General features: G+C 52.3%; 1 protein-coding gene and 1 pseudogene across 1 annotated transcript; both read right to left on the bottom strand.

The window, feature by feature from the left end:
- Positions 1-73,420: 73,420 nt before the first annotated feature.
- Positions 73,421-225,238, bottom strand: sae1 (SUMO1 activating enzyme subunit 1). The gene is made up of 9 exons (XM_070867669.1): positions 225,103-225,238; positions 221,691-221,802; positions 215,943-216,116; positions 190,418-190,560; positions 189,077-189,176; positions 156,443-156,548; positions 87,490-87,634; positions 83,758-83,827; positions 73,421-73,762 (listed from the first exon to the last, which is right to left on the bottom strand). The coding sequence occupies exons 1-9, from the start codon at positions 225,201-225,203 to the stop codon at positions 73,670-73,672; spliced, it is 1,044 nt and encodes a 347-aa protein (XP_070723770.1). The 5' UTR covers positions 225,204-225,238; the 3' UTR covers positions 73,421-73,669.
- An 8,451-nt stretch (positions 225,239-233,689) lies between these two features.
- LOC139239264 (U2 spliceosomal RNA) lies at positions 233,690-233,862 on the bottom strand (annotated as a pseudogene).
- Positions 233,863-288,358: the final 54,496 nt, after the last annotated feature.

Genomic DNA, 288,358 nt, shown 5'->3' with positions numbered 1-288,358 from the left:
ACACGCACAGAGACACACACACAGACACGCACACAGACACACACACAGACACGCACACAGACACGCACACACAGACACGCACACAGACACACACACAGACACACACAGAGACACACACACAGACACGCACACACAGACACGCACACAGACACACACACAGACACACACAGAGACACACACACAGACACGCACACACAGACACGCACACAGACACGCACACACAGACACGCACACAGACACACACGCAGAAGCACACACACGCACACAGACACGCAATGGTTTGTTTTTCTGTTTTATTCAGTGGCCGAGGTCCTACATCCAGCGACACATTTTCCTGTCAGTTGAGAAAGATTTGCATTTCTATAGCGCCTTTCAGGACCTCCAGACGTCCCAAAATGCTTTACAGCCAATGAAGCACTTGTGGAAGAGCAGTCACTGTTGTAATGTGGGAAACGTGGCAGCTAATTTGCGCACAGCAGGCTCCCACACACAGCGATGACTACACTTCAAAAAGTACTTAATTGTCTGTAAATCCCTTTGGGATGTCCTGAGGTTGTGAAAAGTTATATAGAAATGCAAGTCTTGCTTTCTTTTTCTCTCTCTCTTTCTCTCTTTTTCTTTTTCTCTCTCTTTCCCTTTCTCTCATTTTTTCTTTCTGTCTGTCTGTCTTTCTTTCTATCTTTCTTTCTCTCTTTCTTTCTCTTTTTCTCTCTTTCTGTCTCTTTCTCCCTCTCTCTCTTCCTTTCTTTCTTGCTCTCTCTCTCTCTCTCTCTCGCTCTCAGCTCAGGATCGAATAGGATGCCCAGGTTGCAAACAGTCTGATTCAGCCTGGGAGAGTGACGGAGACAGGTTTGGGATGAGGGGAGGGCGCTGAAGATGATGGTTTTGGGTCTTACCGAGGTTTAGCCCGGAGGAAAGTGCAGCTCATCGGAAACTGGGTGTCGGAGAACATAAGTCAGACCACGCAGTGGCAGTGAAGGGGGCGGAGATGGGTGGTGGAGAGGTAGAGCTGGGTGTCATCAGCGTACATATCATTGGCAGTCCCTCGAAGCGAAGATGACTTGCCGAAAAGGGATGAGTTCACAGGTGTTTCGATGAAGGGCCTAATATTCCGGATCCCGAACTACATCCTGAAGGGTGGAAGATGCCTGTGTGTGGATTGTTTTAACGTGGGGTGGCCGTTGCACACCAGCCACCACACGGGGCTTGACAGAGCGAGGTCTTGGTCCAGTGGCAAGGGTTAACCAGGACGACTGGAGACCAGCTCTGCTGTACGGGCCCAGTGCGCGCACATATCGCACAGTGTGGGCTGGGCCCGTGCTGCCCCTGGGCCCGTGCTGCCCCTGGGCCCTCGCCTCCCCTGGGCCCCGATCACGTCTCTCTACAATCTCTCGCCGCTCCTTCGCCCCGACCTCGCCGCTCCTGCTGTGTCTGCCCCACGCTCCAATCACCGACCTGGACCTCATGCACCAGCTCGTGCTGTACCTTGCCCGTGGTCTCCACGCTGCTTCCTGGGCCGCTCACCGCTCATTTAATGGCGTACATGCGGAAGACGAACCCATGGCGATTGATGCTTGGAATGGTGGCTAGGGTGGAGGAAGGCAGAGGAGCAGGAATGGGTTGGGGTCAGGAATGGGGGGGGGGGGTTGGGGGGAGAAGGGATAAGGTGCACAGCGGTGTGGAACAATACGACGGCTTGGCTAGTTGACAGGAAAGGGAGGAGTCTGGAGATAATTGCCACCTTTGTTTGTGTGTTTAGTCTGCTGACTAGGTACACAGTGGATGGGATGATGTAACCTTCTCTCTGTTGGCCTTCCATTGGCCAGCAATGATGTAATGCGCCTCAATTCTATCGCATCAGCAGTGCAAAATCAATGCTGTAGAAGAATGCAGCGTGACCTGCCTGTGATTGGTCGAGAAGCAGGATTTAAATGTGAATGCGGATGATACTAAGTGGCATGTGCCCCCAAGTGACCTCATCAGAAAGAGTTAAATGCCATTGACACCACCTCACTGCAGAGCTGGGCCAAAACCTGCCCAACTTGAGCACTTTAGGCAAACAGTTTTCGTGTGTGAATCATCTCAACGTGACGCAGTCATCGGCAAAATATTTTCAGTGCCATTTGGCTGCCAGATGCCTCGAGGGCAAAGATTTGTGCTCACGGTGATCTTCGTGATGTTTGAAGAGTAGGGGAGGGAAGTCTCCCTGAATAAGAAAACTTTTGGTTCATTTTCTCCCCGTGTCCTCGCCCATCAATCCCCTGATGTTTCCAGGGACGTGAGGACAGGTGTACAGAGTGGGGCCTCTCAGTAAGGCTCGCCTGTCACACAGGCGCATGGCCCCTTACCTTCCCAACCAGCCCGTCCTGTAAGCTCACCGTGGCTCCAGGAGCACCAGGCTGGGTACCCGGCCCCCAGAGTATGAGCAGCTCCTTGGTATTAACTCAACGTTCTGCGCATATGGGTCTTGAGTATTGGCAAGCTATCTAACTATGGGGGGCATCACACACAAGCCAATGGTGATACTAAGTCATCAACGGCCGTGGCTCAGTGGGCAGCGCTCTTGCCTCGGAGTCAGAAGGTTGTGGGTTCAATCCCACTCCAGAGACTTGAGCACAAAAATCCAGGCTGACACTCCCAGTTCAGTGCTGAGGGAGTGCCGCACTGTCGGAGGGGCAGTACTGAAGGAGCGCCGCACTGTTGGAGGGGCAGTACTGAGGGAGTGCCGCACTGTCGGAGGGGCAGTACTGAAGGAGCGCCGCACTGTTGGAGGGGCAGTACTGAGGGAGTGCCGCACTGTCGGAGGGGCAGTGCTGAGGGAGTGCCGCACTGTCGGAGGGGCAGTACTGAGAGAGTGCCGCACTATTGGAGGGGCAGTACTGAGGGAGCGCCGCACTGTCGGAGGGGCAGTACTGAGAGAGTGCCGCACTGTTGGAGGGGCAGTACTGAGGGAGCGCCGTACTGTCGGAGGGGCAGTACTGAGGGAGCGCCGCACTGTCGGAGGGGCAGTACTGAGAGAGTGCCGCACTGTTGGAGGGGCAGTACTGAGGGAGTGCTGCACTGTCGGAGGGGCAGTGCTGAGGGAGCACTGCATTGTCGGAGGGTCAGTACTGAGGGAGCGCCGCACTGTCGGAGGGGCAGTACTGAGGGAGCACCGCACTGTCGGAGGGGCAGTGCTGAGGGAGCGCCGCACTGTCGGAGGGGCAGTACTGAGGGAGCGCGCACTGTCGGAGGGGCAGTACTGAGGGAGCACCGCACTGTCGGAGGGGCAGTACTGAGGGGGCGCCGCACTGTCGGAGGGGCAGTACTGAGGGAGCGCTGCACTGTCGGAGGGGCAGTACTGAGGGAGCGCCACACTGTCGGAGGTGCCGTCTTTTGGAGGAGACAATAAACCGAGACAATAAGTTTGCTCTCTCAGGTGGATGTAAAAGATCTCACAGCACTATTTCGAAGTAGAGCAGAGGAGTTCTCCCCGGTGTCCTGGGAACAATATTTATCCCTCAATCAACAGAACAACAACAGATTGTCTGGTCATTATCACATTGCTGTTTGGGGGAGCTTGCTGTGCACAAATTGGCTGCCGCGTTTCCCACATTACAACAGTGACTACTCTACAATAAGTACTTCATTGGCTGTGAAGCGCGTTGGGACGTCCTGAGGTGGTGAAAGGCGCTATAGAAATGCAGGTGTATTGGTGACACAGCACTGCCCCCCAATCATCAAAGTCAACAGTGCGGCCCTGGACAACGTGGACCATTTCCCATATCTCGGGAGCCTACTATCAGCGAGGGCAGACATCGACGACGAGGTCCAACACCGTCTCCAGTGCGCCAGTGCAGCCTTCGGCCGCCTGAGGAATAGAGTGTTCGGAGACCAGGCCCTCAAATCTGCCACCAAGCTCATGGTCTACAGGGCTGTAGTAATACCCGCCCTCCTGTATGGATCAAAGACATGGACGACTTACAGAAGACACCTCAAGTCGTTGGAGATATTTCACCAACGATGTCTCCGCAAGATCCTGCAAATCCCCTGGGAGGACAGACGCACCAACATCAGTGTCCTCGACCAGGCCAACATCCCCAGCATTGAAGCACTGACCACACTCGACCAGCTCCGCTGGGCAGGGCCACATTGTCCGCATGCCAGACACGAGACTCCCAAAGCAAGCGCTCTACTCGGAACTCCTTCACAGCAAGCGAGTCCCGGGTGGGCAGAGGAAACATTACAAGGGACCACCCTCAAAGCCTCCCTGAAAAAGTGCAACATTCCCACCAAAACCTGGGAGACCGCCCTAAGTGGAGGAAGTGCATCTGGGAGGGCGCTGAGCACCTCGAGTCTCGTCGCCGAGAGCGTGCAGAAACCAAGCGCAGGCAGCGGAAGGAGCGTGCGGCAAACCAGTCCCACCCTCCCCTTCCCTCAACCACTGTCTGTCCCACCTGTGACAGGGACTGTGGTTCTCGTATTGGACTGGTCAGCCTCCTAAGGACTCACTTTTAGAGTGGAAGCAAGTCTTCCTCGACTCCAAGGGACTGCCTATAATGACGAAAATCCCATCTGCTGCAAAGAATCCGCACTGTAACACCATTTTACGTGTATTTTTAGTAAACAGATGGCGCGGCATCGGGGTTGAGATACGTCGCTTGCTGCCAATTGTCTTTTGTTTCTCTGTTGCTACAGCTGGAGCCTGGCGAAGGAGCTGGAATGTTTTGTTGCAAGTCCGGTTTACACAGGCTCAGGATCGGGTCGTGGGAAAGGGAGGGTCGGAGTGTTACGGGCTCCGCCAGTACGGCAGACTCTCCAGCGCCTCCTGCTGGCATGGAATTACCAGTCTGAGGTCCTTGCTGGAAAGTACATGCACACTGGGTGAAAGCCGTGAAGCCCCCCTCGGATGAATAGTCTGACAGCACTCACTGTTTAAGCAAGAAACCACAGAAAGCGAGCATGCAGGTATAGCAAGCAATAAGGAAGGCAAGTACCATGTTGGCTTTTATTACAAGGGAGTTGGAGTATAAGAGTAAGGCAGTCTTGCTACAATTGTACAGGGCCTTGGTGAGACCATATCTGGAGTACTGTGCACAGGTTTGGTCTCTTTATGTAAAGTCCTGTCCCCTCAGTACAGATTCACACGAGGCATGTAGTGAAGTCAAGGTCACTCTGGACCTGCACCTTTATTTCACAGCTCTGGAATGCTGCACTTGCCTGAGACCTGTCCTTATATACCTGTCTCTTGCAAGTGCACCCCTGGTGGTAAGGTATGCTGGTGGTTACAGGTCATATCTTATTACAGTCATGTATAGCATGTTAGGATACAGTTATATATAATAATGTAAGATACATGACATCACTCGCCCCCAAGGTCTTATTGTCTTTATAAGTTCAGTCTCTCAAGTGGTCTACGCTCTCGCGTGGAGCGTCTGAGTTGTGGTTCAGTTGTTTGCCTTGGTGTCTGTTTTTCTTTGGGTGTGGTTGCTGGTATCTCGCCTGGGCTGTCTGTTTCGATTGGTGTGATTGTTGTTGACTCACCTGGGCTGTCTGTTGGGATTGCCCTTTCCTCAGGTTGTTCCCTCTGTCTGTCCACCAGGTATGGTGTGAGTTCCACATTGAAGTCTGCCTCTGGTTCCGCAGTGTTGTTGGTAAATCTGCTTTTGACTTGGTCTACATGCCTCCGGCAGGTTTTGCCATGGTCCATTTGTACTACCAGTAGCCTGTTTCCTTCCTCGCCCTTACTGTCCCTGCAAGCCATTTGGAATGCCTGTCATGGTTTAGTACTTTGTCCCCTATCTCATTCCATCTCCCCCTCGAATTTCTGTCATGGTACTCAGTCAGCTTACGGCGCTTTGCCTCAACGATTTCGTGCATGTCTGGGAGGATTAATGAGAGCCTTGTTTTTAAAGTCCTTTTCATCAACAGTTGCACGGGGGGATCCCAGTCAGTGAGTGCGGACGAGATCTGTATGCCAGCAGCAGTCGCGACAGGCGACCCTGCAGCGTGGGACCTTGGATTTTAAGCATGCCTTGTTTAATGATTTGCACTGCTCTCTCCGCCTGGCCGTTGGAGGCCGGCTTGAACGGTGCCGTCTTGACATGATTTATGCCGTGGTCAATTATAAAGTCTTGGAATTCTGCGCCGGTGAAGCACGGACCATTGTCACTGACCAATATGTCATGGTTGAGAGGCTCTCCACAGTGGTGGAGGTTGTGCTCGAGTTTAAAATGGTGCATTTGATCCACTTTGAAAATGCATCTACAACTATGAGGAACATTTTGCCCATGAATGGGCCCGCATAGTCTATGTGCACCCGCGACCACGGTTTGGTAGGCCAGGGCCAGGGGCTCAGTGGAGCCTTCCTGGGGGCATTGCTGAGTTGGGCACAAATGGTGCACCTTCGGACGCAGAGCTCCAAGTCCGCGTCAATACCATGCCACCAGACGTGGGATCTGGCTATGGCCTTCATGAGAACGATCCCCAGGTGCTCGCGGTGGAGCTCCCGGACAAATGCCTCTCTGCCTCGCAGAGGCATGACTACTCGGCTGCCCCACATCAGGCAGTCTGCTTGTAGTGATAGCTCATGCATGCGCCTGTGAAAGGGTTTTAATTCCTCGGGGCAGGCATCGCGAGCCTCTGCCCAGTCACCGGTTAGGACACATCTTTTTACTAAGGATAACATGGGGTCGCTGGCCGTCCAGGCTTTGATTTGGAAAGCCTGTGGACTCAAAGGCATTGATTGCCATGACTATCTCACAGTCCTGTTCGTCAGACCCTTCTGTGGTCACCAGGGTTAGCCTGCTGAGCGCGTCGGCACAGTTGTCTGTGCCTGGTCTGTGCCTTATGGTATAGTCGTAGGACGCCAGCATGAGTGCCCACCGTTGAATTCGCGCCGAGGCGTTGGCGTTTATTGCCTTGCTCTCAGATAGGAGGGACGTGAGGGGCTTGTGGTCTATTTCTAATGCGAATTTGGCCCCGAAAAGGTATTGGTGCATCTTTTTGACACCATACATGCACGCGAGCGCCTCCTTCTCTACCATTCCGTACCCGTGCTCCGCCCGTGAAAGTGACCTGGAGGCATAAGCTATGGATTGTAATTTGCCCGCACTATTGACATGTTGCAAAATGCACCCGACCCCATACGCTGATGCATCGCATGTGAGAACTAGCTTTTTACCTGGGTCAAAGAAAGTCAAAACACTGTTGGAACACAGAAGGTTGCGTGCCTTATTGAAGACGCGTTCCTGGGCGTCCCCCCAAAACCAATCGCACCCCTTCCTGAGTAGCTTGTGGAGAGGCTCCAGCAGCGTGCTTAAGTTCTGCATAAAGTTCCCAAAGTAATTGAGTAGCCCGAGAAAGGCGCGCAGTTCTGAGACATTCCGGGGCCTGGGTGCCAGGCGAATTGCTTCTGTTTTGGATTCTGTTGGGCGGATTCCATCAGCGGCAAACCTTCTGCCCAAAAATTCAACCTCAGGTGCGAGAAACAGGTACTTGGATTTCTTGACTCGTAGGCCTACCCGATCCAACCGCTTTAGTACTTCCTCCAAATTACGGAGATGGGAGTCGGTGTCCCTGCCCGTGATAAGTATGTCGTCTTGAAATACAACCGTCCCCGGGATGGACTTGAGCAGACTCTCCATGTTGCGCTGGAATATGGCAGCTGCCGACCTGATGCCGAATGGGCATCGATTGTACATGAAAAGGCCTCGATGTGTGTTGATGGTGGTGAGTAGCTTGGATTCCTCGGTCAATTCTTGCGTCATATACGCAGATGTGAGGTCTAATTTTGAGAAAAGTTTACCTCCAGCCAATATGGCAAATAAGTCCTCCGCTCTGGGCAGCGGGTACTAGTCCTGTAGGGAGACTCTGTTTATGGTAGATTTGTAGTCCCCACAGATTCATACAGATCCATCAGGCTTCATGACTGGGACGATGGGACTTGCCCAGTCGCTAAATTCCACAGGTGATATAATGCCTTCCTGCAGAAGCCTGTCTAGTTCGTGTTCAATCTTTTCTCTCATCACATAGGGTACAGCTCTGGCCTTGTGATGGACCGGTCTAGCATCCTGTGTGATGTAGATTTTGACTTTGGCCCCTTTGAAAGTGCCCACACCTGGCTGAAAGAGATGCCCACACCTGGCTGAAAGAGATGTACAAATCGCTTTATAACTGTTGAGCAAGAGATCCATTCCTCTAATGACATGGCATGGACATCATCCCATTTCCAGTTTAGTTTTGCCAGCCAGCTTCTCCCCAGCAGTGCTGGGGGGTCTCCGGGGACAATCCACAGGGGAAGTCGGTTCACTGTCCCTTTGTGTGTGACAGAGAGCATGGCGCTGCCGAGGACTGGTACGATTTCTTTGGTATAGGTCCTTAGTGTGGTGTCGACCCTTGTGAGTTTTGGTCTGTCTCTTTTATGCAGCCACAGTTGTTCAAATTGTTGAACGCCCATGAGAGATTGACTCGCTCCTGTATCCAGCTCCATGTTGACAGATATCCCGTTGAGTAGGACCCTCATCATTATAGGAGGCGTCCTGTTGTAGGAGCAGCGACCATTGATCGTGTTGACCCGCTGTACATCGGTGTCCCGGGTACTGTCCCCACCATCTTCTGGTCCGCTTTCCGACCCATTCGATTCGTATACCAGCCGAGCTGCCGTTTGTTTGCACATGCGGGCCAAATGCCCTGTATATTCACAGTTCCTGCAAACAGCCTGCTGAAATCGACATCCCCTTGACGAGTGCCCACCCCCACACCTCCAGCACAGACCTGTTCCATTGTTCAAAGTGTTCCCAAAGCATGAGCTGCGTCTGGCTGATCTCTCTTGAGCTTCTCTCAGTTTGTAGTTAATTGCTCGCATTGTGGGTTGATGAGGTGTGAACGGTTGTTCCTGTGGCCCTTGATGGCTTCTGCCTGCTGTCGAGAGCCTGTTCTCTCAGTTTTGTCAGTGTGTGGGGGTAGCAGCTTGTTTAGTGCTGTGAACTTCTTGTTCCAATATTTCGTTAGTTGTCGTACCTGCATTATAAATCAACCTCGTTTCTTCTTCCCCTACCAAGAATGCCTGTGCAACCAGTGCTGCTGCCTCTAAGGTCAGGTTCTTGGTCTCTATGAGCTTTCGGAATATGCCTGCGTGGCCTATTCCTTCAATGAAAAAGTCTCTCAGCATTTCTCTCCTCAGTTCATTGGAGAACTCACATAAACTAGCCAACCTCCGAAGTTCCGCCACGAAGTCGGGTATGCTCTGGCCCACACAGCATCTGTAGTTGTAGAACCTGTGTCTGGCCATGTGTAGGCTGCTCGCTGGCTTCAGGTGGTCTCTTACCAGTGTGCTCAATTCTTCAAACGACTTGCTTGCTGGTTTCTCAGGTGCCAACAGATCCTTCATTAAAGCGTATGTTTTCGAGCCACAGCTGGTCAAGAGATGGGCTCTTCTCTTGTCTGCCTTATCGTCGCCTAACCAGTCTTTGGTTACAAAGCTTTGCTGGAGCCTTTCTATAAAGTCCTCCCAATTGTCTCCCGCATTGCACTTTTCATCTGATCCGTTGTTCGCCATTCTGTGGATTCTGTAATCCCGTAACCCGTCGCCACTGTAAAGTCCTGTCCCCTCAGTACAGATTCACACGAGGCATGTAGTGAAGTCAAGGTCACTCTGGACCTGCACCTTTATTTCACAGCTCTGGAATGCTGCACTTGCCTAAGACCTGTCCTTATATACCTGTCTCTTGCAAGTGCACCCCTGGTGGTAAGGTATGCTGGTGGTTACAGGTCATATCTTATTACAGTCATGTATAGCATGTTGGGATACAGTTATATATAATAATGTAAGATACATGACACTTTATCTAAGGAAGGATGTACTTGCCTTGGAGGCGGTACAACGGAGGTTCACTAGATTGATTCCTGGGATGAGAGAGCTGCCTTATGATGAGAGACTGTGTAGAATGGGCCTATACTCTCTGGAGTTTAGAAGAATGAGAGGTGATCTCATTGAAACATACAGGATTCTGAGGGGGATTGACAGGGTAGATGCTGAGAGGTTGTTTCCCCCAGGCTGGGGAGTCTAGAACCAGGGGTCACAGTCTCAGGATAAGGGGAAGGCTAGTTAAGACTGAGATGAGGAGGAATTTCTTCACTCAGAGGGTGGTGAATCTTTGGAATTCTCTGCCCTGGAGGGCTGTGGATTCTGAGTCTCTGAATAGATTCAAGGCTGAGATTGATAGATTTTTGGGGTCTAGGGGTATCTAGGAATATGTGGAGTGGGCAGGGAAGTGGAGTTGAAGCCAAGATCAGATCAGCCATGATTGTATTGAATGGCGGAGCAGGCTCGAGGGGCCGAATGGCCGACTCCTGCTCCTAATTCTTATGTTCTCACAACATTACAATGGGAGAGATACTGGTGGGACTAGAAAAACTAGACAACTTTGACCTCTATGGCCGCATAAGGAGATATTAGCACAGGTGACCAAAAGCTTGGTCAAAGAGGTAGGTTTTATTGAGCATCTTAAAGGAAGAGAGAGAGAGGCGGAGAGGTTTAGGGAGGGAGTTCCAGAGCTTGGGGCCCAGGCAGCTGAAGGCACAGCCACCGATGGTGGAGTGATTATAATCAGGGGATGTGGAACAGGCCGGAATTTTAAGAATGCAGAGATCTCGGGGGGTTGTGGGGCTGGAGGAGGTTACAGAGATAGGGAGGGGGCGAGGGCCATGGAGGGATTTGAAAACAAGGCTGCAAATTTTTTTATTGAGGCATTGCTGGACCGGGAGCCGATGTAGATCAGCGAGCACAGAGGGTGATGGGTGAGCGGGACTCGGTGTGAGTTAGGACACGGGCAGCGAGCACAGGAGGTGATGGGTGAGCGGGACTCGGTGCGAGTTAGGACACTGGGCAGTGAGCACAGGGGGTGATGGGTGAGCGGGACTCGGTGCGAGTTAGGACACGGGGCAGTGAGCACAGGGGGTGATGGGTGAGCGGGACTCGGTGCGAGTTAGGACACGGGGCAGTGAGCACAGGGGGTGATGGGTGAGCGGGACTCGGTGCGAGTTAGGACACGGGGCAGTGAACACAGGGGGTGATGGGTGAGCGAGACTCGGTGCGAGTTAGGACACGGGGCAGTGAGCACAGGGGGTGATGGGTGAGCGGGACTCGGTGCGAGTTAGGACACGGGGCAGCGAGCACAGGGGGTGATGGGTGAGCGGGACTCGGTGCGAGTTAGGACACGGGGCAGTGAGCACAGGGGGTGATGGGTGAGCGGGACTCGGTGCGAGTTAGAGTAATCTGACTTAAAAAAAAATTCGTTCTTGGGATGTGGGCGTCGCTGGCAAGGCCGGCATTTATTGCCCATCCCTAATTGCCGCTTGAGAAGGTGGTGGTGAGCCTCCTTCTTGAACCGCTGCAGTCCGTGTGGTGAAGGTGCTCCCACAGTGCTGACTTTGTCGCTACGGTTTGGGTACAATGGGTCTCGCTGGGCCATTTCAGGGGGCAGTTAATGGTCAACCACATTGCTGTGGGTCTGGAGTCACATATCGGCCAGACCGGGTAAGGGCAGCAGATTTCCTTCCCTAAAGGACATTAATGAACCAGATGGGTTTTAACGACAATCTGGTAGTTTCATGGTCTGCATTACTGACACTGGCTTTTTCATTGCCGATTTATTTAATTAACTGAATTTAAATTCCCCAGCTGCCCGTGGTGGGATTTGAACTCATGTCTCTGGATTACTGGACATAGAATTTAAAGTAATTGGTAGGAAGTTTAGAGGGGATTTGAGGGAAATGTCTTCACCCAGAGGGTGGTGGGGGTCTGGAACTCACGGCCTGAAAGGGTGATAGAGGCAGAAACCCTCACCACGTTTAAAAAATACTTAATTGTGCACCTGAAGTGCCGTAACCTACAGGGCTACGGACCGAGAGCTGGAAAGTGGGATTAGGTCGGGTCGCTCTTGGTCGGCCGGCGCGGACACGGTGGGCAAAATGGCCTCCTTCCGCGCTATAAATTTCTATAATTCATTCTATACTAGCCCCGTAACAAAACCACTCTGTTACCGTACCCAAACTTGTGGTGATCGCCAGGAAATAATATCATTTCTGTATCTGCTTTGTGTGTTGAAAATTCTAAATATGCTCGGGGGAGGGTTGTGGGGCTGGAGGAGGTTACAGAGATAGGGAGGGGCGAGCCGGTGGAGGGGATTTGAAGACAAGCAGTTAGGAGCAGATTGGGGGTCGGTGAGAAGGAAGGGGGGGGGGGGGCCGGGAAGGTGGGCGGACAACAGCTGGCATTAGGCTAGACTGGAATGTGCCTGGGTTTAACAGTGTCACTTGTGCCCTACAGGAAATGACTCAAGACTTTTACTTCAGAGCGGGAGGGCGGTGCTAGAGTGGTTTAGTGCAGCTGTTATCTCATTCAATCCACTCATTTCCTGCACACTGCTGATCTCCAGACACCTTGCCTGCAACTACCTGCTCCATCTCCACGGTGAGTACATTGCATAGTGGTGCTTGTCTGTGGCTGGCAGCATCTCTTGCAGAAGAGTTCTTCTTTCTCGTTTACTGCCTTCTATAAAACCTCTGTACCCTTGCACTGAAAGCCAAGACGCCTCAGCAGTGAAATCATATTGCGTGTCACAAAAAAATAATGCATTCAGCTCCCAGGAGAACTCAGTGTTGTAAATGTGTGGTCTGGAATTCCGGCCATAAAGCTCCCCGCCTGCCTCCTGCTTTAAAACCTAACGCTTTGACCAAGCTCTTTAGTTCCCTCCATTCCAATATCTCCTTATGTGGCCCGGTGTCTAAGTTTGTCTAGTTTATATAGATCGGAAGGGACTGAGATGTGATCCAATCTGGCTTTGCACATCCAGACTTCCCCCACCCCCCCGCCCCGCGACATTATTAATCCCCAAGTGAGAGGGCAGACGGGGGCCTCGGTTTAACATCTCATCCGAAAGACAGCACCTCCGACAGTGCGGCGCTCCCTCAGCACTGCACTGGAGTGTCAGCCTAGATTACGTTCTCAAATTCCTGGATGGGGGCTTGAACCTTCAACCCTGTGACGCAGGGGTGAAAGTGCTATCCATTTGGATATTAAGGGAATCGAGGGATATGGGGATCGGGCGGGAAAGTGGAGTTGAGGTCGAAGATCAGCCGTGATCTTATTGAAAGGCGGAGCAGGCTCGAGGGGCCGAATGGCCAACTCCTATTCCTAATTCTTATGTTCATTGGGCCACAGCTAAGCTGAGGAGAAACTCGATTGTGTTTTTACTGGTTTTGGTGTTGAGGTTTTTTTTGTGGTGGCCTGCTACATTCTTCTACAGTTAAAGATATTTTTATCGCTTGATAATTTAAAAAAATCTCTTTTTATCGCTCCCTTGTCCTCCCACCATTGCCCTGGCGGGAGTGAGGGGCCAGTGGTAGAGGTGTGAGGGATCGGGCTGGGATGAGCTGCTGTGTCGAGAAACGTTCCCAAGGCTCCAGTCTGCCCTTTGCCCTGTGGTGCGCTCACCAAGGGTAATCGACCAGGTGAGGAACCACGGGCCGGGTCCCCTGGTTCGAATATTAACGAGGCGTAGTACAGCATGGCCTGACTCAGACACTGGGCTTACCGGAGCATGACACCAAAGTGGGCATTCTTGAAGCATGACCCCCCCACCCCTACCCCTCCCTCTCCCGGCCCAGGAGTGACAACAGGCCATTCCACCTTGGGGGTCATCGGCAGGCTGTGCCCGATCCCATCCTTACTCCGCTGCCCACACGCAAGCACTTTGCAAAAGGGTGCCAGTGGACAGTGAACTTTCACCTCTGACCCCCGCCCAGACTGGGGCTCAAAGATGTGAGTGACCTTACCTCGTATTGCTACACTGAGCAGGGCTCTTAAAAAAAACCCTAAAGACTTGCATTTCTATAGCATCTGTCATGACCCACCGGACGTCCCAAAGCGCTTTACAGCCAATGAAGTACTTGTTGGCCAATTTGCGCACAGCAAGCGCCCACAAACAGCAATGTGATAATGACCCAGATAATCTGTTTTGGTGATGATGGTTGTAGAATAAATATTGGCCCCAGGACACCGGGGAGAACTCCCCTGCTCTTCTTCGAAATAGTGCCATGGGATCTTTTACATCCACCTGAGAGAGCAGATAGTTTAATATCTCATCTGAAAGACGGCATCTCCGACAGTGCAGCGCTCCCTCAGTACTGCCCTTCCGACAGTGCAGCGCTCCCTCAATACTGCCCCTCCGACAGTGCGGCCCCTCCCTCCGTACTGCCCCTCCGACAGAGCGGCGCTCCCTCAGCATTGCACTGGGAGTATCAGCCTCGATTTATGTGCTCGAGTCCCTGGAGTGGGACTTGAACCCATAACCTTCTGATTCAGAGGCGAGAGTGCTGCCCACTGAGCCACAGCTTTAGCCAACTGAACGATCAAGAGTTAAGATTGTTGCAGAAGCCATCTCTGCTGATAATCACTGAGCTGGAGAACAATCGCTACAGAAACTGAAAACTCCGCACTAAGCAGTAATCAGTTAAGATTTATTATCACTAATGGGCAGACTGAGCTTGAAGGACATCCACAAGATTATAGACTGTCTAACACATTAATGAGGCCACAAATTGTTAGTGTGGGTGAAGTTTCAGCGGTTGAATATAACACGGTCGCACTAGTTTTTCTAAGCTGCACAAACAAGGTATTACAAAATCAGGTGAGCAACGTTCAATAAACTGTGGGGATGAGTCAGAGCAAGATCGGAACGGTCCCAGAGTGGTGTGCAGTGCTTTTTGCACCTTGGGGAGGGCAGCGGCAGCTTCAGTTGGCCTCAGTGCATTTTGGGCTAAAGATGGGAATGAAACAGTGACAGGGTTGGTAACCTCCCCCCCCCCCCACCCAACCCCTCACCCCAGACCCAATTGCCATCCAGTGACCCTCCCCCCACCCCCACCCTGTTAGAAAGTGCACCCGTGTCGGAATCGAGTGAGTGCAGGGCCGGGCTCAGTTGTGGTGCCTCCTGTAGCCGGATAGCCTGCGGCCGCGGCTATTTGTAATGGGCACTGGGCTGCGTTTCCGACACACCCGGCCGTGAGTGAGGGCCACCTGCAGAGGAGGGGTGAAAACCCGAGGGAGAACAAGTCTTGCCCAGATTAAATGTGTGATTACTTGGCGAGTCACCTCAGTTTCTCGTCGTTATTCTCTGCCTTGCAAGCCATTTACTAAAATGAACCCACTTTGGTTTGGAGCAACTAAGAGATTGTGCCGCTTCACATGATCCTAGAATCCGGCTGTCCCGGTTATTGAAGGAATTATGAAGAAAGACTTGCATTTCTATAGCGCCTTACACAACCACCGGACGTCTCAAAGCGCTTTACAGCCAATGAAGTACTTTTTTGGAGTGCAGTCACTGTTCTAATGTGGGAAACGCAGCAGCCAAATTTGCGCACAGCAAGCCCCCACACACAGCAATGTGATAATGACCCAGATAATCTGCTTTTTTGCTTGTTGATTGAGAGATAAATATTGGCCCCAGGAATAACTCCCCTGCTCTTCTTTGAAATAGTGCCATGGGATCTTTTACATCCACCTGAGAGGCCTCAGTTTAACGTCTCATCCGAAAGACGGCACCTCCAACAGTGCGGCACTCCCTCAGTACTGCCCCTCCGACAGTGCGGCGCTCCCTCAGTACTGCCCCTCCGACAGTGCGGCGCTCCCACAGCGCTGCCCCTCCGACAGTGCGGCGCTCCCTCAGCACTGCCCCTCCGACAGTGCGGCGCTCCCACAGTACTGCCCCTCCGACAGTGCGGCGCTCCCACAGCGCTGCCCCTCCCACAGTGCGGCGCTCCTTCAGCACTGCCCCTCCGACAGTGCGGCATTCTCTCAGGCCTGCACTGCGAGTGTCAGCCTGGATTTTTGTGCTCAAGTCCCTGGAGTGGGACTTGAACCCATAACCTTCTGACTCACAGGCGAGGGTGCTGCCCCCTGAGCCACGGCTGACAATATGCTGAGGTCCATGCCCTGCTGGACTCCAGCTATAACCCGGGGGGCAAGGCATGTATGCCCCCCGTCAGATACCACATTCCGATCAGATATTTAAGAGCAGTCCCAGCTCCCTGCTATAGCCAGAGCCTATCACTCCCGTGCCCATCTCCTATGCCCCTCCCCCCATGTGGTTCAGTGGTTAAACCCATCACTGAATAAATTTGACATCTGGTTTCTGCTGAACAATTGTGGATCCAGGCTGAGGGAAGGGGGAATTTATTACTTGTTCCTGGGATGTGGGCATTGCTGGCAAGGCCGGCATTTATTGCCCATCCCTAATTGCCCCTTGAGAAGGTGGCGGTGAGCCGCCTTCTTGAACCGCTGCAGTCCGTGTGGTGAAGGTGCTCCCACAGTGCTGTTAGGGAGGGAGTTCCAGGATTGTGACTCAGCGACGATGAAGGAACGGCCGATATATTTCCAAGTCGGGCTGGTGTGTGACTCGGAGGGGAACGTGGAGGTGGTGGTGTTCCCATGCGCCTGCTGCCCTTGTCCTTCTAGGCGGTAGAGGTCGCGGCTTTGGGAGGTGCTGCCCAAGAGGCCTTGGCCAGTTGCGAATAAACCAGGGTTCCTGCCGCTGAAGGCTGCAAGAGAGTGTGCACGCGTGCAGGTGTGCGCGTGCGTGAATGCCAGGTGTGACAAAGATTGGGCTTGGCTGTGATGCCCTCTGCAGTAGAACATCCCAGCGACGCGCGCGGTCTGGACTGACACGTGGAAAGAAATGGGTGAAGGTGCTCGAGGGTGGGCAACATTTCTGCTTCCCAGCAAGGAGTGAGCACCTTCAGGGGGGGAGAATGGGGTGAAAGTGAACGACTCCAATAGTCCCACCCTCCTCCCACTTGGAACCGTTTGTTACCGGCATTGTGCCGCCTAATCGGGCTCCTGTGTAACCGGACAAGAGCTGATCCCCTCGCTGTACTGAGCTGCAGTTTGTCAAGTCAAACTTTCACTGGCGATGAGGCAATAAGTCGAGCCCGGCCCAGCAATCACATCACATGCAAAAAACCCAATGCATCAGTATTGTACACACACACACACACACACCCACTTTCCTTGTGACATGTGTGGGCTTCAGCCGCTTGCAGAAAGGAGCTCTGCTCTCATTTAGTAGACACCACCGCCGTTAAAACAGCCCCAATATTTATTTTACCCCCCCCCCACCCTCCCAAAAACAAATGAAATGGCCATTTCTTGAGCAAGATTAATTCGTGGCACTGAGACAATTAGGTTAACACTAGGAAGTGGTTGTGGCAGAGGAAAGCAAGGAGTGGTGGTGGGGCGGGCGGGGGGAGTTCTATCTGGCGGCGATCGCAGGGAGGAATTGAATTGCTGGCTGGGGCAAAGGTTTGCAGAGAGCGAAAGATCAAAACGGAAAGGACTGGCAGGCAGGCGGTAGGGGGGGGGGCAACACTGCCCCTTTAAGAGGGGAATCTCCGCATTGTAACAAGCCTCGACTTGTCAAGAGACGAGTTGGCGACGTCAGGCGCGCTGCTGTGACATTGGACAAACGAGAGAAACTGCCTGGGACCTCAGTCTGTCTTTCCTGGGTTCTGGATGACTCACTCCATCTCAGCAGAGCCAAAGAGGATTAACAGGGGAAAATATATATACATATATATACACACACAATCCCCAACAACTGGACCAAATAAGTTGTTTTGCATTTAATTTCTGCTTTTTAGTAAGTTTCACAGTTGGACTGGCGTTTCCTTGTGAGTGTCAATAATGTTTATTTTCTGTTTTAAAAAAAAGGGGATATTAAATATGCATTTTCTCCTCCCTCTCTTTCTGTGATAGGTGCTGAAGACAAGACACAGGCGAAGGACACCTTGCCAACCGGACGGATGGCATCTTGAAGACTGAAACCGATCACAAGTGAGTTTCATCCACATTTCAATTTCTTAACCAAAACTCGAATTTCAGCCGGTTCCCCCCTGGGAGGTTCCCCCTCATTTGCAGACTCCGATTTTTTTTTTGGGGGGGGGGGGCTGAAATGCGGCGTTACCCCCTCAAGATCAGGGGCTGCGACACGGATCGATGTATCGCCCGATTCATATATTCTAATCGATTGGCAAATCGCAACCGATACCTGACCCGAATCGACTGGGGTTTTTTTTTTCTGGAGGCAAATGAATGAAAAATGTCAAGATTGGCACAGAGTTGCTCGAGAAGTGACCAAGTGTGTCTGTGTTTACATCTGATGTGTTTTTTTGTTATATTGGGGGAGGGGGCAATCTGATTTTCAATGATTTTTTGGAGATATTTGGGATCTTGCTGATGTAAGTTGCAACTTACGCTGAACTTTAGTCGCAATGGGTTCATGCACCTGAGTTCCAATGAGGTAACGACGTGTCTGTACAGTGCCACAGCCTTTAAGGCGCAAGCACTGACTTTGCTCCCGAAATGTTTAATTTTTGTTTTTAATATTAATTTGTATCAGACTTGCCACATCAAGTCTCAGCGCGGGAACCTGGATTTTAAAGCGAGGATGTCCTCCTGTTCAATTTGCTGCACCTTTAAATGCTACGCACACACACATATATATATATATATATATATTTTAATTTGTTGCAAACATCGGAATTCATTCATTGCGGAATTTCTCCAGCCTCGCGTGTCCTTTCTGCGCGCCTTCTGATCGAGGCTCTCGCATTTCAAGAGTTGCCTTTAAATAATTGTTCCATTTCGTCACTGCCATGAGCTCCTATCTATTTTTCCATTGCTTCATGCGATTTGAGAAGCAAAATTCGGGCGGAAACGCAGTGGAAAGATCACGGTTTGACGTCTAGAGTAAAATGTGTTGGCATTTTTTCATGAAGTGTGTGCTCCGGGTTTGAGGGCAGTGTCGCTTTAAATGTTCCTCACCTCGCTGGAAACATGTGGGCGTTTGTTTGCAAACAATCCAGAGCCCAACAGCGGCTCCGTCTGGGAGAGTGAGACACTGCAGAGCCTGGGCTCACAGCATCTTCCAAAGTCAGACACTGGCTCAGTGGGCAGCAGCCCTTCGCCTCTGAGTCACAAGGTTGTGGGTCCAGAGTCCCACTCCAGAGACTTGAGCACAAAAATCTAAGCCACAGAATCACAGAATGTTTGCAGCACAGAAGGGGGCCATTCGGCCCCTTGAGCCCGTGCTGGAGCACTTCAGCCAGTCCCACTCCCCCGCATTTTCCCCAATTCCCCCCCCCTCCCCCCCCCCCTCAGGCACTTGTCCAAATCCTTTTTGAAAGTCACAGTTGAGCCCGAGGGACTCGGAGGGGCAGTACTGAGGGAGTGCCACACTGTCGGAGGGGCAGTGCTGAGGGAGCACCGCACTGTCGGAGGGGCAGTGCTGAGGGAGTGCCACACTGTCGGAGGGGCAGTGCTGAGGGAGCGCCGCACTGTCGGAGGGGCAGTGCTGAGGGAGCGCAGCACTGTCGGAGGGGCAGTACCGAGGGAGCGCTGGGGCAGTACTGAAGGAGCACTGCACTATCTGAGGGGCAGTACTGAGGGAGCACTGCACTGTCAGAGGGGCAGTGCTGAGGGAGCACTGCACTATCTGAGGGGCAGTACTGAGGGAGCGCAGCACTGTCGGAGGGGCAGTACCGAGGGAGCGCTGGGGCAGTACTGAAGGAGCACTGCACTATCTGAGGGGCAGTACTGAGGGAGCACTGCACTGTCAGAGGGGCAGTGCTGAGGGAGCACCGCACTGTCGGAGGGGCGGTACTGAGGGAGCGCAGCACTGTCGGAGGGGCAGTACCGAGGGAGCGCTGGGGCAGTACTGAAGGAGCACTGCACTATCTGAGGGGCAGTACTGAGGGAGCACTGCACTGTCAGAGGGGCAGTGCTGAGGGAGCACTGCACTATCTGAGGGGCAGTACTGAGGGAGCACTGCACTGTCAGAGGGGCAGTGCTGAGGGAGCACTGCACTGTCAGAGGGGCAGTGCTGAGGGAGCGCTGCACTGTCGGAGGGGCAGTACTGAGGGAGCGCCGCACTGTCGGAGGGGCAGTACTGAGGGAGCGCCGCACTGTCGGAGGGGCAGTACTGAGGTAGCGCTGCACTGTCGGAGGGTAGTACTGAGGGAGCGCTGCACTGTCGGAGGTGCCGTCTTTCGGATGTAACGTTAAACCGAGGCCACTTCTGCTCTCTCAGATGAAGGTAAAAGATCCCAGGGCACTATTGGAAGCAGAGCAGGGGAGTTATCCCAAGTGTCTTGGGGCCAATATTTATCCCTCAATCAACATCACTAAAAAACATATTATCTGGTCATGATCACATTGTTTTTGTGCAAATTGGCTGCCGCATTTCCTACATTACAACACTTCAAAATAAAGTGTCTCGTGTTGTGAAAGTTGCTATAGAAAGGCAGGTGTTCCGAACATTAATCTGAGCCATTCGTTCCCCAGCAGGTGGTAAACAGCATGGCCAAACCGTTTGATGACGGAAACTCGTCTGAGCCACACGCCCAGGAACACAGCCCGAGGGAAATCCACTCCAGCCTCGCCAACTGCACTGCCACCACCTCCGATCAATACTCGCCCACGTCCCTCGCTCATGCCCATTCCTTCCGGCGGCAGGGAGAACACCGCAGTCGCTCAGCCCAAACTCCGAGCTGCCGGGGACTGCTGACCTGTGGGATGAACGCCATCGCCGACAGCCCACTTCCCGGTAAGACCTCCGATCGCCCCGTGACCTTTCACCTGTGGCCCCTTGCCCTCTCACCGCCCCTTGGGTTTGCTCGGCCGCGCTGAGGTTACAGCTTGACCGATGCCCATTCCCCCCACCCCCCCACCCGGAACCGGTTACTCGCTTCCCAAGTGGCTTGCCCTTCATCTGCAATCCTTGACGTTTGAACACGGGAGGCTGTGATGCCTCCCATAGTCAAATAGTCCACCAAACTCTCAGCTCATGCCTGAACGCTCAGTTGTGCTGTCTCCCCTTCCGGAGAGGAGGAGGAGAGAAACTGCGAGGTGGCTCGCGTCAGTGGTGGCCAGCTATTCGACCGTGAAGGGCATCACCAAAGTACGACCCACGACCTAAGTCTGCGCTCCCAGACTTTCCTGGCAAGAATCATCTCCTGGCTGATTGTCTCCCATCCAATTCCAAACTGTAGTGGCTCCACTGGCTCAGATCAGCTGGCTGAGGATAGAGCGGGAATCGAACCCCGGGAGCCCTGCGGTCTGGTGCTACGCTGGGTGGGGGTGGGGGAATTGGGCACACCACCCCGCTGCGAGGTGTCTGCCCTTGAGCACCACTCGAGGAGGCGCAACCGTCCCTTCTTGCTCTTCCGTGATTCCTCCCATGGCCAAACAGCCGCAAGCGCTCAAGGTCTCGGCTCACTCCTGAACGGGGGCGGGGGAAGGGCCGCTCGGAATGAGCCCGTTCCCCGGCCCGAGTTGAGGAGGAGAGAGAAGATTAAAAAATGAATTTCACCAAAAATCAATAGGTGGCTCTCGATTGGCCTGTGGGCTTCGAGCTCTCGTGTACCCTGACAGACAAGTTCAGACATGTCTCTCTCTCCTTCCTGAATATAAGTTAATACAACAAGCAGCAGCGAAAATGCAGAATTTTTAGCTGCGGCATTTAAGGTAAGCAGATTGGACAGCGAGTGTCTCGACAGCAGGATATTCTGTGTTACCCTGTGTGTCCCGGACCTGACACCACAACCAGTCGCTGCTATGGGAGGGGGTTGTGAAAAATCTGTTCCCCTCACTCAAGGGCGACCTTTACATTATTTGCAAAGTTTATTTTTTAAAAAATAGATAAATCTTCGAGAATCTGCTGCCTATAAAGATGGTTTCTTTTTGCGCAGCATTATTTCCGATGCATAAATTGAGCTTTCTCACAGTGTAGACTGTGAAATTTCACTTTTCCTTTAGATTAGTCGCTGTTGCTTTCAAAGATAACTTGTATTTATATAGCGCCTTTCATGTAGTGAAACATCCCAAGGCGGTTCACAGGAGCGATTATCAGACAAACATACTGACGCCAAGCCACGTAAGGAGGTATTAGCGCAGGTGACCAAAGGCTTAGTCAGAGAGCTGGGTTTTAAGGGGCATCTTGGAGGAGAGAGAGGGAAAGGTTTAGGGAGGGAGTTCAGGTTAGGGTCTTTGCCCCCTCCGTTCTCCATTCTAGTCAGCACTAGTGCGGAGTGACGGTATTGGGGAGGGTGAGGGTATTGGGGGGGGGGGGTGAGGGTGAGGATATTGGGGGTGTGGGAGTGTCAGTATTGGGGAGTGAGGATGAGAGTATTGGGGGGGGGTGAGGGTGAGGATATTGGGGGTGTGGGAGTGTCAGTATTGGGGAGTGAGGATGAGGGTATGGGGGAGGGGTGAGGGTGACGGTATTGGGGAGGGAGGGTGTCAGTATTGGGGAGGGAGGACCTCTCGAGCCAAGGCACCCTGTGTTTAGCAGTCTGTGCCTCCCGTGCGGGGCCTGTGTAAGGTCAGTGCTGAGCGTGTGTTTTGGTTTGAGGTTGGGGGGGGGGGGGGGGGAGGGGGGAGGAGCTAGCTGTTCTCCGTGGAGCCTCACTTTGTGTATTCAGCCGGTGAGAAACATTCTTAAAGGGACCCCGCCGGCTGCAATATTTAGCGACAGTGACGGGAATCCTGGGATCGCCCTACAGCAGGACGTCTGTCAGCGTGGCCTGGGCTATGGACCATGCAGAAATGCCCCAAGCTGAGAGGGCTGAGTAACAAGGTCGTTTCAGGGGCATAGTGTTAATTTTTGAGGAAGAGCTGTGACAATGGGGGCCCCCTGCAACTCTCTCCCTCCTTTACTTTTAGGGATGGGCAATAAATGCTGGCCACATCACGTGATCGATTAAATTAAAACTTTACCACACGCATAGAATTACATCGCGTGTTACAGCCCAGGTACATCCCATTGGGCCCACCACTCCGTGCCGGGGTTTATGTCCCACCGCTCCGTGCCGGGGTTTATGTCCCACCGCTCCGTGCCGGGGTTTATGTCCCACCGCTCCGTGCCGGGGTTTATGTTCCACCGCTCCGTGCCGGGGTTTATGTCCCACCGCTCTGTGCCGGGGTTTATGTCCCACCGCTCCGTGCCGGGGTTTATGTCCCACCGCTCCGTGCCGGGGTTTATGCCCCACCGCTCCGTGCTGGGGTTTATGCTCCACACCAGTCCCCTCCCATCCCTCTCCATCTCACCCTATCCCCATATCCCTCTATTCCCTTCTCCCCCATGTGTTTATCCAGCTTCCCCTTAAATGCATCGATACTATTCGCCTCAACCACTCCCTGTGGCAGCGAGTTCCACATTCTCACCACTCTCTGGGTAAAGAAGTTTCTCCTGAATTCCCCGTTGGGTTTATCAGTGACTGTCTGATATTGATGGCCCCGAGTTCTGGTCTCCCTCCACAAGGGGAAACATTCTCTCTACACCGACTCTATCGAAACACCTTTGGAAATGTTAAAGAACTCTTATCAGGACACCTCCTCAGCCGTCTCTTTTCTACAGAAAGGACCCCGACCAGTTCAGCCTTTGCTGATGGTGATACGCTCTCAGTTCTGGTATCACAGGACAGAGGGGATGTAGAACTTACACGTCCCCAGGGAAGGTCTGTCTCTCCTGCAGGAGCTGAGCCACTTGATGCTTCTTATATTTCCCAGCAAAAAACAGACTCGATATAAACAGCGGGAGACTCCCGCGCTTGAAGTCAGCAGCTGCTAGAGTCGGGTTCCAGGGGCAATGGTTCACCTCCAAGACCCAGGCCAATGGCCAGACTTTAAAGCCTGAGCCCAGAGCGTAGGCAGAACGACAGCCAGGTCTAATCCTTCCTCAACCCAACATCCTCGCACACCAGGGACCCTCACCCTCCTCACTCCCAACCCAGGCCCTCCCCCTCCTCATCCCCAACCCAGGCCCTCCCCCCTCCTCACTCCCAACACTGTCGGAGGGGCAGTACTGAGGGAGTGCCGCACTGTAGGAGGGGCAGTACTGAGGGAGCGCCGCACTGTCGGAGGGGCAGTACTGAGGGAGCGCCGCACTGTCGGAGGGGCAGTGCTGAGGGAGTGCCGCACTGTCGGAGGGGCAGTACTGAGGGAGCGCCGCACTGTAGGAGGGGCAGTGCTGAGGGAGCGCCGCACTGTCGGAGGGGCAGTGCTGAGGGAGCACCGCACTGTCGGAGGGACAGTACTGAGGGAGCGCCGCACTGTCGGAGGGGCAGTGCTGAGGGAGCGCAGCACTGTCGGAGGGGCAGTACTGAGGGAGCGCCGCACTGTCGGAGGGGCAGTACTGAGGGAGCGCCGCACTGTCGGAGGGGCAGTACTGAGGGAGCGCCGCACTGTCGGAGGGGCAGTGCTGAGGGAGCGCCGCACTGTTGGAGGGGCAGTGCTGAGGGAGCGCCGCACTGTCGGAGGGGCAGTACTGGGAGCGCCGCACTGTCGGAGAGGCAGTACTGAGGGAGCGCCGCACTGTCGGAAGGGCAGTACTGAGGGAGCGCTGCACTGTCAGAGGTGCCGTCTTTCGGATGAGACGTTAAACCGGGGCCCTGTCTGCTTTCTCAGGTGGTCGTAAAAGATGCCATGACACTATTGGAAGCAGGAGAGAGCGACTCCCCCAATATTTATCCCTTACCAACACCGTAAACAGACGATTTGGGTCATTATCACATTGCTGTTTGTGGGAGCTTGCTGTGCGCAAATCGGCTGTCATGTTTCTTACACTTTAAAAAGCGCTGTAAAGCGTTTTGGGACATCCCGAGGTTATGAAAGGTGCTATTTAAATGCAAATCTTTCTTCGGTCCGCTGTTAACATTTAATTGTGTCTGGAGATGCACAGACTATTAGGGTTTTCAATCAATTTTCATCAGGTGGAAATCAAATCAGGATCTCGCCCAATATTTGCGCCCTGGCCAGTTTTGTGGTCTTTAAAGATAGGCGACAACCCTAGTGCCAGTCAAACGTACCCACAAGAGAAAGACTCGTGAATAGGAACTTTAGCGATTGGCATTTTGCCGACAAAAGAAATCGGGTCGGTTGTTCCAAGACCGAAGGGGAAAAGGGATTGGCGTAATGTCAGAAAAGGCAGGTTGCTAATGGACGGCTGGGCTGGTGAGCAAAGATCGCTCCCTGGCCGGTGTCCCAGGGTGTTCTGGGACAGGATGCACTCTGTGATGCCGACCCAGCCTGTGTCAACAGGAAACTACAGAACAATTCCCACAGATGGAGGGGAAGTCTGTGACCAACCGAGCAATGAGTTATGAAATGAATCGGTAAATAGGACACGACACGTGATCAAACTTTGACTCTCGGGTCAGGCAATGGACGATGTGACACACAGAAGGACATCGTAACCACCGACCTGTGGGAGCTGCCTCTATGTGAGTGTGGAGGTAACGAGGGGCTTCCGTACGACAATCATTGAGATAACGGTTTGCTCCATTTATCCTGCTTATCGCAAACCAAGAACGCGTATTTATATAGCGCCTTTCACAACCACCGGACGTCTGAAAGCGCTTTAAGAATGATCAGATAATCTGTTGGAACAATATTGGCCAGGACCCTAGGAGAACTTGCCTGCTTCAAATAATGCTAGGCTTTTACATCCACCTGAGAGAGCAGACTGGGCCTCGGTTTAACGTCTCATCCGAAAGTCAGCATCTCCGACAGAGCGGCGCTCCCTCAGTACCGCCCCTCCGACAGTGCGGCACTCCCTCAGTACTGCCCCTCCGACAGTGCAGCACTCCCTCAGCACTGCCCCTCCGACAGTGCAGCGCTCCCTCAGCACTGCCCCTCCGACAGTGCGGCACTCCCTCAGTACTGCCCCTCCGACAGTGCGGCACGCCCTCAGCACTGCCCCTCCGACAGTGCAGCACTCCCTCAGCACTGCCCCTCCGACAGTGCAGCGCTCCCTCAGCACTGCCCCTCCGACAGTGCGGCACTCCCTCAGTACTGCCCCTCCGACAGTGCGGCACTCCCTCAGCACTGCCCCTCCGACAGTGCGGCACTCCCTCAGCACTGCCCCTCCGACAGTGCGGCGCTCCCTCAGCACTGCCCCTCCGACAGTGCGGCGCTCCCTCAGCACTGCCCCTCCGACAGTGCGGCGCTCCCTCAGCACTGCACTGGGTGTGTCAGCTGAGATTTTGTGCTCAAGTCTGTGGAGTGGGACTCGAACCCACTGGTGGGACTTCTGACAAGACTGCGACCAATATATGGGGATCTGTGATATATTTTGCATTCTCTGCAACTCCCGATGATTTCCAGGGCCGAACATGTTCTGACACGTGATGTCTGTTTGTACTGTCCCTCAAAGAATTAGGGCAAAAATATCATGGACCTAATATTTAAAATTCTCACCTTTGTGTTCAAATCCCTCCATGGCCCTCGCCCCTCCCTATCTCTGTAATCTCCTCCAACCCCACAACCCCCCGAGATCTCTGCACTCCTCTAACTCTGCCCTCCTGAGCATCCCCGATTATAATCGCTCCACCATCGGTGGCCGTGCCTTCTGTTGCCTGGGCCCCAAGCTCTGGAACTCCCTCCCTAAACCTCTGCGCCTCTCTCTCCTCCTTTAAGACGCTCCATAAAACCTACCTGTGTGACGCAGCTTTTGCTCACCTGCCCTAATATCTCCTCTTGCGGCTCGGGGTCAAATTTGGTCTGATCATCGCTCCTGCGAAGCACCTTGGGGCGTTTCACTATTTTAAAGGCGCTACCTAAATGCAGCTTGTTGCTGCCTTTAGAGTGTAGCATCTCTTAAAGGGGCAGTCGGGGAAGGGGGAACAAGATGCGGATCGCGGTCGTTGGTCCTCGCTGTCTGACGCTGTTGTCCCATTATTTGCAGGCGCGGCCCGGCAGATTCAGTCGGCCATGTTGGATGGAGGCATGGAGACTCCGCTCGCGGTTCCAGGCCGGGCCTTCCACCCGGGGGCGGGGGACGAAGAGGCCGTCATCCGGCAGATCGGCATCCAACTCCGGCAGATGGGAGACCAGATGCACACCTACCACATGGAGAGGGTGAGCTCACCTTATCTCGCGAAGCTTTCCTTCGTTCAATACCCGTTACCCGTCACTCACTCCCCCCCCCCCCCCCCCACCTCTCCCGCGGGCGCTGATCGCGCCCATTGACCAATGCCGCCCCTTGGCCCCCCCCCCCAGCGCAGATCTGTGTGTGTGGAATGTATTTTCTTCAGTGTAGTCAGCCGTGGCTCAGTGGGCAGCACTCTCGCCTCTGAGTCAGAAGGTTGTGGGTTCAAGTCCCGCTCTGTGTGGGGGGGGAACACAGCGCAGTACTGAGGGAGTGTAAAAAGAAATATGTGCATTCATATAGCGCCTTTCAGGACGCCCCAAAGCGCTTTACAGCCAACGAAGGACTTTTTATGAAATGCAGTCACTGCTGTAATGTGGGAAACGCGCCAGCTAATTTGCGCACAGCAAGCTCCCACAAACAGCAATGTGCTAATGACCCAGATCATCTGTTTTTTAGCAGTGTTAGGTAGAGGGGTAAATATTGGCCCCAGGACACTGGGAGAGAACTTCCCCTGCTCTCTGTTTCGAAATAGTGGCCGTGGGATCTTTTTGCGTCCACCTGAGAGAGCAGACGAGAGTGCTACCTACTCATCATCGTAGGCAGTCCCTCGAAATCGAGGAAGACTTGCCTCCACTCTAACAATGGGTCCTTAGGTGGCTGAACAGTCCAATACAGGAACCACAGACCCTGTCACAGGTGGGACAGACAGTGGTTGAGGGAAGGGGAGGGTGGGACAGGTTTGCCGCACGCTCCTTCCGCTGCCTGCGCTTGTTTTCTGCACGCTCTCGGCGACGAGACTCGAGGTGCTCAGCGCCCTCCCGGATGCACTTCCTCCACTTGGGGCGGACTGGTCTTTGGCCAGGGACTCCCAGGTGTCGGTGGGGATGTTGCACTTTATCAGGGAGGCTTTGAGGGTGGTCCCTGTAACGTTTCCTCTGCCCACCTGGGGCTCGTTTGCCGTGAAGGAGTTCCGAGTAGAGCGCTTGCTTTGGGGAGTCTCGTGTCGGGCATGTGGACAATGTGGCCCTGCCCAGCGGAGCTGACACTCGATGGTCCTCAGTCTGAGGCATGGCCAGGCAATCGTGCCTGGAATCGGCCCGTTGTCAAATATGTCCCTGGCCCCGCCCACACGGCTGATTGACAGGACCAGGAACATAAACAAGTGCTTCCAACTTTACTCGATCTCAGCCGTAACTTTTGTTTCAAGAAAACAGATGTGCCAAAAAAAACAAGTTGGGTTATTTTGGGATGTGGTTTAAGGATTGAAGAAAATTGTTGGGTCGTGATATTTTCTTTATATATTAAAAAAACCCACACAGCTCTTGCACAGCGAGATTCTCGGTACACAATGTTCCTCCTCTTCCTCGAATTTCACACCCCACACCGCCTAGCCTCCTTCGAAAGCACTGAAGCTGAATGTGGCAGCCCTCCAGAACACCACCCCCCCCACCCCCCCCCCACCCACGTGAGTACTCTTTGTGTTTACGTGAACCTACATCGGCTGTCTATTCGACTGTGAGGGGCATCATCACCATGTACCCAGCACCCCACCCACCCCCCCATCCTCGGCCCTTGTGCATTTTCGGGATATTAAGGGGATCGAGGGATATTGCGAGGGTGCAGGCAAGTGGAGTTGAGGTAGAAGATCAGCCATGATCTTATTGAATGGCGGAGCAGGCTCGAGGGGCCGAATGGCCGACTCCTGCTCCTAATTCTTATGTACTGCCACGTCGGCAAGTGGGAGCATGGCATGTGGTTTACTGGCCGGCCGGCCTGCACGACAAGGGGCACTGAGGGCTAGTTTTAGTAATACTCTCGGCTCTGAGTCAGAAGGTTGTGGGTTCGAGTCCCACTCCAGGGAGTTGAGCACGGAAATCTAGGCTGACATTCCCAGTGCAGTACTGAGGGAGCGCCGCACTGTCGGAGGGGCAGTACTGAGGATGAGCCACACTGTCGGAGGGGCAGTGCTGAGGGAGTGCTGCACTGTCGGAGGGGCAGTGCTGAGGGAGTGCCGCACTGTTGGAGGGGCAGTGCTGAGGGAGTGCCGCACTGTTGGAGCGGCAGTACTGAGGGAGTGCCGCACTGTTGGAGCGGCAGTACTGAGGGAGTGCTGCACTGTCGGAGGGGCAGTGCTGAGGGAGTGCTGCACTGTTGGAGGGGCAGTGCTGAGGGAGTGCCGCACTGTTGGAGCGGCAGTACTGCGGGAGCGCCGCACTGTCGGAGGGGCAGTACTGAGGATGAGCCACACTGTCGGAGGGGCAGTACTGAGGGAGTGCCGCACTGTTGGCGGTACTGTCTTTCGGATGAGACGTTAAACCGAGGCCCTGTCTGCTCTCTCATGTGGATGTAAAAGATCCCCTGGCAGTGTTTTGAAGAAGAGCAGGGGAGTTCTCCCCGGTGTCCTGAGGCCAATATTTATCCTCAACTAACATCACAAAAACAGATTATCTGGTCATTATCGCATTGCTGTGTGTGGGAGCTTGCTGTGCGCACATTGGCTGCTGCGTTTCCCACATTACAACAGTGACTACACTCCAAACGTACTTCATTGGCTGTAAAGCGCTTTGAGGCATCCAGTGGTTGTGCAAGACGCTATATAAATGCACGTCTTTCTCTCTATCCACCCTATCGAAACCTTTAAACATCTTAACCACGTCAATTAGATCACACGTTAATCTTCTCCCCTCGAGGGAATACAAGCCTGTGCAACCTGCTCTCGTGATTTAACCTGTTTCGCCCCCGGGGTATCATTCTGGTGAATCTGCGCTGCAGAATGTAAAGAAGTTGGTGTGTGTACAGACCCTGATAGGGTCTACTTCAGGTAGTTGCCTGGGCAAAGTCAGCCGCCGTTTGTGCAGAGCAAGATCCCATGAACATTGCACGAGGCGAATTGCTTTGCTGCTGTTGATGACTATGCTGGTTGCGGGATGTCTGTGGGCTGGGACACCGCGGAGAACACGCTAGCCTTTTTGTTTCCCCGTACAGCGACCATGCAGCGCTGGGATGTCGGACCCTTGACCCCCGAGCCCCCCCGCCCTCCCCGGCTTTGGGAGCATCAAACAGAAAGAGCGGATCGTATTGCGGGATTGGAACGGAAGGTTATCTGTTGTCAGCGGGACCGTTAAACCTTCTCGTGGAATGAAATGGCAAAAATTGGATCATTTGACGCGCTCCCTTGTAAAACCCGCTGGGCCTAAAATTCGTTAGCGCCCGGTTAGAGGCGGTGACACCGCCTGGTCGGCAACGGTAGCGCCGGGCGATGTTTACCGCCTCCGACCGGGATATTAGCTACCGGCCTCGCCGAGAGAGGAGGGGAGTGCGAAGAGAAGCTAGAAACGTTAAGTAAAAAGTCAAGGCAGCTGAACCACAATGTCCAGCATCGAGGACAGATGCATTAATGGGGGAAAAAATATTAATTTTAACAGGCCGCCTTCCCACCCTCCCCCTCGGACACATCGCCCCCCCCCCCACAGCTTTTCCGTGAACGCTTGTTCTCGGTGTCGGGAGTAGCGCTGGGCGCCACGGCAGGCGAAAGCAGTCAAGCTTGGCGCTGCGGTGCGGCGGGGGGGGGGGGGGGTGGGGGGAAGGGGGCGTGGCACACTCGCCGAGTGGGCGGGGCTTGCCAGCGCAGTGCTAACACTCGGCGCCGCCGATTAAAACCCCCGCCGAAGTCCGCGGGAGGCGCCGACAGCGCTAACGGGCGGCGCGGGACAAACGGATTCCTGGCCCCGCGGCATGCTTTGCTCCGTGGGGTCTCAAGCCCTCCCGGCACAGAATTCCAGCCGCAGCCTGGAACTCCCCTGCTCCAAATCACCGCCGTTATATCGGACCCGGCACAACGATTAATGGCACAGGCTCAACCGGAGCGGAGTCTGTTGATTGAGCGCCCACAATGCTGCTGGCTCCATCCTCTCACAACATAATCCCATTGGGCCCGGGTTATCTTGATAAACTAGCCGTAAAGTCACCATTAACTCGTCTGTAAAATAACCCTTGGGCAAAACAGCAGAAAACAAGAAAATAACAAAAGACTTGCATTTATATAGCGCCTTTCACGACCACCGGACGTCCCAAAGTGCTTTACAGCCAATGAAGTACTTTTGGAGTGTGGTCACTGTTGTAATGTGGGAAACGCGGCAGCCAATTTGCGCACAGCAAGCTCCCACACACAGCAATGTGATAATGACCCAGAAAATCTGTTTTTGTTATGTTGGTTGAGGGATAAATATTGGCCCCAGGACACCGGGGAGAACTCCCCTGCTCTTCTTCAAAATAGTGCCATGGGATCTTTTACATCCACCTGAGAGAACAGACGGGGACAGCACTGTACTGGGAGTGTCAACCGGGATTTTGTGTTCAAGTCCCTGGAGTGGGACTGGAACCCACAACCTTCAGAGGCGAGGGTGTGACTCACTGAGCCACGGTGGATACGTTTACTCCGACAAACCACAAGCAGAGCTTGCCTCAAAGGCCTTCTGAAACTGTGGTATCGATTCTTGGGAACACTCAGCCAGGGTCCTACACCCCTCCCTATCTCTGTAACCCCATCCAGCCCCTACACCCTCCCTATCTCTGTAACCCCATCCAGCCCCTACACCCTCCCTATCTCTGTAACCTCCTCCAGCCCCTACACCCCTCCCTATCTCTGTAACCCCCTCCAGCCCCTACACCCCTCCCTATCTCTGTAACCCCCTCCAGCCCCTACACCCCTCCCTATCTCTGTAACCCCCTCCAGCCCTCCACCCCCCCATATCTCTGTAACCTCCTCCAGCCCCTACACCCCTCCCTATCTCTGTAACCTCCTCCAGCCCTACACCCCCCCATCTCTGTAACCTCCCCCAACCCCTACACCCCTCCCTATCTCTGTAACCTCCTCCAGCCCCTACACCCCTCCCTATCTCTGTAACTTCCTCCAGCCCTACACACCCCCATCTCTGTAACCTCCCCCAACCCCTACACCCCTCCCTATCTCTGTAACCCCATCCAGCCCCTACACCCTCCCTATCTCTGTAACCCCCTCCAGCCCCTACACCCCTCCCTATCTCTGAAACCCCCTCCAGCCCTCCACCCCCCCTATCTCTGTAACCCCCTCCAGCCTCTACACCCCTCCCTATCTCTGTAACCCCCTCCAGCCCTCCACCCCCCCATCTCTGTAACCTCCTCCAGCCCCTACACCCCTCCCTATCTCTGTAACCCCCTCCAGCCCCTACACCCCTCCCTATCTCTGTAACCCCCTCCAGCCCCTACACCCCTCCCTATCTCTGTAACCTCCTCCAGCCCCTACACCCCTCCCTATCTCTGTAACCTCCCCAAGCCATACAGCCTACCCTATCTCTGTAACCTCCTCCAGCCCCTACACCCCTCCCTATCTCTGTAACCCCCTCCAGCCCCTACACCCCTCCCTATCTCTGTAACCCCCTCCAGCCCTACACCCCTCCCTATCTCTGTGACCTCCTCCAGCCCCGACACCCCTCCCTATCTCTGTAACCTCCTCCAGCCCTACACCCCTCCCTATCTCTGTAACCCCCTCCAGCCTCACAACCCTCCCTATCTCTGTAACCTCCTCCAGCCTCACAACCCTCCCTATCTCTGTAACCTCCTCCAGCCCCTACACCCCTCCCTATCTCTGTAACCCCCTCCAGCCCCTACACCCCTCCCTATCTCTGTAACCCCCTCCAGCCCCTACACCCCTCCCTATCTCTGTAACCTCCTCCAGCCCCTACACCCCTCCCTATCTCTGTAACCTCCCCCAGCCATACAGCCCTCCCTATCTCTGTAACCTCCTCCAGCCCCTACACCCCTCCCTATCTCTGTAACCCCCTCCAGCCCCTACACCCCTCCCTATCTCTGTAACCTCCTCCAGCCCCTACACCCCTCCCTATCTCTGTAACCCCCTCCAGCCCCTACACCCCTCCCTATCTCTGTAACCCCCTCCAGCCCTACACCCCCCCATCTCTGTAACCTCCTCCAGCCCCTACACCCCTCCCTATCTCTGTAACCCCCTCCAGCCCTCCACCCCCCCTATCTCTGTAACCCCCTCCAGCCCCTACACCCCTCCCTATCTCTGTAACCCCCTCCAGCCCCTACACCCCTCCCTATCTCTGTAACCCCCTCCAGCCCCTACACCCCTCCCTATCTCTGTAACCTCCTCCAGCCCCTACACCCCTCCCTATCTCTGAAACCCCCTCCAGCCCTCCACCCTCCCTATCTCTGTAACCTCCTCCAGCCTCACACCCCTCCCAGGTCTCGGCGGCCCCTCCAATTCTGCCCTCTTGAGCATCCTCGATTCCCATCGCTCCTCCACCGGTGGCCGTGCCTTCAGTTGCCTGGGCCCTCAGCTCTGGAACTCGCTCCCTAAACCTCTCCGCCTCTCTCCACCTTTAAGACGCTCCTTAAAACCTGCCCCTTTGAGCTATCCTCACATCACCTTATGTGGCTCGGTGTCAGATTTTGCGTGATTAAGTGACGCGCCTTGGGAGGTTTTACTGCGTTGAAGGCGCTATATAAATGCACGTTGCTGTCGGTGCGCTTGCCCCCTCGCCCCCCCAACCGCGCTCCGCGCCGCCCGGCGGATCCATGAGTCTCGGCGCTCTCACTGCGACAGTCCTGGCACTCCGTGTAAACGCTCTGTGTGTGCTGCATTATTTTTAGTGCCTGACTCACGAGGCAGCTGCCTGCCTGTCTCGTGACTCCCTCTCCACTTGCCTTCCTCTGGGCAGCGGCCCAATCCAGCCCAGCCTTTCGCTCATAAACAAATTGATTGTCCTCACCAGAAACCGGGCTGCAGGCTTCTGCGGTTCACGAACTGCCAGCCCTTCCCCCACCACCCCCGCCTCTGTGTACGGCAAGGATCCTTAAAGGTACAGGCCATCCCCACTGGGTCGAGCACAAGGAATTAAACAGCATGGCTTTTTTTCTGGGGCATTTGCTCCTGCAATCACTCATAACAACAACTTCTATTTATATAGCGCCTTTAACGCTGTTATGAGATTTTAAAAATTTGACACCGAGCCGTATAAGTAGAAATTAATGCAGGTGACCCAAAGCTTGGTCAGAGTGCTGATAAAGTGTAACATCCCCACCGACACCTGGGAGTCCCCGGCCAAAGACCAGTCCGCCCTAAGTGGAGGAAGTGCATCCGGGAGGGCGCTGAGTACCTCGAGTCTCGTCGCCGAGAGCATGCAGAAATCAAGCGCAGGCAACGGAAGGAGCGTGCGGCAAACCAGTCCCACCCTCCCCTTCCCTCAACCACTGTCTGTCCCACCTGTGACAGGGACTGTGGCTCTCGTATTGGACTGTTCAGTCACCTGAGAACTCATTTTTAGAGTGGAAGCCATTCCGAGGGACTGCCTATGATGATAGAGGTGTGTTTTAAGGAGCACCTTGAAGGAGGAAAGAGAGTTAGAGAGGCGGAGAGGTTTAGGGAGGGAGTTCCAGAGCTTGGGGCCCAGGCAACAGAAGGCACGGCCACCGATGGTGGAGCGATTATAATCAGGGATGCTCCAGAGGGCAGAATTAGCGCAACGTAACAAATAACAGATTATCTGGGTCATTATCACATTGCTGTGTGTGGGAGCTTGCTGTGCGCAAATTGGCTGCTGCCTTTCCCACATTACAACAGTGACTGCATTTCAAAAAGTACTTCATTGGCTGTAAAGCGCTTCGAGACGTCCTGAGGTGGTGAAAGCCTTTCTTTTTTAATTATTCTTTATGTTTCTGGATGTTGCCAGATTTCCCGCTCTCACATCTCCCTAGGCCAGGCTCTCAGAGGCTCACATTAAGCCACTCAGCCGCTTGGTGTGAGGGACCAAACGGGTAGAGTCAGATGAGGAAAGACGGGAGGAGGCTCGAGTGGAGCATAAACTCGAGTGGAGCCGGCAGGGACTGGTTGGGCCGAATGGCGTGTTTCTGTGCCGTATATCCCGTGTCGTGCAGCAACCATCTCCTATTTACAGTGTTCGCACCGCTGGCAATTTCTCTGCACTTGTCGGGAGTATGAGCCCCCGAAAGCGGCCTGGAGTATTATAACATTACTGTGTTTGGTAAATAACTCGTAACTTTCCTGTGACGATGCCTAGAAACAGTTGATGTATAAATAACAAAGTTATATTGAAGACGATGATGAAATTGGGAGAGCAAGGCCAGTAACGCGCTCCACAGTGCCAACTAGTGATCAGATCGTGCAACTACACCGTGACCGTTGACATAGTAAAATTGAATAGGAAATTATTGACAGTAGCGATTAACAACGGGAGTGTAAGCAACATTCCTGACAATGGGAAGCAAGATTTTTGATAATGTATATAGATCAATAACTGGAAATTGCCATTGAATGTGTCGATCTTGAATCCGCTGTTTTGTGTCTGACTGAGAGATGTAGGTGTGACTGTTCTCATTAATTATCTCGCTCCTCTCCTTGATGTTGGCAGGTGGTGGAGTGGGATCGAAGACGCTGGCCTGTCTGGTACTGGACGTTTCTCAATTTCTTCATGCACACCGTGGCCATCTTCCGCATACCTCGCTGGCGATGAAACTCTCGGGGGGGTGGGGGGGGGTGGGGGGTTGTGGTTGTTGGTGGGGTGGGGGGGCGACGGGAGACCACCTGGGCCAATTCCCGAGGGGAAAAAAAAAAAACGTTGGGACTATGGAACGTTCTACCGAAAACTCTCGACTCCGCTGGACGGACTGCCCGAGAGGATAGGGAAGAGGAAAAAAAAAACGACTTGTCTTTCGAGGACCGAGACACAGATTATTTTTGTGGGGAGTGACTGGCGTGTAGAGCCCGTCGATATTGTAACCCCCCCCACCAACCCTCCGCCCCACCTCCTTCCTCCCTCGCTACGGTCTGTAGCAAGTTCTCCCTGTGCTCCCTTGATTTTGAAATTACCGAAAGCATCTCCGCAGAGCAAGTACGAAGCAATCTCCGAGATATCGGAGCCAAAGCGGGCTGCAATTTTGCCACTGTCCCTGGACTCAGGAAGAGCAGATTCAGCCGGGACCGTGAACCTTGGGGTCTTGGAGGGAGTTGGTTTGGAGTGGGGGTGGGGGGGGGGGAGTCCCGGAAGGTCACGAGATGGTTGTAGCAGGTCCCATTATGTCTGGAGGTGTGGGTTTATCGCCAGAGGAGAATTTCTCTCCGCGCTGGCCGATATTCGAGACCTACATAATGATGGCCCACGGTCTTGCACTTACATCTTAGAGTACTGTACAATGCAGGGGTACAACCACTTTCCCAGCGCACGTGTAAGCAGCGGCTTATCATGGCTGCAACCCTCCTTGTGGAGGACATTAAACTTGGATCACCCATCAGAGACTGGTATCTCAGAGGTCCGGGACCCACAGTTCTCCAATGAGTGGCAAACCTCTCTCTCAGGAACCCATTGCACCCGCGCGACCTTGAGAGGAACACATTCCGTGACTGAAGAGGGCGACTTTGCCTCACGGATTTCGATCGAGGCCCCCCAACCCACCAGCTCCCCTCCCAACTCCCCCCCCCAGCTCCCACTACCCACCGTCCCTCAGTACCTCCCAAACAATCTCGCTTAACGTTTCGCCCGGAGCTGGGAGAAATACCAAGACTGGAACACGCGAGAGGAAAATATCGGGGCTCGCCGTGGCTTGGCGTAACCCATCGAAGTCGCGATTACTGCGAGCTTTGTGAAGCGGGGCGATGGTGGAGGGATACCACGCCCCACGAAACCAGGCACTGAGTGTGGACATGTTTTACTGACGCACGATACCGCTGGGGGTGCCTTGCTCATATCAGGCAAGCCCGGGTGTGTGTGTGCGTTAATTAATTTCTTCCCTCCCCCCACATTTGTAAAACCGGCCCGATCATATTTAGGCGCCCAGTTATAACGAGCAACTTCTGGTAAATGTGTAGCAACGGCTCTCCAACAGCTGTATTGATGGGCCCCACGGCGGGCTCACGCAAATGCACCTCAGGGATGAAATTTGGTGCGGTGCGCTCCTTCCTGCTCTGTGTCCTTTTGTTATTCTGTAACATCCGAAAGAAAGCCAAGTGTTTGATGTTTATTCTGTATTTATTTCCGTGTGATATTTCAGGCTGAGTCCCTGTCTCGTTCCACGCTCAAAAGACCAACTGCAGTTTTGAGCGAAATTAGAACCACCCCAACAATGTGTTTATCCCCGGGCCAGTAGTTGTGGCAGCGATCCCTGTGGTCCGCTACGTCACTGCCCCTTTAAGGGGCGCTGTCTTCCTAAAGCGGGAGAGAGCGAGAGATGCCAAAAGACCCCTCCAGCCACGGCGACGCACGCACAACCAATCCGACGTCGCCTTTCGATCTGACTGGCGTCATGGCTCTGTACAGATGCTAGACACCAGGTCTGGTGAGGCCAATCTTCACCACTGTGAGCCCGGGAGGAAGCGAGTGTCTGCCGGCTATTCGGCCACGGGGGCGCACCGTTGGCCAAGTCCTCGTTCTACTCCCGCCCCGAAGTCTGGTGATCTGGAGCAGGGGAAATCCTGACTGGTTTCTCTCTCTCTCTCTCTCTCTCTCTCTCCCCTTACCCCATCCTGCCGCAGAGGGACACCGACGTCAATAGCAGCAATCTCAACCCCCCTCCTCCTCCTCCACATCCTGAAGTGAACTGATGGTGCGGGGTGGGGGGGGGGGGAGGTGACCGGGGTTCGAACCTCCGACCTCTCCAATCCTTGTAACTCCGACACTAGGAGGTGCACTTACCCACTGAGCCACGAGGGGAGCTAGAGGCTGGTGTTTTTCAGCGAAGGCATCGCCCTTTTAAGGAGAGAAAGGGCATGAGACGATTAATGCAGACGTGCAAGGGGGCGCTATTCGCCCTGGGCAGCATCACAAAGCGGGCGATCGCGAATGCGCCCCGTTTTGCACCCCGCCCGATTTCTTTCTCCGGACAGTTTAAATCGCCCATTTTGCCTTTTCGCTCGAGGCCAACTTCAGCCCCATAAACACGGAGACTCTGCCACCCCGAACTAACCTCCGGCTACTGGGCCCTCGGGGCAAGGATAGCCTGCCCTCGGCGAAGGGCGAGGAGGGGGGCCTTGTACATGTTTTGTATATAAATTACTTTGTTTTGTAGATGTTTCCTTAGACTTTTTTTATTGTTGTTTTTGGAAGATTCATTTTTGTAAAATAATTTTCCAATAAAAGTTCATGCAAAGAAATTTAGCGTTGTATGTTTTGTTCACTTGTGGGAGTGCGGGAACTTTCGAAGGGCAGCGAGTGTTCGGGGCATTCACACAATGATGGCGGCGGCTCGAAGAGAGAGAAGAAAGACTTGCATTTATATAGCGCCTTTCACGACCACCGGACGTCTCAAAGCGCTTTACAGCCACTGAAGTACTTTTTGGAGTGTAGTCACTGTTGTAATGTGGGAAATGGGGCAGCCAATTTGCGCACAGCAAGCTCCCACACACAGCAATGTGATAATGACCTGATTTTGTGATGTTGATTGAGGGTTAAGTATTGACCCCAGGACACCGGGGAGAACTTCCCCTGCTCTTCTTCGAAATAGTGCCGTGGGATCTTTTACGTCCACCTGAGAGAGCAGACGGGGCCTCGGTTTAACGTCTCATCTAAAAGACAGTGCGGCGCTCCCTCAGTACTGCCCCTCCGACAGTGCGGCACTCCCTCAGTACTGCCCCTCCGACAGTGCGGCACTCCCTCAGCATTGCCCCTCCGACAGTGCGGCACTCCCTCAGCATTGCCCCTCCGACAGTGCGGCGCTCCCTCAGTACTGCCCCTCCGACAGTGCGGCGCTCCCTCAGCATTGCCCCTCCGACAGTGCGGCACTCCCTCAGTACTGCCCCTCCGACAGTGCGGCGCTCCCTCAGTACTGCCCCTCCGACAGTGCGGCACTCCCTCAGTACTGCCCCTCCGACAGTGCGGCACTCCCTCAGCATTGCCCCTCCGACAGTGCGGCACTCCCTCAGCATTGCCCCTCCGACAGTGCGGCGCTCCCTCAGTACTGCCCCTCCGACAGTGCGGCGCTCCCTCAGCATTGCCCCTCCGACAGTGCGGCACTCCCTCAGTACTGCACCTCCGACAGTGCGGCGCTCCCTCAGTACTGCCCCTCCGACAGTGCGGCGCTCCCTCAGTGATGCACTGAAGTGTCGGCCTAGATTTTTGTGATTGAGTCTCTGGAGTGGGACTTGAGCCCACAACCTTCTGACTCAAAGGTGAGGGTGCTGCCCACTGAGCCACAGCTGACACGAGAGATAATTATTGGCCATCACATCGGGAAAAACTCCCCTGCTCTTGTTTGAAAAATGTTATGAGACGGTTGCTAGATGTTTGCAGGTTAGCAGCTGTCGTGTGGCTCCCAGTCCGGCCACACCTCGAGATATCAATTCTCTCCATGGTCCTGCTCCTCCCGATCTCTTCCTCGAACACTACCACCCTCCGCGATCTCCTTGTTCCTCCAATTCTGGCCTCTTACACATCTCCGATTCCCATCGCTCCACCATCGGTGGCCGTGCCTTCTGTTGCCTGGGCCCCAAACTCTGGAACTCCCTCCCTAAACCTCTCCGCCTCTCTCTCCTCCTTTACGTCGCTCCTTAAAACCGACCTCTTTGACCAAGCTTTGACCTGTTTTAGTATCTCTTTGTGTGGCCCGGTGTCAAATAATCCCTCCTGTGAAGCTCCTTGGGACATTTTACTACGTTAAAGGCGCTATATAAATTCAAGTTTTTATTGTAGAGAACCTGGGAATGCAAGAACATAAGAATTAGGAGCAGGAGTCGGCCATTCGGCCCCTCGAGCCTGCCCCGCCATTCAATGAGATCACGGCTGATCTTCGACCTCAACTCCACTTTCCCGCCCGATCCCTATATCCCTCGATTCCCTTAATATCCAAAAATCTATCGATCAGATTGCTGAGAAGTGGTCCAATGCAATTACATTGCGACGCAGTGACTGTCGATATACAGGCAACCGCAGCAGCCACTGTGCACACAGCAAGATCCCACAAGCAGCAGTGAGACACGGAACTAGTTCAGCTGTTTCTGGTGGTGTTGGTTGGGGGGGCGGGGAGTTTGCCGGGACACCTTCAAATTAGTGCCCTGGGGCCCTCAGCTTCCCCCGACGGCTCAAGCTGGCTCTCAGCCTAGGTGCAGAGAGGATGTTTCCACTGATGGGGGAGACTAGAACTAGGGGGCATAATCTTAGAATAAGGGGCCGCCCATTTAAAACTGAGATGAGGAGGAATTTTATCTCTCAGAGGGTTGTAAATCTGTGGAATTCGCTGCCTCAGAGAGCTGTGGAAGCCGGGACACTGAATACATTTAAGACAGAGATGGACAGTTTCTTAACCAATAAGGGAATAAGGGGTTATGGGGAGTGGGCGGGGAAGTGGAGCTGAGTCCATGATCGGATCAGCCATGATCTTATTGAATGGCGGAGCAGGCTCGAGGGGCCGAATGGCCGACTCCTGCTCCTATTTCTTATATTCTTATTCAATATTCAAGAGGACTTTAAGAGGATGTTGCCAGGATTGGAGAATTTTAGCTATGGGGAAAGATTGGATAGGCTGGGGTTGTTTGCTTTGGAACTGAGGGGAGACCTAATTGAGGTGTATAAAATTATGAGGGGTCTGGATAGAGTGGATAGGAAGGAACTATTTCCCTTAGCAGAGGGGTCAATATCCATAGATTTAAAGTAATTGGGGGGGAGGGTGGGGGGGGAGGTTTAGAGGGAATTTGAGGAAACATTTTATCACCAGAGGGTGGTGGGGGTCTGGAACTCACGGCCTGAAAGGGTGGTAGAGGCAGAAACCCTCACCACATTTAAAAAATACTTAATTGTGCACCTGAAGTGCCGTAAACTACAGGGCTACGGACCCAGAGCTGCAAAGTGGGATTGGGCTGGGTAGCTCTTTGTCGGCCGGCGCGGACACGATGGGCCGAAATGGCCTCCTTCCGTGCTGTAAATGTTCCGATGATTCTTCGAACTGGGTAAGGTCTTGAACGCACAGTTTTCTGACTCCGATCCAGTTTGACTCACACCCAGCCAGGAGCGTTCGATGCTGACACTGGCTGCCAAAAGTTGAAAAATGGGCCCTTCCCCAATGCCGACAACCTGACCTCAACCTGAGCACAAAGCAAACCTCAGGCCCTGCCTTTATCGGCCAATTTCCGCTCTTCCCGAAGAGGCTGACTCAAAAGTGCTGCGTCTGCAACAGGTCATCGGGACTTTCAAACCCCTGAGATATTTCAAAGAACCACAAGGCTTGATAACGACTGTCAATGGACTGCTTTTGAAGGAAGGGCAGGTGGAACCTGGGTTTCAGTCTAGACAGACGGAGACTAAGAGGCAATCCTCCAGAATCTTACAGCATGGAAGGAGGCCATTCGGCCCATCATACCAATGCCGGCTCTCTGCATGACCCGTCCAATTTAGTCCCGCATCCCAGCTTTTTCCCCATAGTCCTGCAAATGATTCCTCTTCAAGTACACAGAGTCAGCCGTGGCTCAGTGGGCAGTACTCTCGCCTCTGAGTCAGAAGTTTGTGGGTTCAAGTCCCACTCCAGGGAATGGAGCACAAAATATCCAGGCTGCCACTCCCAGTGCAGTGCTGAGGGAGTGCCGCACTGTCGGAGGGGCACTACTGAGGGAGTGCTGCACAGTCGGAGGGGCAGTAATGAGGGAGCGCCGCACTGTCAGAGGGGCAGTACTGAGGGAGCGCCGCACTGTCGGAGGGGCAGTGCTGAGGGAGTGCCGCACTGTCGGAGGGGCAGTGCTGAGGGAGTGCCGCACTGTCGGAGGGGCACTACTGAGGGAGTGCCGCACTGTCGGAGGGGCACTACTGAGGGAGTGCTGCACTGTCGGAGGGGCAGTACTGAGGGAGTGCCGCACTGTCGGAGGGGCAGTGCTGAAGGAGTGCCGCATTGTCGGAGGGGCAGTGCTGAGGGAGAGCCGCACTGTCGGAGGGGCAGTACTGAGGGAGCACCGCACTGTCGGAGGGGCAGTGCTGAGGGAGTGCCGCACTGTCGGAGGGGCACTACTGAGGGAGTGCTGCACTGTTGGAGGGGCAGTACTGAGGGAGTGCTGCACAGTCGGAGGGGCAGTACTGAGGGAGTGCCGCATTGTCGGAGGGGCAGTGCTGAGGGAGTGCGGCACTGTCGGAGGGGCAGTACTGAGGGAGCGCCGCACTGTCGGAGGGGCAGTACTGAGGGAGTGCTGCACTGTCGGAGGGGCAATACTGAGGGAGTGCTGCACTGTCGGAGGGGCAGTGCTGAGGGAGTTCAAAATGTGCACTGACGCAGGCATCGTCCGCGTACTGTAGCTCAACGACAGAGGTTGGGGTGATCTTGGATCTGGCCTGGAGGCGGCGTAAGTTAAACAGCTTCCCACTGGTTCTGTAGTTTAGTTCCACTCCAGCGGGGAGCTTGTTGAATGTGAGGTGGAGCATGGTGGCGAGGAAGATTGAGAAGAGGGTTGGAGCGATGACGCAGCCCTGTTTGACCCCGGTCCGGATGTGGATTGGGTCTGTAATGGATCCGTTGGTAAGGATCACGGCCTGCATGTCATCGTGAAGCAGGCGAAGGATATTGACAACTTTTGGGGGCATCTGAAACGGAGGAGGACGCTCCAGAGACCCTCACAGTTGACAGTGTCAAAGGCCTTTGTAAGGTCAAAGGCCATGTATAAGGGCTGGCGCTGCTCCCTGCATTTTTCCTGCAGCTGTTGCGCTGCAAAGTTCATGTCTGTTGTGCCCCGTAGGGGATGAAATCCACACTGTGATTCCGGGAGGAGCTCCTCGGCCACAGGGAGAAGACGGTTGAGGAGAAATCTAGTGACAACCTTCCCAGTGAGGCTGAGGCTGAACTCCAGGATATGGTCCATGTATTCATTGAGGCATATGAAAGCATGGGCCTTACGCTTAACATCCGTAAGACAAAGGTCCTTCACCAGCCTGTCACCGCCGCACAGCACTGCCCTCCAATCAACAAGATTCGCGGCACAACCCTTGACAACGTGGACCATTTCCCATATCTCGGGAGCCTCTTATCAACAAGGGCAGACATTGATGTGGAGATTCAGCATCGCCTCCAGTGCACCAGTGCAGCCTTCGGCTGTTTGAGGAAAAGAGTGTTTGAAGACCTGGCCCTCAAATCTACCACCAAGCTCATGGTCTACAGGGCTGTAGTAATACCCGCCCTCCTGTATGGATCAGAGACATGGACCATGTATAGAAGGCACCTCAAGTCGCTGGCGATATCGCACCAACGATGTCTCCGCAAGATCCTGCGAATCCCCTGGGAGGACAGGTGCACCAACAGGCCAACATCCCCAGCATCGAAGCACTGACCACACTCGATCAGCTCCGCTGGGCAGGCCACATAGTCCGCATGCCAGATAGGAGACTCTCTCGACAAATGCTTTATGCGGAGCTCCGTCACGGTAAACGAGCCAAAGGTGGGCAGCGGAAACGTTACAAGGACCACCCTCAAAGCCTCGCTGGTAAAGTGCGACAACACCACTGACACCTGGGAGACCCTGGCCGCAGACCACCCGAGGTGGAGAAAGTGCATCCGGGAGGGCGCCGAGCACCTCAAGTCTCAACGCCGCGAGCGTGAAGAGGTCAGGCGCAGGCAGCGGAAGGAGCGCGCGGCAAACCAGCCCCGCCCACCCCTTCCCTCGACCAATGTCTGTCCCACCTGTGACAGGGACTGTGGTTCTCGTATCGGACTGTTCAGTCACCAGAGAACTCACTTTGGGAATGGAAGCAAGTCTTCCTCGACTCCGAGGGACTGTCTATGATGATGACTGACGGAGCGGTGCACTGTCGGAGGGGCAGTGCTGAGGGAGTGCCGCACTGTCGGAGGGGCAGTGCTGAGGGAGTGCCGCACTGTTGGAGGGGCAGTACTGAGGGAGCGCCGCACTGTCGGAGGGGCAGTACTGAGGGAGTGCTGCACTGTTGGAGGGGCAGTACTGAGGGAGTGCCGCACTGTCGGAGGGGCAGTACTGAGGGAGTGCCGCACTGTCGGAGGGGCAGTGCTGAGGGATTGCCGCACTGTGGGAGGGGCAGTACTGAGGGAGCGCCGCACTATCGGAGGGGCAGTACTGAGGGAGCGCCGCACTGTCGGAGGGGCAGTGCTGAGGGAGTGCTGCTCTGTTGGAGGGGCAGTACTGAGGGAGTGCCGCACTGTGGGAGGGGCAGTGCTGAGGGAGTGCCGCACTGTGGGAGGGGCAGTGCTGAGGGAGCGCCGCACTGTCGGAGGGGCAGTACTGAGGGAGTGCCGCACTGTGGGAGGGGCAGTACTGAGGGAGTGCCGCACTGTGGGAGGGGCAGTGCTGAGGGAGCGCCGCACTGTCGGAGGGGCAGTACTGAGGGAGTGCCGCACTGTGGGAGGGGCAGTACTGAGGGAGTGCCGCACTGTGGGAGGGGCAGTGCTGAGGGAGCGCCGCACTGTCGGAGGGGCAGTACTGAGGGAGTGCCGCACTGTGGGAGGGGCAGTACTGAGGGAGTGCCGCGCTGTGGGAGGGGCAGCACTGAGGGAGCGCCGCACTGTCGGAGGGGCAGTTCTGAGGGAGCGCCGCACTGTCGGAGGGGCAGCGCTGAGGGAGTGCCGCACTGTCGGAGGGGCAGTACTGAGGGAGCGCCGCACTGTCGGAGGGGCAGCGCTGAAGGAGCGCCGCACTGTCGGAGGGGCAGCGCTGAGGGAGTGCCGCACTGTCGGAGGGGCAGTACTGAGGGAGTGCCGCACTGTCGGAGGTGTCGTCTTTCGGATGAGACGTTAAACCGAGGCCCCGTCTGCTCTCTCAGGTGGATGTAAACGATCCCATGGCACTATTTCGAAGAAGAGCAGGGGAGTTCTCCCCGGTGTCCTGGGGCCAATATTTATCCCTCAATCAACATCACTAAAACAGATGATCTGGTCATTATCACACTGCTGTTTGTGGGAGCTTGCTGTGCGCAAATTGGCTGCCACGTTTCCCACATTACAACAGTGACTACACTCCAAAAGTACTTCATTGGCTGTAAAGCGCTTTGGGACGTCTAGTGGTTGTGAAAGGCGCTATAGAAATGCAAGTCTTTTTCTTTCTTAGAACATCAAAGCGATGGATGATTTTCAAAGGGCCTGTAGCTGTGAAAGGGTCACGTTTTGGGGGGTTTCCAGATGAAGCAGAAACAAGGGGCAGGGTGGGGGGAGGTGTGCAGGAGGCCCTGCTGTGAGGAAGGCAATTCAGAAAATGCTGACGGACTAGTTGGGTCTGGTTTATTTTTAGTGAGGAGAGGCGACTGGTGGAATAACAAGGCCCCTTGTGAAGTGTAAACACGGCCCCCTGTGCGGGAATGCATTTGCAATCTGTTTTGCTCATAAAAGCTCCGTGCAGGCTCTGGTCTGACCTTGTGCAGCACAGTGCAGGAGATTCCGACACCTCCTGCCCCGCAGCTGGCCAGTCCTCGAGTGCTGGCACTTTAACAAAAAAAAACACTTTTCCACGCGATGCTTTTAATGAATGAATCGTCTCAATTTTTATTACACGTAGAAAATATAAACACGCGCCTCGAACGTGTCGGCACTTGTCTTAAATGGGTTAAAAGTATAAAGAAAGAAAGTCTTGCATTTATATAGCACCTTTCATGACCACCGGACGTCCCAAAGCGCTTTACAGCCAATGAAGTACTTTTGGAGTGTAGTCACTGTTGTAATGTGGGAAATGCAGCAGACAGTTTGCGCACAGCAAGCTCCCACACACAGCAATGTGATAATGACCAGATCATCTGTTTTTAGTGATGTTGATTGAGGGATAAATATTGGCCCCAGGACACCGGGGAGAACTCCCCCAGCTCTTCTTTGAAACAGTGCCACTTGAGAGGGCAGACGGGGCCTCGGTTTAACGACTCATCCAAAAGACGTCACCTGCGACAGTGCGGCGCTCCCTCAGTACTGCCCCTCCGACAGAGCGGCGCTCCCTCAGTACTGCCCCTCCGACAGTGCGGCGCTCCCTCAGTACTGCCCCTCCGACAGTGCCGCGCTCCCTCAATACTGCCCCTCCGACAGTGCGGCACTCCCTCAGCACTGCCCCTCCGACAGTGCGGCACTCCCTCAATACTGCCCCTCCGACAGTGCGGCGCTCCCTCAGTACTGCCCCTCCGACAGTGCAGCACTCCCTCAGCACTGCCCCTCCGATAGTGCGGCACTCCCTCAATACTGCCCCTCCGACAGTGCGGCGCTCCCTCAGTACTGCCCCTCCGACAGTGCGGCACTCCCTCAGCACTGCCCCTCCGATAGTGCGGCACTACCTCAATACTGTCCCTCCGATAGTGCGGCACTCCCTCAGCACTGCCCCTCCGACAGTGCGGCACTCCCTCAGCACTGCCCCTCCGACAGTGCGGCGCTCCCTCAGCACTGCCCCTCCAACAGTGCGGCACTCCCTCAGTACTGCCCCTCCGACAGTGCGGCACTCCCTCAGCACTGCCCCTCCGATAGTGCGGCACTCCCTCAATACTGCCCCTCCGACAGTGCGGCACTCCCTCAGCACTGCCCCTCCGACAGTGCGGCGCTCCCTCAGTACTGCCCCTCCGACAGTGCAGCACTCCCTCAGCACTGCCCCTCCGATAGTGCGGCACTCCCTCAATACTGCCCCTCCGACAGTGCGGCGCTCCCTCAGTACTGCCCCTCCGACAGTGCGGCACTCCCTCAGCACTGCCCCTCCGATAGTGCGGCACTACCTCAATACTGTCCCTCCGATAGTGCGGCACTCCCTCAGCACTGCCCCTCCGACAGTGCGGCACTCCCTCAGCACTGCCCCTCCGACAGTGCGGCGCTCCCTCAGCACTGCCCCTCCAACAGTGCGGCACTCCCTCAGTACTGCCCCTCCGACAGTGCGGCACTCCCTCAGCACTGCCCCTCCGATAGTGCGGCACTCCCTCAATACTGCCCCTCCGACAGTGCGGCACTCCCTCAGCACTGCCCCTCCGATAGTGCGGCACTCCCTCAATACTGCCCCTCCGACAGTGCGGCGCTCCCTCAGTACTGCCCCTCCGACAGTGCGGCACTCCCTCAGCACTGCCCCTCCGATAGTGCGGCACTCCCTCAATACTGCCCCTCCGACAGTGCGGCGCTCCCTCAGTACTGCCCCTCCGACAGTGCGGCACTCCCTCAGCACTGCCCCTCCGATAGTGCGGCACTCCCTCAATACTGCCCCTCCAACAATGAGGCGCTCCGTCAGTACTGCCCCTCCGACAGTGCGGCGCTCCCTCAGCACTGCCCCTCCGACAGTGCAGCACTCCCTCAGCACTGCCCCTCCGACAGTGCGGCACTCCCTCAGTACTGCCCCTCCGACAGTGCGGCGCTCCCTCAGTACTGCCCCTCCGACAGTGCGGCGCTCCCTCAGCACTGCCCCTCCAACAGTGCGGCACTCCCTCAGTACTGCCCCTCCGACAGTGCGGCACTCCCTCAGCACTGCCCCTCTGATAGTGCGGCACTCCCTCAATACTGCCCCTCCGATAGTGCGGCACTCCCTCAGCACTGCCCCTCCGATAGTGCGGCACTCCCTCAGCACTGCCCCTCCGATAGTGCGGCACTCCCTCAATACTGCCCCTCCAACAATGAGGCGCTCCCTCAGCAGTGCCCCTCCGACAGTGCAGTGCTCCCTCAGTACTGTCCCTCCGACAGTGCAGCGCTCCCTCAATATTGTCCCTCCGACAGTGCGGCGCTCCCTCAGTACTGCCCCTCCAACAGTGCGGCGCTCCCTCAGTACTGCCCCTCCAACAGTACGGCGCTCCCTCAGTACTGCCCCTCCAACAGTGCGGCACTCCCTTAACACTGCCCTGGTTGCATTGGCTTGGATGATGTGCTCAAGTCCCTGGAGTGAGACTTGAACCCACAACCTCCTGACTCAGAGGCGAGTCTGCTGCCCACTGAGCCACGGCTGACATTTGCTTAAAAGATTGTCCGTGGGCCTAGCGCTGTGTGAGATTCTGACGCATTGCACCAGTTCAGATTATGATTAAGTCCCAATATTCAGTGCTATTCAGTGCCCATTCTGTGGCCAGGCTGTATCTACAATACAGAGAGCTCCCCTGGTGGCTCAGTTGGTTCCATGTCTGATGTCTGTACCGTTCACTGGTCTTATACTAAGGAGAGCTACAATTAGCTTCAGCCTAATGATTCTTGCTGTGTGTGCACGTGCGCATACCTACATGTTGGGTGAGAATGATTGAGTTCAACTGTGATGCCTCCATAGTTGAATAACACTCACTGCCTATGCTGGGTGAGTTACCAGAGAATGACTGCAGCCTGAAATGAGCTTTCGACCACATATCCGCAGCATAACTAAGACAGCCTATTTCCATCTCCGTAAGATCGCCCGTCTCCGCCCCCTGCCTTAGCTCATCCGCAGCTGAAGCCCTCATCCCTGCCTTTGTTATCTCCAGACTTGACTATTCCAACGCACTCCTGGCTGGCCTCCCACATTCTACTCGACGTAAACTAGAGGTGATCCAAAACTTGTCCGCCCCGTGTCCTAACTCGCACCGAGTCCCGCTCACCCATCACCCCCTGTGCTCGCTGACCCGTGTCCTAACTCGCACCGAGTCCCGCTCACCCATCACCCCCTGTGCTCGCTGCCCCGTGTCCTAACTCACACCGAGTCCCGCTCACCCATCACCCTCTGTGCTCGCTGCCCCGTGTCCTAACTCGCACCGAGTCCCGCTCACCCATCACCTGCTGTGCTCACTGCCCGGTGTCCTAACTCGCACCGAGTCCCGCTCACCCATCACCCCCTGTGCTCGCTGACCGTGTCCTAACTCGCACCGAGTCCCGCTCAACCATCACCCTCTGTGCTCACTGACCCCGTGTCCTAACTCGCACCGAGTCCCGCTCACCCATCACCCGCTGTGCTCACTGCCCGGTGTCCTAACTCGCACCGAGTCCCGCTCACCCATCACCCCCTGTGCTCACTGACCCCGTGTCCTAACTCGCACCGAGTCCCGCTCACCCATCACCCGCTGTGCTCACTGCCCGGTGTCCTAACTCGCACCGAGTCCCGCTCACCCATCACCCCCTGTGCTCGCTGACCGTGTCCTAACTCGCACCAAGTCCCGCTCAACCATCACCCTCTGTGTTCGCTGACCGACATTGGCTCCCGGTTAAGCAACGCCTCGATTTCAAAATTCTCAACCTTGTTTTCAAATCCCTCCATGGCCCTCGCCCCTCCCTATCTCTAATCTGCTCCAGACCCACAACCCTCCGAGATGTCTGCGCTCCTCTAATTCTGCCCTCTTGAGCATCCCTGGTTATAATCGCTCCACCATCGGTGGCCGGGCCTTCTGTTGCCTGGGTCCCAAGCTCTGGAACTCCCTCCCTAAACCTCTGCGCCTCTCTCTCCTCCTTCAAGACGCTCCTTAAAACCTCCCTCTTTGTCACCTGCGCTAATTCTCCTTATGTGGCTCGGTGTCAAATGTTATGTCTCTTAACGCTCCTGTGAAGCGCCTTAGGACGTTTCACTACTTTAAAGGCGCTATATAAATACAGGTTGTTGGTTGTTGTGGTGGAAGACTGCACAACTGGTCTAACGGCTTTGGGTAGAGGAAGAGGAAAAGCTGGACGCTGGACAAAGACGGCTGCTATAGCTTCACTTTCTCGTCTCTCTGAGGCAGTCCCTCTGACTTGCTTCCAGGTGACTGGTGAGACCAATGCGGGACCTACAGTCTCTGTCTCTGTGGGGGGGGTGGGGTAAACGGTGGTTGGAGGGACGGGTGGGTGGGGGGCCTGGGTTGTCCTGTGCTCCTTCCGCTGTTGGCGCTTGGCCTCCGCGTGCTCCCGGCCAGGAGACTCGAGGTGTTCGATGCTCCTCCTGCACTTTGAGCGGTCTTGGGCCGGGGATTCCCAGGTGTCGGTGGGGATGTTGCACTTTTTCAAGGAGTTCTTTCAGGGTGTCCCTTTGAAGCCTTTCCTCTGCCCTCCTGGGGCTCGCTTGCCTCCGCCTCACTGGCCCCCGGATTACGGAGGAGATGGAATATATCAGCCACATTTCCCCCCCCCCCCCCATCCAGATCATTATCCCGCCACCAGTTCCCAAAGCACTGCTGGATGTCGGGATTGGCCCCGCCCGGTACCTCCGCCGCCCAGATCACCCACTGGTGCACGGGGAGATGGCGAGGTCACCCTCTCCCTGCTCCTCTCCCCGGGGGGCCAGCCCCAACCGAACCCCAGCCAGAGCCAGCAACATTGCCACGAGGGAGAGTGGAGACTGCAGGAACAAAAGAAATAAGAAATAGGGGCAGGAGTCGGCCATTCGGCCCCTCGAGCCTGCTCCGCCATGCAATAAGATCGTGGCTGATCTGATCTTGGGCTCAGCTCCACTTCCCCGCCCGCTCCCCATAACCCTCGACTCCCTTATCGTTCAAAAATCTGTCCATCTCCCCCTTGAATATATTCAATGACCCAGCCTCCACAGCTCTCTGGGGCAGAGAATTCCACAGATTCACCCCCCTCTGAGAGAAGAAATTCCTCCTCATCTCCGTTTTAAATGGGCGACCCCTTATTCTGAAGCTATGCCCCCTAGTTCTCGATTCTCCCCACGGGGGGAAACATCCTCTCTGCATCTACCCTGTCCAGCCCCCTCAGAATCTTGTATGTTTCAATAAGATCGGCAGTGCCAGCACGGAACAATAAACTCTCGGGTGCGGTGATCGGGAATGGTCGTTTGAAGCCAAGTCTGGCTTCAAACTGCGGAACAGAGACACCAACAAATCATGTCTGTGGTGCAGCGGGGCAGAGTGACCTCCTCGTGACACTCACAGCCACCCTGTGCCTCCCTTCACTGTCACCGACCCGGCGAGGCTTCTCCCAGTGACATGCAGGGCGGGGAAAGGGAACGAGATCGCTCGGTTTATGGACATCGTCTGTCAACCGGGACATCCGGGAATAAGCTCACAGGGCCCAGCGCCCCCCACCACCCCCCCTGACTGTGTCCGGTCAGACACTGTCACTCACTCCCAGCCTCGCCTTCTAAACACGCACACACAGGGCACATAGACTACACTGTGGGCTCAGTGCTGAGTAGATCAATAATGGAATGGTTGCAGACTGGGGAATTGCACGGATTTACTGCTTGTAATCGCTCCACCATCGGTGGCCGTGCCTTCTGTTGCCTGGGCTCCAAGCTCTGGAACTCCCTCCCTAAACCTCTCCGCCTCTCTCTCCTCCTTCAAGGCGCTCCTTAAAACCGACTTCTTTGACCAAGCTAGCTGCACTACTTTCTACTTTTGCGGCTCGGTGTTTGTTTAGTCTTATAACGGCGCTGTGCAGCGCCTTGGGGAGTTTTAGGTCGTTAAAGGCGCTATATAAACACAGATTATTGTTGGCTGAACCTCAAGCACTGCACACACAGACTCTGTTGTATTTCGGAGGCTAAGACTGTCACCGTTCCCCGGGCAGACTGGGGGAGCGCCTGGTCTATCCCCAATCACATACCAGCTACCAGCTTGCAACAATATTGTCAGTGGGTATCGATCACCCCACTACCCCACTTCCTTCCGAAGCCATTAATTCTTGCTGGGGCGCTGCCCTCGCCCTCCCCCGTGACTTTTAACGGTGATAGGTTGTCTGCTATTCCACCGCCGGTGGCATCGTATTCCCGGATGTCAGGTGGAGACGGGATCAGGGCCCCCCATCCTCCACCGATCCTATGCTTCCGCTCTCTCAAGATTCTGCTGCCCCCCGTTATCCGGTCCCACACCCTCGCGCTCACCCATTGCCCTGTGTCTTGCTATAGGTCCAGTGCCTCACATTAAATGTCCGGTCAGGATGCCCCACACATCGTGAGTGCTGGCCAGGCTGAATACTGAGGGAGCGCCGCACTGTCGGAGGGGCAGTACTGAGGGAGTGCCGCACTGTCGGAGGGGCAGTGCTGAGGGAGCGCCGCACTGTCGGAGGGGCAGTACTGAGGGAGCGCCGCACTGTCGGAGGAGCAGTACTGAGGGAGCGCCGCACTGTCGGAGGGGCAGTGCTGAGGGAGTGCCGCACTGTCGGAGAAGCAGTGCTGAGGGAGTGCCGCACTGTCGGAGGGGCAGTGCTGAGGGAGTGCCGCACTGTCGGAGGAGCAGTGCTGAGGGAGCGCCGCACTGTTGGAGGAGCAGTGCTGAGGGAGTGCCGCACTGTCGGAGGAGCAGTGCTGAGGGAGTGCCGCACTGTCGGAGGAGCAGTGCTGAGGGAGTGCCGCACTGTCGGAGGGGCAGTACTGAGGGAGTGCCGCACTGTCGGAGGAGCAGTGCTGAGGGAGTGCCGCACTGTCGGAGGGGCAGTACTGAGGGAGTGCCGCACTGTCGGAGGAGCAGTGCTGAGGGAGTGCCGCACTGTCGGAGGAGCAGTGCTGAGGGCGTGCCGCACTGTTGGAGGAGCAGTGCTGAGGGAGTGCCGCACTGTCGGAGGAGCAGTGCTGAGGGAGTGCCGCACTGTCGGAGGAGCAGTGCTGAGGGAGTGCCGCACTGTCGGAGGAGCAGTGCTGAGGGAGTGCTGCACTGTCAGAGGCGCCATCTTTTGGATGAGGAGTTAAAGTGAAGCTCCAAGTGCGTATACAAAATTTGAAGAAGATCGGGGGAGTGCTGAGCCAACAGAACAGATTATCTGGTCTGTTTATGGGATCTTGCTCTGCGCAAGTTGGCTGCCATTTCCCTTCATTGAAACAACGACGACACTTCAAAAGCCCTTTGGGGCATTTTGAGCTGTATAAACGTTCGCTCTTACTTGAAACAGTGCTGCGGTATCTTTTACAATGCCAACTGACTATTCGACCGAGGGGTGCATTGCGGCTGCCTCTGACTCTGCCCGCTCGCGCGCTGGCTTGTGAGCAGGAGCCAACGCCCTGTCTGATTGCCCCCGGCCCTCGACCCCCCCATCTCTCCGTCTAGGCCCACCTTTTATGTCCGGCTGAAAAGGGGCAGACGAGGCCTCGGTTCAGTCTCCTGCGGACGACGGGCACCGAAATGCCAGCTCGGATGAGAAGCCACCGCCTTCTGTCGCGGAGTGGCACCGGGCGGACACAAGGTACATTGTCCCACGCTCGCTAACCACGCCAACCCGCGCAGCGACCAGTGAAACCCATTCCGCGATGATTACAAGGTCGCTTCCACCATCAAATTACAGCTTCCAAAATAAAACTCCCAACAGGTTCTCGAAACCTCCGCAGACTTTCTCAAGAACAGTCAGTTATTTCTGAACCAGGCCAGTTCAAAGTACAGAGGTTAATTCTTGTTTGTTCCCAGCTGAAGGAACATAGTGATCTGGGATTGCAGGCTTGCTGGATCTAGATGAAGCATTGTGTTCCGTGTAGTGCTTTATTACCCTTTCAAAGGATCACAGATTAATTTATTGCCCCTTTAAGGCTGTAGTGTGTGTCTTTATTATAACTTTATTGTACTGTCAGCCGTTTCTCAGTGGGTAGCACCCTCGCTTCTGAGTCAGAATTTCGTGAGTTCAAGTCCCACTCCAGAGACTTGAGCGTTAATATCCGGTCCGACATTCCCAGTGCAGTGCTCAGGGAGTGCCGCACTGTCGGAGGGGCAGTACTGAGGGAGCCCCGCACTGTCGGAGGGGCAGTACTGAGGGAACGCCGCACTGTCGGAGGGGCAGTACTGAGGGAGCCCCGCACTGTCGGAGGGGCAGTACTGAGGGAGCGCCGCACTGTCGGAGGGGCAGTACTGAGGGAGCCCCGCACTGTCGGAGGGGCAGTACTGAGGGAGCGCCGCACTGTCGGAGGAGCAGTACTGAGGGAGTGCCGCACTGTCGGAGGGGCAGTGCTGAGGGAGCGCCGCACTGTCGGAGGGGCGGTACTGAGGGAGCCCCGCACTGTCGGAGGGGCAGTACTGAGGGAGCACCGCACTGTCGGAGGGGCAGTACTGAGGGAGCGCCGCACTGTCGGAGGGGCAGTACTGAGGGAGCGCCGCACTGTCGGAGGGGCAGTACTAAGGGAGCGCCGCACTGTCGGAGGGTCAGTGTTGAGGGAGCACCGCACTGTCGGAGGGGCAGTACTAAGGGAGCGCCGCACTGTCGGAGGGGCAGTACTGAGGGAGCGCCGCACTGTCGGAGGGGCAGTACTGAGGGAGCGCCGCACTGTTGAAGGGGCAGTACTGAGGGAGCGTGTGATTGTCCCATGACCCGATGCTCCATGGCCCAATGAAACCATTGCTGCAAGTTTTTCTTTAAGAAAGCTACTGGGTTGGAAAGGGTGAAACACGGTCAGGCGGAAAGAACACGGAGATTTAAAGCCTCCTCACAATCCGTTATGACCCATTAGGCAGAGACCTCATGCTGCCCGTGTGACCTGCAGACAGACCTTACCAAGTTGCGTTGTTGTCACCAGTCAGTGTGTTCTGCCCTTCGATACGACCTTGACCCAGGACACAGACACACAGCCATTACCGTAAAGGGCTGGCGGTGATCGGATCCTGAGCAACAGCCCAGCAAACAATGTCTGGGTACCTGGTCCATTGCTCGGGGAGGTGGTGGACTTCTGTCGCGGCTTTCTGGGAGCTGCCAGTTGAATGAAATGGATTTGCGGAGAGGGTAATTTAAGTAACATGGGCTGTTTAAGGAAGGCTGTGGTGTTTGCGTATATTGGACGGAGGGGATAGTTCAGCCTTTTCCAAGGTAGGGGAGAGGGGGAGGGAAGTGGAGGGAGAGGGAGGGGCTAAGGGTGTTGGCGGAGATGGGGAGGAGGAGAGGGTGAGGGTGTCAGGGGAGGAGAGGGAGAGGGATGGAGAGGGGGAGGGGGTGTTGGGGGGGGATGGGAGGGAGAGGGAGAGGGGGAGGGGGTGTTGGGGGGGATGGGAGGGAGAGGGAGAGGGGGAGGGGGTGAGGGTGTCGAGGGAGGGGAGGGGTTGCGAGTGTCAGGGGCGGGGATGGAAGGGGGGGGGCTAAGGGTATCGGGGGAGGGGAGGGGATGAGGGTGTCGGGGGAGGGGTGTCAGAGGAGGGAGAGGGGGCCGGGGTAGGGGAGGGAGAGAGGGAGGGGGTGAGGGTGTTGGGGAGGGGCGAGGGTATCGGGGGGAGGGTGTTGGGGAGGGGGGGAGGGTGTCGGGGGAGGGTGTCGGGGGAGGGGGAGGGGGAGGGGGAAGGCGAGGGGGAGGGAGTGAGTGTAACAGCTCATGATGGGCAGCCAGTGACCTCACACAGAAATGTGTGTGGGTTAGGTGACGTTACCAGAACGGAGAGGTTTATAACCATCAGCAACGGGTGACCAGGCCGGGGGTTGTCTCTCAGTGAAAGGGACAGTCGAGGGATAACCCGATCGGGGCCTGTCAGATTATGAAGGGGTTCGAGAGGATAGACGTAGAGAAGATGTTTCCTCTTGTGGGGGGGAGATGAGAACTAAGGGCCACCAATATCAGACAGTCACTGATAAACCCAATGGGTAATTCAGGAGAAACTTCTTTACCCAGAGAGCGGTGAGAATGTGGAACTCGCTGCCACAGGGAGGGGTTGAGGCGAATAGTATCGATGCATTTAAGGGGAAGCTGGATAAACACACGAGGGAGAAAGGAATCGAAGGATATGGTGATGGGGTGAGATGGAGAGGGATGGGATGGGGCTGGGGTGGAATATAAACCCCGGCACTGAGCAGTGGGCCCAATGGGCTGTTTCTGGGCTGTGTAACCAGGGGAAGGTTGGGCTCGGTTGTGATGCATTCTGTGGTGGAAGAGCCTACGAACACTGTCAAGGCTGACAGGTGGAGTCCCTGCCCAGCTGCAGTCGGTAAGTGAGGAGCAGGGCTCGAGGGCCGAGTGGCCCTTGTCATTCTATTCCATCGGGCGGGGCGGGAGAATGAGGAAGCACTTTATTGGACAGAACTGAGCCTGAGATGATCAGCAGTGAGAGACACCTGTTCTATTCACAGACCAACAAACCGCACTAACCACATAGGCAGTCCCTCGGAATCGAGGAAGACTTGCTTCCACTCTTAACATGAGTCCTTAGGTGGCTGAACTGTCCAATACGGGAGCCACGGTCCCTGTCACAGGTGGGACAGACAGTGGTTGAGGGAAGGGGAGGGTGGGACTGGTTTGCCGCATGCTCCTTCCGCTGCCTGCGCTTGGTTTCTGCACGCTCTCGGCGACGAGACTCGAGGTGCTCAGCGCCCTCCCAGATGCACTTCCTCCACTTAGGGCAGTCTTTGGCCAGGGACTCCCAGGTGTCGGTGGGGATGTTGCACTTTATCAGGGAGGCTTTGAGGGTGTCCCTGTAACGTTTCCTCTGTCCACCTTTGGCTCGTTTGCCGTGAAGGCTTTTGACAAGGTCCCACACAAGAGATTGGTGTGCAAAATTAAAGCACATGGTATTGGGAGTAATGTACCGACATGGATAGAGAACTGGTTGGCAGACAGGAAGCAGAGAGTCGGCATAAACGGGTCCTTTTCAGACTGGCAGGCAGTGACTAGTGGGGTGCCACAGGATTCAGTGCTGGGACCCCAGCTATTTACAATATACATCAATCATTTAAAGGAAGGAATTGAGTGTAATATCTCCAAGTTTGCAGATGACACTAAGCTGGGTGGCAGTGTGAGCTGTGAGGAGGATGCTAAGAGGCTGCAGGGTGACTTGGACAGGTTAGGCAAGTGGGCAAATGCATGGCAGATGAAGTATAATGTGGATAAATGTGAGGTTATCCACTTTGGTGGCAAAAGCAGGAAGGCAGAATATTATCTGAATGGCGACAGATTAGGAAAGGGGAGGTGCAATGAGACCTGGGTGTCATGGTACATCAGTCATTGAAAGTTAGCATGCAGGTACAGCAGGTGGTGAAGAAGGCAAATGGCATGTTGGCCTTCATAGCTAGGGGATGTGAGTATAGGAGCAGGGAGGTCTTACTACAGTTGTACAGGGCCTTGGTGAGGCCTCATCTGGAATATTGTGTTCAGTTTTGGTCTCCTAATCTGAGGAAGGACGTTCTTGCTATTGAGGGAGTGCAGCGAAGGTTCACCAGACTGATTCCCGGGATGGCTGGACTGACATATGAGGAGAGACTGGATCGACTGGGCCTGTATTCACTGGAGTTTAGAAGGATGAGAGGGGATCTCATAGAAACATATAACATTCTGATGGGATTGGACAGGTTGATGCAGGAAGAATGTTCCTGCTGTTGGGGAAGTCCAGAACCAGGAGACACAGTCTAAGGATAAGGGGTAAGCCATTTAGGACCAAAATGAGAAGAAACTTCTTCACTCAGAGAGTTGTGAACCTGTGGAATTCTCTACCACAGAGAGTTGTTGATGCCAGTTCGTTAGATATATTCAAGAGGGAGTTAGAAATAGCCCTTACGGCTAAAGGGATCAAGGGGTATGGAGAGAAAGCAGGAAAGGGGTACTGAGGTGAATGATCAGCCATGATCTTATTGAATGGTGGTGCAGGCTCGAAGGGCCGAATGGCCTACTCCTGCAACTACTTTCTATGTTTCCATGTTCCGAGTAGGGTGCTTGCTTTGGGAGTCTCGTGTCTGGCATGCGGAGCTGGTCAAGTGTGGTCAGTGCTTCGATGCTGGGGATGTTGGCCTGGTCGAGGTCGCTAACGTTGGTGCGTCTGTCCTCCCAGGGGATTTGTAGGATCTTGCGGAGACATTGTTGGTGGTATTTCTCCAGTGACTTGAGATGTCTACCGTATATGGTCCATGTCTCTGAGCCATACAGGAGGGCGGGTATTACTACACAACCCTCAGCACAGGGGAGGGTGTAACCGGGACTATAGACAAGGTACACACTGTAACCTGGGCTCAAGCAGCAACCTGCAGGGGAAATATTAGTGCAAAAGAGTCAGCTTGTGGCTTCCTTCAGGGGCTCGGAGGGTGAGTGTCTCGCCTCGGGTTAGCCTGGACAGGGGAGTGAGTGATTGGGCCTCTCTGTGGTCAGCGTGTCTCAGGCCATCACTGGGCTCAGTACTCCAGTTAGGGGACGGGGAACATTCAGCCAGGGTTCCCAATCCTGCGGGCACAGGGGGTTGGACCCGAAGCCCCCTCTCCCCCTCCCCGAGCATCGCCGCACTGGCTGGAACCGCTCGGAGGGCAGTCGCCAGGCATGGAACGAGCGGCCGACACTGAGCTAGTCATTCCGGGGCTCACGGAGGGCAGGGAGAGGGTTCACCACTCTGTGTGGGGCGAGATAGAGAGGGCAGGGAGGGAGAGGGAAGGGAGGGGAGGGAGAGAGGGGGAGGGGAGGGAGAGAGGGGGAGGGGAGGGGAGGGAGAGAGGGGGAGGGGAGGGAGAGGGGGAGGGAGAGAGGAGGAGAAAGGAGGGGGAGGGGAGTGAGTGAGAGAGAGGGAGGGAGGGAGAGGGGGGAGGGAGAGCGAGAGGGGGAGGGAGGGGGGGAGGGAGAGAGGGGGAGGGAGGGAGAGAGAGGGAGAGGGAGTGAGAGAGAGGGAGGGAGGAAGAGAGGGAGAGAGAGGGGGCGGGAGGGAGAAAGGGGGAGAAAGGAGGGGAGGGGAGGGAGTGAGAGAGAGGGAGGGAGGAAAAGAGAGGCGGGAGAGAGAGAGGGGGGGAGGGAGAGAGAGGGGAGGGAGAGGGGGAGAGAAATAGGAGAGGGAGGGAGAGGGTGAGAGAGAGCAGGAGGGAGATAGAGAAAGAGGGAGTGAGAGGGGGAGTGAAAGGGGAGGGAGAGAGAGGGGAGGATGAGAGAGAGAGGTGGAGGGAGAGAGAGAGAGGAAGAGGGTGTTCTCAGTGTGACTGCCTCCCGGGGGATAAATCGTCAATCAGAGTCCCGAGGTTCAAGCTGCCTGTGGCCGTGTGCACTTGCCCAGCGCAGGCGGAGAAGCAGCTCTCGGGACCAACTTGTGACGGGCTTCTCTCTTTCCCCAGGAGCTGGGGAACAATACACTGGGGGCCCGACCTATGAACACATGTTTCACAGGCGTTGTCACCTGTAACGCGCATCAGTCCTGGCGTTGAGCCCACTGCCGGTCTAGCTCACCCTCTCTTGTCCCATTTCTCCGTTCCCGTTCACTCCCGGACCCAGACCCTCGCAGGGAGCAAGCTGTGCTTCACCAATAACAGCTCTGTTTGTCGTACTCACCCTCCCATTTTTAGACCACGCGCTTCCTGCAAATGACACAGTCGTGATCCAGTGGGCAGCACTCTTGCCTCTGAGTCCATAGGTCATGGGTTCAAGTCCCACTCCAGAGACTTGAGCACATAAAATCTACGCTGACACTCCCAGTGCAGTGCTGAGGGAGCCCCACACTGTCGGAGGGGCAGTACTGAGGGATCACCGCACTGTCGGAGGGGCAGTACTGATGGAGCACCGCACTGTCGGAGGGGCAGTACTGAGGGAGCACCGCACTGTCGGAGGGGCAGTACTGAGGGAGCACCGCACTGTTGGAGGGGCAGTACTGAGGGAGCACCGCACTGTTGGAGGGGCAGTACTGAGGGAGCGCCGCACTGTTGGAGGGGCAGTACTGAGGGAGCACCGCACTGTTGGAGGGGCAGTACTGAGGGAGCACCGCACTGTTGGAGGGGCAGTACTGAGGGAGCGCCGCACTGTCGGAGGGGCAGTACTGAGGGAGCGCCGCACTGTGGGAGGGGCAGTACTGAGGGAGCGCCGCACTGTCGGAGGGGCAGTACTGAGGGAGCGCCGCACCGTCGGAGGGGCAGTACTGAGCGAGTGCTGCACTGTCGGAGGGGCAGTACTGAGGGAGCGCCGCACTGTCGGAGGGGCAGTGCTGAGGGAGCGCCGCACTGTCGGAGGGGCAGTGCTGAGGGAGCGCCGCACTGTCGGAGGGGCAGTACTGAGCGAGTGCTGCACTGTCGGAGGTGCCGTCTTCCGGATGAGACTTTAAATCGAGGCCCCGTCTGCTCTCTTAGGTGGATGTAAAAGATCCCACGGCCACTATTTCAAAGAAGAGCAGGGGAGTTCTCCCCGGTGTCCTGGGGCCAATATTTATCCCTCAATCAACATCACAAAATCAGGTCATTATCACATTGCTGTGTGTGGGAGCTTGCTGTGCGCAAATGGATGCCGTGTTTCCCACATTACAACAGTGACTACACTCCAAAAGTACTTCATTGGCTGTAAAACACTTAGGGACGTCTGGTGGTCGAGAAAGGCGCTATATAAATGCAAGTCTTTCTTTCTTTAGGCTATGCGTTTACTGCTAAGTGTGTTTATTGCAGGCAGATTGGAGCCTCCTAGCAACATAAGGGCTGAGGCCTGGTTTATTGACACACGAACGAGATTGTATATTCACTCAGCCCTGAGAGGTGTAGTCAGTGCTTATCAAAAGCTGTCATCTGGAAAAGTATCTTTGTTTAAATACCTTGAAATAGGCAGCTCGGCGCCAGCCAGCCATTGTCATCACGGTGCTGTGGTTTAACGTTACCAGATGGCACATCATTACCCAGATAATAACTCAATTTCACTTCGATCAATACCCAATAAGGGGAAGAGCTGGTCTAAAAATAGCCTGCAGTCCCACCTCTGTTCAGGTCAATGTGTCTTGTTGGGACACAGATCAAACCCCAGCCCGACACCAATCCCGATCCCAGCAATCCCGTTTGCTCAGTGCAAGTGCGCGTGTGTTTATGATGTCAGCTGTACTGAGGGAGCACCGCAATGTCGGAGGGGCAGTACTGAGGGGGTGCCGCACTGTCGGAGGGGCAGTGCTGAGGGAGTGCCGCACTGTCGGAGGGGCAGTACTGAGGGAGTGCCTCACTGTCGGAGGTGCAGTACTGAGGGAGCGCCGCACTGTCGGAGGGGCAGTACTGAGGGAGTGCCGCACTGTCGGAGGGGCGGTACTGAGGGAGCACCGCACTGTCGGAGGGGCAGTACTGAGGGAGCGCCGCACTGTCGGAGGGGCAGTACTGAGGGAGCGCCGCACTGTCGGAGGGGCAGTACTGAGAAAGCGCCGCACTGTCGGAGGGGCAGTACTGAGGGAGCGCCGCACTGTCGGAGGGTCAGTACTGAGGGAGCGCCGCACTGTCGGAAGTGCCGTCTTTCGGATGAGACGTTAAACCGAGGCCCCGTCTGCCCTCTCAGGTGGATGTAAAAGATCCCATGGCACTATTTCGAAGAAGAGCAGGGAAGTTCTCCCCGGTGTCCTGGGGCCAACATTTATCCCTCAACCAACATCACTAAAAAACAGATTATCTGGGTCATTATCACATTGCTGTTTGTGGGAGCTTGCTGTGCGCAAATTGGCTGCCGTGTTTCCCACATTGCAACACTCCAAGAAAGAACTTCATTGGCTGTAAAGGACGTACTGAGGCCGTGAAAGGCGCTACATAAATGCAATTCCTTGTATTTATTTCGGTATAGCAGCCTTGCTTCACCTTATTCTCGTGTAACATCACATAGCGATCATGAGAAGATTGTCTCAGTCCTCTCCCTTCCCCGCCAAAGGCTACCCTGCTCCTGTTGATGGGCCAGCCACTATCAACAGCGGATCAGATGTTAAAGAAAAGCACGTACAGCAAATAGCCAGCTCCGAAGAGTGAGCATGACTGAATGCAGCTCCTCACATTGGGAGAGTGCACTTGATTACTTCAATCTGCACCGATCTCTGTCCCCTATTGCTGCACCGCTACAGGTAGGCTGACACGCAGCGGACAGATCCAACTCACTGACTGTCTCTCCCACAGCCAGCCAGCATCAACACTAACTTGTATTTCAATTAGTAATATGTCCCAAGGCACTTCACAGGGGCGGTAGCAGTCACAACAGGAACCGAGGCAGAGTGCTGATGTTTACCAGTAATCCGGAGCCCTGGACTCATGATCCAGAGACACGAACCCAGAGCCTCAGCAATGTGGTTGATCATTAACTGCCCCCTGAAATGGCCCTCACCATCACCTTCTCCGTGGCTATTTGGGAATGTCGACCTGGCCAGCCACACCCACATCCCAGGAACGAATAAATACAAAACCACGTTTGACCCCGAGCCACATAAGGCGACGTTAGGACAGGTGACTAAAAACTTGGTCAAAGAGATGGGTTTTAAGGAGCGTCTGAAAGGAGGGAGAGGCGGAGAGGTTTAGGGAGGGAGTTCCAGAGCTTGGGGCCCAGGCAACAGAAGGCACGGCCACCGATGGTGGGGCGATGGGAATCGGGGGATGGGCAAGAGGGCAGAATTGGAGGAGCGCAGAGATCACAGAGGGGGTTGTGGGGCTGGAGGGGGTTACAGAGATAGGGAGTGGTGTAGGGGCTGGAGGAGGTTACAGAGATAGGGAGGGGTGTAGGGGCTGGAGGGGGTTACAGAGATAGGGAGGGGTGTAGGGGCTGGAGGAGGTTACAGAGATAGGGAGGGGTGTAGGGGCTGGTGGAGGTTACAGAGATAGGGAGGGGCGAGGGCCATGGAGAGATTTGAACACAAGGATGAGAATGTGAACCTTGCGGTGTTGCCAGAATGACGATTGTCGGTCAGCGAGCACTAAAAAAGAAAATGCTGGAAATACTCAGCGTTAAGCCACAGACGGAACGTTAACGTTTCAGATTCAAAAACTTTGCTTGTTTTTAAAAAAAATGTGAAAATCCTAGGTGAAAGGCCGAGGGCCAAAGCTCAAAACACTCAGATCTCCCAAACCCGCGACCTCTGCCCCCTAGAAGGACAAGGGCAGCAGGTCCATGGGAACACCACCACCTCCACGTTCCCCTCCCAGTCACACACCATCCCGACTTGGGAAATATATCGGCCGTTCCTTCATCGTCGCTGGGTCACAATCCCGGAACTCCCTCCCTAACAGCACTGTGGGAGCACCTTCACCACACGGACTGCAGCGGTTCAAGAAGGAGCTCACCACCACCTTCTCAAGGGGCAATTAGGGATGGGCAATAAATGCCGGCCTTGCCAGCGACTCCCACATCCCAGGAATACATTTTTAATCGAAGAATCAGTGAAGTCAGGAAGCCATAATTCGGGGAAGGTCGAACTTGGATGTCAAAAGCTGAAGGTTGTCAGAGGAACGAAATACAGGAGGAGTTGAAGAGAACCTGACTGACGTCCCAATAAACGGTTGAGTGAAGGGTTGCCAAAGTGTTTGAGGTGTACGGCGTCCTTATTTCAAGAATTGATTGCCCATCCAAGACTACTTTTGGACAAAATCCTCAAACAAATGATTAGACAACACGAGAACATGATGAACTGGGACGGTGACAGAATCCCTCCCGTAACTGTGGCAACGCTGGCCGTCACAGCGAAAGCTCACACGTGAATTATGGCCAAGCCAGAAAGGAACCAGACGGCATTTGCTGTCCGTGGCACTGTGCCCAGCCAGGAGCCAAAACCCTCGGGAGAGAAAGTGGCAAAAAAATAACACAAATCGTGAACTTTTAAAAAGGGTTCAGAAACAAGGTGTGGTTGTGCTTTTATGAAAGAAGTTGGGGATTATATTTCTGGCAGCGTGGCATGAAATGAACAGACGAGGCATTCAGTCAGCCACGGCAAGGGGCCTGAGGATCTTGTGGGCCGGACAAATCCAAACCAGTTCTTCAATCTACTCAATTACAGAGTCGCAGGATGTGTCGACCGAGGAATGTGTAACCAGCCCCCGGGTCTATCATCATCACAGGCAGTCCCTCGGAATTGGGGAAGACTTGCTTCCACTCTTAACATGAGTCCTTAGGTGGCTGAACAGTCCAATACGAGAGCCACAGTCCCTGTCACAGGTGGGACAGACAGTGGTTGAGGGAAGGGGAGGGTGGGACTGGTTTGCCGCACGCTCCTTCCGCTGCCTGCGCTTGGTTTCTGCATGCTCTCGGCGACGAGACTCGAGGTGCTCAGCGCCCTCCCGGATTCACTTCCTCCACTTAGGGCGGTCTCTGGCCAGGGACTCCCAGGTGTCGGTGGGGATGTCGCATTTTATCAGGGAGGCTTTGAGGGTGGTCCCTGTAACGTTTCCGCTGCCCACCTGGGGCTCACTTGCCGTGAAGGAGTTCCGAGCAGTGAGGCGTTGGCGAGAGCACGAAAACACCGCTGGGACGGACACGGGTGGACAGGGTCAGAGTCCGCGGCGATGCATGCTGTTGCTGAATACCCGGCGACTCGCACTCGGACACGTGCTCAGGTGAGGTGCTGCAAGGCACCCAGCCAACGAACTGAAAGGTGCAACGAGCACCAGAAGAGGAAAAGGAAATTTTCCCGAAAATAAGCAACTTTGGGGAAACAACCAGCTGTTTCGGGAGGCTCTCGAATCATAAGAAATAGGAGCAGGAGTCGGCCATTCGGCCCCTCGAGCCTGCTCCGCCATTCAATAAGATCATGGCTGATCTGATCTTGGGCTCAGCTCCACTTCCCTGCCCGCTCCCCATAACCCTCGACTCCCTTATCGTTCAAAAATCTGTCTATCTCCACCTTAAATATATTCAATCACCCAGCCTCCACAGCTCTCCGGGGCAGAGAATTCCACAGATTCACCACCCTCAGAGAGAAAAAATTCCTCCTCATCTCTCTCTCACCTTGGAGTGAGAAGGTTGTGGGTTCAAGTCTCACTTCAGAGACTTGAACGCAAAAATCCAGGCTGACACTCCCAGTGCAGGACTGAGGGAGTGCCGCACTGTCAGAGGGGCAGTACTGAGGGAGCGCCGCACTGTCGGAGGGGCAGTACTGAGGGAGCGCCGCACTGTCGGAGGGGCAGTACTGAGGGAGCGCCGCACTGTCGGAGGGGCAGTACTGAGGGAGCGTCGCACTGTTGGAGGGGCAGTGGTGAGGGAGTGCCGCACTGTCGGAGGGGCAGGACTGAGGGAGTGCCGCACTGTCAGAGGGGCAGTACTGAGGGAGAGCCATACTGTCAGAGGAGCAGTACTGAGAGAGCGCCGCACTGTCGGAGGGGCAGTGCTGAGGGAGTGCCGCACTGTCGGAGGGGCCATCTTTCGGATGAGACGTTAAACCGAGGCCCCGTCTGCCCTCTCAGGTGGTCGTAAAAGATCCCACTCCACTATTTCGAAGAACAGGGGAGTTATCTCCGGTGTCCTGGGGCCAATAGTTATCCCTCAATCAACATAACAAAAAAACAGATGATCTGGTCATTATCACATTGCTGTGTGTGGGAGCTTGCTGTGCGCAAATTGGCTGCTGTGTTTCCCACATTACAACAGTCCAAACGTACTTCATTGGTTGTAAAACGCTTTGGGACGTCCTAAGGTTATGAAAGGCTCTATATAAATATCCTTTAACTGGATCGGGGTGGGTGCTGGGGGCGGAACTGACATATTTAACAGTAGGCGAGGGGGGTTATGGGGCATGATTTTATGCAGGTACAGCAAATGTCAAAACCGTTTATGCCATGCCCCAGTGACCTAGCCAGCGTTGTGTGTGTGTGTGCGAGAGAGAAGGCGTGTCAATCCACAAATCCAGGTAGGACCGGACTGGAAAGATTCCATTATTTAGTCTATTTAACCCTGCAGCCATAACTACTTACATGGTGTCTGTACAGTGCCAACAGAACAATATTCAACAAGGCTGGAGACCAAAAGCTGGGCATCAAAACAGACACACTTGCCAAGAAACCTCATGATTGAATCAGGATTTCTAAAGGTTTCGTACAAAAGACAGCGCTTTGTAACAGCACTCCGTCTGCCGATTCAATCGTCAACTGCACATCACTGAGCAACCACTGCACGTGGCTTATTTCACCAGAGACGATTCTTTCACACTCCAAAATGGCTGAGAGGGTTTAAAGTTTAACTTGCCTTACTCTGGCCTCCGCTTGTCTCTTGAAGCCGCTACCTCTTGCCAGGGCACAGCTCCACAGGTTCCGCACACCCAGCATCTTACAGCACAGGAGGCCATTCGGCCCATCGATTCCCACATTACAACAGTGACCACACTCCAAAAGTACTGCATCGGCTGTAAAGTGCTTTGAGGCGTCCGGTGGTCGTGAAAGGCGCTATATAAATGCAAGTCTTTCTTTCTTTATCGTGCCTGTGCCAGCTCTTTGAAAGAGCTATCCAATTAGTTCCACTCCCCCCTGCTCTTTCTCCAAACCCCTACAAAGGTTTCCTTTTCAAGTATTTATCCAATTCCCTGTTTGAAAGTTACTATTGAATCTGGCCCCACCGCCCTTTCAGGCAGCGCGTTCCCGATCACAACAACTCACTGCCTAAACACATTCTCCTCGTCTGCCCCTCTGGTTCTTTCGCCAATTAAATTGTGAGCAAATAAAAAGCCCTACAACCCTCCGAGATGTCTGCGCTCCCCCAATTCTGGTCTCCTGAGCATCCCTGATTATAATCGCTCCACCATCGGTGGCTGTGCCTTCTGTTGCCTGGGGCCCAAGCTCTGGAACTCCCTCCCTAAACATCTCCGCCTCTCTCTCTCCTCCTTCAAGACGCTCCTTAAAACCTACCTCTTTGACCAAGCTTTTGGTCACCTGCCCTAATATCTCCTTATGTGGCTCGGTATCCAATTTCGGTTTGATATTCGCTCCTGCGAAGCACCATGGGACGTTTTGCTACGTTAAAGGCGCTAGATAAGTACAAGGTGTTCTTGTTGTAAATCCATGGCATTGTGAGGGCTCGCTGGGGAGAATATCCGGACGGTCTGTAGAAGTAGTGGATCGCGTTGCGTTGTCACAGCTGACCTGGGGTTTGGGTGCGCGGGGAAAATGTTCAGCTGCCTACCTGGACGGTCTAAACAGACAGGTTCAGCGGGATGTAGCTACTGATGAACAGCTTCGGTCAGAGGGCAGCCAGTCGTTAATTTTAAGCTGTATCTCAGTGACAGACGTCCTTTTGTTTAGGAAACATGGCTGTACCTCCTCAACTTTTGAAATGTAACAGAAGCACACTAGATGCAAAACAAATACATCGGGGTCGTGGACAACGATTCCTGTAATTCTGGGGAGGGGATTGTCCTATGAGGAGAGATTGAGTAGACTGGGCCGATATTCTCTCGAGTTTAGAAGAATGAGAGGTGATCTCATTGAAACATGACAGGGCTTGACAGGGTAGATGCAGGGAGGATGTTTCCCCCCGGGCTGGGGAGTCTAGAACCAGGGGTCACAGTCTCAGGATAAGGGGTCGGCCATTTAGGACTGAGATGAGGAGGAATTTCTTCACTCGGAGGGTGGTGAATCTTTGGAATTCTCTGCCCCAGAGGGCTGTGGAGACTCAGTCGTTGAGTATTTTCAAGGCTGAGATCGATAAGATTTTTGGATATTAAGGAAATTGAGGGATCGGGCGGGAAAGTGGAGTTGAGGTCGAAGATCAGCCGTGATCTCATTGAATGGCGGAGCAGGCTCGAGGGGCCGAATGGCCGACTCCTGCTCCTATTTCATATGTTCTTTAAGAGTCTGTGCGGCCCATTCAAACCTCCGTGCCGTTCCGCGCAGCTAAACGGGAAGATAGGCCACCGCAGTGAGCGGTATTCCCAGTGTCTCCATCACGTGATCTCCCACTTCTAACCGCCCCACCTAGTCGAATAGCCTCCCCCCCCCCCCCCCCATCCTCCATCATTGTTACCACAAATAAACAAAAAGTGTTTGAAGAAAATGAACAAAAACGCACAATTCTTTTCAAACGCCCCCCTCCTGCGATTCCCCGCCCCGGGTGTTGCGTGCGGCAGTGTTTCGCGAGATGAATCTTTAATCCCTGGAGATTCCAGGGCCATCCTGGAGGAGTTGGCAACCCTCGCCAATAGGTGGAAATGCTGACCTGACCCGTCGATGGCGGAGGCAGTGGGTGGGAGGGAATCCAGGTATCTGTCTCGATTGAAAAGACTTGCATTTATATAGCACCTTTCACAACCACTGAACATCCCAAAGCACTTTACAGCCAATGGAGTAACTTTTGGAGTGTAGTCACTGTTGCAATGTGGGAAACGCGGCAGCCAATTTGTGCACAGCAAGCTCCCACAAACAGCAGTGAGATAAATGCCAGATAATGTTTTTTTTTATGACGTTGATCGAGGGCTAAATATTGGGCCCAGGACACCGGGTAGAACTCCCCTGCTCTTCTTCGAAATAGTGCCGTGGGATTTTTATGGCCACCTGAGAGAGCAGACGGGGCCTCGGTTTAACGTCTCATCCGTAAAGAAAGCAAATGGCATGCTAGCTTTCATAGTGAGAGGATTTGAGTATAGGAGCAGGGAGGTCTTACTGCAGTTGTACAGGGCTTTGGTGAGGCCACACCTGGAGTATTGTGTACAGTTTTGGTCTCCTAATCTGAGGAAGGACATTCTTGCTATTGAGGGAGTGCAGCGAAGGTTCACCAGACTGATTCCCGGGATGGCAGGACTGATATATGAAGAAAGACTGGATCGACTGGGCTTATATTCACTGGAATTTAGAAGAATGAGAGGGGATCTCATAGAAACATATAAAATTTTGACGGGATTGGACAGGTTAGATGCGGGAAGAATGTTCCTGATGTTGGGGAAGTCCAGAACCAGGTGACACAGTCTAAGGATAAGGGGTAAGCCATTTAGGACTAAGATGAGGAGAAACTTCATCACTCAGAGTTGTGAGCATGTGGAATTCTCTACCACAGAAAGTTGTTGAGGCCAGTTCGTCAGGTATGTTCAAAAGGGAGTTAGATGTGGCCCTTACGTCTAAAGGGATCAAGGGGTATGGGGAGAAAGCAGGAATGGGGTACTGAAGTTGAATGATCAGCCATGACACGATCATATCGAATGGCGGTGCAGGCTCGAAGGGCCGAATGGCCTACTCCCGCACCTATTTTCTATGTTTCGATGAATCACTGATAGCTGTTCGAATGTGCAACTTGCAATTTTATGCAAGCAGAATTCAGATGAGGTGTGGCTGGGATGCAGGCAGATTGGGGCAGCAAGGGGTTAAAAAGGCTGCAAACACACAAAACCCTTCCGGCAGACACAGTAAACAGACTGACGCAAGTTGGGTTTCGGGGAAAGGTAGCACTTTGCTTTTTTTTTTGCTTCTGAAAACTGTTTATGTTGCAGACGGGCACCGTGCCCGCTGATATGGCACGATGCCACTCCGGCCTAGTCTCACGTCAACAGCCGTGACGTCACGTGCTGGAGTCACAACAGGGTATGGGGGGCTGGAGGAGAAATCGGCAGCAAAAACAAAAAAAAAACATTGGGACAAGGAAGTGAACCGCGAGGTAAAAATAGAACAAGGTCTGGTGAGGCTCCCAGGGCAAGACACCAGAAGCCTGTGAAACCATAAAGAACTTGCATTTATATAGCGCCTTTCACGAACCCCTCAGGACGTCCCAATACGCTTTACAGCCAATGAAGTACTTTTTGAAGTGCAGTCACTGTTGTAATGTAGGAAAACCCGCCAGTTTGCACCCAGCAAGGTTCGGTAAACAGCAATGCAGTATGATCACATATGGATTGAGGGGTAAATATTGGCTGCATAGACTGACACTAACCCCAATAAATATCGGCTAGGATACAGGGTTTAACTCCTTGCTCTTCTTTGTAATAGTGCCGTGAGATCTTTTACTCCTGAGAGGAGGGCAGACGGGGCCTCAGTTTAACGTCTCATCCGGAAGACGGCACTTCCAACAGTGCGGCGCTTCCTCAGTACTGCCCCTCCGACAGTGCAGCGCTCCCTCAGTACTGCCCCTCCGACACTGCGGCCCTCCTTCAATCTGCCCCTCCGACAGTGCAGCGCTCCCTCAGTATTGCCCCTTCAACAGTGCGGCGCTCCCTCAGTACTACCCCTCCGACAGTGCAGCGCGCCTTTGGTACTGCCCCTCCGACAGTGCGGCGCTCCCTCAACACTGCCCCTCCGACAGTGCGGCGCTCCCTCAGTACTGCCCCTCCGACAGTGCTGCACTCCCTCAGCACTGCCCTTCCGACTGTGCGGCGCTCCCTCAGTACTGCCCCTCCGACAGTGCGGCGCTCCCTCAGCACTGCCCCTCCGACAGTGCAGCACTCCCTCAGCACTGCCGCTCCGACAGTGCGGCACTCCCTCAATACTGCCCCTCCGACAGTGCGGCGCTCCCTCAGTACTGCCCCTCCGACAGTGCAGCACTCCCTCAGTACTGCCCCTCCGACAGTGCGGCGCTCCCTCAGTACTGCCCCTCCGACAGTGCTGCACTCCCTCAGCACTGCCCCTGCGACAGTGCGGCACTCCCTCAATACTGCCCCTCCGACAGTGCGGCGCTCCCTCAGTACTGCCCCTCCGACAGTGCAGCACTCCCTCAGTACTGCTCCTCCGACAGTGTGGCGCTCCTTTGGTACTGCCCCTCCGACAGTGCGGCACTCCCTCAATACTGCTCCTCCGACAGTGTGGCGCTCCTTAGGTACTGCCCCTCCGACAGTGCGGCACTCCCTCAATACTGCTCCTCCGACAGTGCGGCACTCCCTCAATACTGCCCCTCCGACAGTGCGGCGCTCTCTCAGTACTGCCCCTCCGACAGTGCGGCACTCCCTCAGTACTGCCCCTCCGACAGTGCGGCGCTCCTTCAATACTGCCCCTCCGACAGTGCGGTGCTCCCTCAGTACTGCCCCTCCGACAGTGCGGCGCTCCCTCAGTACTGCCCCTCCGACAGTGCTGCGCTCCCTCAGCACTGCCCTTCCGACAGTGCGGCGCTCCCTCAGTACTGCCCCTCCAACAGTGCGGCGCTCCCTCAGTACTGCCCCTCCGACAGTGCGGCACTCCCTCAGTACTGCCCCTCCGACAGTGCTGCGCTCCCTCAGCACTGCCCTTCCGACAGTGCGGCGCTCCCTCAGTACTGCCCCTCCAACAGTGCGGCGCTCCCTCAGTACTGCCCCTCCGACAGTGCAGCACTCCCTCAGTACTGCCCCTCCGACAGTGCGGCACTCCCTCAGTACTGCTCCTCCGACAGTGTGGCGCTCCTTTGGTACTGCCCCTCCGACAGTGCGGCACTCCCTCAATACTGCTCCTCCGACAGTGCAGCACTCCCTCAGTACTGCCCCTCCGACAGTGCGGCACTCCCTCAGTACTGCCCCTCCGACAGTGCGGCACTCCCTCAATACTGCTCCTCCGACAGTGCAGCACTCCCTCAGTACTGCCCCTCTGGTACTGCCCTGCAGTGTCAGCCTTGATTTATGTGCTCAAGTGCAAGTCTGGAGTGTGACTTGAACCCATGACCTTGTGACTCCGAGACGAGGGTGCTACCCACTGAGCCACAGCTGATACACAGTAGTGAGGTTCCCTCAGTGCCACACGACGATGGACTCCCCCCACAGCCCAACCTCTTCACTTAGGCTCAAATAAAGAAGGCTCAAGGTCAGAAAAGGCGGGTGTTCAATAAAAAGGCCAAATTTATTCACAGACCAAGAAGACTGCCTGGCAAAAAATTACAAAACTTTTAAAGGAAGCAACTAAAACTCGAAGAGGCTTTCACAAAGTGATTATTGAAGCCAAAGCCGACTGAAGGAAGTAGTTGCCTGTGAAGACAAGTGAAGGTGGTGAAGAATCGAGGGTCACTCAGAAAACCCTTCTGCGATTGATCCCCGGATCCGTGTATGATAGGCAGAGTAACGCGAACGCCTCCGCATTGGATTTGAGGTGCACCTGCGTGTCAAAATTAGAACGTACCCGGCGAACTCTAATCACTCAGAGGCAAAACTACTAAAGTGTAACGCACTTAGCCTGCAACCAAGTTTGCAAATGCCAGAGAATTACATTATAGGGCGAGTGTTTACCAAGCTCGTTTTAAAGCCTCCCTGTACTATTTTTGCAGAGGTTGTTAATCTAATCGGTAGGAGGCATAGAGGGGATTTGAGGGGAAATGTCTTCACCCAGAGGGTGGTGTGGGTCTGGAACTCACGGCCTGAAAGGGTGGTAGAGGCAGAAACCCTCACCACATTTAAAAAGTACTTGGATGTGCACCTGAAGTGTCGTAACCTACAGGGCTACAGACCCAGAGCTGGAAAGTGGGATTAGGCTGGGTAACTCTTGGTCGGCCGGTGTGGGCACGATGGGACGAATGGCCTCCTTCCGTGCTGTAAATGTCTAAATTAACCTAATTAAAACAGTAGAGAGAACTGTATGAACACTAACATGCTGGACAGGCCCCTTTTAAAAACACAAAATCATGGGATGTGCACAGTTGTACAGTACTGGGTGCAGCACTGTTTCTGCAGGAACACATTCAACCAACACTCGTACTCTCACCTCCTGCTGTAAAACACTAACGCCGAGGATTAGTGAGAGTGAGGGGCAGAGGTTTCTGTTGGTAGTGGCACGCTGACTTAGTTAATTATTGCTGCACGACTACAATGATATCATCCTCAGCTTCCCACAGAATCGCAAAGTGTTTAACAGTAAACAAATATTGTCACTTTTGCTGGCCTCAGTCCCTGGCAGTCTCAATACCCAGTAGGATTCCTCCAAGGCTGACCAGGTTGTTTGCTAGTGCAGCTTTACGCTCCCTGGCTTCCCGCGGCAACTAACCAGCGTTTCCTGGATAATTCAGTGCCGTGGCCCTATTATTCGGGTGGAAGCTGTGCCGGTGCTTGTACAACTGCCGCCATGCTGCTTCCAACAATCCGGCTTCCGATTGCATCGAGAGATCCTGTCCTCAACAGTTTGAGGCCCACGTAGTAAACACTCGGCGATGGAAGCTCCTGGTGTGAACGGATTAATACAATGCAATGCAGTGGTGGGATGGGGAAGCTAAATTATCCCATCTACCTGAAGGCCCTCAAGACTGTGAGCAGCTCGGTGTATTGGATTCAAATCGACTATAGGAATGAGCCGTCTGTGGTCAATTACTGTCTGTCTCCGCAGCTCCACCAAGGAATTAAGAACGTGTTGCGGCCGGGATTCCCCCCCCCCCCCCCCCACCCCAGACTTTCAAGCCTTTAATTTTCGACCCAAACTCGTCCCCGGGTGTGTGAGCCGTCAACAACCCTTAGGGCAGTACCGCGGGAGTGCTGCACTGCCAGGGGGCACTGTGTGGTCATTCAGGTGAATGCTAAAGCTCGAAGGGGCAGACAGTGGGGCTGGGTGGTACTCGGGAAAGGCGAAGTCAAGTGGACCAAAGGTCAACACATCTGATCTTCAGCAGCACGGAGCTGCTGGGTCACCAGATATCTTAGCGTTCAGGAACCACCAGTGTGGCTCCCGAGGTTGATGGATCTTTACGCCAAGGGTGACGTGCTTGCACCAATGAGGCAGCAGTGCCAAGCCACATTTGATTGGCTGGTGATACGAGCTGGTTTTCGAGCCAATACCAGCGGGAGTCAGAAGTCAGAGGGATTGGAGATTAGTTCAGCGGAGACTGAAGACAGAGAGAGAACAAGCGAAAGGGCAAGAAGTCTTTAAATTCACGTTTTTGTTCAGAGTTAATAAAAATATTACAGTCAAAAAAGTTGCTGTGGAATTTGAATGGCAGTATGACAGTAATATTAATGTCTCAGTGCTACGGTGGGCGGACTGAATCTGCATATTGGAGTGGGGTTGCCTAGCAAAACCTCAGTGATCTGAGTGGGTGTGGGTGTACATGTGCATGAATGAATGGGGTGGGGGACACATGTGTCCACAAATATACCAGTACCCAACACTGAAATATACCGACAATCCGTTTGCAGCAACAGGACAAGAAAGCTTGCTCAGAAATGGCAGCAGTATTGCTGACAAGTTGCGCCCGAGTGGTTTTAAGGGCATTTATTTGCACTTTGGAGATTTCAGACAGCGATCTCTCCACCACTGCCCGTCGATGCAGCCAAGTCGAATTCCTCAAGTTTCTTGCAAAATAATTTGGATTCTATTGTCCGGACATTTCAAGTGTTGATATTGGGTGGTCGTCTTGTTATAGGCGGTGGAGATTGTTGGGTGGAAGTGCGTTTAGGACATGGTTTCCCGTCGGCTGCAGACTTTCACTTGGACCCGATGCAGTCGACAATCCCGTTGCTTTTCATTCCATCGAAGAAGAAGAAGTTGTTGTGCGGAGGGTCTCGCTGGGACAGGGCCTGCGGAGAACACACATTTACCGTCAGCCATTCCTCACACAGCGCCAGCAGCAGACTGGCTGCTCTGGGGGTTAGTCAGAAAACCAGCAGACACAGCGCCAGCTAGGCCCTGCCTTTCTGCCACCAGCCGTTACTGAAGATGCTAATTCCTGCTGCAGTATGAGCCCACAGTCACTATCTCACCCCTGTATCTGCTCCGCACGTTTAAGCTTAGGTCGTGAGTGCTAGCGGGCTGTTCAACTGTGGAAGCCTGTACAGTCCGCGTTCTGTAGAAGGTTACGGGTGATCTGTTTTCAGGATATTAAGGGGAACCGATAGGGTAGACAGAGAGAGACTATCTGTTGGTTGGGGAGTCTAGGATCAGGGCGCACGGTCTAAAAATTAGAGCCAGACCTTTCGGGACTGAAGTTAGCAAACACTTCTACACACAAAGGGTGGTAGAAGTTCAGAACTCACTTCCGCAAACAGCAACTGATGCTCGATCAATTGTTAATTTTAAATCTGAGATTGCTAGATTTTTGTTAACCAAAGGGATTAAGGGGATACAGGCCAAAGGCGGTGTGTTGCGTTCGGTCATAGATCAGCCATGATCTCCTCAAATGACAGAACAGGCTCAAGGGGCTGAATGGCCTCCTCCTATCCCTATGTCACGCTCGGCAAGCTGCCTCGCAAAGCAGCGTTCAGGATCCCTAACTGATTTTTATCACCCTGTCTTACCCAGGATGTGGAGGTTATTGTAGCATTCCTGACTGGAACAGGCTCAGTGCAGTCAGATCCAGTTATGTGACACGATAACGAACAACACTGAGTCTGAATTTCAATCCATTAAAAAAATCTAATGCTGTCAAACACTCTAGTTGTAAGTTTTGAGTCAGCCAGTGGGTAGCACTCTCGCCTCGGAGTCAGAAGGTTGTGGGTTCGAGTCCCAAGCTAGAGACTTGAACAAACAATGCAGGCAGACACTCCAGTGCAGTACTGAGGGAGCACCACACTGTCGGAGGGGCAGTGCTGAGGGAGCGCCGCACTGTCGGAGGGGCAGTGCTGAGGGAGCGCCGCACTGTCGGAAGGGTGGTACTGAGGGTGTGCCGCACTGTCAGAGGGTCAGTACTGAGGGAGCACCGCACTGTCAGAGGGTCAGTACTGAGGGAGCGCCGCACTGTCAGAGGGGCAATGCTGAAGGAGTGCCGCACTGTCGGAGGGGCAGTATTGAGGGAGCGCTGCACTGTCAGAGGGTCAGTACTGAGGGAGCGCCGCACTGTCAGAAGGGCAATGCTGAAGGAGTGCCGCACTGTCGGAGGGGCAGTATTGAGGGAGCGCTGCACTGTCAGAGGGTCAGTACTGAGGGAGCGCCACACTGTCGGAGGGGCAGTACTGAGGGAGCCTCACACTGTCGGAGGGGCAGTACTGAGGGAGCGCCGCACTGTCGGAGGGGCAGTACTGAGGGAGTGCCGCACTGTCGGAGGGGCAGTACTGAGGGAGCACTGCACTGTCAGAGGGGCAGTACTGAGGGAACGTTGCACTGTTGGAGGGGCAGTACTGAGGGAGTGCCGCACTGTCGGAGGGGCAGTGCTGAGGGAGCGCCGCACTGTCGGAGGGGCAGTACTGAGGGAGTGCCGCACTGTCGGAGGGGCAGTACTGAGGGAGCACTGCACTGTCAGAGGGGCAGTACTGAGGGAACGTTGCACTGTTGGAGGGGCAGTACTGGGGGAGCTCCGCACTGTCGGAGGGGCAGTACTGAGGGAGCGCCACACTGTCGGAGGGGCAGTACTGAGGGAGTGCCGCACTGTCGGAGGGGCAGTGCTGAGGGAGCGCCGCACTGTCGGAGGGGCAGTACTGAGGGAGTGCCGCACTGTCGGAGGGGCAGTACTGAGGGAGCACTGCACTGTCAGAGGGGCAGTACTGAGGGAACGTTGCACTGTCGGAGGGGCAGTACTGGGGGAGCTCCGCACTGTCGGAGGGGCAGTACTGAGGGAGCGCCGCACTGTCGGAGGGGCAGTGCTGAGGGAGCGCCGCATTGTCGGAGGTGCCGTCTTTTGGATGAGACGTTAAACCGAGGCCCCGACTGCTCTCTCAGGTGGACGTAAAAGATCCCATGGCCACTATTTTGAAGAGAGCAGGAGCATTCTCCCCGGTGTCCTGAGGCCAATATTTATCCCTCAATCAACATTACAAAAACAGATTATCCGGTCATTATCACATTGCTGTTTGTGGGAGCTTGCTGTGCGCAAATTGGCTGCTGCGTTTCCCACATTACAACAGTGACTACACTCCAAAAGTACTTCATTGGCTCTAAAGCACTTCAGGATGTCCTGAGGTCGTGAAAGGCGCTATATAAATGCAAGTCTTTCTTTCACCCAAAGATTCGCAAGTAGTGAATTGAAATAATTTGCCAGAAGCCACGCACCACCACATTATGAAAAGTATATGCTATATAAATCAGTTGGCAGGAATAGCATGCAATGTTTCGATGGCATACTGCCAAAACATACATGCACAAGTTAGTTAAGAGGTCTGGCTATGCAAATGACGGCGTTAAAGGCGGTCATTAGTCACTGGTTCCTGGTTTGTAGGATTACTGCTTCACAATTTCTGGGCAGCAGTATAATGGTTCCATCGTTGTGATAAAGATGCTTAACAAAAGGCCAGCGGGAGGTGCGTGGAGAGGCGGAGCGGGAGGTGCGTGGAGAGGCCCAGCGGGAGGTGCGTGGAGAGGCCCAGCGGGGGGTGCGTGGAGAGGCCCAGCGGGGGGTGCGTGGAGAGGCCCAGCGGGGGGTGCGTGGAGAGGCCCAGCGGGGGGTGCGTGGAGAGGCGGAGCGGGAGGTGAGTCGGAGAGGCCCAGCGGGAGGTGAGTCGGAGAGGCCCAGCGGGAGGTGAGTCGGAGAGGCCCAGCGGGAGGTGCGTGGAGAGGCCCGGCGGGGGGTGCGTGGAGAGGCCCAGCGGGGGGTGCGTGGAGAGGCGGAGCGGGAGGTTCTTGGAGAGGCCCAGCGGGAGGTGAGTCGGAGAGGCCCGGCGGGAGGTGCGTGGAGAGGCCCGGCGGGGGGTGCGTGGAGAGGCCCTGCGGGAGGTGCGTGGAGAGGCCCAGCGGGAGGTGCGTGGAGAGGCCCAGCGGGGGGTGCGTGGAGAGGCCCAGCGGGGGGTGCGTGGAGAGGCCCAGCGGGAGGTGCGTGGAGAGGCCCAGCGGGAGGTGCGTGGAGAGGCCCAGCGGGAGGTGCGTGGAGAGGCCCAGCGGGAGGTGCGTGGAGAGGCCCAGCGGGAGGTGCGTGGAGAGGCCCAGCGGGAGGTGCGTGGAGAGGCCCAGCGGGAGGTGCGTGGAGAGGCCCAGCGGGAGGTGCGTGGAGAGGCCCAGCGGGAGGTGCGTGGAGAGGCCCAGCGGGAGGTGCGTGGAGGGGCCCAGCGGGGGGTGCGTGGAGAGGCCCAGCGGGAGGTGCGTGGAGAGCCCAGCGGGAGGTGCGTGGAGAGGCCCAGCGGGAGGTGCGTGGAGAGGCCCAGCGGGAGGTGCGTGGAGAGGCCCAGCGGGAGGTGCGTGGAGAGGCCCAGCGGGAGGTGCGTGGAGAGGCCCAGCGGGAGGTGCGTGGAGAGGCCCAGCGGGGGGTGCGTGGAGAGGCGGAGCGGGAGGTGCTTGGAGAGGCCCAGCGGGAGGTGCGTGGAGAGGCCCAGCGGGAGGTGCGTGGAGAGGCCCAGCGGGAGGTGCGTGGAGAGGCCCAGCGGGAGGTGCGTGGAGAGGCCCAGCGGGAGGTGCGTGGAGAGGCCCAGCGGGAGGTGCGTGGAGAGGCCCAGCGGGAGGTGCATGGAGAGGCCCAGCGGGGGGTGCGTGGAGAGGCCCAGCGGGGGGTGCGTGGAGAGGCCCAGCGGGAGGTGCGTGGAGAGGCGGAGCGGGAGGTGCGTGGAGAGGCCCAGCGGGAGGTGCGTGGAGAGGCGGAGCGGGAGGTGCGTGGAGAGGCCCAGCGGGGGGTGCGTGGAGAGGCGGAGCGGGAGGTGCGTGGAGAGGCCCAGCGGGGGGTGCGTGGAGAGGCCCAGCGGGGGATGCGTGGAGAGGCGGAGCTTGTGCAGCTGCAGCCGGGATAAAAAGCAAAAAAGTAGAAAGAAATCAAAAGGTGACGTCACAGCCAAGGGGGTAAGTGATTGGCTGGTGATTGGTGAGTAGCTTTTCTTTTTCTTTTTTATAACAGTAAGTAACCCTTTAGCATTGTTGCTGCCAAATTAAGTGTATCTAAGGGTTAAGTCATGGCAGGAGAGCTCGGTCACGTGATATGCTCCTCCTGTACCATGTGGGAACTCAGGGACACTTCCGGTGTCCCTGACGACTACGTGTGCGGGAAGTATATCCGCCTCCAGCTCCTGACAGACCGCGTTGCGGAATTGGAGCTGAGGGTGGATTCACTCTGGAGCATCCACGATGCTGAGAATGACGTGAGTATCACGTGTAGCGAGTTGGTCGTACCGCAGGTGAAGGGTCCACAGCCAGATAGGGAATGGAAGACCAACAGGAAGAGCAGTGCAAGGAAGGTAGTGCAGGGGTCCCCTGCGGTCATCCCCCTGCAAAACAGATACACTGCTTTGAGTACTGTTGAGGGGGATGACTCATCAGGGGAGGGCAGCAGCAGCCAAGTTCATGGCACCGTGGCTGGCTCTGCTGCACAGGAGGGCAGGAAAAAGAGTGGGAGAGCGATAGTGATAGGGGATTCAATTGTGAGGGGAATAGATAGGCGTTTCTGCGGCCACAACCGAGACTCCAGGATGGTATGTAGCCTCCCTGGTGCAAGGGTCAAGGATGTCTCGGAGCGAGTGCAGGACATTCTAAAAAGGGAGGGAGAACAACCAGTTGTCGTGGTGCACATTGGTACCAACGACATAGGTAATAAAAGGGATGAGGTCCTACAAGACGAATTTAAGGAGCAAAGAGCTAAATTAAAAAGTAGGACCTCAAAAGTAGTAATCTCGGGATTGCTACCAGTGCCACGTGCTAGTCAGAGTAGGAATCGCAGGATAGCGCAGATGAATACGTGGCTTGAGGAGTGGTGCAGCAGGGAGGGATTCAAATTCCTGGGGCATTGGAACCGGTTCTGGGGGAGGTGGGACCAGTACAAACCGGACGGTCTGCACCTGGGCAGGACCGGAACCAATGTCCTAGGGGGAGTGTTTGCTAGTGCTGTTGGGGACGAGTTAAACTAATATGGCAGGGGGATGGGAACCAATGCAGGGAGACAGAGGGAAACAAAAAGGAGACAAAAGCAAAAGACAGAAAGGAGATGAGTAAAAGTGGAGGGCAGAGAAACCCAAGGCAAAGAGCAAAAAGGGCCACTGTACAGCAAAATTCTAAAAGGACAAAGGGTGTTAAAAAAACAAGCCTGAAGGCTTTGTGTCTTGATGCAAGGAGTATCCGCAATAAGGTGGATGAATTAACTGTGCAAATAGATGTTAACAAATATGATGTGATTGGGATTACAGAGACGTGGCTCCAGGATGATCAGGGCTGGGAACTCAACATCCATGGGTATTCAACATTCAGGAAGGATAGAATAAAAGGAAAAGGAGGTGGGGTAGCATTGCTGGTTAAAGAGGAGATTAATGCATTAGTTAGGAAGGACATTAGCTTGGATGATGTGGAATCTATATGGTAGAGCTGCAGAACACCAAAGGGCAAAAAACGTTAGTGGGAGTGGTGTACAGACCTCCAAACAGTAGTAGTGATGTTGGGGAGGGCATCAAACAGGAAATTAGGGGTGCATGCAATAAAGGTGCAGCAGTTATAATGGGTGACTTTAATATGCATATAGATTGGGCTAACCAAACTGGAAGCAATACGGTGGAGGAGGATTTCCTGGAGTGCATAAGGGACGGTTTTCTAGACCAATATGTCGAGGAACCAACTAGGGGGGAGGCCATCTTAGACTGGGTGTTGTGTAATGAAAGAGGATTAATTAGTAATCTCGTTGTGCGAGGCCCCTTGGGGAAGAGTGACCATAATATGGTGGAATTCTACATTAGGATGGAGAATGAAACAGTTAATTCAGAGACCATGGTCCAGAACTTAAAGAAGGGTAACTTTGAAGGTATGAGGCGTAAATTGGCTAGGATAGATTGGCGAATGATACTTAAGGGGTTGACTGTGGATGGGCAATGGCAGACATTTAGAGACCGCATGGACGAACTACAACAATTGTACATTCCTGTCTGGCGTAAAAATAAAAAAGGGAAGGTGGCTCAACCGTGGCTATCAAGGGAAATCAGGGATAGTATTAAAGCCAAGGAAGTGGTATACAAATGGGCCAGAAATAGCAGTGAACCTGGGGACTGGGATAAATTTAGAACTCAGCAGAGGAGGACAAAGGGTTTGATAGGGCAGGGAAAATGGAGTACGAGAAGAAGCTTGCAGGGAACATTAAGACGGACTGCAAAAGTTTCTATAGATTTGTATAGAGAAAAAGGTTAGTAAAGACAAACGTAGGTCCCCTGCAGTCAGAATCAGGGGAAGTCATAACGGGGAACAAAGAAATGGCAGGCCAATTGAACAAGTACTTTGGTTACGGTATTCACTAAGGAGGACACAAACAACCTTCCGGATATAAAAGGGGTCAGAGGGTCTAGTAAGAAGGAGGAACTGAGGGAAATCCTTATTAGTCGGGAAATTGTGTTGGGGAAATTGATGGGATTGAAGGCTGATAAATCCCCAGGGCCTGATGGACTGCATCCCAGAGTACTTAAGGAGGTGGCCTTGGAAATAGCGGATGCATTGACAGTCATTTCAGTCATTTTCCAACATTCCATAGACTCTGGATCAGTTCCTATCGAGTGGAGGGTAGCCAATGTAACCCCACTTTTTAAAAAAGGAGGGAGAGAGAAAACAGGGAATTATAGACCGGTCAGCCTGACCTCAGTCGTGGGTAAAATGATGGAATCAATTATTAAGGATGTCATAGCAGCGCATTTGGAAAGAGGTGACATGATAGGTCCAAGTCAGCATGGATTTGTGAAAGGGAAATCATGCTTGACAAACCTTCTGGAATTTTTTGAGGATGTTTCCAGTAGAGTGGACAAGGGAGAACCAGTTGATGTGGTACATTTTGGACTTTCAGAAGGCGTTCGACAAGGTCCCACACAAGAGATTAATGTGCAAAGTTAAAGCACATGGGATTGGGGGTTGTGTGCTGACATGGATTGAGAACTGGTTGTCAGACAGGAAGCAAAGAGTCGGAGTAAATGGGTACTTTTCAGAATGGCAGGCAGTGACTAGTGGGGTACCGCAAGGTTCTGTGCTGGGGCCCCAGCTGTTTACATTGTACATTAATGATTTAGACGAGGGGATTAAATGTAGTATCTCCAAATTTGCGGATGATACTAAGTTGGGTGGCAGTGTGAGCTGCGAGGAGGATGCTATGAGGCTGCAGAGTGACTTGGATAGGTTAGGTGAGTGGGCAAATGCATGGCAGATGAATGTGAGATTATCCACTTTGGTGGTAAAAACAGAGAGACAGACTATTATCTGAATGGTGACAGATTAGGAAAAGGGGAGGTGCAGCGAGACCTGGGTGTCATGGTACGTCAGTCATTGAAGGTTGGCATGCAGGTACAGCAGGCGGTAAAGAAAGCAAATGGCATGTTGGCCTTCATAGCGAGGGGATTTGAGTACAGGGGCAGGGAGGTGTTGCTACAGTTGTACAGGACCTTGGTGAGGCCACACCTGGAGTATTGTGCACAGTTTTTGTCTCCTAACCTGAGGAAGGACATTCTAGCTATTGAGGGAGTGCAGCGAAGGTTCACCAGACTGATTCCCAGGATGGCGGGACTGACATATCAAGAAAGACTGGATCCACTGGGCTTGTATTCACTGGAGTTCAGAAGAATGAGAGGGGATCTCATAGAGACATTTAAAATTCTGACCTGTTTGGACAGGTTATATGCAGGAAGAATGTTCCCAATGTTGGGGAAATCCAGAAGTAGGGGTCACAGTCTAAGGATAAGGGGTAAGCCATTTAGGACCGAGATGAGGAGAAACTTCTTCACCCAGAGAGTGGTGAACCTGTGGAATTCTCTACCACAGAAAGTTGTTGAGGCCAATTCACTAAATATATTCAAAAAGGAGTTAGATGTCGTCCTTACTACTAGGGGGATCAAGGGGTATGGTGAGAAAGCAGGAATGGGGTACTGAAGTTGCATGTTCAGCCATGAACTCATTGAATGGCAGTGCAGGCTGGAAGGGCCGAATGGCCTACTCCTGCACCTATTTTCTATGTTTCTATGTTTAACGACACTAATAATAAACCAGCGACACAGCACATCTTGTGGTGTAAAGTGGTTTCATATCAGCGCAATGTGTGCAGCATGTGTCAGGCTGGGAACCACCAGGTTGAATTAACGCCAGCAATAAGCGAACATTCCAAGAAACTTTTCCCGGCAACAGCTGTACCATTTAAAATCTTCGCTTTTAATCTCCTTAGCGCTAGTGCGAAGGTAGCGGACAAGTCGGTTCCAGCATCAAAATCTGGCTGGGTTCTGCACAGAGCTGCGTGCTCCACGGTCAGTGTCGCACCCTCTTTATACTGTTATCGCTACACAAGTTGCATCACTTGGACTAAGCGGCTGATCATACCTGGCGCTCTGCCTGTTTGCTGTGGAGTGAAACCACTTGGCTTTTGGAACCAGCTCCGCCTACGGAGGGGTTGGGGGAGCTTGCACACCAGACACAAAACTCCAGTGCACAACTCTGATCACAAGGCTGGTTTTACCGTTACATTCCTGGCGTAACGGTGAACCAGCCGTGGTTTAAGTGGATACAGGGCCGTGCGAGTCAACGTCCATCGAAGTAAAATACTCAGTGTGGGAGCTCTGGAACTCGCTGCCTGAAAGGCTGGTAGAGGCAGAAACCTTCACCGCTTTTAAAAAGTACTTGGATGTGCACGTGGAGTGCCGTAACCTACAGGGCTACGGACCCAGAGCTGGAAAGTGGGATTTAGGCCGGGTGGCTCTTTGTCGGCCGGCGCGGACATGATGGGCCGAAATGGCCTCCTTCCGTGCTGTAACTTTCTCTGAGTCCAATCGGCCACTTGATAGGGGGATCGAGATACAAACGCATCATGGATGGATTGGAGTCATGTGCTGGCCATTAATTATAAGCCAGTTGCAGGTCAGGCTTTTTACAGCAAGCCTGCAGCTTTAATGCTCATTTGTTCTGCTCCCAGCCCATAAAATACCAGGTTCAATTTCACAGCTTGCCGCGGCGGAATGTGAACTGGCAAGTTGCGTGTCGCTGATCCAGTGCCATAGGCAGCACACCTTCCTCCCAGGCATGCTCACAGCCTTCACCGCACACTTCAGCCACCAGGCAAACAGGAGCCACCTCGCGAGTGTACGGCACAGAAACAGGCCGTTCGGCCCAACTGGTTCATGCCGCCGATTATGCCGCACTGCAGCCTCCTCCCGGCAAACCGGGGACGGTAGTGTCGCGGTTATGTCACAGGACCACTAATCCCGAGGCCTGGACTATAACGATCCAGAGACGAGAGTTCAAATCCCACCACGGCAGCTGGGGAATTTAAATTCAGTTCATTAAATAAATCTGGGATGAAAAGCCAGCGTCAGTAATGGTGACCCTGAAACTACCGGGTTGTTATAAAAACCCATCGGGTTCACTGATGCCCTTTAGGGAAGGAAATCTGCCGCCCTTACCCGGTCTGGCCGATATGTGACTCCAGACCCACAGCAATGTGGTTGATCATTAACTACGAGCCTGAAATGGCCCAGCGAGACCGCTACAACGGTTCCTCTCAAAGGTATTAGGGATGGGCAATAAATGCTGGCCCTGCTGGCAGCGGATAAAAACAAAATCCTTCTATTCCTCGCGTGTTTACCTCTGTGCCCGAGTTGCATTAGTACACGAGCTGAGAGTCGCACTGCCTGTGGACCACGCTCCGTCGTAACTCTGCCACCAGGAGAACGCTGCACGCGCGTTGAACCCGTGAGATATTTAGCGATGAGTATTTTACAGACGGTCTTACCTTTACAATTTCCTGACTGAGCACCCCGCCCACAACAGCACACACAGGTGCTAACTCGGAGAAACAGGAGCTTGGGGAGGGAAAGAAAGACCGAGTTTATAATCGTACAATTCGATTCATACAGACATCAGAAACAAAATTTTGTTCCATTTAAAAAAAAAAAGAAAGAGCTGATTTAATTTTTCTTCTCGCTGGTTTTCTCTGCACCCGCTCCAGGGACGTGGGCTCTGGGTTCGAGGATGTCACCACCTCAGCCAGCAATCGTTCTTCATGTGTGAGCCCGAACTCCAAGTGTCCGCTGGCTGCTCCCTGCAGAGGGGGAGCGGGGCGATTACCGAACCTGCACTTGCCTTTATCCAGAGGCCGTGCAAACAACGACTTGCATTTATATAGCGCCTTTAACATAGTGAAACGTCCCAAGCCGCTTCACAGGAGTGTTACGAGATTAAAAATTTAACACCGACCAGCATAAGGAGAAATTATGGACAGGTGACCAAAAGCTTGGTCAAAGAGGGAGGTTTTAAGGAGCGTGGTAAAGGGGGAAAGAGAGGTAGAGAGGCAGAGAGGTTTAGGGAGGGAATTCGAGAGGAGAGGTGAAAGGAGGCAGGATGACAGGAGAAAATGGTCAGGGAGGGATTGAGAGAAAAGGAAAAGTATTAATTGGCTTGGGTCCGGCACAACAATGTTCAGCGTCAGCTGTGGCTCAGTGGGCAGCACCCTCGCTTCTGAGTCAGAAGGTCGTGGGTTCAAGTCCCACTCCAGGGACTTGAGCATTAAAAAAAAAATCTAGGCTGACTCTCCAGTGCAGTGCTGAGGGAGCGCTGCACAGTCGGAGGGGCAGTGCTGAGGGAGCGCCGCACTGTCGGAGGGGCAGTACTGAGGGAGCGCCGCACTGTCGGAGGGGCAGTACTGAGGGAGCGCCGCACTGTCGGAGGGGCAGTACTGAGGGAGCGCCGCACTGTCGGAGGGGCAGTACTGAGGGAGCGCCGCACTGTCGGAGGGGCAGTGCTGAGGGAGCGCCGCACTGTCGGAGGGGCAGTACTGAGGGAGCGCCGCACTGTCGAAGGGGCAGTACTGAGGGAGCGCCGCACTGTCGGAGGGGCAGTACTGAGGGAGCGCCGCACTGTCGGAGGGGCAGTGCTGAGGGAGCGCCGCACTGTCGGAGGGGCAGTACTGAGGGAGCGCCGCACTGTCGGAGGGGCAGTACTGAGGGAGCGCCGCACTGTCGGAGGGGCAGTACTGAGGGAGCGCCGCACTGTCGGAGGGGCAGTACTGAGGGAGCGCCGCACTGTCGGAGGGGCAGTACTGAGGGAGCGCCGCACTGTCGGAGGGGCAGTACTGAGGGAGTGCCGCACTGTCGGAGGGGCAGTACTGAGGGAGCGCCGCACTGTCGGAGGGGCAGTACTGAGGGAGCGCCGCACTGTCGGAGGGGCAGTACTGAGGGAGTGCCGCACTGTCGGAGGGGCAGTGCTGAGGGAGCGCCGCACTGTCGGAGGGGCAGTACTGAGGGAGTGCCGCACTGTCGGAGGGGCAGTGCTGAGGGAGCGCCGCACTGTCGGAGGTGCCGCCTTTCAGATGAGACATTAAACCGAGGCCCCATCTGCTCTGTCAAGTGGACGTAAAAGATCCCATGGCACTATTTCAAAGAAGAGCAGGTGAGTTCTCCCCTGGGGCCAATATATATCCCTCAATCAACATAACAAAAAATAGATTATCTGGTCTTTATCACATAGCTGTTTGTGGGAGCTTGCTGTGCGTAAATTAACTGCCACATTCCAACAGTGACTATATTTCATTGGCTGTAAAGCGCTTTGGTCGTGAAAGGCGCTGTAGAAATGCATGTCTTTACACATTTTATTTGCTGCGCGACCCCTTCAAAGTTTGCGACTGGATTAGCTGAAGCTCGGAGGGAGCGCGGCGGCGGAGAGAACGACAAACCTCCCCACGGTGCGCGTGACCCCGGACCGGCACGTGCTGCGTGAAGTCTCACGCCAGCCTTAAAGGGGCCACACGCACACCCCCCCACTCCCCCGAACATTGAAGGAGGATATAGCAGGAGGTGACAGAACCCCCTCTGTCTCCGGGTGGGGGGCGGGGGGGTCACAGAGTCTAACCTGACCTTCGAACCTCTCACGGAGGAAAATACTGACGTGTTCTATTCCTCTATTTTATGAATGGAAATAAACGAAGAGACAAAGAGCCTGCAGCCTGTTGCAAGATTGAAAATCTTGTAGCTATGGAATTTTTTTTTAATGCACAGCCACTTGGATGAGTCAGTGAGAGGAAGGAGGCATGCCGAACCGCCAGCGATATTAAACAGATACCTGCCTTTCATGGTACAAATGGTTTCCTACTTGGTCTTATCTTACCATCTGTCAAGACTATCAGCGCACACTGCGCACACCAAGTAATCCTTTCTGCTAATCGCTCCTCCCCCCAGCAGGGAAACCGATTTGTTTACATCAAAGTCTGTACGCGCCGTTCCGAAGTTTACGGGGGACGGGTGGGAGGCAATGGGGGACAGGAAAAGAATGTCCTGGGCTGGGGGAAGAGAGCAGGGGAGTGTGGGGGATGAGATGACAGAGCTCCTCGCTCACCACATCCGGTGATTCCCACAACCGGGCGGTCTACGTACATGCGAGCATGGGGTCAGGGTACGGGCTGATTTCTGCCTCCCGCGTGGTCACACAGTGCGGACACCATTGTCTGGGTCCGTACGTGAAGGGGAGGTCATTTCAGGAGGTACCGGAAGCAGTGAGTGCGCTTCCAACAGTCAGAACCAGTGCCTCCAGAAGGGAACATAAGAATTAGGAGCAGGAGGAGGCCATTCGGCCCCTCGAGTGTGCTCCACCATTCAATGAGATCACGGCTAATCTTCGACCTCAACTCCACTTTCCCGCCCAATCCCCATATCCCTCGATTCCCTTAATATCCAAAAAACTATCGATCTCAGCCTTGAATATACTCGAAGACTGAGCCTCCCCAGCCCTCTGGGGCAGAGAATTCCAAAGATTCACCTCCTTCTGAGTGAAGAAATTCCTCCTCATCTCAGTCCTAAATGGCTGACCCCTTATCCTGAGACTGTGACCCCTGGTTCTAGACTCCCCAGCCCGGGGGGAAACATCCTCTGTGACGCCCCGCCGCCCCCTCCCCAGGACAGACAGAGAGAGAGAGAGTGGGAGGGGGCTCTGTCACCTCCTGTTATATCCTCGTCCAATGTTCGGGGTGGGGTGGGGAGGGGGGGGGGTTGCATGTCCCCTTGTCAAGCCCTGTAAGAATGTTTTTTGTTTCAATGAGGTTGCTTCTCGTTCTTCTGAAGAGAATATCGGCCCAGTCTACTCAATCTCTCCTTGTAGGACATTCCCCCCATCCCAGGAAAGAGAAGGGGAAGCCACGAAATTTCTCCTGCATGAGGTCGGTGAGGTCTTCTCGTGATACAGCAGAGCCTGGTCTCCAATCGTCTTGGATCCCTTTGCCCCTGGACCGAGACCTCGCTCTGTCAAGCCCGTGTGGTGGCTGGTGTGCAACGGCCACCCTATCTTAAAACAATTCACGCACAGGCATCTTCCACCCTTTAAAGTGAACTTCGGGAACTGGAACGTCAGGTATCAATCACCTGAGAACTCGTGTTCGTGTGGAAGCAAGTCATCCGCGACTCCGAGGGGCTGCCTGCGGAGAAGATTCACGTGTACTTTGCATCGCTGGCATGAACAAAGAGCCATGCAGGTTTACCTGATAAACTCGTCGGTCACCAGGTCGGTCTTCACTCCCAAAGAATCCAACACCTCATTCCTCAGCTGCAGCAGAAGATCGGAATCGTCGCCGTAGCTCTCGGGCATGGGATCGCGGGCCTTATCCGTTCGGAACTTCAACAGAACTGCCGGAGAAAATAACAGGAACATTGAAGGCAACGAGACACGACCCATCATTTCTTCAAAGGGAATCATTATCACGGCCACATTTAAGGTCATTGGCAAAATTATCCAGAGGGGGAGATGAGGAGAATGTTTATACGCAGCGAGTTGTTGTGATCGGGAACGCGCTGCCTGAAAGGGCGGTGGGAGCAGATTTAATAGTGACTTTTAAACAGGAATTGAAAAGGAAAAATGTGCAGGGCAGTGGGGAAAGGGTCAGGGGCGAGTGGGACTAATTGGATCACTCTTTCAGAGTTGGCACAGGCTCGATGGGCCGAATAGCCTCCTTCTGCATCGGTCACGAACTGTATTGTGTTCAACATGAAACAGGCAAGAGATTCACCCTAAAAAACCATTCCATAATGAAAGATTTGCATTTCTATAGCGCCTTTCACGACCACCGGATGTCTCAAAGCGCTTTTCAGCCAATGAAGTACTTTTGGAGTGCAGTCACTGTTGTAATGTGGGAAACGCGGCAGCCAGTTTGTGCACAGCAAGCTCCCACACACAGCAATGTGATAATGACCAGATAATGTTTTTGCTATGTTGTTTGAGGGATAAATATTGGCCTCAGGACACCGGAGATAATTCCCCTTGCTCTTCTTCGAAATAGTGCCATGGGATCTTTTACATCCACCTGAGAGATGGACGTTAAAGTGTGTACCATCTACAAGACGCACTGCAGCAACTCACCAAGGCTTCTGTGGCAGCACCTCCCAAACCCGCGACCTCTACCCCCTAGAAGGACAAGGGCAGCAGGCGCAGGGGAACACCACCACCTCCACGTTCCCCTCCCAGTCACACACCATCCCGACTTGGAAATATATCGGCCGTTCCTTCATCGTCGCTGGGTCACAATCCTGGAACTCCCTCCCTAACAGCACTGTGGGAGCACCTTCACCACACGGACTGCAGCGGTTCAAGAAGGCGGCTCACCACCACCTTCTCAAGGGGCAATTCGGGATGGGCAATAAATGCCGGCCTTGCCAGCGATGCCCACATCCCAGGAACGAATTTTTAAAAATGCAGTCACTGGCTATTCTGTCGTTAGGAACACAGCATAAAGTTTAGAGGGGATTTGAGGGGAAATGTTTTCACTCCGAGGGTGGTGGGGGTCTGGAACTCACTGTCTGAAAGGGTGGTAGAGGCAGAAACCCTCACCACATTTAAAAAGTACTTGGATGTGCACTTGGAGTGCCGTAACCTACAGGGCTACGGACCCAGAGCTGGAAAGTGGGATTAGGCCGAGTAGCTCTTGGTCGGCCGGCGCGGACACGATGGGCCGAATGGCCTCCTTCCGTGCTGTAACTTTCTATGATTCTATGATAAAGTGGAGTGAGATTGTATAGTGTGACTGCGCTGAACCCCAACCTCCCTGGAACACGTTGCCGACTGGTGTGGGTGGGTGCCGACTTTATGCCTTCGAGGGGGAGCTGGATCGGTTCCTGACCGGGGTCGAGATTGATTCGTACAGGTGGTCATTGTCTTTATAGCCAACACTGGGTCCGTGTGATCGCATGCACCGACCGCATGAGATGGTCGGAGAGGAATTTCACGGAGTATTTCTCCCTTATGGACCCTCATTTGTTCTGCCTCTTGCAGGAGATGACATGGCTACGAGGTGAGGTAAAGGTCGAGAAGGTCGGAGGGAAGAAGTGTATATCAATGATGGTCCCGCCATTGTGATGTGGGCCAGGCTCGGTGAACCAGCTGCTCTTTCCCTGCCCGCCATTTTCGTATGTCCGCAAGTTCTTATACCGATAGATTTTTGGATATTAAGGGAATCAAGGGATATGGGGACAGTGCAGGAAAGTGGGCCGAATGGCCGACTCCTGTTTCTATTTTTTATGTTCCGCCCCGTGAATTTGCATCCATTTGGAAGGTAGCCGAGACTATCCAGATTTATTTAGCCTGGGGGAGCAGGAGGAGGCCGTTCGGCCCCTTGACCCAGCTCCACCATTCAATAAGATCACGGCTGATCTTCGACCTCAACTCCACTTGCCTGCACTGTCCCCATATCCCTCGAGTCCCTTAATATCCAAAAATCTAGTGATACAAGAACTTGCGAACATACGAAAATGGCGGGCGGGGGAAATGCAGCTGGCCCATCCGCCGGGAAACACATCGCAGCAGGTTGGGTTGGATCCCAGCACAGCTCCCACATGTGAAAGGACTCCCATTCTCCGTAGTTCTACTCAAATCCAGCCTCTGGGTTGGCCAGTTAACAAGCTCCCAGCACGTGAGACCGAAACTTCCCGTTGCTTGTGTGATCCAGAACAGCCTTTCGGTAACGCACACAACACAGTTACTTCCTCTTCAAATATTTGTTTGACTGTTGACGTTACAAATGATCGCCAACACTCCCGAGTGCACACTACGTGTGTAGGAGATGCTCGCACTGTTGCCGATTCTTGGTCTGCTGGTTGATAAGGCAGCATAAACAGCAGGAGAAAAGTGACAGTCTCCCACTGGCATGGCTCCAGACAGCTGGGTCTCTCGCTGCACTTTATCTGGGCAGTCCATCTTCTCCACTCTATGGGAGTAATCAAGTTACTGGAGACAATGGAGCAAAGAGTTCACTTCAAGCACAAAGCGACTGAGTGCCACCACATTTGAGAGTTAAGGGCCAAGTCTAACTGGTAACCATAACTAGACTGAGAGCCATGCTTTGTTGACCAATTATAGTGAGAGGCTCAAACATGAAATTATAGCCTTCTCAACCCCAACAGTCATTAATGTCCAATGTCTTAATTAAGGTTGTCAGCGAAGTAATTATGATCTTGTAGGGTAGTGGTTTTGGAGAGGGGAATCATTTAGTAACTAAGTGTACAGCATGGTTTAGTCATACAGACTAGCAGCTCCCGGGATCAATGTCTATCTCAAGCATTGCTTGTTTATCTCAGCCGAGGGAGAGAAAAAAAATATCAGTCACTTCATGGATAATGATTGCTCTGTGGTGAGCCTTGCTGGAAAGGGCATGTGCGTGGATGTTAAGGAATGAAGGATAACCACTTTAGTGCGGTGCCAGTGGTCTGCCAGTACCTGTGCAATTATACTCCAGCAGGAAATAGGGTGCCAGTTGTGGCTCAGTGGGCAGCAATCTTGCCTCAAAGTGGTTGTGGGTTCAAGTCCCACTCCAGAGACTTTGAGCCCATAATCTAGGCTGCCACTCCCAGTGCAGTACTGAGGGAGCGCTGCACTGTCGGAGGGGCAGTACTGAGGGAGCGCTGCACTGTCGGAGGGGCAGTACTGAGGGAGCGCCGCACTGTCGGAGGGGCAGTACTGAGGGAGCGCCGCACTGTCAGAGGGGCAGTACTGAGGGAGCGCCGCACTGTCAGAGGGGCAGTACTGACGGAGTGCCACACTGTCGGAGGGGATGTCTTTCGGATGAGACGTTAAACCGAGGCCCCGTCTGCTTTCTCAGGTGGACGTAAAAGATCCCACGGCCACTATTTTGAAGCAGAGCAGGGGAGTTCTCCCCGGTGTCCTGGGGCCAATATTCATCCCTCAACCAAAATCAGATTATCCGATCATTATGACATTGCTGTGTGTGGGAGCTTGCTGTGCGCAAATTGGCTGCCGCGTTTCCCACATTACAACAGTAACTACACTCCAAAAGTACTTCATTGGCTTTAAAGCGCTTCGGGACATTTCTTTATAACCAGCCGAAGAGAGAAAATAAGGCATGGAGTGATTGTTGTGGAGAGAATGGGTGAGGAATGGCAGTAACACGCTTCCTGTATTTACCCACATCGCGACTGTTCAAGGCATACATATCCTTCACATTAGGATGTAGCCCCCTGGTCAGTGCTGCCCTCTGATGGCCATTTCTCAGCAGTTTCAGAGTGGCGAGTGGGGAGGCGAGCGGGTGTGAGGGGAAGGGATGTCGGGGGGGAGGGGATGCGGGCGGGGAGAGGGAGGGGTTGTGGGTGTGGGAGGGGCGAGGGGGGTGGAGTGAGGGGTTGTGGGTGGGGGAGGGGTGAGGGTGTGGAGTGAGGGGTGAGGTTGTGGGTGGGGGAGGGGCGAGGGGATGGGTTGTGGGTGGGGGAGGGGCGAGGGGATGGGTTGTGGGTGGAGTGAGGGGTTGTGGGTGGGGGAGGGGCGAGGGGATGGGGAGGGGTTGTGGGTGCGGGAGGGGCGAGGGGATGGGGAGGGGTTGTGGGTGGGGGAGGGAAGGGTTGAGAGTGGGGGATGGGCGAGGGTGGGGTTGTGGGTGGGGGAGGGGCGAGGGAGGGGTTGTGGGTGGGGGAGGGGCGAGGGAGGGGTTGTGGGTGGGGGAGGGGCGAGGGAGGGGTTGTGGGTGGGGGAGGGGCGAGGGAGGGGTTGTGGGTGGGGGAGGGGCGAGGGAGGGGTTGTGGGTGGGGGAGGGGCGAGGGGATGGGGAGGGGTTGTGGGTGAGGGAGGGGCGAGGGGATGGGGAGGGGTTGCGGGTGCGGGAGGGGCGAGAGAATGGGGAGGGGTTGTGGGTGCGGGAGGGGATGGGGAGGGGCGAGGGGATGGGTTGTGGGTGGGGGAGGGGCGAGGGGATGGGTTGTGGGTGGGGGAGGGGCGAGGGGATGGGTTGTGGGTGGGGGAGGGGCGAGGGGATGGGGAGGGGTTGTGGGTGGGGGAGGGGCGAGGGGAGGGGTTGTGGGTGGGGGAGGGGCGAGGGGATGGGTTGGGGGTGGGGGAGGGGCGAGGGGATGGGTTGTGGGTGGGGGAGGGGCGAGGGGATGGGGAGGGGTTGTGGGTGGGGGAGGGGTTGTGGGTGGGGGAGGGGCGAGGGAGGGGTTGTGGGTGGGGGAGGGGGTGGTATGGAGAACGAGGAATGGTGAGGATGATGCCAAGTTTGATCCCAGAAAATGCTGGAAATCTCAGCGGCTCCGGCAGTGACTGCGGTAGAGAAACAGAGTTAATGTTTCGGGTCGATGATCCTTCGTCAGACCCTGTCATCTGCCCGAAACGTTAACTCTGTTTCTCTCTCCACAGATGCTGCCTGACCCGCTGGGTATTTCCTGCATTCTCGGTTTCTATTTCAGACTCCAGCGTCGGCAGCATTTTGCTTTTGGCCTCACCCTGACGAGACAACCTTGCAGCAGAACGCGTTGGAGCTGGTGTGCTTGGTCACCGCCTTTGTCCCTTCCGACGCGGCGTGACTCGATTACGAGCCCTGTGCCAATGTCCCTCCTCACCAGTGCATGGGTACAAAGACCCACTGTGGAGCCTTCCCATTGGCACCCGGGCTGAGATAACGTTGGCCACTCTGCCTGGTAACCAGGGATGAAGAATCCGCCCAAGGTCATTTCAGCAATAACAACAAAAGATTAATGTGTGTTGTCGTTTCTCCATGTACGGATTACGCAGACAATACATGTCAGATACTCATCATTGCACAATAGTTAATCCTTCAACGGGGTTTTTTTTTCATTGCACACCGACTGCATGAGATGGCAGACATGGGCTGCCAAACAACACCAACTGCAGACAAGAAAGGAATGGAAGCTGAACGGTGCTCGCCCCACACGAAAGGAGTGAGCGATTTGCAGACAGATATCTCACTCGGTAGTTCAGTTCAGACAACAATTAAACAGACTGGTCATTTCAGAGTTCAGAGAGACTTCCATGAGAATGCTGCTGTGTAAATGCACTCATTGTAGAATCAGAGAATTGTACAGCACAGGACGCAGCCATTCGGCCCATCGAATACGCCGGCCCTTTCGAAGAGCACTCCCGTTAATCTCACACTCCCCCCGTTCTTTCCCCAGAGCCTTGCCATTGGAAACAGATTCTCCTTATTTACTCTGTCTAAAACGGTCATGATTTTAAACACCTCGATCAAATCTCCTCTTAGCCTGCTCTGCTCCGAGAACAACCTCAGCTTCTCCAGTCCCTCCATGTAAATGTAATCCCTCATCCTTAGAACCATTCTATTGCATGAGCTCTCAAAAGCAGCATTCAATTAGAATTTCTAGCCCTTTCGTGCGTACATTGCCACGCATCAAGTACACCGATTAGCGACACAGGGTTTATAACAATTTGTATTTATATAGCGCCTTTAATGTAGTGAAACGTCCCAAGGCGTTTCACAGGAGTATTATGAGATTAAAATTCGACACCGAACCGCATAAGTAGAAATTAGGGCAGGTGACTAAAAGCTTGGTCAAAGAGGCAGGTTTTAAGGAACGTCTTAAAGGAGGAAAGAGAGGTATAGAGGTTTAGGGAGGGAGTTCCAGAGCTCGGGGCCCAGGCAACAGAAGGCACGGCCTCCAGAGGGGCAGTGCCGCACTGTCGGAGGGGCAGTGCTGAGGGAACGCCGCACTGTCGGAGGGGCAGTGCCGAGGGAGTGCTGCACTGTCGGAGGGGCGGTGCTGAGGGAACGCCGCACTGTCGGAGGGGCAGTGCCGAGGGAGCGCCGCACTGTCGGAGGGGCAGTGCCGAGGGAGCGCCGCACTGTCGGAGGGGCAGTGCCGAGGGAGCGCCGCACTGTCGGAGGGGCAGTGCCGAGGGAGCGCCGCACTGTCGGAGGGGCAGTGCTGAGGGAGCGCCGCACTGTCGGAGGGGCAGTGCTGAGGGAGCGCCGCACTGTCGGAGGGGTAGTGCTGAGGGAGCGCCGCACTGTCGGAGGGGCAGTACTGAGGGAGTGCCGCACTGTCGGAGGGGCAATGCTGAGGGAGCGCCGCACTGTCGGAGGGGCAGTACTGAGTGAGCACCGCACTGTCGGAGGGGCAGTGCCGAGGGAGCGGCGCACTGTCGGAGGGGCAGTATTGAGGGAGCGCCGCACTGTCGGAGGGGTAATGCTGAGGGAGCGCTGCACTGTCAGAGGTGTCGTCTTTCGAATGAGACGTTAATCCGAGGCCCCATCTGCCCTCTCAGGTGGACATAAAAGATCCCACAGCATTATTTTGAAGAAGAGCAGGGGGAGTTATCCCCAGTATCCTGGGGCCAATAATCAAACATCACTAAAAAACAGATGATCTGGTCATGATCACATTGCTATTTGTGGGAGCTTGCTGTGCGCAAATTGGCTGCTGTGTTTCCAACAGTGACTACACTCCAAAAGGTACTTCATTGGCTCCAATTCTGCCCTACTGAGCATCTCTGATTATAATCGCTCCACCATCGGTGGCCATGCCTTCTGTTGCCTGGGCCCCAAGCTCTGGAACTCTCTCCCTAAACCTCTCCGCCTCTCTACCTGTTTCCTCCTTCAAGATGCTCCTTAAAACCGACCTCTTTGACCAAGCTTTTGGTCACATGCACTAATTTCTACTTAGGCAGCTCAATGTTAAAAGTTTAATCTCATAATACTCCTGTGACGTTTCACTCCATCAAAGGCGCTATATAAATACAAGTGGTTGTAAAGCACTTTTGGGACGTCCGGTGGTCATGAAAGGCGCTATAGAAATGCAAGTCTTTCCTTTCATTCAAAAATCGAGCTGACGATTTTCATATTCACCACTACTCCCCAGCAATAAATCACATATTGCTGGGTACGGTCAGCCAGTCCGCTCTGCTGGTCAGCATGAAAGACGTCCAAGCCCAGTACAATCTTGACAAGTTTATTTTCTGCAACCATTTCCTGTGACTTTGTTGGTTAATCTTTTCTCACACTTTTCAATTATGGAAAAAAAAAAGTTCATCAGTCGAACCAGCGGCAAGGTTTAGGAAAGTTTTACACAGCAGTACTGTCATTATTAATTTCCTGTACAGGTTAGTCAATACCACCAATCAGAAGGATCTGTTCTACTTACTAGTAGTGTCTGTCTTTTGTTAATGTTGTTTTTCTATTGCCAGTAGCAAGTCATTTCCATATATAGTAATTAACTGAGTAAGGTTTCCTTGGAGGTACCGTCTGTGCACATTGAAAACTCAAATCACTAAACACTGCAACCTCCTTCACCAAGAGTTGGTGTCTTCTTTGGCAAAGCTGTGACCATGATTTGCTAATGGCTCAGCTGCCAGTGTGAAATGCAGCTCCACAGAGAGGATGGTGCATTCGACACTGCGAGATTATACCCACCAGGAAAGGCTGGGCCTCTTTTCTCTTGCAAAGAGAAAGCTGATGGGGTGACCTAATGGCGGTCTTTAAAATGATGGAATGTTTTGGTCGAGTAGACAGAGAGTGTTTCCAGTTGTGGAGCGGGAGCAAAACTAGAGGCCATCAATATAAAATAGTCACCAAGAAATCTAATAGGGGATTAAGGAGAAGCTTCTTTACCCAGAGAGTGGTGAGAATGTGGAACTTGCTACAGTGTCAGCTGTGGCTCAGTGGGCAGCACTCTCGCCTCTGAGTCAGTAGGTTGTGGGTTCAAGTCCCACTCCAGGGACTTGAGCACATAAAATCCAAGCTGACACTCCCAGTGCAGTACTGAGGGCGTGCCGCACTGTCGGAGGGCCAGTACTGAGGGAGCGCTGCACTGTCGGAGGGGCAGTGCTGAGGTAGCGCTGCACTGTCGGAGGGGCAGTACTGAGGGAGCGCTGCACTGTCGGAGGGGCAGTACTGAGGGAGCGCCGCACTGTCGGAGGGGCAGTACTGAGGGAGCGCCGCACTGTCGGAGGGGCAGTAGTGAGGGAACACCGCACTGTCGGAGGGGCAGTAGTGAGGGAGCGCCGCACTGTCGGAGGGGCGGTACCGCACTGTCGGAGGGGCAGTGCTGAGGGAGCGCCGCACTGTCGGAGGGGCGGTAGTGAGGGAGTGCCGCACTGTCGGAGGGGCGGTAGTGAGGGAGTGCCGCACTGTCGGAGGGGCAGTACTGAGGGAGTGCCGCACTGTCGGAGGGGCAGTACTGAGGGAGCGCTGCACTGTCGGAGGGGCAGTGCTGAGGGAGTGCTGCACTGTCGGAGATGCCGTCTTTCATATGAGACGTTAAACCGAGGCCCCGTCTGCTCTCTCAGGTAGACATAAAAGATCCCACGGCACTATTCTGAAGAAGAGAGGGGAGTTATCCAGTGTCCTGGCCAATGTTTATCCCTCAATCAACATAACAAAAAAACAGATTATCTGACTATTAATGTTTATGGGAGCTTGCTGTGCGCAAAATGGCTGCCTCATTTCCTACATTACAACAGTGACTACACTCCAAAAAGTACTTCATTGGCTGTAAAGTGCTTTGAGACATCTGGTGGTTGTGAAAGACGCTATATAAATGCAAGAATTTCTTTTTATCATAGGGAGCGGTTGAAGTGAATAGTATCGATGCACTTGAGGGGAAGATAGCTAAACACGTGAGGGAGAAGGGGATAGGGGGTTATGGTGATAGATTTAGATGGGGAAAGACGGGAGGAGGCTCGAGTGGAGCATAAACGCCGGCATGGACTGGTTGGGCCGAATGGCCTGTTTCTGTGCCGTATATCCGATGTAATCCCATGTCGTCATCTGGATTCCGGGAGACAGTGAGCCGTTTATACTACCAAATCCAGTGACCTTATTCTGGGGATAGACCAGTGGACCCAGTTTATCGTGGGCCTATTTTCCTGCTGCTGGTATAAGGGAGCTGGAATTAACGGTGCGATTACTGGGAGCTGTCTCATCGAATCCGAATTAAAACTGTGCTAGAATAATAACGGTCTCAGAGATCACTGCAGGACCAGGCCAGCCGGAGTGCAAATAACTTGCTCTTTACATTGAAAACATTTGATACATGTTCTTCTGTCTACACCAATGAAAATGAAGCAGTGCAACTGAATAAAAGTACATGGCTGTTGATTTTAATATATGCAACTGTGAACAATTGATTACTGATTACAGCAAAATAGTTGTAGAGCTGTTGCTTGGAGGGCCTTGTAGGCCCTGCCAAAGGGGCCATTAACCGGTCCAGGCAGCGGGTGGTCGAGGGGGTCGTTCAGCCTGACTGCCTGCCTCTCTTCCGCGGTTACATCCGAACCAGGGTGTCCCTGGAGATGGAGCACACGGTGTCCACCGGTACGCTCGCGGCCTTCCGCGAGAGGTGGGCGCCGGAGGGACTGGAGTACATCATGACCCCCCGGCAACCAAATGTTAATTTGATTAAGTTTATAGTAAAAAGTTAATTTGTTTAATTGTCAGTTTTAGTGCCCCCCGTTAATAAGGGGGCACTTGATTTATAGGTTTGACAAAAATAGTTGCAGAACTGTTGCACTGTGAGTGGCTGAGCCAGGTCACATGATGTTCACAAGACTCAATAAAACCCCAGCCAGTTGGGTCGAGGTCATTCACGATGAGGTATGCAGCGGTAAGCCTAGTGGATGAACCGGTAATGTGTCGTGTGATTGTTAAACCGTTGCTAATAAACCAACTGGTTCTTAATATGAATATTAATATGAATTCTTAAACAAGACCCCATTGAAGCAAATACACCACAGTCGATGAATTGAACCTTAAACCCAGGGGCAGCGAAGCGAACAGCTGCTTCTTGCAGTTTATCAGGAACAAACTGCGACCGAGTCATGATTCAGTGAAACTATAGAAATAAACGATTCGATTGCAGTTGGTAAAAGTTCACTGAAGTAAACCTGAGCCCGTGAGCAGTACAAATATAAAGAAGGTGAAAGGTGATGACTTGGGAGAAGCCCAGCTTGCAAAACAGTAAATATGGAGGGAGGAGAAAAAACGATGATTGAGTACCCAAAAAAGTTTGAAAAAATATTGAAAAGAGGAACACAATCTCGCCCCCCACCCCCCGACCCCCATAATACACTTTCTACTGGTTGAACTAGGTAAGCGGTTTACTAACCACAGACTATTGTTCACTTGGCTTAAAAAGTGCCCAGGTTTGTGGTTATTTCTCCAGTCAGAGTGTTGGTGAGCAAATGATTGCGCTTCCAGCGTTTAAATGCACCTAAATAAAACACAGGGCGTTCATACAGGCAGCTACCAATACTAACGCACAAACTCGGTCTGACTTGGTCACGCGGTGTGTTACAGTGCTCCAAGTCCCCGTGCAATGAGCGAATGCCGATCAACCAGCCACACCCTGCGCCCAATCGGCCTGCAGTCTCACCTTCCAGGCTCAGTCCAAATGTCCACCTAACCACCCCGGCTCGATCCACGCAGAGTGGTATCCAAATGTGCTGTACGCGAGCTTACACTGTACACAATTCAATAGAAAGATTTCATTGCAAGGAAGGGAGCAAAAAAACATCCCACTCCAATAATCATGCAGCGGTGGGGCAGTGTTCCTGGGTTGCTGACTGTTGGCTGTAAGGCCATGAGCTATACTAGCTGCAGGGGCTGCGAGGCAGCCCAGGCAGAATGCGGAGCCGGGGGTGGGGGGGCAGGGGACAGACAGTAAAACAAAGGACCTTTTATACATTTGTGAATTATACATGTCTGAGAAAGATACCATTACAGTGAAAGCCTCTCTCTATAAATGATCAAATTCTCAACAAGTCAAAGGCTAATCTTTCGCGGGACACGATCTCAGCAGGTGCAATGTTAGGAACGGGAGGTACTGCAACTGCGACAGTGCGGGGCTCCCTCAGTACTGCCCCTCCGACAGTGCGGCACTCCCTCAGTACTGCCCCTCCGACAGTGCGGTGCTCCCTCAGTACTGCCCCTCCGACAGTGCGGGGCTCCCTCAGTACTGCCCCTCCGACAGTGCGGCACTCCCTCAGTACTGCCCCTCCAACAGTGCGGCACTCCCTCAGTACTGCCCCTCCGACAGTGCGGGGCTCCCTCAGTACTGCCCCTCCGACAGTGCGGCACTCCCTCAGTACTGCCCCTCCGACAGTGCGGCGCTCCCTCAGTACTGCCCCTCCGACAGTGCGGCACTCCCTCAGTACTGCCCCTCCGACAGTGCGGCACTCCCTCAGTACTGCCCCTCCAACAGTGCGGCACTCCCTCAGTACTGCCCCTCCGACAGTGCGGCACTCCCTCAGTACTGCCCCTCCAACAGTGCGGCACTCCCTCAGTACTGCCCCTCCGACAGTGCGGCGTTCCCTCAGTACTGCCCCTCCGACAGTGCGGCACTCCCTCAGTACTGTACCTCCGACAGTGCGGGGCTCCCTCAGTACTGCACCTCCGACAGTGCGGCACTCCCTCAGTACTGCCTTTCCGACAGTGCGGCACTCCCTCAGTACTGCCCCTCCGATAGTGCGGGGCTCCCTCAGTACTGCCCCTCCGACAGTGCGGGGCTCCCTCAGTACTGCACCTCCGACAGTGCGGGGCTCCCTCAGTACTGCCCCTCCGACAGTGCGGCGCTCCCTCAGTACTGCACCTCCGACAGTGCGGGGCTCCCTCAGTACTGCCCCTCCGACAGTGTGGCACTCCCTCAGTACTGCACTGGGAGTGCCAGTTTAGATTTTTGGGCTGAAGTCTCTGGACTGGGACTTGAACTCACAACCTTCTGACGAGGGTGCTACTCACTGAGCCATGGCTGACACTAGTCGTTTTTCTCCATCACCTATCCGTGCTGACTGTCCTTGAGCGCTTCCTCTCCAATAATTCTGAATGCTGTCAATGCATCTGTTTCCCTTCTCTTCCCTACACCATTGCTTCAGGAGTCCCGGAAGTATTTAGCCTTGGTGAGATCAGCTTCCATCTGTATAACGATGGTACCCAGTTCCACCTCTCGAACACTGCTCTCAATCACCATGTTACTGCTGCACTGTGTGAGTCACATCTTTATTCAGCTGAACACTGGGAAGACTGTAACTTTGGCTCTTGGTACCTGCCACAAACTTAGCTCGCATATCGACTCCACGATATGACCACCCCACCCCCGCCCGAGCCCGAGCCTCTCAAGCAGGTTCAACAAGACCAAAGGGAATAAAGGGGTTATGGGGAGCGGGAAGGGCAGTGGACCTGAGTCCATGATCGTATTAAATGGCGGAGCAGGCTCGAGGGGCCGTATGGCCTGCTCCTGCTCCTGCTCCTATTTCTTATGTTCTTATGTGTGAAACCGTGGCTTCCTGCTCGATCCGGAGCTATGTATCAAAACCTAAACTCTCTCCATCACCAAGAGCGCATATTTCCATCTCCACAGTATCGCCTACTTCTGCCTCAGCCGTAGACCGACACTCTTATTCTTGCTTTTGTCGCACCCAGACCTGATCATTCCGATGCTCTTCACACTGGCCTCACTTCGCCTCGGCTCCGTAAGCTCCAATGTGCACAACATGGCAACCGCTCACAGTCCATCTCAGACTAAGCCCTTCTCACTTTCTTGTTGGATTTATATCAGCTCCCTGTTTAATTTGAAACTTGAGGTCATCTAAAACTCGGCTGCCTGTGTCCTAACTCGCACCGAGTCCCGCTCACCCATCACCTCCTGTGCTCGCTGCCCCGTGTCCTAACTCGCACCGAGTCCCGCTCACCCATCACCCCCTGTGCTCGCTGCCCCGTGTCCTAACTCGCACCCAGTCCCGCTCACCCATCACCCCCTGTGCTCGCTGACCCGTGTCCTAACTCACACCAAGTCCCATTCACCCATCACCCCCGGTGCTCGCTGACCTACACTGGCTCCCGGTTAAGCAACGCCTCTATTTCAAAATTCTCATCCTTGTTTACAAATCCCTCCATGGCCCTCGCCCCTCCCTATCTCTGTAATCTCCTCCAGCCCCACAACCCCCGAGATGTCTGCGCTCCTCTAATTCTGTCCTCCTGACCATCCCTGATTATAATCGCTCCACCATCGGTGGCCGTGCCTTCTGTTGCCTGGGCCACAAGCTCTGGAACTCCCTCCCTCAACCTCTCTGCCTCTCTATCCTCCTTTAAGACGCTCCTTAAAACCGACCTCTTTGCACAAGCTTTTGGTCACCTGCCGTAATGTCTTATGTGGCTTGGTGTCACATTTATTGTTTTGCGCTCCTGTGAAGCGTCTCGGGACATTTTACGAGGTTAAAGGCGCGATATAAATACAGGTTGTTGTTGAGGCTTCATCTTCGAGTGCATCTATGGCCTTGCTCCACATCACTGCTGCAATCTCCTCCAGATCTCATTTTCTTCCTGTACCTACCAGTGTACTGACTCCCGCCACCTTGCCCTCCATCCTGCCACTGGTAACAGAGCTTTAAGCCGCCTAGGTCCTGCTTCCTGGATCTCCACCTGAGATCCTCCACCTCTCTCTCTCTTGCTCTAGTCCTTTAATAACCTACCCACCTCTTCTCCCAAGCCTTCATTAACCTCTCGTAAACTCTTCCGCCTCTCGTGGTGTATTGGTTCCTTTTGCTTGTATTCTGTAAAGTGCGGTGGGACATTTTGCACGTTAGAGGCGCAATATAAATGCCAAGTTGTTGATTCTTTGTTACGTACAGTATCCTGTGGAGTGCATCTCACTCCACTGATTCAAGTTCCTAATAACACCAAATGTGCATTTTATTCGATTTCCTCTGGTTAAAGGTTGACCTTTTTGGCAAAGTCTACAGAGACGAGTTCAAAAGAACTTAATAACGATGTGGTAAATAACAAAAATATTTTCCACTTTATCAAGTGTTATGTTTTCTGTGGTTACAAGGAATAAAGCGAGACTTTAGGGGCTGCAAATTGCCCTTTGCCCTGATTGGTGGCGGTAGCCTTCCGGAGGCGGGACTTCCTGCGCCCGGCCCGGAAGTCCCGCCCCGACACGGAGCATCCGCGTAGCGCCGACGAGCTCCAACGCATCTCCCCTTCCGTTAAAGGGGAGGGCCGCTGTGCACCCCCTCTGCAGGTGCTTTTGGTGGCTGCCCCTGGGCCACGAAGGACCAAGCCAGGCATCAACCAAAATGGAGTGCCAGGCTGCACAAGATGGCGGCCCGGTTGATGCGAGGGTCGCCATTGTCGGGCCGCCAAGTAAAAACGGCCTCCTTGGGCGCGCGGCGGTGAATCCCCCCCCCCGCGGGGGAAAAAGGTGTCGGCTAGGGTTCGCTGCGGTGGCGAGGATGCCCCGCTGCCATGACAGCGGCCCCTTTACCCCACAAAATCTCCGCCGCTAATGGCTATAAAAAGGGGACATTTCGGGCCCTATGTCTTTAATGCTTGCCACAGAGCATTAATACAGCAACCGAGCTTGGCAGCAGGAATCCTGGAGGTTGTATTGCTCCCAATGTCCAATCGCTCAATGCCAACTAAGCTTCTTCCAGACCAGAACTTACGGTCATAGGTCAGAGGTTGAGGGGGAACAGATTGCAGGACGTGGGCCCATGTGACGGCTGACGTTTGGACGACCAGTAATCTTGTAGAGTTAATTCTGTATCGTCTCCAACCTCGTGTCAGTTCGCAAGATTGGTTCCGGGGATGAGGGGGTTGACTTATGAGGAAAGGTTGAGGAGGTTGGGCCTCTACTCATTGGAATTCAGAAGAATGAGAGGTGATCTTATCGAAACGTATAAGATTATGAAGGGGGGCTCGACAAGGTGGATGCAGAGAGGATGTTTCCACTGATGGGGGAGACTAGAACTAGGGGGCATGGTCTTAGAATAAGGGGCCACCCATTTAAAACTGAGATGAGGAGAAATTTCTTCTCTCAGTGGATTGTAAATCTGTGGAATTCGCTGCCTCAGAGAGCTGTGGAAGCCGAGACATTGAATAGATTTAAGACAGAAATAGACAGTTTCTTAATCCCTTATCGGTTAAGGGGTTATGGGGAGCGGACAGGGAAATGGACCTGAGCCCATGATCGGATCAGCCACGATCGTATTAAATGGTGGAGCAGGCTCGAGGGGCCGTATGGCCTACTCCTGCTCCTATTTCTTATGTTTTTATGTAAAGCTTTTTGTAGCACGCTATGTGATTGCCTTTCCCCAACTGGACCTTATTATTGAGGTGCTCAGCTTCAACCAATTGGTGATTGGTCTTACAGGGGTCGAAACTGCCCCCCCACCCCCCCCCAAGCTCCATTACTGCCTCGAAGAGCCTTCCTATATTGCCCCCGGGCCGGGAGCGGCGGGAACGGGTTTCCGTGCCGCCAGTGTTGCTGCTAGGTCGGGCACGCGCCGAGCCCGTTCCGACCGGCGCCAACCCCCTGGGGCAATTGCCCCGAGAGAGCAGTGCCTCCGCTGGTCGGTGCCCCCGACAGCTGCCCACCCCCCCCCCCCGCGAGAAACTGTACGCGCCTCTGGGCGACGCGTTCGCCCTTAAAAGGGCAAGGCGTGCTGCTGCGGCCGCCATCTTATTTTAATTGTCGGCCGACTCCGAAGTGGCCACGGGTTCGGTTGGGCCGACAACAGGCAGCCCGACACCCCCTCTCGGGTAGCGGGCCGGGACCTTCCCGGCGGCCCAGTGGGGCCAAGCAAGCCCCATGTGGAGTCTGCAGCGGCCCTCCCCTTTAACCGAAGGGGAGGGCCGCTGTGACGTGTCAGCGCGGCGCTGATGACCCAGAGCGAAGGCCGCCCCGATCCAATGGTACATCCGGCCGTAAATAAACACCAGCGGGGTGAATGTCCATATTCTCACCTCACCCTCTAACCCTGCCTGACTGGACCCCCGAGGTATGACGTGTATCAACAGTTTCAACAGAATTCAAGCCATGATCCTATGGGGCTCCGGCTTGAAGGAAAGCAACAGGAGAAAAAGTTGCTTTCAAATGGTCATCTCCGGTGATCTTGAAAGGAAAAGTTATTTTAATAGAAAATGTCAACACTGGGGTCAAGGTGGTTAACATAACCCATTGTCGTACAAAAATAAACCTCAAGGCCTAAAAAAAAACACGGGCTTACTCTCAGATATTCTTACTTCAGTCTTTCCACATCAAGCACCCAAGCAGTAGGCAGGCAATACAGCTCCTGAACACCCGAGAAACCGCCTGTATAACTACACGGCTGTACGGAAGTGAATCATTCTCTGATACTAATACTCCACTGAAGGGAAGTGATTTTTCTCCTTGAAGATTGGATGAAAAATATATATATATTTATTCCTTTACAGTCGCTGGCAAGGCCGGCATTTATTGCCCATCCCTAATTGCCCCTTGAGAAGGTGGTGGTGAGCCGCCTTCTTGAACCGCTGCAGTCCGTGTGGTGAAGGTGCTCCCACAGTGCTGACTTTGTCGCAGCGGTTTGGTACAACCGAGGGTCTCGCTGGGCCATTTCAGAGGGCAGATAATGACCAACCACATTGCTGTGGGTCTGGAGTCACGTATCGGCCAGACCGGGTAAGGGCGGCAGATTTCCTTAGTGAATCCGATGGGTTTTTACGACAATCCGGTAATTTCATGGTCACCATTACTGACACTGGCTTTTTAATTGCCGATTTATTTAATTAACTGAATTTAAATTCCCCAGCTGCCCGTGGTGGGATTTGAACTCGGGTCTCTGGATCATCAGTCCAGGAACACTGGGTTACTGGTCCGGTAACTATGCCACCATACCCCTCAGCATGGGCATTATCCCACATCCACAAACCGCGTGGCTAGTCGATAAATGGAGTAACAGGCAGTTTAAAATAAGTTAAGATACTCAAGAGCCAAGTCCCACAGAGCAAAACATGACCAACAGCTGGAAACAGCCAGAAAGATGGGGAGGAGAAGCAGGACCTTATTGCGTGATGCCCGGTTTGGATTTTAAGAGCGTGCAGGAAGAAGGGAAGATGAATGTATAGAATGCTGTCGCTTTGAGATCTTGGGAGCGAATCTATTACAGTTAGAGGCATTGGCTTGAAATTCAGCAACAACTTGCATTTATATAGCACCATTAACGTGGTAAAACATCCCCAAAGCGCTTCACGAGGGGCGATTAGCAAACAAAATTTGACACCGAGCCACATAAGATATAAGGACAAGAGGTCGGTTTTAAGGAGCGTCTTAAAGGAGGAGAGAGAGGCGGAGAGGTTTAGGGAGGGAATTCCAGAGCTTGGGGCCCAGGAAGCTGAAGACACGGCTGCCAATGGTGGAGCGATGGAAATCGGGGGGGTGCGAGAGGTCAGAATTTGAGGAGCGCAGAGATCTCGGAGGGGGTTTGTGGGGCTGGAGGAGGTTACAGAGATAGGGGAGGGGGCGAGGAGGCCATGGAGGGATTGAGAGAGAGGAGGAATCGGCGATGTGAAACTGCGTCATCCTATTTGTTGCTGCTCCTCCGTGTGTCAACCAACAGGAAACTAAAACATCTCCATTCTGAGGATCTTCAAATATCCCCCTGCAAAACAGACACAATATTTGTTGTGATACAGCCGATACTTTGTGGGCTGCAGTGATTTAGTCTGTGATTGGTGAACCACCGACTGACTACATTACGCAGAATGGAAAATTATTTTGCAATGTTTCCAGCCGAATTATTTCAGTCTTTATTGTGCCCGTTTATTCTGCAGATTAAGCAGTTCTAAGCTCTCCGAGCTTAGCTACTTCTGCAAACAGTGACCTTTACTGACTGTCAAAGGTCACGTGACAGGGAGACGTCTGCAGAGCTGAAAAGATCAGTGATTTTTTTTTTAAACTATATTTTCATAATCCTTAAAAACAAAAATATGTATAATGCAGTGTCTGGAAAACATACCTCATCACAGGCAGCAAAACTCGGGAGTTGAAATTCAGGAGCACACTAATCCCTCCCTCCCGAAAATTTATATTTTTTTACATCACACATTATTTATTGTAATAATAGATACCACTGAGGGGGACTTGTGCATAGAAACAGAATTTAGGACAGAAATAGCTCAAATTCTCAATTGGGTTACCACCTATTAACTCATCCTGGGCACCGTATATTCAAAATGAAAAAAATGCAAGGAATTCATACAACGCTGCTAACTCGTGCTGAACCTGATTTTAAATTCGGAACCGGTTTTACACCATCCTCGCAGATTCCACTATATTGTTGTTTCCTCTTCACGGCTGTGAGCCGTGGCTCAGTGGGTAACACCCTCTCCTCTGAGGCAGAAGGTTGTAGGTTCAAGTCCCTCTCCAGGAACTTGAGCACATAAATCTACGCTGACACTCCCAGTGCAGTACTGAGGGAGTGCCGCACTGTCGGCGGGGCAGTACTGAGGGAGCGCCGCACTGTTGGAGGGGCAGTACTGAGGGAGCGCCGCACTGTCGGAGGGGCAGTGCTGAGGGAGCGCCGCACTGTCGGAGGGGCAGTACTGAGGGAGCGCCGCACTGTCGGAGGGGCGGTACTGAGGGAGCGCCGCACTGTCGGAGGGACGGTACTGAGGGAGCGCCGCACTGTCGGAGGGGCGGTACTGAGGGAGCGCCGCACTGTCAGAGGGGCAGTGCTGAGGGGGGGCAGTACTGAGGGAGCGCCCCACTGTCGGAGGGGCGGTACTGAGGGAGCGCCGCACTGTCGGAGGGGGCAGTACTGAGGGAGCGCCGCACTGTCGGAGGGGCAGTACTGAGGGAGCGCCGCACTGTCGGAGGGGCAGTACTGAGGGAGTGCCGCACTATCGGAGAGGCAGTACTGAGGGAGTGCCGCACTGTCGGAGGGGCAGTACTGAGGGAGTGCCTCACTGTCGGAGGGGCAGTACTGAGGGAGCGCCGCACTGGCGGAGGGGCAGTGCTGAGGGAGCGCCGCACTGTCGGAGGGGCGGTACTGAGGGAGCGCCGCACTGTCGGAGGGGCGGTACTGAGGGAGCGCCGCACTGTCGGAGGGGCAGTGCTGAGGGAGTGCCGCACTGTCGGAGAGGCTGTACTGAGGGAGCGCCGCACTTTCGGAGGGGCGGTACTGAGGGAGCGCCGCACTGTCGGAGGGGCGGTGCTAAGGGAGGCATCGTCTTTCGGATGAGACGTTAAACTGAGGTCTGCTCTCTCAGGTGGATGCAAAAGATCCCAGGGCACTATTTCGAAGAAGAGCAGGGGAGTTAACCCCGGTGTCCTGGGATCAATATTTATCCCTCAATTGACATAAAGATTATCTGGTCATTATCACATTGCTGTGTGTGGGAGCTTGCTGTGCCCAAAATGGATGCCGCGTTTCCCACATTACAACAGAGGTGGTCGTGAAAGGTGCTATATAAATGCAAGTCTTTCTTCCTTCATGTCTCTTGAGGAGTTGATGGCTGCCGACACAGGATCTGTCCAGCAGGGGTCACTGGTTAGGAACCAGAGGTGTTGAGGTTAACTGAAGGACCTTCCGAGCCAATACAGCTCCGGTTACAACTGAGGCGGTAGAGAGCTCTGGATTTGGTTTTAAAGTAAACGATACATTTGGGATTGACACATGAAAGTAAAAGACTGCAAATGGACCTCAAATCGAAAACTAATCGGAGGTCCCAAACCTGTATAAATCACTGGTTAGACCCCAGCTGGAGTATTGTGTCCAATTCTGGGCCCCGCACTTTCGGAGGGATGTCAAGGCCTGGGAGAGGGTGCGAAGATTTACTGGAATGGTCCCAGGGATGAGGGGCTTCAGTTATCTGGAGAGATCGGAGAAGCTGGGGTTCTCCTTAGAAAATAGGTGCAGGAGTAGGCCATTCGGCCCTATCGAGCCTGCACCACCATTCGATAAGGTCATGGCTGATCATTCCCTCAGTACCTCTTTCCTGCTTTGTCTCCATACCCCTTGATCCCTTTAGCCGTAAGGGCCATATCTAACTCCCTCTTGAATATATCCAATGAACTGGCCTCAACAACTCTCTGCGACAGGAAATTCCAAAGGTTAACAACTCTCTGAGTGAAGAAGTTTCTTCTCATCTCAGTCCTAAATGGCCTACCCCTTATCCTAAGACTGTGTCCCCTGGTTACGGACTTCCCCAACATCGGGAACAATCTACCCGCATCAAACCTGTCCCGTTCCGTCCCTGAATCTTGTATGTTTCTATGAGATCCCCTCTCATCCTTCTAAACTCCAATGTATAAAGGCCCAGTTGATCCAGTCTCTCCTCATATGTCAGTCCAGCCATCCCTGGAATCAGTCTGGTGAACCTTCGCTGCACTCCCTCAATAGCAAGAACGTCCTTCCTCAGATTAGGAGACCAAAACTGAACACAATATTCCAGGTGTGGCCTCACCAAGGCCTTGTACAACTGCAGTAAGATCTCCCTGCTCCTATACTCAAATCCCCTAGCTATGAAGGCCAACATATCATTTGCCTTCTTCACCGTCTGCTGTACCTGCATGCCAACTTTCAATGACTGATGAACCATGACACCCAGGTCTCGTTGCACCTTCCCTTTTCCTAATCTGCCACCATTCAGATAATATTCTGCCTTCGTGTTTTTGCCCCCAAAATGGATAACCTCACATTTATCCACATTATACTACATTTGCCATGCATTTGCCCACTCACCTAACCTGTCCAAGTCACCCTGCAGCCTCTTAGCGTCCCCCTCACAGCTCACACCACCGCAGTTTAGTGTCATCTGCAAACTTGGAGATATTAGTCAATTCCTTCATTCAAATCATTAATGTATATTGTAAATAGCTGAGGTCCCAGCGCTGAGCCCTGCGGCACCCCACTAGTTACTGCCTGCCATTCTGAAAAGGACCCATTTATCCCGACTCTCTGCTTCCTGTCTGCCAACCAGTTCTCTATCCACCTCAGTATATTACCCCCAATACCATGTGCTCTGATTTTGCACACCAATCTCTTGTGTGGGACCTTGTCAAAAGCCTTTTGAAAGTCCAAATACACCACATCCACTGGTTCTCCCTTGTCCACTCGACTAGTTACATACTCAAAAAAATTTCAGAAGATTTGTCAAGCATGATTTCTCCTTCATAAATCCATGCTGACTTGGACCGATTCTGTCACTGCTTTCCAAATGCGCTGCTATTTCATCCTTAATAATTGATTCCAATATTTTCCCCACCACTGCTGTCAGGCTAACCGGTCTATAATTACCCACTTTCTCTCTCACCCACTTTTTAAAAAGTGATGTTACATGAGCTACCCTCCAGTCCATAGGAACTGATCCCGAGTCGATAGACTGTTGGAAAATGATCACCAATGCATCCACTATTTCTAGGGCCATTTCCTTAAGTACTCTGGGATGCAGACTATCAGGCCCCGGGGATTTATCGGCCTTCAATCCCATCAATTTCCCTAACACAATTCCCGCCTAATAAGGATATCCTTCAGTTCCTCCTTCTCACTAGACCCTTGGTCCCCTAATATTTCCGGAAGGTTATTTGTGTCTTCCTTTGTGAAGACAGAACCAAAGTATTTGTTCAATTGGTCCGCCATTTCTTTGTTCTCCATTATAAATTCACCTGAATCCGACTGCAAGGGACCTACGTTTGTCTTCACTAATCTTTTTCTCTTCACATATCTATAGAAGCTTTTGCAGTTTGTTTTTATGTTCCCGGCAAGCTTCTTCTCGTACTCTATTTTCCCGCTCTTAATTAAACCCTTTGTCCTCCTCTGCTGAATTCTAAATTTCTCCCAGTCCTCAGGTTTGCTGCTTTTTCTGGCCAACTTATATGCCTCTTCCTTGGATTTAACACTATCCTTGATTTCCCTTGTTAGCCACAGTTGAGCCACCCTCCCCGTTTTATTTTTACTCCAGACAGGGATGTACAATTGCTGAAGTTCATCCATGTGATCTTTAAATGTTTGCCATTGCCTATCCACCATCAACCCTTTAAGTATCATTTGCCAATCTATTCTAGCCAATTCACACCTCAAACCACTGAAGTTACTTTTCCTTCAGTTCAGGACCCTAGTTTCTGAATTAACTGTGTCACTCTCCATCTTAATAAAGAATTCTACCATATTATGGTCACTCTTCCCCAAGGGGTCTCGCACAACAAGATTGCTAATTAGTCCTTTCTCATTACACATGACCCAGTCGAGGATGGCCAGCTCCCTGGTTGGTTCCTCGACATATTGGTCTAGAAAACCATCCCTAATACACTCCAGGAAATCCTCCTCCACCGCATTGCTACCAGTTTGGTTAGCCCAATCAATATGTAGATTAAAGTCACCCATGATAACTGCTGTACCTTTATTGCATGCATCCCTAATTTCTTGTTTGATGCTGTCCCCAACCTTACTACTACTGTTTGGTGGTCTGTACACAACTCCCACTAGTGTTTTCTGCCCCTTGGTATTCCGCAACTTCACCCATACTGATCCCACATCATCCAACGAATGTCCTTTCTTACTATTGCATTAATTTCTTCTTTAACCAGCAACGCCACCCCGCCTCCTTTTCCTTTCTGTCTATCCTTCCTAAATGTTGAATACCCCTGGATGTTGAGTTCCCAGCCTTGGTCACCCTGGAGCCATATCTCCGTGATGCCAATTACATCATACCCGTTAACTGCTATCTGCGCAGTTAATTCGTTCACCTTATTCCAAATACTCCTCGCATTGAGGCACAGAGCCTTCAGGCTTGTCTTTCTAACACACTTTGCCCCTTTAGAATTTTGCTGCAATGTGGCCCTTTTTGCTTTTTGCCTTAGGTTTCTCTGCCCTCCACTTTTACTTTTCTTCTTTCTATCTTTTGCTTCTGCCTCCATTCTACTTCCCTCAGTCTCCCTGCATAGGTTCCCATTACCCTGCCATATTAGTTTAACTCCTCCCCAACAGCACTAGCAAACACTCCCCCTAGGACATCAGTTCCGGTCCTGCCCAGGTGCAGACCGTCCGGTTTATACTCCCACCTCCCCCAGAACCGGTTTCAATGTCCCAGGAATTTGAATCCCTCCCTGCTGCACCACTCCTCAAGCCACGTATTCATCTGAGCTATCCTGCGATTCCTACTCTGACTAGCCCGTGGCACTGGTAGAAATCCTGAGATTACTACTTTTGAGGTCCTACATTTTAATTTAGCTCCTAGCTCCCTAAATTCGTCTTGTAGGACCTCATCCCTTTTTTTAAAAACCTATATCGTTGGTACCTAAATGCACCACAACAACTGGCTGTTCACCCTTTTCAGAATGCCCTGCCCAGCTCCGAGACATCCTTGACCCTTGCACCAGGGAGGCAACATACCATCCTGGAATCTCGGTTGCGGCCGCAGAAACGCCTATCTATTCCCCTTACAATTGAATCCCCTATCACTATCGCTCTCCCACTCTTTTTCCAGCCCTCCTGTGCAGCAGAGCCACCCACAGTGCCATGAACTTGGCTGCTGCTGCCCTCCCCTGATGGGTCATCCCCCTCAACAGTACCCAAAGCGGTGTATCTGTTTTGCAGGGGGATGACTGCAGGGGACCCCTGCACTACCTTCCTTGCACTGCTCTTCCTGCTGGTCATCCATTCCCTATCTGGCTGCGCACCCTTTTCCTGCGGTAAGACCAACTCGCTACACGTGCTATTCACGTTATTCTCAGCATCGTGCATGCTCCAGAGTGAATCCACCCGCAGCTCCAGTGTCGCAATGTCAGGAGCTCTAGCCGGATACACTTCCCGCACACCTCGTCGTCAGGGACACCGGAAGCGTCCCTGATGCCTCCCGACTCCCTGCTCGCCTCTCCGACGCTGCTGTTGGCACAGGCACGATGGGCCGAATGGCCTCCTTCTGTGCTGTGCTGTGTCGTTCTATGATTCTAAACTCTGCCAGAGGGTCCTTTCTACCTTTTGTGTGCATGGATCCGCAAGGTTTTATTGATCGAAGGCAACTCTGCCCACCTCAATCCGGTCTTTGCCCAATATTCACCCGTGCTTTCTGCAATAGGGAACACAGGAGGCCAATCAGGGAAGGGAACGCGGGAGGCCAATCAGGGAAGGGAATGCTAACTGACTTTCCTCTCTGTGGCTTCGCGACACCACTACCGATTGTGGAGTCCCAACAGCAGCCTTGCTCCGGCTGCGGAATGAACCCTAAACCTTCCTGTTCCACCTGACTCAGTGCCACATCACACCTTGCACTTAAAAATATAATATGGAGGTTAAAAAAACACGTCGAGAAGTCCAAGGACTATACAGTAGTGAATCATACTAAAACAAACAAACAACGCTGGCCAAGGCTGAGTAAATATTTAGTGATATGAACTGTTCCCTTTGTACTGAATCATGATTCAAGGACTTTTTCTGTAAACTTCTCTTTATGAACAAAGTCTCCCACTAGTTCAGTGATTTCTGTAATAATACCGTAACCTCAAGAGGTTTGTGTTTTTTTTAGGTGATCCCTCGGCCCCACACAACTGTCTCGATTACATTAGCATATTTAATAATTCAGTGTCATCACTCGCTACAACTTGTATTTATATAGCAAGTTGTATTTATATTGTATTATGTAGTAAAACGTCCCAAGTTATCAGACAGAATTTGACACCGAGCCACATAATAATGGTGACCAAAAGCTTGGTTGGAGGCAAGTTTTAAGGAGCGTCGAGAGAAAGGGGGAGAGGCGGAGAGGTTTAGGGAGGGAATTCCAGACCGCTGGAGGCACGGCCGGCAATGGTGGAGCGAAGGAAATCGGGGGACGAGCGAGAGGCTAGAATTGGAGGAGCGCGGAGATCTGGGAGGGTTGTAGGGCACACATAGACCATCAGCATTCCAGATCATCAGCCTTTCTTCTGTTGTCTTGCTGTGTAGAGAGCTGACTGCACTGCGAACGGAGATTACGGGTATATCAGCATCATCATAGGCGCTCCCTCGAAGCGAGGATGACTCGCTTCCACGCCGAAAAGGGATGAGTTCACAGGTGTTTCAATGAAGGAACTAATATTCCGGATCCCGAACTACATCCTGAAGGGTGGAAGATGCCTGTGGGTGGATTGTTTTAACGTGGGGTGACCGTTACACACCAGCCACCACACGGGGCTTGACAGAGCCAGGTCTTGGTCCAGGGGCAAGGGTTAACCAGGACGACTGGAGACCAGCTCTGCTGCACAGACCCAGTGCGCGCACATATCGCACAGTGTGGGCTGGGCCGTATATGAGCTGGGCTGAGGGAGCCAACCCCCACATTTATGCTCTATGCAGTACCAGTATTTAGCTGGGCACTGGCTGGATTTGGTGCAGTTTGTAACAAGGCTGACTGCACTTCAAAAGTAATTCATTGGCTGTGAATTGCTTTAGGACATCCTGAGGACATGTAAGGCACTATATATAAATTAAAATCAATTTGTTCCTTTCTTTGAAACTCCAAGCACGCTACAGAGTACGTATAACTTGTCTCATTTGATTTAGGGACGCAGAACGACTGTAATGGAGTGAAACATCCCAAGATGCTTCACAGCAGTGTTACACGACAAAAACTTCGACACTGAGCCGCATAAGGAGAAATTAGGGCAGGTGCCCAAAAGCTTGGTCACAGAGGTAGGTTTTAAGGAGTGTCGTAAAGAAAGAGAGTGAGGTGGAGAGATTCAGGCAGGGAGCTTGGGGCCCAGGCAACAGAAGGCACGGCCACCGATGGTGGAGCGATTATAATCAGGGATGCTCAGGAGGGCAGAATTAGAGGAGTGCAGGCATCTCGGGGGCTGAGGGGCTGGAGGAGATTACAGAGATAGGGAGGGGTGTAGGGGCTGGAGGAGGTTACAGAGATAGGGAGGGGTGTAGGGGCTGGAGGGGGTTACAGAGATAGGGAGGGGTGTAGGGGCTGGAGGGGGTTACAGAGATAGGGAGGGGTGTAGGGCTGGAGGGGGTTACAGAGATAGGGAGGGGTGTAGGGGCTGGAGGGGGTTACAGATATAGGGAGGGGTGTAGGGCTGGAGGGGGTTACAGAGATAGGGAGGGGTGTAGGGGCTGGAGGAGGTTACAGAGATAGGGAGGGGTGCAGGGGCTGGAGGAGGTTACAGAGATAGGGAGGGGTGTAGGGGCTGGAGGGGGTTACAGAGATAGGGAGGGGTGTAGGGGGCTGGAGGGGGTTACAGAGATAGGGAGGGGTGTAGGGCTGGAGGGGGTTACAGAGATAGGGAGGGGTGAGGCCATGGAGGGATTTGAATACGTGGATGGGAATTTTGAAATTGAGGTGTTGCTTAACCGGGAACATTGCTGCTTATTTTAAATTAATACTTACAACTTGATGCCATGAAATGCAAACACAATTAAATCGTTACATGCTGTTCGATGCAGCAGCTCACGAAGTGTTTAATGCACCATATTTGGAAAGTATGGGCGCCAGTATTGAGGATATATTTTGTAACTTGTATGCCTGGTGTCCCAGCTACGCCCCAGCCTGGCTCAGATGGTAGCATGCTCAGCAACAAATAAAATGGATTCAAACGGGGCCTCGGTCTAACGTCTCATGCAAAAGATGGCACCTCTGACAGTGGAGCACTCCCTCAGTACTGCCCCTCCGACAGTGCGGCGCTCCCTCAGTACTGCCCCTCCGACAGTGCGGCGCTCCCTCAGTACTGCCCCTCCGACAGTGCGGCGCTCCCTCAGTACTGCCCCTCCGACAGCGCGGCGCTCCCTCAGTACTGCCCCTCCGACAGCGCGGCGCTCCCTCAGTACTGCCCCTCCGACAGTGTGGCGCTCCCTCAGTACTGCCCCTCCGACAGTGCGGCGCTCCCTCAGTACTGCCCCTCCGACAGTGCGGCGCTCCCTCAGTACTGCCCCTCCGACAGTGCGGCGCTCCCGCAGTACTGCCCCTCCGACAGTGCGGCGCTCCCGCAGTACTGCCCCTCCGACAGTGCGGCGCTCCCGCAGTACTGCCCCTCCGACAGTGCGGCGCTCCCGCAGTACTGCCCCTCCGACAGTGCGGCGCTCCCGCAGTACTGCCCCTCCGACAGTGCGGCGCTCCCTCAGTACTGCCCCTCCGACAGTGCGGCGCTCCCTCAGTACTGCCCCTCCGACAGTGCGGCGCTCCCTCAGTACTGCCCCTCCGACAGTGCGGCGCTCCCTCAGTACTGCCCCTCCGACAGTGCGGCGCTCCCTCAGTACTGCCCCTCCGACAGTGCGGCGCTCCCTCAGTACTGCCCCTCCGACAGTGCGGCGCTCCCTCAGTACTGCCCCTCTGACAGTGCAGCGCTCCCTCAGTACTGCCCCTCCGACAGTGCGGCGCTCCCTCAGTACTGCCCCTCTGACAGTGCGGCGCTCCCTCAGTACTGCCCCTCCGACAGTGCAGTTCTAAGAGACTATTCTATACGTGCCACCCTGGAAAGCAAGTGTTGGCAGAGTTCCTAAACACGAGGGTACTGTGGCAGAGTCCCGCTGGCAGTGCCCACACAACACTCACCTGCGCACTGCTAACAGTGATCACTCACATGGATGACATCCTCTCTCTGGGCTACAGATGACAGGGACATCACCCCACCCCTCCTTCCCTCCCTAACCACGAGCGGATGACTTAGTACCGACCAAAAGTTTAACTTTCTTGCTCTGAGGTTCCGTACCACACCGAGTCTGGAAAGGTTCCTGGCTTCTCTGCTGATTGATACTTGGCATTTGAAGCACGCACCCTCACTTCTGGCCTGCAGGCAAGCAATATTGGGCTGGAGTTTTGGCTCGTTACCGCCTCTGTTTTTGCCCCGGAGAGACGGCAATGATGGCGGTGAGCTCTTCCCGGCAGCCGGCCGGCTTCCAGCGCCCCGCCGAGGTTTTCGGGGCTGGTTTCGGCGGGCGGGGCGCGGAGCGCGGAGCATTTCCGCCCGGAGAGGCGAGCCGGTGTGCGACGCCCCTGGTCGCGACACCAGCCCGATTCTTGGCTCCTGCCCGACCCGTAGCGCTCCATAGGGCGCCGTGCTGGGAACGCCTGTGGAAGCGGGCGCAGTGAGGCCAGTAATGTCCCACCTCAGGTAAGTGTGATTAGTTTTTATTTTATTTTTCTTGCGAATTCTGTTGTGGTGGCGTGAGTTATTTATGGGGATTGTTTTTGGTGGTTTATTTCTCTTCAGGCCTCTCTTGCAATGCTCTGAAGCCGGCTGTTTAGCTCGGGATTGTCCCATGCTCAGCCGGTCGAGCGCCCTGAGAGAGGTGTGTGACGCCTCCCTTAGAGCTCCGCCCCACACGTGGGACCCCGCCCCCACACTCGGGGCCCCGCCCTGCCCCCACACTCGGGGCCCCGCCCTGCCCCCACACTTGGGGCCCCGCCCTGCCCCCACACTCGGGGCCCCGCCCCCACACTCGGGGCCCCGCCCTGCCCCCACACTCGGGGCCCCGCCCCCACACTCGGGGCCCCGCCCTGCCCCCACACTCGGGGCCCCGCCCTGCCCCCACACTCGGGGCCCCGCCCCCACACTCGGGGTCCCGCCCTGCCCCCACACTCGGGGCCCCGCCCTGCCCCCACACTCGGGGCCCCGCCCCCACACTCGGGGCCCCGCCCTGCCCCCACACTCGGGGCCCCGCCCCCACACTCGGGGCCCCGCCCCCACACTCGGGGCCCCGCCCTGCCCCCACACTCGGGGCCCAGCCCTGCCCCCACACTCGGGGCCCCGCCCCCACACTCGGGGCCCCGCCCCGCCCCCACACTCGGGGCCCCGCCCCGCCCCCACACTCGGGGCCCCGCCCCGCCCCCACACTCGGGGCCCCGCCCCGCCCCCACACTCGGGGCCCCGCCCTGCCCCCACACTCGGGGCCCCGCCCTGCCCCCACACTCGGGGCCCCGCCCTGCCCCCACACTCGGGGCCCCGCTGACCAATTTTGCTGACCGAGGCCCAAACTGTTCCCGGACGCTAACTTTACCGCCCTGCCGCCATTAACCGAAAATCCAGCGCATTAATGGCTCCGTGCAGAATTAAAATGCTGCTCACTTCATCACAATAAAAGTTAGAGGCCGAAATTGACCCTTTAAAAAAAAAAGTGCCCCACGTCAGTAATGACACTCCGCCTCGTCGGTGCGGAGTAAAGACCTTTTTTAAAATGGCCCTACCTGGGTTTTCCAGTGGTAATCTCTACCGCTTGGCCTGCGCTCCCGCCCTGTCGGGCCCGCGGGAGAGGAGCTGTCTCTTGGGTGCCGGGCCACGGGCCCGGCCGAAACCCTCCCTGGTAGCCCAGAGGACCGAACTTAAAAGTACGCAGCGTTCCAGCGGCCCTCCCCTTTATCCGAAGGCCAAGTCCGCCCCGCGCTCCACCTGGAAATTAATTTTTTGCAAGTGCTGAATTTCGACGGGCTCTCCGTCCCAAAACATCAAAGGTCAGCAAGTGAGCCCCGTTTGGGGCCGGGCTCAATTCCGGCCCCACGATATTTCAGGAGAGTGGAATCTCAGGTGGGGTGGAATACTCGGAAGAATGGGAGAATAACAAGTTCCCCCCCCAGAATTAACGATCCGTCAACAAAAGCCTGTTCTCCAAAAAAATCAAATTGCACATTGCTGCGATCTCAGTCCAGAGGAGAAAGGTACTCTCCCTGTCTTGCAGAATTGCACGCCTTCCGTTCAGTCTCTCGACTTCGGGTTCCTTTACACCCACATTGACAGCAGGAGCACAGCGCGTTATAAAAGAAGGCAGGACTCTGTGCCTCTGTAACGGAGGGAGAGCAGAGGCACGAGAGGGAAACCTCTTCGCCCACTGGTTCTCCCCGGGGCGGGTCAGTGGCACAGTTACAACGGAACATTACCATCAAATTATATTTCCGCACCAACTGCAAGTCCCTACTTTACCAGATAACGTTACAGTCCACTCTTGCATTCAAAGTTGGCTAATTCAAATGATCTGTTCATTCAAACTGAAGTTGTGAAAAAAACAAAGGTCTGCTGTGTGTGTTTTTTACGTTACATTTGCTTAAGTCACATCACTGGATAATTTGACAAAGGTTCGGAGCAAAAAAAAGTGGCTTTGATCTCAATGGGGTTCAATGGAGGAGGCACGAAGGCCCAGGTAGCCCACTCCTGCTCCTACTTCTTACGTACTCGTGACTTATTTTACAGCATGGCCTTGCTGCCTCGAGATTGCCCGGCATCCAGTACTGGACAAGCAGAAATTTTCTCCAATTCAATATTGGGAAATCTGAAGCCATTGTTTTCGGTCCCCGCCACAAACTCCGTTCCCGAGCCACCGACTCCATCCTGCTCCCCAACTCCTGTCTGGGGCTGCACCACACGGTTTGCAACCTGGGCGCCATATTTGACCCCGAAAATGAGCTTCCGGCCACATATCCACAGCGAAACTAAGACCCGCCTATTTCCACCTCTGTAACATTGCCCGTCTCCACCCTTGCCTCAGCTCATCCCGCTGCTAAAACCCTCCTCCATGCCGTTGATAACTCTAGACTTGACTATTGCAATGCACTCCCACACATTCAAAAATCTAGCGATCTCAGCCTTGAATATACTCAACGACTGAGCCTCCACAGCCCTCTGGGGCAGAGAATTCCAAAGATTCACCACCCTCTGAGTGAAGAAATTCCTCCTCATCTCAGTCCTAAATGGCCGACCCCTTATTCTGAGACTGTGACCCCTGGTTCTAGACTCCCCAGCCCGGGGGAAACATCCTCCCTGCATCTACCCTGTCAAACCCTGTAAGAATTGTATATGTTTCAATGACATCACCTCTCATTCTTCTAAACCCGAGAGAATATCGGCCCAGTCTACTCAATCTCTCCTCATAGGACAATCCCCCATCCCAGGAATCAGTCTGGTGAACCTTCATTGCACTTCCACTGTGGCAAGTATATCCTTCCTTAGGTAAGGCACAGGTCTGTCGGTATCGGTGAAAGACAGGCTCATGCTTTGGGTGGTGACCTGTTGTCCGTTCAGTAAGCGGGAGTTCCATAATGTAGCCCAGATCCCTTGCCATGGAATACGGCCCACTCACACTAGCGACTCATACAGAAGGGTGAAAGGCAGGGGCTGGCAGAGACTGCCAGTTCATCATCATAGGCAGTCCCTCGGAATCGAGGAAGACTTGCTTCCACTCTAAAAATGAGTCCTCAGGTGGCTGAACAGTCCAATACGAGAACCACAGTTCCTGTCACAGGTGGGACAGATAGTGGTTGAGGGAAAGGGTGGGCGGGACTGGTTTGCCGCACGCTCCTTCCGCTGCCTGCGCTTGGTTTCTGTATGCTCTCAGCGATGAGACTCGAGGTGCTCAGCGCCCTCCCGGATGCACTTCCTCCACTTAGGGTGGACTGGTCTTTGGCCAGGGACTCCCAAGTGTCGGTGGAGATGTTGCACTTTATCAGTGAGGCTTTGAGGGTGTCCTTGAAACGTTTCCTCTGCCCACTTTTGGCTCGTTTGCCGTGAAGGAGTTCCGAGTAGAGCGCTTGTTTTGGGAGTCTCGTGTCTGGCACGCGAACAATGTGGCCCTGCCCAGCAGAGCTGGTCGTGTGCGGTCAGTGCTTCGATGCTGGGGATGTTGGCCTGGTCGAGGACGCTAACGTTGGTGCGTCTGTCCTCCCGGGGGATTTGCAGGAACTTGCAGAGACATCGTTGGTGGTATTTCTCCAGCGACTTGAGGTATCTACTGTACATGGTCCATGTCTCTGAGCCATACAGGAGGGCGGGTATCACTACAGCCCTGTAGACCATGAGCTTGGCCATGCTTAAACCCAGCCCCTGAGGATGTTTCTCCTGTCTCAATCACTAATGAAATGGGTGGCATCTAATGGCATCACCACTTGGAAAAATAAATGGGGGAGGAAGTGATGCTCCTAGAACAGGCATGATGGGCCGAATGGCCTCCTTGTGTGCTCTACCATTCTGTGATTCTACCCAATAACACAGTGGGGGGGGGGGGGGGCGGGGTGAATTTGGTCAAACTGCAAAGGCACCAAGACACTGAGGAATGGAAACTGGAGATGCTTGCAGAGGCTCAACCAGTAGATTTGGTGACTAAGAACAACAACAGGATTGTTCAAACTGTGGTCTTTGCAAGGACACCAAATGCAAATGGAAACACTAACTGTGTGTGGGAGGGTGGTTGAATTGTCAATTGTTGATTTGTTGTTACAGTGCGGTGTTGAGGGCTCAGACACGTGGAATGAGATCCACAATCTCATTTGCATCTTCTTTCAATTGCAAATAAATCATTAAGAATTGAAAAAACCTGGTTTGGGGAAAATAAAATTGCAGCATTGTTCATCATTTCGCGGTTACAGTATCTATCCACCATCACAACACAACAATACACTGTTGGAGATTAGTATCTGGCAACATCATCACATTGCCCATCAGTCAATCAATCAGTCTCTGTTTCACTTAACCATCCCCCCCACACCAAGGAGCTGAAAGGAATCAAAGTTTCTCTCCTTCGCCCCGGCCAATTGTCTTCCCCCCTCTCCTCCTGAACGCACTAACCCCTCGCTGGGGAATGATCCGACAAGCCCTTGTGACCCTCACCCACAGAACTGAAGTGTCAGCCGTGGCTCAGTGGGCAGCACACTCGCCTCTGAGTCAAGTCCCACTCCAGGGAGTTGAGCACAAAAATCTAGGCCGACACCCCCAGTGCAGTGCTGAGGGAGCGCCGCACTGTCGGAGGGGCAGTACTGAGGGTGTGCCGCACTGTCGGAGGGGCAGTGCTGAGGGAGCGCCGCACTGTCGGAGGGGCAGGGCTGAGGGAGCGCCGCACTGTCGGAGGGGCAGTGCTGAGGGAGCACCGCACTGTCGGAGGGGCAGGGCTGAGGGAGCGCCGCACTGTCGGAGGGGCAGGGCTGAGGGAGCGCCGCACTGTCGGAGGGGCAGTGCTGAGGGTGTGCCGCACTGTCGGAGGGGCAGTACTGAGGGAGCGCCGCACTGTCGGAGGGGCAGTGCTGAGGGAGCACCGCACTGTCGGAGGGGCAGTACTGAGGGAGCGTCGCACTGTCGGAGGGGCAGTGCTGAGGGAGTGCCGCACTGTCGGAGGGGCAGTGCTGAGGGAGCGCCGCACTGTCGGAGGGGCAGTGCTGAGGGTGTGCCGCACTGTCGGAGGGGCAGGGCTGAGGGAGCGCCACACTGTCAGAGGGGCAGTGCTGAGGGTGTGCCGCACTGTCGGAGGGGCAGGGCTGAGGGAGCGCCGCTCTGTCGGAGGGGCCGTCTTTCAGATGAGACATTAAACTAAGGTTGACCCGTCTACTCTCTCAGGTGGATGTAAAAGAAAAGCAGGGTGGTTATCTCCAGAGTCCTGGCAAATATTTATCCCTCAATCAACATCACTTAAAACAGATTATCTGGTCATTATCACATTGGTGTTTGTGGGAGCTTGCTGTGCGCAAACTGGCTGCCGCGTTTCCCACATTATAACCGTGACTACATTCCAAAAAGTACATCATTGGCTGTAAAGCGCTTTGGGACGTCCGTTGGTTGTGACTGGTGCTATTGAAATGCAAAGTCCTTCGTTGATGCTGGGGTACAGTTCCACAGGGATTGGCAATCCCCACGGCAGCTCAAGCAGCCATTCTTCACGTGGTGACAGTGCTGATGTAAGAAGGCTGTCCCAAGGTGCTTCACAGGAGGATAATGAGATTAAAAATTTGATACCGAGCCACACAAGTAGAAATTAGTGCAGGGTTGTTCAAAGAGGTCGGTTTTAAGGAGGAAAGAGAGGTAGAGAGGCGGAGAGGTTTCGGGAGGGATTTCCAGAGCTTGGGGCCAATGTAGGTCAGTGAGCATAGGGGGTGATGGGTGAGCGGGACTCGGTGTGAGTTAGGACACGGGGCAGTGAGCACAGGGGGTGATGGGTGAGTGGGACTTGGTGTGAGTTAGGACACGGGGCAGTGAGCACAGGGGGTGATGGGTGAGCGGGACTCGGTGTGAGTTAGGACACGGGGCAGTGAGCACAGGGGGTGATGGGTGAGCGGGACTCGGTGCGAGTTAGGACACGGGGCAGCGAGCACAGGGGGTGATGGGTGAGCGGGACTCGGTGCGAGTTAGGACACGGGGCAGTGAGCACAGGGGGTGATGGGTGAGCGGGACTCGGTGCGAGTTAGGACACGGGGCAGTGAGCACAGGGGGTGATGGGTGAGTGGGACTCGGTGCGAGTTAGGACACGGGGTCAGCGAGCACAGGCCGAGTTTTGGATGACCTCTAGTTTACATAGGGTAGAATGTGGGAGGCCAGCCAGGAGTGCGTTGGAACCTTCAAACAGCAGTTAACCGTCATTGGGAGCGCTCTGCTCACTCTTTCATGGTACACTTTGCATCGGGGTATATCACACACTGTTTCATCTTCTCAACGTGTCGGGTTGCAAATGACCACAACGGATATCTATCCGTGGGTCTCTTTCCTCACCAAGTAACTAAAAAGTAATTTTGAAGTTTCAAATGAGGAAATCTCTGCAGCTTTCTAAAATAAATGTTTAAAGCTGGCCGACACAAACAGATTAAGTGCGTGGGCAAAATGGTGGCAGATGGAGTTTAATGTGGGCAAGTGTCAGGCCATCCGGTTTGGAGCCAGGAAAAACAAATCGAAGTGTTTTCTAAATGGTGAGGAACCACGCGCTATAGAGGAGCAGCGAGGTTTGGGGGTCTAAGTACAGAAATCATTTAACACTAGTAGATAGATAGGAAAAGCAATCAAAAAGGCTAATGGAATGTTAGTGTTTATCGCAAGGCACTAGATTACAAAGAGGAGGAAGTGATGCTTCAATTGTACAGCGCCTTAGTCAGACCCCACCTGGAGTACTATGTTCCGTTCTGGGCACGGCCGTCAGGAAGGCTAGGGGTGGGAATTCCCTTTATATCGCGGCCCGTTAGTACCGGTGCTAGGCAGCTAACGGGCGGTAAAGGCCCACTGTCGGTGTTAAGCAGCATCCACGACTCGAGAGAAATTCGGCCGGCTCTTTGGTGGAGCTGGCAAGAAGTAATGCTGCGCGGTCCTAACGCCACTCGCGTGGTGACGTCATCCAGCGTGCAACGCCCCCAAGGCCCCGCTCCCGCGATATTTGGTTTGTACGGACGCCTAACGGCAAGTCTTCCATACTGCATGGGACAGGTGGAGGGAACATCACAGTGCTCGGGCGTATTCGCCCAGAGAGCAAGCTAAGTTTTGTTCTTCATTTATTTCATCTTCTTTTCATTAGTTCTAGCAGTGGGCAAGTTTGTGTGTGTGTGTGTGTGTGTGTGTGTGTGGGAGGGGGTCGGGGAAGTGTGTGTGTGGGGGGGGGGCGGGGAAGTGTGTGTGTGTGTGTATGTGTGTGTGTGTGGGAGGGGGTCGGGGAAGTGTGTGTGTGAGGGGGGGTGGGGAAGTGTGTGTGTGGGGGGGGGTGGGGAAGTGTGTGTGTGGGGGGGGGTGGGGAAGTGTGTGTGTGGGAGGGGGTCGGGGAAGTTTGAGGTGTGTGTTTCCCAGTTTCCCAGCGAGCTCGGCAGCCCCCCGATGCCAGATTCAGTCGCCCTCCTGAGCTCGTGCCCGAGGGGGAGTGTGTGTATCGCCATCTTTTAGCGCTGCTCTCTCATCTTTGGCCGTATAAACTGAATTTGGCCGTTGGAGCCCGCACCGAACGCCCGGCGGTAAAATCAAAACTCGGGCGGTGACACCGACTCAAAAACGGCGGGACCCAATCTCGACTCCAGACTGTTGGAGTGCATGCTGTGTAGCTTCACCAGAGCGATATCGGGGTTTAGAGGGTTAAATTATGAGGACAGGTTGCATAAATTTGTCTTATATTCCCTCGAGTGTAGACGTCTGAGGGGCGATCTGTTCAAGGTGTTTAAAATGATAAACGGATTCGATAGGGTAGATACAGGGAAGCCATTTCCTCCGGTGGGGCAATCAAGAAGTGGTCATGTAATCTTAAAATTAGAGCTAGGCCGTTTAGGAGGGATATCAGGAAGCAGTTTTCCACACGAAGGGGAAGACAAATCTGGAATTCTCTCTGCCAAAAGGCTGTGGATGCTGGGGCCCAATTGGGGCTTTCAAGACAGAGATCGATTCTTGTTGGGTGAGGGCATCGAGGGACACGGATCAAAGGCTGGTAAATGGAGTGGAGGTGCAGATCGACCATGTTCTCATTGTATAAAAGCAGGAAGTCTTGCTACAGTTGTACAGGGTATTGGTGAGGCCACACCTGGAATACTGCGTGCAGTTTTGGTTTCCATATTTACGAAAAGATATACTTGCTTTGGAGGCAGTTCAGAGAAGGTTCACTCGATTGATTCTGGGGATGAGGGGGTTGACTTATGAGGAAAGGTTGAGTAGGTTGGGTCTCTACTTATTGGAATTCAGAAGAATGAGAGGTGACCTTATCGAAACGTATAAGATTATGAGGGGGCTCGACAAGGTGGATGCAGAGAGGATGTTTCCACTGATGGGGGAGACTAGAACTAGGGGGCATGATCTTAGAATAAGGGGCCGCCCATTTAAAACTGAGATGAGGAGGAATTTCTTCTCTCAGAGGGTTGTAAATCTGTGGAATTTGCTGCCTCAGAGAGCTGTGGAAGCCGGGACATTGAATGGATGCAAGACAGAGACAGTTTCTTGAGCGATAAGCGGTTATGGGGAGCGGGCGGAGAAGTGGAGCTGAGTCCATGATCGGATCAGCCATGATCGTATTGAATGACGGAACAGGCTCGAGGGGCTGAATGGCCTCGCCTCCCCTCCCCCCTCCGCCTTATTATGGGCTGGCCAACAGATTGATGCATTTTCAGTAACTTTTACCTTCTTGAAACACAGCTACTTTTCATCACGCTGCCTACAACTGCTGATACTAATTCACGATCTTGTCAGAAAAACACGAAGTAGTTCAAGAGTTTTGGTTTGGACTATCAGCAATATAGGATTTCAATTGCAGGCTTGGCTCCTCGCCTGCACTTAGTGTATTCACTGAATGATCATTATACCAGATTTGTTATACACTCTTGAATGATGAACAGGATAACATGATGAATCAGCACTTTATAAATATACTCACACATGCTACTCCATTAATACAAACTTAACTCTGCAAAGCATTTTTAACGGCCCATTTCTGGCCCAGTCTCTCTCCGAGTCTCTTGCATCGGAACCAGGGGGAGACCATTCAGCCCCTCGGGTGTGTTACGCCATTCAATGAGGCTATGGCTGATCTGCACCCCAACTCCATTTACCCACCTTTGGTCCATGTCCCTCGATACCTTTACCCAACAAAAATCGATCTCGGTATCAAGACAGTAAACTCATCTTGACCAGTGTTCCTGGGGACCACCCAGCATTCTGCCCTCACCATCATCACAGGCAGTCCCTCGAAATCAAGGAAGACTTGCTTCCACTCTAAAAACGAGTCCTTAGGTGGCTGAACAGTCCAATACGAGATCCACAGTCCCTGTCACAGGTGGGACAGACAGTGGTTGAGGGAAGGGGAGGGTGGGACTGGTTTGCCGCACGCTCCTTCCGCTGCATGCTCGTGGCGACGAGACTCGAGGTGCTTAGCGCCCTCCCGAATGCACTTCCTCCACTTAGGGCGGTCTTTGGCCAGGGACTCCCAGGTGTCGGTGGGGATGTTGCACTTTATCAGGGAGGCTTTGAAACGATTGAGCCCTGAAAGCGAGAATCAGCAGGCTATTTGACTATTGCACAGGATATATGGCACAGCATCAGGCCATTCAGCCCAACCAGTCCATGCCGGCGTTTATGCTCCACTCGAGCCTCCTCCAGTCTTTCCTCATCTAAATCTATCGGCATAACCCTCTATTCCCTTCTCCATCATGTGTTTATCTAGCCTCCCCTTAAATGCATCGATACTATTCGCTTCAACCCCTCCCTGTGGCAGCGAGTTCCACATTCTCACCATTGTAAAGAAGTTTGTTCTGAATTCCCTGTTGGATTTCTTGGTGACTATTTTATACTGATGGATATTAATTCCGAACATTATTGCAGAGTTTCCTGGCACACAGAATTTACCAGTCAGGAACCAAGGCTTCTAACATGAACAGGCGTGAGGAGTGAGTGATATCAGATAAAACCTATTGAGATGCCTTCTAATCTGCTAGCAGTTGAAAACTAAAACTGCACTGGTATCCAACCAGCTCTATTTGCACACTAGTCTTTAACAGCACAGCTGATACTGAGCAAACCTGGTACTAATTGAAACTGGTGATAAAAATGTATGTTTGTTTGATGATTTGAAAGCCTTATTACTACTGTTAGCGTGTGAGGGCTTAAAGCCTTGGTACATTCTGAAATGACTCGGCCAGTGACTGTGTAAACTGGCGATTTTATGGTTAGTTTCTAATGGGCAACAGAATATTTAACAAAAGCACAACGCTGCTGGAAATCTGAAGTAGAATTAGAAAATGCTGGAAAAGATGCAGCAGGTCAGGCAGTACCTGCAGAGAGAGAGAAACTGAGCTAACGTTTCAGGCGGACGACCTTTCATCAGAAGCGCAAGATGCCGATAGGGAAGGGGAAGAGGTTTTAGGTTGTGGCATCACACTGGAGGTGGTGGAAGTGGTGAATCTGTTGAATACGGAGGCTGGTGGGGTGTAAAGGGGGGCCCTATCATGGGCTGGCAGAGAGAAGGGGTGGGGGAAAGGTGGGGGGGGGTTTGAATTGCAGGAAATATACTGAATACTGTCCATCTTCTTGCTTTATTTAAATGAACAATCTGTCAGTTTAACGCCCAAGTCCCAGACTAATAGAATGCAGATTCGGTCCACCTATGTCAGACAAAGAGAATCACACTGAAGTACACGATCTGTTCCAGTAAATTGGCACACAGTAGCATGGCTTTAGCCCTGTGTCTCACCATTGGGCACACTCTGGATCATAGGGAACGTGAGGTCCACGATTCTGACTGAGTAAACACCCAGGACAATATCCAATGGCTGGATACTTCGCTGGCAAACATAAGCAATAGGAGCAGGAGTCGGCCATTCGGCCCCTCGAGCCTGCTCCGCCATTTAATACGATCATGGCTGATCTGACCTTGGCCTCAACTCCACTTCCCTGCCCGCTCCCCATAACCCTTGACTCCCTTATCGTTCAAAAATCTGTCCCTCTCCACCTTAAATATATTCAATGACCCAGCCTCCACAGCTCTCTGGGACAGAGAATTCCACAGATTCACCACGCTCAGAAGAAACTCCTCCTCATCTCTGTTTTAAATGGGCGGCCCCTTATTCTGAAACTATGCCCCCAGGTTCTAGATTCCCCCACGAGGGGAAACATCCTCTCTGCATCTATCCTGTCCAGCCCCCTCAGAATCTTATACATTTCAATAAGATCACCTCTCATTCTTCTAAACTTCAATGAGTAGAGGCCCAACCTGCTCAACCTTTCTTCGTAAGACAACCCCTTTACGTGCTCCGAAACAGGAGATGGCCAGCACCACTGCTCGGGTTTCAGTAAGGCGTGTGAAACTTTCATACCATGTCCACCTGAACTGTGAAATACAATTACAGATTACGTCTCCCAAGTTTGAGTTGCTTTGAGAGACTAGATGCAGGCATAGTGGTCATAGATCCAAATGAGGGCATACAACTGGAGGCGATGAGTCGAGTTCCTCACACCAGAGACGCATCACACACATTAAAACTTTTTGGCTTAAGTGTAATTTTCCTACAGCGGGGCAGATTAGAAACCCCAAAAACCTCAGATAAATCCATCAGTTAGCAGTTAGACACCTCCGTATATCTTAGCATTTTTACCATCACAGTTGCCTACCTTCAATGGAAATGGGGCCTCATGCGCTTGCATCAACTACAACTGAAGAATCTGAGCCCATGGAAATGAACGGGAGAATGTCATCATCAGAGGCAGTCCCTTGGAATCGAGGAAGACTTGCTTCCACTCGAAAAATGAGTCCTGAGGTGGCTGAACAGTCCAATACGAGAGCCACAGTCCCTGTCACAGGTGGGATAGACAGTGGTTGAGGGAAGGGGAGGGTGGGACTGGTTTGCCGCACGCTCCTTCCGCTGCCTGCGCTTGGTTTCTGCACGCTCTCGGCGACGAGACTCGAGGTGCTCAGCGCCTTCCCGGATGCACTTCCTCCTTTGGCCAGAGAGAATGTAAGCACAGAGGAAACTTGCACTCCAATGCTGCGGCCTTTGTTGGCTGTATATGGAGCTCAGTAAACTGGCCAGTTATGAAGACATCTGTCACAGGCGTGCACAGGTCACTGACCAAGGGTGGAATACGACCTGCTCTGGGCTGTATTTCCACCACGGCTCGAGGATGCGACGGGGCTGCTCAGGGTGAAATCTCCATTCCGCGAGAAGATCACGAGAGGTTATACCGAGCAGCAGCGACTGAACCGGCTGGGGTTCTTTTCTCCAGAAAAGACAAGGCCGAGGGGTGACCTGAGAGAGGCCGTGAAAGGGTAGAGGTAGAGAGGATGTTTCCACTTGTGGAACTAGGGGCCAGAAACGACTTTCCCTCTAATTTTTGGGGGACCACGCAGCCCCTTGAAGCGGTGGCACAGTGCTCTCAAAGATCTGTGAATGTGCAGTTTCTGCATCTAAAAGTCGCTGAGCAGGCTGCGCGGGAGCTGCAGGCAACTGCACGGCCGCGGGGCATAACGGGAACATCGCCAACACGGACATGAGGCCATGTAAGGGTAGCGGTTACCCATCCCTGAAGAAAGCTATAGCAGTTATTGCGTTTTTACAAGTGCAGACACGGGTTTTGCGGCACAGACACGATGGGCCGAATGGCCTCTTCTTGTGTTGTAATTTTCTATGATTCTGAGCAGTTTCCATGGTTACCATTTCTCGCACTCGTCCACAAACTTATTGAACTCAATTTCACAGCTTCCCACGGTGAGACTTGAACCGACAACCCCTGGATACCATAACCACAACACTGCTGCATCCACTTCAACTGAGAAAAAACACTCAGCGAGTGATACAGCAAGCCAAAACATGCGCAGTGGTGCCGGGAGGCTGTAGAGTGGCTGAGCGAGGTAGTGGTGGTAACAGGTTTGCAACCGATGGTAGCGGTGGTTGGAACAAATTTGTGGTGATGAACTCAGGCCGCTGTCATACAAGCAGCATAGTGGCACAACATGAAACATCGCTGAGTGTGTTTCTCCCGACAAGTGTATTAGCATTAATGGCAGCCGTGGCTCAGTGGGCAGCACCCTCGCCTCTGAGTCAGAAGGTTGTGAGTTCAGGTTCCATTCCAGGGATTTGAGCACATAAATCTATTCTGACACTCCCAGTGCAGTACTGAGGGAGCACCGCACCGTCGGAGGGGCAGTACTGAGGGAGTGCCGCACTGTCGGAGGGGCAGTACTGAGGGAGCACCGCACCGTCGAAGGGGCAGTACTGAGGGAGTGCCGCACCGTCGGAGGGGCAGTACTGAGGGAGCGCTGCACCATCGGAGGGGCAGTACTGAGGGAGTGCCGCACCGTCGGAGGGGCAGTACTGAGGGAGTGCCGCACCGTCGGAGGGGCAGTACTGAGGGAGCGCTGCACCATCGGAGGGGCAGTGCTGAGGGAGTGCTGCACCGTCGGAGGGGCAGTGCTGAGGGAGCGCCGCACTGTCGTAGGGGCAGTACTGAGGGAGCGCCGCACTGTCAGAGGGGCAGTACTGAGGGAGTGCCGCACTGTCAGAGGGGCAGTACTGAGGGAGCGCAGCACTGTCGGAGGGGCAGTACTGAGGGAGTGCTGCACTGTCGGAGGGGCAGAACTGAGGGAGTGCTGTACTGTCGGAGGGACGGTACTGAGGGAGTGCTATAATGGCGGAGGTGCCATCTTTCGGATGAGACGTTAAACCGAGGCCCCGTCTGCTCTCTCAGGTGGATGTAAAAGATCCCACGGCACTACTTCGAAGAGGAGGGGAGTTATCCCCGGTGTCCTGGGGACAATATTTAACCCTCAATCAACATAACAAAAAAAAAGATTTTCTGGTCATTATCACATTGCTGTGTGTGGGAGCTTGCTGTGCGCAAATTGGCTGTCGCGTTTCCTACATAACAACAGTGACTACACTCCAAAAGTACTTCACTGGTTGTAAAGCGCTTTGAGACGTCCGGTGGTCGTGAAAGGTGCTATAGAAATGCAAGTCTTTCTTAATGAGAACACCGCTGCCCTTTATGAAGTGATGACAAATAGCCTTCAGAAAACTAGCCACAGTTGAGCCAACTACAAACTATTTCACTTTGCTCAGGAGGTGAAGGGTTAATAAACATATCCAGCTGCAACAGAGCCAACTCCAGCGGTACTAATAACTTATGTCCAACTTAAAGCGTCTCGCGACACGACACATCCCAGTGTTCCAATGTTATTATTTTTATCTCTGCTCGTTCACAAAGCGAGAGTACAAATGGTTCTGTGCCCCTCTCCCACCCACCTCACCACGGAAACAGTATTTTGAATTGCTTGCCGAATCTCTCGCTGCACATGGACAAAGCTGAAATTGCACGAAGTGGACGACAGGCCTGCAAAGCCCCCCCGACTCCGTGCACAATCTAAACTGTTATTAAAAACTAAATAAATGAAATATGGGCGGCAGAGGGTAGATTTGCATTTGTGTGATATCCTAAAAAGCGTTACAAGTCCCACTTGTTACCAATTTAGTTGCCGCAGGCATTCAGCAAGATTAGATAATTCATTATCCGTTAAACCGTTCAATACAGTGCTCTGTCTACAAACATAGGGAAATACAATTTATGAGGTATTGTAAGTTATGAAAGTCTGTTATAAACAGGGCATTCAATTTAATTTGATTAATTCTTTGTATTAAGATGTAGGTTTACAACTCGTGTGTTGTAAGTGCATTGTATCCTGTGGCAACATGGGCTGCTGTACGATAGAATCGCTTCCAGAACACTTGGAGATCTTTGTCAAACAGTGAACCCCATTACAACAACAACTTGTATTTATATAGCACCTTTAACGTAGTGAAACATCCCGAGGCGCTTCACAAGAGTATTATGCGATAAAACATATGACACCGGGCCACATAAGTAGAAATTAGGGCAGGTGACCAAAAGCTTGGTCAAAGAGATAGGTTTTAAGGAACGTCTTGAAGGAAGAGAGAGGTGGAGAGGTTTAGAGAGGGAGTTCCAGAGCTTGGGGCCCAGGCAACAGAAGGCACGGCCACCAAAACTAGGCTTTATAAGTCTGAAGATTGCAGGAGGATTGTCAAAGGAAAGCCCGAGTAAGGCAAGGTGCTGTAGTGTCGAGTTCTTGGGAAAGAATAAGTTGGGGTGGGGGGAGATAGGGTGTATGGGACATCTGGGGAAAGCAGAGAAAAACACTCTCGAGCATCTGCAGAGATGAGGACGTATTGGACCAGCGACTTCTCTCAATACAAGTGGTAACAAAATGAGGGAGAAGTGCCCAGTGTCTCGGGGAAGTGAGTACCACTGGTAAGCTCATTGTTCACTGGAAATGGAGTCCATTGAATTGGCTATCACAGAAAAACTGATAGTCACAGTCTCGGAATATGGGGTTTAGGACGAGACGAGGAGAAATTTTCTCACTCAGAGGGTGGTGAACCTGTGGAATTCTCTACCACAGAAGGTTGTGGAGGCCAAGTCACTGAATATATTTAAGAAGGAGATAGATAAATTTCTAGACACAAACGGCATCAAGGGGTATGGGGAAAAAGCGGGAATATGGTGTTAAGATAGAGGATCAGCCATGATCATATTGAATGGCGGTGCAGAATGGCCTACTACTGCTCCTAACTTCTATGTTTCTATGAATCACGGAACCCAAACTCCAAAACGTGGTTAGAAATCTCAGAATCCCAAGCAATAACAATTGTATTTGACTAATTCAGTCACCATAAACCTGAGGTCTCAGTTATAGGCAAGAGTCTGACAGTCGGTATATTGTAGGCAAGGCCTACTGCTTTCACAAAAAACACCTGCAAAAATTCTGGGGTCCCATGTAACAAAATTAGCATCTGTCACCATAACCAATGTTGCACCTGTAATATATGTATTTTTTGGGGGGGGGCGAAATACAAGAATGAAGAGCTTCAAGCTGTCGAGTAGTTGTACAATTGATAATCCAAACCTTGAACACAGGAACAGGAGGCCATTCAGCCCCTCGAGCCTGTTCTGCCTTTCAATCAGATCACGGCTGACCTGCGACCTGACTCGGCATGAAATGGACACGGGGCAAGATTCATTAGATTGAATTTGAATGGTTACTTCTTTTTAAAAAAAAAATACATTAACAAGCCTATTTAGCAGTCACTAGCAGGTCAGAAGGTTGGACACCATCAGGTAGCTATTCATAGTGAAACAACGATAGTAAGTGAGAGCTTGCAATCACAGTTTGAGATTCAGCTTTCAACATCTCCAGCTGTCATGGCTAAATATCTGAAGAATTGTTTTGCACCAACGGTCAGACACAAACAAGATCCTATAAATAGAATCATAGACGTTTACAGCACAGGAGGCCATTCGGCCCATCGTGTCCGTGCCGGCTGACCAAGAGCTACCCAGCCTAATCCCACTTTCCAGCTCTCGGTCCGTAGCCCTGTAGGTTACGGCACTTCAGGTGCACATCCAGGTACTGTTTAAATGTGGTGAGGGTTTCTGCCTCTACCACCCTTTCAGACAATGAGTTCCAGACCCCCATTACCCTCTGGGTGAAAACATTTCCCCTCAAATCCCCTTTAAACTCCCCCCAATTACTTTTAATCTATGCCCCCTGGTCCTATCCACTCTATCTCGGCCCCTCAGAATTTTATACACCTCAATAAAGGCCCCCCTCAGCCTCCTCTGTTCCAAAGAAAACAACCCCAGCCTGTCCAATCTTTCCTCGTCGCAAAAATTCTCCAGTCCTGGCAACATCCTGGTAAATCTCTGTACCCTCTCCATGCAATCATATTCCTGCAATGTGAAAATTCCTCAATTCATGCCTGGGGACGAAACAGGAAGTTCAGCGTGGTCCTGGGGCAACACAAACCCCCCCACCCCCCCCCCCCCGAGCTCTCGGACATTGTTACTATGAAGGGGAAAGGACGAGTGTGTGTGCATATGCCCCCGAAGCGTGCTTTGTCATCCTTGTTTTTTCCTCTGTGCTCTGATGAGAGTCCTTCCTTTTGCAAGCGTCTGTGGTCGCACCAAGAGGCAGCGAGTGCGCACATCAGCCAATCGAGCTGAGCCACAGATCGCAAGATCTGTGGCTTTAGGTGTCGAGCAACTTTGAAACAAGTATTTTTAAAAAGCTGTGGTCAGGATTTAGTCACTTGAAAGTTCAAGAGCGTCCATGTATCTGTTCAACTCATCGACAAAATATTTCCTCATCCACTGGGACCCAATCATATCAACCAAAAAAAAATCACGAATCAAATGCGAATTAACAAATAGCGCAGCTCAATACGCAAACACGCTCGCAAATTTTGGTCCCAGTCAACCGTAAATATTATGGGCTGGATTTTCTGGTGATGGCCACCTCTGTTTTCGCCCCGGAGTGGCAGCCCGCTCTTGTGGGCGGGCAAGCGCCCGCGGGGGTTTCTGGGGCCGGTTTCGGCAGGGGCGAGGGCGGGGGCGAGGGCGGGGGGGGCGTAGAGCGGTGTGCAACGCCCCCTGGTTGCGACATTGGGGCTCGCTTTTTGAATCTCGCCCGACCCCCGTACGCCTCGCAGCACCCTGCTGGGACCGCCTGTGAAAACGGGCGGCCCAACCTATTCCGGCTGTACTGAGGTTAGTAATGTCCACCTCAGGTAAGTGCGATTGTCTTTGGTGCTCCGCACCCCCCCCGCCCAAGTCTCTCGGAGTGCTCCCGGGCCGGCTTTTTAGCTCGGGACTGTCCCCGCCCAAGTCTCTCGGAGTGCTCCCGGGCCGGCTTTTTAGCTCGGGACTGTCCCCGCCCAAGTCTCTTGGAGCGTTCCCGGGCCGGCTTTTTAGCTCGGGACTGTCCCCTGTCCCTGCCCAAGTCTCTAGGAGGGCTCCTGGGCTGGCTCTTTAGCTCGGGATTGTCTCATGCTCAGCCGGCCTAGCACCCTAAGAGAGGTGTGCAATGCCTCCCTTAGCTCTCCGCCCCACACTCAGGGCCCAGCTGCCCAATTTTGCTTACTGAGATGCAAACTGTTCCCGGGTGCAAACTTTACCGCCCCGAAATCAGCAAAGCAGAAAATCCAGTCCAAGGTTCATTACTGTGAGCGGTTTGACAATAATGAGGAATTAATTACCGTCACTATCCAAGTACAAGTTGACCCGGAGGTGCCAGCTGTGGCTCAGTGGGCAACACTCGCGTCTTTGAGTCGTGGGTTTGAGTCCCACTCCAGAGACTCGAGCACAGACACTAGGCTGACTCTCACAGTGAAGTACTGAGGGAGCGCCGCACTGTCGGAGGGGCGGTACCGAGGGAGCGCCGCACCGTCGGAGGGGCGGTACCGAGGGAGCCCCGCACTGTCGGAGGGGCGGTACCGAGGGAGCCCCGCACTGTCGGAGGGGCGGTACCGAGGGAGCCCCGCACCATCGGAGGGGCGGTACTGAGGGAGTGCTGCACTGTCGGAGGGGCGGTACCGAGGGAGCGCCGCACTGTCGGAGGGGCGGTGCTGAGGGAGCGCCGCACTGTCGGAGGGGCGGTGCTGAGGGAGTGAAAAACAGATGATCTGGGTCATTATCACATTGCTGTTTGTGGGAGCTTGCTGTGCGCAAATTGGCTGCCGCGTTTCCCACGTTACAACAGTGACCACAGTCCAAAAAATTGATTGTAAAGTGCTTTGGGATATCCGGTGGTCATGAAAGGCGCAAATGTTGTTTTTCTTATAAAACTTCCATTCCTTACATATATCTTCCCAGACCGTGTCAATGCCTCTCAGGCCTGTAAACCTCTTCCCCTCCAAGCAACTTTACTCGAAATTTAAGGCTGCCTCACGCAAATTATCACTCTCCAATCACGAGCTGGAAACCCATCCCCAGGGTAGCCAATGACATCGGTAACCAGTTAGAGGGTCCTCGAGTTCAGCCTGGATTGAGTCCATTTGTTTTTTTTTTTCAGATGCCGATTGGGTTTCTCCCGCGGGTAAGCTTTCACTTAAGCTGCTGGAATATTGTGTCGGACATGTGCTGCTGCTGCCACTCACGTCTCGCACAGCTAGTGGCAAGCTGAAAGTAAACATTCAAACCAAAGCAAAATACTGCGGATGCTGGAATCAGCATCTGTGGAGAGAGAAACAGAGTTAACATTTCGGGTCTGTGACCCTTTGTCAGAACCGGGAAAGTTCAAGATGTAACAGATTGTGAGGAAGTGCGGGGGGGGGGGGGGCAGTGAAAGGGGGAGGGGAGGGAAGAACAAAAGGGAAGGTCTGTGATAAGGGTGGGAGGCAGGAGAGATTAGAGAGACAAAGGGGACGCTGGGCAAAGATGAGATGGTAATGGGACAAGTTAAGAAACAAAAGATGAGTCTAGACGGGGTGTGAGTGGCGGGGTAATCACTAGCTGACACGGGAAAAAAAGGGGGTGTAAAAATAAAGGGAACAAAATCTGGCCAGAGGTTGTGGTCTGAAATAGTTGGACACGATGTTGAGTCCAGAAGGCTGTAATATGCCGAAACGGAAGATGAGATACTGTTCGAAGTAAACATACTGGATTGGCTATGTTTACCCAACGGAAAGAGCAAAAAGGGTGATTAGAAAGTTACTTTGATATTGCTTCTGACCGTGGGGACCCACAAGGTGGCAGCCAGCAGCACAAACCCAACATAAACATCGCCCTCTCAAAATGAACCCCAGTTCTTTGTTAGTTTTTTAAAATAATGGCCTTATTAACCTGCGTCGCTCATGTTAGTGATGTATCTGTACCCCCAGATCCCGTTGTTCCTCTACCCCACTTAGACACTTATTTTCCAAGGAATATGTGGTCTCCTTATTCTTCCTACCAAAATATACCTCACACTTATCTATATTGGAGTTCATTTGCCAATTACACGCCCATGTTGCAAGTAAAAACCCTGGTTCGGCCCCAGCTGGAGTAGTGTGTCCAATTCTGGGCCCCGTACTTTAGGAAGGATGTGAAGGCCTTAGAGAGGGTGCAGAAGAGATTTCAGAGAATGGTTCCAGGGATGAGGGACTTCAGTTATGTGGATAGACTGGAGTTGTTCTCCTTGGAGCAGAGAAGGTTGAGAGATTTGATGGAGGTGTTGAAACTCATGCAGGATTCAGACAGAGGAAATAAAGAGAAACAGCTTCCACAATGGCTGAAGGGTCAATACCAGAGGGCACAGATTTAAGGTGATTGGCAAAAGTAACACGAGGAAAAATGAGTGGTTAGGATTTGGAATGCGATGCCTGACAGGGTGGTGGATGCTGGGCGGGCCACATGGTCCGCATGCCAGACACGAGACTCCCAAAGCAAGCGCTCTACTCGGAACTCCTTCACGGCAAGCGAGTCAAAGGTGGACAGAGGAAACGTTACAGGGACACCCTCAAAGCCTCCCTGATAAAGTGCAACATTCCCACCGACACCTGGGAGTCCCTGGCCAAAGACCGCCCTAAGTGGAGGAAGTGCATCCGGGAGGGCTCTGAGCACCTCGAGTCTCGTCGCCGAGAGCATGCAGAAACCAAGCGCAGGCAGCGGAAGGAGCGTGCGGCAAACCAGTCCCACCCTCCCCTTCCCTCAACCACTGTCTGTCCCACCTGTGACAGAGACTGTGGTTCCCGTATTGGACTGTTCAGCCACCTAAGGACTCATTTTGAGAGTGGAAGCAAGTCTTCCTCGATTCCGAGGGACTGCCTATGATGATGATGATGATGATGACGATGATGGAGGATGCAGATTCAATAGTAGCCTTCAAAAGTGAATTGGATATTTACTTGCAGGAGAAAGAAACTGCAGGGATTTTGGAAAAGAGCGAGGGAGTGGGACTAACTGGGATGCTGCTACAGTTGGACCTCTCCAGTCCGGCACCCTCGGGACCTGACCGGTGCCAGAACAGAGAATTTCCCGAACCACGGGAGATCTCGTTTACCGGTACCGGTGGACAGTGCCTGGGCTCCTGTACGTGCGAAGTGCATGCCACAGCAATCTGTGGCCAGCTCCCTCAGCACCCGCGCATTCACCGGCCGACAGGAACTCCCAGCCCATCGCCGGACACACCGACTGATCGGCCATTGCAGCCGATCCTTTCCCGCAGGCCCAACTAATGCCGAACCACGGATGCTTCTGGATGAAAGAGTCCCGGACTAGAGAGGTAAAACCTGTACTAAACAAGCCTATGTAAGCGGAGCTTCCCCCTGTTCATTCGCGCACGCACTGTGGCTGCGCTCCGGACCCGCGGCCATTCAATAATCTTCCACTTTTCCCAGTGTTTCCTTTTCTCTTTACCCCCTCCCTGACCGTTCTCTCCTTAAAACCTCCCTCTTCGACCCAGCTTTTGGTCATCTGCGCTAATTTCTACTTATGCGGCTCGGTGTCAAAACTTTGATCTCATAATCCTCCTGTGAAGCGCCTTGGGATGTTTCACTAGGATAAAGGTGCTATAGAAATACAAGTTGTTGTTGTTCTTCAAAAGAGCCGGCACAAACTCGATGGGCCGAATGGCCTCCTACTGTGCTGTCCTTTTTGAGGATTCAATTAATTTTATTCAGCCCTAGCTGAGCTGTTTGGTTCATCGGACGCGCACTTTATTTTAGGAAGTGGAAGCTGAACTGCACACACACACACACCACACACAGATACACTCACACACACAGATACACACAGACACACAGACACACAGACACACAGACACACAGACACACAGACACACAGACACACAGACACACAGACACACAGACACACACACAGACACACAGACACACAGACACACAGACACACATACACACAGACACACACACCTCAGATGCCCCAGACAAGCTTCCCACCATTTCCTCTCTCTGTCAGCACAGCTACAATATTAGGAGCTTGCGTATTCTGCTCAATGACAGCGATACACTCTGCGATGGTTTGCACAAAGTGTGCTTTCATGGGACTAACTCAGCTGCTTTTTCGAAAGGTCTCGCAACCCCGTGCATTCACGTGTCATTTGAGCCTGGGATTTTAAATCTGCAATTTAACAACAACAATGCACTATAGCCAACCACTGCTTCAGTTCCCAATGTTGTTTCAGTCACAACCTGAGCTCCTTATAAGGCTCAGTGCCCGAATGCAGCCCGCATTGTCTGTACACTGCCCCGCACGTGATGGGCGGCGAAGGGATTACATTTACACTTTCCTTTCATTCACCAAAACAGATTACTTTGAGATCTCATTAACTCATAGGGAGATTTAATACCTCCCGAGTCAGAAATGGGCAGAACGCACATTCACTCAAGTCAGAATAAAATCTCTTAGCTCTCTGCGCCAAATAGTTCCAAGTATTTGTTTATAGAGTTTTGAAAGCTGCTTCTTTCAGTCCACTCCACTGTTCTCCACAGTTCATGTGAACAACAGGAGGCCATAACATGAAATAGGAGCAGGAGTCGGTCATTCGGCCCCTCGAGCCTGCTCCGCCATTCAATAAGATCGTGGCTGATCTGATCTTGGCCTCAGCTCCACTTCCCCGCCCGCTCCCCATAACCCTCGACTCCCTTATTGTTCAAAAATCTATCTATCTCCACCTTAAATATATTCAATGTCCCAGCCTCCACAGCTCTCTGGGGCAGAGAATTCCACAGATTTACGACCCTCAGAGAAGAAATTCCTCCTCATCTCCGTTTTAAATGGACGACCCCTTATTCTGAAACTATGCCCCTTAGTTCTAGATTCTCCCACAAGGGGAAATATCCTCTCTTGCATCTACCCTGTCAAGCCCCCTCAGAATCTTATATGTTTCAATAAAATCACCATTCAGCCCCCCGATCCTGTTCCACCATTCAATCAGATCCAATTGGTCTCTCTCAGACCTGAAGTAGACGACCCCACACTCCTCTAAAGCTGCGTTCCCCCAGATCCACACATGCAGATTTCCAGAACAGATCACTGGATACTGACTAATTATCCCTTCTGCAACCGAGGGCCACAAAAAAACAATTGAACCCAAGCTAAGTCAATTCCACTCCAGGGATTTGAGTACAACGGAGCACAGATTGAACATGGGCCTTCCGTGTCTGTACAGTGCACGCTGAAACCATCGAGCCACAGGTAGGGCTGAGCCATTTGGCGAGATGCGACACATCATGACCACTGTTGTCAGCTGTGGCTCAGTGGCAGCATTCTCGCCTCGGAGTCAGAAAGTTGTGGGTTCAAGTCCCACTCCAGGGATTTGAGTACAAAAATCTAGGCTGACACTCCCAGTGCAGTGCTGAGGGAGCGCCGCACTGTCGGAGGGGCAGTGCTGAGGGAGCGCTGCACTGTCGGAGGGGCAGTGCTGAGGGAGCGCCGCACTGTCGGAGGGGCAGTGCTGAGGGAGCGCCGCACTGTCGGAGGGGCAGTGCTGAGGGAGCGCCGCACTGTCGGAGGGGCAGTGCTGAGGGAGCGCAGTACTGAGGGAGCGCTGCACTGTCGGAGGTGCCATCTTTCGGATGAGATGTTAAACCGAGGCCCCGTCTGCTCTCTTAGATGCATGTAAAAGATCGCAGGGCCACTATTTCAAAGACGAGCAGGGGAGTTATCCCCGGTGTCCTGGGGCCAATATTATCCTTCAATCAACATCACAAAACAAAATTATCTGGCCATTATTACGTTGCTATTTATGGGAGCTTGCTGTGCGCAAAATGACTGCTGCATTACCCACATTACAGCAGTGACTGCACTCCAAAAGGGCTTCATTGGCTGTAAAGCGCTTTGGGACATGTGGTGGTCGTGAAAGGCGCTATATAAACGCATGTCTTTTTTTTACTGCATAGTAGTAATAAAAAATGATGTTATTACTCAAATAAAGTGAACCAATGACAGATTATGCACAGCTCTCCACCTGTGTGTGAAGCTGAAAATGACCTCTGGTGCAGAATCCATCCCACTAGTGCAATGACAGAAGCTCTTACGATCGCAACTTATTTTTGTCCCACTTGATACAGTGTAAACACACTTCAAATTTAATATGCATAACAGGCCCTTTGGTACCACTTAAGTGGTTCAATACTTCCAATCCAATTAGGTTAGAACTTTAAAACATGCCTCTGCGTTGTCAAGACCGCTGCCAACATTTAATCTTCGATGGATCAGGACTGAAGTTGCAGACTCTGGCACCGATTCCCTCTTCTTTGCCAGGGAACAATTGCAAGCCCAATGCCGCCTATTTTCCGTGTATTTGTGGAGCGCATTGGGATTTTTCTTGGTTTAAAAGCGCGATTTAACTATTATCTGGTGCTCTTGTAATGCATCATGCACTCTCAAGCGAAGGTCTCGGCGGGAACAGGGGAGTAGTAGGACCTCAAAAGTAGTAATCTCGGGATTGCTACCAGTGCCACGTACTAGTCAGAGTAGGAATCGCAGGTTAGCTCAGATGAATACGTGGCTTGAGCAGTGGTGCAGCAGGGAGGGATTCAAATTCCTGGGGCATTGGAACCGGTTCTGGGGGAGGTGGGACCAGTACAAACCAGACGGTCTGCACCTGGGCAGGACCGGAACCAATGTCCTAGGGGGAGTGTTTGCTAGTGCTGTTGGGGAGGAGTTAAACTAATATTGCAGGGGGATGGGAACCAATGCAGGGAGATAGAGGGAGACAAAAATGAGGCAAAAGCAAAAGACAGAAAGGAGATGAGGTAAAGTGGAGGGCAGAGAAACCCAAGGCAAAGAACAAAAAGGGCCACTGTACAGCAAAATTCCAAAAGGATAAAGGGTGTTAAAAAAGCAAGCCTGAAGGCTTTGTGTCTTAATGCAAGGAGTATCCGCAATAAGGTGGATGAATTAAGTGTGCAAATAGATGTTAACAAATATGATGTGATTGGGATTACAGAGACGTGGCTCCAGGATGATCAGGGCTGGGAACTCAACATCCAGGGGTATTCAACATTCAGGAAGGATAGAATAAAAGGAAAAGGAGGTGGGGTAGCATTGCTGGTTAAAGAGGAGATTAATGCAATAGTTAGGAAAGACATTAGCTTGGATGATGTGGAATCTATATGGGTAGAGCTGCAGAACACTAAAGGGCAAAAAACGTTAGTAGGAGTTGTGTACAGACCTCCAAACAGTAGTAGTGATGTTGGGGAGGGCATCAAACAGGAAATTAGGAGTGCATGCAATAAAGGTGCAGCAGTTATAATGGGTGATTTTAATATGCACATAGATTGGGCTAGCCAAACTGGAAGCAATATGGCGGAGGAGGAATTCCTGGAGTGCATAAGGGATGGTTTTCTAGACCAATATGTCGAGGAACCAACTGGGGGGAGGCCATCTTAGACTGGGTGTTGTGTAATGAGAGAGGATTAATTAACAATCTCATTGTGCGAGGCCCCTTGGAAAAGAGTGACCATAATATGGTGGAATTCTGCATTAGGATGGAGAATGAAACAGTTAATTCAGAGACCATGGTCCAGAACTTAAAGAAGGGTAACTTTGAAGGTATGAGGCGTGAATTGGCTAAGATAGATTGCCGAATGATACTTAAGGGGTTGACTGTGGTTGGGCAATGGCAGACATTTAGAGACCGATGGATGAATTACAACAATTGTACATTTATGTCTGGCGTAAAAATAAAAAAGGGAAGGTGGCTCAACCGTGGCTATCTAGGGAAATCAGGGATAGTATTAAAGCCAAGGAAGTGGCATACAAATTGGCCAGAAATAGCAGCGAACCTGGGGACTGGGATAAATTTAGAACTCAGCAGAGGAGGACAAAGGGTTTGATTAGGGCAGGGAAAATGGAGTACGAGAAGAAGCTTGCAGGGAACATTAAGGCGGATTGCAAAAGTTTCTATAGGTATGTAAAGAGAAAAAGGTTAGTAAAGACAAACGTAGGTCCCCTGCAGTCAGAATCAGGGGAAGTCATAACGGGAACAAAGAAATGGCAGACCAATTGAACAATTACTTTGGTTCAGTATTCACTAAGGAGGACACAAACAACCTTCCGGATATAAAAGGGGTCAGAGGGTCTAGTAAGGAGGAGGAACTGAGGGAAATCTTTATTAGTTGGGAAATTGTGTTGGGGAAATTGATGGGATTGAAGGCCGATAAATCCCCAGGGCCTGATGGACTGCATCCCAGAGTACTTAAGGAGGTGGCCTTGGAAATAGCAGATGCATTGACAGTCATTTTCCAACATTCCATTGACTCTGGATCAGTTACTATCGAGTGGAGGGTAGCCAATGTAACCCCACTTTTTAAAAAAGGAGGGAGAGAGAAAGCAGGAAATTATAGACCGGTCAGCCTGACCTCAGTAGTGGGTAAAATGATGGAATCAATTATTAAGGATGTCATAGCAGCGCATTTGGAAAATGGTGACATGATAGGTCCAAGTCAGCATGGATTTGTGAAAGGGAGATCATGCTTTGACAAATCTTGTGGAATTTTTTGAGGATGTTTCCAGTAAAGTGGACAAAGGAGAACCAGTTGATGTGGTATATTTGGACTTTCAGAAGGCTTTCGACAAGGTCCCACACAGGAGATTAATGTGCAAAGTTAAAGCACATGGGATTGGGGGTAGTGTGCTGACGTGGATTGAGAACTGGTTGTCAGACAAGAAGCAAAGAGTAGGAGTAAATGGGTACTTTTCAGAATGGCAGGCAGTGACTAGTGGGGTAACGCAAGGTTCTGTGCTGGGGCCCCAGCTGTTTACACTGTACATTAATGATTTAGACGAGGGGATTAAATGTAGTATCTCCAAATTTGCGGATGACACTAAGTTGGGTGGCAGTGTGAGCTGCGAGGAGGATGCTATGAGGCTGCAGAGTGACTTGGATAGGTTAGGTGAGTGGGCAAATGCGTGGCAGATGAAGTATAATGTGGATAAATGTGAGGTTATCCACTTTGGTGGTAAAAACAGAAAGACAGACTATTATCTGAATGGTGACAGATTAGGAAGAGGGAAGGTGCAACGAGACCTGGGTGTCATGGTACATCAGTCATTGAAGGTTGGCATGCAGGTACAGCAGGCGGTTAAGAAAGCAAATGGCATGTTGGCGTTCATAGCAAGGGGATTTGAGTACAGGGGCAGGGAGGTGTTGCTACAGTTGTATAGGGCCTTGGTGAGGCCACACCTGGAGTATTGTGTACAGTTTTGGTCTCCTAACTTGAGGAAGGACGTTCTTGCTATTGAGGGAGTGCAGCGAAGATTCACCAGACTGATTCCCGGGATGGTGGGACTGACCTATCAAGAAAGACTGGATCAACTGGGCTTGTATTCACTGGAGTTCAGAAGAGTGAGAGGGGACCTCATAGAAACGTTTAAAATTCTGACGGGTTTGGACAGGTTGGATGCAGGAAGAATGTTCCCAATGTTGGGGAAGTCCAGAACCAGGGGTCACAGTCTAGGGATAGGGGGTAAGCCATTTAGGACCGAGATGAGGAGAAACTTCTTCACCCAGAGAGTGGTGAACCTGTGGAATTCTCTACCACAGAAAGTAGTTGAGGCCAATTCACTAAATATATTCAAAAGGGAGTTAGATGAAGTCCTTACTACTAGGGGAATCAAGGGGTATGGCGAGAAAGCAGGAAGCGGGTACTGAAGTTGCATGTTCAGCCATGAACTCATTGAATGGTGGTGCAGGCTAGAAGGGCTGAATGGCCTACTCCTGCACCTATTTTTTATGTTTCTATGAGACGAATCTGATATTTTCCAGGGGAAAAAAATTCCTTCCGTACTTACATGGGATTACACAGATATACGGCACAGAAAAAGGCCATTGGGCCCAACCAGTCCATGCCACGTTTATGCTCCACTCGAGCCTCCTCCCGTCTTTCCCCATCTAAATCTATCGGCATAACCCTCTATTCCCTTCTCCCCCATTGGCTTGTCCAACCACCCCTTAAATACATCGATACTATTCGCCTCAACCACTCCCTGTGGCAGCGAGTTCCACATTCTCACCGTTCTCTCGTGTCAGCCGTAGCTCAGTGGGCAGCACTCTCGCCTCTGAGTCAGAAGGTTGTGGGTTCAAGGCCCACTCCAGGGACTTGAGCACAAAAATCTAGGCTGACACTCCCACTGCAGGGCTGCGGGACCGTCGCACTGTCGAAAGGGCAGTGCTGAGAAAGGGGCAGTACTGAGGGGTTGCCGCACTGTCGGAGGGACAGTACTGAGGGAGTGCCGCACTGTCGGAGAGACAGTACTGACGGAGCGCCGCACTGTCGGAGGGGCAGTACTGAGGGAGTGCCGCACTGTAGGAGGGGCAGTACTGACGGAGCGCCGCACTGTCGGAGGAGCAGTACTGAGGGGGTGCCGCATTGTCGGAGGGGCAGTACTGAGGGGGTGCCGCACTGTCGGAGGGGCAGTACTGAGGGGGTGCCGCACTGTCGGAGGGACAGTACTGAGGGAGCACCGCACTGTCGGAGGGGCAGTACTGAGGGAGCGCCGCACTGTCGGAGGGACAGTACTGAGGGAGGAGCAGTACTGAGGGAGCGCCGCACTGTCGGAGGGGCAGTACTGAGGGAGGGGCAGTACTGAGGGGGTGCCGCACTGTCGGAGGGGCAGTACTGACGGAGCGCCGCACTGTCGGAGGGGCAGTACTGAGGGGGTGCCGCACTGTCGGAGGGGCAGTGCTGAGGGGGTGCCGCACTGTCGGAGGGGCAGTACTGAGGGAGTGCCGCACTGTCGGAGGGGCAGTACTGAGGGAGCGCCGCACTGTCGGAGGGGCAGTACTGAGGGAGCGCCGCACTGTCGGAGGGGCAGTACTGAGGGTGCGCCGCACTGTCGGAGGGGCAGTACTGAGGGAGCGCCGCACTGTCGGAGGGGCAGTACTGAGGGAGCGCCGCACTGTCGGAGGGGCAGTACTGAGGGAGCGCCGCACTGTCGGATGGGCAGTACTGAGGGAGTGCCGCACTGTCGGAGGGGCAGTACTGAGGGAGCGCCGCAATGTCGGAGGGGCAGTACTGAGGGAGCGCCGCACTGTCGGAGGGGCAGTACTGAGGGTGCGCCGCACTGTCGGAGGGGCAGTACTGAGGGAGCGCCGCACTGTCGGAGGGGCAGTACTGAGGGAGTGCCGCACTGTCGGAGGGGCAGTGCTGAGGGAGCGCTGCACTGTCGGAGGGGCAGTACTGAGGGAGCGCTGCACTGTCGGAGGGGCAGTACTGAGGGAGCGCCGTACTGTCGGAGGGGCAGTACTGAGGGTGCGCCGCACTGTCGGAGGGGCAGTACTGAGGGAGCGCCGCACTGTCGGAGGGGCAGTACTGAGGGAGTGCCGCACTGTCGGAGGGGCAGTGCTGAGGGAGCGCTGCACTGTCGGAGGGGCAGTACTGAGGGAGCGCTGCACTGTCGGAGGGGCAGTACTGAGGGAGCGCTGCACTGTCGGAGGGGCAGTACTGAGGGAGCGCCGCACTGTCGGAGGGGCAGTACTGAGGGAGTGCCGCACTGTGGGAGGGGCTGTCGTTCAGATGAGATGTTAAACCGAGGCCCCGCCTGCTCCCTCAGGTGGACGCACATGTGGTGTCAGCAATCGACTAACTATTTTCTTAACTGAGGAAAGGCGAAGGCCAAAGTAGATCCATGGAGGTAGATTTTATTTTTAAATCACCAATGTAGATGAATAGCCAGTATTTCGAAGAGCAGGGGAGTTCTCCCCGGTGTCCTGGGGCCAATATTCATCCCTCAATCAACATCACTAAAACAGATTATCTGGTCATTATCACATTGCTGTGTGTGGGAGCTTGCTGTGCGCAAATTGGCTGCCGCGTTTCCCACATTACAACAGTGACTACACTCCAAAAGTACTTCATTGGCTGTAAAGCGCTTTGGGACGTCCGTGAAAGGCGTTATATAAATGTAAGTCTTTTGTTTTAATAAGAAGTTTCTGCTGAATTCCCCTTTGGATTTCTTGGTGACTATCTTATATTGATGGCCTCTAGTTACGCTCTTCCCCACAAGTGGAAACACTCGCTCTGTAACCTTTCATTATTTTAAAGACCTCTATTAGGTCACCCTCAGCCTTCTGTTTTCGAGAGAAAAGAGACCCAGCCTGTTCAATCTTTTCTTCTGGTGTTGTAGCTGGAGTCAGAACAATAATTTGGCCCGTTGCATGTAAAGCAATTACCTGCCCTGTGGTGAGGGAATGCTCTCGAATACCTTCACTCAATTCAGCACCTTGCCTTTTTATTTGGCAAGGTCGACAGGCATTCGGCACTCGAGGGGTTAAAGGGCAACATCACGGAACAATGGCGTGTGCCAGAGTGTTGGTCTTTAGATGCCAATCACTCTGTTTCTCTGCCCCATCAGCTTCCTAATGACATCACCTAACACAGCCTGGTTTCCTGCAGGCTGCTTGCCGTCTCTGCACTTCAACCTCGAAGCTGTGAGCTGCAACACCCACGGCTTTTTCCACAGGATAGCTTGCACACATGCGCACCTCATTATTATTCACCCGATACCGTTAATAATAGGGCTGATGGTATCAGCAGAGCTCTCATCAGTGCTTCAAATGCTCTCAGTTACCAAACAAAGTCAACAAAAAAAAGAGACTGTATCTCATTGTTAAAGTTGAGACACTACACAAAGTTTATACCAGCCCCTCACAGTAAATCTCAGATATATTAACAGCTTGTATTTGCATAACGTCTTAAAACACAGTGAAACGTCCCAAGGTGCTTCACAGGAGGATTATGAGATAATTAATTTGACACCGAGCCGCATAAGTAGAAATTAGCGCAGGTGACCAACTTGGTCAAAGAGGTCGGTTATAAGGAGCGTCTTAAAGGAGGAAAGAGAGCTAGAGGGGCGGAGAGGTTTAGGGAGGGAGTTCCAGAGCTTGGGGCCCAGGCAGCTGAAGGTACGGCCACCGATGGTGGAGCGATTATAATCGGGGATGCTCAGGAGGGCAGAATTAGAGGAGCGCAGACATCTCGGGGGTTTGTGGGGCTGGAGGGGGTTACAGAGATAGGGAGGGGCAAGGGCCACGGAGGGATTTGTAAACAAGGATGAGGATTTTGAAATCGAGGCGTTGCTTAACTGGGAACCAATGTAGGTCGGCGAGCACCGGGGGTGATGGGTGAGCGGGACTCGGTGCGAGTTAGGACACGGGTCAGCGAGCACAGGGGGTGATGGGTGAGCGGGACTCGGTGCGAGTTAGGACACAGGGGCAGCGAGCACAGGGGGTGATGGGTGAGCGGGACTCGGTGCGAGTTAGGACACGGGGCAGCGAGCACAGGGGGTGATAGGTGAGCGGGACTCGGTGCGAGTTAGAACACGGGGCAGCGAGCACAGGGGGTGATGGGTGAGCGGGTCTTGGTGCGAGTTAGGACACAGGGCATTGAGCACAGTGGGTGATGGGTGAGCGGGACTCGGTGCGAGTTAGGACACGGGGCAGCGAGCACAGGAGGTGATGGGTGAGTGGGACTCGGTGCAAGTTAGGACACGGGGCAGCGAGCACAGGGGGTGATGGGTGAGTGGGACTCGGTGCAAGTTAGGACACGGGGCAGCGAGCACAGGGGGTGATGGGTGAGTGGGACTCGGTGCAAGTTAGGACATGGGGCAGTGAGCACAGTGGGTGATGGGTGAGCGGGACTCGGTGCGAGTTAGGACACGGGGCAGCGAGCACAGGGGGTGATGGGTGAGCGGGACTCGGTGCGAGTTAGGACACGGGGCTGCCGAGTTCTGGATCAGCTCTAGTTTACGTAGGGGACCTCCAAAGACTGTGCAATGGTATAGAGATTTTAGACTGAAAATTAAATCTTAATCCCCCTGCGCCTCCTCCCCAATTTATCCTCTATCTTCCAATCCACGCCCCACCGCCCCCCTCCACCAAAAGACAATTTCTTGCTGGGATACGATTCCATGACTGTTATCTGTCCTCAAGTACCTCAACCAATTGGCTGTTAACCTTCATGTGCCCCAAAAGCTTCATATAAATGAAAGGCGTGCATTTGTATAGCGCCTTTCAAGGCCTCAGGACGTCTCAAAGCGCTTTATAGCCAATGAAGTACCTTTTGGAGTGTAGTCACTGTTGCAATGATGTGGGAAACGCGGCAGCCAATTTGCACACAGCAAGCTCCCACAAACAGCAATGTGATAGTGACCAGATAAATTTTTTTTTTGTGATGTTGGTTGAGGGATGAATATTGGCCCCAGGACACGGGGGAGAACTCCCCTTCTCTTCTTCGAAATAGTGGTCGTGGGATCGTTTAAAACTTACCAATTTTTCTAAAAAATCTTCCTCTCCCGAAGGCAATGACTTATGCTGGTGTGCCAGTATCTTGCCCACTCTTTATGTGACCCTGCACTGCAGGGTCAGTGAGGCAACATAATCCTGTCTCTGGCATCCTCCGGCATGCACTTTGCAGTCGAGGTCACTGGGCAGCAACTCGTCCAGGGACACGGACAACAATTGTAGCCACAGCTGTAACCTCGGCCTCCTGTACTGTTCCAATGAAGCTGAACGCAAGCTCAAGGAACAGCACCTTTTGCACTTCATAGCCTCTCGACTCAACATCGAGTTCAATTTCAGTTTCAGACCGTAACCCCGGCACCCATTTTGTTCCCTCCCCTCCTTTTTTTTTTTTACAACTCCCCCACTTAATTTTTTTTCTGTTTCCCAGGGCAGCTGGTGATTACGCTGCCATTCACACCCCGTCTAGACTCATCTTTTGTTTCTTAACTTGTCCCATTACCATCTCAATTTGGCCCATCATCCCCTTTGTCACTCAAATCTCTCCTGCCTTCCACCCTATCACAGACCTTCCCTTTTGTTCTTTTGACAAGGTCCCACACAAGAGATTGGTGTGCAAAATTAAAGCACATGGTATTGGGGGTAATGTACTGATGTGGATAGAGAACCGGTTGGCAGACAGGAAGCAGAGAGTCGGGATAAATGGGTCCTTTTCAGAATAGCAGGCAGTGACTAATGGGGTGCCGCAGGGCTCAGTGCTGGGACCCCAGCTATTTACAATATATATCAATGATTTAAATGAAGGAATTGAGTGTAATATCGGCAAGTTTGCAGATGACACTAAGCTGGGTGTGAGCTGTGAGGAGGATGCTAAAAGGCTGCAGGGTGACTTGGACAGGTTAGGTGAGTGGGCAAATACATGGCAGATGCAGTATAATGTGGACAAATGTGAGGTTATCCACTTTGGTGGCAAAAACACGATGGCAGAATATTATCTGAATGGCGGCAGATTAGGAAAAGGGGAGGTGCAACGAGACCTGGGTGTCATGGTACATCAGGAAATTGAAGGTTGGCATACAGGTGCAGCAGGCGGTGAAGGCGGCAAATGGTATGTTGGCCTTCATAGCAAGGGGATTTGAGTATAGGAGCAGGGAGGTCTTACTGCAGTTGTACAGGGTCTTGGAGAGGCTTCACCTGGAATATTGTGTTCAGTTTTGGTCTCCTAATCTGAGGAAGGACGTTCTTGCTATTGACGGAATGCAGCAAAGGTTCACCTGACTGATTCCCGGGATGGCTGGACTGACATATGAGGAGAGACTGGATCGACTGGGCCTGTATTCACTGGAGTTTAGAAGAATGAGAGGGGATCTCGTAGAAACATAAAATTCTGACGGGACTGGACAGGTTAGATGCAGGAAGAATGTTCCCGATGTTGGGGAAGTCCAGAACCAGGGGTCACAGTCTAAGGATAAGGGGTAAGCCATTTTGGACCGAGATGAGGAGAAACTTCTTCACTCAGAGAGTGGTGAACCTGTGGAATTCTCTACCACAGAAAGTTGTTGAGGCCAGTGCGTTAGATATAGTCAAGAGGGAGTTAGATATGGCCCTTACGGCTAAAGGAATCAAGGGGTATGGAGAGAAAGCAGGAAAGGGGTACTGAGGTGAATGATCAGCCATGATCTTATTGAATGGTGATGCAGGCTCGAAGGGCCGAATGGCCTGCTCCTGCACCTATTTTCTATGTTGCTATGTTTCCTCCCCTCTCCCTTTCTCTGCCCCCTGCACTTCCTCAACAATCTGTGACATCTCGAACTTTTCCAGTTCTGACGAAGGGTCACAGACCCGAAACGTTAACTCTGCTTCTCTCTCCACAGACGCTGCCCGACCCGCTGAGTGTTTCCAGCATTTACTGCAGCTACTGCTGACCAGCCCAAAGATCAGCATCGGCCAGGGGTCAAACCTGCCACCTGCTCCTTGGTTACAAATCCCTCCCTGGCCTCGCCCCCTCCCTATCGCTGTAATCTCTTTCAGCCTCTCCACCCCACCCTCCCACCTCGAGATGCCGACGCTCCTCAAATTCTGCCCTCTTAAACATCCCTGCTCAACCATCGGTGGCCGTGCCTTCTGTTGCCTGGGCCCCAAGCTCTGGAACTCTCTCCCTAAGCCTCTCCGCCTCTCTTTCCTCCTTTAAGATGCTCCTTAAAACCCACCTCTTTGACCAATCAGCCATAATTTCTTCTTATGTGGCTCGGTGTCAAATGTATTTTTTTTTTATAACACTGCCATGGGACGTTTTACTACACTAAAGGCGCTATATAAATACAAGATGTTGTTCATGGCTCAGTGCTACAACTTTTAAGGCAGAGATAGACAGATTTTTGAACGATAAGGGAGTGAAGGGTTATGGGGAGTAGGTGGGGAAGTGGAGCTGAGGCCAAGATCAGATCAGCCGCGATCTTATTGAATGGCGGAGCAGGCTCGAGGGGCCGAATGGCCGACTCCTGCTCCTATTTCTTATGTTCTTATGTAATACAAATATGACAATAAACAAATACATCGTCAACTACAATCGCAGAAACACAAGCGACGTTGTTTATGCTTTTCTCTCAAAAGAAACGATTGAGAAGTTGTCCTTGCGGCATGCTCTCGTGATTGCATTTTTTGCACAGCTTGTTTAAGAAAAAAGGTGTTTGGTCGTAGTCTGTATATTCGCACAGAATACAATAGAGCAGGCTATCATTGCAAGTCTTGCCCATGTGCCTTGGCCCAAAGCCATTATTTTTTTTGCTTCTGTCCACATCATGACACACAGCCTTCTTTCAATAGTCAGTCCATCTGCTCCTTTGTACTCTCGCCCATCTCCTCACTCCTGGCTGCTTCTCGGCCTCACATGTCTGGGCAAGCACTCTTGTGACAGCCTGATGTGGCTGAACCATTGTTGAGCCTCTTTACTCAGTCAGGATGCTGGCAGCAAGACCACCTCGAAAATACTCGCGCCCTGACGGATGACAGAACACCCTTTGTGCTCTTCTGGCACACACACTGTCCCAGATCAATATACTTGATATATTTAAATCACTTGCAATTTGAATTGGACTAATTTTACTCGACAATGGCTCAAAACAGAGGGACTTGAACTTGATTTCCAAGCAACACTGCTCAGTTTGGCTCACGTTACTCTTGCCTTTGGTTCAGGGAAGACATGGGTTCAAGACCCACTGCCATATTTCACTACATAATCGAACAGTCCAATGCAGTACTGAGGGAGCGCCACGCTGTCGGAGGGGCAGTACTGAGGGAGCGCCGCACTGTCGGAGGGGCAGTACTGAGGGAGCGCCGCGCTGTCGGAGGGGCAGTGCTGAGGGAGCGTCGCACTGTCGGAGGGGCAGTGCTGAGGGAGCGTCGCGCTGTCGGAGGGGCAGTGCTGAGGGAGCGTTGCGCTGTCGGAGGGGCAGTACTGAGGGAGCGCCGCACTGTCGGAGGGGCAGTACTGAGGGAGCGCCGCACTGTCGGAGGGGCAGTACTGAGGGAGCGCCGCACTGTCGGAGGGGCAGTACTGAGGGAGCGCTGCGCTGTCGGAGGGGCAGTACTGAGGGAGCGTCGCACTGTCGGAGGGGCAGTGCTGAGGGAGCGTCGCACTGTGGAGTTACTGGGCTTCAGGTGAAATGTTAAACCTGAGGCTCCATCTCTCTGCTCTGGTGGTTCCGGCACACAACACAGATCGCACGGCACTGCTGTGAAGAACAATGAGCATCACCGGGAGTTATAGAATCAGAGAAATTTACAGCACGGAAGGAGGCCATTCGGCCCATCGTGTCCGCGCTGGCTGACCAAGAGTTATCCAGCCTAATCCCACTTTCCAGCTCTTGGTCCGTAGCCCTGTAGGTTACGGCACTTCAGGTACACATCCAGGTACTTTTTAAATGTGGTGAGGGTTTCTGCCTCTACCACCCTTTCAGGCAGTGAGTTCCAGACCCCCAACCCCCCACTGCCCTCTGGGTGAAAATATTTCCCCTAAAATCCCCTCTAAACCTCTCCCCAATTACTATAAATCTATGCCCCCTGGTTGTTGACCCCTCTGCTAAGAGAAATAGGTCCTTCTTATCCTCTCGATCTTAGCCCCTCATTATTTTATACACCTCAATAAGGTCTCCCCTCAGCCTCCTCTGTTCCAAAGAAAACAACCCCAGCCTATCAAATCTTTCCTCATAACTAAAATTCTCCAGTCCAGGCAACATCCTTGTAAATCTGCTCTGTACCCTCTCCAATGCAATCACATCTTTCCCCGTGGCCAATCCATTTCGTGGCTAATGTTCCTCCCCCAATGCCACCAGAAACAAAGTGACTCATCATTTCTCTCTCTTGTTGTGGAATATTGCTGTTTGTAAAGAGCTGCTCTGCTTGCCTACATAACAGGATTTTCTAACATTCCTTTGCCACATTGCATTAGCAGACCAACACTCCGTCCCTAAGCTACTTAATACACCATCAATCTACGCTCTGCTGACGCACTTTATTTATCTTGTTCTCATCTTTTGTTACACTTTGAAAAGAAAGACGTGCATTTCTATAGCGCCTATCACAACCTTGGAACGTCCTAAAGCGCTTTACAGCCAATGAAGTACTTTTGGAGTGTAGTCACTGTTGTAATATGGGAAATGCAACAGACAATTTGCGCACAGCAAGCTCCCACAAACAGCAATGTGATAATGACCCAGATAATCTGTTTTTGTTATGATGATTGAGGAATAAATATTGGCCCCAGGACACCAGGGAGAACTCCCCTGCTCTTCCTTGAAATAGTGCCATGGGATCTTTTACATCCACCTGAGAGAGCAGACGGGGCCTCGGTTTAATGTCTCATCCGAAAAGACGGCACCTCCGACGGTGTAGTGCTCCCTCAGTACTGCACCTCCGACAGTGCGGCGCTCCCTCAGTACTGCCCCTCCGACAGTGCGGCGCTCCCTCAGTACTGCCCCTCCGACAGTGCGGCGCTCCTTCAGCACTGCCCCTCCGACAGTGCGGTGCTCCCTCAGTACTGCCCCTCCGACAGTGCGGCGCTCCTTCAGCACTGCCCCTCCGACAGTGCGGTGCTCCCTCAGTACTGCCCCTCCGACAGTGTGGTGCTCCCTCAGTACTGCCCCTCCGACAGTGTGGTGCTCCCTCAGCACTGCCCCTCCGACAGTGTGGTGCTCCCTCAGTACTGCCCCTCCGACAGTGTGGTGCTCCCTCAGTACTGCCCCTCCGACAGTGCGGCGCTCCCTCAGCACTGCCCCTCCGACAGTGCGGCGCTCCCTCAGTACTGCCCCTCCGACAGTGCGGCGCTCCCTCAGCACTGCCCCTCCGACAGTGCAGCGCTCCCTCAGTACTGCCCCTCCGACAGTGCGGCGCTCCCTCAGTACTGCCCCTCCGACAGTGCAGCGCTCCCTCAGTACTGCCCCTCCGACAGTGCGGCACTCCCTCAGTACTGCCCCTCCGACAGTGCGGCGCTCCCTCAGTACTGCCCCTCCGACAGTGTGGTGCTCCCTCAGTACTGCCCCTCCGACAGTGCGGCATTCCCTCAGTACTGCCCCTCCGGCAGTGCAGCGCTCCCTCAGTACTGCCCCTCCGACAGTGCGGCGTTCCCTCAGCACTGCACTGGGAGTGTTGGCCTGGATTTCTGTGCTCAAGTCTCTGGAGTGGGACTTGAACCCACAACCTTCTGACTTTGCTACATCTCACTATATGTCTAAAATGAGAAAAAAAGTCAGTGAAGCGCACGAGCCTGTGTTAACCACGCAGATTACTGTGTACATGGTGGAGCGAGCAATTTGGCTCTTCTGGTCCCAGTCGAAGTTATTCACAGCACACATTCGGGGACAGTGCAATGTCCACTGACCGTTGCACCAAAGGTCACAATAAGGAGACGCAGCTGTGTAAACCAGACAAGTCACAAAACCCGAAGTCTTGTTAAATGCTGTTTTGGTAAAACGTCAGAGTGGCCTTTTATTTTTAGCAGAGGTGGTGTTTGGGTGAATTGATTTGGAAGTATTTGTTGGAGAGGAAGCGGGGAGGTTGTGCTAAAGCAGGTGGGAAAGGTGGGGTCGATGTCTGCAGTCTTGGTGCAGCTGAGTAACCAAATTGCACAGACAATGGGAACACTAAACACTACAGCCGGAAGTAGCACTTCAGTTATTTATGCTGAATTCTTACAGCCAGAACTGGAAATAAATCAACACATTTTGAACAAAATATTGTGGAAATAAATCAGTTTTTGTACAAATGCATAACATGAGGAGGGGCTGAGATAGAGTGGATAGGAAGGACCTGCTTCCCTCAGCAGAGAAGTCAACAACTAGGGGCTTAGATTTAAAGTAATGGGGGGAGGTTTAGAGGGGATTTGAGGGGAAATGTTTTCACCCAGAGGGTGGTGGGGGTCTGGGGTGGAACTCGCTGCCTGAAAGGGTGGTAGAGGCAGAAACCCTCACCATATTTTAAAAGTACCTGGATGTGCACCTGAAGTGCCGTAACCTACAGGGCTACGGACCGAGAGCTGGAAAGTGGGATTAGGCTGGGTGGCTCTTGGTCGGTTGGCGTGGACACGATGGGCCGAATGGCCTCGTTCAACGCTGTAAATATCTATGATTCGAAGATGTAATTAGATTTTTAAAATGACACCATAAATTTCTATGATTTTATGAAATGCTTGATGAGAAGAGGTTAGGGGAGACAGACAGATGTAGAAAGCTACCTTGCTATAGAAGCAGTGGGTTACAGTGTAGAAGATGGCCATTGAGCCCATTAACCAGCACAAAGCTCAAGAAACAATTTGTATTCTGATATAACTGCAGCATTTGTCATTAACGGGGGCTGTGCCTTTCTGCTCATGGGCCAGGAACTGAAACGATTTTAGAAACAGAGAATGAGGTGGAAAGAACAGAATATAATTTCAATGATATTATCTTAGTCACATAACTAGCTAACTAGGGGGATGGAGTGGAAAAGTAGGGGTCTTACTACAACTGCGTACAGTTTTGGTCTCCTTATTTGAGGAGGGATATACTTGCATTGGAGGCAATTCAGAGAAGGTTCACTAGGTTGATTCCTGGGATGAAGGGGTTGTCTTATGTAGAAAGGTTGGGCCTGTACTCATTGGAGTTTAGAAGAATGAGGAGTGATCTTATTGAAATGTATAAGATTCTGAGGGGGTTAGACAGGGTAGATGCAAAGAGGATGTTTCCCCTCGTAGGAGAACCTAGAGCTAGGGGGCAGTTTCAGAATAAGGGGTCGCCCATTTAAAACAGAGATGAGGAGGAATTTCTTCTCTCAGAGGGTGGTGAATCTGTGGAATTCTCTGCCCCAGAGAGCTGTGGAGGCTGGGTCTTTGAATATATTTCAGGTGGAGATAGACAGATTTTTGAACGATAAGGGAGTGAAGGTTATGGGGAGCGGGCAGAGAAGTGGAGCTGAGTCCATGATCAGATCAGCCATGATCTTATTGAATGGCGGAGCAGGCTCGAGGGGCCGAATGGCCGACTCCTGCTCCTATTTCTTACGCTCTTAATGACCTCTGGAGGGTCGTCCACACCCCAAACACAAATTTAAAAGAATGATAAAGTACAGCTGGAGTAGGTGGGGTCAGGAGTCACACTAGAAGGCACAGGGAGGGAAGAAAGTTAGGGTGCGGCATTTAAAACTGCAGTGCCAGATACGAGACTCCCAAACCAAGCGCTCTACTCGGAGCTCCTTCATGGCAATCGAGCCAAAGGTGGGCAGCGAAAACGCTACAAGGACACTCTCAAAGCCTCCCTGATAAAGTGAGACATCCCCACCGACACTTGGGAGTCGCTGGCCAAAGACCAGTCTGCCCTAAGTGGAGGAAGCGCATCTGGGAGGGCGCTGAGCACCTCGAGTCTCGTTGCCGAGAGCGTGCAGAAATCAAGCGCAGGCAGCGGAAGGAGCGTGCGGCAAACCATCCCACCCACCCCTTCCCTCAACCACTGTCTGTCCCACCTGTGACAGGGACTGTGGCTCTCGTATTGGACTGTTCAGTCACCTAAGGACTCACTTCAGGACTGGGAGCAAGTCTTCTTCGATTCCGAGGGACTGCCTATGATGATGATGATGATGCTTACTTCCAATGCACAGCACCGGTGGTAGAAAAACCAAGCACAGCCCTCCACTGCCCCCACATACACAGCCCCCCCCCTCTGCCCCCACACACACAGCCCCCCTCAGCGCACAGGTGGTTCCTTTACCTTGCAGAAGAAAATAGTCACTTGGAGTTCGTTTCAGACAGGTCTTTGCCTTCTCACTGCTCCAGTCCACTTCCAGCGCCTCCTTCAGGCGGCAAAAATTCACCTTCTGCATCAAGAGAAAGCGGGATGGTAGAAATCAGCACTCAAGTGAACGGAATTTTCTCAAACACTTTCCTACCTGCAGTAGTGCAGTTAAACAATAGGCCTGGTCAATGAGGAGGTCCAAAAAAGTCGGGAAAGTAGGACATGGGAGCAGGAGTCGGCCATTCAGCTCCTCGAGCCTGCTCTGCCATTCAATAAGATCACGGCAAACCTTCTACCTCAACTTTACCACCCTGACTGATTCCTGTATCCCTCGATTCAAAAAAATCCATCGATCTCAGCCTTGAATATACTCAACGACTGAGCCTCCACTGCCCTCTGGGGCAGAGAATTCCAAAGATTCACCCCCCTCTGAGTGAAGAAATTCCTCCTCATCTCAGTCTTAAATGGCCGACCCCTTATCCTGAGACTGTGCCCCCCGGTTCTAGACTCCCCAGCCCGGGGGAAACAACCTCTCAGCATCTACCCTGTGAAGCCTCCCTCAGAACCTTGTACATTTCAATAAGTTCACCTCTCATTCTTCTAAACTCCAGAGAGTACAGGCCCAATCTACTCAACCTCCTCGCTCAGTATCTAAAGGCAAACAGGAACTGCCAGTGATTTGGGCTTCCCAGCCTCAGGACATTGAAACCGAATGCACGATGAGATGATGTGACTGCATGAATCAATTGGTCGTAAATGGTTCATATGGTGACATTCCCCTTTAATAATCGAGCAGCTGCTTAAACTCCTTTGAAAAAATAGTAGAATGTTCTTATCCCAGGATAATTACCACAGTATCTATCAACATCTACAATAATCGCCACATTTGTGTCACTAGATTGGCCAGTCGGCATTGTCCCTGGCTGGGACCTTCAGTAATGAGAAGCTGAAATGGCAAGCCATTATCTAACATCTCTAAAGTTATCAGGGACTCACGATTATCTGATCGGCTTAGGCTATTCAAGAGCTTTAACAATTCAGGGAGGGGATTTAATTGCAAGATAATGGCAGGGTTTCTGCAGTGAAAATCTTAACTTTGTTGGAAGAGAAAAAACATAAACACTGGACAGACAGTACGTCACTCGGCTTCTCAGAGATCAGACTTTAATGCCCTAACTTCAACAAAACTCAAAACGTTACTTCGCTTGGCTTTTCCACACCCGCACATCCACTAAAACAAAACTTGCGTTTATATAGAAACTTTAAACAATGTCCCAACACTGAGGAAAACAGACACTGAGCAAGGAATGATGATGAGTGGTGAGGTGGGGCTTAAGGAGGGAGGTAGAGAGGCAGAGGGGATTCGGGAGGATATTCCATAGACTGGGACCGAGGCGGCTGAAGGCAATGGCTCACAGTGGTCGGGTGAAAAGAGGGGAGATCCAGGAGAGACTAAAGGAACAGAGAGATTGGGGAGTTGGGATTGGGGAGCCATAGCTCAGCTGCCCCGTGTCCTAACTCGCACCAAGTCCCGCTCACCCATCACCCCCTGTGCTCGCTGCCCCGTGTCCTAACCCGCACCGAGTCCTGCTCACCCATCACCCCCTGTGCTCACTGCCCCGTGTCCTAACCCGCACCGAGTCCCGCTCACCCATCACCACCTGTGCTCGCTGACCCCGAGTCCTAACTGGCACCGAGTCCCGTTCACCTATCACCCCCTGTGCTCGCAGCCACGTGTCCTAACCGGCACCGAGTCCCGCTCACCCATCACCCCCTGTGCTCAGCTGCCCCGTGTCCTAACCCGCATCGAGTCCCGCTCACCCATCACCCCCTGTGCTCGCTGCCCCGTGTCCTAACCCGCACCGAGTCCCGCTGACCCATCACCCCCTGTGCTCGCTGCCCCGTGTCCTAACCCGCACCGAGTCCCGCTCACCCATCACCCCCTGTGCTCGCTGACCCGTGTCCTAACTCGCACCGAGTCCTGCTCACCCATCACCCCCTGTGCTCACTGCCCCGTGTCCTAACCCGCACCGAGTCCCGCTCACCCATCACCACCTGTGCTCGCTGACCCCGAGTCCTAACTGGCACCGAGTCCCGTTCACCTATCACCCCCTGTGCTCGCAGCCACGTGTCCTAACCGGCACCGAGTCCCGCTCACCCATCACCCCCTGTGCTCAGCTGCCCCGTGTCCTAACCCGCATCGAGTCCCGCTCACCCATCACCCCCTGTGCTCGCTGCCCCGTGTCCTAACCCGCACCGAGTCCCGCTGACCCATCACCCCCTGTGCTCGCTGCCCCGTGTCCTAACCCGCACCGAGTCCCGCTCACCCATCACCCCCTGTGCTCGCTGACCCGTGTCCTAACTCGCACCGAGTCCCGCTCACCCATCACCCCCTGTGCTCACTGCCCCGTGTCCTAACTCACACCGAGTCCCGCTCACCCATCACCCCCTGTGCTCGCTGACCTACATTGGCTCGCGGTTAAGCAACGCCTCGATTTCAAAATTCTCATCCTTGTTTACAAATCCCTCCATGGTCCTCGCCCCTCCCTATCTCTGTAATCTCCTCCAGCCCCACAACCCCCCCCCCCCCCCCCCCGAGATGTCTGCGCTCCTCTAATTCTGCCCTCCTGAGCATCCCTGATTATAATCGCTCCACCATCGATGGCCATGCCTTCTGTTGCCTGGGCCCCAAGCTCTGGAACTCCCTCCCTAAACCTCTCTTTCCTCCTTTAAGACACTCCTTAAAACCGACCTCTCACCTGCCCCAATTTCTCTTTATGTGGCTCGGTGTCAAATTTGTGGTCGCATAATACTCCTGTGAAGCGCCTTGGGATGTTTCACTATGTTAAAGGTGCTATATAAATACAAGTTGTTGTTGTACGGCTGAAGGAGGTTACGGAGATAAAGAGGGGAAAGGTGTCAGAGGGATTTAAAGAGAAGGACACACATGATTAACTTATGGGGACCGGGATCCAAATCAGGTCAGCAAAAGAGGCGCGAGACGGGCTGTACGCGGAGGCAGCAGGGATTTCTATGAGCGAATAGTTGGGGGAAAGGCTTCTTTAGCATAAAAGCCTATAATTTGTTCTATTCCATTCCATTCCATTCGCCCGCAAAGCTGAAATCTTTTCTCCTATATATTTCGGGTGTGTTTTCTCTGAGTTGCGATGATGAACTGGCATTTGGTTGCAAGGATCAAATTCTGCACTGGATTTCTTTTGGTTTTTCACAGGCAGGATTTTAAGAGTCCACGAGAATGCCAATTAGATCGGGATTAACCTGATTAGTGAAGAAAATCCACCCAACTAATGCGTATGCAGTGTCTTTTACGTTTCACTTGAACACGCCTTTTTTTTATTCGTTCCTGGGATGTGGGCGTCGCTGGCAAGGCCGGCATTTATTGCCCATCCCTAATTGCCCCTTGAGAAGGTGGTGGTGAGCGCCTTCTTGAACCGCTGCAGTCCGTGTGGTGAAGGTGCTCCCACAGTGCTGTTAGGGAGGGAGTTCCAGGATTGTGATCCAGCGACGATGAAGGAACGGCCGATATATTCCCAAGTCGGGATGGTGTGTGACTGGGAGGGGAACGTGGAGGTGGTGGTGTTCCCATGGACCTGCTGCCCTTGTCCTTCTAGGGGGTAGAGGTCGCGGGTTTGGGAGGTGCTGTCGAAGAAGCCTTGGCGAGATGCTGCAGTGCATCTTGTAGATGGTACACACTGCAGCCACGGTGCGCCGGTGGTGGAGGGAGTGAGTGTTGAAGGTGGTGGGTAGCGTGCCGATCGAGTGGGCTGCTTTGTCCTGGATGGTGTCGAGCTTCTTGAGTGTTGTTGGAGCTGCACTCATCCAGCGTTAACTGTCAATTTCTGGACTCAAACATTAGAAATGAAACGACAGAAAATCATGACGGTGATAATGATGAGACAAAGAGGAAACACTTGTGCTGCCAATTTAGCTTTGCGAGAAGTTCCCATCGACACTTGGGAAAAGTGACCCACTTTACTCCCTGCGGTTCGCCAACACCTCGATTTTAAAATTCTCTTTCTGGTTTTCAAATCCCTCCATGGCCTCGCCCCTCCTATAATCTCTCTGCGCTCCTCCAATTCTAGCCTCCTGCGCTTCCCCGATTTCCATCGCTCCACCATCGGTGGCCGTGCCTGCAGCTACCTGGGCCCCAAGCTCTGGAACTCCCTCCCTAAACCTCTCCGCCTCTCTCTCCTCCTTTAGGATGCTGCTTGACCAAGCCCTGTCCTAATATCTTCTCATGTGGCTCGGCGTCAAGAACATCAGAAATAGGAGCAGGAGTCGGCCATTCGGCCCCTCGAGCCTGCTCCGCCATTCAATAAGATCATGGCTGATCTGATCTTGGGCTCAGCTCCACTTCCCTGCCCGCTCCCCATAACCCTTGACTCCCTTATCGCTCAAAAATCTGTCTATCTCCACCTTAAATATATTCAATGCCCCAGCCTCCACAGCTCTCTGGGGCAGAGAATTCCACAGATTTACAACTCTCTGAGAGAAGAAATTCCTCCTCATCTCAGTTCTAAATTGGCGGCCCCTTATTCTGAAGCTATGCCCCCTAGTTCCAGACTCGCCCACAAGGGGAAACATCCTCTGTGCACCCACCCTCAGAATCTTACATGTTTCAATAAGATCACCTCATTCTTCCAACGTGTTTGATAACTCTCCAGTGAAGTGTCTTGGGTAGCTTTTGCTGATTTTTTGGTCCTCTGTCACGATCATTCAGACAGCTCGGTTCTCCATGTCTGCAGGCACTCCAAGCAGAGAAAGCGAGACCTTTTCTGCACCGCTAACATTTTTGCAATCATTTTTATTTCATCTATTTACCTGTTGCTAAATGGTAATGAATTATGAGGCAGTTTCTGCATTGTGCACTTGCAACCACCAGCAACTGACATCAGACAGCCCAAGTTCTTGCGCCTCAGGAGATACTTTCATCGTTTTTACATTGGGCGGAGGGGGAGATCAAACGCAGACTGGGTCACCGCTTTGCGGAACACCTGCGTTCAGTCCGTAGGCATAACCCCAAGCTTCCGCTGGCCTGTCACTTTAATTCCCTACTCCACTTCCACTCTGACCCCTCCGTCCTCGCTGTTCCAATGAAGCTCATCGCAAGCTCAAGGAGCAGCACCTCCTCTTTCGTTGAGGCACTTTACAGCCTCCTGGACTCAGCATGGAGTGCAACAATTTCAGACAAGAACTACTTTTTTTGTTGATGACTCTGCCAACTCCATTTACACCCGACCTTGACCCATCTTTTGCTGCTTCACTTGCCCCATTACCATCTCCTTCTGCCTCGCACCACCATCCCTTTTGCCAGACACGAGACTCCCAAAGCAAGCGCTCTACTCGGAACTCCTTCAGGGCAAGCGAGCCAAAGGTGGGCAGCAGAAACGTTACAGGGACCACCCTCAAAGCCCCCCCCTGATAAAGTGCAACATCCCCACTGACACCTGGGAGTCCCTGGCCAAAGTCCAGTCCGCCCTAAGTGGAGGAAGTGCATCCGGGAGGGCGCTGAGCACCTCGAGTCCCGTCGCCGAGAGCGTGCAGAAACCAAGCGCAGGCAGCGGAAGGAGCATGCGGCAAACCAGACTCCCCACCCACCCCTTCCCTCAACCACTGTCTGTCCCACCTGTGATGGACACTGTAATTCCCGTATTGGACTGTTCAGCCACTTAAGAACTCACTTTCAGAGTGGCAGCAAGTCTTCCTCGGTTTCGAGGGACTGCCTATGATGATGATTATTCCTTTATCGTTCAAAAATCTGGTGTCTATCTCCGCCTTAAATATATTCAATGCCCCAGCCTCCACAGCTCTCTGGGGCAGAGAATTCCACAGATTCACGACACTCAGAGAGAAGAAATACCTCTTTATCTCCGTTTTAAATGGGCGGCCGTTTATTCCGAGACTATGTCCCCTAGTTCTACATTCCCCCCATATGGAGGACACAGGTATTTAACACCTGCACCAACAACCACTGCTCGCACAGACACAGATTGCGGACTGAATTCCCCCTCTCAAATTTAAAGTCAGCATCTGTGGTAAATAGAACACCAGGGAGTGGCTACAAGCCTGTAACCTAATCTGAGCTCACATGGCTGTTATGAGCTTTGCTCTTTGCTATTTAGGTCAACATCTTAATCCCTCAATCAGATGCTGTGTCGTAACCATTGTTGTGTATCTATTATTCCGCACGCCTTTAGTCTTCAGTTTGAATTCTGGGAGCTATTTTCTCCCGAAGGCTGTTTCCAGAGTTATTTAATACCAATTTCCATGTGCAAATTACCCCAATTATCACACGCACAAGTTGGCTCACACAGGCGGAAGATTATCCAGGGCTCACCATTGTCCATACACATCGATGTTTGAATGAAAAAGACTTGCATTTATATCGCGCCTTTCACGACCACCGGGCGTCTCAAAGCGCTTTACAGCCATTGAATTACTTTTGGAGTGTAGTCACTGTTGTAATGTAGGAAACGCGGCAGTCATTTTGCACACAGCAAGCTCCCACAAACAGCATCATCATCATAGGCAGTCCCTCGGGATCGAGGAAGAATTGCTTCCACTCTTAACAGTCCAATACGAGAGCCACAGTCCCCGTCACAGCTGGGGCAGATAATCGTTGAGGGAAGGGGAGGGTGGGTCTGGTTTGCCGCACGCTCCTTCCGCTGGCTGTGCTTGGTTTCTGCATACTTTCGGCGATGAGACTCGATGTGCTCAAACAGCAATGTGATAATGACCAGATCATCTGTTTTTCTGTTATGCTGATTAAGGGATAAATATTGGCCCCAGGACACCAGGGAGAACTCCCCTGCTCTTCTTCGAACTTTTACCTCCACTTGAGAGCAGATGGGTCCTCGGTTTAATGTCTCATCCGAAAGACGGCACCTCCGACTGTGCAGCGCTCCCTTGGTAATGCCCCTCCCTCAGTGCAGCATTCCCTCAGTACTGCCCCTCCGACAGTGCAGCGCTCCCTCGATACTGCCCCTCCGACAGTGCAGCGCTCCCTCGGTATTGCCCCTCCGACAGTGCGGCGCTCCCTCGGTACTGCCCCTCCGACAGTGCGGCGCTCCCTCGGCACTGCCCCTCCGACAGTGCGGCGCTCCCTCAGCACTGCCCCTCCGACAGTGCGGCGCTCCCTCAGCACTGCCCCTCCGACAGTGCGGCGCTCCCTCAGCACTGCCCCTCCGACAGTGCGGCGCTCCCTCAGCACTGCCCCTCCGACAGTGCGGCGCTCCCTCAGCACTGCCCCTCCGACAGTGCGGCGCTCCCTCAGCACTGCCCCTCTGACAGTGCGGCGCTCCCTCAGCACTGCCCCTCCGACAGTGCGGCGCTCCCTCAGCACTGCCCCTCCGACAGTGCGGCGCTCCCTCAGCACTGCCCCTCCGACAGTGCGGCGCTCCATTAGCACTGCACTGGGAGTGTCAGCCTAGATTTTCTCTTGTGCTCAAGTCCCTGGAGTGGGACTTGAACCCACGACCTTCTGACCCAGAGGCGAGAGTGCTACCCGCTGAGCCACGGCTGAGAATGAGTCTCATTGCTCAGCATAGACGAACACAAAACAAATGTAATCATGCAAACCTTTACATGGAACTTAAAATATGGGCACCATTTATACCTGTGCAACTCGAGTAGAGAGGCACGTTCAGAAAAGCTCCTCAGGGTACACTCGACAGCCGTCACACTGAGTTTTACATTACACACAATATTTAACCAATAAAGCACTTACAGGAGAACAGCAGCACAATGTCGGTGAATTCTGATGGCGGCTGTTACCTGATAACATTAACCTGCCTTTGGTCTCCGAATCCGGCAGCCCTGATATTCATTTATGGCCATTTCTCATTTCAGAATTCCAGCATATGCTGTTTCTCTTCATCAGTAGTTTGACACTGGCACAATGCGCAAGTGTAACACAGGATAGCGAATCTTTCTAATGCTGTAGATCTAATATTCTCCAGATGACATACAAAATTCTTACAGGGCTTGACAGGGTAGATGCAGGGAGGATGTTTCCCCCCGGGCTGGGGAGTCTAGAACCAGGGGTCACAGTCTCAGGATAAGAGGTCGGCCATTTAGGACTGAGATGAGGAGAAATGTCTTCACTCGGAGGGTGGTGAATCTTTGGAATTCTCTGCCCCAGAGGGCTGTGGAGGCTCAGTCGTTGAGTATATTCAAGGCTGAGATAGATAGATTTTTGGATATTAAGGGAATAATGGGATATGGGGATCGGGCGGGAAGGTGGAGTTGAGGTCGAAGATCAGCCGTGATCTCATTGAATGGCGGAGCAGGCTCGAGGGGCCGAATGGCCGACTCCTGCTCCTATTGCTGTTGTATGTTAAGGTCTTGCATCCGAAAGGCAGCAACCACATTTGGTTAACTGACTTAAGTGCGAGTGGAATAATAGAAAAGTAACATTGAACAGCAAGATAAGGGTCTACTAAATGTGTGTTCCTGCAATGGGAACTGGAGCACCTCCAGCTGGCCCGAGGGAACAGTAAACACCCACTCGCTTCCCCACATTCTATACATCAAGTGGGAACACAAAGCTCCTGCCACCAAAGAAAGACTTGCATTTATATAGCACCTTTCATGACCACCGGACGTCTCAAAGCGTTTTACAGCCAATGAAATATTTTTGAAGTGTAGTCACTGTTGTAATGTGCAAAACGCAGCCCACAATCAGCAATGTGATAATGATCAGACAATCTGTTTTAGTGATGTTGACTGAAGGATAAATATTGGCCCCAGGACACCGGGGATAACTCCTCTGCTCTTCTTCGAAATAGTGCCGTGGGATCTTTCACATCCACTTGAGAGAGCAGACGGGGCCGTGGTTTAATGTCTCGTCTGAAAGACGCCACCTCCGACAGTGCGGCACTCCCTCAGTACTGCCCCTCCGACAGTGCGGCACTCCCTCAGTACTGCCCCTCCGACAGTGCGGCGCTCCCTCAGTACTGCCCCTCCGACAGTGCGGCGCTCCCTCAGTACTGCCCCTCCAACAGTGCGGCACTCCCTCAGTACTGCCCCTCCGACAGTGCGGCGCTCCCTCAGTACTGCCCCTCCGACAGTGCGGCGCTCCCTCAGTACTGCCCCTCCGACAGTGCGGCGCTCCCTCAGTACTGCCCCTCCGACTGTGCGGTGCTCCCTCAGTACTGCCCCTCCGACAGTGCGGCGCTCCCTCAGTACTGCGCTCCCTCAGTACTGCCCCTCCGACAGTGCGGCGCTCCCTCAGTACTGCCCCTCCGACAGTGCGGCGCTCCCTCAGTACTGCCCCCTCCGACAGTGCGGCGCTCCCTCAGTACTGCACTAGATTTTTGTGCTCAAGTTCCTGGAGTGGGACTTGAACCCACTGAGCCACATCTGACACTAATACTTGAGGAAGCTAAGTTGCCAGATTTAATAACATTTCTGAAATACAGCTGCTTCTGGTACCTTGGTTATCTACATCAACAAGAATATGCATTTATATAGCCTCCCTGATAAAATGCAACATCCCCACCGACACCTGGGAGTCTCTGGCCAAAGACCACCCTAAGTGGAGGAAGTGCATCCGGGAGGGTGCTGAGCACCTCGAGTCTCGTCGCCGAGAGCGCGCAGAAACCAAGCGCAGGCAGCGGAAGGAGCGTGCGGCAAACCAGTCCCACCCTCCCCTTCCCTCAACCACTGTCTGTCCCACCTGTGACAGGGTCTGTGGCTCTCGTATTGGACTGTTCAGCCACCTAAGGACTCATGTTAAGAGTGGAAGCAAGTCTTCCTCGATTCCGAGGGACTGCCTATGATGAGTACCATTGTAAAACATCCCAAGACATTTCACAGGAGTGCTGTCAGACATTTGACATCGAGCCACATAAAGACATATTAGGACAGGTGACAGAGTTAAGTTTTAAGGAACGTCTTAAAAGGAGGAGAGAGGCGCAGAGAAGTTTAGGGAGGGAATTCCAGAGTTTGGGGCCCAGGCAGCTGAAGGTACGGCCACCGATGGTTGAGCGATGGAAATAGGAGGATGGGCAAGAGGGCAGAATTGGAGGAGCGCGGAGATCTCGGAGGGTTGTAGGACTGGAGACGATTACAGAGATAGGGAGGGGGTGTGAGGCCATGGAGGGATTTGAAAACAAGGGTGAGAATTTTTTAAATCGAGGAGTTACTGGACCACGAGCGAGCACAGGAGGTGATAGGTGAACGGGACTATCGGATGGAATATGGGCGTATTCCAAAAGATTTTTTAAATGAAGGATTTGCAGATGCTTCAAGGCCACTGGAGCGATCGGGGCTCAGGTTTAAAGACGTTTGCATGAGGGAGTTTTAACATCGACAGCACAAGCTTGGATGACGTGGCTAACAAGAGGCCACACCGGAGCGCGGTGCTGCACTGGGGCGGTGGCTGAGAGAGAGGAAGGAGGAAAGAGGAACAGGCTTCCTAGAGTTAATACTTCGCGGCTTCATCACTTAGCCTTGTGATTTACGCCTGCACTGTCTCCCTCAAGTGCCGTCACTCGAGGATTGGACTCATCAGGCCACATTGTCCGCATGCCAGACACGAGACTCCCAAAGCAAGCGCTCTACTCGGAACTCCTTCACGGCAAACGAGCCAAAGGAGGGCAGAGGAAACATTTCAAGGACACCCTCAAAGCCTCCCTGATAAAGTGCGACACCTGGGAGTCCCTGGCCAAAGACCGCCCTAAGTGGAGGAAGTGCAAGCCAAGCGCGGGCAGTGGAAGGAGCGTGCGGCAAACCAGTCCCACCCTTCCTTTCCCTCAACGATTGTCCCACCTGTGACAGAGACTGTGGTTCTCATATTGGACTGTTCAGCCACCTAAGAACTCATTTTTAGAGTGGAAGCAAGTCTTCCTCGATTCGAGAGACTGTCTCTGATGATGGTGTTGCAGTAAGGCAAAGGATTATATCGGACTGTAGACCGATGCCTTAAGGGTGCTGTAATGTATTTGCCCCATAGGGTCTTTGCTGAAGAATTCATAGCAACACATTGCTATTAAGAACTAGTTGGTTTATTAACAAAGGTTTAAAAATCACACTACACATTACCAGTTCATCCACCAGGCTCACAACCACCTGTCCCATCGTGGATCCCCCAAACCCAACTGGCCGGGGTTTTATTGAGTCTTGTGACCATCGTGTGACTGGCTAAACCACTTCCAGCTCAGTAATCTACAAACCTGTAAGCATGCTCACAGATGCATATATTACAGGTGTCACAGACCCTGTATTTTGCCTAGTAACTGCAGTGATTAAACGCATTCTGGACCAGTATCTGGATATGCAAAATTTCCTACAACAGTGACTGCGTTTCAAAAGCACGTAATCAGCTGCGAAACGCTTTGGGACGTCCGGAAGTGGTGAAAGACGCTATATAAATACAAATCCTTTCCTTTTTATGTGCACTATGCAATGAAGTGGAATTTATTAGATCTCAGCTCAGAAATAAATGCACTCAGAGAATCATAGAATAGTGCAGCACAGGTGGTGTCCATTCGGCCCATCGAGTCTGCGCTGGCTCTTTCGAAGAGCGATCCCATCAGTTCCACTCCCCGCTCTTTCCCCAGAACCCGCCAATTGTTTCTCCTTCAAGCGCTAACCCAAAATTTAAAAAAAACACAGCAATCTAGAAGTGTTCAAGGTACCAACTGTGCCTTTCACAACATAATGACTTATTTTTCACTAAAATGCTGGAACAACTCATTCAGGCAAGAGCTTCATTTGGTAAATACACAGAAAACAACTAAATAAGCTCCCAAAACAACAGCACCGACTAGTGGCAGAATCAGAAAAAACATAATGTGCCCAGTGCTGAACCTCTTCCCAACTACAGATCCAACCCTTCGAGATCTGCGCACTCCTCCAATTCTGCCCTCCTGAGCATCCCCGATTTTAATCGCTCCACCATCGGTGGCCGTGCCTTCTGTTGCCTGGGCCCCAAGCTCTGGAACTCCCTCCCTAAACCTCTCCGCTTCTCTCTCCTCCTTTTAAGATGCTCCTTAAAACTTAACTCTATGGAAGCTTTTGGTCACCTGTCCTTTTCCCAGTGGGACTGTATATTTTAATGATAAAAATGCTAGTGCTGTAATTAGCTTGACCCCAAACTACCCACTGTCTTTGGTCAACTGTGAGGAGGTACTATTAAAAAAGGAAGAAAAGAAGGGAGAGGGGAGAGATAAGAGACACAGTGAGAAAGAGAAATATTTAAAACTCTTACAGGGCTTGACAGGGTAGATGCAGGGAGGATGTTTCCCCCGGGCTGGGGAGTCTAGAACCAGGGGTCACAGTCTCAGGATAAAGGGTCGGCCATTTAGGACTGAGATGAGGAGGAATTTCTTCACTCAGAGGGAGGTGAATCTTTGGAATTCTCTGCCCCAGAGGGCTGTGGAGGCTCAGTCGTTGAGTATATTCAAGGCTGAGATCGCTAGATCTTTGGATATTGAGGGAATCGAGGGATATGGGGATAGCACAGGAAAGTGGAGTTGAGGTCGAAGATCAGCCATGATCTCATTGAATGGCGGAGCAGGTTCGAGGGGCCGAATGGCCGACTCCTGCTCCTAATTCTTATGTTCTGATGTAAATTAAGTGTTAAATTTGGGACTAATACAAGCAAAAATTGCGAGTTCCTAAATCTCCACTAAATGGAGTTTATTTCACACTGGGGAATCAGTGGGTCTTCAATTATCATTCACAGCTAACTGGACTGCGACAATGATCAGCGCAGACTTCCACATTAAAACGGGGAAGCGAGCCCTCTTCAGTGTCGCGCTGCCGACGCATACACAGCAGCCGCCGGGAATCAGAGGAGTTCCCACGTTCGATCCCGCTCTGTGCCGAGGTAACTGATCCTAGTTAAGCCAGCAATGAGGCTGCTACAACTGACCAAGCTTCTCACCGGGGATTGCTGCTGGGAGCCGCAAGTGTACGAGGTCAGGCGAGGACAGGGCCGGTCTCGGTGGTGATGGTCTCCATGAACGAATAGCTCGCCGCCATTCAATGCTGGAGGCGAGAAATGGCTGCATGAGCGAGCTAATGGGAGGATTGCCAGCGTCTACATTACAGCAGTACTCCATTGGCTACAAAGCGCATACGGACGCCCTGAGGTCGTGAAAGGCGCTATACAAATGCAAGTTCTTTCTTTCGCTATCTGTGGAATCGTATCCCAGCAAAAATCAATACCTTATGGGAGAGGAGAGGCTTAGATTGACCAGAATAGTACCAGGGATGAGGAACTTCAGTTATGGGGAGAGACTGGAGAGGCTGGGATTGTTCTCCTTGGAGCAGAGAAGGTTAAGGAGAGAGTTAGCAGAGCTGTTCAAAATCATGAGGGGTTTTGATGGAGTAAATAAGGAGAAACATTGTTCATTGACGGGAGACTCGGTAACCAGAGGGCACAGATTTAAAATGTTTGGCAAAGAGATGAGATGAGGAGAATTTTTTTTTAAACGCAGCGAGTTGTGATCTGGAACACGCTGCCTGAAAGGGCGGTGGGAGCATGGCAAGCAATCCCCAGGTGGGCAGAGGAAACGTTTCAGGGACACCCTCAAAGCCTCCCTGATAAAGTGCAACATCCCCACCGACACCTGGGAGTCCCTGGCCAAAGACCAGTCCGCCCTAAGTGGGGGAAGTGCATCCGGGAGGGCGCTGAGCACCTCGAGTCTCGTCACCGAGAGCGTGCAGAAACCAAGCGCAGGCAGCGGAAGGAGCGTGCGGCAAACCAGTCCCACCCTCCCCTTCCCTCAACCACTGTCTGTCCCACCTGTGACAGGGACTGTGGCTCTCGTATTGGACTGTTCAGCCGGCTAAGGACTCACTTTTAGAGTGGAAGCAAGTTTTCCTCGATTCCGAGGGACTGCCTATGATGATGATTGAATAGTAACTTTCAAAAGGAAATTGGGTAACTATTTGAAAGGACAAATGTTACAAGGCTACAGGGAAAGAGCAGGAGAGTGGGATTGATTGGGTAGCTCCAGCAAAGAGCTGGTGTAGGCACGATGGGCTGAATGGCCACCTTTTGTGCTGTATTGTTCTACGATGTGAAGAAGGAAAAAAAAAGCAAGAAAGCCACCCATAATTAACCAGCATATTGCCACTAGGGCATCGTTATTGCTCATGCAAACTTGCCCTACACAATTTACGCGGCATTTGTTTTCAAGAAGAAAGTCCCTAACCACCAGTGCTCAGTTTAAAATGGCCACATCAAACAAGCCAACACCCAACCCGAGACCCAGCCTGGCAGGCATTCAAGCTGGTCACTCTGAGACCACACCGCCCACTTTCGAACCCATCATTTTCCACAGTAGCCCTCACTTTCCGTCACCACAGAGGCAGTGCGCGCATGCCGTATCGGACTGATCAGCGTTCACTCACTGACACATCCATCTCCTGCCCGTGGGAGCACCAGTGAGAAGATTTCACTGAATGTCGGAAAGAGCTACAATGGTGCTCACCCGTCCAACTTGTGCCAGTCCATTTGGGAGAAGAGCTCTCCACCGGAGCATTTAAAAAGCGAATGTGCATGCGCCGCAGTTAAACCGCTCTCACTTGAGCCCTTCAAAGACAGACATCCGTATAGGCACTTGAGCCAAACGAGCTGCAACAATGCTCAACAGGGATAAAATCGGCATCTGCATCCAAGTGTGTTTCTCCACTCTCAACTTCACAAGTGGGCGCAACATCGAGAGTTTGGTTTCAAAGTATTTGGGGCCGAAATGCTGGGTGGTACCCGAGGAGAGGCGGATCTTCCTGCGGCAGCGAAATTGGGGATACCAACGCCCCCCCCACCCCCCACCCCCGACTTGAAGCGGAGCGCAATGTCGAGCGTTCCACGTCCTCTCGGGAGCGGGCCTGCGGTGCCGACCGCAGGAATTTTCCAGCGCTACGCGGAGAGCCACGTACCGCTGGCGGGAACACAGGGCCCCCCCCCGTGTTAAAGGGGAGGGCACATTGCGAGCTCTGCAGTGGGGAGAAGGGGGCCACCATTTCTCCACCGGGGAGCAGGGGGGGGTGGGGGGGGAGCAGAAGTCCGGCACAGAAGGGCTGAGCGCCGGGCTGCAACACCGCGGCACGGATCTCGCGAATTTGACACGGCGAGGCCGCGACCATTTTAGTCGGCCATTTTAGTGCGCGCCTCACCGCCCCGTTAATTTTCACCCAGCAAGCGGACGGAAGCCCGGTTCACGACCCGGCGAAAGTGTCATGGGAATTGCCCGCGGCGGCCTCATGGGGCGCTACAGAGTTTGCACTCTGGGGCAAAAGAGGGTCGCCGTGCGCGCGACGATGTCGCCATCGCCGGCGCAGTGGCCCGACGCGCTACCGGTTCGCATCTCCGCTAACTCCGGCGGAATTAGCCGCTAACTCCACGGGAGAAATAGTTTGCATCCCGTTAGCATTCCCCGGGGGCGCCATTATCATCATTATAGGCAGTCCCTCAGAATCGAGGAAGACTTGCTTCCACTCTAAAAATGGGTCCTTAGGTGACTGAACAGTCCAATACGGGAACCACAGTCGCTGTCACAGGTGGGACAGACAGTGGTTGAGGGAAAGGGTGGGTGGGGAGTCTGGTTTGTCGCACGCTCCTTCCGCTGCCTGCGCTTGGTTTCTGCATGCTCTCGGCAACGAGACTCGAGGTGCTCAGCGCCCTCCCGGATGCACTTCCTCCACTTAGGGCGGTCTTTGGCCAGGGACTCCCAGGTGTGGGTGGGGATGTTGCACTTTATCAGGGAGGCTTTGAGGGTGTGCTTGGCTCGTTTGCCGTGAAGGAGTTCCGAGTAGAGCGCTTGCTTTAGGAGTCTCGTGTCGGACTATGTGGCCTGCCCAGCGGAGCTGGTCGAGTGTGGTCAGTGCTTCAATGCTGGGGATGTTGGTCTGATCCCCACCCCCGTTGACTCAAGTTCCTACTGCTGAAAATACCAGTGCCCTGCATTTGCAGTACTAGAATCCTCTCTCCTCGCTTTATTTCAAAATCTATTCAATAACAAGCTGTTTACTGTTCTCTTTCTAAAAAAAAGATATTGATAAAAGAGGCCGGTAATAGTATCCACAAGGCAATTTAATTCAACAGAGAGGTCCAAATGACTGTGATGCACCACAACAGCACAGATAGTGGCTTCCAAACATCTCGTCAGCTTTCCTTCCAATTGGCCAATTTCTAACGAGGGCAGCGATAGGTTACCATGAACAATCAGTCTGCCCCGCAGCCCTGGACACAAAACGATGAACAGGTATAACAAAACAACACCGACAATCTTTGGCTGATCACCAGGAACTCTGCAGTTAATGTACATTTATACAGCTGTTAAAGTGTTTCCTCCCCCACACTCGATGTCCACTTTTATGAAGGCTCGGTAACCAGAGGGCACAGATTTAAGACAATTGGGAAAAGGACCGGAGGAGACATGTGAAAACACTTTTTTACGCAAGGAGTGGATCGGATCTGGAATGCATTGCCTGACAGGGTGGGGGGGGGGGGGGGGGGGAGACATACTCATTAGTAATCTTCGAAAGGGAATTGGATACATACTTGGAGAAAAATAACTGTAGGGATATGGGGAAAGAACGGGGGAGTGGGGCTGACTGGATCGCTCTTCGAAAGAGGCGGCGCAGACTCGATGGGCCGAATGGCCTCCTTCTGTGCTGTACGCTTGTCGGATTGTATGAACGTATCGACTCCTGATGTGGTACGGTTCCAAAAGTGCCACAATTACCTCCTGGAATATCAGCCAAGTGGAATCTTTTCCACCCGAGTACAAGCCTTCACTCGATTGCGGCATGGTCAGCGCAGTCTTGGCAAACATCCGCACAAACGCTTCATCAAGCGGAAAGTCCCAAAATTCTCATGCTTCTTTTCAAATCTCTCCATGGCCTCGCCCCCTCCCTATCTCTGTAATCTCCTCCAGCCCCACAACCCCCCGAGATGTCTGCGCTCCTCTAATTCTGCCCTCCTGAGCATCCCTGATTATAATCGCTCCACCATCGGTGGCCGTGCCTTCTGTTGCCTGGGCCCCCAAGCTCTGGAACTCCCTCCCTAACCCTCTCCCCCTCTCTTTCCTCCTTCAAGACGCTCCTTAAAACCTAACTCTTTGACCAAGCTTTTGGTCACCGGCCCTAATTTCCCCTTATGTGGCTTGGTGTCGAAGTTTTTGTCTCATAACGCTCCTGTGAAGCACCTTGGGACGTTTCACTACGTTAAAGGCGCTATATAAATAAAGGTTGTTGTTGAAATCATGAGATCGTGAATTGTGGCAATAGCTAGATCAGATTCCCTTGCTCCTTACCCCAGAGGGCTTGCAGCCAATGGCAGCACTCGAGCGGGGCACAGAACTCAGGATTGCTACCAGTACCACGTGCTAGTCAGAGTAGGAATCGCAGGATAGCGCAGATGAATACGTGGCTTGAGCAGTGGTGCAGCAGGGAGGGATTCAAATTCCTGGGACATTGGAACCGGTTCTGGGGGATGTGGGACCAGTACAAACCGGACGGTCTGCACCTGGGCAGGACCGGAACCAATGTCCTAGGGGGAGTGTTTGCTAGTGCTGTTGGGGAGGAGTTAAACTAATATGGCAGGGGGATGGGAACCTATGCAGGGAGACAGAGGGAAATAAAATGAGGGCAGAAGCAAAAGCTAAAAAGGAGAATAGTAAAAGTGGAGGGCAGCGAAATCCAAGGCAAAAATCAAAAGGACCACATTCCAGCAAAATCCTAAAGGGACCAAGTGTGTTAAAAAGACAAGCCTGAAGGCTCTGTGACTCAATGCGATGAGTAATCTTAATAAGGTGGATGAGTTAACTGCACAGGCAGCTATTAACAATTATGATATAATTGGGATTACGGAGACGTGGCTCCAGGGTGATCAAGGCTGGGATCTCAACATCCAGGGGTATTCAACATTCAGGAAGGATAGACAGAAAGGAAAAGAAGGTGGGGTAGCGTTGCTGGTTAAAGAGGAAATTAACGCAATAGTAAGGAAGGACATTAGCTTGGATGATGTGGAATCTATATGGGTAGAGCTGCGGAATACCAAAGGGCAGAAAACACTAGTGGGAGTTGTGTACAGACCACCAAACAGTAGTAGTGAGGTTGGGGATGGCATCAAACAAGAAATTAGGGATGCGTGCAATAAAGGTACAGCAATTATCATGGGTGACTTTAATCTACATATTGATTGGGCTAACCAAACTGGTAGCAATGCGGTGGAGGAGGATTTCCTGGAGTGTATTAGGGATGGTTTTCTAGACCAATATGTCGAGGAACCAACTAGAGATCTGGCCATCCTAGACTGGGTGGTGTGTAATGAGAAGGGACTAATTAGCAATCTTGTTGTGCGAGCCCCCTTGGGGAAGAGTGACCATAATATGGTAGAATTCTTTATAAGGCTGGAGAGTGACACAGTTAATTCGGAAACTAGGGTCCTGAACTTAAGAAAAGGTAACTTCGACGGTATGAGGCGTGAATTGGCTAGAATAGACTGGCAAAGGATACTTATAGGGTTGACGGTGGATTAAAGCACATGGTATTGGGGGTAATGTATTGACGTGGATAGAGAACTGGTTGGCAGACAGGAAACAGAGTCGGAATAAACTGGTCCTTTTCAGAATGGCAGGTAGTGACTAGTGGGGTGCCACTGGGTCCAATGCTGGGACCCCAGCTATTTACAATATACATCAATGATTTAGATGAAGGAATTGAATGCAATATCTCCAAGTTTGCAGATGACATTAAGCTGGGTGGTGGTGTGAGCTGTGAGGAGAATGCTAAGAGACTGCAGGGTGACTTGGACAGGTTCGGTGAGTGGGCAAATGCATGGCAGATGCAGTATAATGCAGATAAATGTGAGGTTATCCACTTTGGGGGCAAAAACAGGAAGACAGATTATTATCTGAATGGTGACAAATTAGGAATTGGGGAGGTGCAATGAGACCTGGGTGTCATGGTACATCAGTCATTGAAGTTTGGCATGCAGGTACAGCAGGCGGTGAAGGCGGCAAATGGCATGTTGGCCTTCATAGCAAGAGGATTTGAGTATAGGAGCAGGGAGGTCTTACTACAGTTGTACAGGGTCTCGGTGAGGCCTCACCTGGAATATTGTGTACAGTTTTGATCCCCTAATCTGAGGAAGAATGTGCTTGCTATTGAGGGAGTAGATCGAAGGTTCACCAGACTGATTCCCGGGACGGCAGGACTGACATATGAGGAGAGATTGGATTGACTGGGCCTGTATTCACTGGTGTTTAGAAGGATGAGAGGGAATCTCATAGAAACATATAAAATTCTGACGGGACTGGACAGGTTAGATGCAGGAAGAATGTTCCCGATGTTGGGGAAGTCCAGAACCAGGGGTCACAGTCTAAGAATAAGGGGTAAGCCATTTAGGACCGAGATGAGAAGAAACTTCTGCATTCAGAGTGGTAAACCTGTGCAATTCTCTGCCGCAGAAAGTTGTTGAGATATATTCAAAATATATTCGGTAGATATATTCAAAAGAGAGTTAGATATGGCCCTTACGGCCAAAGGGATCAAGGGGTATGGAGAGAGAGCAGGAAAGGGGTACCGAGGTTGAATGATCAGCCATGATCTTATTGAATGGCGGTGCAGGCTCGAAGGGCCGAATGGCCTACTCCTGCACCTAGTTTCTATGTTTCTAACTGGGACCCTTGGTCGACACCATTCAGTACCAGACATATTTACCCACAGTATTACCGGGGAGCTCTATGTATAAGACATAATTACTTCAACTTATTTAATGATGTGTCCATTTCTAAATCAGTCCAAGTAAACAAGGTCGACAAGGCTTGCTTAAGAACACATAAAGTGACATGAAATGAAGATTGCTGGAAAGAGAGAATATTAGTTCTCTAGATCTGCAGATAAGCAGCACAGCCTTCACTGAAAGGAGAACGATCCACAAAAGCCACATTTGCTGGAAAATGTACCCACTTGAGGACACACCTAATAATGGTCTTCACACTAACACCACAAGATATTCCACTCCACGCTGCAGCAGTGCTGTGATTGGTCTGTCGAGGCGAGATTATAGAATTATAAAAAGAATCTAAAACCACACAAGACTTTTGTTAGCTGACTCTGAAAGACAAGTCAGATGGAGACAATAACACGGCAGAAACTAGCCACGAACACCAGTTAAGAGAACTGTGAACAAATTTAAGTAAAAAAACAAAATCGCTAGCTTTTGCAGTCCATTTTGACTCATTTTCATTACCCTCCCCGAGATAAATCACCTCGATTGTGAAATATAATCGCCGACTTATCAAATTAGCAAACAATGCTAAACTGGATTAAGGCAGTCGACCGATTAACGGGCAGGAAAAGTTAGGGTACGAGAAGTATCAGAATCCCCTCCCCCCTCCCTTTTTTCTCTTTCACACAGCAACTGGTAATGATTCTGCCATTCATACCCGCTGAGCGCCTCGTCGCCGAGAGCATGCAGAAACCAAGCACAGGCAGCGGAAGGAGCGTGCGGCAAACCAGTCCCACCCACCCCTTCCCTCAACCACTGTCTGTCCCACCTGTGACAGGGACTATGGCTCTCGTATTGGACTGTTCAGCCACCTAAGGACTCATTTTTAGAGTGGAAGCAAGTCTTCCTCGATTCCGAGGGACTGCCGATGGTGAGACTCACCTTTTGTTTCCCAACTTGTCCCATTACCATCTCACCGTTGCCCATTCTCCCTTTTGTCTCTCTAATCTCTCCTGCCTTCCACCCTATCACAGACCTTCCCTTTTGTTCTTCCCTCCCCTCCCCCTTTTACTGCCCCCCCCCCCCGCCGCACTTCCTCAACAATCTCAAACTTTTCCAGTTCTGACGAAGGGTCACGTTAACTCTGTTTCTCTCTCCACAGATGCTGCCTGACCCGCTGAGATTTCCAGCAATCCCTGTTTTTATTTCAGACAGCAGCATTTGGAGAAGTATGAGCAAGAATGGGCTAAACGGCCTGGTGTCATCTCCGACTGTCCCGGAAAACAACATTCCTTCTGCAGGGTTCAATATAAAATTTGAACATAAAAGGTCACGTGGAGGAAGGCAGCTAGCCTGGGTCCATAGTTTAAGACGCGAGATTAAATAGTTACTTTCAAAGTTCCTCCCACATTGCCCACCATTTCCTCTTCTTTATCATTCAGGCGATACCCTCGACAAGGCCAGTTAGCATGCTATTCCACCGTGAAGAGCGTCACTGCCATTCCTGGACATATACACATTTTCTAGTCGAGGGTCACTGGGCAGTGATCAGGACAGAGACCGGAGCTAAAATACTTTCCACCTCCTTAGGCCAGCAGCGCTAAGCTGAATTGTTTATCCTTGCGGAGACCTCCTCACTCAGCACAGTAGAAAGAAAGACAGGCTTGCTTCTAGGGCCAGTTGTGGCTCAGTGGGCAGCACTCTCGCCTCCGAGTCAGAAGGTTATGGGTTCAAGTCCCACTCCAGTGACTCGAGCACAAATAAACCGAGGCTAACACTCCAGTGCAGTACTGAGGGAGCGCCGCAGTGTCGGAGGGGCAGAACTGAGGGAGCGCCGCACTGTCGAAGGGGCAGTACTGAGGGAGCACCGCACTGTCGGAGGGGCAGCACCGCACTGTCGGAGGGGCAGTACTGAGGGAGCGTCGCACTGTCGGAGAGGCAGTACTGAGGGAGCACCGCACTGTCGGAGGGGCAGTATTGAGGGAGCGGCGCACTGTCGGAGGTGCCGTCTTTCGGATCAGATGTTAAACCGAGGCCCTGTCTGCTCTCTCAGGTGGATCATAAAAGATCCCACGGCACTATTTCGAAGAAGAGCATGGGAGTTGTCCCTGTTGTCTTGGGGCCAATATTTATCCGTCAATCAATATAACAAAAACAGATTATTTGCTCATTATCACATTGCTGTTTGTGGGAGCTTGCTGTGCGTTATAGAAACGTAATTCTTTCTTTTTTTTATATAGCGCCTGACACGACCACTGGACGTCCCAAAGCACTTTACAGCCACGGAAGTACTTTTGGAGTGTAGTCACTGTAATGTGGGAAATGTGGCAGCCAATTTGCACACAGCAAGCTCCCACACACAGCAACAACGAAATGACCAGATATTCTGTTTTCATGATGTCGATTGAGAGATAAAGATTGACCCCAGGACACCGGGGAGAACTCCCCTGCTCTTCTTCGAAATAGCGTAATGGGATCTTTTACATCCACCTGAGAGGGCAGACAGGGCCTCAGTTTAACGTCTCATCCGAAAGACGGCCCCTCCGACAGTGCGGCGCTCCCTCAATACTGCCCCTCCGACAGTGCGGTGCTCCCTCAGTACTGCCTCTCCGACAGTGCGACGCTCCCTCAGTGCGGTGCTGCCCCTCCGACAGTGCGGTGCTCCCGCAGTACTGCCCCTCCGACAGTGCGGTGCTCCGGCAGTACTGCCTCTCCGACAGTGCGACGCTCCCTCAGTGCGGTGCTGCCCCTCCGACAGTGCGGTGCTCCCGCAGTACCGCCCCTCCGACAGTGCGGTGCTCCCGCAGTACTACTCCTCCGACAGTGCGGCACTCCCTCAGTACTGCGCCTCCGACAGTGCGGCGCTCCCTCAGTACTGCCCCTCCGACAGTGCGGCGCTCCCTCAGTACTGCCCCTCCGACAGTGCAGCACTCCCTCAGTACCGCCCCTCCGACAGTGTGGCGCTCCCTCAGTACTGCCCCTCCGACAGTGCGGCGCTCCCTCATTACGGCACTGGGAGTGTCAGCCTAGATTTTTGAGCTAAAGTCCCTGGAGTGGGACTTGAACCCACAATCTTCTGACTCAGAGGTGAGAGAGTGCCGCCCTCTGAGCCACAGCTGGCTGACAGGCAGTAGGGTTGGGATTTGGGACATTATGGTCCGTCTGGCTCAGTACAACACTGGGCGGTGGCTTCAACTACTCTCCGCGCTGGGGAAAAGCTAAGCATCCTCACGTATTACCAGAGTTACCTGCTTGGGGTGCGGAACCAGGTACAGTAAATGGCAACATTCATAACAGCTCGCACATCACCTGCTCTGTGGAAGTGGGGAATCTCAGTAGCCTTTTATCAGAGGATTATGTGTTCTAAAATATTAAAGCCAGGCCCTGATGTGAGTGAAAGGTTAGGTTTTACTTGCTGTGTTCTGCAAGTCAGAGACCAGAAACATCAATAGTAACTCTTAGTTTAAGTTAGTTTGAGTAATTTTCTGCGTGGGCTGTGTCAGATATCATTATCACCATCTGAGCAGAAGAGGATTTTGCTGCACTACTGTATCATACTGTGCCGGGCAGGGTAAATGTTCCTGTAAGCCGTATTTACCACGCAGGTACAGAAATTTAAAGGGACTCTGCAGTAAAAGAATTAGTCCGCGCAGAACAAAGCACAGCTTACAGGGAACATTGGTCGTGGGTGGGGACGAGTAAACTTTATGGGCGAGTAATTGAGTGTAACGGGGCGCTAACGACTTAGCGACCAGGTGCGGCGCCGCTAAACCCCCGCCGAATTTAGCGGCGGCGATACAGTGTAGCGCCCCGATCGCCTGCGCCTGGAGATCGTGACATCATCCGCGTGCGCAGTGCCCCTAAATTGGGCTTCGCCCCCATGGAGCTGCGCCGGGCAATTGGGGGGGGGGGGCGGGGGCGTCTGGTCGCTACCGGGGCAACGAGATTTAAAGGGGAGGCGGTTCGGCCGCTGCGGAGAAAACACAACCCGCCGTTTCCCATGCCATGGGTTCCGGTTGCCCTTTGGTCGTGGGGGGGGGGGGCAGTGCCGCGATCGCTCAGCCCGGTACCGCTTCCCGCTGGTCCAGGTCGACGGGTTCCTCCGATGCAGTGTGTGCTGCCTGGGCTGTCCCCTTTAATGGAGGGAAGAGCCCCTCGTACGCGGCAGCGTGCTGTGGCACTGGGCCGCTCAGCGGTAACCCGAATTTAGCAAACGGGGCGGGACTTCAACAAAGATGTCCCGCCTCCCGGATGTTACCACCTCCAAACGGGGCGGTACCCAATTTCTAGGCCTAGATTTCTTGTCTGTTGCCCATTTGGTTATTTCCAGCCAGCCTTTCACGGAGGACTCTGACTTCAGCTTCAGGACACCCAGTCCCTCTCACCCTGCAGCACACAACAGCTCTCGGGCGTTAACTCGAACTTGTAGGGGCAGTCGACTAAACGCACACCCCAGCCTGCAGTCAGACAGGTACAGAACGAAAAACTTCAATACTGTCGCTCGTCACAGCAGGATAAATGGGAGAATGACCATTATAATGCTGCCGTGTCTTGTTTACAATATTGGGAAAATCAATTGGAGCAAATTGACTTCTTGTGCAACACGGTGAACACCCGGAATTATTAGCACATTCAGCGACAGACCTGTAACCACCAGTACTTCACCCTAGAGTTCTAAAGCTCAAAATAGTCCTGCAATCTAGGCCGACACTTCCAGTGCAGTACTGAGGGAGTGCTGCACTGTCGGAGGGGCAGTGCTGAGGGAGTGCTGCACTGTCGGAGGGGCAGTGCTGAGGGAGTGCCGCACTGTCGGAGGGGCAGTGCTGAGGGAGTGCCGCACTGTCGGAGGGGCAGTGCTGAGGGAGCGCCGCACTGTCGGAGGGGCAGTGCTGAGGGAGCGCCGCACTGTCGGAGGGGCAGTGCTGAGGGAGCGCCGCACTGTCGGAGGGGCAGTGCTGAGGGAGCGCCGCACTGTCGGAGGGGCAGTGCTGAGGGAGCGCCGCACTGTCAGAGGGGTCGCCTTTCGGATGAGACGCTAAACCGAGGCCCCGTCTGCTCTCTCAGGTGGACGTAAAAGATCCTGTGGCACTATTTCGAAGAAGAGCAGGGGAGTTCTCCCCGGTGTCCTGGGACCAATATTTATCCCTCAATCAACATCACTGAAACAGATGATCTGGTCACTATCACATTGATGTCACCAAAACATGGCAGGAAAGGTTGGGAGCACCACGCAATACAAACAGACTTGACTGATTCAGTCACTGTAAACCAGTTGGCTCCCTTTGCACTTCCTACATTACAACAGTGACTACACTCCAAAAAGTACTTCATTGGCTGTAAAGCGCTTTGAGACTCCCGGTGGTCGTGAAAGGCGCGATATAAATCCAGGTAGGTAGGTTTGTTTTCTTCCTTGTTTTCTTTCTTACTTACTGTCGTCCCATTCTTATGGAAGTAAGTGGAGAGCACTGCAAAAACAACACGAGTACAAATTCTGAGCTCCTGAGCAACAAAAGCAGATTTTGACTTTATTCAGTCACCAGCGGCCCTGTTGACCTTGGAACTGTTGACCTGCGGAGAGTCAATGCCTTCAGGAACGTTGAAGAGCTGGTGTTTTTTTTAATAAATAGGTTTGTTGAGGAGTCATTCCAGGATGCTGAACTGAAGACATGAGTTCCGACAAAGCCTCGCGGTTAAGTGGAGTTACAGGTCAGAAGCACACAGGTCAACCATCGAAAGGATTTTCAGATTTAGAGTTACGCTTTTGTAAAACAAAGTGAATTCATTATGGGTTGAGAAGCAATGCCTCAAACTTCAAGGATTGGAAAAGAGTGTCACGAAGCCGTTTGAGCCAGCATGCCAATCTATTCCAAACTGGTTTAATGAAGGCCAGTTGGCTAGTCATAGAATCTTACAGCACCTTGGGAAAAAAAACAAAAAAAGGGAATACTATTTGAATGGGGAGAAATTACAACATGCTGCGGTGCAGAGGGACCTGGGGGTCATCCCAAAAGGTTAGTTTGCAGGTGCTGCAGGTGATCAGGAAGGCGAATGGAATGTTGGCCTTCATTGCGAGAGGGATGGAGTACAAAAGCAGGGAGGTCCTTCTGCAACTGTATAAGGTATTGGTGAGGCCGCACCTGGAGTACTGCGTGCAGTTTTGGTCACCTTACTTAAGGAAGGATATACTGGCTTTGGAGGGGGCACAGAGACGATTCACTAGGCTGATTCCGGAGATGAGGGGGGGTTACCTTATGATGATAGATTGAGTAGACTGGGTCTTTACTCGTTGGGAGTTCAGAAGGATGAGGGGTGATCTTATAGAAACATTTAAAATAATGAAAGGGATAGACAAGATAGAGGCAGAGAGGTTGTTTCCACTGGTCGGGGAGACTAGAACTAGGGGGCACAGCCTCAAAATACGGGGGAGACAATTTAAAACCGAGTTGAGAAGGAATTTCTTCTCCCAGAGGGTTGAGAATCTGTGGAATTCTCTGCCTAAGGAAGCAGTTGAGGCTAGCTCATTGAATGTATTCAAGTCACAGATAGATAGATTTTTAACTAATAAGAGAATTAAGGGTTACGGGGAGAGGGCGGGTAAGTGGAGCTGAGTCCACGGCCAGATCAGCCATGATCTTGTTGAATGGCGGAGCAGGCTCGAGGGGCTAGATGGCCTACTCCTGTTCCTAATTCTTATGTTCTTATGTACAGCACGGAAGGAAAATCTGTGCCGGCTCTTTGAAAGAGCGAGGCGAATCGCCCCACTCCCCTTGCTTTCCCCCTGGAGCCCTGCAAATTAGTCCTCTTCAAGTACATGTCCAATTGTCCAAGGCCCAGGGCCATTAGCCAGCGTGGCTCCAATTTGTCAGCCGTGGCTCAGCGGGCAGCATTCTCGTCTCTGAGTCAGGAGGTCGTGGGTTCAAGTCCCACTCCAGGGACCTGAGCACAAAAATCCAGGCTGACACTCCCAGTGCAGCGCTGAGGGAGCGCCGCACTGTCGGAGGGGCGGTGCTGAGGGAGCGCCGCACTGTCGGAGGGGCGGTGCTGAGGGAGCGCCGCACTGTCGGAAGGGCAGCGCTGAGGGAGCGCCGCACTGTCGGAGGGGCAGTACTGAGGGAGCGCCGCACTGTCGGAGGGGCAGTACTGCATTGTTGAAAGTGCTGTCTTTCGGATGGGGTCCAAACCAAGGCTCCGAATGCTCTCGCTCTCTCTCTCTCAGGTGGATGTAAAAGATCCCATGGCACTATTTCGAAGAAAAGCAGGGGAGTTATCCCCGCTGTCCTGGTCAATATTTACCCCTCAATCAACATCACAAAAAAACCCAGATTATCTGGGTCATTAACATGTTGCTGTGTGTGGGAGCTTGCTGTGCGCAAATTGACTGTCGCATTTCCCACATTACAACAGTGACTACACTTCAAAAGTACTTAATTGGCTGTAAAGCGCTGAAATGTCCAGTGGCCGTGAAAGGCGCTATATAAATGTAAGTCTTTTTCTTTCTTTCTTAGATTGGGCTTATATCTCTGGATTCTAGAAGAATGGGAGGTAATCTCATTGAAACATGTAAGACTCTGAGGGGGATTGACAGGGTAGATGCAGGGAGGATGTTTCCCCCGGGGCTGGGGAGTCTAGAACCAGGGGTCACAGCCTCAGGATAAGGGGTCGGCCATTTAGGACTGAGATGAGGAGGAATTTCTTCACTCAGAAGGTGGTGAATCTTTGGAATTCTCTGCCCCAGAGGGCTGTGGAGGCTCAGTCATTGAGTATATTCAAGGCTGAGATAAACAGATTCTTGGGCTCGAGGAGAATCAAGGGATATGGGGATCGGGCGGGAAAGTGGAGTTGAGGTCGAAGATCAGCCGTGATCTCATTGAATGGGGGAGCAGGCTCGAGGGGCCGAATGGCCGACTCCTGCTCCTATTTCGTATGTTCTTATGAACTAAATCATCGATTGCAGCCTCCTATTCATCAGCCCCGAAGAGAAAGGGATCCTTGCTTTCATACTGTGCTCCACAGCATCAGGTAATTGTCCACATTGACAGGACGCGAGTGCAGTAAGCTGGCCACACTCACTGACTTATGATCTACAGGTTGGCATTCAATGGCTTATCCAGTTACTGGGCAATTGTGCACCCTCTCAGTGCGAAGCGCTGATGTGTTGTGAAAGTGCGACACATCTCACACAGACACTTTTTTAAAAAGTTCAATTTCCTTTGGCCATTAAAGTTAAATACTAAAATGCAGAATTCAGAGAAGGAGGCTGCTTGGGGCTTGGCGATCAATATGTGCGTGAAATGATGCTCACAGTGGCGGAGGCATAAATACCACACACAAAAACTCAATTAACATTTGTTGTGGGAGTATACAACACAGAATACAAGAGTAGGGAGGTTATGCTTGAGCTATATAAAACACTAGTCAAGGCACAGCTAGAGTACTGTGTGCACACAGACACGCGCACACATCTGTGTGAGTGTGTACGTGTGTCTTGGTGCGAGGGCAGGTACGAGGTTGGGCGAAGGAGCAGCGAGTGGTCATAGAACGATGAGTTCGGGGCCCAGGAGAGGCGAGGGCCCAGGAGAGGCGAGGGCCCAGGGGCAGCACGGGCCCAGCCCACACTGTGCGATATGTGCGCGCACTGGGTCCGTGCAGCAGAGCTGGTCTCCAGTCGTCTCTGGTTAACCCTTGCCACTGGACCAAGACCTCACTCTGTCAAGCCCGTGTGGTGGCTGGTGTGCAACGGTCACCCCACGTTAAAACAATCCACCCACAGGCATCTTCCACCCTTCAGGATTTAGTTCAGGATCTGGAATATTAGGTCCTTCATTGAAACACCTGTGAACTCATCCCTGTTTGGCGTAGAAACAAGTCATCCTCGATACGAGGGACTGCCTAAAAGAGAGACTGTGTGCCGTTCTGGTCACCACATTACAGGAAAGATGTGATTGCACTGGAGAGGGTACAGAGGAGATTTACGAGGATGTTACCTGGACTGGAGAATTTTAGCAATGGGGAAAGATTGGATAGGCTGGGGTTGTTTTCTTTGGAACAGAGGAGGCTGAGGGGAGACCTTATTGAGGTATATAAAATAATGAGGGGCTGAGATTGAGTGGATAGGAAGGACCTATTTCCCTTAGCAGAGGGGTCAACAACCAGGGGGCATAGATTTAAAGTAATTGGGGGGAGGTTTAGAGGGGAAATGCTTTCACCCACAGGGTGGTGGGGGTCTGGAACTCACTGCCTGAAAGAGTGGTAGAGGCAGAAACACTCACCACATTTAAAAAGTACCTGGATGTGCACCTGAAGTGCCGTAACCTACAGGGCTACGGACCCAGAGCTGGAAAGTGGGATTAGGCTGGGTAGCTCTTGGTTGGCCGGCACGGATACGATGGGCCGAATGGCCTCCTTCCCTGCTGTAAATGTCTCTGGTTCTATTGTAGACTTGGGGAGGAGCTCTGGTGAAACTGCATTTGGCTCAAAAGATTTTGCATGCAATTATGCACGGCAAAATGTGTGAAATTTTAAGAATCCTGATCAATGGTTTGCAAAATTTGGGAATTCTCACTGCTGGAAAGATTTATGCATCCAAATCTTGGGCCAGGAATTGTTGCAGAATGTGTATTCAGCTGTGTTTATCACGGGAGCGGGGGATAGTCACCACTGGACTGGGAGGGGAATTCCAGAGTGCATTCAGAATTCCTTGACAAACGATCCTATTAACCTCACCCAGCACACAAAGGGATGGGAATTTCCCTCGAGTGCTCAGCATTGCACAGCGATCCTTTAATCATTCTGACACTTATCCCGTCAGCCCTGGTTAACCGCAGTTACTGTGAGAGACAATGCTGCCTTCCATCAGAGATTCCCACATGGCGCCCCCCTCCCCAACAACGTGAAGAAAGATGGAATAAAGTTTTGCAACTTACGTGGGGCGGATTTTCGCTGTTTTTCGCCCCGGAGGACGGCGGCAATGAGATATTCTGGGCGGGCGGTCAGCCTCCAGTGCCCCGCGAGGGGTGGGGGGGGGGGGGTTTCGGGGCTGCATTTGCGGCGGCACGGAACACTACCGCCCGGAAGAGCAGCACTGGTGTGCAATGCCCCTGATTACGACACCGCCGGCCTGTAGCGCCCCACGGCGACCGCCTGGGGAAACAGGCGGTCAATCTTATACCGACGGCAGAGAAGCCAGTAATGCCGTCCTGAGGCAAGTGTGATTGTTTGTTCTTTGAACTTTCTTTGCAATTTGTGTTGCTGGTGGCGTGGCCAATGTTTTGGGAATGTTGTTGTGGTTTTTTTTCCAGGTTTTTATTTCTCCCCAGGAGCGCTCCCGGCCCGGGAGTTTCCCATGCTAACGCCCCAAGAGAGGTGTACAGCGCCTCCCTTAGTGCTGCGCTCCACACTCAGGGCCCAGCTGCCCAATGTTACTGACTGAGGCGCAAACTGTTCCCGGGCGCTAACTTTACCGCCCCGAAACCAGCAAAGCTGGAAATCCAGCCTAAGGTGATTTTATACCGCACGGGCGTTCCCAGAATGCAGGTTTCATATAACCAACCACGAGCCAAATACGGAATTTCTGGAACTCAACAAGATCCCCGAAGTCCCTCTAAAGACCAACAAGCCAGACAGTGTCAGCGGATTTACATTCAGCTTACAGTCGGCTACTTAAGACACTGGCACAACATGAACAATACTGCAGTCTGCAGCCTCCTTTTAAGTCACATATACTTAAAAACACTCAAGCCAAAAAACATAAGAACATAATAATTAGGAGCAGGAGTCGACCATTCGGCCCCTCGAGCCTGCTCCGCCATTCAATGAGATCATGGCTGATCTTCGACCTCAACTCCACTTTCCCGCCCGATCCCTCGATTCCCCGAGATTCCAAAAATCTCTCGATCCCAGCCTTGAATATACTCAACGACTGAGCCTCCACAGCCCTCTGGGGCAGAGAATTCCAAAGATTCACCCCCCTCCGAGTAAAGAAATTCCTCCTCGAAGAAGAGAAAGGGAGTTATCCCCGGTGTCCGGGGGCCAATATTTATCCATGAATCAACATAACAAAACAGATGATCTGGTCATTATCACGTTGCTGTTTGTGGGAGCTTGCTGTGCGCAAATTGGCTTTCGCGTTTCCCACATTACAACAGTGCCTACACTCCAAAAAGTACTTAGTCAGCTGTAAACCTCTTGGGGGGGGGGGGGGGGGGGGAGCTCCGGTGGTTGTGAAAGGCGCTATATAAATTCAAGTCTTTCTTCCTATTCTAGCTGATCTCTCGTGACTTTGCTCATGGCAAGTGAGGGCTAATTATTTCAGGACAAGAGCACCCCACCAGGCACAATGAGCTATTCTGCAGTGCAGCAGTGTACCACCTTGGGAGCCCATTTAAGGGCGCAGCGATCTCAGCACTGTGCCTTCCTGAGGTCGATTAGAAGCTAAATGCTGTTCAGTTGATCCTGAAGTCAACTCGAGGTCAGAAGGAACCAGAGGAAATGACCGATGTAACGTAAGCACCTGTGAACATGCTCACAGGCTTGTGGAGCTGTCGTAGGTCGGAGGGCCTCCTCGTAGGACTGCTCCTGGGCCTGGCCAAGGTGGTCATCAACCGGTCCAGGCAGCGGGCGGTCGTTCAGCCCGACTGCCTGCCTCTCTTCCGCGGTTACATCCGAGCCAGGGTGTCCCTGGAGATGGAGGACGCGGTGTCCACCGGTACGCTCGCGGCCTTCCGCGAGAGGTGGGCGCCGGAGGGACTGGAGTGCATCATCACCCCCGGCAACCAACTCTAAATTTTATTGGTTTAATGTTCCAAAGTTTAATTTGTCGGTCCTATTGCCCCTCTTAATAAGGGGGCACTTAATTTTATGTTTTCCAAAAATAGTTGTAGAGCTGTTGCACTGTGAGTGGCTGAGCCAGTCACGTGATGTTCACAAGACTCAATAAAACCCCGGCCAGTTGGGTTCGGGGGATCCACGACGAGGTGTGCAGTTGTGAGCCTGGTGGATGAACCAGTTGTGTTCAGTTTGATTGCTAAACCTTTGTTAATAAACCAGCTAGTTCTTCACAGCAAATGTGTAGCTGTGAATTCTTAAGCAAAGAATCCATGGAGCAAATACACTACAACCAATTTTCTCTCTTTTGTTTTATATAAAAGAAAGTCTGATTTCAGGAAAGTTTCCCTGTAAATTGAAAATGACTTTTTTAAACATACTTTACAGAAGAGGGAACCACAGGTTTATTTTACATGTGATACCTGAAGTGATGTATGAATGTCCAGACTGCTCTACGGATCAATACATCAAACAACTTAATCAGAAGCATCTTAACTCCACTCCTTCCAAATCTGGCTAAATAATTGGATGCCCCATCTACCCTTATTCCCAAGAGTCAAAATTACAGCATTACTTTAGTGATGGGCATTCTGACGATGGGTCATCGACCTGAAACGTTAACTCTGTGTTTCTCTCTCCACAGGTGCTGCCTGACCCACTGAGTATTTCCAACAAGTTTTGTTTTTTTACTCAGATTTACAGTGGTTTGTGCGTTTGACGCAGATTTAAGTGAATTAAATTTAGCTGTTTGTGGGAGCTTGCTGTGCGTAAACAAGACTGCCGTGTTTCCGATAGCGCCCGTCACGACCAGCGGGCGGGATGGATGAATGTCCAGCCAACGGAGTAGTTTTTGAAGTGTAGTCACTGCTGTAATGTAGCAAACGCGGCAGATAATTTCTGCACAGCAAGCTCCCACAAACAGCGAAATTTAATTAACTTAAATCTGTGTCAAGGCACAAACTTGTAAAAGAACCGGGCGGGGGGGGGGGGGTTTGCTTTTTGTGCAGCGAGTTATGATCTGGGAGTCACGGCCCGAAAGGGGGGTGGAAGCAGATTCAATCGTGTGATTCACATACCTTTTTGATCAAGGTGGTTTCATTCAGATCAATCTTCACTTTTTTAGCTTTAGGTCCATCTTCCTCACCCGGCCCAATTTTAACCACCTTCTGCTTCTCTCTGAGGAAAATTTCAAAGGAGATTAGAATCAGCTGCTGGTTACGTTTTCAATGCTTGAACATATTTCCATCTTAAAAACATAAGAAATAGGAGCAGGAGTCGGCCATTCGGCCCCTCGAGCCTGCTCCACCATTCAATAAGATCACGGCTGATCTTTGACCTCAACACTTTCCTGCACTGTCCCCATATCCCTCGATTCCCTCAATATCCAAAAATCTATCGGTCTCTGTCTTGAATATACTCAACGACTGAGCATCAGCTCTCTGGGGGAGAGAACTCCAGAGATTCACCACCCTCTGAGTGAAGAAGTTTCTTCTCATCTCAGTCCTAAATGCGGCCTTATCCTGAGACTGTGACCCCTGGTTCTCGACTCCCCAGCCCGGGGGAAACATCCTCCCTGCATCTACACGGTCAAGCCCTGTAAGAATTTTCTATGTTTCAATGAGATCACCTCTCATTCTTCTAAACTCGAGAGAATATTGGCCTAGTCTGCTCAATCTCTCCTCATAGGACAAACCCCCCATCCCAGGAATCAGTCTGGTGAACCTTTGTTGCACTCCCTCTATGGCAAGTATATCCTTCCTTAGGTAAGGAGAACGACACTGTACACAATACTCCAGGTGTGGTCTCACCAGGACCCGATATAATTGCTGTAAGACGTCTTTTACTCTTATACTCAAATCCTCTTGTAATAAAGGCCAACATACCATTTGCTTTCTTAATTGTTTCTACAAGACAATCATTGCTTCATTGTACCAAATCAACTGGATATTCCCCGGGTGGTTTATGTCTCCCACTTGGCGTTCTCTTGTGAATAGTCCTGGTTGTGAATAGTCCTGGTTGTGAATAGTCCTTGTTGAAAGCTATTACAAAAGCAAAGCTCAACCGGAACTCATCGTGGGGGGGTGCTCTGGGCACGAAGAGACCCCATTATTGGACATAGTCTGGCCACGATGAAGGCTGGAGCCAGGAGGGGGCAATCGAATTGAGCTGGACGATGGAGGAGAGGCTTTGGAGGACAATGGTGTGATCCACCATGTCAGAGGTCGCAGGGAGGCCGAGGAGAAAGCTGAGGGTGATGCACAGTGGTGTCACTGTGACTTTAGCTACAAACGGCATTTTCAAGGGGGGGGGGGGGGGGGGAAAGAAAGAGAAAATACCTTACCGGGAATTCACTATACCCAAGCAAAATCAGTCGAGATACATTTATGGAAAGAAGCAATTTGATCATTTGAACTTACTCCACAAACTCATGCTCTCCCAAATCGGCAAACATGTAACCGTGGTAACCGAAGACATCACCAGCAAAAAACTTGATGTTGCGTGTCCGACAGAACTGATCGATCCGCACCATCACATCCCGCGGGCAACACGTCAGGCAGACCTGCGAGAGAGATTCAGTATAAACACGTCAGGCAGACCTGCGAGAGAGATCCAGTATAAACACGTCAGGCAGACCTGCGAGAGAGATCCAGTATAAACACGTCAGGCAGACCTGCGAGAGAGATTCAGTATAAACACGTCAGGCAGACCTGCGAGAGAGATTCAGTATAAACACGTCAGGCAGACCTGCGAGAGAGATCCAGTATAAACACGTCAGGCAGACCTGCGAGAGAGATCCAGTATAAACACGTCAGGCAGACCTGCGAGAGAGATCCAGTATAATTATTCATCAACACTCGGCACCATCCAAAATATCTCAGTCCAGACTGATGTCACTGGACCTAGGTTAGCTGCTGTGAGATAACATTGGGATTCTGTATTGGGTGCGGTGGGGTGGGGGTGGGGGGGAGTGAATGATGCCAAAATATTTTTATAAAGCAGTTTTCTGCAAGTAGAGATCGCCCGATATAAATGGTGGCAATGCAACAGCTCGTGACCAAAAGTCATGACCAACATTACCCCCATAAGCGGTGTAAGTTCATGCCAGCCGTGGCTCAGTGGGTAGCACTCTCACCTCGGAGTCAGAAGGTTGTGGGTTCCCACTCCAGGGACTTGAGCACAAAAACTCTAGGCCGACACTCCCAGTGCAGTGCTGAGGGAGCGCCGCACTGTCGGAGGGGCAGTGCTGAGGGAACGCCGCACTGTCGGAGGGGCAGTGCTGAGGGAGCGCCGCACTGTCGGAGGGGCAGTGCTGAGGGAGCGCCGCACTGTCGGAGGGGCAGTGCTGAGGGAGCGCCGCACTGTCGGAGGGGCAGTGCTGAGGGAGCGCCGCACTGTCGGAGGGGCAGTGCTGAGGGAGCGCCGCACTGTGGAGGGGCAGTACTGAGGGAGCGCCGCACTGTCGGAGGGGCAGTGCTGAGGGAGCGCCGCAATGTCGGAGGGGCAGTGCTGAGGGAACGCCGCACTGTCGGAGGGGCAGTGCTGAGGGAGCGCCGCACTGTCGGAGGGGCAGTGCTGAGGGAGCGCCGCACTGTCGGAGGGGCAGTACTGAGGGAGCGCCGCACTGTCGGAGGGGCAGTGCTGAGGGAACGCCGCACTGTCGGAGGGGCAGTGCTGAGGGAGCGCCGCACTGTCGGAGGGGCAGTGCTGAGGGAGCGCCGCACTGTCGGAGGTGCTGTCTTTCGGATGAGACGATAAACCGAGGCCCCTTCTGCTCTCTCAGGTGGATGTAAAAGATCCCATGGCACTATTTCGAAGAAGTATAGCAGAGTTCTCCCCGGTGTCCTGGGGCTAATATTTATCCCTCAATCAGCATCACCTGATCATTATTGTGGGAGCTTGCTGTGTGCAAATTGGCATTCGTATTTCCTGCATGACAACAGTGACTACACTCCAAAAGTACTTCATTGGCTGCAAAGTGTTTTGAGACGTCCGGTGGTTGTGAAAGGCGCTGTATAAATGCAAGTCTTTCTTTCTTTCGCTGCAGTTTGTTCTGTGAGGCTTGTTATTTTTAATGCATGGATGTTTTTACATTTCGGAGCTCGCGCAGTCCTCACTGGCTAAGCCACTCATGGTGCAACAGCTCCACAGGTCTGAGAGCATGCTCGCACGTGCATACATTACAGCCTATACTGGATCTTGTCAGGCCCTGCCTTCTCCCCCAGGCTCAGCATTTTGAGTTAGTTGCTCATTATTTCCTTCCATCTCCTCCAGTCCTTCCTCGAAACATACTGGAGGCTTTAAATTAAGTTAAGTGGGCGGGAGAGCAGGCACTTTCCTTCCTGGTTCTTGCACCACATCACACGTACCCACACATCTTACAATTGTGGCAACGGCACAGAATCAATAAAGTTACACTCAAGATTCCCACATATAAAACTCTTACAAGGCCTAACAGGGGTAGATGCTGGGTGAATGCTAGGGGGTCACAGTCTCAGGATAAGGGGTCGGCCATTTAGGACTGAGATGAGGAGAAACTTCTTCACTCAGAGGGTGGTGAATCTTTGGAATTCTCTGCCCCAGAGGGCTGTGGAGGCTCAGTCGTTGAGTATATTCAAGACGGAGAGCGATAGATTTTTGGATTTTAAGGGAATCGGGATATGGGGATTGGGCGGGAAAGTGGAGTTGAGGTCGACGATCAGCCGTGATCTTATTGAATGGCGGGGCAGGCTCGAGGGGCTGAATGGCCGACTCCTGCTCCTAAATCTTATGTTATGTACCAAGATGTACTTAGCTCACTTAAGACAACATGGTGGGGATTGTAGAAACACCAGCGACATCAGTTTCAAACGAGGAACCCCTTCCAAAAACAGGGGGCATAGAAAGTACCCAACAACGTTCACTGCAAGATGTGGCAACACATTCAGGATCAAGTGAACACATTTTTAAACTTTAACAACACACATGATCAGGAATGCATGTTTTATATCGTCACAAGCTTCTTACTGTGGTTGAAAAAGTAATGTGTTTCGCAACTGCAAGCAATCAGATTTAGTTGGATCATTTCTATATAAAGGATCACAACATGTCCTAAAGTGGGGGGAGAGGGAGAAGGAGGCAGCTTTGGTAGCTGCAGCTCGCTAAACATTGCACGTCTGGCTTGTTCACTGCTGTGGAGACCCGTTGAGTTTGATGCAGTATAATTGGGTAGTTAAACAGGGGATTTCAGTGTGTGAAGGACCTGTATAGTTGCTCTTATCGCCACACAGCCCACTCCTGTCTTCGTTCAAGCCTTTACAGAATACAGCAAACCATACATCAACACCTGGCTGGCATTAACACCTGGATGACTTGGCTGCCTGAAAAGTTAACCAGTTTATTTGTCCAACATCTGTTCCGGTATAAGCTCCCTCTATTTGCGCGAGAGATGGGGGGTGGGGGGGTGGATTTCCAAACTGAACCAGGCTGGACCTTCAGAAACAAAGGAAGCGTCGCAGTGTGAAAGATTTGCTTCGGACCTCGAAGAGTCAGTCGACCAGAAACTTTGAAAGTTGTTCTCTGCGGGGCAGTGGGGGGGAGGTAAGGAGTAGGGCAGCAGAGAAGGGAGACTGTGTAAGGCTGTATCATTGAAATGACGACTGGTATATCGTAACCAAATTAAACTCGGGTTTATTAGTGAAATTCTGGGATTTTTAACCAGCGTTTTACTGATTATATTTTCTGATTCCATCCACAAACCCAGTAGCTTTGTTTGCACAATGAGTATTTTTTTTTCTCTCTCTCTCTCTCCCTGCTATATACCCAGCAGAAAAGTCATTACATACATGAATGAATGTTATCGAAACAAAAGGCGAAGAGTTCAGGGGCTTTCCAAAGCATCCTTAACATTTTTATCTTGACATTTTGACCCCGTTTCAGTTGGTTGATTTTGTCCTGTGTTTTACTGATCTTCTTTCTGACCCTAATTTTTGTCCAATCACCTTTTTCCTCCCTTTCCAGATATCATTTGAGTCTTTCTATCTGCATTTCGCCAGTTTCTTTCAGCCGCTGTTTTGGCCAAAATTAAGGATCTCAAACAAAGGAACTTCGAGAGACCGTTACAAACAAGTGAATTACAACTTTGCTTGACATTAGAACTCTGTGCTTTTTGGTCTCTGACTGAATTCTGGGGGCACGTTTTATTTTTAGTTCAAACGTGTGTACTGGGTGGAGGTGTGGGGGAAACAACATCTGAAGGAGCCTGCAACTTGCCGAGAGAAATGAGCACATTTCAGACCTCCGAGGAAACAGATGGAGCAGCCTGACAGAACAGTTCGTAGGAAACCATCCAACTTCTTATGAACTCAGCAGTCAAATGGATTAACCTGTGGTTTCTAAGTTCCACTCCAATTTTCGCGACAGTGCCGATAAGGATCAGGCCAGTCACATTTAGACTGCATTCACGGAGGGCCGCACAAGACCCTTGTTAAAATACAGTTGTACTAAAACCTGCAACAAGATTTCTCATTATAACACTGGATTCCAACAACACCGAGACAGACCAAGTGCACAATCCCAATACCACAACGATTTTTGCCAGAACGTAGAATCATAGAATAGCACTTCATCATCATAGGCAGTCCCTCGGAATCGAGGAAGACTTGCTTCCACTCTTAAAATGAATCCTTAGGTGGCTGAACAGTCCAATACGAGAGCCACAGTCCCCGTCACAGGTGGGACAGACAATGGTTGAGGGAAGGGGAGGGTGGGACAGGTTTGCCGCACGCTCCTTCCGCTGCCTGCGCTTGCTTTCTGCACGCTCTCGGCGATGAAACTCGAGGTGCTCAGAACCCTCCCGGATGCACTTCCTCCACTTAGGGCGGACTGGTCTTTGGCCGGGGACTCCCAGGTGTCAGTACATAGATCTTACTGAATGGTGGAGTAGGCTCGAGGGGCCGAATGACCTACTCCTGCTCCTATTTCTTGTTATGAAGCAACATCCCACCTGAGATCTCCACCATCAAAGATGCTAATGTCCAGCCAATGTGGTTCACTCCGAGCTCCATTAAGCAGTAGCTGAATACAGCAGACACAGCAAAAGCTACGAGCCTCGATAAAACTCTGGTTGTGGAGCTTAAGAGCTTCATACCAGAACTCGATGGCCTCCGAGCCGAGCTATTCCAGAACAGCAATGACAATGATATTTACCAAGCAATGTGGAAAATTACCCAGGTACGCCATGTCCACAAAAGAGGACAATTACTGCCCTATCACCCTCCTCCTAGTCATCAATAAAGCAGTGGAAGAAGTCATCAACCATATTTACGAAAGGATATACTTGCTTTGGAGGCAGTTCAGAGAAACATAGAAACATAGAAAATAGGTGCAGGAGTAGGCCATTCGGCCCTTCTAGCCTGCACCGCCATTCAATGAGTTCATGGCTGAACATTCAACTTCAGTACCCGCTTCCTGCTTTCTCGCCATACCCCTTGATCCCCCTAGTAGTAAGGACCTCATCTAACTCCTTTTTGAATATATTTAGTGAATTGGCCTCAACAACTTTCTGTGGTAGAGAATTCCACAGGTTCACCACTCTCTGGGTGAAGAAGTTCCTCCGCATCTCGGTCCTAAATGGCTTACCCCTTATCCTTAGACTGTGACCTCTGGTTCTGGACTTCCCCAATATTGGGAACATTCTTCCTGCATCTAACCTGTCTAACCCCGTCAGAATTTTAAATGTTTCTATGAGGTCCCCTCTCATTCTTCTGAACTCCAGTGAATACAAGCCCAGTTGATCCAGTCTTTCTTGATAGGTCAGTCCTGCCATCCCGGGAATCAGTCTGGTGAACCTTCGCTGCACTCCCTCAATAGCAAGAATGTCCTTCCTCAAGTTAGGAGACCAAAACTGTACACAATACTCCAGGTGTGGCCTCACCAATGCCCTGTACAACTGTAGCAACACCTCCCTGCCCCTGTACTCAAATCCCCTTGCTATGAAGGCCAACATGCCATTTTCTTTCTTAACCGCCTGCTGCACCTGCATGCCAACCTTCAATGACTGATGTACCACGACACCCAGGTCTCTTTGCACTTCCCCTTTTCCTAATCTGTCACCATTCAGATAATAGTCTGTCTCTCTGTTTTTACCACCAAAGTGGATAACCTCACATTTATCCACATTATACTTCATCTGCCATGCATTTGCCCACTCACCTAACCTATCCAAGTCGCTCTGCAGCCTCACAGCATCCTCCTCGCAGCTCACACTGCCACCCAACTTAGTGTCATCCGCAAATTTGGAGATACTACATTTAATCCCCTCATCTAAATCATTAATGTACAGTGTAAACAGCTGGGGCCCCAGCACAGAACCTTGCGGTACCCCACTAGTCACTGCCTGCCATTCTGAAAAGTACCCATTTACTCCTACTCTTTGCTTCCTGTCTGACAACCAGTTCTCAATCCATGTCAGCACACTACCCCCAATCCCATGTGCTCTAACTTTGCACATCAATCTCTTGTGTGGGACCTTGTCGAACGCCTTCTGAAAGTCCAAATATACCACATCAACTGGTTCTCCCTTGTCCACTCTACTGGAAACATCCTCAAAAAATTCCAGAAGATTTGTCAAGCATAATTTCCCTTTCACAAATCCATGCTGACTTGGACCTATCATGTCACCTCTTTCCAAATGCACTGCTATGACATCCTTAATAATTAATTCCATCATTTTACCCACTACCGATGTCAGGCTGACCGGTCTATAATTCCCTGTTTTCTCTCTCCCTCCTTTTTTAAAGAAGGTTCACTCGGTTGATTCCGGGGGTGAGGGGGTTAACTTTTGAGGAAAGGTTGAGTAGGTTGGGCCTCTACTCATTGGAATTCAGAAGAATGAGAGGTGATCTTATCGAAACGTATAAGATTATGAGGGGGCTCGACAAGGTGGATGCAGAGAGGATGTTTCCACTGATGGGGGATGACTAGAACTAGGGAGCACAATCTTAGAATAAGGGGCCGCCCATTTAAAACTGAGATGAGGAGGAATTTCTTCTCTCAGAGGGTTGTAAATCTGTGGAATTCGCTGCCTCAGAGAGCTGTGGAAGCTGGGACATTGAATAAATTTAAGACAGAGATAGACAGTTTCTTAACCGATAAGGGAATACAGGGTTATGGGGAGCGGGCGGGAAAGTGGACCCGAGTCCATGATCGGATCAGCCATGATCGTATTGAATGCCGGAGCAGGCTCGAGGGGCCGTATGGCCTACGCCTGCTCCTATTTCTTATGTTCTAATCAACAGTGCCACCAAAGCACATCGAGTCACCAACAACCTGCGTGTTTGGGTTCTGCCACAACCACTCGGCTCCAGGCTTGGAGGCAAGAGCTGAATGCCACGGACGAGGAGGGTCATTTGGCCAAGTTTGTTCCAGCAAAACAAAGGTGATTTGGGCGCCCACCGGGAAACACCGCAGGGGTTGGAGTCACACACGGCAATCATCGCAGCTCCAGGTCACTGCTGTCAGAGTGTGTCGGGACAACATCCACAGCTCAACCACCTTCAGCTGCTTCAACAATAACCTGCCAAAGGTCAGGAGTGGGGCTATTAACTAACAATTGGCTGCCGCATTTCCTACGTTACAACACTTCAAAAACTACTTCGTTGGCTGTAAAGCGCTTTGGGACATCCTGGGGTCGTGAAAGGCGCTATATAAATGTAAGTCTTTCTTTTATCCACCAGGAGCCTGATGGGATACACAGCCACCACCGAACTCAATAAGTACCACCGGCACACTGTGGCTGGGGAACATGCCAGCTGCAGCCAGCAATGGAACAACTCGCCCAGCTTATTCTGTTCCCCTGGGCTAAATTCTTGGAATTCCCGACCGAACACCTTTGTGGGAGCACCATCGCCACAGGAACCGCAATGGTTCCAGGAGAAGAACCACCACTTGCCTTTATTAGCCGATGCACAGAATACAAGAGAGCAGGGAGGTTATGCTTGAACTGGAGAAAACACTGGTTAGGCCACAACTGGAGTACTGCGTGCAGTTCTGGTCACCACATTACAGGAAAGATGTGATCGCACTGGAGAGAAAAGTACTTAGATGTGTACTTGAAGTGCCGTAACCTACAGGGCTACAGACCCAGAGCTGGAAAGTGGGATTAGGCTGGGTAGCTCTTGGTCGGCCGGCACGGACACGATGGGCCGAATGGCCTCCTTCCGTGCTGTAAATTTCTGTGATTCCATAACCACCCCCAGGGCTGGATGGGCCTGGGGCAAACGGATCCAAATGGGCCGATAGTTACGTGTGTCCATGGTCATTACATCATGTGTATGATTCTGATTCTGAGTATGGAAACACAGGCCGGTATATTCAACAATGAAAGCAGATATTCTGTATCAGTTAGGTATATATTCTGCTTCTATACAATCGCAATACTAGATTCCGATGCATATATTCAAATTTCTCTCACTAACATGTGAAAGAAAAGAGACTGATACATATTCTGTTCTGTATATCAGTACAGTAGTGTATATATGTACGGGTACATGAATTTATATAGGTACTTCTGTATATAGGTACGAGTGTTTATCGGTATTTCTGTATATCGGTACATGAGTGTTTATCGGTACATCTGTATATCGGTACATGAGTGTATATCGGTATTTCTGTATATCGGTACATGAGTGTTTATCGGTACATCTGTATATCAGTACAGGAGTGTATATCGGTATTTTTGTATATCGGTACATGAGTGTTTATCGGTACATCTGTATATCGGTACGAGTGTATATCGGTATTTCTGTATATCGGTACATGAGTGTATATCGGTATTTCTGTATATCGGTACATGAGTGTATATCGGTATTTCTGTATATCGGTACATGAGTGTATATCGGTATTTCTGTATATCGGTACATGAGTGTATATCGGTATTTCTGTATATCGGTATAAACAAGTGAATCTATTTCCCTCGGTCTTGTTGTTTCTCTCTTATTGTCCATTCTATTCAGCTGATTTGAGAGGCGTTATATTTTTTGCCTACATTTATTTGATGGGCTTGCGTTCATTGGTGGGCCTGGGGCTGCCTCGCAGTTAATCCGCCCCAGGGCACCACCATCTTGAGGCGATTAGGGACGAGCAATAAATGCAGAATTGCCGCCGATTTCTTCCCCTCCCTAACCTCGCCTCCGTTGAGATTCGCTCGTTCAGCAGTTCGGGAGTTGCCGTGTTGTTTTTTTTTTTAAGCTGAACGACTGCCCCAGGCTGACCAGTGGGACTTGCTGCTGTTATTTTTCTTCTTTGATCCGCTGAAATCTTATCTGCGCTCTCCACAACCTGCGGGGTTATGGGACCGTGACCCCCCATTCACACGGAGACAATGCACTCAGACAGTTAATAACCCTGTCATTTCGTCGAGTATTTATGCCCAGGCACCTCAGCTGCATTGTTCTTTCCGCGAGAGATGCCTCCGTCTCGCAGCCCTTTCTCCTTTCCTCAAGCGAAAGCCCAGTGGATCTTTAGTAAATGCATTTGAAAGTTCCTGTTATGAGCAAAAAGGACTTCCTGCCAGACAGAAACGTGTGGAAGCAGACAGTTAACTTTAGGCCGTGGAGTATCACAATACAGGGACTAAAAACAGCGACTGGCTCTTGGGAAAGCAGCACTGTGACCTGCTTCCATTCTTCACAGGTCCTGGCACCTGCTAACTTCAAGCTTGAACAAGTTAAGACTTTCCTTTGGGTGGGCGAGAGAGACGCCCCCAAGTTTGCCCTCACCACCCCCCTCAGCATTGCATGTTTATCGCAGGAGCTTTCCCTCGTTGCCCAATCCGTTTACTGCTACAATGCCTGAAATACGGCAACCTCGGGACCGAGACTGTGCCGGGTCTGGGATTTCTGACATCGCTGTTGGCGCTCCTTGCCATCCGCTACCCCCCCCCCCCGCCCCACCCCAGCGCTGCGTCTTTTTCCTGGTTTCCTCGCCATCTTGGTCCGGTTTTCGGACAATTCCGATTCTCGGACCGCCAGATTCAAGACATTGTACCTGTAGCAGTAGTTTCACCTCTGGGTCTGAAGGCTGTGCGGGTTGAAGGCCCGGAGCACGAGCTTTGAGTGCAATCCAGTCCAATGCACCAGCTGATGTGTGGGGTGCATTTCAGGCATTGGTCCCTTACCAACACAAGATGTACCATCTACAAGATGCACTGCAGCAACTCGCCAAGGCTTCTTCGGCAGCACCTCCCAAACCCGCGACCTCTACCCCCTAGAAGGACAAGAGCAGCAGGTGCATGGGAACACCACCACCTCCACGTTCCCCTCCCAGTCACACACCATCCTGACTTGGAAATATATCGGCCGTTCCTTCATCGTCGCTGGGTCACAATCCTGGAACTCCCTCCCTAACAGCACTGTGGGAGCACCTTCACCACACGGACTGCAGCGGTTCAAGAAGGCGGCTCACCACCACCTTCTCATCGAGGAGAAAAATAAATGGCTAGGAACTTACTCTGGTTTTAAAAAAAAATAAAACCATAAAGATGTTCAATCCTTGACAGGAAATTTCAGTTCATGAGGGACTTAAGACACTTGAGCAAAAAATCAGCACATCTGGTGATTAAAATTAGTTATACTGTACAACAAGTGTTAAAAAGAATGACTTACAGACTTTGTAGACATGTAGGGGAGGGGGGGGGGGGGAAATTGCCCCCTGCTGTAAGGCCCGTTACCGTCTCTAAGAGGCCTTTCCAACCAGAGTACCCTTACCGCCCAGTGGCGACCTCTTTTCCGCCCCGCTGGAGAAATTGCCCCGCAGGAGCGCAGCCACCGCTGGTCGGTGCCCCTGACCGCTTCGCGCAGCCGTTGGCTCGGCGGTGCGGTTGCCCTTAAAGGGGAGGGCGCTCCGCTGCGGCCGCCATTTTGTTTTAATCGCAGGCCGACAATGGCGGCCGCTGGTTCGGCCGGGGCGCCAACAGGCAGGCAGGCCGGCCGGCATCCCCTTTTTGGGTACCAGGCCGCTGGCCCGGCCGAAACCCTCCCCCAGTGGGGCCCACATAGGCCTCGCAGGGTCCTTCCCTGTAAGCGAAGGGGAAGGACGCTGCTTCGTGACCCCACTCCCGATGCAAGCCTGCCCCGACACCGCCCCAAGGCATTGGGAGGCCGTGTCAGAGTTAAAGAGCCGAATTTTCCATATCTTCCCTCTGACTCCCACCAGGCGCTAAATTTTTGGATAAATCGAAGTGCCCTCCCCAATTTCCGTCTTGAATCTCATGCCCCCTCCCCCGCCCCCTCTTCTCAAGCCTGAACCAGCCAAGGATGACACCCCAGCTTTCCACTTAACCCATTTCCCAAGCCAGCTTACCAACCCCGTATCTGCTCCATCCCACCAATTCCGCCCCCCCCACCCCCCCGACTCCTGCAATCCCTGAGCCAGTTCAACTTCAATCCACTTTTTCCCAGTATTGTTAACTTCGCAAAGTCTAAATAAACAGGAAACTGCAAGCTGTCCCTTTTCAAAGCGTGTCCCAGACCACAGATAGCTGCCGCTGCCCTTTGTGGCCCCATCCTGTCCATGTGCAAAACAGACTCACTAGTCACCGATCCTTCAAAGAGTGCAGCAGGTTGGCTCTGAAAGGACGCAGAGTCCTTCAGAGAGAACACTCATTGGAATTCAGAAGAATGAGAGGTGATCTTATTGAAATGTATACGATTATGAGGAGGCTCGACAAGGTGGATGCAGAGAGGATGTTTCCACTGATGGGGGAGACTAGAACTAGGGGGCATGATCTTAGAATAAGGGACCGCTCATTTAAAACTGAGATGAGGAGGAATTTCTTCTCTGAGGGTTGTAAATCTGTGGAATTCGCTGCCTCAGAGAGCTGTGGAAGCCGGGACATTGAATACATTTAAGATAGAGATAGACATTTTCTTAACCGGTAAGGGAATAAGGGGTTATGGGGAGCGGGCAGGGAAGTGGAGCTGAGTCCATGATCGGATCAGCCATGATCTTATTGAATGGCGGAGCAGGCTCGAGGGGCCGTATGGCCGACTCCTGCTCCTATTTCTTATGTTGTGACACTCACACACACCAAACCCCCTCCCACTCCCTCAAAGTCTCACAGAAGCTGCATTGCTACCAATGCTCATTTAGGCTTGACTCTGGGAGACAGGTAGTCCAGGCATTCAGACCATTACATCTGGCTACTTTGCCCCCTGTGGCAGAACAGCGGGCGCAGGTTTTCATGGGTCTATAATCCTCCGACTGCAATAGTGGAGCAGTATAAAGGCCGGGAGACAGCACATGGGCACAGCTCCCGTAATCGGACTTTGAATTTTTAAAAAATTCATTCACGTGATGTGGGCGTCGCTGGCAAGGCCGGCATTTATTGCCCATCCCTAATTGCCCCTTGAGAAGGTGGTGGTGAGCCACCTTCTTGAACCGCTGCAGTCCCGTGTGGTGAAGGCGCTCCCACTGACTTTGTCGCTGCGGTTTGGGACAACTGAGGGTCTCGCTGGGCCATTTCAGAGGGAAGTTAATGATCAACCACATTGCTGTGGGTCTGGAGTCACATATCGGCCAGACCGGGTAAGGGCGGCAGATTTCCTTCCCTAAAGGGCATCAGTGAACCAGGGGGGTTTTTACGACAATCCGGTAGTTTCATGGTCATGGTTACTGACACTGGCTTTTTAATTCCAGATTCATTTAATTAATGAAATTTAAATTAGAATAGACTGGTTACAGCACAGGAGGAGGCCATTCGGCCCGTCGAGCCCGTGCCGGCTCTCTGCAAGAGCACCTCAGCCAGTCCTACTCCCTCGCCCTTTCCCCGTAGCCCTGCCAATATTCTTTCTTCAGGGACTAATCCAACTCCCTTTTGAAAGCCACGATTGAGTCTGCCTTCCCCGCCCTCTCAGGCAACGCATTCCTGATTCTCACCACGTGTTGCCGTAGTGGGATTTGAACTCATGTCTCTGGATTAATAGTCCAGTAACAAAACTGTAATGTATTTGCTTCATGGGTTCTTTGCTTAAGAATTCATAGCAACACATTGCTATTAAGAACTAGTTGGTTTATTAGCACAAAGGTTTAACAATCACACGACACATTACCAGTTCATCCCATTGGCAGAGGCAGTCCCTCGGAATCAAGGAAGACTCGCTTCCACTCTTAGAATGAGTCCTTAGGTGGCTGAACAGTCCAATACGAGAACCACAGTCCCCGTCACAGGTGGGACAGATAGTCATTGAGGGAAGGGGTGGGTGGGACTGGTTTGCCGCTCGCTCCTTCCGCTGAAAGCGCTTGTTTTCTGCATGCACTCGACGATGAGACTCGAGGTGCTCAGCGCCCTCCCAGATGCACTTCCTCCACTTAGTGCGGTGAGAGGAAACGTTACAAGGGCACCCTCAAAGCCTCCCTGATAAAGCGCAACATCCCCACCGACACCTTGGAGTCCCTGGCCAAAGACCGCCCTAAGTGGAGGAAGAGCATCTGGAACCGGTTCATCCACCAGGCTCACAACCACCTGCCTCATCGTGGATCCCCCGAACCCAACTGGCTGGGGTTTTATTGAGTCTTGCACATATCTCGTGACTGGCTCAGCCACTCACAACTTAACAGCTCTACAAACCTGTGAGCATACTCACAGATGCACACAACACAATAATCATTATGCTAGCGTATGCTAAACAACTGGCAGTTTAAAAGCGGACTTGTAAATCAATCACAGAGTCCAGGGGGGAGGGGAAGAGAAATACACACCACATAACAACCTTACTTTAGTGCACGACTAATTGAAACCGAGATTTATACCTCACCACCTGCTGTACCTAGAGTATCATTAACATATAGCTTTTACTGCTAAAGGAGTACATGCAGGACTCTAAACAGACTTCGCACAGTGCAGTCAGAGCACAGATCACCACATTACCATAATTGCACCTCTCGAAGGCCGACGTGAACAGACTAACTGCATAACTGTGCTGCTGCAGTACGGTACAAAGAGCACCACAGGTCAAGGGATAAGGTAGTGTCCGAGGCCGGGGCTTCGAGTCCACCTGTGGCATTCAGGCTTGCAGCAGCAAATTCTACACTCGCCTAGCAGCAACGTTGAGATTAAGGGCCCCACTTTTTACTGCCTCAAAAAGGCAGCCACAGGTCGGTGAGGTCGCCATTTTCAAAATTGCCTTACTTTCCTTTTGGAGCGGTGTATGGGACTGCCTCAACGGGCACACGCTGACCCCCTTCCCGCCCCTACACCGCTCCAAAGTGCTGAAAGGCCGTGTCAGTACTGAGCGAGCGCCGCACTGTCGGAGGGGCAGTACTGAGGGAGTGCTGCACTGTCGGAGGGGCAGTACTGAAGGAGTGCTGCACTGTCGGAGGGGCAGTACTGAAGGAGCGCCGCACTGTCGGAGGGGCAGTACTGAGGGAGTGCTGCACTGTCGGAGGGGCAGTGCTGAGGGAGCACCGCACTGTCGGAGGGGCAGTACTGAGGGAGTGCCGCACTGTCGGAGGGGCAGTACTGAGGGAGCGCCGCACTGTCGGAGGGGCAGTGCTGAGGGAGCACCGCACTGTCGGAGGGGCAGTGCTGAGGGAGCACCGCACTGTCGGAGGGGCACTACTGAGGGAGTGCCGCACTGTCGGAGGGGCAGTACTGAGGGAGTGCCGCACTGTCGGAGGGGCAGTACTGAGGGAGCACCGCACTGTCGGAGGGGCAGTACTGAGGGAGCGCCGCACTGTCGGAGGGGCAGTACTGAGGAAGCGCCGCACTGTCGGAGGGGCAGTACTGAGGGAGCGCCGCACTGTCGGAGGGGCAGTACTGAGGGAGTGCCGCACTGTCGGAGGGGCAGTACTGAGCGAGCGCCGCACTGTCGAAGGGGCAGTACTGAAGGAGTGCTGCACTGTCGGAGGGGCAGTACTGAGGGAGTGCCGCACTGTCGGAGGGGCAGTGCTGAAGGAGCGCCGCACTGTCAGAGGGGCAGTACTGAGGGAGCGCCGCACTGTTGGAGGGGCAGTACTGAGGGAGCGCCGCACTGTCGGAGGGGCAGTACTGAGGGAGTGCCGCACTGTCGGAGGGGCCGTCTTTCAGCTGAGATGTTAAACTGAGGCCCCGTCTGCTCTCTAGGGTGGATGTAAAAGATCACGTGATTCGCAGGGGAGTTCTCCCCGGTGTCCTGGGGCCAATATTTATTGCTCAATCAACATCACTAAAGCAGATTATCTGGGTCATTATCACATTGCTGTTTGTGGGAGCTATGCGCAAATTGTCTGCCGTGTTTCCCACATTACAACAGTGACTACACTTCAAAAAGTACTTAATTGGCTGTAAAGCGCTTTGAGACGTCCGGTGGACGTGAAAGGCGCTATATAAATGCAAGTCTTTCTTTCTTTGCTTCGCAACCAACTGCTGTCGTTCATTACGCGAGTCTGGAATGAATGCTGGTCGACTCTTCAACCTCAGAGGGCATCACAGCCCGGCCTGATCCTAGTGATCAGGAGCCCTGACTGATTTCCTCTCCCCCTAGCCCAGGAGGGGCCGCTGGAGCGTTCCCTATAGCTGACTCGGGACCAGAAAAGTATTTCAATGTCGAGCAAAGGGGGAAAAAAAATCACGAAGCCACCACCTTGAGAGAATATTTTTCATAACCGTGAGCAATTACTAACAACATTCTCATCAAAGGGCTTAGATACTGTCAAACCCCAAGAGTGAAACTGTGTAGTCTCTAAACAGTCCACTGAAGCGTAAGATCGCTGCCTTAATATTGCTCGTGGGCATTTTATTTTTTAAATAATACAACCTCAAGTCACGCAATTTGCTGGATGGAAGCAGCCAAGCGTGGCTGATTATAACACAGCGGCTGACAAACAGTGGCAAAACAGTAAACAGTTAGTCACGTCAGTGCTGATTACGCTTAAAGCTGACCAACGTTTTACAAACTTAACAGTGGTTTTGGTTAGAACTTCTCTGGAACTCGCTGACTAAACCTCTCCACCCCTCTTTCCTCCTTCAAGACGCTCCTTAAAACCGACCTCTTCGACCAAGCCGTTGGTCACCTGCCCTCATTTCTTCTTGTGTGGCTTGGAGTCAATTTTTTTTTGTGTGTGTGTTATAACACTGCTGTGAAGCACCTTGGGACGTTGCACTACGTTAAAGGCACTATATAAATACAGGTTGTTGTTGCTTCCTAGAAATTCTACTTTTAATTGAGCTTTCATTGACAAGTAATTGTAGTTTAAACATAGAAAACAGGTGCAGGAGTAGGCCATTCGGCCCTTCGAGCCTGCACCGCCATTCAATATGATCATAGCTGATCATGCAACTTCAGTACCCCATTCCTGCTTTCTCTCCATACCCCTTTATCCCTTTAGCCGTAAGGGCCACATCTAACTCCCTTTTGAATATATTTAGTGAATTGGCCTCAACAACTCTCTGTGGTAGAGAATTCCACGGGTTCACAACTCTCTGAGTGAAGACGTTTCTCCTCATCTCGGTCCTAAATGGCTTACCTCTTATTCTTAGATGGTGACCCCTGGTTCTGGACTTCCCCAACATCGGGAACATTCTACTCGCATCTAACCTGTCCAATCCCATCAGAATGTTATATGTTTTTATGAGATTCCCCCCTCATTCTTCTAAATTCCAGTGAATATAAGCCTAGTCGATCCAGTCTTTCTTCATATGTCAGTCCTGCCATCCCGGGAATCAGTCTGGTGAACCTTCGCTGCACTCCCTCAATAGCAAGAACGTCCTTCCTCAGATTAGGAGACCAAAACTGTACACAATATTCCAGGTGTGGCCTCACCAAGGCCCTGTACAACTGTAGTAAGACCTCCCTGCTCCTATACTCAAATCCTCTCGCTATGAAGATCAGGAATGGGATTAAATTCATGTGCGAAGCACTTAAGTTGCAGATGGATTTTGAATTTTTCCAGCAAGTGTGGAGTGGAGGCGAGAACAGACCTTCCCAAAAAGTCACGGCCAACGTTCCCTCTAAGCTGTGTGGCCACATGGCTCTCTGGTCCTACAGCATAGTCGACTCTTCAATAAGAAAAACCGGGCATGCGCGGTACTTTGAATGGGCCGTGGACCCCAAAAACTTAACGGGAACATTGGTCACGGCCACAGAACCAGCGGAGTTGGAACCGAACAACAACTTGTATTGATACAGCACCTTTAACGTAGTGAAATGTCCCAAGGCGCTTCACAGGAGTATTACAAGACAAAGAAAATTGACTCCAAGCCACACAAGTAGAAATTAGCACTGGTGACCCGAAACTTGGTGAAAGAGGTTGGTTTTAAGGAGCGTCTTAAAGGAGGAACGAGAGGCGGAGAGGTTTAGGGAGGGAGTTCCAGAGCTTGGGGCCCAGGCAACAGAAGGCACGGCCACCGATGGTGGAGCGATTATAATCAGGGATGCTCAGGAGGGCAGAATTGGAGGAGCGCAGATATCTCGGGGGGGTTGTGGGGCTGGAGGAGATTACAGAGATAGGGAGGGGTGAGGGCCATGGAGGGATTTGAAAACAAGGACGAGAATTTTGAAATCGTTAATAGGAACCGGGGCCCCGTCTGCTTTCTCGGGTGGTCGTAAAAGATCCCATGACACTATTTCGAAGAAGAGCAGGGGAGTTATCCCCGGTGCCCTGGCCAGTATTTCTCTCTCAATCATTGTCACAGATTATCTGGGTCATTATCACATTGCTGTTTGTGGGAGCTTGCTGTGCACAAATTGGCTGCTGCTTTTCCCACATTACAACAGTGACTACACTCCAAAAAGTACTTAATTGGCTGTAAAGTATCATTGAAACGTCCGGTGGTCGCGAAAGGCGCTATATAAATGCAAGTCTTTCCATCTTTCAATGTTCCCTGTAGGCTGCACGGCCGCGCAGAGCTCCAGGGACCCCGCACAGCCCGCTTCTCGATGCAAAAAAAACATATTTTTGAATGGCCAGCACATCCCCTTAAAAAGGCTGCGAGTCGCCAAACAAAATGGCAGGGAACGTTGTCCAGCGGTAGGGGTCAAGGTGGTGACCCCCGCGACAGCAACAGAAAGGTCAGCGCCATCTGAAATGCGCAAAGCAATAGGCGCGGAAAATGAAATCAGCACTCAACGGGTTAACATTTCTGTTTTAAATCTTGCGAATGAAAATTTGATAGACTCCGATCACTTCTGGGACAAGATGGGTTGTTCCTTTGGCTGTGGTGTTTACACAATGGCCGGAAATCTCAAAGAGAACACAGCGGGAAGGTTGCCAACACTTGGCTCGGCAAAAGGCGGAAAACAACCCAGGGAGCGCGGGGTTTGCAGATCTGCCACCATTCGGCCAGGCCCCCCTGGAATTCAAAACTGCCGGCAACTGAGGTGCCCCGGTTTGAATAGCCGTGGTGGGAGCAACGAGGTGCTTGTGGGATATGGGGGTTTCTAGGCCTGGTTTGGGACCCAGCGGAGGAAAGCTTTTCTCTGTGTCTCTGGCTGCAGGCTAATCGACACGGGAGTAGCTAGCCTGTGTGGTGGCTGGTGTGCACGTCGAAAGGATTCATGCACAGGCGTCTTCAAAATGAAGTTTGGCACCTGAAACTTCGGGTCCCTCCTGGAAACGCCCCAGAACTCATTTTCTTGTGTGTGGCAGCATACTACTAGACTAACACTGCCACTGGTTAGTCCCAACACTGAACCCTCCTGTCTCGCTGCCAAAATGCCAAAATTGAATCGTTATTTTGTGACCTGATTCAATCCCTTTGCTTCAGATGCAGTACAGACTGGCCGGTACCGGTACGATTAGAATTTAGAGGGAAGGGGCAAGGTGATCTATGACTCATTTATGATTCAGACGAAAACAATACACAGGTCCAAATGAGCACTAAGAGAGTCATGCGTTAATTAAATCTGTCTACTTGCATCACCAGTAATGCTATCTCAATCACTGTCTCCCATACCAACTAATATACAATTAGAAAAGTCACCAGCCTTCAACTTTATGTTCCCCAATTCTTTCACACTCCAGCAACTGAACAGTCGGGAAGTTATGCTAACCCTGTATGGAACCTTGGTTAGACCACACTTGGAGCACTGCGTACAGTTCTGGTCACCATATTATCAAAAGGATATAGAGGCACTGGAGAGGGTGCAGAGAAGATTTACGAGGATGATACCAGAAATGCGAGGGTATACATATCAGGAAAGGATGAACAGGCTGGGCCTCTTTTCTCTTGAATAAAGAAGGCTGAGGGGGTGAGCTAATAGAGGTCTTTAAAATTATGAAGGTTTTGATAGAGCGGATACAGAAAAAGTGTTTCCACTTGTGGGGAAGAGCATAACTAAGGGCCATCAATATAAGATAGTCACCAAGAAATCCAATGGGGAATTCAGGAGAAACGTCTTTACCCAGAGAGCGGTGAGAATGTGGAACTTGCTGCCACAGGGAGGGGTTGAGGCGAATAGTATCGATGCATTTAAGGGGAGGCTGGATAAACACATGAGGGAGAAGGGAATAGAGGGTTATGCTGATAGATTTAGATGAGGAAAGACAGGAGGAGGCTCGAGTGGAGCATAAACGCCGGCGTGGACTGGTTGGGCCGAATGGCCTGTTTCTGTGCCGTTTATCCTGTGCACTCACAATCAAAATGTTGACACCTCTCCCGAAATACCATGTGTAAAAGTTTGCAATAGCAGAGCATCGCACTGCCCTCAAACACCCCGGAACTGGAATTGCCAGAGGGTGCAGACAGGTCATGCACCTGGCAGTGAGCTGCAGGATGGAAGTCTCATCAACCACGGGGGTCATAAAAGTCCGACGGGGCGGGCGACAAAAGGAACACTTGTCATGGAGCGGATAATCAGAAATAGAACCACAACAGGGCAGAGAGTGAAAGTGCACGAGTTCTGTCGGTTATAAATCACTGCTGATCCAAGTGCACGTTTAAAAAATATATATATTTACAGTAGCGCTCTGTTTAGAATCTGTAAGCTAGTTACTGAAACTTAGATGGAACGGAAAGCGAGCACCAGTAATGGAACATTACTGCAAGCTAGATTTATCCTTCAACTGACGACCTCAACGTTACCAGAATTGTGTGACCTGCTACTGTGTGCTTTATATACACTTTCATAAACCTAACTACAGTCTCAAATGTGATTTCAGAATGGCATTAATTGAAAGTTTATTCAGCTTTTATTTCCGTGCAATAAGTCAGATGGAAACAGACACGTTATATTCCAGCGTCTACAATCTATGCCATACTTTGGACTACAAAGCTGAAGGACCAGTGTTGTTCTGTGTATGAAACATGTAGTATGCGATTTCTGCCACTGAATGTCACTGGAGTATTGTGGTGCAATTGCAGCACCTACTGGTCGGATCAGAGTCCTGCATCAACAGCTTGATTCCAACAGAAATCCACTCAGGGGCGATAGGATTTTTGGGGCGGTTGAGGGAATCGAGGGATACGGGGACAGTGCGGGGAAGTGGAGTTGAGGTAGAAGATCAGCCATGATCTTACTGAATGGCGAAGCAGGCTCGAGGGGCCGAATGGCCGACTCCTGCTCCATGTTCTTAAAAGTTCTTGTGTGTCAGCTGTGGCTCAGTAGGCAGCACACTCGCCTCCGAGTCAGAAGGTCGTGGGTTCAAGTCCGACTCCAGGGACTTGAGCGCATAAATCCAGGCTGACACTCCCAGTGCAGTGCTGAGGGAGCGCCGCACTGTCGGAGGGGCAATAGAGGGAGTGCCGCAGTGTCGGAGGGGCAGTACTGAGGGAGCGCCGCACTGCCGGAGGGGTAGTACTGAGGGAGTACCGCACTGCCGGAGGGGCAATAGAGGGAGTGCCGCAGTGTCGGAGGGGCAGTACTGAGGGAGTGCCGCACTGTCGGAGGGGCAGTACTGAGGGAGCGCCGCACTGCCGGAGGGGTAGTACTGAGGGAGCGCCGCACTGCCGGAGGGGCAGTAGAGGGAGTGCCGCACTGTCGGAGGGGCAGTACTGAGGGAGCGCCGCACTGCCGGAGGGGCAGTACTGAGGGAGCGCCGCAATGCCGGAGGGGCAGTACTGAGGGAGCGCCGCACTGCCGGAGGGGCAGTACTGAGGGAGCGCCGCACTGACGGAGGGGCAGTACTGAGGGAGCGCCGCACTGACGGAGGGGCAGTACTGAGGGAGCGCCGCACTGCCGGAGGGGCAGTACTGAGGGAGCGCCGCACTGCCAGAGGTGCCGTCTTTTGGCTGAGACGTTAAACCGAGGCCCCGTCTACTCTCTCAGGTGGACATAAAAGATCCTATGGCACTATTTCGAAGATGATCAGGGGAGGTGTCCTGGGGCCAATATTTATCTCTCAATCAACATAACAAAAACAGATTATCTGGGTCATTATCACATTGGTGTGTGTGGGAGCTTGTTGTGTGCAAATTGGCTGCCGCGTTTCCCACATTACAACAGTGTCTACACTCCAAAAAAAGTACTTCCTTGGCTGTAAAGTGCTTCGAGATGTCCGGGGGTTGTGTCAGGCACTATATTTCCTTTTCTTGACAGTTGAAGGCACGGTAGCCAATGGCGGAGCAAAGGAAATCAACATTAGCGTGAAGTACCTTGAAACGCAGTGACTGTATGCCCAAAACCATTATACCTCACTGAAATCTTTGCCACAATTACTGATGCTTGGGCACCTTAAGATGTTAGCTTCTAAGCAATGTCCCCCGTGCTAGTCAGAGTAGGAATCGCAGGATAGCGCAGATGAATACGTGGCTTGAGCAGTGGTGCAGCAGGGAGGGATTCAAATTCCTGGGGCATTGGAACCGGTTCTGGGGGAGGTGGGACCAGTACAAACCGGACGGTCTGCACCTGGGCAGGACCGGAACCAATGTCCGAGAGGGAGTGTTTGCTAGTGCTGTTGGGGAGGAGTTAAACTAATATGGCAGGGGGATGGGAACCAATGCAGGGAGACAGAGGGAGACAAAAAGGAGGCAAAAGCAAAAGAGAGAAAGGAGATGAGGAAAAGTGGAGGGCAGAGAAACCCAAGGCAAAGAACAAAAAGGGCCACTGTACAGCAAAATTCTAAAAGGACAAAGGGTGTTAAAAAAACAAGCCTGAAGGCTTTGTGTCTTAATGCAAGGAGTATCCGCAATAAGGTGGATGAATTAACTGTGCAAATAGATGTCAACAAATATGATGTGATTGGGATTACGGAGACGTGGCTCCAGGATGATCAGGGCTGGGAACTCAACATCCAGGGGTATTCAACATTCAGGAAGGATAGAATAAAAGGAAAAGGAGGTGGGGTAGCATTGCTGGTTAAAGAGATTAATGCAATAGTTAGGAAAGACATTAGCTTGGATGATGTGGAATCTATATGGGTAGAGCTGCAGAACACCAAAGGGCAAAAAACGTTAGTGGGAGTTGTGTACAGACTTCCAAACAGTAGGAGTGATGTTGGGGAGGGCATCAAACAGGAAATTAGGGGTGCATGCAATAAAGGTGCAGCAGTTATAATGGGTGACTTTAATATGCATATAGATTGGGCTAGCCAAACTGGAAGCAATACGGTGGAGGAGGATTTCCTGGAGTGTATAAGGGATGGTTTTCTAGACCAATATGTCGAGGAACCAACTAGGGGGGAGGCCATCTTAGACTGGGTGTTGTGTAATGAGAGAGGATTAATTAGCAATCTCATTGTGCGAGGCCCCTTGGGGAAGAGTGACCATAATATGGTGGAATTCTGCATTAGGATGGAGAATGAAACAGTTAATTCAGAGACCATGGTCCAGAACTTAAAGAAGGGTAACTTTGAAGGTATGAGGCGTGAATTGGCTAGGATAGATTGGCGAATGATACTTAAGGGGTTGACTGTGGATGGGCAATGGCAGACATTTAGAGACCGCATGGATGAATTACAACAATTGTACATTCCTGTCTGGTGTAAAAATAAAAAAGGGAAGGTGGCTCAACCGTGGCTATCAAGGGAAATCAGGGATAGTATTAAATCCAAGGAATTGGCATACAAATTGGCCAGAAATAGCAGCGAACCTGGGGACTGGGAGAAATTTAGAACTCAGCAGAGGAGGACAAAGGGTTTGATTAGGGCAGGGAAAATGGAGTACGAGAAGAAGCTTGCAGGGAACATTAAGGCGGATTGCAAAAGTTTCTATAGATTTGTATAGAGAAAAAGGTTAGTAAAGACAAACGTAGGTCCCCTGCAGTCAGAATCAGGGGAAGTCATAACGGGGAACAAAGAAATGGCAGACCAATTGAACAAGTACTTTGGTTCGGTATTCACTAAGGAGGACACAAACAACCTTCCGGATATAAAAGGGGTCAGAGGGTCTAGTAAGGAGGAGGAACTGAGGGAAATCTTTATTAGTCGGGAAATTGTGTTGGGGAAATTGATGGGATTGATGGCCGATAAATCCCCAGGGCCTGATGGACTGCATCCCAGAATACTTAAGGAGGTGGCCTTGGAAATAGCGGATGCATTGACAGTCATTTTCCAACATTCCATTGACTCTGGATCAGTTCCTATGGAGTGGAGGGTAGCCAATGTAACCCCACTTTTTAAAAAAGGAGGGAGAGAGAAAGCAGGGAATTATAGACCGGTCAGCCTGACCTCAGTAGTGGGTAAAATGATTGAATCAATTATTAAGGATGTCATAGCAGCGCATTTGGAAAATGGTGACATGATAGGTCCAAGTCAGCATGGATTTGTGAAAGGGAAATCATGCTTGACAAATCTTCTGGAATTTTTTGAGAATGTTTCCAGTAAAGTGGACAAAGGAGAACCAGTTGATGTGGTATATTTGGACTTTCAGAAGGCTTTCGACAAGGTTCCACACAAGAGATTAATGTGCAAAGTTAAGGCACATGGGATTGGGGGTAGTGTGCTGACATGGATTGAGAACTGGTTGTCAGACAGGAAGCAAAGAGTAGGAGTAAATGGGTACTTTTCAGAATGGCAGGCAGTGACTAGTGGGGTACCGCAAGGTTCTGTGCTGGGGCCCCAGCTGTTTACATTGTACATTAACGATTTAGACAAGGGGATTAAATGTAGTATCTCCAAATTTGCGGATGACACTAAGTTGGGTGGCAGTGTGAGCTGCGAGGAGGATGCTATGAGGCTGCAGAGTGACTTGGATAGGTTAGGTGAGTGGGCAAATGCATGGCAGATGAAGTATAATGTGGATAAATGTGAGGTTATCCACTTTGGTGGTAAAAACAGAGAGACAGACTATTATCTGAATGGTGACAGATTAGGAAGAGGGAAGGTGCAACGAGACCTGGGTGTCATGGTACATCAGTCATTGAAGGTTGGCATGCAGGTACAGCAGGCGGTTAAGAAAGCAAATGGCATGTTGGCCTTCATAGCGAGGGGATTTGAGTACAGGGGCAGGGAGGTGTTGCTATAGTTGTACAGGGCCTTGGTGAGGCCACACCTGGAGTATTGTGTACAGTTTTGGTCTCCTAACTTGAGGAAGGACATTCTTGCTATTGAGGGAGTGCAGCGAAGATTCACCAGACTGATTCCTGGGATGGTGGGACTGACCTATCAAGAAAGACTGGATCAACTGGGCTTGTATTCACTGGAGTTCAGAAGAATGAGAGGGGACCTCATAGAAACGTTTAAAATTCTGACGGGTTTAGACAGGTTAGATGCAGGAAGAATGTTCCCAATGTTGGGGAAGTCCAGAACCAGGGGTCACAGTCTAAGGATAAGGGGTAAGCCATTTAGGACCGAGATGAGGAGAAACTTCTTCACCCTGTGGTGAACCTGTGGAATTCTCTACCACAGAAAGTAGTTGAGGCCAATTCACTAAATATATTCAAAAGGGAGTTAGATGAAGTCCTTACTACTAGGGGGATCAAGGGGTATGGCGAGAAAGCAGAAAGGGGGTACTGAAGTTTCATGTTCAGCCATGAACTCATTGAATGGCGGTGCAGGCTAGAAGGGCTGAATGGCCTGCTCCTGCACCAATTTTCTTTGTTTCTATGTAAGCCGCACTGCCTCGTGTGCGGCCCGTTCAAATACCTGCGCACGCGCGGTATCGACCGTGAAAGCCGATGATCGGTCTGCGCGGGAGCTCTCAGCGGGAACTCGCAGGAGCGACCCGCTATAATACACAGATTTCAACAGCAAGAACGCAACATCTGTGCTTTGTGTAGGAAAAATAATCAGAAAGGCTGACGGAGTGTTGGCCTTTACAACAAAAGGCTAGAATATAAAGGGGAGGACGTTTTGCCAGTGCTGCAGAAAGCCCTGGAGCAGCGTGTACAGTTCTGGGCACCGCAGCTTATAAAGGATACATTGGCCGTGGAAGGTGTGCAGCTCAGATTTAACACAATCTTACCATGGCCCCAAGCGTTAGATTACGAGGTGCGATTACATCAACTAGGCCTGTATTGCCTGAAATATTGAAGTTTAAGCGGTGATCTGACTGAGGTGTTTTTGGATTTTGAAAGGAATCGATGAAGAAAGAAAGACTTGCATTTATATAGCGCCTTTCACGACCACCGGATATCCCAAAGCACTTTACAGCCAATGAAGTACTTTTGGAGTGTAGTCATTGTTGTAATGTGGGAAACGCGGCAGCCAATTTGTGCACAGCAAGCTCCCACAAACAGCAATGAGATAATGAACGGGTAACCTGTGTTTTTTTTGTTATGTTGATTGAGGGATAAATATTGGCCCCAGGACACCGGGGAGAACGCCCCTGCTCTTCTTCGAAATAGTGCCGTGGGATCTTTTACGTCCACCTGAGAGAGCAGACGGGGCCTCGGTTTCTCATCCGAAAGGCGCTATAGAAATCTTTTTCTTTCTCCTTTAAGGAATACAATGCCATAATGGGAACTAAATTCGGGACAGCTAGCGGCTGGGCTGCTAATGTTCTGACCACTCACCTGAACTGCAGAGCAAGGCAGAGTTCAGTTAGAATGCGGCAACAGGACAGAGCAAGGGAAAATGGCCGTCACACAGGGCAGGAGATTGAAGGATACTCACTGCATCAAACTGGGCGAAGAACTCATGCGGCTTGTCCTTGACGTTCTCGGTGTCCACCTTCACTTCCACCATTGGGTTGAGGTTCTGGGCACGCTCCAGACTAGCCTCCGCCCGGTTCTTTCCCAAAGAGCCGGTGGGAATGAGGAACTGAGATCTGGCATCCTCTGGTGTAGTCTGAAGTCACGACCAGGTTTAATAGAAGGAAAAGGAGAGAGAAGTTAAAAACACATGGTTAGAAAGGCAGGAATCCATTAAGCTCAGGTGCACCCCGATCGGATGGTTACAAAGTCTTAATTCCTGGCGTCCTGTTTGGCCAGCGAGGCAACTGACACGTGCAAGAACCAAGCAGTGTTTCAGAGTCTACGAACAAAACTACTCGGAAATCCTCAGTTACCAACGGAACAGGAGGTCATTCGGCCCCTCGAGCCTGTTCCACCATTCAATGAGATCATGGCTGATCTGTGACCTAACTCCATCCACCCGTCTTTGGCCCATATCCCTTAATACCCTCGCTTAGCAAAACTCAACCAATCTCAGATTTAAAATGAACTATTGACCAAGCATCAATTGTTTATTCACTGGAGTTTAGAAGGATGAGAGGGGATCGCATAGAAACATATAAAATTCTGACGGGACTGGACAGGTTAGATGCAGGAAGAATGTTCCCGATGTTGGGGAAGTCCAGAACCAGGGGTCACAGTCTAAGGATAAGGGGTAAGCCATTTAGGACCGAGATGAGGAGAAACTTCTTCACTCAGAAAGTTGTTAACCTGTGGAATTCCCTACCACAGAAAGTTGTAGATGCCAGTTCATTGGATATATTCAAGAGGGAGTTAGAGATGGCCCTTACAGCTAAAGGGATCAGGGATATGGAGAGAAAGCAGGAAAGGGGTACTGAGGGAATGATCAGCCATGATTATATTGAATGGTGGTGCAGGCTCGAAGGGCCGAATGACCTACTCCTGCAACTATTTTCTATGTTTCTATGTTGCGGAAGAGAGTTCCAAACGTCTACCACCCTGTGTATAGAAGTGTTTCTCAACTTCACTCCTGATAGGCCGGGTTCTAATTTTTAGACTATGTCCCCTCGTCCTGGGCTCCCCACCCAGCAGGAATAGTTTCTCTCCATCTCTCCGTCCTTCAGGTAAATAGAATCATAGAATTGTACAGCACTGAAGGAAGCCATTCGGCCCATCGAATCTGCACCGGCTCTTTCTACAACACCTTCTATTTATATTGTGCTTTTAACATAGGGAAACGTCCCAGGGCGCTTCACAGGAGTGGTATAGGCAAATAATTTGACACCGAGCCACATAAGGAGAAATTAGGGCAGGTGACCAAAAGCTTGGTCAAAGAGGTCGGGTTTTAAGGAGCGTCTTGAAGGAGGAAAGAGAGGTAGAGAGGTTTAGGGAGGGAGTTCCAGAGCTCGGGGCCCAGGCAACAGAAGGCATGGCCACCGATGGTGGAGCGATCATAATCGGGGCTGCTCAGGAGGGCAGAATTAGAGGAGTGCAGATATCTCGGGGGGGTTGTGGGGCTGGAGGAGATTACAGAGATAGGGAGGGGCGAGGGCCATGGAAGGATTTGTAAACAAGGATAAGAATTTTTAAATTGAGGCGTTGCTTAACCAGGAGTCGATGTAGGTCAGCGAGCACAGGGGGTGATGGGTGAGCGGGACTTGGTGCGAGTTAGGACATGGGGCAGCGAGCACAGGGGGTGATGGGTGAGCGGGACTCGGTGCGAGTCAGGACATGGGTAGCCGAGTTTTGGATGACGCCTAGTTTAGGTAGGGTAGAATGTGGGAGGCCAGCCAGGAGTGCGTTGGAATAGTCAAGTCTGGAGGTAACAAAGGCACGGATGAGGTCTTCAGCAGCAGATGAGCCGAGGCAGTGGGTGGAGCCAGGTGATGTTACAGAGGTGGAAATAGGCGGGTTTAGTTATGCCGTGGATATGTGGCCGGAAGCTCATTTCAGAGTGAAATATGACACCTGGGTTGCGAACAGTCTGGTTCAGCCTCAGACAGAAGTTGGGGAGAGGGATAAAGTCAGTGGCTAGGGAACGGAGTTTGTGGCGGGGACTGAAAACAATGGCTTCGGTCTTCTCAATATTCTATTGCCGAAAATTTCTGCTCATCCAGAACTGAAAGTCGGACAAGCAGTCTGACAATTTAGAGACCGTGGAGGGGTCGAGAGAAGTGGTGGTGAGGTAGAGCTGGGTGTCATCAGCGTACATGTGGAAACTGACGCTGTGTTTCCGGATGATGTCGCCAAGGGGAAACATGTAGATGAGAAATAGAAGGGGGGACACCAGAGATAACGATGCGGGGGCAGGAAGAGAAGCCGTTTCAGGTGATGCTCTGGCTACGATTAAATAGGTAAGAATGGAACCAGGCGATTGCAGTCCCACCCAGCTGGACGACAAAGAGAAATCCAATGGTCCGTCTTTTCCATCAAGGCATATACGCACTCTTCCCAGGAGTTTCGGCACAGCTTGGTAGAGCCTTTACTCATACATCCACCCTAGCAAGCAAAGAGCTTCTGTGCATGGCTAGCAGTATATCTCTGGTCTACCAACAGTGCATCGTACTTCAGATACCTATGTGAGTCTAGTCACGCCACGTTAGAGACAATGGGCCGGAATTTCAAACGTCCTGGGCCCGTCCGAAGTTTCTACAGACCCGGGAAGGCATCGGAAAAGCTGGGTATCGTCGCGCAATGCGCATGCGCGGAAAACCGGCTTTTCCGATCTGTCTAGTTTCTGGCTTGACAGATCATCTGTGTCTCGGGAGCGGGTATCTATCGGGCATTTGCAGGGCAAGAGTTCCGATATTTACGAACATCTTGCCCTTCAAATGCCCGCTAAAATCTTGCGCCTGAAAAAGCAGGTGTATAGCCGACTGTCACAGGCGCAAGTGTTTAAAAATACACAGAAATAAAGTTATAAAAACACATTTTATTGTTAAAAACCCTCCCCACTACGCTAAGTTTATTTTAAGGCTTAATTTTAAAACTTTTTAAGAAGTCGGGAAAATATATATTTTTTAATAACAACTTTAATTTAAATGAATGTTACAAATATGTAGTTTATTTTCTATTCTTTATTGTGTTTTGGGTGTTTGGGGGGGGGGGGGAGGGGGTTCTCATACATAGTAACAGCAGTTCGGACTTATGGAACTTCTATTACTATGGGCCCAAGTTTCCACAGGATAAAAAACGGGCGCCTCTCCGAGCTGGGCGCCCGTTTTTCGTGCCTAAAACGGCGCCAGAAAAAAATCGCGCTATTCTGGAGCGCCCTGCAGCTCCATGTCTGTTTGGCGCGGCGCCCAGGGGGGGCGGAGCCTACACTCGCGCCGATTTTGTAAGTGGGAGGGGGCTGGTACTATTTAAATTAGTTTTTTTCCTGCCGGCAACGCTGCGCGTGCGCGTTGGAGAGTTCGCGCACGCGCAGTGTGAAAAAAACATTGGCACTCGGCCATTTTTGTAGTTCTTTGTAGCTGTTTAATTTTTGAACATTTTTTAATAAAAGCACATTGCCATCAGCACTGAGGCTACCCTTCTCACTGTCTCCTTCCCCTCCCCACCCTCCACGGCAACAAACGGCGGTTTCCTTCCCCACCCCCCCACGGGAACGAACGATGGCTAAAGCACTTTCACACAAGTAGGAAGATGGTTTATTTAATCTTTTCTTTGCTTACAAATGTTTATTCAGGTTGGATTTATTTGTGTAATATTTGTAGAAGTATAAATAAGGATTTATTGTAGAATTTAATGAGTTCCCTTCCCCCCCTCCCACCTCGTTCTGGACGACTAATTTGTAACCTGCGCCTGATTTTTTAATGTGTAGAACAGGTTTTTTCAGTTCTACAAAAATCTTCACTTGCTCCATTCTACTTTAGTTTGGAGTACATTTTCACTGTGGAAACTTTGAAATCAGGCGTCAGTGGCCGGACACGCCCCCTTTTGAAGAAAAAATTCTGTTCCAAAGTAGAACTGTTCTACTTACTAGAACTGCAGAAAAGAAAATGTGGAGAATTGCGATTTCTAAGATAGTCCGTTCTCCACCAGTTGCTCCTTAAAATCAGGTGCAAATCATGTGGAAACTTGGGCCCATAGAATGAGAATCTATACTTCACCTGATTGGCTGCTGTCTCCAGCTCCCGGCCTGAGCACGTCCCCATATGCACGCGCTGTGACACGCAGTCACGGGAGGCCTCAGGCTCAGAGGTTCCAACGGGTTCAGCCGCAACAGGTAAGTGCGCATCTAATTTCTCTTTTTCTGTCGTTTGCCCGAGGGAAGAGCTCGACCAGAATTTCAGGGCCATTAAGATTTCAGGGTAGATTTTAAGAACACAGGAGCAGGAGCAAGCTATTTGGCCCCTCGAGCCTGCTCCAGCATTTAATACGATCATGGCTGATCTGATCATGGACTCAGCTCCACTTCCCTCTCGTCTGCCGAAGGGGCCCTCATCACGGTCATTATGACAGTACAGGAACCAGACTCGCTCAGCACCAATGAAACAGGGGTGCTACCTATTGCAGCAACTTTCGGTGGAACCACACTGCACAAACAGGCACAGAACTAACGGAATACAAGTTCTAAAATGCATTTGATGTTCAACAAACCACACTAGGAAGTTTACAGAAGAATATTGGAGGCAGTTCAGAGAAGATTCACGAGGTTGATTCCTGGGATGAAGGGGTTGTCTTATGAGGAAAGGTTGAGCAGGTTGGGCCTGTACTCATTGGAGTTTAGAAGAATGAGAGGTGATCTTATCGAAACGTATCAGATTCTGAGGGGGCTGGACAGGGTAGATGCAGAGAGGATGTTTCCCCTCGTGGGGGAATCTAGAACTAGGGGGCATAGTTTCAGAATATGGGGCCGCCCATTTAAGACAGAGATGAGGAGGAATTTCTTCTCCCAGAGCGTGGTGAATCTCTGGAATTCTCTGCCCCAGGGAGCAGTGGAGGCTGGGTCATTGAATATATTCAAGGCTGAGTCAGACAATTTTTTTGAATTACAGGGGAGTCAAGGGTTATGGGGAACAGGAAAGTGTTGAGGCCAAGATCAGATCAGCCATGATCTTATTAAATAGCGGAGCAGGCTCGAAGGGCCAAATGGCCGACTCCTGCTCCTAATTTTTATATTCTTCTGTATAACCTCACATTTGGGATATCATCCTTGTAAATCTTTAAGCCTTGTAAATTAGTAACAAAGACAAATGAGAACTATACAGGTACAACTTCTCAAATCCGGCAACGTCGGGACTGAGATCCTGCCGGTTTTCGGATTTTTCCGGATTTCGGACAAAGTACTATTGGTGGCGTGGGTCAGGTTGGGTCGGGTCAGGTCGAGGGTCATTCGGCAAGGCTTGGACTGATCACACGCCATTTAAATCGCAACGGCAAAACCGGTAACTCATCCAGCCCGCCGGTTTTTGGGACAATAATTCCGAATTTTATTTTACTGAAATGTCAAATGGGATTTTCTCAAAATATTTTCAGACAATTCTGAATTTCGGAAAGTCGGATTGGAGACGTTGTACCTGTGATAAGAACGTAACTGAAATGTTGGAAACACGCTGCAGGGTAGCTGGCATCAAGCTATCAAACCCTGCCGAAAGAATTAATTTAGCAAAACCAACACTACAGTCACAAAACTTAAACGTCTTAAAATCAGTGTGTGCTGCTAGACAGTCATTAAAAGACCAAAGAGCATCAAACATTAAGCCGGAGAGGTTCGCTGGAGTACCTGCTTATGATCCAGTAGAGTCAGTGCTTTGACACCAGCTAGAATAAGATTCTTGGCCACTTCCGCTCCAAGGCCCTTCAACCCCACCAGCAGCACACGGGATCCACGCAACCTGAAAAACAACAACAGCTCTTCAACTACATGCGGCAGCACCCAGCTGCAACAAAGCACGTCTTGTGTGACCATCCGAGATCCACAAAGCGAATCCCAACTTCCAGTTCAGTTTCAGGAGCTGAGGAGGAATTTCTTCTCTCATAGGGCTGTAAATCTGTGGAATTCTCTGCCCCAGCGAGCTGTGGAGGCTGGGTCATTGAATTTATTTAAGGCGGAGACAGATCATTGAGCGATAAGGGATTAAAGGGTTGTGGGGAGCAGGCGGGGAAGTGGACCCGAGTCCATGATCAGATCAGCCATGATCTTACTGAATGGCGGAGCAGGCTCGAGGGGCTGAATGGCCGACTCCTGCTCCTATTTCTTATGTTCTGATGAAGGGTCATCGATCTGAAATGTTAACTCTGTTTCTCTCTCCACAGATGCTGCCTGACCCACTGAGGTTTCCAGCATTTTCTGTTTTTATTCCGGATTCCAGCATCCGCGGTATATGTGTCAAAGATCAGCACAACTTGTAATCCTCTATACACGGGATATACGGCCCAGAAACAGGCCATTCCGTGTCCATGCCGGCGTTTATGCTCCACTCGAGCCTCCTCCCATCTTTCCTCATCTAAATCTGTCAGCATAACCCTCTATTCCCTTCTCCCTCATATACTTGTCTAGCCTCCCCTTAAATACATCGATACTATTCGCCTCAACCCCTCCCTGTGGCAGCGAGTTCCACATTCTCACCGCTCTGATTAAAGAAGTTTCTCCTGATTTCCCCATTGGATTTATTAGTGACTGTCAGATATTGATGGCCCCTAGTTCTGGTCTTCCCCACAAGTGGAAACATCTTCTCTACACCTACCCTGTCAAACCTTTTCATAATTTTAACACCCCGATCAGGTCATCCCTCAGCCTTCTCTTTTCTCAAGAAAGGACCCCTAGCCTGTTCGGCCTTCCCCGATAGGCATTAACTCTCAGTTCTGGTATCGTTCTCTCTCAGGTGGACGTAAAAGATCCCACAGCACTATTTCGAAGAGCAGGGGGAGTTCTCCACAGTTTCCAGGGTCAATATTTACCCCTCAAGCAACTGATTATCTGGTCAGTATCACATTTGCTGATTGTGGGAGCTTGCTGTGCACAAAAAATTTGCAGCCACGTTTCCTACATTACAACACTTCAAAAAGTACTTCACTGGCTGTAAAGCGCTTTAAGATGTCCCGAGGTCACGAAAGGCACCATAGAAATGCAAGACTTTCCTTCTTTTACAAGCATCCCAGCAAATTTGATGGATTTTGCATAAGATTCCCTATTTATGCATAAAAACGTAAGAAATAGGAGCAGGAGTCGGCCATACGGCCCCTCAAGCCTGCTCCGCCATTCAATGAGATCATGGCTGATCTGATCTGATCATGGACTCAGCTCCACTTCCACGCCCGATCCCCATAACCCTTTACTCCCTTATCGCTCAAGAAACTGTCTATTTCTGTCTTAAATTTATTCAATGTCCCGGCTTCCACAGCTCTCTGAGGCAGCGAATTCCACAGATTTACAACCCTCCGAGAGAAGAAATTTCTCCTCATCTCAGTTTTAAATGGGCGGCCCCTTATTCTAAGACCATGCCCTCTAGTTCTAGTCTCCCCCATCAGTGGAAACATCCTCTCTGCATCCACCTTGTCAAGCCCCCTCATAATCTTATACGTTTCGATAAGATCACCTCTCATTCTTCTGAACTCCAATGAGTAGAGGCCCAACCTACTCAACCTTTCCTCATAAGTCAACCTCCGCATCCCCGGAATCAACCGAGTGAACCTTCTCTGAACTGCCTCCAAAGCAAGTATATCCTTTCGTAAATATGGAAACCATATGAATGTATGTAATTAGTCAGTATACTGTGGTGTGTAGTCTGAGTGAAGTGGGGTTAGGAGTCGGAGCATAACTGGATCAGGGTATGCTCATGTAAATCATACATTCTGTCCTTAGTTTTAGATTCCCTATTATAAATTCCTATACTAATAATGGAAACTGCCTCTGTAACCCTGTCACATTGTAACTACACTCCTACCGGTGATGCAGTACCTCTACTGGTGGGAGGGTGCGAGTCCAGCGTGACATAGGACTATGTTTACATAGGAATTGCCAAATGGAAAAAAAAAAGGACACAGTGCACTTAGAGTGCCTGCTACCATCCTGATAGTCACATGATACAATGATAATGTTCATTATAAATAATACGGGGCATTTATAATGGAAAAAGCTCACAAGGTGTGTATGATGTAGATTATAAAGACTTGCATTTCGATAGCGCCTTTCACGACCACTGGACGTCCCAAAACGCTTTACAGCCAATGAAGTGCTTTTTGGAGCGGAGTGATGCTGTAATGTGGGAAACGCGGCAGCCAGATTGTGCACAGCAAGCTCCCACACACAGCAATGACCAGATCATGTGTTTTTAATCTTAAAGCACTCAGAAACAATTTGATGCAAGGGGGGGGGGAAGAGGGGGGGGGGGGAAGAGGGGGGGGGGGGAAGAGGGGGGGGGGGAAGAGGGGGGGGGGAAGAGGGGGGGGGAGAGAAGGGGGTGGGAGAGAAGGGGGTGGGGGGGGAGAGAAGGGGGTGGGGGGGGAGAGAAGGGGGTGGGGTGGGAGAGAAGGGGGTGGGGGGGGAGAGAAGGGGGTGGGGGGGGAGAGAAGGGGGTGGGGGGGGAGAGAAGGGGGTGGGGGGGGGAGAGAAGGGGGTGGGGGGGGGAGAGAAGGGGGTGGGGGGGGGAGAGAAGGGGGTGGGGGGGGGAGAGAAGGGGGTGGGGGGGGGAGAGAAGGGGGTGGGGGGGGGAGAGAAGGGGGTGGGGGGGGGGAGAGAAGGGGGTGGGGGGGGGGAGAGAAGGGGGTGGGGGGGGGGAGAGAAGGGGGTGGGGGGGGGGAGAGAAGGGGGTGGGGGGGGGGAGAGAAGGGGGTGGGGGGGGGGAGAGAAGGGGGTGGGGGGGAGAGAAGGGGGTGGGGGGGGGGAGAGAAGGGGGTGGGGGGGGGGAGAGAAGGGGGTGGGGGGGGGGAGAAGGGGGTGGGGGGGGGGAGAAGGGGGTGGGGGGGGGGAGAAGGGGGAGGGGAAGAATAGGCAACATATCGGCCAACTAATAAAAGGTCACCGAGCCTGCCCTTTTCATTGGAGGTTGCAGTGCCTGTCCCTTTAAATGAGAGAGCGCCATTAAGGCCGCGGTGCCTGCCCCTTTAACTGGGCCTACAGCGAGCGAGCGGCCTGCCGGCGCCGCGGGGAGAGACGGACCGGACCCTGAGCCGCTGCCGGGCTCCGCTCTCACCGTCTCTGCGCCTCCAGCCCCCACAGGCGGATCTGCCGGTCGTACTGGGCCGCCTCCTCCTCGCTGATCCCCGCCTCCGCCTCCTCCTCCTTCTCCACCATGGCCGCTCGTCCCGCTCCCGCTCCTTCTCCGCCGCACAGCCCCCCGACGCGATGACGTGCGTGCACGGCCGCCGGCACCCGACGCCGTGACGTCACGGCGCGGCCGGCACCCGGCCGCGCGGTGACGTCACGGCGTCGAGTGCCGGCACCCGTGACGTCGCCGCCCGGCCGGCACCAGCGCTCCCGCTCCCGTCACGTGCCTGAAGCCAGCCCGCGCGGGGCGGGCGGCTCCCTGATCACGTGGGCTGCTGCTGGCCAGGAGGCGGCGACAACAACAACAACAACACCTTGCATTCCTATAGGGCCTCTCACCAGCTCAGGGCTGTCCCAAAGCGCTTCTCAGCCAATGGAGCGCTTTCGGAAGTGTGGCAAAAGGCAAGAGGCCAGATTGCGCACAGCAAGCTCCCACAAACATTGCTAATGTGTCTCGGTGACGTTGGTGTTCGGCCGCGATCTTATTATTGAATGGCGGTGCAGGCTCGAAGGGCCGAATGGCCCACTCCTGCTCCTATTTTCCATGTTTCCACGGTGGTATTAAGGACGGAAGCAAGAGGAGCGGGAGTCGGCCATTTGGCCCCTCGAGCCTGCACCGCCATTCAATAGGAATAGACGGATAATTATTGGCCAGAATACCAAGGAGTCTTCTTCAAAATAGCGGCGTGGGATCTTTTACGGCCCTTGAGCGAGCAGACAGGGGCCTCGGTTTAAGGTCTCATCCGAAACACGGCCCCTCCGACAGTGCGGCGCTCCCTCAGCACTGCCCCTCCGACAGTGCGGTGCTGCCTCAGTACTGCCCCTCCGACAGTGCGGCACTCTCTCAGTACTGCCCCTCCGACAGTGCGGCATTCCCTCAGCACTGCCCCTCCGACAGTGCGGTGCTCCCTCAGTACTGCCCCTCCGACAGTGCGGTGCTCCCTCAGTACCGCCCCTCCGACAGTGCGGTGCTCCCTCAGTACTGCCCCTCCGACAGTGCGGCATTCCCGCAGTACTGCCCTCCGACAGTGCGGCACTCCTTCAGCACTGCCCCTCCGACAGTGCGGCGCTCCCTCAGCACTGCCCCTCCGACAGTGCGGCGCTCCCTCAGCACTGCCCTCCGACAGTGCAGCACTCCCTCAGTACTGCCCCTCCGACAGTGCAGCACTCCCTCAGCACTGCCCCTCCGACAGTGCGGTGCTCCCTCAGTACTGCCCCTCCGACAGTGCAGCGCTCCCTCAGTACTGCACTGTGAGTGTCAGGCTAGATTTTGAGCCCGGAGTCCCTGGAGTGGGACTTGAACCCACAACCTTCTGACTTAAGAGACGAGAGTGCTGCCCACTAAGCCACGGCTGACATTAAAAGGAGAGATCGTGTTCACAGGTCACTGAAATGTAGAGGTCAGGGGGGACAAAAAATAATCACCGAGGCGAATGGAATGTCAGCCTTTATAACGAGAGTATTGAAATATAAAGGGAACATGTTTTGCTGCTACACAAAGCCCTGGTTAGACCACACCTGGAGTACTGTGCACAGACTGGGCACTGCACCAGTGCCTGATGAAGGCCTGATAGAAGGGAAGAGCCTATATATGTATTATATATTGCACACAATTCCTAAAATCATCAAACAATATAATTGTATATTATCCAAATTTAACGACTAACAAAAATCAAAGTTCATCATCCTAGGCAGTCCCTCGGAATCGAGGAAGACTTGCTTCCACTCTAAAAGTGAGTTCTCAGGTGACTGAACAGTCCAATACGGGAACCACAGACCCTGTCACAGGTGGGACAGACAGTGGTTGAGGGAAGGGGAGGGTGGGACTGGTTTGCCGCACGCTCCTTCCGCTGCCTGCGCTTGGTTTCTGCATGCTCTCGGCGACGAGACTCGAGGTGCTCAGCGCCCTCCCGGATGCACTTCCTCCACTTGGGGCGGACTGGTCTTTGGCCAGGGACTCCCAGGTGTCGGTGGGGATGTTACACTGTATCAGGGAGGCTTTAAGGGTGTCCCTTGTAACGTTTCCTCTGCCCACCTTTGGCCCATTTGCCGTGTAGGAGTTCCGAGTAGAGCGCTTGCTTTGGGAGTCTCGTGTCTGGGGCATGCGGACAATGTGACCTGCCCAGCGGAGCTGGTCGAGTGTGGTCAGTGCTTCGATGCTGGGGATGTTGGCCTGGTCGAGGACGCTAACGTTGTTGCATCTGTCCTCCCAGGGGATTTGTAGGATCTTGCGGAGACATCCGTTGGTGGTATTTCTCCAGCGATTTAAGGTGTCTACTGTACATGGTCCATATCTCTGAGCCATACAGGAGGGCGGGTATCACTACAGCCCTGTAGACCATGAGCTGGGTGACAGATTGAGGGCCTGGTCTTCGAACACTCTTTTCCTCAGGCGGCCGAAGGCTGCACTGGCGCACTGGAGGCGGTGTTGGATCTCATCGTCAATGTCTGCCCTCGCTGATACGGGGCTCCCGAGGTATGGGATCTTGATGACTGGGGGGGCAGTGCTGTGCGGTGGGGTCAGGTTGGTGGAGGACCTTTGTCTTACGGATGTTTAGTGTAAGGCCCATGCTTTCGTACGCCTCGGTGAAGATATTGACGATGACTTGGGAGTTCAGCCTCTGAATATGCGCAGACGCAGGCGTCGTCTGCATGATGTATTTCGACGACAGAGGTTGGGACGGTCTTGGACCTGGCCTGGAGGCGGCGAAAGTTGAACAGGTTCTCACTGGTTCTGGAGTTTAGTTCCGCTCCAGCGGGGAGCTTGTTGAGTGTGAGGTGGAGCATGGCAGCGAGGAAGATTGAGAAGAGGGTTGGCACGATGACGCCGCCCTGTTTGACCCCGGTCCGGATGTGGATTGTGTAAATGACTCAAGAGTTTGGTTCACTCAGTAAACTCACTCAGGTGCAACCTGCTCCATCTTTATTGCAGCCCGTGACACAGACACCCAGCTTATATACGGGTGACCAAGCACACATGCCGCATGCGTACAGCCCGATGACCTCCGACCGCGGCGCCCTCTGGTGTCTGATGACCTCCCCCCCCAAGCATGAACACATGTTCCACCTCTCCCCATTGGAGTGGAACTAAACTACAGAACCAGTGGGAACCTGTTCAACCTTCGTCGTCTCCAGGCCAGGTCCAAGACCACCCCATCCCCTGTAATGGATCCGTTGGTCAGGATCACGGTCAGCCTGTCGTCGTGGAGCAGGCGGAGGATGGTGAGGAACTTTTGGGAGGGGCCGAAATGCTGGAGGACGCTCCATAGACCCTCGCGGTTGACAGTGTCAAAGGCCTTTGTAAGGTCAAAAACGGCCATGCCTAAGGGCTGGCACTGTTCCCTGCATTATTCCTGCAGCTGTCGCGCTGTGTAGATCATGTCCGTTGTGCCCCGGAGGGGACAAAATCCGCACTGTGATTCCGGGAGGAGCTCCTCAGCCACAGGGAGAAGAAGCTATTACATTAGAAAAAACACATAATTCAAAACAGAGAATGATTTCTTCCTGGCTTTAAACTGTGATATCGAACAAAAAATTCTCTGAATACATATTTTCAAACAAAGATTGGTTTCTCCTGGCCTTCGCTGTGGCAAAGTCGTGAATAATATCTTCAACATTTAAAGACCCGACAATGCTCAAAGGAGACAAAGCAGCAAGGTGTGCTGCTGACCCATGGTGGGTCGTAAGACAATTTTTATCCTTTTGGGAAGAGAGAAGGAACGTTCTCTGCCACACTCAGTGACCATGAATGACAAATACAGCCGTAATACAGTTTGTGCATTTGGGAAACATTCCATCTCATCGGATTCAATGATTACACGGTACGTCCAGATAGACCCACTCTCATCCTCTTTTTCTATATTTGAGAAGGTTGAAAATTCAACAAATTGGAGAAATTCTTTAGTAAAATCTACTGGGAGATCATCTGGATATTTCTGACATAAGCCTCTGATACCTTCTCTGACTTGGGAGCTCGACATATTATGGGAACAGTTTGCCAGGACACTAAAGGTCTTGTCAATATCATCATAGAAACATAGAAAATAGGTGCAGGAGTAGACCATTCGGCCCTTCGAGCCTGCACCACCATTCAATATGATCATGGCTGATCATTCACCTCAGTACCCCTTTCCTGCTTTCTCTCCATACCCCTTGATCCTTTTAGCCGTAAGGGCCATATCTAACTCCCTGTTGAATATATCGAACGAACTGGCCTCAACAACTTTCTGTGATAGAGAATTCCACAGGTTCCCAATTCTCTGAGTGAAGAAGTTTCTCCTCATCTCAGTCCTAAGTGGCTTACCTCTTATCCTTAGACTGTGTCCCCTGGTTCTGGACTTCCCCAACATCGGGAACATTCTTCCTGCATCTAACCTGTCCAATCCCGTCAGAATTTTATATGTTTCTATGAGATCCCCTCTCATCCTTCTAAATTCCAGTGAATACAGGCCCAGTCAATCCAGTCTCTCCTCATATGTCAGTCCAGCCATCCCGGGAATCAGTCTGGTGAACCTTCGCTGCATTCCCTCAATAGCAAGAACGTCCTTCCTCAGATTAGGAGACCAAAACTGAACACAATACTCCAGGTGAGGCCTCACTATAGGCCTTGATTGGATATTCTAACGCACTCTTCAGTTTGTCAATGATTGTGAGGACTGTATTAACTCTGAAGCCATCCTTGTCGCTGAATGTGTGTGGCATTGCGTCCATCACGTGTCTTTTGTCTTTTGTGGTGTTTGGCTGATTTATACTCCTGGTTCGCTGTCATTGCAACCCCTGAGCCTCGAACTAATCCAAAGTTGTCCCGCGTTTGTTGAAGAGCAGTTCCAAGACTCCTCAGTAAGTTCACAGCAGTGGAAAGGTCTATTTGGGCACTTTGCAAACTTAGATTACATCTGTTGAATGGTTGAAGTCTATCAGTTGCTGGGCAGGCCGCATGGTTTACATGCCGGACACGAGACTCCCAAAGCAAGCGCTCTACTCGGAACTCCTTCACGGCAAACGAGCCAAAGGTGGGCAGAGGAAACGTTACAAGGACACCCTCAAAGCCTCCCTGATAAAGTGCAACATCCCCACCGACACCTGGGAGTCCCTGGGCCAAAGACCAGTCTGCCCTTAGTGGAGGAAGTGCATCTGGGAGGGCGCTGAGCACCTCGAGTCTCGTCGCCGAGAGCCTGAAGAGGTCAAGCGCAGGCAGCGGAAGGAGCGTGCGATAAACCAGTCCCACCCTCCCCTTCCCTCAACCACTGTCTGTCCCACCTGTGACAAGGAACTGTGGCTCTCGTATTGGACTGTTCAGCCACCAAAGAACTCAAAGAAGCGAGTCTTCCTCGATTCCGAGGGACTGCCGATGATGATGATGGTCACTCCAGATTTTACACAAAATACCAGTCTCCAAGTTATGCATTACATCGCTCAGTATCTTTACATCTTTTCTCGTGGCTTTTGAGATTCATCATCTTTGATTCTCTCCCTCGGGACTCGAGGATGTTGCAATATCCCAGAGTGAGTACCTTTAAAGCTTCAGTGTTGGGCACCCCAGCATGTCCCGGCGAGTGATTTGGGCACGTGACATCCCTTCGCTAGTGAATCTGTAAAAATCTCCCAACGACTGGTTGATGCGGTGAAAAAATTATATAATTCTTGGACAAGTCCAACATATCAAACTGCTTCAAGGCAACAGCCCACCGCAGACTGGCCAACAAGATTTAGTGAGTGTGCTGCGTGTGGTATATAATCAATCCAAAACGTTCTGCTCTTTTATCTTTGCCTGAATATTTACCACTCATATTGGAGGCAGTATCGTAGCTCCAGCCACGACAAAGACCGAGGTCAATATCATTTTCGGCGAGAATGTCAGGTATGTACAAGGCAAGTTCCTCCCCCTGTGTGGTTCGTGATGATTATGAAGGCCATGAAACGTTCCACTGGGCCGCTGGGCTAATGATATAAAAATCAGGGCCTGAAGTCACAGGCCTAAAAAATATGAGGGCCTAAGGCCTATTAGCCTCTGGGTTAACCCAGCCCTGAACGCACCTTACAAAGGATATATTGGCCTGGGAAGGAGCACAGGGCAGATTCCCCGAATGTTACCAGGGCTCCAAGGATTAAACTACGAGAGGAGATTACATAAACTAGGCGTGTGTTCCCTGGAATACAGAAGGTTAAGGGGTGAACTGATTGAGGTTTTTAGGAGTTTGAAAGGAATTGATGGAGTAGATAGTGAGAAACGTTTTCCGCTGGTGGTGGGGGGGGGGGGAAGTCCAGGACAAGGGGGACATCACCTTAAAAATCAGAGTTGTGCCATTCAGCAGAGGAGTTAGGAAACACGTCTTCACACAATGGGTGCGAGAAATGCAGAACTGTCTCCCACACAAACAGCAGATAGCCGCTCAATTAATCACTTAATATCTGAGATCGATAAACTTTTGCTAGCCAAGGGTATTAGAATCATCGAACGGTTACAGCACAGAAGGAGGCCATTCGGCCCATCGAACCCGTGCCGGCTCTCTGCAGGAGCACCTCAGCCAGTACCCCTCCCCCGCCCTTTCCCCGTAGCCCGGCTAATATTTTTCCTTCAGGTACGAATCCAGCTCCCTTTTGAAAGCCACGGTTGAGTCTGCCTCCAACGACCTCTCAGGCAGCGCATTCCAGATCCTAACCACTCGCTGCGTAAAAACGTTTTGCCTCGTGTCGCCTTTGGTTCTTCTGCCAATCACCTTAAAGGGTTGTGGAACCAAGGCGGGTGAGAGGAGTTAGGATACAGATCAGCCGTGATCTCATCAAATGGCGGAACGGGCTCGAGGGGCTGAATGGGCCTCCTCCTGTTCCTGTGTAACAGGCTCGAGGGGCTGAATGGCCTCCTGTTCCTGTGTCACAGGCTCGAGGGGCTGAATGGGCCTCCTCCTGTTCCTGTGTAACAGGCTCGAGGGGCTGAATGGGCCTCCTCCTGTTCCTGTGTAACAGGCTCGAGGGGCTGAATGGGCCTCCTCCTGTTCCTGTGTAACAGGCTCGAGGGGGCTGAATGGGCCTCCTGTTCCTGTGTAACAGGCTCGAGGGGCTGAATGGGCCTCCTCCTGTTCCTGTGTAACAGGCTCGAGGGGCTGAATGGGCCTCCTCCTGTTCCTGTGTAACAGGCTCGAGGGACTGAATGGGCCTCCTCCTGTTCCTGTGTAACAGGCTCGAGGGGCTGAACGGCCTCCTCCTGTTCCTGTGTAACAGGCTCGAGGGGCTGAATGGGCCACCTCCTGTTCCTGTGTAACAGGCTCGAGGGGCTGAATGGCCTCCTCCTGTTCCTGTGTAACAGGCTCGAGGGGCTGAATGGGCCTCCTCCTGTTCCTGTGTAACAGACTCGAGGGGCTGAATGGGCCTCCTGTTCCTGTGTAACAGGCTCGAGGGGCTGAATGGGCCTCCTCCTGTTCCTGTGTAACAGGCTCGAGGGGCTGAATGGCCTCCTGTTCCTGTGTAACATGCTCGAGGGGCTGAATGGGCCTCCTCCTGTTCCTGTGTAACAGGCTCGAGGGGCTGAATGGCCTCCTCCTGTTCCTGTGTAACAGACTCGAGGGGCTGAATGGGCCTCCTCCTGTTCCTGTGTAACAGGCTCGAGGGGCTGAATGGCCTCCTGTTCCTGTGTAACAGGTTCGAGGGGCTGAATGGCCTCCTGTTCCTGTGTAACATGCTCGAGGGGCTGAACGGCCTTCTCCTGCTTCGATGCTCCAGCTGAAAATAAATGCAAGTGATGATATTCATCTCTGCTCCACAAGAGGGCGACTCACATCACCAGAAGTAACGGAGATTAACTTTTGTAATGTCTACTCTCGGCCCACTGATTCTCACAGCTATCTGGATTATACTTTCTCCCAGCGGCTTCCTGTAAGGATTCCATTCCATTTTCCCAGTTTCTCCCTCTCTGTCGCATCTGCTCTGACGACGCCACCTTTCACATCAGTGCCTCTGACAGGTCTTCCCTTTTCCTCGGCCGAGGATTTCCCTCCGCCGTGGTTAGCATGGCCCTCGACCGTGCCCATTCTATTTCCCGCATCTCTGCTCTCTCCCCTGCCCCTCCCTCCCAGAACCATGACAGGGTTCCCCTTGTCCTCACCTTTCACCCCACCAGCCTCCACGTTCCACGGATCATCCTCCGCCATTTCCAGCACCTCCAGCGTGATCCCACCACCAATCACACCTTCCCCTCCCCTCCCCTCCCCTCTCAGCGTTCCGAAGGGACCGCTCCCTCCGCGACACCCTGGTCCATTCCGCAGTCACCCCCTCCCCCTCCCACGGCACCTTCCTGTGTGAGCGCAGGAGATGTAACACCTGCCCTTTTACCCCCTCCCTTCCCACTGTCAAGGGCCCCAAATACTCCTTCCAGGTGAAACAGCGATTTACTTGTACACCTTGCAATGTAATATTTTTTAAAATTTTATTTATGTCCAATTTCTTTCCAGATCAACTCTAACGCCAAAGATCACTTTGCGCCAATATATTTGATCTTAGGCCAAAAGGCCGAGAGGTGAAGTTGCACCGTTCCTGGAAACATTGCAATACCAGGTCGGTGCATGGAGTGGACGGGGCAAGCCCCTGATCCAGCTCCCTGTCCAAAAAACAATTTAATATCAGGTCCCCATAGGGGATATTAAACTGATAAGAACAGACTTGATCTTAGCCAAAAGGCCTTGCAATGTAGTATACTGTATTCGCTGCTCACGATGTGGTCTCCTGTACATTGGGGAGACTGAGCGTAGATTGGGTACCTGCTTTGCGGAGCACCTCCGTTCAGTCCGCATGCCTGACAGAGAGGAGTGTGTCAGGTGACCTCTGGGGGTTGGCCAAAGACTATAGTCAAAACATTATCCTCAAAAATCCTACGTTCACCAATTTACCATCGATTGCCTTGAAGGCAGCCTGTTACCATTTCAGTTCCTCTCCCCACCCTGATTATCCGGTCATTATCACATTGCTGTTTGTGGGAGCTTGCTGTGCGCAAATTGGCTGCCGCTTTTCCCACATTACAACAGAGCGCACTGGGTCCGTGCAGCAGAGCAGGTCTCCAGTCGTCCTGGTTCAACCCTTGCCACTGGACCAGGACCTCGCTCTGTCAAGCCCCGTGTGGTGGCTGGTGTGCAACGGTCACCCCACGTTAAAACAATCCACCCACAGGCATCTTCCACCCTTCAGGATGTAGTTCGGGATCCGGAATATTAGATCCTTCATTGAAACACCTGTGAACTCATCCCCTTTTTGGAGTGGAAGCAAGTCATCCTCGCTTCGAGGGACTGCCTAATACTACTACTATTACAACAGTGACTGCACTCCGAAAAGTACTTCATCGGCTGTAAAGCGGTGGTTGTTACAGGCGCTATAGAAATGCAAGACCTTCTTATAAAATACCTCAAAGCAAAGAACGCTTTAATATCTGCAACGTCGAACACGGATCCTGGGTAGTGAGATTACCCGCTTCTGATTAACGAAATTGGTTCCAAGAGTTCAGGTTCCGAGAGATATATGGCCCTCACCCCACGGCATAATCAGATTAATTGGTGCTTCAACCTATCGACCAATGGGAGGAGAGCGAGTGCTCTCGCTTGTTATATGCCGGTTTGGGGATTGGAGGCTGATTAACTCAGGAGGCTGCCGACTGCCTTCATCAGCACAGGATCCAATTATGCCATCGTTAGGAGATGGATTTTTACATTTCCTGACATTTCAAATAAGTTCTTCGAGCAACTTACTTACCACCATTTATGTGGGCGGAATTAACCCTTCATGCAACTGTTCCTAGAAGTTCTATGCATAGTTCAGAGAAGTGTGAGGTAAGGCACTTTGTGAGGGCTAATAAGGAAAGGGTATACACATTAAGCGGTAGGTCACTTAATAGTGTAGATGAACAAAGGGACCTTGGAGTGCTTGTCCACAGATCCCTGAAGGTAGCAGGCCAGGTGGATAAGGTGGTTAAGAAGGCATATGGAATACTTGCCTTTATTGGCCGAGGCATTGAATATAAGAGCAGGGAGGTTATGCTTAAATTGTATAACACTTTGCTTAGGCTACAGCTGGAGTACTGCGTGCAGTTCTGGTCGACTTATTATAGGAAAGATGTGATTGCACTAGAGAGGGTGCAGAGGAGATTTACTAGGATGCTGCCTGGAATGGAGAATCTTAGTTATGAGGACAGATTGGATAGGCTGGGTTTGTTCTCATTGGAACAGAGGAGGTTGAGAGGAGATTTCATTGAGGTGTACAAAATATTGAGGAGCCTGGACATAGTGGATAGTAAGGGTCTATTTCCATTGGTGGAGGGGCCTATTACGAGGGGGCATAGTTTTAAGGTGGTTGGTGGAAGGTTTAGAGGGGATTCGAGGGGGGGCTTCTTTACGCAGAGGGTTGTGGGGGATCTGGAACTCGCTGTTTGGAAGAGTGGTGGATGCAGAAACCCTCACCACTTTTAAGAGATGGTTGGATGGGCACTTAAAGTGCAGTAACCTGCAGGGTTACAGACCTAGAGCTGGTAATTGGGATTAGACTGGATGACCTTTCGATGGACGGCGCAGATATAATGGTAAGTACGGCAGGGAATGGAATACGGCCAGGGTGATCTCCTGGACTAGTGTCGATCGCCTGGATGGGTCGGAGAGGAATTTTCCCAGATTTTTTCTCCCTAAATTGGCCTGGGTTTTTAATCTGGTTTTTGCCTCTCCCAGGAGATCCCATGGCTCCGGTTGGGGTGGAGTGTAGAATGTTTCAGTGTAAGGGGTGTCGCAGTTGTGTGGGGCGGACTGGTTGGGCTGGGTGCTCTTTGCCTTTCCGCCATTGTTCGCGGGTTTATATGTAACCTTCAGGGCTGCTGACCGAGGGCCGTGCGGCTCTTTGTCGGCCGGCGCGGACACGATGGGCCGGAATGGCCACGGTAAATGTCTGTGTTTCTATGAAATGCTGACAGAATTGTTTTTTCTATTCGTTCCTGGGATGTGGGCGTCGCTGGCAAGGCTGGCATTTATTGCCCGTCCCTCATTGCCCCTTGAGAAGGGGATGGTTGTAAGGTATGCACCTGTGAGGATGCTGACAACTTGAGAGCCTCCTCAGGGAAATCCCCTCCGTGCCTTGCAGTTCTGCGTGGAGGGGATTCCTGTACGGGCTGCTCTTTCGCACACTCCACTTTGCTATCCTCGTCTGCCGTCCGGACACGCCATGGCACACCATCTTGCCGTCCGGAGGAGGCGGGGGTCCCCAATGGAGTGCTCTCTACGCGGGAGCCCTCCCTCTATTCATTGGCGACTTGGTCTGTCCCGTGCAATCGGTTTTTAAGTCGGTTCACAGATTCCCAGGCCGCCTGCAATTTCTGCGGTCTGGAGGAGTCCGTGTTCCACGTGTATGTTGAATGTGCGAGGTTGCAGCCCCTCTTCCAATATTTGAAGGTGCTGCTCCTCAAATTCTGGTTGCACTTCAGTCCCACTCTCCTGATCTTTGGGCACCCTGTGCGGAGGGGAGCGGGCAGGTCGGAGGGCCTCCTCGTAGGGCTGCTCCTGGGCCTGACCAAGGGGGCCATCAGCCGGTCCAGGCAGCGGGCGGTCGAGGGGGTCGTTCAGCCCGACCGCCTGCCTCTCTTCCGCGGTTACATCCGAGCCAGGGTGTCCCTGGAGATGGAGCACACGGTGTCCACCGGTACGCTCGCGGCCTTCCGCGAGAGGTGGGCGCCGGAGGGACTGGAGTGCATCATCGCCCCCGGCAACCAAATTTTAATTTGATTTAAGTTTCCGTTAAAAGTTTTGTTTGGAAATTTGCGGGTTCTAATGCCCTTGTCAAAAGGGGGCACTCGATTTTAGTTTCTACTTAAAATAGTTGTAGAGCTGTTGAGTTGAGAGTGGCTTAGCCAGTCACGTGATGCTCACAAGACTCAATAAAACCCCAGCCAGTTGGGTTCGGGGGATCCACGATGGGGCAGGTGGTTGTGAGTCCGGTGGATGAACTGGTCATGTGTCGTGTGATTGTTAAACCTTTGCTAATAAACCAACTAGTTATTAATAGCAATGTGTTGCTGTGAATGCTTAAGCAAAGAACCCGTGAAGCAAACACATTACAAGGGTGAGCCGCCTTCTTGAACCGCTGCAGTCCGTGTGGTGAAGGTGCTCCCACAGTGCTGTTAGGGAGGGAGTTCCAGGATTGTGACCCAGTGACGATGAAGGAACGACCGATATATTTCCAAGTCGGGATGGTGTGTGACTGGGAAGGGAACGTGGAGGTGGTGGTGTTCCCATGCACCTGCTGCCCTTGTCCTTCTAGGGGGCAGAGGTCGCGGGTTTGGGAGGTGCTGCCGAAGAAGCCTTGGCCAGTTGAGTACATATCACAAATAAATCACTATTTGTATTGCAGAAGCAATACAGGACAGGACGTTGGACATTTAAGGAACATCGGAATGATACAATGGGTAGGTGTCAGAGGGGTAGAAGGGCCAAACAAATGGGCCAAGGGGACTTCTTCACCACATCTGTCTTGGGTCACACCAGAAAGACGGACCGATTGTAATGTATTTGCTTCATGGGTTCTTTGCTGAACAATTCATCGCAACACATTGCTATTAAGAACGAGTTGGTTTATTAGCAAAGGTTTAACAATCACACGGCACATTAGCGGTTCATCCACCAGGCTCACAACCACTTGCCCCATCGTGAATCCCCCGAACCTAACTGGCCGGGGTTTTATTGAGTGTTGTGAACATCACATGACTGGCTAAGCCACTCACAACTCAACAGCTCCATGACTATTATAACATTACAACAAGTGCCCCCTTTTGTAAGGGTAGCAGAACCCACAAATTATCAAATAAACGTTAAAAGGAACTTTGCCAAATCAAATAATAATTCTGCCCCTGCTGTGATGATGGGCAGCAGTTCTACACACCCCTGAGCATACTCACAGGTGCATCCATTACGCAGATAGAGACCAGCTTGTCCGTCGAGTCACCTGTGTTACAACTGGGTAACAGGGCCCTCAAATCACTCCCCAGCCACCCCCCAATCTCCAGGGGAAAAAACTCATTCTGGGACGTGTTCCCCGAATCCTGAAGGTGATCAATAATGAGTTCCAGGACTACTGATCGTGAGGTCACCCAGCCTTTCCCCGACCTTTTTGTATTTTCCTTCTCCACCAATGTCTCCAGCTCCCCTTTCAACCCTCAGGTCTCTGCCATCATCCTTGCATCTGGAGCCATGTCGATACCAGGGGTTATTCGATGTTCCTGGCATTTAGCTGAGTGAGGGGAGCAAAGGGCTTCTGCCTACTGGTGGTTCTGTTGGTTGGGAATTACTGTCCCAGCCGCTGTGTGTCAGCCGTGGCTCAGTGGGCAACACGCTCATCATCTGAGTCGGAAGGTTGTGGGTTCAAGTCCCACTCCAGGGGCTTGAGCACATAAATCCAAGCTGACACTCCTAGTGCGGGGCTGAGGGAGCGCTGCAGTGTCGGAGGGGCGGTACTGAGGGAGTGCCGCACTGTCGGAGGGGCAGTACTGAGGGAGCACCGCACTGTCGGAGGGGCAGTACTGAGGGAGCGCCGCACTGTCGGAGGGGCAGTACTGAGGGAGCGCCGCAGTGTCGGAGGGGCGGTACTGAGGGAGCGCCGCAGTGTCGGAGGGGCGGTACTGAGGGAGTGCCGCACTGTCGGAGGGGCAGTACTGAGGGAGCGCCGCTCTGTCGGAGGGGCAGTACTGAGGGAGTGCCGCACTGTCGGAGGGGCAGTACTGAGGGAGCGCCGCACTGTCGGAGGGGCAGTACTGAGGGAGCGCCGCACTGTCGGAGGGGCAGTACTGAGGGAGCGCCGCACTGTCGGAGGGGCAGTACTGAGGGAGCGCCGCACTGTCGGAGAGACAGTACTGAGGGAGTGCCGCACTGTCGGAGGGGCAGTATTGCGGGAGCGCCGCACTGTCAGAAATGCTGTCTTTCAGATGAGACGTTAAACCGAGGCCCTGTCTGCTCTCTCAGGTGGATGTAAAAGATCCCACGGCACTATTTCGAAGAAGAGCAGGGGAGTTCTCCCCAGTGTCCTGGGGCCGATATTTATCCCTCAATCGACATCACTAAAAACAGATTATCTGGGTCATTGTCACATTGCTGTGTGTGGGAGTTTGCTGTGCCCAAATTGGCTGCCGCGTTTCCCACATTACAACAGTGACTACACTCCAAGAAGTATTTCATTGGCTGTAAAGCGCTTTGGGATGTCCGGTGGCCATGAAGGGTGCTATATAAATGCAAGTCTTTCTTTTTGAAGACGCCCCTTCCAGCGTTGCTTCCAAATTTATCCTTCACCTCCCTCCCCCCCGTGCACCCCCCACCCACTATTTTACATTTATTTGCCATCTTCACATGTGAGCCAGAGGAGGAGTGAGCGCTGGCAGGCTATTCTCCCACGGAGTGCATCACACAGACGCATAAACAAGCGAGGGGAGGCGGGGGGGTGTCACTGGGTCAGCAGTCACAGTCCTGGCCAATATTCCTCCCATTCCCCGCCCTATCCCAGGAATGCTGTGCTCAATGGTATTGCACCAGTGTTCCCAGCTGCGTTGGCCAATGTCGATCCCCGGACCTTGCTGGTCTGGTACGGATTAGCCCGAGGCCATATTGGGGCTTTGTTTGGCCAGTGATCCATTGTTGCAAAGTGAGAGCTGTCTCCACAGTTGGAGCTCACAGCTGCTCCATCTCTGTGTATTATTCAGTGCCTCGCAAATGTCGAGTCTGTATGTTAACCTCGGAGTGTCGTCTTAGGCAAAAATAAAAGCTCTATTTTTTAAATTAAAATGTGTCTTTATTAGGAATACAAAACTATTCATAAAACGTTTTTACAATTAGACCAACTCTTAAAAATCAGACACAAATTATTCACATAACTGAACCTCACAGTCTCAGGATAAGGGGTCGGCCATTTAGGACTGAGATGAGGAGACATTTCTTCACTCAGAGGGTGGTGAATCTTTGGAATTCTCTGCCCCAGAGGGCTGTGGAGGCTCAGTCGTTGAGTATATTCAAGGCTGAGATCGATAGATTTTTGGGCTCGAGGGGAATCGAGGGATATGGGGAGCGGACGGGGAAAGTGGAGTTGAGGTCAAGATCAGATCAGTCATGATCTTATTGAATGGCGGAGCAGGCTCGAGGGGCCGAATGGCCGACTCCTGCTCCTATTTCTTATGTTCTTTTGCGTTAATGCACAAGAGAAATCCATTCTGTGCTGGCTTAGAATGAGAGACTGGGCTGTGTGTCCGTCGTCTCGCCCCCACCCTCCGTCTTCCCCTGATTGGTGGAATTCCCCCTGTTGAACTTTAACGAAACCAATCAGAGACTCAGCAGACGTCAGTTTATCTCAGACCTTTTCGATAAAATTACCAGCAGCTGGGATTCCTGACCCCAGTGTGACCAGCTTCTGCTCTCAAACGAAACAAACAGGATAGATGCGGGAAGAATGTTCCCGATGTTGGGGAAGTCCAGAACCAGGGGTCACAGTCTAAGGATAAGGGGTAGGCCATTTAGGACTGAGATGAGGAGAAACTTCTTCACTCAGAGAGTTGTGAACCTGTGGAATTCCCTGCCGCAGAGAGTTGTTGAGCCCAGTTCATTGGATATATTCAAGAGGGAGTTAGATATGACCCTTACGGCTAAGGGGATCAAGGGGTATGGAGAGAAAGCAGGAAAGGGGTACTGAGGGAATGATCTTATTGAATGGCGGTGCAGGCTCAAAGGGCCGAATGGCCTACTCCTGCACCTATTTTCTATGTTTCTAAACAGAAACTAAACCCTGTGTGATGAAATATCTCACTCTTCCTGGTTAGCGGGCACAGTGCCAATAAACCTCATCCATAAATCACAGAAATTTACAGCACAGAAGGAGGCCATTCGGCCCATCGTGTCCGCACCGGCCGACCAAGAGCTACCCGGCCTAATCCCACTTTCCAGCTCTCGGTCCGTAGCCCTGTCGGTTACGGCACTTCAGGTGCACATCCATTCAATGTGGTGAGGGTTTCTGCCTCTACCACCCTTTCAGGCAGTGAGTTCCAGACCCCCACCACCCTCTGGGTGAAGACATTTCCCCTCAAATCCCCTCTAAACCTCCCCCCCAATTACTTTAAATCTATACCCCCTGGTTATTGACCCCTCTGCTAAGGGGAACAGGTCCTTCCTATCCACTCTATCCAGGCCCCTCATAATTTTATACACCTCAATCAGGTCTCCCCTCAGCCTCCTCTGTTCCAAAGAAAACAACCCCAGCCTGTCCAATCTTTCCTCATCGCTAAAATTCTCCAGACCATGCAACATCCTCGTAAATCTCCTCTGTACCCTCTCCTGTGCAATCACATCTTTCTTGAAATGTGACCAGAACTGCATGCAGTCTCTCTTGTTAACCTGTAACGCACATCCAAGCATTTTTTAAATGCGATGAGGGTTTCTGCCTCTAGCACCATTTCAGGCAACGAGTTCGCAGACCCCCATCCACCTGATGAGAGAGACATTATTTTAAAAATGGAGTTGGCTTGAACGAGGGGATTATTATATATAGGCAGAGAGCAGGAGAGGGTGAAGGTGACACGTGGGAAGCAGCAGTGTGGAGTTGATCAACCCAATGGTCTGTGTCTGTGATGGAACAGTCTATGATTCTGGATGATACAGCACAGTCGGAGACCATTCAGCCCATCGTTCCTGTGCCGGCTCTGTGACAGAGCGATACAATCAGTCCCACTCCCCCCCTCCCCCGCTCTTTCACAGCCCGGCACATTTTCTCCTTTTGAAGTATTTATCCAATTCCCGGTTTGAAAGTCACGATTGAATCTGCTCCCACCGCCCTTTCAGGCAGCGCGTTCCCGATCGCAACAACTCGCTGCGTAAAAATTAAAACGTTTTTCCTCATGTCGCCTCGGGCTCTTTTGCCAATCGCCTGAAATCCGCGACCTCTGGTTCCCGACCCAACCCCGCTCCCCGCTGGAAACACTTTATCCTCGTTTACCCCTTCAAAACCCCTCACGATTTTGAACGTGCAAACCTTTATCGGTTACTTGAATTCCTCTTTACATCCGAAAGTGCAACTTTGAAGAAGTCAAACCAGGATTCTCACTAAGCCGATGCCGCAATGAGTAAAAGCCCATCCCGCCCAGGCAGTGCCGATCCTCCGGGACAACGGAAAGATTTGAGCTGACCCCAGACGGGTTTCTTTCCTTGACCCCGGCGGATGGAAATCGTTTTAAGAACCGGAGTCTGACGTGGCCGTGAACCATTCCCGACATCACAGCCGGCCGAACTCTTCTGCTCCCTGTCGATCGGCTTTGAAGCACGCTCGGGCCGCCATTCCTGCTGCTGGTAACTTGGGAACAGGGACCGATCAAAGTGAAGCCTCCTGTCGGCGACAAGCCACCAACGGAGCAACCGCTGGGCCCGACACTTCCCACAGAATCCAAACGCACCAGGCCTGTTCTTTTCCCCCACAAGAAGTCAAGGAGCACGAGGCACAAGCTGTGAAAATAACCAACAAAAGGCTAATTGTAATTACTTTAAAGCTTTGAGCCAAACTCACCAGGCCCCCCCCCCCCCCCGATGATGCTGTGATTATAAAATACTGACATCCAAGACTCACGAAACGAGCGCTCTACTCCAAGCTCTGACACAGCAAGCAAGTTCCCCGGGAGGGCAGAGAAAACGCTTGAAGGGTCGCCCTCAAAGCCTCCTTGAAAAAAAAAATGCAACATCCCCACCGACACCTGGGAATCCCCGGCCCAAGACCGCCCAAAGTGGAGGAGGAGCATCCGGGAAAGCGCTGAGCACCTCGAGTCTCGTCGCCGGGAGCAGGCGGGAGCCAAGCACAAACAGCGGAAGGAGCGCGCGGCAACCCCAAGCCCCCCCCCCCCCACCCACCCACCCGTCCCTCCAACCACCGTCTGCCCCAGACACCGCCTGTGACAGAGACTGGAGGGTTCCACTTTGGTCTCGTCCGTCACCTGAGGTCTCGTGTTCGTGTGGAAGCAAGTCATCCTCGACTCCGAGGGAACTGCCTGAGGAGAGGAAGAAAATTCTGACACTCTGCCCAACCCTCAGACCCAGGACACTCATTTCCTCCCCTCCCCTCCCCTCCGGAAGGAGTTTACTCGGAATCGGCTGATGTTCTAACCCGATTAACTTTGTCCGAGGGGAAAAACTTCACGTTTCAGACCACACATAGTACAAGACTAGAACCAATGCATAAGTCTACAACAACAATATCTATTTATATAGCGCCTTTAATGTAGCGAAACATCCCACGGCGCTTCACAGCTGTGTTATAAGACACAGCAAATAGATTGGACACCGAGCCTCACAAGAAGGAATGAGGGCAGGTGAGCAAAAGCTGGGTCAAAGGTCGGTTTTGAGGAGCGTCTTGAAGGAGGAGAGAGAGGTAGAGAGGTTTAGGGAGGGAGTTCCAGAGCTTGGGGCCCAGGCAACAGAAGGCATGGCCACCGATGGTGGAGCGATTATAATCAGGGATGGTCAGGAGGGCAGAATTAGAGGAGGGCAGATATCTCGGGGGGTTGTGGGGCTGGAGGAGATTACAGAGATAGGGAGGGGCGAGGGCCATGGAGGGATTTGTAAACAAGGATGAGAATTTTGGAACCGTGAGCCTAGACCCAAAGCGCCTGCTGCCCTTGTCCTTCTAGGGGGTAGAGGTCGCGGGTTTGGGAAGTGCTGCCGAAGAAGCCTTGGCGAGTTGCCGCGGTGCATCTTGTAGACGGTGCACACTGCAGCCAGGGGGCGCCGGTGGTGGAGGGAGTGAGTGTTGAAGGTGGAGTGTAGCGTGGCCCACCGAGTGGGCTGCTTTGTCCTGGATGGTGTCGAGCTTCTCGAGTGTTGTTGCAGACAAGTGGCGAGCGTTCCATCAGACAATCGAAGGAGCCAGAGAGAGAGCAGGCCAGGCACCCAGGGAAAGCAGGGAGGGAGGAGAGAGAGGGCCATGAATGATTTTGTGACTTTGGTAGCTCACCTTGCTCACTGTATGTTCCACGGCAGAGACATGGAGGATCGCCAGCAACTGCACTGATCGCTGGCCGGAACAAACCGATGCCTGCAATAAAGAACAAAAATTCCACCCCAGATTAATGTAGATCACGTCAAGCATCACTAAGCTGTTCAAGGTTCATACAATCAGAAAATAGCATGGCACAGAAGACCAGTCTGTGCCCCGGCTCTCTCAAGGAGCAACCCAGTCAGTCCCACTCTGCTCCCCCCCAGCCCCCGCTCTTTCCCCATACCCCTGCAATTTTTCTTTTTGAACTATTGGCCTGGGGTTTTTTAATCTATTTTTTTGCCTCTCCCAGGAAAGTATTGTGTACAGTTTTGGTCTCCTAATCTGAGGAAGGACATTCTTGCTATTGAGGGAGTACAGCGAAGATTCACCAGACTGATTCCCGGGATGGCGGGACTGACATATGAAGAAAGACTGGATCGACTCGGCTTATATTCACTGGAATTTAGAAGAATGAGAGGGGATCTCATAGAAACGTATAAAATTCTGACGGGATTGGACAGGTTAGATGCAGGAAGAATGTTCCTGATGTTGGGGAAGTCCAGAACCAGGGGTCACAGGCTAAGGATAAGGGGTCAGCCATCTAGGACCGAGATGAGGAGAAACTTCTTCACCCAGAGAGTGGTGAACCTGTGGAATTCTCTACCACAGAAAGTTGTTGAGGCCAATTCGTTAGATATATTCAAAAGGGAGTTTGATATGACCCTTACGGCTAAAGGGATCAAGAGGTATGGAGAGAAGGCAGGAGTGGGGTACTGAAGTTGCATGTTCAGCCATGATCTTATTGAATGGCGGTGCAGGCTCAAAGGGCCGAATGGCCTACTCCTGCACCTAGTTTCTATGTTTCTAAGTTTCATCACATGGTTTGGGGTGGGGCGGAGGTGTGTACGTTGTGAGACACAAGGTACCGGGATTGGGTGGACCAAATGGTCTTTACCTGTCTGTTATTGGTCGTATTGATCCAATTCCCTTTTGAGGGCGACTATTGAATCTGTCGCCACCGCCCTCTCAGGCAGCGTGTTCCAAAACCTAACACTCGCTGCGTAAAAAGTTTTTCCTCGCGTTCATTTTTGAATATCAAGCGCAGGCAGCGGAAGGAGCGTGCGGCAAACCAGTCCCACCCTCCCCTTTCCCTCAACCACTGTCTGTCCCACCTGTGACGGGGACTGTGGTTCCCGTATTGGACTGCTCAGCCACCTAAGGACTCACTTTAAGAGCGGAAGCAAGTCTTCCTCGACTCCGAGGGACCGCCTGTGATGATGATGATTCCCTCAGGACGGTTAGATCGCCCGGACAGCGCCTCGACGGAGATCGGAGGCTGAGGCCAGAGTCGGCAATCTTTCCGCTCAACCTGGCTCGGCTTCACATCGGGCCGCGCAGTCCCTCGCGGAGCCACCAGCCCCTTGCGGAGCCACCAGCCCCTCGCGGAGCCACCAGCCCAGCCGATGCCAATTGGCAACACCTCTGCACCGAATCGCGCAAGTAAGCATTTCAAGAATCATTTTAATCAACCAAAGTTGCGACGCAGGTTAGCAAGGCCATAAAAAAAGCAAACCAAGAACTAGGGTTTATTTCTAGAGGGATAGAATTGAAAAGTAGAGAAGTTATGCTAACCCTGTATGGAACCTTGGTTAGACCACACTTGGAGCACTGCGTACAGTTCTGGTCGCCATATAAAAAGGATATAGAGGCACTGGAGAGGGTGCAGAGAAGATTTACAAGGACCATACCAGAAATGCGAGGGTATACATATCAGGAAAGGATGAACAGGCTGGGTCTCTTTTCTCTTCTAGAGGTGACCTAATAGAGGTCTTTAAAATGATGAAAGGTTTTGATGGAGTGGATACAGAGAGTGTTTCCACTTGTGGGGAAGAGCATAACTAGAGGCCATCAATATAAGATAGTCACCCAGAAACCCAATGGGGAATTCAGGAGAAACGTCTTTACCCAGAGAGCGGTGAGAATGTGGAACTCGCTGCCACAGGGAGGGGTTGAGGCGAATAGTATCGATGCATTTAAGGGGAGGCTGGATAAACACATGAGGGAGAAGGGAATCGAGGGTTATGCTGCTAGATTTAGATGAGGAAAGACTGGAGGGGGCTTGAGTGGAGCATAAACGTCGGCACGGACTGGTTGGGCCCAATGGCCTGTTTCTGGGCCGTATGTCCGATGTAATCCTGTGTGAAAATTGACATTCATAAACCAAAATATCACTGAGCCTGGGAGTTCTGCCGCGCTAAGACTGTAGAAAGACAAGATGATCGGAACGAGGAGATGAGGTGGAGCTCACCTCGCTCTGTAATCCAGGCCCCTTCCAGGGATCCCCGTCCGTCAATTGCTCTGTGATTTATTGATGAAAACAGAGAGATACACGCTGTAATGTATTTGCTTCATGGGTTCTTTGCTTAAGAATTGATAGCAACACATTGCTGTTAAGAAGTAGTCGGTTTATTAGCAATTAGCAAATCTCGCGATGCATTGCGGGCTGGAAATTCGTGCGGCAATTTTCAAGGCGGTAATGTCGGGCAGCGGATAAATTTAGCGCCAGGGCATGGTTTGTGTTGGCAGCCACCAAATTCAGATATTGCTGCCGGAGAGTGGAGCAGAGCGCTGAGGGAGGGGTTCTACACTTCTCTGAGGGTGCTAGGCCGACCAAGCCACTGAATATCCGTTGCTAAAGAGCCCACCTCAGAGCGCCCCGAGAGAGGCCTCACTGCAAAAAATGAAGAAGAATTGGAACAAAAAGCACGAAATACATTCTCAATCCCCAAATAAAGTTACATTATAAAAACAAAACTATTAATCACACGTTGCTTCACTCAGTCATTCCCTCCAAAACCGCCCAAGGACAGCTCAGCAGGCCAGCTTTCTGTGACGGGGTTACGAGGGGGCAGTACAAACCAAATGTTGCAGCCGTGTTGATACCGGAGGTGTTGTCCCCAGCATCGAGGCACTGACCGCACTCGACCAGCTCCACTGGGCAGGGCCACATTGTCCGCATGCCCCAGACACGAGACTCCCAAAGCAAGCGCTCTACTCGGAACTCCGACACTGCAAGCGAGCCCCAGGTGGGCAGAGGAAACGTGACAAGGGACCACCCTCAAAGCCTCCCTGATAAAGTGCAACATCCCCACCCACACCTGGGAGTCCCTGGCCCAAAGACCAGTCCGCCCTAAGTGGAGGAAGTGCATCCGGGAGGGCACTGAGCACCTCGAGTCTCGTCGCCGAGAGCGTGCAGGAACCAAGCGCAGGCAGCGGAAGGAGCGTGCGGCAAACCAGTCCCACCCTCCCCTTCCCTCAACCACTGTCTGTCCCACCTGTGACAGACTGTAATTCCCCTATTGGGCTGTTCAGCCACCTGAGAACTCACTTTTAGAGTGGAAGCCAGTCTTCCTCGATTCCGAGGGACTGCTTATGATGACGTTGCACACCGGCGCGGTGCTCCCGGCAATACTCCTTAGCGCCGCCGGGACCGGCACACGGAATTTGCCGAGCGGCACGAACTCACGGCTGCAAATCCTTTAGCGCCCCCCCCCCCAGGGGTATGCCACCGGATTTCTAGCCCGACCGGTTCATCCACGATGAGGTATGCAACTGTGAGCCCGGTGGATGAACTGGTAATGTGTCGCGTGATTGTTAAACCTTTGCTAATAAACCAACTGGTTCCCAACAGCAACGTGTTGCTGTGAATCCTTAAGCGTAGAGCCCACGAAACAAATACTTTACGCTGGTGAATGAATAGTTTGCAAGAGGGATCGCTGCACACTGTGAAGAGGAGAGAGGAATAAAATCTACCCGGAGCACCTTTTGCTCAAAATTCTTTCACTTTGTAGAGAAGAATATAATTCGGGAAATATGATGTTTTTTTTAATAGAATATGAATTTTGCCGGGCGGTATCAGTGGGAAGGTCAACAGCCTTGGCCGAGGTGCTCAATGCTTAAAGCTCGCCCCACATCTCCCAGGGTCTAATCCATGCACATGTGGAGCTGTCGCAGGTCCGAGGGCCTCCTCGTAGGACTGCTCCTGGGTACGGCCAAGGGGGCCATCAGCCGGTCCAGGCAGCGGGCGGTCGAGGGGGTCGTTCAGCCCGACTGCCTGCCTCTCTTCCGCGGGTTACATCCGAGCCAGGGCGTCCCCGGAGATGGAGCACGCGGTGTCCAACGGTACGCTCGCGGCCTTCCGCGAGAGGTGGGCGCCGGAGGGACTGGAGTGCGTCATCACCCCCCGGGCAACCACATTCTAATCTGATCTGCTAAGTTTAAAGTTTTATCGTTAATTTGTGGGTGTCTCTTTAATAACTCGGCTTTACAGTTTAATTTTAAACAGTTGTGGAGCCGGTGGACTGGGAGTTTAATTAAGTCTTGTGAACATCACGTGAGCCAGTCACGTGATGTTCACAACATTCAATAAAACTCCGGTTAATCGAGTCCAGGTTCTCCGCGATAAGGCGGACTGTTGTGAGCCTGGTGGATGAACTGGTAATGTTTAGCGTGATTGTTAAACCTTTGCTCGTAAACCAGCTCGTCCTTTACAGCAAACATGTGGCTGTGAATTATTAAGCAAATGCACGACACGGGGCAAGGCCCATAGGAAACAGATGGAAGGGTGGGGCCTGGGCAGACATTACTCTGGACTGATCCCTGCGCGGGGGAGGGGGCATCCAGGGGACATGGCAGTTGCTATAGCCTTTCCAAACAAAACCTTCAATCCCCGTCCAAAGCGTGTTCTTGGCTCTATACAATATCTGCAAGGGCCATGGGCTGTCTGCCATGTTGTGTTGGACACGCGACAAACCTCCACAAGGAGGCAGTTAGAGGTTTGTCCCGTTGCATTGTTGTCCCATTTTGGCAGAAATTAAATCCTGGCTTGAGATACGCGCCCCCCCCCTCCCCCACTCCCCTCACCCCCCAACGCCTCCCCCCGCCAACATCCCCCCTCTCCCATGCTCTCTCACCCCTCCCCCCTCGCCCCCCCCCCGCCAACCTCCTCCCCCCCCACGCTCCCTCCCCCCCCCCGCTCCCCCTCAGCCCCCAATGCCTCCCCACGCGCTCCCTCCCTCTCTCCCCCGCTCCCTCAACCCACTCCCTCCACCCTCCCTCCCCCTCCTCTCCCCCACTCCCTTCCCCCCTCCCACCCCTCCTCTCCTCCCGCTCCCTCCCCCTCTCCCCACCCCCCCGCTCCCTCCCCGCTTCTTCCCTCCCCCCTCCTGCTCCCTCCCCCCACTCTCTCCCTCCCCCCCCCTCGTCTCCGCCCGCTCCCTCCCCCTCTCTCCACCCCTCCCCTTGCCCATTCCCCCTCCCTCTCCCCCCCACTCCCAGCCCCCCTCTCCCCTTGCTCCCCCCCCCCCCCCCCGCCCCGCAAGCATTGGATAAAAGCACAATGTCCCATATTTTTGCTCCAGTTCTTATAGAAATCGTACAGCACAGAAGGAAAGAAAGACTTGCATTTCTATAGCACCTTTCTGGACCACCAGACGTCCCAAAGCACTTTACAGCCAATGAAGTACTTTTGGAGTGTAGTCACTGTTGTAATGTGGGACCCTGTGCCAGCTCTGTGCAACGGCGATCCAATTAATCCAACTCCCCGCTCTTTCCCCACAGCCCTCATAATATTTTCCTTTTCAAGTATTTATCCAATTCCCGGTTTGAAAGTTACTATTGAATCTGCTCCCACTGCCCTTTCAGGCAGCGCGTTCCCGATCACAACAACTCGCTGCGTAAAATGTCTCCACATCTTCCCCTCTGGGTCTTTTGCCGATCACCTATAAATCCGTGGTTCCAGGATTTATAAAGATCGCTGGGCGGGGCCACGTTGTCCGCATGCCCCCAGACACGAGACTCCCCAAAGCAAGCGCTCGACTCGGAACTCCTTCACGGCAAACGAGCCAAAGGTGGGCAGAGGAAACGTTACAGGGGACCACCCTCAAAGCCTCCCCTGATAAAGTGCAACATCCCCCACCGACACCTGGGAGTCCCTGGGCCCAAAGGCCAGTCCGCCCTAAGTGGGGGAAGTGCATCCGGGAGGGCACTGAGCACCTCGAGTCTCGTCGCCGAGAGCGTGCAGAAACCAAGCGCAGGCAGCGGAAGGAGTGTGCGGCAAACCAGTCCCACCCTCCCCTTCCCTCAACCACTGTGTGTCCCACCTGTGACAGGGACCGTGGCTCCCGTATCGGGCTGTTCAGCCACCTAAGGACTCATGCTAAGAGCGGAAGCAAGTCTTCCTCGATCCCGAGGGACTGCCTGTGACGATGTCTCTGGTTCCTGACCCTGCCGCCACTGTGAACAGTTCCTCCCCGTCGGCTCGATCTAAACGATTTTTGAACGCAGCTATTAAAAATTCTCCTTTTCTCAGAACCTGTTTAGAGAAGCAGCGGAAGTGTTGTGAAATGGCAAAGGGCCACTTGACACAGTGACCGAGCGCTCGGAATCACTGCCAACAATCCGGAGGCCCGCGTTGCCAGGAATGGTGCTGGAGGTTTCTGCAACCGCAGATTTGTGAAGCAGGATTAAAATATTCATCTCCGCTTGCTCGCTCCAGCCCGCAGCTCCTCGTCGAACACCCCGCATCCAGGGCCAATTATTCTGCTGCCGCCTAAAGCAGACTTGCGACTTTCCACAGATTTGTTTGATTGAAATGTTTATCCCTGGAGGTTTTGACAACGTGTCCAGAGTTGCCATTGGCAATAAGGATCGCGGAAAAGCTAGGAGACCCACCCAGCAAGAAAGGTAGAGACCGGGCCTTCAGGCCAGCGTCAAGATCAATGACTCACATCATTAACCACAGGGAGGCAAATTACCCCAAAAATCTCATCACAAGAATTTCAGCCAGGATTCGGCGAAATTCCTCCTCAAAGACAGAGATCTTTTGGATATTAAGGGAAGCAAGAGATAAGAAGGTTTATGGGATATTTGCCTTTATTAACTGAGGCATAGAATACCAGAGCAGGAGAAGTGTAGAGGACCAAAAGGACCTTGGAGTGCATAGAAACACAGAAAATAGGAGCAGTAGTAGGCCATTTGGCCCTTCGAGTCTGCACCACCATTCAATATGATCATGGCTGATCCTCTATCTCAACACCATATTCCCGCTTTTTCCCCAGACCCCTTGATGCCTTTTGTGTCTAGAAATCTATCTATCTCCCTCTTAAATATATTCAGTGACTTGGCCTCCACAGCCTTCTGTGGTAGAGAATTCCACAGGTTCACCACCCTCTGAGTGAAAACATTTCTCCTCATCTCGGTCCTAAATTTCCTACCCCGCATCCTGAGACTGTGACCCCTTGTTCTAGACTTCCCAGCCCCGGGGAAACATCCTCCCCACATCCAGTCTGTCCAACCCCGTCAGAATTATATACGTTTCAATGAGATCCCCTCTCATTCTTCTAAACTCTAGTGAATACAGGCCCAGTCCACCTCATCTCTCCTCATACGACAGTCCTGCCATCCCAGGAATCAGTCTGGTGAACCTTCGCTGCACTCCCTCTATGGCAAGTGTATCCTTCCTTAGGTAAGGAGACCAAAACTGCTCACAATACTCCAGGTGTGGTCTCACCAAGGCCCTGTCCACAGATCCCTGAAGGTAGCAGGCCAGGTAGATAAGGTGGTTAAGAAGGCATACGGAATGCTTGCCTTTATTAGCCGAGGCATAGTATATAAGAGCAGGGAGGTTATGCTTGAACTGTATAAAACACTGGTTAGGCCACAGCTGGAGTACTGCGTGCCGTTCTGGTCACCACATCACAGGAAAGATGTGATTGCACGAGAGAGGGTACAGAGGAGATTTACAAGGATGTTGCCAGGACTGGAGAATTTTAGCGATGAGGAAAGATTGGATAGGCTGGGGTTGTTTTCTTTGGAACAGAGGAGGCTGAGGGGAGACCTTATTGAGGTGTATAAAATATGAGGGGCCTAGATATAGTGGATAGGAAGGGCCTATTTCCCTTAGCAGAGTGGTCAATAACCAGGGGGCATAGATTTAAAGTAATTGGTAGGAGGTTTAGAGGAGATTTGAGGGGAATTTTTTCACCCAGAGGGTGGTGGGGGTCTGGAACTCGCTGCCTGAAAGGGTGGTAGAGGCAGAAACACTCACCACATTTAAAAAGTACCTGGATGTGCACCTGAAGTACTGTAACCTACAGGGCTACGGACCCAGAGCTGGAAAGTGGGATTAGGCTGGGTAACTCTTGGTCGGCCGCGGGACACGATGGGCCGAATGGCCTCCTTCCGTGCTGTAAATTTCTCTGATTTCTAAATGGGGATCGGGCGGGAAAGTGGAGTTGAGATCGAAGATCAGCCATGATCTTAATGAATGGCGGAGCAGGCTCGAGGGGCCGAATGGCCGACTCCTGCTCCTATTTGTTGTGTTCTTAAATCCAGAAACGGAGGAAAACCATTACTGGAAATTTCCTTGTGGCTCCTGCTGTAACTATGCTGGAAGTAAAGCAGGTAACCACCAGCTTGTGCTCTGTCAAAGTTACACCGGCGGAGCGAGAGCATCATCAAGGAAATTAACGAGGCTCTCATACATAGAATCAATGGGTGCAGAACTATGGGGAATGAATTGAAGGTGCTTACAGTGTGTGGGTGTGCGCGGGAGTGTGTGTGTGTGTATGTGTGTATGTGTGCGTGTGTGGGTGTGGGTGTGTCGGGGTAGGAGTGTGTGTGTGGGTGTGCGTGTGTGTGTGGGTGTGTGTGTGTGGGTGTGTGGGTGCGTATGTGTGGGTGCATGTGTGTGTGAGTGGGTGTGTGTGTGGGTGTGTGGGTGCGTGTGTGGGTGCGTGTGTGGGTGCGTGTGTGGGTGTGTGTCTGCGTGGGTGTGTGGGTGCGTGTGTGTGTGGGTGCGTGTGTGTGTGAGTGGGTGTGTGTGTGGGTGTGTGGGTGCGTGTGTGTGTGGGTGCATGTGTGTGTGAGTGGGTGTGTGTGTGGGTGTGTGGGTGCGTGTGTGGGTGCGTGTGTGGGTGCGTGTGTGTGTGTGTGGGTGTGTGGGTGCGTGTGTGGGTGCGTGTGTGGGTGCGTGTGTGGGTGTGTGTCTGCGTGGGTGTGTGGGTGCGTGTGTGTGTGGGTGCGTGTGTGTGTGTGTGTGTGTGTGGGTGTGTGTGTGGGTGTGTGTCGGGGGCAGGGGTATGTCCGTGTGTGTGGGTGTGTGTCTGTGTGGGTGTGGGGGTGTGTGTGTGTGGGTGCGTGTGTGTGTGTGTGGGTGTGGGGGTGTGTGTGTGTGGGTGTGTGTGGGTATGGGGGTGTGTGTGTGTGGGTGTGTGTCTGTGTGGGTGTGGGGGTGTGTGTGTGTGGGTGCGTGTGTGGGTGTGTGTCTGTGTGGGTGTGTGTCGGGGGCGGGGGTATGTCCGTGCGTGTGTGTGTGGGTGTGTGTCTGTGTGGGTGTGGGGGTGTGTGTGTGTGGGTGTGTGTGTGTGTGGGTGTGGGGGTGGGGTGGTTACTTGGAATGCTGGGAATTAACGTGTTTAAACAGCCAGGGTTAGCAAAGGCTGAATGCCTCGTGTTGCTCTGTGTGTAAGTTTGCTCTGAGCTGGCCAAGGCCTTTCAGTGAATGGAGCAGAGCCCAACATTTCACATCCAGCAGATCCCCAGAACATATCACTCAAAGAAAAGAAAATTAAAGACTTGCATTTATATAGCGCCTTTGACAGCCAACGGATGTCCCAAAGCGCTTTACAGCCAATGAAGTACTTTTGGAGTGTAGTCACTGTTGTAATGTGGGAAACGTGGCAACCAATTTGCGCACAGCAAGCTCCCACACACAGCAATGTGATAATGATCAGATAATCTGTTTTTAGTGATGTTGATTGAGGGATAAATATTGGCCACAGGACACCGGGGAGAACTCCCCTGCTCTTCTTCAAAATAGTGTCATGGGATCTATTACATCCACCTGAGAGAGCAGACCGGGCCTCGGTTTAATGTCTCATCCGAAAGACGTCACCTCCAACAGTGCAGCGCTCCCTCAGCACTGCCCCTCCGACAGTGCGGCGCTCCCTCAGCACTGCCCCTCCGACAGTGCGGCGCTCCCTCAGCACTGCCCCTCCGACAGTGCAGCGCTCCCTCAGTACTGCCCCTCCGACAGTACGGCGCTCCCTCAGTACTGCCCCTCCGACAGTGCGGCGCTCCCTCAGTACTGCACTGGGAATGTCAGCTGAGAATTTTGTGCTCAGGTCCCTGGAGTGAGACTCGAACCCACGACCTTCTGACTCAGAGGCAAGAGTGCTGCCCACTGAGCCACGGGTGACAAGGATGGGAAAGACTGAAGGTAAGTGGGAGGTGGAGGAAGAGGGTAGCAGTGTGGGGAGTCAGCATCATCACAGGCAGTCCCTCGGAATCGAGGAAGACTCACTTCCACTCTTAACATGAGTCCTTAGGTGGCTGAACAGTCCAATACGAGAACCACAGTCCCTGTCACAGGTGGGACAGACAGTGGTTGAGGGAAGGGGAGGGTGGGACTGGTTTGCCGCACGCTCCTTCCGCTGCCTGCGCTTGGTTTCTGCACGCTCTCGGCGACGAGACTCGAGGTGCTCAGCGCCCTCCCGGATGCACTTCCTCCACTTAGGGCTGACTGGTCTTTGGCCAGGGACTCCCAGGTGTCGGTGGGAATGTTGCACTTTATCAGGGAGACTTTGAGGATGGTTCCTTGTAACGTTTCCGCTGCCCACCTGGGGCTCGCTTGCCGTGAAGGAGTTCCGAGTAGAGCGCTTGCTTTGGGAGCCTCGTGTCGGGCATGTGAACAATGTGGCCCTGCCCAGCGGAGCTGGTCGAGTGTGGTCAGTGCTTCGATGCTGGGGATGTTGGCCTGTGGGGATGAGTGTTATGTATGTAATAACTCGATAGACTGAATACTGTAAACTAACACAGTTACAAACCTGGCTCAGCTTTATTAGGGCCCAAAGTGATTACATTACATGATGGCTGGCCTTTTATACCTGGGCCACACACATGTGCGTACAGCCCAATGACCTCCGACTGTCGCGCCATCTGGTGGCTAGTAACCCCAAGCATGCATACATGACAGGATGTGGGGATTCACGCTGAAACAATCACATGCAGGAAATATATTCAAAGTCTGGGTATAGCACATCCTTCCTGTCACACCTCTCCATACCTTGTCAACAATACCACTATTGTTCTCAAACAGGAAGACCACAGGCGGCCTGCTGTTTGTTCACTAATGTTGACACTGATAAAGTGTGCAGCAGATAAACTAATTACCAAGAACTGCAAGCTGTTCATCCAGTAGGCCTATCCAGTGAGTGGAAAGGGTGGAGAGAGAGAAAGTGAATTATGTAAGAGTTTGATTATAGAATCATCATCATCATCACAGGCAGTCCCTCGGAATCGAGGAAGACTTGCTTCCACTCTAAAAGTGAGTCCTTGGGTGACTGAACAGTCCAATACGAGAGCCACAGTCCCTGTCACAGGTGGGACAGACAGTGGTTGAGGGAAGGGGAGGGTGGGACTGGTTTGCCGCACGCTCCTTCCGCTGCCTGCGCTTGGTTTCTGCACGCTCTTGGCCACGAGACTCGAGGTGCTCAGCGCCCTCCCGGATGCACTTCCTCCACTTAGGGCGGACTGGTCTTTGGCCAGGGACTCCCCGGTGTCAGTGGGAAATGTTGCACTTTATCAGGGAGGCTTTGAGGGTGGTCCCTTGTAACGTTTCCTCTGCCCACCTGGGGCTCGCTTGCCGTGTAGGAGTTCCGAGTAGAGCGCTTGCTTTGGGAGTCTCGTGTCGGGCATGCGGACAATGTGGCCTGCCCAGCGGAGCTGGTCGAGTGCGGTCAGTGCTTCGATGCTGGGGATGTTGGTCTGATCGAGGACAGTACAGATTGCAGTACATGGATCGTCAAAATGCCATGGTCAGGTACGGTAAAGAATCAAAAAGGCTAATGGGATGCTGGCCTTTTTATCCAGAGGACCAGAATACAAGGGGGTAGAAGTTATGCTGCAGCTGTACAAAGCCCTGGTTAGACCCCACCTGGAGCACTGTGAGCCGTTCTGGGCCCCACACCTTAGGGAGGATATATGGGCCTTACGCTTAACATCCATAAGACAAAGGTCCTCCACCAGCCTGTGTGTGTGTGGGTGTGTGTCTGTGTGGCCTGTCCTTGGGCCTTGGGCCTGTCCTTGCCGCATAGCACTACCCTCCAATCATCAAGATTCACGGCGCGGCCCTCGACAACGTGGACCATTTCCCATATCTCGGGAGCCTCTCATCAACAAAGGCAGACATTGATGTGGAGATTCAACATCGCCTCCAGTGTGCCAGTCTGAGGAAAAGAGTGCTTGAAGACCAGGCCCTCAAACCTACCACCAAGCTCATGGTCTACAGGGCTGTAGTAATACCCGCCCTCCTGTATGGATCAGAGGCATGGACCATGTATAGAAGGCACCTCAAGTCGTTGGCGATATATCACCAACGATGTCTCCGCAAGATCCTGTAAATCCCCTGGGAGGACAGACGCACCAACATCAGTGTCCTCGACCAGGCCAACATCCCCGGCATTGAAGCATCGACTCCCTAAGCAAGTGCTTTATGTGGAGCTCCTTCATGATAAACGACTCAAAGATGGGCAGCAGTAACTGCGCCCTCAAATCCTCCCTGGTGAAGTACGCCATCACCACTGACACCTGGGAGACCCTGGCCGGAGACCACCCGAGGTGGAGAAAGTGCAGGCGGGAGGGCGCTGAGCACCTCGAGTCTCAACGCAAAGAGCGTGAAGAGGTCAGGCGCAGGCAGCGGAAGGAGCGCGCGGCAAACCAGCCCCGCCCACCCCTTCCCTCGACCAATGTCTGTCCCACCTGTAACAGGGACTGTGGCTCTCGTATCGGACTGTTCAGCCACCAGAGAACTCACTTTGGGAGTGGAAGCAAGTCTTCCTCGATTCCGAGGGACAGCCTAGGGTGATGTTGGGCCTGGGAGGGAGTGCAGCGTGGGTTTTCGAGAATGATACCTGGACTTCAAGGCATAAGTTACGAGGAGAGAGTATACAAACTGTTCCCTGGAATTTAGAAGATTATCATCATCACTGTCATCGTAGGCAGTCCCTCGAAATCGAGGAAGACTTGCTTCCACTCTAAAAGTGAGTCCTTGGTGACTGACCAGTCCAATACGGGAATTACAGTCTGTCACAGGTGGGACACACAGTGGTTGAGGGAAGATTGAGGGGAGAATTGATTGAAGTTTTCAGGATCTTCAGGGGAAGTAATAGACAGAGAGAAAATATTTCTGCTGGTTGGAGAATCTGGGATTAGTGAGCATCGCCTAAAGGTGAGAGCCGGACCTATCGGGAGTGAAGGTGGGAACCACTTCTACGCACACACAGGATGGGAGTAGCTAGCAGCTCTCGTCTGCAAATGGCGCTGGGTCAATTGTTCATTTTAAATCCGTGAGATTGATAGCTTTTTGTTAACCAAAGGTGTTGGGGGATAGAAACCCAGAAAATAGGTGCAGGAGCAGGCCATTCGGCCCTTCGAGCTTGCACCGCCATTCAATGAGTTCATGGCTGATCATTCACCTCAGTACCCCTTTCCTGCTTTCTCTCCATACCCCTTGATCCCTTTAGCCGTAAGGGCCACATCTAACTCCCTCTTGAATATATCCAACGAACTGGCCTCAACAACTCTCTGCGGTAGAGAATTCCACAGGTTAACCACTCACTGAGTGAAGAAGTTTCTCCTCATCTCGGTCCTAAATGGCCGACCCCTTATCCTTAGACTGTGTCGAAGGCCAAAGGTGCGTAAATGGAGTTAGGTCGCAGATCAGCCATGGTCTCGTTGACAGGTGGAGCAGTCTCGAAGGGCCGAATGACCTCCTCTTTACTTAAGGAAGGATATACTGGCTTTGGAGGGGGTACAGAGACGATTCACTAGGCTGATTCCGGAGATGAGGGGGTTACCTTATGATGATAGATTGAGTAGACTGGGTCTTTACTCGTTGGAGTTCAGAAGGATGAGGGGTGATCTTATAGAAACATTTAAAATAATGAAAGGGGTAGATAAGATAGAGGCAGAGAAGTTGTTTCCACTGGTCGGGGAGACTAGAACTAGGGGGCACAGGCTCAAAATACGGGGGAGCCAATTTAAAACCGAGTTGAGAAGGAATTTCTTCTCCCAGAGGGTTGTGAATCTGTGGAATTCTCTGCCCAAGGAAGCAGTTGAGGCTGGCTCATTGAATGTATTCAAATCACAGATAGATAGATTTTTAACCAATAAGGGAATTAAGGGTTACGGGGAGCGGGCGGGTAAGTGGAGCTGAGTCCACGACCAGATCAGCCATGATCTTGTTGAATGGCGGAGCAGGCTCGAGGGGCTAGATGGCCTACTCCTGTTCCTAATTCTTATGTTCTTATGTTCTCCTGCTCCTGTGTTCCACAAATTCTCTTGTGATGATAGGACATGATTGTTCGTTGACAGGCTTCACCAGAAAAACAAGTAGTGATGTGAAAGTGCTTTCGAGCATCTCGAGTAGCCAAGGGGTAGTTATGAGGTAGTCATCAGTTGTTAGTATTGATCGAAAGGAGCACCCTTTTCTGCTGCTTGTTCGTTGTCGAGGCTTGTTCCCTGATGGTAAAAGCAGATCAACAAGTGCGAAGGATTTGTTTCAACTGCGTAATATTTCAAAAGCGCAGCTAAAATAAAATAAATGTATCAATCCAGCAAGGGAGATGGGAATTTGACTAGTCATTATATGCTGGAGTAGCAAATTAATGCGGGACAAACTGCACCTACATTATATCCAAGCCGACGTGTATTTATATAGCGCCTTTAACGTGGTGAAACATCCCAAGGTGCTTCACAAGGAGCATCATGCAGGTGACCAAAAGCTGGGTCAAAGAGGTCGTTTTAAGGAGTGATTTGAAGGAGGAAAGAGAGGCAGAGAGGTTTATGGAGGGAGTTCCAGAGCTTGGGGCCCAGGCAACAGAAGGCACGGCAACCAATTGTTGAGCGATTATAATCAGGGATGCTGGTGAATCCAGGAGGGTAGGTTTTCCCCAAAGTACTCAAGTACAAACGGCAGTTCCTCCCTGTGCATGTTCTAGCCGGTTTGAGTTACATCAGCTACTGAGTTATAAGACTTTCTGCTTATAGCTCAGATTTCCAGCACCCGCAATCTTTGCCGATCGAATTAAGAACATAAGGAGCCTCTGACAGGATCGTTGTGAATGGCTGACAATCAATCTCTCTGCCCTCGAGAGTAAATTGTGGAGTCTCATTCTTTCATGTACTGAATAGTTGTTGGAGAATGTTTTTTTTAATGTCAAATTTAAATGTTACTTTTCTTACTTGTCCTCTCTCTTTTTCCTCTCTCTTAATCCAATCTTTCTTTCCCTCTTGTTCTGAACCCAATTTCACTCTAATTCATGCTCCTTCGCCATCGTTCCTCTGTTTATATCTTATTCCTTAACAATGTCAGCCGTAGCTCAGTGGGCAGCGCTCTCACCTCAGAGTCAGAAGGTCGTGGGTTCAAGTCCCACTCCAGGGACTTGAGCACAAAAATCTGGACTAACACTCCCAATGCAGTGCTGAGGGAGCGCCACACTGTCGGAGGGGTGGTGCTGAGAGAGTGCTGCACTGTCGGAGGGGCAGTACTGAGAGAGTGCTGCACTGTCGGAGGGGCAGTACTGAGAGAGTGCTGCACTGTCGGAGGGGCAGTACTGAGAGAGTGCTGCACTGTCGGAGGGGCAGTACTGAGGGAGTGCTGCACTGTCGGAGGGGCAGTACTGAGAGAGTGCTGCACTGTCGGAGGGGCAGTACTGAGAGAGTGCTGCACTGTCGGAGGGGCAGTACTGAGGGAGTGCTGCACTGTCGGAGGGGCAGTACTGAGAGAGTGCTGCACTGTCGGAGGGGCAGTACTGAGGGAGCGCCGCACTGTCGGAGGGGCAGTACTGAGGGAGTGCTGCACTGTCGGAGGGGCAGTACTGAGGGAGCGCCGCACTGTCGGAGGGGCGGTACTGAGGGAGTGCTGCACTGTCAGAGGGACAGTACTGAGGGAGCGCTGCACTGTTGGAGGGGCAGTACTGAGGGAGCGCCGCACTGTCGGAGGGGCGGTACTGAGGGAGTGCTGCACTGTCAGAGGGACAGTACTGAGGGAGCGCTGCACTGTTGGAGGAGCAGTACTGAGAGAGGGCCGCACTGTCGGAGATACCGACTTTCGGGTGAGACGTTAAACCGAGGCCCCGTCTGCCCTCTCAGGTGGATGTAAACGATCCCACGGCACTATTTTGAAGAAGAGCAGGGGAGTTCTCCCCGGTGTCCTGGGGCCAATATTTATCCCTCAATCAACATCACTAAAAACAGATTATCTGGGTCATTATCACATTGCTGTGTGTGGGAGCTTGCTGTGCGCAAATTGGCTGCCGTGTTTCCCACATTACAACAGTGACTACACTCCAAAAGTACTTCATTGGCTGTAAAGGTCGTGAGAGGCGCTATATAAACACATGTCTTTCTTTTCTTCAATCGCATTGGTTAAGGAGATAGACTGTCGGTGCCGTTATTCACCAATGGTCCCAGGTACCCCGTTGCCCTGGCTACGCCGTTAGCAATGCACGTGCCCAGTGCATTACAGGCAAACTTTTGAGCTGCAGGATGCGAAAAGCCCAAACACACGCCGTGAGATGTCCTTCCCCGGAAAGTCCCTGCCCACTGTCTGGTCAATCACTTCTCCTTCCAGCCTCTGTATACGTATACAGGCGCACACTCACAGAGTGTTTGGTTAACTGCCGCGACATCTCTGACTCAACAATGGCCTGTTGGTGTCCAGACATAGGACAACTTTCAATCCTTTGGGGCTGAAAGTCACGCAGTGTGTTGGAGAGTCAACAGAAGGTTCCAGAAAGAACAAGGCTTGCACTTCTGTAGCAGCTGATCACATGACCCATTCCTCACGGCGAAACGCAGTGACTGTTGTTTGTAAGGCGCGCATGGCAGTCATTTACGCACAGCAAGCTCCCAAATCTCCTGACTCCCCAAAGCCTTCCCACCATCTACAAGCCACAAGTCAGGAGTGTGATGGAACACTCCCCACTTGCCTGGATGAGTTGCAGCTCCAACAACACTTGAGAAGCTCGACACCATCCAGGACAAAGCAGCCGCTTTGATCGACACACTACCCACCACCTTCAACACTCACTCCCTCCACCACCGGCGCCCCCTGGCTGCAGTGTGTACCATCTACAAGACGCACTGCGGCAACTCGCCAAGGCTTCTTCGGCAGCACCTCCCAAGCCCGCGACCTCTACCCCCTAGAAGGACAAGGGCAGCAGGCGCATGGGAACACCACCACCTCCACGTTCCCCTCCCAGTCACACACCATCCTGACTGGGAAATATATCGGCCGTTCCTTCATCGTCGCTGGTCACAATCCTGGAACTCCCTCCCTAACAGCACTGTGGGAGCACCTTCACCACACGGACTGCAGCGGTTCAAGAAGGCGGCTCACCACCACCTTCTCAAGGGGCAATTCGGGATGGGCAATAAATGCCGGCCTTGCCAGCGACGCCCACATCCCAGGAACGAATACAAAATAGTCACGGCAATGAGGTCACTGTCTAATTCATCTGCGTTGGGTGTTGAGCGAGGGTGGAATGTCGGTCACATCACCAGGAGAACTTTTACTCTTCCACAATTAGCCACCCACCACGGGATGTTTAGGGCCCAGTTGAAGGGGCAGACAGGACCTCAGTTTGATGTTTTATCTGAGAGTCAGCATCTCAGCAAGGGTCGACACCTCACTGGAGTGTTGGGCCTAGATTGTAGGCTCAAGACCAGAAGGTGGGCTTGAACCCACAACCTTCGGACTCAGAGCCCACACCTCTAACGTGCCGTGAGATCTTCCTCAACACTGAAGGCACTCTATAAATGCGGGTAATTGTTGCATTAAAAGCACAACTTAGGAGCAGCTTAAAAAAAAGCAATGTCTGCACTCACATGATCCAGCATGTGATACTGGGACTGTGGAGTATCAATGCTCGATAACCAAACATAAGAACATAAGAAATAGGAGCAGGAGTCGGCCATTCGGCCCCTCGAGCCTGCTCCGCCATTCAATACGATCATGGCTGATCTGATCATGGACTCAGCTCCGCTTCCCCGCCCACTCCCCATAACCCCTTATTTCCTTAATATCCAAAAATCTATCTATCTCTGGCTTGAATATACCCAGTACAAAAAAGTCTCTAAGCATTTGTTCTAGGAATCCCTCAAACTCACAATGTCCTGCGAGGCGCCTTAGTTCGGCGACGTAGCTCGCCACTTCCTGGCCCTCCGATCGTTGACACGTGTAGAACCGATATCTCGCCATCAAAACGCTTCCCTTAGGATTTAGGGGCTCCCGGACCAGCGTATACAATTCTTCGTAGGATTTCTCTGTTGGTTTTGCCGGAGCTAGGAGATTCTTCATGAGACCATAGGTTGTTGCCCCACAGACAGTTAGGAGGATATCCCTTCGTTTGGTGGGGTTCTCGTCCCCCTCCAGCTCGTTGGTCACAAAGTATTGGTCGAGTCTCTCCTCGAAGGCCTCCCAATCGTCCCCTTCTGAGAACTTCTCCAGGATGCCGACTGTTCTTTGCATTTTCGCGCGGTTGTTCGTTACCTCGTCGCCAATTGTTACACTCATAATAAATGGTGAGACTGAGTACTGTGTGTAATGTGTAAGTGTGACCTTAGCTCCTTTAATAAGACTCCAGAGTGCAGGTACCTCGAGGGTGGCCTGCTTATATACTGTGCTCCCAAGGGATGCTGGGATCCCTCGGGACTCCAACAGGGGGGCCCTCTGGTGGTCAGGTGTAATGCAGGTTACAAAGGGTTAAATACATAACCCCCTGAGTGAAGAAATGTCTCCTCATCTCAGTCCTAAATGGCCAACCCCTTATTCTGAGACTGTGTGAACCCTGGTTCTAGACTCCCCAGCCCGGGGGGAAACATCCTCCCTGCATCTACCCTGTCAAGCCCTGTAAGAATGTTGTATGTGTCACTGAGACAATAAACCGTGCCATAACCATGCACCAGCCGCAGGTAATCAACTGAAACGCGCGGCTATTTATTAACCCAACTACCCCGACCCGATTCTCGAATGACTAATTCCAGAATCAGCCACTTATGCTCCCAGGGAATACAGACTAATCACTCTGGGAGGGACAAGGCAAACCACACACCAGGAGAAAATTAACAAATAAAGTTGCAGATAAGCCAAAAAAAAACAACGCAAAAGCAAAATACTGCAGGAAGCTGAAATATAAACAGAAAGTGCTGGAAATGTCAATGTGTCAGGCAACATCTGTGGAGAGAGAAACAGAGTTAATGTTTCAGTTCTGTGACCCTGAGTCAGAACGTCAGGATGGTGACAGTCATCAGCCCGAAACGTTAGCTCTGTTTCTCTCTCTCCGCAGATTCTGCCCAACCCGCTGAGAAATGCAGCAAACTGCACTGGGCCACACTCCACTGGCTGCGTGACGCAGCATTTATATCCACCTCCGTAACATCGCCCGTCTCCGCGCCTTGCCTCAGCTCATCCGCTGCTGAAGCCCTCATCCGTGCTTTTGTTACCTCCAGACCTGACGCACTCCACATTCTGCCCTACGTAAACTAGAGGTGATCCAAAACTCGGCTGCCTAACTCGAACCGAGTACCAGCATTTTCCGTTTTATATTACACACAATCTAATCTGCTGACCCGATGACTCACTGCTTTCCAAAGCACAGACAAATCCGTCAGCCAATTTTCTACCCGCTAATCAGTCTCCTTCATCAACAACAGCAAAGTCACGGTGCAGGAGGAATTATTTTGATACCTACATGTAGCAGCATCATTTCATAATGCGAGGAGCTCCTCCCTCCATTATTGTCAGCTGAAATACAGACAGACTTGCATTTCTATAGCGCCTTTCACGACCATCGGCCGTCTGAAAGCGCTTTACAACAACAACTTGTATCGATATTGAGTCTTTAACCTCTCCAGGCGCTTCACAGGAGTGTTAGGAGATAAACATTTGACACCAAGCCACGAAATATAGAAACATAGAAAATAGGTGCAGGCCATTCGGCCCTTCGAGCCTGCACCACCATTCAATAAGATCATGGCTGATCATTCACCTCAGTACCCCTTTCCTGCTTTCTCTCCATACCCCTTGATTCCTTTAGCCATAAGGGCCACATCTAACTCCCTCTTGAATATATCCAACGAACTGGCCTCAACAACTTTCTGTGGTAGAGAATTCCACAGGTTCACCACTCTCTGAGTGAAGAAGTTTCTCCTCATCTCGGTCCTAAATGGCTTACCCCTTATCCTTAGACTGTGTCCCCTGGTTCTGGACTTTCCCAACATTGGGAACATTCTTCCTGCATCTAACCTGTCAGAATTTTATATGTTTCTAAATTCCAGTGAATATAAGCCTAGTCGATCTAGTCTTTCTTCATATGTCAGTCCTGCCATCCCGGGAATCAGTCTGGTGAACCTTCGCTGCACTCCCTCAATAGCAAGAATGTCCTTGCTCAGATTAGGAGACCACAATATTCAAGGTGTGGCCTCACCAAGGCCCTGTACAACTGCAGTAAGACCTCCCTGCTCCTATACTCAATTCCGAGGAGAAATTAGGGCAGTTGACCAAAAGCTTGGTCAAAGAGGTGGATTTTAAGGAGGGTCTTGAAGAAGGAGAGAGGCGGAGAGGTTTAAGGGGGGAGTTCCAGAGCTTGGGGCCTAGGCATCAGAAGGCACGGCCACCAATGGTTGGGAAATTATAATCAGGGATGCTCCTGAGTGCGGGACCGCAGGGCACATCCGCTAACGCAGCTGAACCAGGCTGCTCCTGCCTGGGTTAGTGCAGCAGGGCTCTCGAACTGTCCTTTACTTTGAGAATTTGCTCGACCCCCCCCCCCCCGGACTCCTGACCAACTTCGTCCGGCTGCCAATGAGAGTGAAATAGGCCACCGCATACTGAGCGGCTTGTAAGGGAACCGAAGGATCTGGGGATCAGCTGTGATCTCATTGAATGGCGGAGCAGGCTCGAGGGGCCGAATGGCCGACTAATTCTTGATCCGTTTTATACAGAACTGGGCAGCACACGTTACATCCACAGTGTAAAATGTAGAGTCAGGAATAAAGAATAACTCTAATTTCTCGTGAGAAAACTGGTTGAGAAAGTCCATACTTACTCAATCCTCATGTGCAAGGGTCGTTATCAATGACCTCTCCTTTCCAGAACAATCCTTCTCTTCACTGGACACATAGTCCACCAGAACATCCGTCCTCTTGCTTGAAGCCATTCATATTACCAAACGAGAGAACGATCTTGCATTTCTATAGCGCCTTTTGTCACCTCGGGACGTCCCAACGCGTTTACAGCCAATGAAGTACATGTGGAGATGTCAGTCACTGCGGTATTGAAGAACATTTATAATGGATGTGCTGTAGAAATGTCATTAGCTTTGTCAGAAAGGCGTCCACAGGCTCTTCCTTGTAGATCTCACAATGTTGGCAATCTCTGCTTGTATTCTGTGAGGAGACACAGTCAGAGGCTGATTACATGGAGTCCCACAGCCTCTCCCACAGCCCATTAGCTGGTCTTGCTCATTCAGCAGTGTCTACGATTACATCGAGCCCAGAAACAGGCCATTGGGCCCCACGGTCCGTGCCGGGGTTTATGCCCCACCGCTCCGTGCCGGGGTTTATGCCCCACCGCTCCGTGCCGGGGTTTATGCCCCACCGCTCCGTGCCGGGGTTTATGCTCCACACCAGTCCCCTCCCATCCCTCTCCATCTCACCCTATCCCCATATCCCTCTATTCCCTTCTCCCCCATGTGTTTATCCAGCTTCCCCTTAAATGCATCGATACTATTCGCCTCAACCCCTCCCTGTGGCAGCGAGTTCCACATTCTCACCGCTCTCTGGGTAAAGAAGTTTCTCCTGAATTCCCCGTTGGATTTATTAATGTCCAACTTAGCAGCTCAGTCCATTTAGTATACATATATATATATATATATTTAATTTTCAGGGTTTTACCCGGTTTTGCTCAGTGTGGGCCGTGTTGTATCTCACTGTATGAGCGAGGACCAGTTTAGAGCATAGTTTAACCTCGCGTCTCGCTTGAACCTTATACATTTTCATTCTGTGTCCTCTGGGTCCAAGCATTCCATTCCAAGTCAAACAAATTGCTCCTGAGCACAGATTCCATCCCTTTCAGCCCCTGAATCACATCTCCCCTCCCTCCTTCACTTTCCTTTCATAGGATAGGGATCACAGAACGGTTACAGCACAGAAGGAGGCCATTCGGCCCATCGAGCCCGTGCCGGCTCTCTGCAGGAGCACCTCAGCCAGTCCCACTCCCTCGCCCTTTCCCCGTAGCCCGGCTAATATTTTTCCTTCAAATACTTATCCAACTCCCTTTTGAAAGCCGCGGTTGAGTCTGTCTCCACCACCCTCTCGGGCAGCGCATTCCAGATCCTAACCACTCGCTGCGTAAACATGTTTCCCCTCGTGTTGCCTTTGGTGATAGACCATCACCTAGGCTTCCTTTCCATAGAAGATGGTACTAAAAATGCAATCATAAGTGTAAGAGCAAAAAAACCTTAATTAGGTGGTAAAGTAATTTGGTGTCATTAATATACAAAGTAAGAACGATTTAAATGCGTTCATGGTAGAATAGCTTAAGCCCACATCCCAGCCATTAGGTTAAAACATAGAAGGCCAGAGAAATTCTCTTAGGAGAGGAGAACACCCACAGGAGTTATGTAGACAGCTCACAGTAATAATGAGAGAAGACTACAACATTCCAGAAAACAGACACAAGGCCTCTTTGAAATGGGTCCAGACAGATGGTCTGCGAAGGACAAGTTAGCCTGGGAAGACATTCCCAGAAAAGTAACACATAACCTATAGGTGAGGGGGGCTTTCCCGTAGCAACAGTGATTAGAAATTACTGTAACCAATAGAACATTAGAAATTGCCTGTAACCTGTATTAACCAATGTATTAATAGCAGGTAGGTGGGGACTGTAGGCAAATAACCAATGGAACACTTACCCGCGTAGTTCCACCATTTTGACTGTATTTGAACTGTATAAAATGTAACTGCGTAGCTTGTCCCGTGAGATTGGCGTTGAGAGCGCTCAGTAACTTGATTAATCAGGTTTTAATAAACAACTCTTTTCTCTAGAAAAGACCTTTCGGTGTCGAGTGTTATATTTTTAATACTCCACAACAATAAGAAATAGGAGTAGGAGTCGGCCATTCGGCCCCTCGAGCCTGCTCCGCCATTCAATAAGATCATGGCTGATCTTCAAACCTCAACTCCACTTTCCCCGCACTGTCCCCGTATCCCTTGACTTACCTATCGTTCAAAAATCTATCTCCACCTTAAATACTTTCAAGGACCCAGCCTCCCTGGGGTAGAGAATTCCAAAGATTCACGATACTCCGAGAGAAGAAATTCCTCCTCATTTTTGTTCTAAATGGGCCACCCCTTTGTCATGTATGTACGCTTGGGTTTACTGGCCACCAGGTGGCACCACTGTTGGAGGTCATTGGGCTGTATGCACGTGAGTGCTCAGGTATAAAAGGCCAGCCATCTTGTAATGTAATCACTAGGGCCCGAATAAAGTAGAGACAGGTTTGTACCTGTTTGGAGTTTACAGTATTCAGACTTTTGAGTTATTGCATACACAACACTCTTATTCTAAAACTATGCCCCCTAGTTCTAGATTCCCCCACGAGGGGAAACATCCTCTCTGCATCCATCCTGTCCAGCCCCCTCAGAATCTTATACGTTTCAATAAGATCATCTCTCATTCTTCTAAACTCCAAGGAGTATAGGCCCAACCTGCTCAACCTTTCTTCATCTCAGGAATCAACCCCGTGAACCTTCTCTGAACGTCCTCCAATGCAAGTATATCCTTCCTTAAATACGGAGACCAAAACTGCACGCAGTACTCCAGGTGTGGCCTCACCAATACCCTGTATAACTGTAGCAGGACTTTTCTGCTTTTATACTCTATCCCCCTTGCAATAAAGGCCAACATTCCATTTGCCTTCCTGATTACTTGGTAGCTGCATGCTAACTTTTTGTGTTTCATGTACAAGAACCTCCAGATCCCTCTGCACGACAGCATTCTATAATCGCTCCCCATTAAATAATAATTTGCTTTTTTATTTTTCCTACCAAAATGGATAACCTCACATTTTCCCACATTCTAGTCCATCTGCCAATTGTTTGCCCACTCACTGAGCCTTTCTATATTCCTTATATCTCTTATGCACAGGTATCTTCCACCCCCTCAACTGGAGTTCAGGACTGGAACATCGGGTCGTTCATCGAAACATCTGTGAACTCGTGTGGAAGCAAGTGATCCTCGATCGAGGGACCGCCTACGATGATGATGATGATGTCTATATCCCTTTGCAGATTTTTTGTGTCCTCCTCACAACTTGCTTTCCCATCCATCTTTGTATCATCGGCAAACTTGGCTACATTACACTCAGTCCCTTCATCCAAGTCATTAATATAGATTGTAAATAGTTGAGGCCCCAGCACTGATCCCTGCGGCTCCCCCACTAGTTACTGTTTGCCGACCGGAAAATGACCCATTTATTCCGACTCTGTTTTCTGTTAGTTAGCCAATCCTCTATCCACGCTAATATATTACCCCCAATCCCGTGAGCTTTTATCTTGTGCAGTAACCTGTTTATGTGGCACCTTATCGAATGCCTTCTGGAAATCCAAATACACCACATCCACTGGTTCCCCCTTAGCCACCCTGCTCGTCATATCCTCAAAGAACTCCAGCAAATGTGTCAAACATGACTTCCCCTTCATAAAACCATGCTGACTCTGCTTGATTGAATCATGCTTTTCCAAATGTCCCGCTACTGCTTCCTTAATAATGGACTCCAGCATTTTCCCAACGGAGTTGACAATTCAGTTCCCGGCCTTGCTCACCTTGCAACCACGTGTCTGTAACGGCAATCAGATCATACCCATTCATTTCTATTTGTGCCGTCAACTCATCTATCTTGTTACGTATGCTACGTGCGTTCCGAAATAGAGCTTTTAATTTTGTCTTGTGTGTATACGCTCTGTCCCTACTTGTCCCTCTCCAGTTATCGTTACCCCCATCACTACCCTGCCTTCTCCTATCTCTTTGACTTTTTAAATTTTCTCTGACCGGATCCCTCCGCTCTGCTATTTAGTTTAAAGCTCCATCAGCCTCTGCTGTGATGATTTCAACACCTTGACAAATGTTTACACAGACAAGAGGTGGATGACAGATGCAGAACTTACCAAATCAGAGAGAAAGTTAATAAAAGTATCATTTAGTTTGTCGATGAGGTCAGCGACATGCTCCTTCTGAATTCCGTCGTATTCATAGTTCAAGACAAAAAGTTCTTTCGTAAAACAGTCGAGTGTCTCTTTGACGCAATTCTGTGGCAAAATAATATCACAGAGTTTATATTTGGGAGGGGAAAGGGCAGGTTGGGGGAAGGGTGATGAGAAAGCTCCAATGGACAGACCACATTAGACACTAGACTCCCAAAGCAAGCGCTCTACTCAGAACTCCGACACGGCAAACCAGCCCCAGGAGGGCAGAGGAAACATACCAAGGGACACCCTCAAAGCCTCCCTGATAAAATGCAACATCCCCACCGACTCTTGGGAATCCCTGGCCAAAGACCGCCCAAAGTGGAGGGGAAGAAGGCGTTGAACACCTCGAGTCTCTTCACCGGGAACACGCGGGAAGCCAAGCGCAAACAGCGGAAGGAACGCACGACAACCCAAGCCCCAACACCCACCCGTCCCTCTGTCCACTGTCTGCCCCGACCTGTGACAGAGACTGTAGGGTCCCACATTGGACTCTTCAGTCACCTGAGAACTCGTGATAGTTTGGTAGCAAGTCACCCTCGACCCTGAGGGACTGCCAAAAAAGAAGAATGCGTTAGGCTACGTTAAGACGAGTCTGATTATATGTTGGCTACTGCGGATAGACCCTGTGGACACTCATAGCTTTACTTAGAATTTAGGAAAATTAATTTTGCTTTTTTTAAAAAAAAAAATGAGAACACAACTGGAATCTGAAATAGCAGAAAATGTTGGAAATACGCAAGCATGTCTGTCGGTATCTCAAGCCTGGGCCTGGAAGCTGCCTCCTGAGGGGCAGTGCTGGGATGTTCATGTTTTCTTTATACGTTCCTGGGATGTGGGTGTCACTGGCAAGGCCGGCATTTATTGCCCATCCCTAATTGCCCCTCGAGAAGAACATAAGAACATAAGAAATAGGAACAGGGCCAGACGACCCCTCGAGCCTGCTCCACCATTTAATACGATCATGGCTAATCCGATCATGGACTCAGCTCCACTTCCCCGCCCGCTCCCCATAACCCCTTATCCCCTTATCGTATAAGAAACTGTCTATTTCTGTCTTAAATATATTCAATGTCCCAGCTTCCACAGCTCTCTGAGGCAGCGAATTCCACAGATTTACAACCCTCCAAGAGAAGAAATTCCTCCTCATCTCAGTTTTAAATAGGCAGCCCCTTATTCTAAGATTATGTCCCCTAGTTCTAGTCTCCCCCATCAGTGGTCCTGCTCCTATGTTAATCATCTTCTTATGTTAATCTTTAATGGGCTATCGTTAGTCTTCGGACTGAGTGGCCAGGGGAAAGAGATCCACCAATCCTGCCCTCCGTGGGGGCAACTGTAGATGGAGTTCGGTCACAGGTCATCCATGATCTCATTGAATGGCAGAGCAGGTTCGAGGGGCCGAATGGCCGGCTCCTGTGTTCAGTAGAGATCGGGCTGATGTTCCAACTCCCTGGCCTAGCTTCCCCTCGAGCCTCAGCTCCCCACTGCCAGTGCAGGATGAGGGAACCTTGCCCCATTGTTACCGAGGCCTTTGTGCGGTTGCAGAGTGGAACGAGGATGGGGGGGGTGCTTGGAGTGGGAATGGGGAGGGGTGAGCTGGAAGTGGGATCACATTCGTCGACAGGAGGGTGGTGGGGCCACATTGTCCGCATGCCCCGACGCGAGACTTCCAAAGCAAGCGCTCTACTCGGAACTCCTACATGGCAAGCGAGCCCCAGGTGGGCAGAGGAAACGTTACAAGGGACCACCCTCAAAGCCTCCCTGATAAAGTGCGACATCCCCACCGACACCTGGGAGTCCCTGGCCAAAGACCAGTCCGCCCTAAGTGGAGGAAGTGCATCCGGGAGGGCGCTGAGCACCTCGAGTCTCGTCGCCGAGAGTGTGCAGAAACCAAGCGCAGGCAGCGGAAGGAGCGTGCGGCAAACCAGTCCCACCCACCCCTTCCCTCAACTACTGTGTGTCCCACCTGTGACAGGGACCGTGGCTCTCGTATTGGACTGTTCAGCCACCTGAGAACTCATGCTAAGAGTGGAAGCAAGTCTTCCTCGATCCCGAGGGACTGCCTCTGATGATGTTGGAACAGCACAGTACTCCATGTTTGGTCTTCCCAAGGAACAGAGGATCACACTGACTCCAGCAACCAGAATATACCAGGTCGGAGGAAGAACAGTTCACTTATATACAAGCCCGTTACCAAACCCATTCAGCTTACCTCACTGGCAGTCACAGGAGGACAATACAGCTTGATGTCACCTCCATTTCCCTAAAAAACAGAAAGATATGGATTTTTTTTTGAAATCGACATTTCTTGCTTGCATTACTCTGCCCATCCCAGCGTTCCCAAGCCCGTCACAGCAGAGAAGCAGGAAACCCATTCCCAGTTCCCTCCTGATCACCAGACCCTCCCATGGGGGTCTCCGTCAAGCCGATGGGATTGGAACAGTGGCGATAATTCAGTTCCTTTCCACAGTTGGCCTCACTGTCTCTGAATCAGTCCCACCGCAGATCATTAGCATTCATACTGCAGATAGGTAAACAAGAGTGGAAATCATTGGGCTGTGTAACATCTGCAGGACACCATTCTAGGATGGAGCTTTTATCTCGACAGTAAGATGCTGATAAGGTCCAGCAACATTTAAACTTTGCTTCACAGGAGCGATTATCAAACAAAGTTTGACCCCGAACCTCATCAGGAGATATTAGGACCAGGTGACCAAACACTTGGTCAAAGAGGTCGGTTTTAAGGAGCGTCTTGAAGGAGGAAAGAGAGGCGGAGAGGTTTAGGGAGGGAGTTCCAGAGCTTGGGGCCCAGGCAACAGAAGGCACGGCCACCGATGGTGGAGCGATTATAATCGGGGATGCTCAGGAGGGCAGAATTAGAGGAGCGCAGACATCTTGGGGGGTTGTGGGGCTTGAGGGGATTACAGAGATAGGGAGGGACAAGGAGGCATTTGAAAACAAGGAAGAGAATTTTAAATTTGAGGTGTTGCCGGACCGGGAGCCAATGTAGGTCAGCGAGCACAGGGGGTGATGGGTGAGCGGGACTCGGTGCGAGTTAGGACACGGGTCAGTGAGCACAGGGGGTGATGGGTGAGCGGGACTTGGTGCGATTTAGGACATGGGGCACCGAGCACAGGGGGTGATGGGTGAGCGGGACTCGGTGCGAGTTAGGACACGGGGCAGCGAGCACAGGGGGTGATGGGTGAGCGGGACTTGGTGCGAGTTAGGACACGGGGCAGCGAGCACAGGGGGTGATGGGTGAGCGGGACTCGGTGCGAGTTAGGACACGGGTCAGCGAGCACAGTGGGTGATGGGTGAGCGGGACTTGGTGCGGATCAGGACACGGGGCAGCGAGCACAGGGGGTGATGGGTGAGTGGGACTTGGTGCGAGTCAGGACACGGGGCAGCCGAGTTTTGGATCAGCTCAAGTTTACGTCGTGTGGTAGTTGCTTAAGAAGATCTGTCAGATTCCGATTCAGTTAGTACATGGAGATGGATAATTCTTGGCCACATGCCAGCTCATTCAAATAATGTCGTAAAATGTGAATGACAAATTCATGTGTTGTAAATGACACATAGGTTAATTACAGTGACTCATTCAAAGAATTGGTCGTCACATAGACATGTGTTGCCTAAAGTGTTGAATGATTAAACAGATTAATAGTCACCTGACAAAATATCACAGACCTGAAACGTTAACTGTTTCTCTCTCCACAGATGCTGCGTATTTCCAGCATTTTCTATTTTTTTTCACTAAAGCAAACATTGCTGTGTGTGGGAGCTTTCCCACATTACAACAGTGACTACACTCCAAAAGTACTTCATTGGCTGTAAAGTGCTTTGGGACGTCCTGAGGTTCTGAACACATCCTGTAAATGCAACTCTTTCTTTCTTATGTCAAAGACCAGTTCCCGGACCTTCATCATTCATTTCACATCCTCAGTTTAACGTCTCACCCGGAAGGCGGCACCTCCGACAGTGTGGCACTCCCTCAGTACTGCCCCTCCGACAGTGCGGCACTCCCTCAGTACTGCCTCTCCAACAGTGCGGCACTCCCTCAGTACTGCCCCTCCGACAGTGCGGCGCTCCCTCAGTACTGCCTCTCCAACAGTGCGGCACTCCCTCAGTACTGCCCCTCCGACAGTGCGGTGCACCCTCAGTACTGCCCCTCCGACAGTGCAGCACTCCCTCAATACTGCCTCTCCAACAGTGCAGCACTCCCTCAGTACTGCCCCTCCGACAGTGCGGCACTCCCTCAGCACTGCCCCTCAAACAGTGCGGCACTCCCTCAGCACTGCCCCTCCAACAGTGCAGCACTCCCTCAGTACTGCCTCTCCAACAGTGCGGCACTCCCTCAGTACTGCCCCTCCGACAGTGCGGCACTCCCTCAGCACTGCCCCTCCGACAATGCGGCACTCCCTCAGTACTGCCTCTCCAACAGTGCAGCACTCCCTCAGTACTGCCTCTCCAACAGTGCGGCACTCCCTCAGTACTGCCCCTCCGACAGTGCGGCGCTCCCTCAGCATTGCCCCTCCGACAATGCGGCACTCCCTCAGTTGCTGGTTAAAGAGGAGATTAACGCAATAGTAAGGAAGGACATTAGCTTGGATGATGTGGAATCTATATGGGTAGAGCTGCGGAATACCAAAGGGCAGAAAACGCTAGTGGGAGTTGTGTACAGACCACCAAACAGTAGTAGTGAGGTTGGGGATGGCATCAAACAGGAAATTAGGGATGCATGCAATAAAGATACAGCAGTTATCATGGGTAACTTTAATCTACATATAGACTGGGCTAACCAAACTGGTAGCAAAACGGTGGAGGAGGATTTCCTGGAGTGTATATAGGATGGTTTTCTAGACCAATATGTCGAGGAACCAACTAGAGAGCTGGCCATCCTAGACTGGGTGTTGTGTAACGAGAGAGGATTAATTAGCAATCTTGTTGTGTGAGGTCCCTTGGGGAAGAGTGACCATAATATGGTAGAATTCTTCATTAAGATGGAGCGTGACACAGTTAATTCAGAGACTAGGGTTCTGAACTTAAAGAAAGGTAACTTCGATAGTATGAGACGTGAATTTGCTAGGATAGACTGGCAAATGATACTTAAAGGGTTGACAGTGGATAGGCAATGGCAGACATTTAAAGATCACATGGATGAACTTCAACAATTGTACATCCCTGTCTGGCATAAAAATAAAATGGGGAAGGTGGCTCAACCGCGGCTAACAAGGGAAATTAGGGATAGTGTTAACTCCAAGGAAGAGGCATATAAATTGGCCAGGAAAAGCAGCAAACCTGAGGACTGGGAGAAATTTAGAATTCAGCAGAGGAGGACAAATTGTTTAATTAGGAGGGGGTAAATAGAGTATTAGGGTAAGCTTGCAGGGAACATAAAAACTGACTGCAAAAGCTTCTATAGATATGTGAAGAGAAAATGATTAGTGAAGATAAATGTAGATCCCTTGCAGTCAGAATCAGGTGAATTTATAATGGGGAACAAAGAAATGGCAGACCAATTGAACAAATACTTTAATAGGGTACTTCAGTAAGGAAGACACAAATAACCTTTCGGAAGTACGAGGGGACCGAGGGTCTAGTGAGAAGAAGGAACTGAAGGAAATCCTTATTAGTCAGGAAGTTGTGTTAGGGAAATTGATGGGATTGAAGGCCGATAAATCCCCAGGGTCTGATAGTCTGCATCCCAGAGTACTTAAGGAAGTACCCGAGAAATAGTGGATGCATTGGTGATCATTTTCCAACATTCTATAGACTCTGGATCAGTTCCTATGGATTGGAGGGTAGCTAATTTAACCCCACTTTTAAAAAAAGCAGGGAGAGAGAAAAAAGGGAATTATAGACCGGTTAGCCTGACATCGGTGGTGGGGAAAATGTTGGAATCAATTATGAAAGATGTAATAGCAGTGCATTTAGAAAGCAGTGACAGGATCAGTCCAAGTCAGCATGGATTTATGAAAGGGAAATCATGTTTGACAAATATTCTAGAATTTTTTGAGGATGTAATTAATAGAGTGGACAAGGGAGAACCAGTGGATGTGGTGTATTTGGATTTTCAAAAGGCTTTTGACAAGGTCCCACACAAGAGATTAGTGTGCAAAATTAAAGCACATGGTATTGGGGGTAATGTACTGACGTGGATGGAGAACTGGTTGGCAGATAGGAAGCAAAGAGTAGGAATAAATGGGTCCTTTTCAGAATGGCAGGCAGTGACTAGTGGGGTACCGCAGGGCTCAGTGCTGGGACCTCAGCTATTTACAATAAACATTAATAATTTGGACGAAGGAATTGAATGTAATATCTCCAAGTTTGCAGATGACAATAAGCTGGGTGGCAGTGTGAGCTGTGAGGAGGATGCTAAGAGGCTGCAGGGTGACTTGGACAGGTTAGGTGAGTGGGCAAATGCATAGCAGATGCAGTATAATGTGGATAAATGTGAGGTTATCCACTTTGGTGGCAAAAACAGGAAGGCAGAATATTATCTGAATGGTGACAGATTAGGAAAAGGGGAGGTGCAACGAGACCTGGATGTCATGGTACATCAGTCATTGAAAGTTGGCATGCAGGTACAGCAGGCGGTGAAGAAGACAAATGGTATGTTGGCCTTCATAACTAGGGGATTTGAGTATAGGAGCAGGGAGGTCTTACTGCAGTTGTACAGGGCCTTGGTGAGGCCTCACCTGGAATATTGTGTTCAGTTTTGGTCTCCTAATCTGAGGAAGGACATTCTTGCTATTGAGGGAGTGCAGCGAAGGTTCACCAGACTGATTCCCGGGATGGCAGGACTGACATATGAAGAAAGACTGGATCGACTAGGCTTATATTCACTGGAATTTAGAAGAATGAGTGGGGATCTCATAGAAACATATAAAATTCTGACGGGATTGGACAGGTTAGATGCAGGAGGAATGTACCCGATGTTGGGGAAGTCCAGAACCAGGGGTCACAGTCTAAGGATAAGGAGTAAGCCATTTAGGACCGAGATGAGGAGAAACTTCTTCAGTCAGAGAATTGTGAACCTGTGAAATTCTCTACCACAGAAAGTTGTTGAGCCCAGTTCGTTAGATATATTCAAAAGGGAGTTAGATGTGGCCCTTTCGGCTAAAGGGATCAAGGGGTATGGAGAGAAAGCAGGAATGGGGTACTGAGGGAATGATCAGCCATGATCATATTGAATGGCGGTGCAGGCTCAAAGGGATGAATGGCCTACTCCTGCACCTATTTTCTATGTTTCTATGTTTACTGCTTCTCCGACAGTGCGGCACTCCCTCAGTACTGCCCCTCCGACAGTGCGGCGCTCCCTCAGTACTGCCCCTCCGAAAGTGCGGCACTCCCTCAGTACTGCCCCTCCGACAGTGCGGTGCGCCCTCAGTACTGCCCCTCCGACAGTGCGGCACTCCCTCAGTACTGGCCCTCTGACAAGGTGCGCTCCCTCAGTACTACCCCTCTAATATTGTGGCTCTCCCTCAGTACTGCCCCTCTGAAAGTGCGGCGCTCCCTCAGTACTGCCCCTCCGACAGTGCGGCGCTACCTCAGTACTGCCTCTCCGACAGCGCAGTGCAGCACTCCCTCAGTACTGCCCCCTGACAGTGCGGCACTCCCTCAGTACTGGCCCTCTGACAGTGCAGCGCTCCCTCAGTACTGCCGCTCCGACAGTGCGGTGCTCCCTCAGTACTGTCCCTCCGACAGCGCAGTACGGTGCTCCCTCAATACTGCCTCTCCGACAGTGCGGCGCTCCCTCAGTACTTCCCCTCCGACAGTGCGGCGCTCCCTCAGTACTGCCCCTCCGACAGTGCGGCACTCCCTCAGTACCGCCCCTCCGACAGTGCGGCACTCCCTCAGTACTGCCCCTCCGACAGTGCGGCACTCCCTCAGTACTGCCCCTCCGACAGTGCGGTACTCCCTCAGTACTGCCTCTCTGACAGTGCGGCACTCCCTCAGTACTGCCTCTCCGACAGTGCGGCACTCCCTCAGTACTGCCTCTCCGACAGTGCGGCGCTCCCTCAGTACTGCCCCTCTGACAGTGTGGCCCTCCCTCAGTACTGCCCCTCCAACAGTGCGGCACTCCCTCAGTACTGCCCCTCCGACAGCGCAGTACGGTGCTTCCTCAATACTGCCTCTCCGACAGTGCAGCTGTCCCTCAGTACTGCCCCTCCGACAGTGCGGCACTCCCTCAGTACTGGCCCTCTGACAAGGTGCGCTCCCTCAGTACTACCCCTCTAATATTGTGGCTCTCCCTCAGTACTGCCCCTCTGACAGTGCGGCGCTCCCTCAGTACTGTCCCTCCGACAGTGCGGCACTCCCTCAGTACTGCCCCCTGACAGTGCGGCACTCCCTCAGTACTGCCCCCTGACAGTGCAGCGCTCCCTCAGTACTGCCCCTTCGACAGTGCGGCGCTCCCTCAGTACTGCCCCTTCGACAGTGCGGTGCTCCCTCAGTACTGCCCCTCCGACAGTGCGGCGCTCCCTCAGTACTGCCCCTTCGACAGTGCGGCGCTCCCTCAGTACTGCCCCTCTGACAGTGCGGCGCTCCCTCAGTACTGCCTCTCTGACAGCGCAGTGCGGCACTCCCTCAGTACTGCCCCCTGACAGTGCGGCACTCCCTCAGCACTGCCCCTCCAACAGTGCAGCACTCCCTCAGTACTGCCGCTCCGACAGTGCGGTGCTCCCTCAGTACTGTCCCTCCGACAGCGCAGTACGGTGCTCCCTCAATACTGCCCCTCCGACAGTGCGGCACTCCCTCAGTACCGCCCCTCCGACAGTGCGGCGCTCCCTCAGTACTGCACTGGGAGCGTTGGCCTGGATTGAATGCGCAAGCCTTGAACCCAGGCCAGTATCACTGAGAGGAGAGAGTGCTACGCGCAGCGAGCCCAGGGTGACATATTCGGTGGTCAGTCGAAGTTAAATTACAACCGGCGCTGGTTTGCCACACGGCAGGATAGGCAGTCGGTGTTTCGCGTGGGTGCCCACAGAGCACTGCTGTCGCGGCGATGAATAAAATGAAGGCGACAAAAGGCAGAGGCTGCCTGCGGCTCTTACCACCACTCGCTGCAGATTGCCGAGGTCGATCATCGACTCTCGGAGACAGCCCTCTGTCTTGTTCACAAGCATCCCCATCACAACACACAGCGGCAGGCAGCAGAACAGCGAGGTCCTCATGTCCAGGGTCGCGTCAGCAGTGTTGTGGGATGTGCTCAGCCCATACGGCACAGGGGCGGGTTGGGCCGTCGCTGTACGGGACGCTCATCTGCCCGGCAACAGCAAGGCTCATCATCGTCTGAAAGAGAAAGGGGGCAAAAACACTCTCGCTATTTCTGTAGTGGCTTTCAGCACCACCCAACGACCCAAACGCTCTGTGACCAACGGCGGCCTATGTGCACACAGCAAGATCCCATAATCAGCAAAGTGATTAAGGACCCACATTATCCGTTTTAGTGATGTTGATTGAGGGATGGGTATTTGGACAGGACACCGGGGAGAACTCCCCTGCTCTTCTTCGAAATAGTGCCGCGGGATCTTTTACATCCACCTGAGAGGGCAGACGGGGCCTCGGTTTAACGTCTCATCCCAAAGACGGCACCTCCGACAGTGCGGCGCTCCCTCAGTACCGCCCCTCTAACAGTGCGGCACTCCTTCAGTACTGCCCCTCCGACAGTGCGGCGCTCCCTCAGTACTGCCCCTCTAACAGTGCGGCACTCCCTCAGCACTGCCCCTCCGACAGTGCGGCGCTCCCTCAGTACTGTCCCTCCGACAGTGCGGCGCTCCCTCAGCACTGCCCCTCCAACAGTGCAGCACTCCCTCAGTACTGCCCCTCCGACAGTGCGGCACTCCCTCAGTACTGCCCCTCCGACAGTGCGGCGCTCCCTCAGCACTACCCCTCCGACAGTGCGGCGCTCCCTCAGCACTGCCCCTCCGACAGTGCGGCACTCCCTCAGTACTGCCCCTCCGACAGTGCGGCGCTCCCTCAGCACTAGCCCTCCGACAGTGCGGCACTCCCTCAGTACTGCCCCTCCGACAGTGCGGCGCTCCCTCAGTACTGCCCCTCCGACAGTGCGGCGCTCCCTCAGCACTAGCCCTCCGACAGTGCGGCGCTCCCTCAGCACTGCCCCTCCGACAGTGCGGCACTCCCTCAGTACTGCCCCTCCGACAGTGCGGCGCTCCCTCAGCACTAGCCCTCCGACAGTGCGGCACTCCCTCAGTACTGCCCCTCCGACAGTGCGGCGCTCCCTCAGTACTGCCCCTCCGACAGTGCGGCGCTCCCTCAGCACTAGCCCTCCGACAGTGCGGCGCTCCCTCAATACTGCTCCTCCGACAGTGCGGCACTCGCTCAGTACTTCCCCTCCGACAGTGTGGGGCTCCCTCAGTACTGCCCCTCCGACAGTGTGGCGCTCCCTCAGTACTGCCCCTCCGACAGTGCGGCGCTCCCTCAGTACTGCCTCTCCGACAGTGCGGCGCTCCCTCAGTACTGCCCCTCTGACAGTGTGGCCCTCCATCAGTAATGCCCCTCCGACAATGTGGCGCTCCCTCAGTACTGCCCCTCCGACAGTGTGGCGCTCCCTCAGTACTGCCCCTCCGACAGTGCGGCGCTCCCTCAGTACTGCCTCTCCGACAGTGCGGCGCTCCCTCAGTACTGCCCCTCTGACAGTGTGGCCCTCCATCAGTACTGCCCCTCCGACAGTGCGGCGCTCCCTCAGTACTGCCCCTCCGTCAGCGCAGTACGGTGCTCCCTCAATACTGCCTCTCCGACAGTGCAGCTGTCCCTCAGTACTGCCCCTCCGACAGTGCGGCGCTCCCTCAGTACTGCCCCTCCGACAGTGCAGCGCTCCCTCAGTACTGCCCCTCCGACAGTGCGGCGCTCCCTCAGTACTGCCCCTCCGACAGTGCGGCACTCCCTCAGCACTGCACCGGAGTGTCAGCCTGTATTTCTGTGCACATGTCTGTGGAATGGGACTCGAACCCACGACCTTGTGACTGAGGGGCGAGGGTGCTGCTCACTGAGCCAACACTGACACCGACAGGGAAAATTCCAGAATAGGGAAGCTATAGATCTCGAATAGCAAGGATAGAAAAAGCCCCGCGTTTTGCCTTGGGTGTTCGGTTCACTCAAAGCTGGCAATCTTGTTTCAGCACATCAAATGTTTGTGCACAAGTAATCTGCTGACTGGGTCTTCTGATGGACTCTCTCTGCAAATTCTAAACCTGCCCTGGATCTCGCATAATTAGGTTAATGTTTAACATATAATAAAGCTGTAAACATGTTCCCAGTCCCAACTGGTATAAAAGCGCACATAGGCAGTAAAAGATCACAGGGTGTGGAATTACCTGTGGCATCTCATAACTGGCCTCGTTTGTTCATCAGCTTTTTCCACATGGAGTTTGTTGCATTTGGTTCGTGTGTTCCCTTCCCCTTGCACCTCCGGCCGTCTTCACAACACCTCGCTGGGAACTGTGTGCCCTGGTGTACACTCAGCTACAAGTCTCGCTCGGAGTGTCGGCAGGCTATTAACACTGCCACTCAAAAAAGCACTTGGGGGCCAAGAATTCTCATTGTACTACGCCAAGGTGACAGGAACACAGCCAAGAACGGTCAGCTTCCTGTTCCAAGAAATCCAGAATCAACAAATTATTCTCCGCATTCTTGGCATCAGTAAACCTACCAAAGATGTCATTCCCGCCATGTGTCAAGAGTCCCCATGGCTAAACGCCTCTGCAAAATCCGCCTGCTACTGGAACGGAAGCCACTGAATGGTTCCAGGGATGAGGGACTTCAGTGACGTGGATAGAATTCTTTTCAAAAACAAAATGTATCCGTTCCTGGGATGTGGGCGTCGCTGGCAAGGCCGGCATTTATTGCCCATCCCTAATTGCCCCCTGAGAAGGTGGTGGTGAGCCGCCTTCTTGAACCGCTGCAGTCCGTGTGGTGAAGGTGCTCCCACAGTGCCGGCTTTGGTACAACCGAGGGTCTCGCTGGGCCATTTCAGGGGGCAGTTAATGACCAACCACACTGCTGTGGGTCTGGAGTCACCTATCGGCCAGGCCGGGTAAGGGCAGCAGATTTCCTTCCCTAAAGGGACATTAGTGAACCAGATGGGTTTTTAACGACAATCTGGTTTCACGGTCACCATTACTGACACTGGCTTTTTAATTCCAGATTTATTTAATTAATTGAATTTAAATTCCCCAGCTGTCCCGTGGTGGGATTTGAACTCGGGTCTCTGGATTATTAGTCCCGGCCTCGGGATGATGAGATGGTCCTGTGAGATGACCGCTGTGCCCCCTTACCCTTGGAGGAGCAGAGAAGGTTGAGAGGAGATTTGATCGCGGTGTTCAAAATCATGAGGGGTCGAGACAGAGTCGATCGAGAGAAACTGTTCCCATTGGTGGAAGGGTCGGGAACCAGAGGGACACAGATTTAAGGCGATTGGCAGAAGAACTAAAGGCGACACGAGGAAAAACGTTTTTACGCAGCGAGTGGTTAGGATCGGGAATGCGCTGCCTGAGAGGGTGGTGGAGGCAGACTCAATCGTGGCTTTCAAAAGGGAGTTGGATAAATACCTGATGGAAAAATATTAGCCGGGCTACGGGGAAAGGGCGGGGGAGGGGGACTGGCTGAGGTGCTCCTGCAGAGAGCCGGCACCGGCTCGACGGGCCGAATGGCCTCCTTCTGTGCTGTAGCCATTTTATCATTTTATGATCCATCGGGGCTGCATCCTTCAAAACTGCCACCGAGCTCATGGTCTACAGGGCTGTAGTGATACTCGCCCCTCCTGTATGGATCGGAGAAGTGGAGCATGTACAGTAGACACCTCAAGTCGCTGGAGAAATATCACCAACGATGTCTCCACAAGATCCTGCAAATCCCCTGGGAGGACAGACGCACCAACGTTAGCGTCCTCGACCAGGCCCAACATCCCCAGCCACATTGTCCGCATGCCCCCCAGACACGAGACTCCCAAAGCAAGCGCTCTACTCGGAACTCCTTCACGGCAAACGAGCCCCAGGTGGGCAGAGGAAACGTTACAGGGACTACCCTCAAAGCCTCCCTGATAAAGTGCAACATCCCCACCGACACCTGGGAGTCCCTGGCCAAAGACCAGTCCGCCCTAAGTGGAGGAAGTGCATCCGGGAGGGCGCTGAGCACCTCGAGTCTCGTCGCCAAGAGCGTGCAGAAACCAAGCGCAGGCAGCGGAAGGAGCGTGCGGCAAACCAGTCCCACCCTCCCCTTCCCTCAACCACTGTCTGTCCCACCTGTGACAGGGACTGTGGTTCTCGTATCGGACTGTTCAGCCACCTGAGGATTCACTTTAAGAGTGGAAGCAAGTCTTCCTCGATTCCGAGGGACTGCCTCTGATGATAAAACATTTGGGCAGTACCTGTTCACGGCTTAAAGCAGGAAATAGTTATTCTTCCCCCGACAGTCTGCTGTATCAGGGATTCCCAAGCAAGTTCCAGCATGAGACAGACCCAAGGATATTTCGAGCCAAAAAAACATCCTCCTTCCGATAAATCTCTCAAGGCACAGATTCTTACATATTGTCGGAGCCGCACTCATCCAGGAAAATGGTAATGTGAGAAATGTGGCATTCAAACAAAGCTCCCACACTGTGATAATGACCAGATAATCTGTTTCAGTGATGTTGGCTGAGGGATAAATATCGGCCCCAGGACACCGGGGATAACACACCACTCTTCTTCGAAATAGTGCTGTGGGATCTTTTATATTTACCAGAACAGGCAGACAGAACCTCTCCCTCGGTACTGCCCCTCCGACAGTGCGGCACTCCCTCAGTACTGCCACTCCGACAGTGCGGCACTCCCTCAGTACTGCCACTCCGACAGTGCGGCGCTCCCTCAGTACTGCCCCTCCGATAATGCGACACTCCCTCAGTACTGCCCCTCCGACAGTGCGGCGCTCCCTCAGTACTGCACTGGGGGTGTCAGCCTAGATTTTTGTGCTCAAGTCCCTGGACTTGAACCCACAACCTTCTGACTCAGAAGCGAGAGTGCTGCCCACTGAGCCACGGCTGACTATTAAATAATACTATTTTATAAGAGAGTGTTCGAAGATCAGGCCCTCAAATCTGCCACCAAGCTCATGGTCTACAGGGCAGTAGTGATACCCGCCCTCCTGTATGGCTCAGAGACATGGACCATGTACAGTAGACACCTCAAGTCGCTGGAGAAATATCACCGACGATGTCTCCACAAGTTCCTGCAAATTCCCTGGGAGGACAGATGCACCAACGTTAGCGTCCTCGACCAGGCCCAACATCCCCAGCATCGAAGCACTGACCACACACGACCAGCTCCGCTGGGCGGGCCACATTGTCCGCATCTTCGACACGAGGCTTCCAAAGCAAGCGCTCTACTCGGAACTCCTACACGGCAAGCGAGCCCCAGGTGGGCAGAGGAAACGTTACAGGGACACCCTCAAAGCCTCCCTGATAAAGTGCACCATCCCCGCCGACACCTGGGAGTCCCTGGCCAAAGACCAGTCTGCCCTAAGTGGAGGAAGTGCATCCGGGAGGGCACTGAGCACCTCGAGTCTCGTCGCCGAGAGCGTGTAGAAACCAAGCGCAAGCAGCGGAAGGAGCGTGCGGCAAACCAGTCCCACCCTCCCCTTCCCTCAACCACTGTCTGTCCCACCTGTGACAGGGACTGTAATTCCCGTATTGGACTGTTCAGCCACCTAGGGACTCACTTTTAGAACGGGAACATAAAAATTGACTGCAAAAGCTTCAATAGATATGTGAAGAGAAAAAGATTAGTGAAGACCAATGTAGGTCCCTTGCAGTCAGATTCAGGTGAATTTATAATGGGAAATAAAGAAATGGCGGACCAGTTAAACCAATACTTTGATTCTGTCTTCACGAAGGAAGACACAAATAATCTTCCGGAAATACTAGGGGTCCGAGGGTCTAGTGAGAAGGAGAAACTGAAGGAAATCCTTATTAGGTGGGAAATTGATGGGATTGAAGGCCGATAAATCCCCGGGGCCTGATAGTCTGTATCACAGAGTACTTAAGGAAGTAGCCCTAGAAATAGTGGATGCATTGGTGATCATTTTCCAACAGTTGATCGACTCTGGATCGGTTCCTATGGACTGGAGGGTAGCTAATGTAACACCACTTTTTAAGAACGGAGGGAGAGAGAAGGCAGGTAATTATAGACCGGTTAGCCTAACATCAGTAGTGGGGAAAATGTTGGAATCAATTATTAAGGATGAAATAGCAGCACATTTGGAAAGCAGTGACAGGATCGGTCCAAGTCAGCATGGATTTATGAAAGGGAAATCCTGCTTGACAAATTTTTTGAGGATGTAACTGGTAGAGTGGACAAGGGAGAACCAGTGGATGTGGTGTATTTGGACTTTCAAAAGGCTTTTGACAAGGTCCCACACAAGAGATTGGTGTGCAAAATCAAAGCACATGGTATTGGGGGTAATGTACTGACGTGGATAGAGAACTGGTTGGCAGACAGGAAGCAGAGAGTCGGGATAAACGGGTCCTTTTCAGAATGGCAGGCAGTGACTAGTGGGTTGCCGCAGGGCTCAGTGCTGGGACCCCAGCTATTTACAATATACATTAATGATTTGGATGAGGGAATTGGATGTAATATCTCCAAGTTTGCAGATGACACTAAGCTGGGTGGCAGTGTGAGCTGTGAGGGGGATGCTAAGAGGCTGCAGGGTGACTTGGACAGGTTAGGTGAGTGGGCAAATTCATGGCAGATGCAGTATAATGTGGATAAATGTGAGCTTATCCACTTTGGTGGCAAAAACACAAAGGCAGAATATTATCTGAATGGCGGCAGATTAGGAAAAGGGGTGGTGCAATGAGACCTGGGTGTGATGGTACATCAGTCAATGAAAGTTGGCATGCAGGCAGTGAAGAAGGCAAATGGTATGTTGGCCTTCATAGCTAGGGGATTTGAGTATAGGAGCAGGGAGGTCTTACTGCAGTTGTACAGGGCCTTGGTGAGGCCTCACCTGGAATATTGTGTCCAGTTTTGGTCTCCTAATCTGAGGAAGGATGTTCTTGCTATTGAGGGAGTGCAGCGAAGGTTCACCAGACTGATTCCCGGGATGGCAGGACTGACATATGGATCGACTAGGCTTGTATTCACTGGTGTTTAGAAGGATGAGGGGGATCTCATAGAAACATATAAAATTCTGACGGGATTGGACAGGTTAGATGCAGGAAGTATGTTCCCGATGTTGGGGATGTCCAGAACCAGGAGACACAGTCTAAGGATAAGGGGTAAGCCATTTAGGACTGAGATGAGGAGAAACTTCTTCACTCAGAGAGTTGTTAACCTGTGGAATTCCCTGCCGCAGAGAGTTGTTGAGGCCAGTTTATTGGATATATTCAAGAGGGAGTTAGATGTGGCCCTTTCGACTAAAGGGATCAAGAGGTATGGAGAGAAAGCAGGAAAGGTGTACTGAGGGAATGATCAGCCATGATCATATTGAATGGTGGTGCAGGCTCGAAGGGCCGAATGGCCTACTCCTGCACCTATTTTCTATGTTTCTATGTTTCCTCGATTTTGAGGGACTGCCTATGATGATGATGACTATTTTATATCGATATTCGGCACAGAAACAGGCCATTCGGCCCAACCAGTCCATGCCGGCGTTTATGCTCCACTCGAGCCGCCTCCCATCTTTCCTCATCTAATTCTATCAGCATAACCCTCTATTCCATTCTCCCTCATACGCTTGTCCAGCCTCCCCTTAAATGCATCGATACTATTCGCCTCAACCCCTCCCTGTGGCAGCGAGTTCCACATTCTCACCGCTCTCTGGGTAAAGAAGTTTCTTCTGAATTTCCCATTGGATTTCTGGGTGACTATCTTATATTGATGGCCTCTAGTTATGCTCTTTTCCACAAATGGAAACACTCTCTCTGTATCCGCTCCATCATAACCTTTCATCATTTGAAAGCCCTCTGCTAGGTCACTGTGCAAACTTCTTTTTGCAAGAGAACCTAACCTAGTCTAGCGTCTACTGAAGGTTGGTTGCACCCCCTCCAAGATGAGACCTTGGGTAAGACCAGTGGGCCCACAGTTGCCCTCCGCCTGAAGTGGGGCGCAGCTACTGATTGCGAAGGGTTCCGTCCGCCCCAATGCGAAGGGCGGACAATCGCGGGAAATTCAAGTCTTTGTGGTTTTTTCTGGAAGCGGGGGCGGGGCAGAGCGGCCGACGCTCCGAGTCATCGCGCTGGCGCATCACAACGTCCCGCCCTTTCAGTTAAAGGAGAGGGGCCTCTGCGACCTCTGCAGCCACTTCAGTGGTTAACACTGGACCACCCGGGAGGGTCTTGGCCGGGCCCGCGGAACGTCACCCCGAGAGAGGGGGGGGGCGGCGCCAGGGCTGCCTGTTGGCGGCCCGGCCGAACCAACGGCCATAATTGTTGGGCCGACCCGGCAGTGTGCCTTCCCCTTTAAGGGCGGCTGCGATGCCCGGTTACAGAAAGGGCGCCGACAGAAAACGCAGCCGGGGGGGCAATTTCAGGGAGAGGGTCAGTGCCGGTCGGTAAGGGGGTCAGTGCATACACGTGGCAGCGGGAAAACGGGCGGGGCGCGCACCTACACCGCCGCTAAGCTGAAGGAGCGCAATAGCTAAAATGGCTGCCCCTCCGCGGCCCCTCCGCAGTGACCAGACGCCTCCGCTTTCAGGCCTTATAGAAAGGGACAATTTCAGCCCCAGAACTCGATGGCAATACTCCAGGTGTATAATTGCGGTAAGGTTCTCAGTCCCAGCCGCGAGGTTCTTGGCACAGAATCGTAACCACTGCATTACCCTCCTTATTTCCAGCTCACCAATTCCACTGCTTATCTCAGATGCCACGTGGCTGCTTCTAACTACTCCAGCACTAACTTGGAGACAGTCACTGGGAATCTGGGAGTCTCCGGACTCCAACCCACTGCTGCTCCTCGCGAAAGAATGTTGCCCAAAACGGCGCTGGGTGGGAATCTCACACCTTGACAAAAGGTGTTGGGAGAATTCCTGCCCAGTCTTCATCACCGTAGGCAGTCGCTCAGAATCGAGGAAGACTTGCCTCCACTCTAAAAGTGAGTCCTTAGGTGGCTGAACAGTCCAATCCGAGAGCCACAGTCGCTGTCACAGGTGGGACAGACAGTGGTTGAGGGAAGGGGAGGGTGGGACTGGTTTGCCGCACGCTCCTTCCGCTGCCTGCGCTTGCTTTCTGCACGCTCTCGGCGACGAGACTCCAGGTGCTCAGCGCCCTCCCGGATGCACTTCCTCCACTTAGGGCGGACTGGTCTTTGGCCAGGGACTCCCAGGTGTCGGTGGGGATGTTGCGCTTTATCAGGGAGGCTTTGAGGGTGTCCCTGTAACGTTTCCTCTGCCCACCTGGGGCTCGCTTGCCGTGTCGGAGTTCCGAGTAGAGCGCTTGCTTTGGGAGTCACTTTGGTGGTAAAAACAGAGAGACAGACTATTATCTGAATGGTGTCAGATTAGGAAAAGGGAAGGTGCAACGAGACCTGGGTGTCATGGTACATCAGTCATTGAAGGTTGGCATGCAGGTACAGCAGGCGGTTAAGAAAGCAAATGGCATGTTGGCCTTTATAGCGAGGGGATTTGAGTACAGGGACAGGGAGGTGTTGCTACAGTTGTACAGGGCCTTGGTGAGGCCACACCTGGAGTATTGTGTACAGTTTTGGTCTCCTAACTTGAGGAAGGACATTCTTGCTATTGAGGGAGTGCAGCGAAGATTCACCAGACTGATTCCCAGGATGGTGGGACTGACCTATCAAGAAAGACTGGATCAA

This window comes from Pristiophorus japonicus, chromosome 26 (assembly GCF_044704955.1).
Source record: "Pristiophorus japonicus isolate sPriJap1 chromosome 26, sPriJap1.hap1, whole genome shotgun sequence".
Lineage (NCBI taxonomy): Eukaryota > Metazoa > Chordata > Chondrichthyes > Pristiophoridae > Pristiophorus > Pristiophorus japonicus.
The sequence above is the reverse complement of the archived record's forward strand: the minus strand, read 5'-3'. Positions and strand labels throughout refer to the sequence as shown.

What these genes read in the sequence shown, in the direction of transcription:
- sae1 (XM_070867669.1), bottom strand. Translation starts at nt 225,203, where the DNA reads ATGGTGGAGAAGGAGGAGGAGGCGGAGGCGGGGATCAGCGAGGAGGAG. An exon ending in TCTTCGCCCAGTTTGATGCA is followed by an intron (nt 190,561 to 215,942) that starts GTGAGTATCCTT and finishes TCTCTCTCGCAG; the next exon opens with GTCTGCCTGACGTGTTGCCC. An exon ending in TGACTATTTTCTTCTGCAAG is followed by an intron (nt 87,635 to 156,442) that starts GTAAAGGAACCA and finishes TTTCTCCGGCAG; the next exon opens with TTCTGTTGAAGTTCCGAACG.